We start from the raw sequence: 262,844 nt of genomic DNA, 5'->3' as shown, positions 1-262,844 counted from the left end.
CTGGAAAAGGAATTAAAAGTGGTTATGAGCTACCCAATATGGTGCTCCTTCAAGAGCCGCAAGTGTTCTTAATGACTAAGCCATCTCGCCAGCCCTTGACCATTTGATTTAGTTCTCGATGATGGAATTAAGAATCAAAGCGGCGTGCTGGTTCAGGCCTTAAAACATTTCTTCATTCCAGGCGGTGGTGACACATTCCTTTAATCCCAGCACTGGAGAGGCAGGCAGACCTCTGCGAGTTCGAGGCCAGCCTGGTCTACAAGCGCTAGTTCCAGGACAGGCTCTAAAACTACAACGAAGCCCTGTCTCGAAAAACAAAACAAACAAACAAACATATTACCGCTTATTTCCATCTGCCATCTGTAATCCAGCGCATCATATTCTAATCATCCAACGACATGGACCTGGCAGACGTTAGAATAACATGATGGAAGGAATTCAGATTCCTGACTAATTAAAAGACTTGCCTTTCAACAGACCCATTCACCTAAAATCTTAATTTGTAACAGAAATATATATATATATATAGTATATATATTTATATCTATCTATCCTTAGTATATATACCATAGTACTAGATATACCATAATACTAGGACAAAAAAGAAGAAATTTCAGTGGAAAAAATTAAGTCTAGGAAGCTGGGAAATGGTGGTGCATGCCTTTAATTCCAGAATTTGGGAGGCAGAGGTCTACTGAGTGAGTTCTAGGACTGCCAGACTGTTACACAGAGAAACCCTGTCTTGAAAAAATCAAACAAAAAAGATGTGTTCTCTACTAGATTGAGAGCAAGAGCATGTCAGGATCCCAGAAGCTTATTCCATATCCTTCCCTACTAATTCCATTACCGCACCCCCTGTTGTGTGATAGAACTTTTCCTGGGGAGATGCAACACACACGCCTACTCACCCCAGATAGGGAGCCAACAACAGACCAAAGTCTGGAGACCACCAGAGTCCAACATGGTGAACCAATGAGTGTTACTGGGGTTGTTTACAGGAGCAGAATTTACCCAAAGGCAGCTATATCACCAAAGCCCACCCCAGCATGAGTGACATCTCCCAAAAGCTGGGACTGTGAACCACTCTGCACAGCCTGCAGGCTGCTCAACAGTTGGGAGAGTGTCCTTTCCAGGTGCCTTGGTTGGTTTAAACCTCTTCCAGGCAGCTTGACTGGTCTCTGCATCTTCAAAAGGCAGCTGGTCTGGTCTCAGAGCGGCTTGGCTGAAAGTCCCCAAGTTGTTTTTGCAGCTTGGCTCCCCTTCCTGCTTCAGGCAATCTCCTCTTTTATTGCTGACTCTGGCAGCAAGGGGGCTTAGTGAATCTGATCAGTTTCAGGAACTTCCTAAAGCTATTTTGAGTTAGTTCCTCTCCTGTTAAGGAACTTTCTGTTCAGGATGGGATGTTTAAATCTTGGGAGGAAACTATTGCCCTGCTTCTGTCCCCGCTCTGGGCTTGTCCTGCAGCCCTGGTCGATCACTTATGTGGTGAGCTATTAAAGTCTTTGAAACCTATACATGCTTTCTCTCTCCTTCCTCACGGCGCACAATGGATCAGGTGTAACACTGACTGACTTACTCCATGTCCTTACTATGTGTGCATAGTAAGGCATGTGTACCTATGTAGGCGTGTGTGCATGTTTATGGTGCTGGACACTGAGTCAGGATCTTGTTCTTGCTAGGCAGGACATCTACCACTGAGCATTGTCTTGGCAGTTTTTAATTTTTAGTGTGTTTTATATTATTGGTAGCATACTACTGTGAGTTGAGTAAGTATTAAAGAAAGGGACTTTATTTTGGCTTATGGTTCTGTATGTCTCATCTTCTCACAGGTCCCCACAGTCTCTTTGACTCTTGGTCTGCCTCCCACTGCTCCTCTGTCCTGTCATTGGAGCTTGGACCATACATTTTCCCAGGATGGTCTCAAGTTCATGGGCTCAAGAGATCCTCATGCCTCAGAAACAAGCAGCTGTGGCTAACAATACCTAACTAATTGTAAAAATTTGAACATTCTGTACAGGATTTTTGTTTTTTGAGACAGGGTCTCATATAACCCAGACTGGCCTCAATCACTATATAGCCAAGGATACATTCAAATGCCTGATTCTCCTCTTGTATCCCCCAAATTCTGGAATCACAGGCATACACCAGTACACCTTAAAGGTTTTGGCCTCAATCACTATATAGCCAAGGATACATTCAAATGCCTGATTCTCCTCTTGTATCCCCCAAATTCTGGAATCACAGGCATACACCAGTACACCTTAAAGGTTTTGTTGTTTTGGTTTGATTCTTATAGCATTAAGAACTGAGCCCAAGGCTTCATACATGTTAGACAAATGTTCTAGCATTGGACTATATCCCCAGCACTCCATAGATGTCTAAGATCTAACAACTTCAAGAAAACCAGCCTACAAATCACAATCCCAGAGAACCTAGACAACAATGAGAACTCTAAAAGAGACATACATGGATCTAATCTACATGGGAAGTCGAAAAAGACAAGATCTCCTGAGTAAATTGGGAGCATGGCGACCACGGGAGAGGGTTGAAGGGGAGGGGAGAGGAAGGGAGGAGAGCAGAGAAAATTTATAGCTTAATAAATTCAATAAAAAATTTTATTCAAATCCACAAAAAAGAAAAAGAAAATCTAACAACTTTCTAATCCCTCCCAATCCCATTTATTCTAAAGTATAAATTGCTGTGAGTGCTACCACTAAAATAGGTTTTTTAACTTTGGTGGCTGCACAGACCTATATAGAACTTAGAAGATTGAAGTAAGGGAGAGTGTTGTGTAGTAATTTCATCTGGATGGAAAAACATTCCCTCCTGGATGTAAGTGAGGAATAGACTCACAAGCAGTTTAAGAACTTGGGGGCTGGAGAGATAGCTCAGCAAACTGGAGCTCCTGCTGTGCAACCCTGAGGTCCAGAGTTCATATCCTGACACTCACATAACAAGAGAGAGACTTCCTGGGTAAGCCTGTAAGCCCAGCTCTGAGTAGGGTGTAGAGATAGGAAAGTTGCTGGGACTCACTACTGGCTTCCAGCCTAACTGAGAAAATACAAGCTCCAAATACAAACTTACACACATAGACATAGGCACACACAAACATTTTTTCCTTTTTTTTATTTTTTGAGATAGGGTCTCTCTGTGTAACAGCCCTGGCTGTCCTAGAAACAGCACAATTCACATACGCTATTGTAACCCCATTCGTCAGTGAGGCTTGCCACCCTATACCACATAAGAAAGCCATTATGAAAGTCCTCCCCCCACACACAAGAATGCACCGCCCTCAGATGGCCCAGCCTCAGTTGCTCATCTTATCATCCATAACAGAGAGCATGCAACTGCTCCTCTCAAACACCTCCTTGGCCGGGCGGTGGTGGCGCACGCCTTTAATCCCAGCACTCGGGAGGCAGAGGCAGGCGGATCTCTGTGAGTTCGAGGCCAGCCTGGTCTACAAGAGCTAGTTCCAGGACAGGAACCAAAAGCTACGGAGAAACCCTGTCTCGAAAAATCAAAAAAAAAAAAAAAAAAAAAAAAAAAAACACCTCCTTGGTTCTTTCAGATCCTGCCTAGGCTCCTAGAGTGTTGTTCTGAAAGACCCTCCAAGAGTGTCTTTCCTCTGGGGAGACCCTTCCCAAGGAACAGCAAGACCACTTGTACGGATGCAAACAGCAAGAGGTTTCTTCAGATACACAGGTACCTGGGGCGACAAAGTCTCTCGGAGGACTTGTGCGCCTCCAGGTCGGGGTAATGGGTTTATACATGTTTTGGGGAGCAAAAAGCACGGTACAGAAGCGAGAAGCGTAGTTACAGGGTTTTTATTGGTTAGTTTGAATGTGGCCGAGTTCAGGTCGGGACAAGGTCCCTAGTTCCCGAGAATTCAGATATAGGCTGCCTTGGCTCTTATCTAGGGCAGACAGGGTGTCTTTCTCGGTATTCACCGTTCCTCGCCGCCTGGGACAGACGATGCCCAGCCACATTCTCGGTATTCCCCGTTCCTCCCCAGGCCCAGCCACAGGTGTCTCTATCTCGTTTTGGCAGCTTTTAAACTGCCCTTTGTTCAAACCCTGAATATTCAGTACAAGCCTTGTAAAATGGCGTTACCGGTGCTACGTTGTTTAACAAGCTGGGCGGGGGGGTCTTTCATCTGGTGCTAAGCTGCTTAGCAAGCTGGATGGGGGTCTTTCATTCCCCCGTGTCTCTTATGACTTTGAATGGAATCTTCCATTCAATTGCTTTAAGTGGACTCGGGAATCTCTAGGTCAAATTGCCTAAGCTGGTGATACTGTTGAGTTAACACCAGAGCCTGTATGACTGATAATCTTTTTTTTTTTTTTTTTTTTTTTTTTTTTTGATTTTTCGAGACAGGGTTTCTCCGTAGCTTTTGGAATCTTTCTTACATGAATTGGACTAACCGGCTAAGGATGCAGGGTCCAAAGAGTAAGATTAGGAAGATGATAATTAGGGGTCCCATAATGGAGGAGACTAAGGTGGTAAACCATGGGGACCAATTAAACCATCCTTCAAACCAACCTTGTCCTGATTCAAAGAATTGCTGTTTTTGTTTAATTCTTTCCCTGAGCTTGGCCATGTTATCTCGCACCAGCCCAGTATGATCTGCATAGAAACAACATTCCTCCTTTAAGGCTGCACATAACCCTCCTTCCTGCAGGAACAAGATGTCTAATCCCCTTCTATTCTGTAAGACTACCTCAGAAAGGGAAGTTAAGGACTTTTCGAGGGCGCTGATTGATTCTTCCAGTGCTTGGAGGTCTGTATGCATTGCTTGCTGTAGTTGCCTAAATTGGGAGGTCTCCTTCAGGGCAGTGACCCCTGTTCCTACCCCCGCAGCGACACCTCCAACAGTGAGTCCTCCAAGCAGTAAGGCTAATGTTAATGACACAGGCTCTCTGCGGGGTCGGGTCATACCCTTGAACTGGCTGTAAATGTATTCTGGTTCATGATATACAATCTTTGGCCATAATTCTATCAACACACAGTAATCAGAGGCCGAGTTAAGGGCCTGGGCGGACACACATGGTGTCAAACCTGAGTTACAGGCCCAATATGTTCCATTGGGGCCTGTCAAGTAATATGAGCCAGGGCTGATTTCCTGAGTCGAGTTGCATAGAGCCTGATGGGTACTGGGGATCGTTCCTATGCAGAGCCCTTGACCTGATACCTCCGACAAGGTCAGTTTATGTTGTGGCCCCGAGGCACATGCACTTGGGGCAGTGGTTTGGTTAGTGAGGTTTCCTGTAACGGCCATCCCCTCATAATATGGGGGTCTCGAGACCAGGCATAACCAACATTCTTGTGTCTTACTGGGATTAGTATAATTGAGAGTCAGGAATGCTCCTTGCACCAAGTTGAGCAACCTGTCCCCAGTCCCCGACTCAAAAGAGAATCGACTAGTGGAGGCCTTGGTGGTGAGACTCTGGGTGTTAACATTAGGCAGCGAGGTGGTTGTTAGGATATGGGGGAGGGGTGCCGGAGGCTTGACCGGCCTTGCTTGGGAGGATAATCGCTGTTCTGTCAGAACCAGGTTTGGCCCAACAGGACGGGTTATTATCTCAGCCTTGAGCCTAATCTTAAAGGTTATTCCCCTATCTGTAGAGGACATATACCATCTGAGGCCCCAGGTGTACCCTCTCTGCCATTCAGGGGCCGCTTTACCTGATTCCGTGAATGAAATGTTAAGGGGTAAGCAATATCCAGTGGAGCAGACAAAGCCTCCGGGACTGCGCATGCAAGATTGTCCATTTCCCCCTCCACTGGGCTTGTTCCAGCCTCGTCTTACCTGGATTTTGTCCCATGAGGACGATGGGTTCCAGTACGCACTACCCGTAGTTTTACATCCCCAGGCGGCACAATAGTAATCATCATATCCTCCACAGTGATAAGCAGAGGTGGGGCTTCTCCCATCTCTGGGGCAGACATAGAAGTCATGAGAGGCTAGTGCACATCTCTCCTTCGGGGAAGCACATCCCACAGGAAGGGGTGTGTAAGCGTACATTCTTCCGGTTACAGAAGGGATTCTTACTGATAAGTTTTGGGCCTCCTGGGTTATTATGTCCCAGTCATTTGATCCTGCAGCTAACTGGCAAAAATCGGGTGTGAGAGTAGGCCACCAAGTGTTAAGTGCATGGTTGCCCTGAATTTCCCAAACAATCTTTCCACTTGGGGACAGGACTTGCCGTTTTAAGGAGTATGTCTGGTGTGGGCTCCCCCCTAGGGTTGCCCCTACCAGTCCTAGCAGGGCCCAGATAGTAGTCAAGGGGCCCCACAGGTGAGTCTTAGTTTTAACGGGTTTTGGGTGCGCTGGATTCTCCATGGTGGGGTCGCAGTTGGCTCCTCCTCAGGGTGATGGGCTGCTTTGACGTGGGAGGCGTGGACCCAGGCGGCGATGCCGTCAACTTTCAGCACCGTGGGGGTGGTCAGCAGTACAGTGTATGGTCCCTTCCAGCGGGGTTCTAGGTTTTTGGTCTGATGTCTGCGGATCCAGACAGTGTCTCCTATCTGGAAGGGATGTGGTACCACTGGTTTGTCCAGTTGTTCCCAATAGGCTGCAGCTAATGGCCTCCAGACCTCTCTCTGGACAATCTGTAGTGCCTGCAAATGAGCTTCCAGAGAAGGGCTGTTAGCAAAATCAGCAATATTAGAGTCAAAGAAATTAATGAATGGTGGAGGTATCCCATATAGTATCTCAAATGGGGTGAGTCCATGAGGGCCCGGCATGTTCCGGGCGCGGTAGAGGGCTAGGGGATGGAGGAGCACCCAGTCTCTAGAGCCAGTTGCAAGCGTTAATTTGGTCAAAGTCTCCTTGATGGTTCTATTCATCCGTTCTACCTGCCCTGAACTTTGGGGTCGGTATGCACAATGTAATTTCCAATCAATCCCCAATAGCTTGGCCACCAACTGACTTACCTGGGAGACGAAAGCAGGTCCATTATCAGTGCCCTATACCTGGGGCATGCCATACCTGGGAAAGATTTCTTCCAAGAGCTTTTTAGTTACAACCTTTGCAGTCTCGTGCTTGGTGGGAAAGGCTTCCACCCATCCTGAAAAGGTGTCCACGAATACCAATAGGTATTTGTATCCATATTGTCCAGGTTTTATTTCGGTGAAGTCAATCTCGCAATGAGTTCCGGGGTGATGCCCCCGTACCCGGACCCCTGACCCCAACTTGGTCTTTCCTGCATTAACTTGTGCACAGGCCTTACATTTATTTGCCACAGTTTGTAAAATATCGTCTCTCCCTAGTAAGTAATAAATGCTCTCTTCTCGATCCAAGAGGGCCCTCATCTTTTTGGGACTGAGGTGAGTCAGCTTGTGTAAGTGGGTGATCAGTTTATAAGTCTGTTTCATGGGCATGACGGGCTTATTTTTGAATGTCCAATGCCCTTTTTCAGGATCGTGCTTGCCCCCCATTTTTCTTAGAAGATCTATGTCCTCTTGGCTATATGGGAGGGGGCAGCGTGGAATGGGTTGGGCTTTTCCTGGGGTCAAGGGAAAAACTTGGGAGGAGGGGGTTATCTCCCTGAGTGCCACCTCCTGGGCTGTTGCATCTGCCAGTCGATTGCCCTGTGCCTCCGGGTTGTGTCCCTTTTGATGCCCTGGGCAATGGATAATGCTCAGTTTCTGAGGCAGAAACAAGGCCTTAAGTAGGGCTAGGATCTCGGACTTGTTTTTAATTTCCTTGCCTTCCGAGGTTAGCAACCCTCGTCTCCCATAGATTTCTCCATGGATATGGGCCGTGGCAAAAGCATACCGGCTGTCTGTGTAGACATTGAGCTTCTTACCTTCTGCCATCTTAAGCGCCTGGGTTAAAGCGATAAGCTCAGCTCTCTGGGCCGAGGTCCCTGATGGAAGAGCCTCGGCCCAGATTACCTCCGTTTCGGTGGTCACCGCTGCCCCGGCTCTCCTCTCCCCGTTTTCCAGGAAACTGCTCCCGTCCGTATACCAGGTGAAGTCGGCGTCCCAGAGGGGCTGGTCCGTCAGGTCCGGTCTGGTCCTGTGCATTTCCGCAAGGATTTGAAGGCAATCATGGTGCTCTGCGTCCTCCGGCAGGGGGAGCAGGGTTGCCGGGTTCAGGGCAACTGCTGGTCGGAAGTGTACCCGGTCTGTGTCCAGGAGCATGGCTTGGTAATGAGTCATGCGGGCATTAAAGAGCCAGCGGTCTGGAGGCTGTTTGACTAGAGCTTCTACCGCATGAGGCGCTAGAATAGTCAATGGCTGCCCTAGAGTCAATTTGCCAGCGTCTTTGGTCAGGACTGCTATTGCAGCCACTATCCTAAGACAAGGGGGCCATCCCGAGGCTACCGGGTCAAGTTTCTTTGAGAGGTATGCCACGGGGCGTCTCCAAGGGCCCAGTCTCTGGGTTAGGACCCCTTTGGCATAGCCCTGTTTCTCGTCCACAAACAATTCAAAGGGCTTAGTCAAATCAGGGAGGCCCAAGGCGGGGGAGATCAGCAGGGCCTCTTTGATGTTCTCATAGGCCTTCTGTTGGGCCTCTCCCCAGGTGAAGAGGGTCCCTTGTTTAGTGAGTGGATACAGGGGTGCTGCCATTTCTGCAAAACCTGGGATCCAGAGGCGAGAGAATCCTGCCGTCCCCAGGAATTCCCGCAGCTGTCGGGGGCTCTGGGGGACGGGAATACTCATAATTGTCTGTTTGCAGGCCTCAGTCAGCCATCTCTGCCCATCTCTTATTTGGTAGCCCAAGTGGGTAACTTGCCTTTGACAGATTTGAGCCTTCTTTGCAGATGCCCGATATCCTAGGCTCCCCAGGGTTTGCAAGAGAGCTTTGGTGCTTTCCCTGCAGTCCTCCTCTGAGGTGGCTGCCAATAAGAGGTCGTCCACGTATTGGAGTAGGATCATAGTAGGGTATTGAATTCTGAAATCGGCTAAGTCCCTATGCAGGGCTTCATCAAAGAGCGTGGGGCTGTTCTTGAACCCTTGTGGGAGCCTAATCCAGGTTAACTGCCCAGATATTCACAACTCTGGGTCTTTCCATTCGAAGGCAAAGATGGGCTGGCTCTCGAGGTGTAGCCTCAAGCAGAAAAAGGCATCCTTGAGGTCTAGCTCTGTGTACCAGGTATAGGTTGGGGACAGCCCACTCAGCAAGTTGTAAGGGTTGGGGACCATGGGATGGATGTCTTCCACCCGCTTATTGACTTCCCTTAGGTCCTGCACTGGGCGGTAATCCCCCGTCCCTGGCTTCTTTACTGGGAGGAGGGGAGTGTTCCAGGGAGACTGGCAGGGAACCAATATCCCCTGGTCCAATAATCTCCTAATATGGGGGCGAATTCCTTGGTAGGCCTCGTGGGACATGGGGTACTGCTTGATCGATATAGGGGTTGCCGTGGCCTTCAGTGGGATCATTAGCGGTGCCTGCTGCATGGCCAGTCCCATACCCCCCGTCTCTGCCCATGCATATGGGAATTTCTCCAACCAATAGGTCATCATCAGATTCTGGGTTTTTTCAGGATCATACAGTCTGTATTCATCTTCTAGATTAAGAGTTAACACATGTAAAGGTTGACCTTGGGGCCCAGTAATGTGTGCCCCCATCTGCAGCACGCCGCTACTGCCAGCAGAAGAGACGACTGCAACAGGATCCTTCTCAGAACGCCCTTTATTGGAGCACTTACACTTGAGGTTTGAAAGAGGCAAGAAGACCCCGTCCCCGTGGAAGCAGAAGAATATATACAGTGCCAGACAAAGCCCTGACGTGTCATCAACCCAATGGCTCAGGCCAGATTGGAGCGATAAACGTGCTAAATAATGATTGGCCAGATCGGATGGCCAGATCGAAAGACTCCCCGCGCTGGAGGGGGGAGCTTGTGCACATGCGCACAAGTTCTCTCAAGTTTGACGTGGAACAGCAAATGGCGCCCAGGCTCCGTGCCCACGACATGACAGCGCCATGGTGCGCGCTACATCTGACAGCGCCATGGTGCACGCTACATCTCCCCCTTTTATATTTTAAAGCAGAAACCCGATCTAGTTTGAGACCTCATGATGTCCCCAACGATCAAGGGTTAGGGTGCGCTGTGCGCGTCATGCTGTGTATCCTCTCATGTGCAATGGCAGCAAGGCCTATGAGGTGCAAGGACTACCAGCACGTTTAAAAAACAATGAGAACTGGGTGTGCCTGTCCCAGTGCAATGTCTCTAACGACTTGGGGTGCGGAGGCCACATCCAGTTATAGGTCATGCTTGAGGCTAGCCAGCCAGACCTGAGGGGAGATGCCATGTTCGAGGGCGGCAAGGGCCTGGACTATAATTGCTTTGTCCCGAGCTTGCCGTGCACGAAATCGGCGCAGAAGCCAAAGGCAGAAAAACACGCCAAGGCAACATATGGCACCGAAAACGCCAACCCCCACCCACTCCTTAAAGAAAGAAAAAGCGGATTGCAGCCAATCAGTAAATTGTCCAAAGGTTATGGGCTGTATACGAGTATCGTTCAAGGTAGCAATCTGCAACAGCTGGTCCTGGATCAGGTTCTCCGCTTCCTTGGACCAGTTGCCGGCAAGGAATTCGCCTAGGATCTTTGATTCATTTCTGGAATTATCAAAAGAAAGTGGGGTTATGCATACATGCTTTTGATACGAAATGCAACCCATTTGAACCAAATCAGCCAAATCATTAATTTGACTTTGTAAAAAATCAATTCTTTGATTAGCTGCCACTATGCCTGACAGCATGTGTCTATTTATTCTGCTTTGAGTATCCAGCACTGTAGCGGCCTCTGCAACCACATTATTAATGGTATCTGCAGTTTGTACTTGATTGGTCATAGCCACTGCTGCGGTAACCGCGGCAGCCGCTGACACCGCTATCGCTGTTACCATAGCGGCGGTGAGTCCCAAATCCCTTCGTTCTCGTAAAAGAGTAACGAGTGGGAATGCATCAGGATCCGTTTTAACAGGAATTGGCACGAATGTTGGTATCCTCATAACCACTACAAGGTTCCATGAAGCATTCCAGCATTGAGCTAGAAAGCAATCGGTACTCCTGCAATCTACCTCTTGGGTAGCATTAGTAATATTAGTTAGCAGAAACACAAAAGGAGAAGGCACACACACTGGTGCTGCCGCCAAGGTAGTATTGGCCAGCTCCTCCTCCTGAAGTACACGAAGTCGCCTACCAAGGGATGTTTCGGTTACTATACCAGAAACATTAATCAGCCGGGTGGTGAGCTTTTGGATTTGGGCTAAGGCGGAAATGTCTGCTGTTGCTCCTGCCTCATTGGAAACCAACCATTGATACCAGGACCACCCATCCCCTATGGTTGAACTTTTGTTTGACTGATTATAAAAATATCTCTTCATAGACGGAGAAAGGGAGAATCCCTGTGAAATCTGTAACTCCTCCCATGTCCTGCCCTGACAGGCAGTATAGGTGGGGGGGGGGGAAGAAAAATCTGGGACACAATGTGGGGATGCTTTAAATTTAGTGCTATTATAATCTCTAAGAGAGGGATCTTTCATAGGCACCAACAATGTGGTATTCATAGCCAAGGTGGTAACGTTAACTGAAGTTGAATTACTGGATGTACCACCGCCTGATTGGGCACCCTGAACAATCTGATTTAAAGCTGATGCCAATATGCCTATATTCACCTGACTATAAAGCAAGGGATCCATCCAATTAACCAAATTCTTTTGTTTTAACAGAATGCATGGGGTTTTATGTTCCAGGGAAAAACAAAAGGTCCCATGAAGCACAACTTTAGTTGAATTAAATCGTTCTATCTTATCATCTCTTGGGACCATACAAGGGGCTTCCATATCGCATGAGGTGGAAACCAAGGTGGGAATAATAGAGGAATTAGCGTGAACAGACATAGGTATTGGCCATGCCCTGGTTACTGCCCACAGTTGCGTCATTTTCATCTGTATCATTGGCGTTCACAGGAGGAGAATCAGCACCACGAGAGTCGTCCTCATTGTCCTGTATCCGTTTCAGCTCTCTTGTCAGTCTTGCCGGGACCCAAACCGGTTGTTCCTGGCCCTGTGGAAAAATACAAACAGCTCCCCTGGATCTAGCAATCACTGGATCCGGGCCACACCATGTGTTATTTAACACATCTTTCCACTTTACTTCAACGTTTTCGGTGGGTAGAGCCCCAGCATGTCGGCTGGCCGCTGATCGTCCCTGATCATCAAGGTTTAAAAATGTGAAAAGGATGCGACCTCTTTCTAATGGTATCACATATGGACAACAGAATGGAGACCACGGGGCTCCTGCCAGAGATCATTGCAGAAGATTCAAGTTGATTTATAGCATTGACCACATAATGGGAATCTGAGTAAATATTAAGAGGACCTGTAAAGGTGAGAAACACCTCCAGAACCATTTGACACTCCACTAGTTGTGGCCTATTTGGCTCAAAATGTTTAATGACTGTCTCCCCTCCCTGGACAACATAGGCTCCCATGCCAGAACTTGACCCATCAGTATATACAGTGACTGCATTATCCAAGGGGCAAGGCTTGGTCACCTTAGGAAAAATAACTGGATGATTCATGACAAAATGTAACAGTTTATCGGATGGATAATGATTATCAAACCTGCCAGAAAATGCACAGACAAGAACAGCCCAATCATCTAGTGTTGCACTCAAGACTTGTATTTGTTTAGGGGTATATGTGTAGGGATAAGTCCCGCCCCTTAAGGGGCGTGTTCGCCTCGGGCTAATGTCTGCCTATAAATTTGGTGAGCAAGCTCCAAGCTGCTCGCTTCTGCTTTCCTGGTCTCCGCGGGAACGGTGGTTCTGTAAGTCTATTTCTACATTAAAGCTATATATATATATATTTTTACACTCTGTCTGCATTCGTTTACGCCGCTACATATATGGCTGGATCAACAACTGTGGTTGCATAGCAAAATGTGTTAAAGACATCTTTATACCCATCATGGCAATAGACGCCACAGCCGTGGGATAATACTCAATTGTTTTGCGGATGGAGGCATGAGCATGTATCCATAACAAAGGCCCATCTTGCCAAAGGACAGCTGTGGGTGCTGACTTAGTATGCAAAACACACAACATTAATTGTTTATTCGCATCATATCGTCTTAACTGTGCATTCTGAATGGCCTGTTCAACCCTCTCCAAGGCCTCTCTTGCGTCCTGTGTCAGCATTCGAGGGGACGTCACTCTTGGGTCTCCCTCCAAAATTTTAAATAGGGGTCTCAACTCAGCTGTAGTGAGCCGAAGGTACGGCCGAAGCCAGTTGATATCACCCAGCAATCTTTGAAAATCATTAAGTGTTTTAAGATTGTCAAGTCTCAGACTTATTTTCTGCGGTCTTATAGCTTGTGGGGTTATAATAGCTCCCAGAAATCGTCCCACCTCTTCCTTCTGTACCTTTTCAGGAGCAATTTCCAGCCCACATTTCCTAAGTGCATCAACGGTGGTAGAAAACGCCAAATCAAGCACATCATTAGTAGGGGCAGCTATCAAGATATCATCCATATAATGGCATAATCTCAAATTTGGAAATTTTAAGCGCACTGGCTCCAAGGCCTTTTGAACAAACAACTGGCACATGGTAGGGCTATTGGCCATTCCTTGGGGCAAAACCCTCCATTGATACCTTGCATCAGGTTGTTCATGACTAACGGATGGAATTGTAAATGCAAACTGAGGACAATCCTCCTTGTTCAAGGGTATCGAGAAAAAGCAATCCTTCATATCAATAATAATGATCGGCCAATCTCTAGGAAGGCTAGAAAGCAAAGGCAATCCCCTTTGCACTGATCCAAATAACTGCATTTGCTGATTAACTGCTCTAAGGTCATGTAGGAGCCTCCATTTCCCTGATTTTTTCTTGATCACAAAAATAGGCGTATTCCAAGGAGATTGAGACATCTCCAGGTGCCCCAGAGCAAGTTGCTCTTTTACCAATTCTTGTGCTGCCTCCAATTTTTCTCTAGAGAGGGGCCACTGAGGGACCCAGACCGGGATGTCAGTGGTCCAGGGTATAGGGATGGCATCCTCAGTGGCCCCTAGGAAAAACCCAGGCCTTGACGTCCAGGACTCATTGAAGGCATAATCGGTTCAGGGGTGCCCTGAAGCCCCTTCCCTAGTCCCTTGCCCGGAACATATCCGGACTGCAGCATTAACTGTTGACTAACATCTGAACACTGTGTAACAAGTTTTATTCTCATCTGACTCAAAACATCTCGCCCCCATAAGGAAATGGGGAGATCAAGCACGAAAGGTTGAAATAGTCCCTTTTGGAATTCTTCATATGTCCAAGTTAATTCTTTAGCACTGACCTTTGGCATATTGGCATACCCCAGGCCCTGTAATGTTTGAGATGATAGCTGAAGAGGCCACCGTTTCGGCCAATCCCCCTCTCTAATAATGCTGCGGTCTGCACCTGTGTCCAGCAATCCTTGAAACGTTTTGCCTTCTATATTAAGGGCTATAATCGGCCTTTGATCTAAACCCATAGACAGACAAACAGGATCTGTGCCAGTGGATCCAAACCCTTGATCCCCTCTATTCATAGCCTTGGCTGGAAAATGGTTATGCAGACTAGGCAAGATCAACATTTGAGCTATGCGATCCCCTGGGGAAATAGCTGTAATGCCTCTTGGGGAGGAACACATGATCTTAACTATGCCAGTATAATCAGGGTCTATAACACCCGGGGTTACTACCAGCCCTCTCAGAGCAGATGATGAATGTCCTAACAGTAAGCCCACAGTGTCTCTAGGCAACGGACCTTTAAAGTCTGACTCGATGGGCTGCACTCCCATCTGTGGTGTCAATACCAGCCTGGTGGCGGCACAGATGTCCAACCCTGCAGAGCCCGCGGTTGCCCTTCGGGTTTCTGAGGTGGCTGCTCTGCCTGATCTTGCAATGCCCCATACATTTGAGGGCCCTGGGGACGTGGGCCCCTCTTGCCGTTTTTTGAACCTGGTGGATTAGTAATGGGCCGGCCAGAATCTGATGGATTAGTAATGGGCCGGCCATTGATGTCTTTCACCGACCGGCATTCATTTCCCCAATGCCTCCCCTTTTTGCATCTCGGACAGAGGCCTGGTTGATGTCCTCCACCTCCCTGCCTCCCTTCTCCATTCGGACATGTTTTTCTTATATGACCCGGCTGACCACATTTAAAACAGACTCCTGGTCTATTGCCAGACATCCGGGCAGCAGCCAAAACAGCAGCTGCCAGTCCAGAATTAGTCAATGGCCCTCCTATTTCCCTGCAAGCTTTCATCCATGCTTGGAGTCCTTTTCCTTTCCAGGGGGTGATTGCCCTCCTACATTCTTTGGTACATTGTTCATAGACGAGTTGCTCTACTAAAGGCATACACTGGTCCATGTCGCTAAATACTCTTCCTGCTGCCTCCATCATTCGAGCGACAAAGTCTGAAAATGGCTCTGCTGGTCCTTGTATTATCTTGGTTAAATTACCCGACACTTGGCCCCTGTTAGGCAGGGTTTTCCAGGCCCGTATGGCTATTTCATTAATTTGTTGGTAAACTTGAATAGGAAACACGGTCTGATTGTTTATCCACTGTCCCTGACCTAGTAACATGTCTGCTGTCCAGGCAGCATTGCCGTTATCTGCATTAACACGGGCCTGTGCATAAGCATAGTCGGTATAAATGGACCTGAAGTCCAAGTATTAGCCTAAAGTAACACACGCCTTAACAGTACTCATCCAATCAGCAGGTGTCATTGCCGATTGTCCTAGGCGCTCTACAAGTCCGAGCGTGAAGCTCGCAGACACTCCATAAGTCTGTGTGGCCTCAGCCAAGTCCTTTAACTGTTTATAAGCAACCAGCTCATGAAACCTCTGCCCTGTGTTGGGATCCTGAAAGACGGGGAACGCAGCAGCCAATCGGCTCCATGTGCCAGGCTTAATGAAGGAAGCTGACGTGGCAGGAGGTGCCGATGGGCCACTCCTGGTACCACTAGCTCTAGGTGAATCATATGGCGGGGGCTTAGTACGCTCCGGACTACACTGTCCCCGTTCATACTGAACTGCAGCTTCCTCTAGATCTTCCTCTAGACCTTCCTCCTCCACCTCTAATTGGTCCTCATCCTCGGAGGACTCATCTATACAAAATTGAGGAAATTCCTCCAAGAGTGGATACTGCGTATCCTCTAGCTCCCTGTCTTTCTCTGGAGCTTTCTCTTCCCTCTTCCGAGAGCTCTTGTCGCCCTCCCTCTTCCGAGAGCTCTTGTCGCTCTCCCTTTTCCGAGAGCTTTTGTCGCCCTCCTTAGGCCTATGTTTTTTGTGTTCTCCTGTCTTTTCTTCCTTGGTATCTAGCTCCGACATGCTATCCTGGTAGTCTGAAAGCGCTCTTCGGCCTTCTTTTACTGCCTCGATGCATTTCCCGTCCCGCAAACAGGCTCGTACCAATTTCCATAATGGATGACTTCCCGGCCGAAGCTTACTCTCCGCCTTGCTGCCTCGAGGGCCCTACCTAGCTTGTTCCAGCAGGGGAGATTGATGTCCCCCGAACCTCCAAACCATGGTGCTACTCGATCCACATCCTCCAAAAACTTTCTTACGGTACCCTCGGAGATTTTTAGATCTCGGTCCCTAAGCAGCCTTTGGATAGGGCGCGAGAAAGGCGCCATGCCAGCGGGTCCAGACGCTACATTTCCCATGCTGTACGTTATCTGCACACCTTATGCACGAGTTGAAATGCCTACCTATCTACACCGGGCTTACTTTCAGTTTCACTTACTGCCGGTCCCAGCAAATACACTCTTGACTGGCTCTATGAAAACGTGGAAAAAAGGCAATGGGTCAGCACCAAGACGACCATACCCCGAATGACAGGGGCTCCCCAGAGCGGATTCACTCCTCCACTCAGCACGTCAGAAGTAATACTCACGGAGAACTCACCGGCGCCGCCGCTCTGAGCGTCTAAGTTCTGAATCCTCCTGCTTCCGCAGGGGTCTCTGCCTGATGCCGTGATGGAAGTCCCGGGGTTCGGCACCACTTGCAGCACGCCACAATGCAGCATGCCAGCAGAAGAGACGACTGCAACAGGATCCTTCTCAGAACACCCTTTATTGGAGCACTTACACTTGAGGTTTGATTTTTTTTTTTAATTTTTCGAGACAGGGTTTCTCCGTAGCTTTTGGTTCCTGTCCTGGAACTGGCTCTTGTAGACCAGGCTGGCCTCGAACTCACAGAGATCCGCCTGCCTCTGCCTCCCGAGTGCTGGGATTAAAGGCGTGCGCCACCACCGCCCCGCTCACTTGAGGTTTGAAAGAGGCAAGAAGACCCCGTCCCCGTGGAAGCAGAAGAATATATACGGTACCAGACAAAGCCCTGACGTGTCATCAACCCAATGGCTCAGGCCAGAATGGAGCGATAAACGTGCTAAATAATGATTGGCCAGATCGGATGGCCAGATCGAAAGACTCCCTGCGCTGGAGGGGGGAGCTTGTGCGCATGCGCACAAGTTCTCTCAAGTTTGACGTGGAACAGCAAACAGCGCCCAGGCTCCGTGCCCACGACATGACAGCGCCATGGTGTGCGCTACACCCATCCCCTCAAAATATATCTGTGCCTGCAGTTTGGTGAGCAAGTCTCTCCCTAGTAAGGGGTATGGGCAGTCAGGAACATGCAAGAAGGTGTGAGTCACCTTACCGGTTGCCAGCTGTACTTTTCGGTCCATTGTCCATCGGTATCTTCTTCCTCCAGTGGCCCCCTGGACCCAGGCTGATTTATCACTCAAGGGTCCCGGGGCATGGGTTAACATCGAATGCTGGGCCCTGGCGTCTACCAGAAAGGTGACGGATTGCCCCCCAACATCAAGGGTTATCCTGGGCTCGGGGGGGGGGGGAGGGGGGCTCCTGACCCCGACTTCCCTAGTCCTCCAAGGTCAGCAAGGAAGCCTGGGGTTTTGGCTTCCTTGGTCCCCTCGGTCTCTTAGGACAATCCTTAACCCAATGTCCTTTTTCTTTGCAGTAGGCACATTGGTCTTTGTCCACTCAGGGGCCTCTTCGGTCTCCTCCCTGCCTATCCTGTCTTTGTCCTGAAACTACGGTGGGCAGCAATTTACTAATTTCCTTGTTTCTCTTGCGATCCCTCATGTTTTCTCTTTCCTCCGCCTCCTTTCTGAGCCTCTCGTCTCTTTCCTCCTGAGTCTCTCGCTTATTGGAAATTCGCTCTGCTTCCTTCAGCAAATCCTGGAGTGAACTCTCTTTAAGATTATCAAGCTGCTCAAGTTTCTTTCTGATATCTGGGGCTGACTGCCATATGAAGGACATAGAAATGTTAGTAGCCTGACCTGGGTCCTCTGGGTCCTATGGAGTGTATATGCGGTAGGCCTCCTTTAGCCTCTCAAGGAATACTGAAGGTGACTCCTCAGATCCCTGCATTACCTGCTTAACCTGGGCCAGATTAGTGGGACGTCTAGCCGCCCCATGGAGACCCGCTATGAGCAACTAGCGATAGAGGCGTAGGTGGTTCCTACCTTTGGCCATGGTAAAGTCCCAGTTGGGACGTTCCAGGGGGAATGCTGCCTCGATCTCATTGGGCAGCTGAGTGGGGCGACCATTATCCCCAAGCACATTTTTTTGGGCTTCTAGGAAAACTCGTTGTCTCTCCTCAGTGGTTAGCAGGGCCTGCAGCAATTGCTGACAATCATCCCAGGTGGGTTGATGAGTTACTAGAATAGACTCAATCAAAGAGGTTAGCATTGAGGGATCCTTGGTAAAAGATGGGTTGTTATTGCGCCAGTTGTAAAGGTCAGACGCTGAGAAGGGCCAATATTGAAGCTGGCCGTTTGGTCCCGCACGCAGCGGAAAAGCCCGGGACGTAGAATCTGGCGGCTGCTCTCTGAGTCCTCTCAGTCGTCTGGCCATAGGGGAGGGAGCTGGTTCGACTGGGAGTTCCGGTGGCTCAGCCTCCCTCTGCTGCTGTTCCGGCCCTGGCTCCTGATAGGGAGGGGGTTCTTCCGTCATCAAATCTACCAGGAGGTCCTCCCCAGGAGGCAGGACCGGGGGTGTCCCCGAAGTTTTTTTCTTCTTTTCCGTTGAACTCTCCGCCTGCGTGGGTTTCGTGAGGGCTGAGTAAAGGGAGGATTTGGTAGGGGGCCGAGTGGGCGTGGGGAGCAGGGGTGGGGGAAGGGTCAGGGCAGAGGGAGCTGTGGGAGGGCGTTTGGGGGTAACAAAGGGTTTGACCCACGGGGGTGGGTCATAAGCCAGAGCTTCCCAAGTGACAATATATGCCACCTGATCCGGGTGTCCGTGTGGCCCTGGATCCATCACTTTGGTTTTAACCTGTGAAATGAGGTCAAGATTAAAGGTCCCGTCCCGTGGCCATCCTACATTGAAAGTGGGCCATTCAGACGAGCAGAAAGCGACCCATCTCTTTTTGTGAACGTCCACGGATTGGTTTTTGGCCGTGTCCTGGACATTTCTCCAGTGCTGTAACGTAAGACTTAAGGGGGTGGTAACAGACTGTCCCATTGTCTCAAATAGGACCACACCGAACACAGACCCTACGAATAGCAGACACACACAGAGACAACACAGTCTTGCAGCGCGACTTCAGCGCAAAACCAAAAGCAAATGCTCAGATGGAGACAATGAGAGTCCGGACCTCTTATCTCCCAAAAGAACCACGTACCCTTCGGACAGCGGGGGTGCCCCAAAAAAGCCCGACTCGGGTACCGGGGTTCAGTGAATACGGATGAGCCAAAAACTTGGCTCCAAATGCTCCTGGAACGTCTTCCAGCGCTGCGGTCGGGAGTTTCTGAACCCGTCGGTTCCTTCACGGTTCCACTCAAATACCAGATGATACAGCTGGGTCGTATGGACGCGGCGCAGTGATCACAATGACAAATAGTGACGCAGAGACAAACACAACAGAGATCAATCGCTGGCCAGCTTACCTCCCGAAAAAAAATGGGTCGGTGGTCCCTGGGCGGGGTCTCCAAATCCCGGACGGGCCCCCAAATGAAAGACCCTCCAAGAGTGTCTTTCCTCTGGGGAGACCCTTCCCAAGGAACAGTGAGACCACTTGTACGGATGCAAACAACAAGAGGTTTATTCAGATACACAGGTACCTGGGGCGACAAAGTCTCTCGGAGGACTTGTGCACCTCCAGGTCGGGGTAATGGGTTTATACATGTTTTGGGGAGCAAAAAGCGTGGTACAGAAGCGAGAAGTGTAGTTACAGGGTTTTTATTGGTTAGTTTGAATGTGGCCGAGTTCAGGTCAGGACAAGGTCCCTAGTTCCCGAGAATTCAGATATAGATAGGCTGCCTTGGCTCTTATCTAGGGCAGACAGGGTGTCTTTCTCGGTATTCACCGTTCCTCCCCGCCTGGGACAGACGACGCCCAGCCACATTCTCGGTATTCCCCGTTCCTCCCCCGGCCCAGCCACAGGTGTCTCTATCTCGTTTTGGCAGCTTTTAAACTGCCCTTTGTCCAAACCCTGAATATTCAGTACAAGCCTTGTAAAATGGCGTTACCAGTGCTAAGTTGTTTAACAAGCTGGGCGTGGGGTCTTTCATCTGGTGCTAAGCTGCTTAGCAAGCTGGATGCGGGTCTTTCAGTTCCTTTTGCCGGGGAGACGTGGAGAAATGTCTATCCATTTCAGTGAGGACATTGATGACAGAGCAAAGGAACAGTTGTTCCACTCACGTCTATCTTAGTGAACCCATGAGTTTACTGGGGTTACATAAAGGATAACGAGTGGCTGAGGAGCAACTGCATCAACAAGCAACTCCCTCAGCCTAGGTGACAACTTGCAAAAGCTGCTTTGGGGCAGCTCAGTGGTCTCCTCTCCCCCAGTAGCTGTTTAGCTCATCTAACCCCAGAGAGGGGTCCTGTAAGCTTCACAGCTCTCTTACCAATCTTTGCAATTTTTTTTTTCGAGACAGTGTTTCTCTGTGGCTTTGTAGCCTGTCCTGGAACTAGCTCTGTAGACCAGGCTGGTCTCAAACTCACAGAGATCTGCCTGCCTCTGCCTCCCAAGTGCTGGGATTAAAGGCGTGCGCCACCATCGCCTGGCAATCTTTGCAATTTTTAAAAGATGTATTTGAAGTCAAGCAGTGATGGCACATGCCTTTAATCCCAGCACTTGGTAGGCAGAGGCAGGCGGATCCCTGTGAATTCGAGACCAGCCTGGACTACAGTTCTAGGATAGGCTCCAAAGCTACATAGAGAAACCCTGTCTTGAAAAACCACACACACACACACACACACACACACACTCCAAGGAATTTGCATGGGACAAGAAGTGAGCCTGTGACAGATCTGAAGGATTTAGACTAGTATATATGTTGGTTTCGTGAAGCGCTAAAGTATTCAGGAAAGAATGAGGGGAAAGGCGTGGGTGTGGGGGGGGGCGTGGAAAGCATTTGGGAACTGTCTGAATCACTTAAAAGCAAATTGGCAGAATTGGTTTTATCTGGAGTTCTAAGAAAAGAAGTGACAAGAAGCCAAATTCAGTGTTTCTAAGCAGTAGGAAGATAACCAAGACTGTGAGGGTTGTCCAAGAGATCCCAGACATTACAGGCTATTGCTGCCCCCCTTGGCTCCCCCGAGAGGTGGAAGGTAAGTGTCTATTGTTGACTTACCTTTGCTTCAGACAAAGGGCTCAGAGGCCCCTGACCTGAAAACCTCTTCTCTGGGGGCTAGCTTCCATGGTACCAAAAGGCTGCATGACAGCTTCCAAAGGCAGGAAGGAAGCAAACACATCCTACCCACCTACGATGCCTATGAGCCACAAGAAGTAGGTGAAGCAGTGGCAAGCTTACCTTGGTGGTGTCCAGCGGCTCTCTAATTGGACTTAAGACCCACCAGGTGCCTGCACAGCTCAGAAGAGGGCATCGGATTCCCTGGAACCAGAGTGACAAGTGGTTATAAGGGGCCATGTGAATGCTGGGAATTGAGCCCTGATCCTCTGGAAAAACAGCCCATGATCTTAACTGCTGAGTAGTTATTAATTTTTAAGCATTTAAAAAGGTAAAACATGCATTTTGCACATAAGGGAAATGTTTGATGAACGTGTAAAGCTATGTATATACATCTGTATATGTGTGTCCATGGGGTCAAAGGACAAACTGAAAGACTTGGCTCCCTTCTTACATGTAGGTCCCTGGTAGGGAACTCACATCATCAGGCTTGGTAGCAAGCGCATTTACCTCTTAGGCCCTCTAGAATCATCAAAAAAAAATATTTTGTTGTGTATATTACAAATCTGTCAGTGCTTCAGAAACTGGGGAACATCTTCGTCGTAGAGATGCACTTAAGGGACCAGTGTTTCCTCCAATCACTAAGAACGCTTCAGTCAGTGAGAATGAAACTACCAAGCCCAGAATTCTCTGTGCACATAGTTCCGCCTGTGCCTCTCGCGGTGCCCGTTGGGACATGTAGTTTAAATTTCTGTGGTGCATGCCGCCTTGGGGCTGCGTTTCTTCCGCTCAGGGACACAGTTAAAGAAAGGTGTCTTACCAGGAAAGGCTAAACACCCCAGGACGCGATTGGTGAGCCGGAGACGCCAGCCTCCTCCTGTTGCTGTCGGGGCCTTGGATGATCCCTGCCTTCTGAGCCGTCGGGAGCAGCGCTGTCGGGTCCGTGGAGGGCGTGGGGGAAGGACTTGCGGGTTTGTCAGCGGCTATGCCTTCCGCACCCGGCTTGGTTCCGCCCGGGACGCGCGGTTTAGTTTAGCAGTCGCGGTCTCCTTGCGGGTTTGGGTCTCCACAGGAGACCGGGGCAGGTCGAGCCCATTGCCGTCTGGTGCTGGCCACCTAGGCTCAGGGTCAGCTCTCCTGCGGGCCAGATGCACGAGTTACCTGTCACTTATAAACCGTGTGCGGCTCACGCCTGCTCACCGCAAAGCCAACCAGTCACACTCCCCAGGCCTCGCCTACAGTTAAATGGTTTCCTCAAGGTCACCTTTTTGTAGTCGTGGATCGGCTGCCGGTGAGACCCTATCTCCACAAACAAGCAAGCAAATACCCTAAAACAAACACAAAAGCCGATTTTGTTTGTTTTTTCTTCTGCCGCGTTTGTGGTCAGAATTGAGCCCTTTAAAAATTGGGGGCCGGAAGAAACCCCTTTTTCCTGGATGTCTCATTTTGAATCAAATCTAGCTGGTTTAGACCAAGAACAAAGTATGTAGTCCAAACAAAAAAGGAAAATCCTTGTTGCTTGAAGTTTGACGTTAGGGGGGTAATTTGATATTAATGGAACGAGTAACCAAGGTAAACCAGTTGTTTTGCAGATTCTATTGGAATGGATTTAGAGCCATCAGGATGGAAATAAAACACATTAGTGAAAGGCAGTTTTTATGCCATCACAGAATACCCGACTTCTAGCTGCAGATGGACCAAAGAAAACCTGTGCTAACAAAGGAACAGAAGCCTGTATTTTGGAGACCCATCCGTTATAAATATGTTCTGTCTCAGAGGCCTCTCTCTACTCTCTCGGAGAGCGGTTCAGTTCCGCCCCTTCACTTTTGAGCCATTAATTACTCAAATGCAGAACTGTACAGATGAAGAACAAGTATTTGATCTTATCGAAAGAAGCCCGGCCATGCTTTCAGAGCCGCAAGTGGGTTGTGCGTTTAATATGCTCTGGCAGTTTCAGAAGCAGAAGACTAACTTGGAAAAAAACATTGAGTTTGTTAGAAACCATCCCCAGTTTCTTACTCTTTGCAACGCAACGGCGAATCACATCCAAGCAATGGGTGATGACACCCTCGTGGATGTGCTATACAGTATAAGACAGTAAGTTGCTTTTCAGTTTATGAAAACAATTCTAGTTCATATCTATATATATATTATATATATATATATATATTTCCTGAGAATCTTTTTTAAATGAAAAACCATTCTTCCAGAAGACGGTTTTTCTTATACTGAAGGATATTTGAAGAATATTTTTTTGGTACCAGTTAGTGATATAGTTTAGAAAGCCAGGAAAGTACAGATGACTGGCTTTCCGTATGTGTGATTGGTTGATTGTGGAATAGTGGAGAAACGTGATTGGCTAACGGCAATGAGGATATCATAGGTAAGTAGGTTAAGTCAGATTAATGTCTGCTAACAAGCCAACAGTTATTGAGGTTCTATTTTTATTGATCCATTTGCAGTCTCTTGGCTTTCATAATTAAAAATTGCTTTGCCTTGTTTTTATTGAGGTTTGGTGTTGAATCCCATCACCCTCTGGTTGAAGCACTGGTTACAGAAGCGTGGAAAAGGCTGGAAAGGCAAGTACTCTGGGCTTATCATATAAGATCAGGGTTATCTGGGGGATGGGGGTGTTATCAAAACAAAATAGAGGAAAAGAATGAAGTTTCATAGGGAAAGAATGCACTGGGCCTGGGGATGTAGCTGACTTGATAGAATGTGTGAGCATATACACAAGACTGAGGACGCCATCCCCAGCGACACAGCAAACCAGCGTGTTAGGGCACTGTAGAGGTGGAGGCTTGTCTTAGGGCTACCGTTGCTCTGAAGAGACACGGTGGCCCTGGTAACTCTTACAAAGGGAGACATTTAATTGGGGGTGACATACGGTTTCAGAGGTGTAGTCCATTATTATCATAGGAGACCCACACCCACAGTGACACACTTCCTCCAATAAGGTCACCCCTATTCCAACAGAGCCATACCTCCTAATAGTGCCACTCTCTATAGGGGCCTGTAGCACAAATAATAAAAACCCAGAGACAGATATTAGGATTCAAGATGAAGATCAGAAAAGCAAAGTGGCCAACCACTGGTTCTTACCTCTACTTCAGACTGAAGTGGGTGATCCTGCCTCCACGAACCCTCAGGCTGAGACCTGTCTCCCCCGGTTCTATATTCCTCTGTAGTGCTAGGATTAAAGGCGTGCACCACCACTGCCTGGCCTCTATGGCAAACTAGCGCGGCTGCTGGGATTAAAGGCGTGTGCAGCCACTGCATGGCCTGTATGGCTGGCTAGTGTGGCTGCTTTGCACTCTGATCTTCAGGCAAGTTTAGTTATTAAAACACTAAGTAATATACCACTATAAACGCCATTTTCTTTCATACCACCACAAGGCTGAGGATCAGAAATTCAAAATCATCCTTGGCTTCACAGCATGTTTGAGGCCTGCCTGGGCTAAATGAAACCCTGTCTCAGAAGAAAAGAAAAAAAAGTTTAAATTCAATTCATTTGAGGATTTTTAATTGTGTAAAAACATTCTTTCTTTAATAAAGAAAGGGAACTGTAACACCCGGTTCTGTGTTACCCCCTGGGTACAGTTTGCACGCCACTGTACCGTACGCGAGCGGGCAAGGGCCTGGAGATTGAAGGAACACACTAGAGACCTGGGTCATTCGAAAGGAGATCAGCCAAAAGCCGTTTATTCAACTTTAGGGAAATCCTTAAATACCTCGGTGCTTCACTAGGAGTTCCCCCAGGCAGGTGGGAAATTGCCACACCCAAGATGGAGTAAACAGTGCCCTACAGCTAATCACCAGGTGGGGCAGAGGGAGCACAGGAACAAACAGAATGTTTTCGCTGGCTGACCAGAACCTGTCCTCAAGATGAACCCCAGGAGCAGGGGCAGACCCGGGCCCTACAGGGAACTATTCCAGCTGTTCCCTGTTTCATTCAGAGCAGGCCTCAGTATGCTTTTCCATAGACGTTAGGTGCGGCAAAGCCACAGGTAGTCACTAGTTGCTTGCACTCTTGAAGCGTTCTGCTTTAGAAACAGAAGATTCTAACTGACTCCAGAAAACAAACAAGCAAACGAATAAGCTTAAATTTCGGGGCTTGGGAAATGACCTGGCAGTAGATTCCTAGTGCCCATCTGGCAGCTCACGGTCATCTGTCACTCCAGTTCTAGAGAGTCTCCTCTGACCTCCAGGCCACGGGTGCAATACGTGGTATGCAGACGTCTGCTCAAACAAAACACCCATACATGTTAAATAAAAGCAACAACAATAGCAACAAACACCCAAGATTGCAAGGGCTACGAAAGGAAATAAAGGAAGACACGAGTTTGGTGGACTGGGGGGGGGGGGGGGAGGCGGCTGTGTGACACTTGAGCATCTCTGGTTTTCCTGTTACTTCATTTCTGTGAGACGGCAGTGACCGCAGGTTACAGTCGGCTTCAAAGCTTCTGGAAGAGTTAGCTTTACACCAGTTACTGTTTTTGTTAGATGGCACCTTTCACTCTTAGCTTGCTTCGTGTTGCTGTGAATCAATTTTGACTTCACCCAAAAGAAGGATAGAAAAGAAAGTAAGCTTGAGGTCCTCTGCTGTTGACGGTGTTGTCACAAATGCACTGTCCAAGCTGGACAGCTGTGTTTTCATGTGACCATAACTGATCGTCATCGAGAGGAATGTGAACTCTGTTCAGGATTTTCTTGTGAATACACAGCACACTCTGCAAGTATGTATGGGAAGTCCTCCGTGTATGAGAGCCGAGGCAGTAACAGAACCAGTTTAGGAAGCCTTCTGCACTTTCTACCTAGGAATCTGTGGTAGCCAAAGCCACTACTAGTAAGATAAGGCAGATGGAAGTCAAGGGAAGAACACTCAAAGTAGGAGAGTGATGGAGGATACTGAAAGCAACCCCAAGGACCAGCAAGGTGCTCTGTGATTGATGAAGATGCCTGTCCCTAAGCCTGTTTGAAAAACAGGACTGGAGAGATGTCTCAGAGGTTAAGAGCACTGACTGCTCTTCCAAAGGTCCTGAGTTCAATTCCCAGCAACCACATGGTGGCTCCCAACCATCTGTAATGAGATCTGGTGTCCTCTTTTGGCCTGCAGGCAGAGCACTATACATAATTTAAAAAAAATTAATTTGAGAAACAATATCATGCTAGGCAGTTCATGCTTGGAATCCCTGCACTGGGAAGGTATGAGGCAAGAGGATTTCTATGCGTTCTGGGACAACCTGAGCTACATAGTGAATTCCAGGCTATCCAGGATTGCAGAGGAAGACCTTGTCTCAAAAACAAACACCATAGGCAGTATCATCGCTTCCCCCAAATTCTTCTTAGAATTGCCAGCTCCGCTTTGTTATCCCTAAAGGATGTTGACTTTTTAGTTGTTTTTTCCCCCGTGTTTATTTATTCATTTTGCAGGGGCCATGGGAAGGGTGGGGCATGCACGCGTCACTGCTTGTGGAGGTCAGAACAACTGGCAGCAGTTGTACGGGATCAAGGTTATTGAACCTACTCACTGAGAAATCTTGCTGTCCTGTAAAAGGATTTTCACCCTCGCCAAAAGCTAGGATTTTGTTTTGTTTTGTTTTTGTTTCTCAAGACAGGGTTTCTCTGTAGCTTTGGAGCCTGTCCTGGAACTAGCTCCTGTAGACCGGGCTGGCCTCGAACTCACAGAGATCCGCCTGCCTCTGAATCCCTAGTGCTGGGATTAAAGATGTGTGCCATCACCGCCCGGCTAAGTTAGGGGTTTTTTCGTTATTGTTGTTGTTGTTGTTTGTTTTTTATAAAAATGAATTCTTATAGTACTCATGTATCTAGTTCTCATTGTGTTTTGAGGAGTCTTCCATAATATATGATTCAGTGGTTCTTTATTATTTAATTTTTTGAGACAGGGTTTCTCTGTGTAACAAGAGAAGAGAGGCCTGGCTGTCCTGGAATTTACTTTGTAGACAAGGATGGCCTTGAACTCATAGAAATCTGCCTGCCATTGCCTCCTGAGTGCTGGGGTATTTGCTACCACCATTGAGCTCTGTGGTTTCTTCTTTTTATTGCTCTGTTATGTTGTTCAGTGGCTATGTGGGATTTAGCCATAATACTGGAAATTTTGGCTCTTATGTGTTGTGCTGCTATGAACTTCCTTAGGTTAAGAATAGATTTTTTGGGTTTTTTTTATTTTTAAAAATTACATGTAGGGCTGGAGAGATGGCTCAGTGGTTAAGAGCATTGCCTGCTCTTCCAAAGGACCCGAGTTCGATTCCCAGCAACCACATGGTGGCTCACAACCATCTGTAAAGAGGTCTGGCGCCCTCTTCTGGCCTTCAGGCATACACACAGACAGAAAATTGTATACATAATAAATAAATAAATAAATAAATATAAAAAAAAAAAAAAACAAAAAAAAAACAAAAAAAAAAAAAAAAAAAAAAAATTACATGTATATGTATGTGTCCAGTGGGGGGATGTGTGTATTCGTGTGCAGGTGCCTGCAGAGGCCAGGGGAGGGTGCTGAATGCTGGTACTATCCCTAGCTGCAAGCCACCTGATGTAAGTGCGAGGCAGCCCACTGGGTCCTCTGGAAGAGCAGTATATACTCTTAACCACTGAGCCCTCTCTCTAGCCCCAACCCTGGTGCTTTTAATAAACAAAACAAACAATAGTAACAAATTAAAATGGAGTGACTGGGAAGGTAGCTCAGTGGTAGTGTGCTAGCAAGGATAGTGTATTCAAGCCCTGTTAGATCTCCAGAACTAACAAAAAAGAGAAGAAAGGGAGAGGAAAGCATTGAACTGTGTAGGGGTGCACTTTTGTCTTGCCAGTCACTTGAAGAAATTGGATTGTTTTTCCTCTCTAGAGATTTTTACTCATTTGCTAATATGCAAATGAATCAACATTCCATGTTACCTCAAAAAGTTAGTAAGTGAAACTCAAATTGAGTGATTCTCTTTTAAATCTTTCTGCAGTGCTGGACCTTAAAGGTCTCATCATTTGGTACTGTTGTAATAATGAATAATCAGCTCACCTTGGAAAATTTTGATGTGTTTTGGTTTTTTGTTTGCTTGTTTTTTTGAGACAGAGGCTGTCCAGGACCTTGTTCTGTAGACCAGGCTGGCCCAGAACTCAGAGAGATCTGACTGCCTCTGCCTCCCATGTGTTGGAATTAAAGGTGTGCACCTAGCTTGACATTACTTGTTTTTTTGTTTAGTTTTGTTTTTAGTATTGAGGATCAAACCCAGAACCAGGGTCTGGCATGTGCTGGGCACGCAACCAACCGCTGACTTACTGCCCAGCCCTTGAAAAACCTTCATCTTATTTTATAACTACATCATGTGTTCTAATTGATACTAATGATCTAATTTGAATTTCTTTTAACAGGTTTGATACTAATGTGCTCTCAATATTTTCTACTTGCCTGGCCGATCAGCATTTGTATTTCAGTCCATTAATGGGAAAAATAGCTGATATTGTAAACAGGAACTTGGAAACCATACAGGACTTAAGGTACATTTATTTGGGGCCTATGGGTGTGCGAGGATGCTGGGCTTTGGGTGCAGATAGAGATGTGTCAGGTGTCACTATAACCACATCTCTTGTGAGGTCGACATCCTCATCTACACAACAGCGACGGCAAGAGCTGCTTGGTAGTGTGGAGATCTCTGAGGAGCTAAGGTTTTTAACTTACCGAGTTGGCCTGCCGTGTCCGCAGCCAGATGCCACATTTTCATGTGTGGCAGCAGAAAACGTGGGATTGCCAGGTCAGAGCCAGAGGACTGTTTCTCACGATGCCAGAAAAAAGTAAAATAACGAAACAATTTATGGCATGAAGCTGTATGCTTGCCAACTTCTTTCCATATCTGTTCATTTAATTTAGAACTGGTCATTTTTGCTAGGAGTATAAAAATCTGTGTATCTTCTTTTCTCCTTCAGGGCCTTGTCTGTCTTGATGGTCAGCATTTCTTCTATAATATCCCACTGTTTCCAAGAGAGACTCGTGAACAAAACAGAACTGCTTTTTGACAATGTCGACTCTTCCAAGGTCAACAATGCTAGACGGATATTACTGTTCCTCCGCAATGTCAAGTGCAGTTATCACCCACTCCTGGAGCGGTGCAACACAGTGTTTATAGGCAGTATGAGCAGTCTTGACTTGGAGGCCGTCTGTAGAATCTTCAGCCTGTATCAGTCCCTGCAGTTCCACAGTTTTGAGTTTATTGAAGTGGCGCGAAGGAGGCTAGTCGAGATGATCCCCTGGTCATCTGGCCACCCCGCAAGTTTTGTCAGATTGTTTACCACGTTGGGACCGGTGGCAGGGCCTGAAATAAGGAAACAGTAAGTTTAACTTAAAAATGTTCTATTTTCATGTTGGATTCTTCATGCTTAGCTCTCCTCGGAGCTCAGAAACTCACCAGAATCACCCCGGTTGGCTATGGAAGGGAAATAATCTGTTACAGTCTGTTCCTTCAGATGTCTGGTATCTTCCACAGTGGACTAGACAGAAGATGAGGGGCCCCGCCTCAGTATTTTCATCAGCCCTTCCTGGGTCTGCACAGAGGTGTGAGACTCCTGTTTAGGTTGCGGTAGTCTACACAGTGGGTTCTCTATCCTGTTATCTTCATCCTGCTCACGTGATGTCAAAATTCCCAGGTTGCTTCTGGTCATGCTGTTTTATCACGGGAATAAAAAACCTAACTAAGACAATGTTAATGATAATCATGTGTTACAGATATTTATTCCAATTCCAGAACAAGTAGTTCTGTTATTAAAAATGATTTTACACACACACACACAAAGATTGGCAGTAATTAAAAAAAAAATAAGAAAGCACACAGTGGGTGCAATGGTGCCTGGCTGTGATCCCAGCCTTGGAGGGAGTAGAGTGAGTTTGAGGCCACTCTGGGTTACACAGGGGGTCCCAGCTGAGCCCGAACTGCGATTCCTCCCCTCAGAACACTCAGATGCAGGAGCAGGTGCACCTACAGCTTGAGTGAGTTTAGTCTGCCTCATCTTTTTTAAGAAGTTCTGATTTCATAGACTATTGATATAGATATACATATCTGGAATGGTTGGTTGGATTTTTTGTTATTTTGTTGTGAGTTGAACATGGAAAGGGTCTTTCAAATATTAGACAAGAGCTCTTATCTATTTACTTTGTATTTGGAGACAATCTCACTCAGTTTCTTGGGTGAGTCTTGAATACTTGCAATTCTGTATCAGCCCCTCACACTGCAGAATTATGGGTCAGTACCTGGCATTTGGTTAGATATGATATATATAGGTTAGATCTTGCTCCATTTAAAATATTTAGATATTGCTAGGAGATATGTAAATATTAGTCTAATATACAAACATCATTTGGTTATCTCTTCCTAGACTATGAGGCTAGAGTTATGCAATAATAACTCTAATCCCTAATCAGCGTAACTATATGGAATATTCAGAATTATAGTAGCCTTTTTGTTTTGTTTTTCGAGACAGGGTTTCTCTGTAGCTTTGGAGCCTGTCCTGGAACTAGCTCTTGTAGACCAGGCTGGCCTCGAATTCACAAAGATCCTCCTGCCTCGGCCTCCTGAGTGCTGGGATTAAAGGCATGCGCGACCACTGCCTGGCTATAGTAGTCTTTTTAAAATATTTATTTTAAATTATTTGTATACGTGTGTGTGCATGAGTGTGCATGTTTACGTGCGAGTGCAGGTGCCGTGGGAGTCCTGTAAAGTGTTGGAGTCCTTGGAGCTGGAGTTTCAGGTGGTTCTAAGCCACCTGAAATGTATACTGGAAACCAAACTCAGGTCTTCTGCAAGAGTAGTACACATTCTTACCTACTGAGCCATTTCTTCAGCCCAGGAATTCATAGCAATCTGTAGATGCGCGGTGAAGAGCTTTCTTTAAGCAGAGTTCCCAAGAACTCCATAGTAGTGAGATATGTAGTTTTTCTGTTACCCAAAAACTGTTCATTCAAACAAATTGAAAGCCAGTTTTCCAACATTAAAAAACCTGTATTTTTGTTTCTAGGCTTAAATCAACTATGCTGTTGATGTCAGAGGAGCTGACCGGCCAGCAAGTGCTGACAGTGTTGATAGCCATGGAGGATATGGAGAGCAGAAATGCACACTTGATTAAAAAGTAGTCTTTCCTGAAGTTCATGACGCTAAGTTTAGTTGTCACTCATAAGTATCTGCTTTTTTTTCTGACAAATACTTGTGTCTAATTGCTTTGAAGTAATAAAGAATGAACATTGTTTATGTTCCCAAATGTTTGTGACTTCAGGACAGAGATGGGGTTCTTTTTTTTTTTTTAAATGTTTATTTATTTATTATGCATACAATATTCTGTCTGTGTGCAGGCTGGAAGAGGGCACCAGACCTCATTACAGATGGTTGTGAGCCACCATGTGGTTGCTGGGAATTGAACTCAGGACCTTTGGAAGAGCAGGCAATGCTCTTAACCACTGAGCCATCTCTCCAGCCCCAAGAGATGGGGTTCTTTACAGAGGTTTTCATTTCCTTTCCTGCTACTGCTAGACCAAAGCAGAGCATCGTAGTGCATGCATTGTAGTGCAGGCATCGTAGTGCATGCATCATAGTGCATGCGTAGAGCAAGGGCTGTGCTTTCCAGAACACTTGGCTGGAACTTTCCAGAACATAAGGACTTGTCTCACTGTTGCCTCTAACTTATTGGTAGTGTAAGATTTAAGAAGGAAAAAAAAGCCATTCAAATTGCATATGCTTAATTTTTCTTTATTATATGTTCCTTTAGTTAAGGTTCCACTGTCTCATTTCTCATGTTTCCCTCTTTCTCCTTTTCTTTCAATTATTTTTAGCTCATCCCCCGAGGGCCAGAATGTTATGGGAAAAAAATGAGATTAGTTTTGTTAATTGCTAGTAATTTATGATAAAAACTATTCTTGGCAACAGGATGTGGAATTTGATGTCTGCTCCATGAGCTTTATTTCTGTTTTTTCTGTTTTGTAATTTGGGAAGTAAAGCTATGCCCTTCTTTAGAAAAATATTCTGTAAAAAGATTGTATTTCTGAGTATTTGTCCTGCATGTATGTATTTGTACCATGTATCTGGTGCCGCAGACTCCAGAAGAGGTTGTTGGGTTCCCTGGAACTGGAGTTACAGATCATTGTGAACCATCATATGGGTGCTGGGTCCTCAACCCAAGTTCTCTGGAAGAGCAGCCAGTGCTCCTAACTGCTGAGTGACCTTTCCAGTCCCTAAAGCCATGCTTTTCGCCCCCTTTCAAATTCACACTTCATGACTGCCCCTTTAGTTCTGTTTCTGTCAGCCTCTGGAGACAGTTCTGTCAGAACAGAAGAGGAGGCATTTTTTACTGATCCTCCACAGAGCAGTGTGTGTGGCCTGAAGTCTGTCTAGTCATTGTTCAATAAACAAGTGAATGACCGGGCTATAATAATGTTCTTTTTAGGATTGCTTCGGTGCTATATAAACATTTGGATACCTATAAATCGATAGAGCTACTGAAGATAACACAAGCCTTGAGTTGTCTGCATTTCCAAAATAAGGAGCTTTTTATGAAACTTCGAGAATTAATTCTCAGGTAAGAGTTAAGCATTTAAAGAATAAAATATTCAATTAGTATTTCATTTAGAAATCTATCCTTGTTTGCTTTATAGTGTATAAAATAGCTAGAATTTTCTAGACAAACCTGAATGGCTTATTATTGACGTTCTGAGACCTGGGCTGTATCTACTGTGCCGTACTATCGTGTGCCCCTCGTGTGATCCCAGTACCACTAAACAACTAGGCAAACATATACACAGTTTCCCCTTTACCTTAATAGCTGAAAATGACTGTATTTTCTCTGCTTATGTAACATGCGTTCTCAGTTTTCCATTGATTTGGTTGAGCTAAAATGAAGCATTACTAATTTTACTTTAAGTTTACTAATAATGAATGACCAGTGCACTGTGGCTAGCATGGACTAGTAAGATTTTATTTCCCAAGCAATCAGTGGGGTTTGTGGGTGTGTTTGTCCTTTGTTCTTTTTTATATAGGAACTCAGACTCCAAAAACAACAAATAATAAAATCACAGCAACTCAGTTTTGTATTTAATGGAGATTGAATCATTTCTTCCACACTTCTAAACCTAAAGGTGTCTTAAAGTGGCCAGTCCTTAATTTGTTGTTTAAGAATTACTGTACTCACGGTGAGGTAGTTACTGCACAGATTTAGAAAACAGGGAGTAGAGAGTGAGGTCAGGTGTCTGTCTGTCTGCTTGTGAGCATGTGTCTGTCTGCCAGTGTTTTAAGACTATATATCTGGTATTCATAACTAAGAAGGGTATTGGTATTATTAAGGGTTGTCCTGTGCCAGGGCCTATTCAACGTCGCAGCAGCTCCTGGTGGCCATGCAGACACTGAGCTCAGATTCTTGCATAGCAGCAGCAGTGGCGGCAGCAGTACCAGGCTCTCTTCTGATGCTGACCTTTTCCCCAGTGATGGTGGTTTTCTTACTGCATGAAGTGTGGAGCATGGCTGTCACCTTCGCCTTTCCTTAGTGACCCCTAATGATCTGTCCCCTGTGAATTAATTTTAAATGAACCTGACTTTCTAAGGCCACCTCACCTTTTTAACAATTATATAACAATATTTTAATTCACATATTTTGTGTATCTTTTGGTTGTTGCTGGCATGTTGGTTATATTCTTTCTGTTTTTTCCCCCTTTTCCTTTATGTAACAGTCATTTGGAAGCTAGCGTCATGCCGAGTGAGATTTGTATTCTGGTCTCTGCTTTATCCATGCTTCCTTCCTCTCGCCTCGACCAGACAGCGCTGTCCCGCATTGAAGCCATTTTACCCCAGTGTGATTTCAAGGAGCTGAGTGATATTGTAGTGTCTCTTCTGAGGTGGATCCAGAATGATCACACATGCTTGGCCGGCCCTGCTAGACAGCAACTGAATCTCCTTCGGAAATTAGATCACTGGGGCCATCATCGATTACAGCAAAGCACCAGCTTGGATCTCCTGTGGGAGGAGCTTAAAGCTTTGAAAGGGGAATGGCTTCAGGAGTCCTTGGTTGAAGAATCAGTCGCTGCTTTGGAGCACTTTGTGGATGAAATCAATGGCACCAACGTTGCAAAGATCGCGTCTTTTCTTTCCAAAACTAACTACCTCAGCACCATAATACTTGATAGGATAGCTTCGGTGGTTGTCCAGCAGATTGAAAAGGTGAGATTTAAGTGTTAGACATGACTTTTACACTGTTCAGCTTCCAGAAAGCACATACACACATGGATATATAAATTATAAATACTTAAATACTTTCTAAACTTAGATGAGAGTAAAGTTCAAAATTTCAGCTCTGGCTTCTGGTTTATCAGTTTGTTCTTTTTCACTTTAAAGCCACTTTTGAGCAGGATGTGGAGGCACACTTGAGATCTCAGTGTTTGGGAGGCTGAGGCAAGAGGATTGCCAAGAGTTTAAGGTCCAAGTGGACACACAGACAGACCTTGTCTCAGACAAAAGGAAGCAGCCGCCTTGTTCCCCTCGCCATGGATTTGGAGAGAACCGTGGTCATCCTTTGATTTCTTCAGCCCTTAAGATCAGAAGCCAGAGAGGCTTTGGTTTGTTTCATTTTTGAGAGACAGAGTCTCGTTATGTAGCTCACAGTCTAGAAATTCCAGAAATTTTCTTACCTCTGCCTCCCAAGTGCTGGGATAAAGCATGTACCACTATGCCCAGCTAAGATCAGAAGTCGGAATTTTTTAATTGGAAGGCAATATTTAAAATATTAGGCATATTTTCATGGTAGCCAATAACTGATTTTTAATTTTCTTTTTTTTTCTCTGTAATCCTGGGTATCACTATTAAACAATTGCAGGCTGGCAAGATGGCTTAGCAAACAAACACACTTGCCTTCCAACAATGCGGGTCTGATGGACCCGAGTTTGCTGCCAAAATCCTTGTGATAAACATGGAAGGGAGAGCCAACTACACAAAGCTGTCCTCTGACTTACCCTTGTGGATGTGGCACACACACTCATGCATGTCTCTCTCTCACACACACACACACACACACGAAATCGAGGGAAGCGTGAAGACTGAGAAAATAAGGTATTTGCTGACACTCGCATTCCTAAGTTGTCACTGTATACTTGTTTCTGAAATTACATTGGCTAAGCTGCCTTATGGATCGGATGAGAAGACCCTTTCTTACAAAATCCTTGTCTGTATGTTAGGATGAGGTCTTTATTCAGAAGCTAGTGCTTTTCACAATGAACATAAAAATGTCTAACTTGTTTAGCTTTGTGCCCGACAGGTGCTTAGATGAGTGATGTCTCAACAGGGAACAACGAAGTGGCTGTAGATCGGTGGTCGCTTGCTTGGCCTTCGGTCCAGCCCTCAGTACTGCCAGGCAGCATAGCTCACTCCTGGGATCTCGGCAACTGACCTTGAGCTTGGGCTGTAGAGTGAGACCCTGTCTCAAAAATACCAAAGGATGGAAAGTGTGTGGAAGAAAGATGCTGGTGGCTATAAATTAAGGGACTTCCTTGGCTGTAGAAGGATGTTATTCTGTTCAATGCACTGATGACGTGGAAGTAATTGGGGCTTCTTCCTGTTCATTTCCAGTGAGGAGTGGATCCCACAACAGGGTTTTCACCTGGCTGCTTTGCTCTTCTGTACTAACATTTTCACAGTTACTAATAGTTACAGATTTAAATAGATCATTGCAGGATGCAAAAGTGATACATTTGTAATTTCATTATAGGCGTGTGAGAAAGACTTCGTCTAAAATGGTAGATTTAAAATTAGTTTCGCTGAAGCCAATGCTAAATTCTTGTTTGTTCATACAGATCCATCCCTTTTCCATCCCCGCTACTATTCTTCCATTCAGTATTTTGAACTATGATCCACCTCAAAGGGATGAGTTTTTAGGAGCGTGTGTCCAGTGCCTTAATTCTTACAAAGGTAGGTAAAATGATTGGCAGTATAATGGGTGAATAGGTTCTTGTTCATATGACCTAAGAGCTGTTACAATGGCCTTCAGTAACCTGGTATTCATAATAGCCGGAAACTCTGTGCTACAGATGTTTAAAGCTGGGCGTGGTGGTGTATATCAGCCCTTTGGTGAGGCAGGAAGGTTGCTTGTTTGAGACCAGCTTGGGCTGGGATGGACTTCTGTCTGCCTGTCTGTCCATCCATCTGCCTGTCTCCCTACCTGTTGTGTCTTGAAAAAATCTGTCTCAAGAGAAGTATCCATTTCTCTGAAGCCTTTTTAGTATGAAAATGTGAGACTTGTGTAAGAATTGAGCAAGAAGCACCAATATAGCCACGGCGTGGACTGGATGATGTTACTGTTTTGTCCTGCTTGCTTTATTTATCTCTTGCTCGTTCCCCCACCCCATCTGTTTTAAAGCATGCTATCCTGTATTACTGAAGCACACCCTTGCCCAGAGTTATGAACCTCTTATATCAGCACACACCGTGAGCACACTAAGAAACTCCAGTGGTCCCTGCATACTTAAAGAGTCTGTGTTTAATGTCTTCCTAATCTGTACCCCAAATAACCACTCCAATGTTTACTTTGGTGGTTACCTGTTTCTCATAGTCTAGAGTACCACCCTCATACACTTTTAACTTAGTGTCGACATCTGGGGAGAAGCTTTCAATTCTTTCCTTTTTGTTAACAAGGTTTTCAAGGACCTATTAAAATTGAAGGAACAAATATCTGTGTAGTATATCCCCAGTCTAGCTTGAACTATAGCATTCTCCTGCATATGACGAGCCTTTGAATTATCCTCTCTATATGCTTCAGGGAAAGGGAACATTCTCCTTGTAGCCCCTATGCCAGCATTACAACCAGGATAACCAACCGTGCCATCTATTACCTAGACCATCATCAAAGTTTCTCATTTGTTACCAATTTTTTTGTTTCCCATATAGGGAGATAGGGAGGTTATGTGTGCGTGTGTGCATACTGTGTGTGTGTGTGTGTGTGTGTGTGTGTGTGTGTGCTTCTGGTATGTGAGTGGCAGAAGACAATCTCAGGGGACGTTCAGGTACTTGGCTTTCCCCTTGTGAGTGTCTTTTGTTTGTCACTCCGAGGGCTTCACTCACTGGAAAAGCACTTGCCCAGCATGGATGAGACCCAGGTTCAATGCTGGTACTGTAAGAAACAAATGAACGAACAAATAAACCCAATGGAGTGATGATTTTCCTCATTTTGAATGCAGAGTAGGTTTTTATAAAAAATAGTTTTTATTTTAGATTCACTTATTGTATGGTGGGGGCATATGCCACAGTCTGGGTACCGCGTGTGTGTGTCAGTCAGAGGACAACTTGTAAGAAGAGTCAATTGTGCCTAACTATTTGCTTTGCTCATGATTTGGTCTTTTTTGTAAAAATAAAATCAGCAAAGAAATCCAAAAGGAAAGATTATTGTTTGGTTGGTTTTGGAGACAGGCTCTCACATGAGCCTAGGCAGACCTGCAACTGTAATGTAGCCACGCTGGTCTCAAATTTGTGCAGTCCTCCTGCCTCAGCCTCCCAAGGACTAGGATTATAGCAGTGTGCTACCACATCTGTGAAGATTTTGGGTTCGTCTTTTCTGTCCTTCATTAGAATTCTTGTGTCAGTGCATCATGGTAGTTTTCCCTTCCCCTGCGTAAGAAGGCTCTCAAGTGAGGCAAATCTGGCAAAGCCTTAGCTTTATCTGAACTGCTTATCTATATGTACATGTGAAACAGCTGTATGTTATAATTTTAAACTCATTTTTTAGGTAAATTGGATCCTGTTACATTAGTGTTTGTTGGTTTTTCTTTGGCCACGCTTGAATATTTTCCAGAAGATCTGCTAAAGAAAATGTTCACCATCAAGTTCTTAGCCAGATTAGATTCCCAACTTGAAAGTATGTATCTGCATTTTAGTTTTAGAATTTACTAAATGTACCTTGTATGCAAGTATCATTTGTGTCCATACTGAAGCATTTAAAGGCTAATGATATTATTTCTTGCTAATAAAAGCATTTTATGATTAGCTGGGGGGCAGTGTAATGGTAGAATGCTTGCTTAGCATTTGTTAAGCCGTGGGTTTTATCTCCAGAATTGGGAAGGTGGGGATGTGTGTATACATATATGCAGATATACTTGTAAATATATATAATATAAAATAGTATAACACACACACACACACACACACACACACACACACACACACACTATACGCAAGGTTTCAGAATATGGGAAGCTGAGGCAAGAGGATTGAAAGTTTGAAGCCGACCAAGCCACCCAGGGCCTTGTATTGAGATCCTGTCTTAAAAAAAATTATGAATATAATGAAAACTTTTATAAACACATAAAACATCAGAGTTAGATTCTTTTACCAAGTAAAACCAACTTTAATGGGGAGGTGCTTTCTTTTCCTTCTTTTATTTGGAGAGGATTGAACCCAGGGCATCTTGCATGCTAACCACACACTCTACCATTAGGCGGTACTCAAGTGCTTAAAATGTTTCTTTTGTGTCTTCCTTTTGGTCCCATATAAATACTTATGTATCAAAGTATGTTTTTAAATAGATGGAGATCTTAAATTGCTTTTTAAGCTGCTGTTTTCATTGAACTATATTCTGAATGTCATAAAATATTTTTGATGTCATATTTTTACTGGATTCTTGGCATACCATTATATAATTATAGTGAAACTTCTGTCATTTAAAACTGTTTTAAAAAGGGCAGTGCTGTGGATTAACTCCAGGGCCCTGTGCATGCATTGCAGGCATGCACTATAGTTATATCCTGGGACTCATTTCTCATTTTACAGGTTGTTTCCAATTCATTACAACTAATAAATGTCATACATGACCATAAATTGGTTTCTTAGGATAAATTCTAAAATTGGAAGGAAGTCAATGAAAATTCTTGTTGGCATTTTTTAAAATGTAGTGATATAGCTTTAAAATTAGCAATGTGCAGAAATTGGTCTTTTTGTTGTTGTTGTTTTGAGACAGCATTTCTCTAACAGCTCTAGCTGCCCTGGAACTCAATTGGTAGACCAGGCTGACCTTGAACTCAGAAATCTGTCTGTCTCTGCTTGCTGAGTGCTAGGATAAAGGCACGTGCCACCACTGCCTGGCAGAAATCAGTCTTAATCATGTTATCAAATATATCAACTTAAAGATAAGAAGCATTCACAAAGGAAGTGACTTTCTCATGTACGGATTCAAGTATCAACCAACAGTGGGGGTCATGGTGTGAAGAAATGAAGTTTCTGCTAGGTCTAGGCTATCCAAATCCATCGGTAATTTGTTTTTAATTTCAGTTTTACCTTCAAGTCTAAGTGCAAGGGTCCAGTTCCGCCTTATGGAGTTAAATAGAGCCGTCTGCCTGGAATGCCCCGAGTTTCAGACCCCGTGGTTTCACGATCGCTTTTGTCAAGGACACTTTAACAAAGGTTTGTTTTCTTTTGGAAAGAGAGTATAGTTAATTCCAGAACAGATTATTAGGTAATACATTGTTATCACCATTAAATCTAAATATGGTGAGAGTTTCCAGAAGGGCCTATGGTTTGTTAAATAGTTTTGTAAGTGGGTTTCGTTTTGCAGGAATTTCTTAACCAGGACACCGACCACCTGAGCAGGCACTTATCGTCTATGGCGTTTGGTGTTATCGCACATGGATCCCATTAGGCTCTTACCGTATCTATTTGCTTCTCGCGTGTGCCAGTGGTTGCACACCCAGGCGTGTGTGCAGGTCCGAGGACAGCTTTCTGAAGTCAGCGCTCTCCTTCCACCTTTATCTGGGCTCTGGGGCTCAAACTCAGCTCCTTAGGCTTGGGAAGTGAGTGAGCCCTCTCACAAAACTGCTGAGCCACCTGGCCAGCCCTGAGGCTCTGGGTAAGAATTTTTATGTTTCGATTTGTAGAATAAGGATGGCTTTTCATTTTCTTAATTTTTCTGAAGATGTTGGTGTTATGACTGGAGCACAACAGCAGATCTATAAGATGCTAGCAGAAATCCTCGGCGGACACAGATGTGTAAAGGCTTCAACTCTTTCGCCGTATTACCACACAGTGGGTAAGTGGCCGGACACCGCCAGCTCCTTTCGGACCACACTCACTTGGATCATCTTCTCCTGATTAGTTGGAACTTTAGAAAGGTTTCCAGCTGTTTGTAAAAATTTGTTTTTACTTTTACATGTGTAAGCATTTACCCACATTTGTGTAAGTGCACTAAGTGTAGCCTTAATACTTACATATACCAGAAGAGAGAGCCATACCTGTGAAACTGCACTTAGTGACAGTGATGAGTGCCGTGTTGGTGCTGAAACCCAGCCCGGGTCCTCTGCAGTGGCCTTCAGTGCTCTTCATCCCTGAGCCCTCTCTCAAACCCCAGGTTTATAATTTCTTTTCAAAATTTTTTTTTTGTTTTTAAAGATGTATTTATTTATTATGTATATAATGTTCTGTCTGCATGTTTACCTGTATGCCATTATAGATGGTTGTGAGCCACCATGTGGGTGCTGGGAATTAAACTCAGGACCTCTGGAAGAGCAACCAGTGTGCTCTTAACCTCTGAGCCATCTCTCCAGCCCCCTTCTTTTCAAATTTTTATTATGAAAATTTTCAAACAGACAAAAGTAGACAAAAAATATAATAATGAATTCTCAAGTTCATTCCCATAGTCCAACTTTGATAACCATCAATATTGTCATTTTCAGAAAAAAATTAAAGTTGATCTTCACCAGTGCTAAGTAAAATCCAGATTCAGGTTCACTAAACATTTCTGGATCTTCAAAACATTCTGGGTGGTGGTGGCACACATCTTTAATCTCAGTACTCAGGAGGCCAGCCTGGTCTACAAAGCAAGTTCTAGGACAGCCAGGGCTACACAGAGAAACTCTGTCTTGAAAAACAAAAAACAAAAACAAAACAAACAAAAAACCCACCAAAACCCCAACAAGATCCTATCCTCCCTGGACATGGTGGCACATGCCTATAATCCCAGCTTCTCGGGAGGTTTAGGTGGAGAGCAAGAACCTGTCTCAAAAACAAAGAAAGAAAGAAAACCAAAGCACACAGCAGGGCTTTGGAGAAAGTGTAGGCCTTTGCTGCTCCCTCCAGCTGCACCCCTGGTTTTCCTGTTTGGAAAGGTTGCTGCACTTTATAAGGTAATGAGGTCACTGCCTGCATAAAAACCATCACCTCCTAAAGGCTCTCCTCCTGATACCGTCATATTGATGATTAAGTCCCATTATGTAAATTTCAGGTGAGACCATCTGTCCTAATTTGCTTTCTATTGCTGTAAGGAAACACCATGATCAAAAGCAACATGGTGAGAAAAAGGTTGATTTCATCTTACAGCTTGTTGCCTGTCATCCAGGCAAGGCAGGGCAGAAACGTGGAGGCAGGAACTGAGGCAGAGTCTTCGGAGGGTGGTAGGAGGCTTTGAAACCCCAAAGTCTGTGCCCAGTGATGCACTCCATTCAGCAGGGCCACTCCTAAGCCTCCTCAACTAGTGCAGCTAGGGCCATGTGTTCAAATCCTGAGAATATGGGAACATTCATTCAACCACTAAATAGAATAAAGCTGGGTGCTGGTAGTCCAGTTATGGAAGAAGCTGAGGCAGGAGGATGACTTGAGCATTGGGATTCTTAACCAGCTAAGCAACATAGCAAGAGCCTATCTCAGAAATGCAAAGGGAGAATAACTAAATTTAGTATTATATAGCCTCCATGGTTGTTTCATATATATATATTTGATTTACTTGTTCAAATTTGGATACAAATATTGCATTAGGTAATTTGTCTTTTTTTCTTCTTCCATTTTTCTCCTACCTTCCCCCCTTATAATTTATTGGAGAACTTTCCATCATCTAGACTCCTCTGATCGAACCCCTTTGGCATCGTTTAATGTGCTCATGTTGCTCTCACCTTTCTGGTAAACCAGTTAGAGGTCGATGCTTACTTAATTGGACTCTAGCTTTAATTTGTCTCACAGATGGTTATTATTGCATCGCATCAAATCCCATCACTCATCAGTGGGTCTGTAACGCTCTTCAGGCTGACTCATCTGTGAGACAGTTCCCTTGTGAGCGTTTGCCCTGCTGACTTTAGTCGCCATTGCCTGTCGCTCCTTGCCTAAATCTAGCATCTGTTTTTTGGGTTTTTTGTTGTTGTTGTTTTTTTGGTTTTGTTCGAGACAGGGTTTCTCTGTAGCTTTGGAGCCTGTCCTGGAACTAGCTCTTGTAGACCAGGCTGGTCTCGAACTCACAGAGATCCGCCTGCCTCTGCCTCCCAAGTGCTGGGATTAAAGGCGTGTGCCACCACCGCCCGGCTAAATCTAGCATCTGTAAGGGAGGCCAGAATAGCAAGTTTCTGCACGCACTGTTCCTTCTACATTGATGGCTCCGATGTGTCTCTGAAAAGCATTTCTGTGTCAGCTTAGTTACTGTGCATGACGTTCATATAGGAAGGCTTGTCCTTGTTGTATAGATGTGTTGTCTTAGTACATCTTTTTTGAGACAGTCTGGCTATGTAGCTTGCTGACCCTAACTTGTCCTCCTTCTGCCTCAGTCTCCCAGTTACTGAGATTCCAGGCATGCATCACTATGCCTGGCTTAAAGCAAAACTCTCGCATATGATTTGACTTAGCTCAGTGCTAAGTGTAGCCAGCTATGTGCTGTACTTAATACTTGCTTGGTATTTATTGATTTTCAAAGAAAAGTATTAATTGGATGCTACCTTACAAAATGAGTTGGATAGTCAGAGAGTTCTTTTTGCTCTTTTAAATACATGTGTGAATATATATGTCTATGTAAATATGTTTAAAATATACTTAAACTTTTGACTGCTAAAATTTACCTAATTTATACTATTGATTCTTTTTATTTTTAAAATAAGATTTTGAATGCATTTTGGATAAACGAAAAAAACCTCTTCCTTATGGAAGCCACAGCCTAACTCCAGGGAAATCACCGGGAATATACTGGGAGTCGAATACTTCAAGAGTTGAGTCAAGGCTTCCACCAGAATCTGAGAGGTAATTTATATGTTAGTTTTAGGGTATTTTTTTGAATGGTTATATCCGGCATTATATCATAGCCTCCTGTATTAGGGGTTGGTTTTAGCACCTGCTACTTTCCTTCAGCTGTCCATGGCCAGCAGTCTGTGTAACCAAGTGGTGGCCTGGTTATCCTCAGTCAGGTGTGCATTGTTTTCTTCTTAGCACCCCATGCTTCTCCACTTGGGGGAGCACTTAGCCACCTCTTTCGCATTGCTGCTCTACTCACACATCCAGTTGGACCACAGCTATGCTGCTTGACTTTATGGGTAAATTCTTTATGGGAGTCTGTTGGACTTCCATAGGTGCCTGTTGGACAAAGAAACTCATGAGTTTTACGAGATGTTTTGTTTTATAGTTTCTTTAAATGAAAAGGTTTGACTTCAGTCACTAATTTCTTAAGTAGAAAAATAATTTGGAGCTGGGTGTGTTGTGTGCCTGTCGTCCCAGCACTTGGGTAGTAGAAGCAAGAGGTAGTTCAAGGCTAGCCTGTATTAGTCACTTTTCCGTTCCATGTGCAAGGCTCCTTAGACAAGGAAGAACTTATTTGGGGCTTATGGTTCCAGAGGGAGAAGAGTCTATCGCCATCGAGGCAGGAAAGCATGGCTGCAGGCGGGCATGGCCACTGGAGCAGCTAGCTCACATCCTGAACCACAGGCAGAGACAGAGGGAGCAAGTTGGGAATGGCGTGTGGCTCTTGAAACCTCAGAGTCCACCCCTAGTGACGTACGTTCTCCATCAAGGCCACACCTCCCCAAGCCTCTCTAAATGCAGCCATCAAAGGGGGACTAAATATTCAAGTTTGAGAGACTGGGGACAGTCATTCAAACCACCACAGTGGTGGTGATACTCTGTCTCAGAGAATGAGCAAGATAAAAAAAAACCCTTTTGATTATACTGAGGTATAGTCATTGAGCCTTTGTTAGTGTATATGAATGCATGCATTCTTTTTCCTGACAGGCTTGTGGTTTCTGGTTACTTAAATTCCCATTTTGAGTTTGGAAGTAAGCATTTTTATATTTTGTAGGATTGCTTTAGAATTTTTGGATGTAAGAGCCTTTTGTTCAAACATTCATCACTTAAAAGGAAAATCTGCTATGAAAAAACGACATCTGGAAATTTTGGGCTATCGTGTTATTCAGGTATGGAACAGTCATGTAATTCAGCCTCTAAACAGGCATGGTGGATTGGGTAGGGCCAGGCGTGTCTACAATCCCAGAGATGGGTGGTCGGCTGCAGGCTCCACCAGCCTAGCTGTGGCATCTATGGTGCCTGTTCTGTATCTAGGTGGTGTCGGCTTCGTGCCCACCTTTCTTCATTTTTTTAGCACAAAACAATCAACAGCTACAAATACTGGGTGATAGATCATGTATACACTCTTAGCTCATAACTTTAGAGACCAATAAAATAATTTCTGCATTTGATAACATTTTATAAATCTCTGAAGCTATCATTAGAAACCTTATATATGCCCTTATTAAAAGGAGTTGGCTCTGCCCATCATGGGAGAGCTCTCTTCCCCTACCCCATACTAAGGAGAGATGAGATGGTCCCACCCCTCACCACTGCCGTGGGAGAGCTGGCCCTAATGGCAATGACATGGATGTAGGGAAGCTGGCTCCACCCCTCGCCTAAGGTTGGTGGCTCCAGTGCCCCCAGCTGACCAGCTCAGCTACCACCCAGGACCTGGAGTACGTGAAGGGACTGGTCCTGCAAAATGATAGCCACAGAATCCGTGACTGGGGCGACAGCAGGATATCTGAGAGGAGTTTTGGTGAGGGTCCAGTGATGATGGCTTACCAGAGGCCAGAGGTCTTGGACCGGCCCAAGGGCTCATTGCCATGAACATTTGTGGGTAGGGCTGATTGAACAAAAGGGTCTACAGTGTGACACACCACAGCTCCCAGTGCCACTAGGACAAATGAAGAGGTGTTGGAGAGGCAGGAGAATTGGAGGAGTGAGGTAGTTTTTGTTCGTTTTGTTTTGTTTTGCTTTTTAATTAATGGGGGTGGTGGTGGTTCTTTTGTGGAGGATGCTGCAGATATGGATGGCCTGGGAGGTCAGCCGGTTTGGGTTCATGATGTGAAATTCCCAAAGAATCAATAAAGAAATAGATTATGAAAATAATTTCTGCATTTTACAACATTTTATAAATCTCTGAAGCTATCATTAGAAAGCTTATGTATCCCCTCACTAGACCAATAGGGAGATCTACCTAATGGTGGGGAAGTCTAATTAAAAACACTCGTAGTTGCTTTACACCTTGTATTCAAATGAACGGCTTACTTTGCAGGTCCCTTACGTTGACTGGAACTCTATGGCACTGTCCACACAGGATGCGAGGATGGACTACCTGAGACAACATATATTTGGAGCAGGCAAATCATGATTGAGTTTCCATTTAAAACAACCATGGCATACCACGTCTCTATTTCCTTTACTTAAGTGGTCTGACTCAATTAAACAATGCTAAGTGCAAGTAGTCTGAGTTGGGAGCACACCTGATGTGTTTGGGATTAACGAGCTCAGCTGTGGTTAGAGCAGATCAAGTGGGAAGTGGTTGGGAGTAAAAAGTCAGAAGAGACAGTCAGCAGCGTATGACTTCATGGCTCCCCCGGGTGAGACGAGAAGCCGGTGCAAAGCTTTAAGCAAGGAATGCTGATAATATACACAGTTCGTATTTTTAAAGTATCTTAAGTAGTCCTGGCTGGTCTTAACCTTGTGGCAGTCCTCCTGCCTCTGCTTCTTGAGTGCTGGGATTACAGGTATGTGCCGTCATGTCCAGCTAAGAACTCTTTTCATAAGTGAGTTAATCCCAATGCTCTGCAGGGAGAGGTAGGAAGTCTGCTGTGGGTTCGAGGCCAGCTTGTGGGACATAGTGAGTTTTAGGTCAGCCTAGGCCATAGTGTGAGACACTGTCTCACAACATCCACCCTAACCACCCCCCCAAATAAAAAAAATTCATAAAGCACAATTTTCAATGTTTCTATTTTTCCTTCATGCACGAATGTGTTTTATTTAGATCAAATCCAAGTCTACCTTTCCCTCCCCTCCCCAGCTCCTTCTGTGTCCCTCTCCCTGATCCCTGCTCTACCTCCATGTTTGTATGTGTAACCTAGTGAATTCATTTAGTGAGGTGCATGCACATGGGTGGAAGGTTGTCCTCCGTAGCCTGGCCTGGCCCTGACAAAAGAAGACTTGCTCCCCTGCAACTGCTATGTGTGAGCCCCCACTGTCCATGCTTGAATGTTGACCAGCTTGATCTCGTGCAGGTCTTGAGTAGGCAACTCTAGCTGCTGAGAGTTCATGGTTACAAGTGCCTGTTACTCCAGAAGACACTATTTGACTCTTAAAGTCTTCCTGCCCCTACATCCGGGACATTCTGAGTCTTAGGTGAGAGAGTGAGACACAAATCCATTCCTCTCACCAAGATGGGGGTCCATGGGAAGAGTTAGGTGAGAGTGGGCTGCTGTTGAGACAAATCCTACATCTGTTCAGACATGTTGAATTTACGGCCCTCTTCCAGCATCTAAGCGGAGGAGTCCGCTCAGGGAGTTTGGACATCACAGAGAGGTCTAGGCTCCAGAAAGAAGTCCTCACTGGTATTTAATACCACGTGGCTCCATGAAATCACTTTAAGATACTGTTGGAGAAGACTGGGAATGGAGGGGAGATGTGCTGACCAGAAAGAAGAGCCAGCTAAGGAGGCCCATGAGGACCATCATCCACAGGGATCCTGCAGCGCGATCTCAGCTGACAGAGCAGGAGGCTGACCCACCAGAACGAACGCGTGCTGATGGAGGCAAACCCAGTTTGCAGGGCGCTGGGTGGTAGCCTTTTGTATATCGGCTGTTCTTACAGTAGATCTCCACGGAGCCATCATCCCTCTCCCTTGGTGCAAGATCCAGCAGAGTATGGATCATTGCACCCAATGCTTTCCCATGTATTGGTATATTGGGTCATCTCCTGCCCCCCCCCCCACTCTGTGGGACCTCCAGTGTGAAATTTAGTCACTCAGTCAATAACCTTGGCTCCCACAGTCTAATCTCCGCTTCGTTCCCTGAGGTACATTAGAAGCCATCTCCCTGCAACTCTCTTCCATTTGGCAGGGCATGCAGTCAGGAAAGGAGTCTTCCATATAGATCATATTCAGGACCTTCACAGATAAAAGGATGTCTAAGCTCAGACAAACTGCCTTTGTTTTGCCTGTGTATATAAACTGGAAACTTTACAGAGCAGGAGGAGAACAGCAGGAGAAGAGTAAAGAAACTGATGCGGAAAAGTACTTAGTGGAGAGTTTCTTTTCACCCTGAGATCTAAGTCCTGTGCTTGCTGTGAGTCTTCTTCTGAACCCTGAGGAGTCGCTGAGGCTGGCACTCAGAGGTCCCTGGTATCCATCCATACACAGAAGTGTGGTCCTGGTGATGGCTAGTTCATGACTTACATGGTTGAATCTGATTATGGTAGACTGTGGAGTCTGTCTAGACACCAAGAAATACAGTGGGTGTAGAGCCTCCCAATCCTCCTCATGGAGTCTCTCTGTCTCCCAAGCTGGGCTCACACTTGTGTGTCCCAACAGTCAGCCTCTGAAGAAGCCAGGGTTTCAGATGTGTGCCACCAAACCTGGCTCAGTCATCTCTCTTGCTGTTGGAAATATGCCAAAGCAGCAGCCCTTTTATGGAATATAAAGCTATAAGTCAAACCAGTGACTGTCTACCATCCTTCACATTGTCTTCTGCCTCGGAAGTTTTAAAGATCACTCCCCGTTATAGCTGCTGTGGTAGATGTTGTAAAGGCTATGATTTATTGGGGTTTTTAACTTAAGCATTTTATATTTGGGGCTGGAGAGATGGGTCAGTTGGTAAGCATGCTCGCCTCAAAAGCTGAGAACCAGAGTTCAGATCCTAGAACCCACAGAAAAAAAGACTGGCATGTAGCATGAGTGCTCCTCCAGGAAGACAGGATTCAGGCAGGGGTGTACACAGGAGTTTACAGACCAGCTAACCTGCAGTCCACAGTGGAGAAGGGCAAGGAGACCGTGTCTCTGGAAGGTGGGAAGGGAAGACTGACACTTGAGCTTGCCCTCTGACCTCCACACATGCACGGTGGTACATGCAAGCATGCATACGTTGTATACAGATACACACAAAATACTACATTTTGATTTGGGAAGAACTAATATGCCAGTGTTACAGAAAGGAGAAAGGGACTGGAGAGATGGCTCAGCAGTTGAGAGCTCTTGCTGTTCTTCCAGAGGACCGGGAATTGGTTCCCAGCACCCACGTGGCAGCAAACAACCATCTCTAACTCCAGTCACCAGGGATCTGATGCCCTCTGGTCTCTGTGGGCACCTGACAGGCATGCAGTGGTGTACAGACATACACTCAGGTAAAATACCCATACACATAAAAATAAAAATTTAAAAGGGGCAGGGGGAGGCCATTTGGATTTGATTAGACACTTTGCCTTCAGATGAAACTCATTTATTATTTTTCTTAAACAGCATTTCCAGTCATCTTCGTTACAATGCACAAGATCCTTGTCATCGCTCACAATGTGAGGAAAGGGTTCTGTTACTCAAACATTTCTTTAGAATGTAGACATATGCATTTCATTGACAATAGAAAACAAGTGTAAATGTACCTTAATAATACAAAGGCTTAGTAAACAGCTCAGATTTAGAAAGCCCACATCTTTGAGTAAAGTTTAACAAAAGAACACTGTTCAGCTGAACACTAAAGCTCTTAGCAAACAATTCTATACTCGGCAGCATTGGAACAAGCAGTGACTCCGAGATCCGGCTACACTGTCAACCTCAGAGACTCTACATGAATCATTGTACAGGCTTAAAGAAAGACAGTAAATTATAGGCCTCTTGTCCCAACAAGCCACTTCTCAAACGGTTATTGTTGTCACCTTGTTTACAGTTTAGACAGTTTGAACAGATTTAAGCGTGTTGCTAGGCAACTAGCTCCCGAAGCATAACGTATTTCCTTCAACATCCCAGCCCATTCTTTTTTATCATCTTCATATCTGATGGAAGAAAAAAACAAAGAAACAATAAGCAGCCTTTAATGAGAGCAGTTTGTAAGTTTCTTTGTACTCAGTATAAAAATGGGGTCTCGGGGCGGGGAGGAACCCCACTGCCTCCTGCCAGACAAGGTGCCTCACCTGGTAACAGTTGAATCCCTTTCAATGTATGCACCTGTGAGTGAGAATATACCTGCACCATGGCCATTATATTGGAATCAAACCGCCCAGAAAAAGTCATGGACAGATGACCCACTGGACTATGGTCTCCAGATGGAACTTACGCGCCTGTGACCTCTGGGATATACCTTGTTTTCCATTAAATGTTTACTGGATCTGACACTGTGGTCAAAGTGTTCCCTGCCCTTTAGAAAGCATTCTTTGACTAAAATAGTTCGGTTGAGTAGCCACTGCATACTTAGGAGAATGGCCTAGCAGCTGTCTGGGTGGTAAAATGGATAGCTACTCTCACCTTTTTCTTTTTAAATAATCATTTGCTATCTGAATCATCAAACAATTGGAAGAATGAACAAATTAGATTTAATGAACTCATGAAAAACTGAATAGGCCAAACATTTCTTAAGTACTGTTTCCTTCCTTTTTTTTTTTTTTTTTTTTTTTTTTGGTTTTTTCGAGACAAGGTTTCTCTGTGGTTTTGGAGCCTGTCCTGGAACTAGCTCTGTAGACCAGGCTGGTCTCGAACTCACAGAGATCCGCCTGCCTCTGCCTCCCGAGTGCTGGGATTACAGGCGTGCGCCACCACTGCCCGGCTGTTTCCTTCCTTTTTAAAAATAATTTAAAAGTTATTATATTTTTAATGTACATTGGTGTTTTGCCTGCATGTGTGTCTGTGTGAGGGTATTAGATCCCCTGGCACTGGAGTTACAGACAGTTGTGAGTGCTGGGAATTGAACCCGGGTCCTCTGGAAGGGCAGCCAGTGCTCTTAACTGCTGAGCCATCTCTCCAGCCTCAAATGCTGTGTTTTCTTAGGAAATGAACTACTCTGAAGGAAAATAAGACATTCTGCCTTAATGAGTCACTCTTAAAGCTAGAATTGGGCAGAAAAACTCAGCTGTTCTAACTCATTTTAACAATTAAAGAAACCTGCCTAGGACTGGAGAGATGACTTAGCAGTTAAGAGTACTGGCTGTTCTTCCAGGGGACCCAGGTTTGATTCCCAGTACCCACATGGTGGTTCACAGTTGATAGTAACTCCAGCTCCAGGGGATCCAGGGCCCTCTTCTGACCTCCAGATACATCAGACATACACATATGCAAAACACCATACATAAAATAACATGTTTTAAAAAAAATTAAAATAACAACAACAAAACCAACCAAGAAGGTATTCTGGATGAGTTCTTAATCTCATAGCTAACCAATCACAAGTAGTACTTGATCAATAAGTGGCATATTCAAAAGTTCAGTTAGGCTTGAAGTGTATAGTTTACCACTGGGAAGGGGCATGATGGGAAAACCTGGCTTATTTACTGCAAACTTGCTTCCCAGTTAACTGGCTTATTACTTGGTTCAAAGCATTAGACTGAGGAAAACTTACTTCCATATGTCATTGACTTCAGTGGGTGCAAACTCTTTCGATTCCAGTTGGATCATTGCAAAACCGCCGATGGCGTACAGGGATCCGGCCAGGCTGACCAGACTGATGGAGCTTCTTTCTTGGGGAAATTCCGTCATCACTTCCCATCTAGGTGTTTCATTGAAAATGCAGTCAACACAAAATGCACAGAAACACACCATTTTGGTGTAATTTTGTTCATTTTAAAGGATATGTGTGTGTGTGTGTTCGTGCACACGTGCATGCATGTATACACACGTCCATATATAGGTCTAAAACTAAAACCGCAGAGGGTTTGTAGCTTTGTGTGCAGGTTTACACTTTTTTTTTTTTTTATTTTAGACAGGGTTTCACTATGTAGCTCTGGACTGGAATTCAAGAGATCTGATTGCCCTGCCTCCCAAGCACTGCCAATCAAAGGTGTGGCCCACAATGTCCAGTAGCGTTAAACTTTTTTTTTTTTGAGCATTTACCTCTATTCTCCAATCCTCAAGAACATCATTTTAAATTATCATTTAAATCTAGCTTTATGAAAATTCTTTGTGATTTGCAAATATCAAAATTATTTTGTAATCATATATATTTGGTTTCTCAAAAAAGTAGCAACATTGCTCTAAGTTTTTCAACACTATTGTAGGAATTTCAACATATGTACTCACCTAGTTTGTTTAAGCTCAAAAATTTAGAAAGATTACTTTTATATAAAAATAGCAGTCAAGTTAGTTGTTGGTGGTGTATGCCTTTAATCCTAGCACTCGGAAGGTAGAAGTAGGTGGATCTCTGTGAGTTTGAGGCCAGCCGGCCTACAGAGCAAGTTCCAGGACAGTTAGGGCTACACAGAGAAACCCTGTCTTAAAAATAAATAAATAAATTAATTAATTAAATTAAACTAAAAAACCCAAAAATCACTCAAGTATTTTTTCACATTAATTCAATAAAAACTTAAAAGTAAAATTAAGAAACTTATAAGGCACTCATAGTTTATGAGTGTTAGTTGTCAACAATAGAAAATATTTTAAATTTTTTGGTTTTAAGACAGGGTTTCTCTGTGTAATCCCTACTGTCCTGAACTCATTCTGTAGATCATGCAGGCCTCTATCTCAGAGATCTGCCTGCCTCTGCCTCCCAAGTGCTGGGGCTAAAGACTACCACCACCTAGCCAAAAATATCTTTTAATCTTTTTCTTATCTTTTTTGAAACAGGGTTTCTCTGTAGCGTTGGAGCCTGTCCTGAAACTCACTCTGTAGACCAGGCTGGCCTCAAAGTTACCAAGATCTGCCTGTCTCTGCCTCCTGAGTGCCGGGATTAAAGGCGTGCACCACCACTGCCCCACAATATCTTTTAATTTTTAAACTACGTGTTCCTCATTAATTAATTCTTTTAAGACATGTGTACCCATCTTTGTTCATACAACTTTTCAGAGATAAATAATGCCTTTGCAAAATGGCTGACTGTGTAAATTTAGCCCAGAGTCAGGCAAACAGTATATCAACATTAACTCATGACTCCTACATTTCAAGTGACAAACACACGGTGTGGGGAGTTAGAAATACTTTCTCTTAACCTAAGGTTCTTGGCTCCTCCACCCCCCATGCCTTAGAAGGCGTAACTGCCACCCAAATGCGACAACTAAATGGACAGGACTCGTTTGCACAGCAGAACAGCTCACTTATTGGTCTTGAGGTCGAAAGCTTCAACTGAAGCAGAGAGACCGTCCTCGGTGACACCCCCTGCGATTACAATTTTGCCTTTATGGATTGCCACTCCAAACATGGAACGAGGGGTCTTCATAGGAGCCAGATCTTTCCAGTCTCCCTTTTTGGGGTTGTAGATAAACATTCTGTTTGTACACTTCCTGTGAACAGAAAAAGACAACAAATGTTCCTTTTAGAATCTCTTTTTGGTGAAAGTACAAATCTACATTACTGTGGACGATTTTGCTAATGGATATACTTCAACACCATGCTAAAGAGTATGTTGAAGCTGGGTGGTGGTGGCGCACGCCTTTAATCCTTGCACACAGGAGGCAGAGGCAGGTGGATCTGTGAGTTCGAGGCCAGGCTGGTCTACAGAGCTAGTTCCAGGAGAGCCAGGACTACCCAGAGAAATCCTAGAAGGATACCTTGGATATTTTTTAGCAGTTGGGGCTGGAGAGATGGCTCAGCAGGTAAAGGCACCTGCCTCTTCAGCCTGATGACCTGAGTTCAGTCCCCAGATCCCACCTGGTGGAAGGAGAACCAGCTCATCAAAGTTGCCTTCTGACCTCCACAGGTGTGCTGTGGGAAGCGCACTCTCCACATTCTACAGATACAGGTAATGTTTTCTACTTATGCTTAACTGAATAAGAGAGCCTATTGGTCTCAATGTAGTACAATAGTTCTAAAGCAGCTAAATAAAGGACTGACTGTGTTCTCGGATAGCGGCTAAATAAAAGACTGACTGTGCTCATGGATGCTGCTTTTCTCCTGTCAGTATGCTTATAATTGAGGTATTGTGCCCATCTGGCAGCGTGCAACATTCCTATCTATTTGGTCTAGTGACTTTATAATGTCATTTTTGTTTTAAAAAAGAATTACATTTTCCTCTAATAATGTCAAAACTATATTTGCAATTTTTACCTGCAAAATATGATGTGAGAGCCAAGTCCCACTTCAGTATGTAGTCTCAAAACAAACACACACAAAGGCAGAAGCTCTTTCAGCACTCACTCCGACGTCAATCAGAAGGAAACCGTGGGCACTTACTTGTCGTCTGTCTTTCCGCCTAGACAGTAGATCATCCCGTTATGGGAAATCACATTATGGCCATAAACTTTAATAGGAAGATTTTTCACTTCACTCCATTTTGCAGCCCTAAAATCAGATGACAATACAATTCATGTTCCAGCTTGTGAAAATATGAGTTTGTTGTCGGCATGCTTAGGGAACAGGAACAGGCTAGGAGTATTACGTCAACTTACGCGGGATCATAGCATAAGACGGAGTCTAGCGAAGCTTCTGTTTGGAGGTCTTTGCCGGCAACCACGTAGATTTTGTCATCCACCTCTCCCAAACCAAAGAGACACCTGGCTGATGGTAGAGGAGGAAGTCCGACCCACTCAGATGTTATGCTGTCAAGCTGAAGAAAAGATGAGTTATGGAGATTGGTAACTAAAAAAAACACAATATTTCATGGAGTGTTGAAAATTTACAGAGACAGTCTAAGGTCTTGTAAAACTACAATCCCAAAGTATCATACTTTACCTTAGAATTACTAAAAAGAATGAGAAAATCTACTTGGCCTATGAAAAAATACTGCCCCTCCCCAATAAAAAAAACAAGACATCAAGAAAGGAAAGACGATACAACAGAATTGCTAGGTTAGCTAGAAATCTGAGTCTCTTGTTAAATTTTCTTCTGAAGTTGCCCTGTTCAGGTTTGAAAAAAGGAATCTCAAAACTTTGGGGAGACTGGGAAAGACGTGTCTGTGGCAGGGGTCACAGTATGCGGATGACCCCTGGATGCTATATTTAACACACTCCCACAGCCAGCACCCGCGACAGCTGGACTTGTCGCTCAGTCTGCAGACAACTGAGAATCTGGGCAGTATCTTTTCTGTCTTTTAAACATGGCTAGGTTCCCTGTTTTATTATTTTTGATACAGAAGAATACTCATTTCAATACCCCCACTTTGGGTGGAGACACCTTAAATAGCCTGTTTCTGGTTTGTGCTACGAAGTAACCTGGCTTGTCACCAGCCCTGCGATGGTCCCATTAGTGCCGCGTTCTGGTGATTCTGGCCTGGCTGGCTTTCGTTTTGGTATTTACTTTCCAAACTCCTGACATACTCCCTTTTGTGTTTTAGGGCAACACCACCAAGGAAACTCCTTCTGAGGGGTGCAGCTGCGATCTGTGTGGCACTTCCAAGTAGCAGAAGAGAAGGCCGTTAGGGCAACGCCACCAAGGAAACGCCTTCTGAGGGGTGCAGCTGCGATCTGTGTGGCACTTCCAGGTAGCAGAAGAGAAGGCCGTCATATTCATTGCAGACTTCATGTAGGCAGGAATGGGGAAGACTGTGGTAGCGATGGCAGCGACGTGGCACCTGTGGAAGCCTCTTTGTTTCTGGTCTAGTAGTGCCAGTCAAACAGCGTACTGAGAGCAAATGGCATGCCGTAACGTGGGTTTAATCCCCGTGTGCCCCGTGCTGGCTCCGCAGTCACTCACTGCAGCATCTAGATTGTGATTATATGATGTTTAACTTCTTGGGGGGGGGAAAAAAAACCTCTGGTCAAGAAGGTATCATGGGGCTCAGAGTACATCACTCAGCGGGGTGGAGAATCCATGTGCAAAAGCCTGAGTTTGATTGCTAGCCCAGCTGCGGATGGGGTGGGGCAAGTACTATGGCACAGAGTGGAAATCACAGCAAGTGTTTATGGGAGTCTGCCTGTGAGAGTTCTGTACACAGTGCTCAGACAGAAAATCTCATTTGGTCTTCCAGGATGGGCGTTTTCTCGTCTGTATTACAGGTGAGAGGAAACGGCCACAGAGAGATTAAATCACTTGCCTAACTTCACGCGGCTTTTTTTTAATACCATGTTGTCTAAATATATAGTTGTTTTGTTGTCTGTTTGAGACTGGGTGTCATTATTCAGCTTGGGTACTATTTTTTTTTTTTTAATGGATCAACAGCTATCACAGTTCCAAACCCAAGGGCCCAGTTCCCATAGGGACTCTGCAGTACCCACCGTCGTCTCTTCTCCTGGGAACACTTTCTCTAGCAGATGATCGGCAGGTTGCCAGCCCCTTCCGTGGATGAGCTCCCAAGATCTTTAACCCTTCCGCATCCCACTTTCCTCATTGTTAAAATTAGAGTTTATACCTAGACTATCTCAAAGCTTAGTGCAGTCTAGGACTATGTGAATCTGTTAATCCTATGGAGGGGGAAACAAACCTTAGTAAGTACCCAAATTCCAGTCTATTTGCAGCATATACCAAATAGCAATTCACTCTGAACTTAATACACCTCACACGGGCAGCCAAGCAGAAAAACACGAAACCTGAGATTCTCATACAAGGCTCTTGCATATGGCTTTAATTCAAGCATCTTGTTCCAGGTTTGTGGCTTTTAGAAGTGACAAGGGGGTCACCCTTCCAACTCTGTACAACTGTTTCAGTGGCTTGTGCTGAAATGGGTAACCTCACTTGAAATCAGAAGCACAATAAAGGTAAAAGGAAGTAATAGGATGGAGAAAATAAAGGTTAAAATGAGTACTCGAAAATCAGGAGAGTGTGGGCTCTGGGCATATTTTCAAAAGGTGTGTGTGTGTGTGTGTGTGTGTGTGTGTGTGTGCGCGCAAACTCTAACAATGAGCTAGGTCCTCAGCCTTATAATCAATATAGAATATGAAGTGGAACAAAGCCTGCAGGAGTGTTGGAGGATTATTCTCTGCTGTAATTGTCCCTTGAATCTATATATAGATTTATCTATATATAATTATATACCGGTCTGTCTGCCTACCGATCCATTCAAATACGTTTGCTGGTGTCTTTTGCTGGAACTTAGACAATTAAGAAACATGATTAATATACATTATTACTCCATTTTGTTGAGATTAGATGAGTTGGCAAAAGGCAGGGATTTGTGAAAACGTGGTATGGCTTGTACTTTGAGAGCACTCGGTGACTGTGGTTTGATATTCCACACTTGCTTATCTCTGGCCTTTCCACCCTAGGCCACGATTAGCTATGACCTAAACAGATTCTTACTGCGCTAACCACAAGCTATGAAGTATTGATACTGGCAATACTGGAGGTGCACATGAAGTCACTGAGTGAGTCAGAAGCTGCTAGGGACAGCCTACTGTTGTTATAAAACAAATTGTCCCCAAATAAACTAGAGAGGGTCGGTTAGATGAGGAAGATTTGCTTTCCTGGAAGTTTTATGGTTACACTAAACAGATGATTAAGTTATAATAATACCTACCTCTAATTCTGATCAAATAAAGGTAATATTGTGAACAATACCTTCTAAATGCAGTTCAGATAGAGATACGTGTGGAGGCAGGTTATTTTCCCTCATACAGCTCAAAGTGTACAGAATATGTACGAGTCCTTTTTCATTAAAATATTTTATACAGTAACAATAAGTAAGATATAAATGTTGCTTCCCCAAACATCCTGTTAAAGGGGAAAAGTACAAAAACAGACCAATTCTCACTTCTTGCAGCGTGTCAGGCACGTTGGTAAAGGCGAATAACTTTGTTTGGAAAAGATCCTAACCTATTTACTAGGCAATCGTGTTAAATATGATAAATTTAGTCTTTACTAAAATACGGAGCTTTGAAGAATTACAATTATCAGCGGTTGTACAACATTTGGAATCAAAGAATGGAAAGAAAATCCTGAGTCGTGAGTTACACGTAAGGACTTCCTTTCCTGTACCTTTTACTAAATATTAAGTCAAATTGAGTATTTCTGCCAGAACTCTGTAAGTATCAAAGTGTATGAGGGCACAGGAGGAGAGCGATTTGAGCAATATGTAAGCAGCCCCTAAATTCACCAACTGGCTAATACATGGTGAATAACAGCCTTGGTTTCCGTACCTGGAAGAAGTACGACTGTAGGGGCTGATCCTTATTTTCTTCATCCACGTACAGCCCTCCGACCACGTAGATCTGATTCTGTTGGGTAACGATACTGGAATGGTTTCTGGGGATCTGCTCTGCTAAGGCGGTAAGGTAACACTCGTTTTCCATGGGGTCGTAAGCTACCGCAGCTGTGTCATTGACCAAGAGGATGAGATCTTTAACGAACATTCCATGTCTGGGAATATCATTGAGGTAACCAGGAAGTAAGTCTTCATCCCCGACATCACCGTTCACCTCGCCGCCCCCTGCCTTCTCTGCGTTTTTGCTAGGTTCCGGGAGTTTGCCTGCAAAAGCATCTTTTAGAACTTTGATTTTCTTCTGGATTTCGGGGTTGCTTTTAATTATGTCATCTTTCTCGACGTGATCTTTGAAGTATTTTTCTGCCATGAGGCGGAAACGAATACAATCAAACACTTCACTAAGGCTTTTCGCCCTGTTTTCTTTGTCTGTCCGCACCCATTTCATCACAGCCTCAAACACCACTTCCTCCTTTTCTATGTTGAGACCATCATTTGAAATGACCGAGATCAGCTCCTGCGGAGACAGCTGCATGAAGTCTTCTTCCTTACAAATCTGCGCAAAGCGATCTGAGACAAAGTCCCGGGCAGAAATGGCGAGTCTTGGGCAGTCAAGGAGAAGACCCAATCTTAGGATGGCCAGACAGTTACCAGGAGCCAGTCGTTTCTGAAGGTAAGACACACAGACGGTGAAGACTGAGGGGATCTGGAAGCGGCTGGACAGGGCGAAGATGTCTTGCACGTTTGCGTCATTGAGATCGATACTGGCAGAGTACAGGTATTTGATGATCAAATCAAGGATAGCAGGATCCACGTTATCTAGCGTGACCTCCTTTTTTTTCTCCTCCTCAATTTCAGATAAGAAATACTCACGGAAGTAAGGACTGCAAGCAGACAATATCAGTCTGTGGCAAGGAAGACTTCTGTCGCCTGCTTTGAGGGTGCAATCGATGAATTTTTTCTCTTCCAGGAGATCTTTTAGACCATCCTGAAGAAGGGTGGACTGGTAAAGCCGGAGTTCCTCTGCAAGCTCCCGCTGGGAATCCATTCTGTGAGGAACCTGGGTAAGGAAGGGGACACTGAGGGTCTTCGCTCCTTGCTGCACACGGGTCTAGCTGTAAAAAGGCGGATCAGTCTGCTCCGCGCAGCCTGGAGCCTTTGCAATTTAATCCCACCGGCTAAATATAGACACCAGCTCTAACGACTAGAATTTAAGAGAGCTGGCTTGGAACGGAGAGTTGTTCAGCTGTCTGAGATTGAAAGTAACAACTGGAACTTCTGGTCACCAAGGAAACCGCTAAGAAACAAGACATTCAGGTGAGGTGGAAAACTTTGAAATGTAGAAAGCCTTGGAACGTTAAGTTAAAGGGCATCCACAAGAAAATGCTTACTGAACTAACAGAAAAATGGATCATAAAAGTGAGTCACGCCTCTAAAAATGGCCTAGTGGCAAGCCACTTGGCTTGAATTAGTGATGCCAAGGTCAAGACTATGAGGTGAGTTCATTTCAATTCTCTTAAGCTATGAGTCCAGTGGTTTACAATGTTAAAGCGCAAACTGGTCGTTTCTACGCAAAGCAGATAGGATTTTCTTTTTCAAGTAGGAAGCGGAAAGTTGTTTTTGTACTTAATAGTTTTATATAACCTTTTAAATGGCACCTCCATCATGACTGAAATAACAAATGCAGAGAAACTTAATTTACTAAAATATTCTAAATTATCTTTATTTTTTAGGTAGGTAAACTGTAATTACTGCTGAATTACCAAATTCATTCACACACTGTCTTGCCATACAGGGGATATAGAGTGACAAACAATAATACAAAAAAATAAGATAAAGACAGGTTTAAAAGGAATCAAGACCAGAGAAAAATAGTTAAGCCTTTGGGAAAGAAAAGACCCACACACTTAAGAATATTTTGTAACTTTTAAGTGCTAAAAAGAACCTTGCATGAAATAAAAAGTTAAAAAAAATAGAACAGCTGCAATCCTATGAGAAAAATGCTGTCTCTAGAGACACAAAGTCACCGTGAGCTACTGCACCATCCATGTCACTTAGAAAGCAGGCCTTGTTTAGGAAAACACGATACCGGAGTCACACTTTATGGTGCTGATGAGAGTGGAACACCATACAGAACCGAGATGTGATTTAAAGAGCCCAGCCAGGCCTAGTGGCACAAACCTGTAATCCCAGCATCTGTGAGGTGGAGGTAGGAAAATTATCAACTACAGCCTGGGCTGTATAAGACCCTGTCACTTCTCCCACGTGTTCCTTCATTTCTATCGAGATGATATTATAAATTTCTTCATGAAGTCCTTTACTATACAATCATGATCACGTCCTAAACTCAGTAAAGCCACAGAGAAGCTAAAGTTTCAATGGCTGGGGTTCTTACATGTGCCCCCCCTGTAAGCTCAGTGAAGACTTGGCTTTTGTGCTGCAGGCCTGTGTGTTCAGTCTATACAGTGCCTAGGCCTCACGGATGGTCCTTGAGTATCTGCTAAAGGAGCAAACACTCCAACATCAGGGAATTGGCGGTCCTGCCAGCTGCTAGGATGACAGCTGAACGGGAGCTCAATGGTTCTCTTTCCATTTATAGATGTCATTAAAGCTTTTAACGCGCTGGACAAAGCTAACAGCTGCTCCTCTTCTTTAAACAAGAAATGATTCATTTCTCTCCACGCGTAACACCTAACATTTGAAAAGATTAGTGAGTCAGGTATAAGCACCAGGGTATGACGTCTGAGGTGATTCCTTGCTTGGGGACCATTTTTAGTCCCGTTTGCTTGAACAGCAGTGAACAATGTTTATGGAAGCGTTTTATTTGTGATCTCTAAATACTGGATACTATGACTCCATTTGGTCTTTTAAGTATGTAAAATCATTTTCCATTTAGAAGAACAAACACATATGTAGCATCTTTTTCACCAATTTTTAATGAATCAGGGAAGCACTAGGTTGTAATGTATGTTTGTCTATGATTATACATATATATTATTGCATCTTATTTAAAACTATTTATGTGCTCATTTCTTTCTCAGTAGTGAGAAAGCTGCTATTGGCTAAGTACAATTATTTGTTAAAAGATCCCATAAATTTTCTTTAGACTGACACTGTATCCAAAACAACTGAATGATGTCAGTGAGATCCAAAAAACGTCATCTGAGAAATGTTCAAAGGCGTCTCATTGAATACAAACAAGGAGATGGTCAATGAATGAACAAAACAATTTATGAACGAACAATTTCCTTACAAACCAAATAACTTCTTGTTGAAACCATCATACCATTATTTACAGATTAGCATTCTTTAGAAATATACACAATAGTTAAAAAGATTAGTTTTTACAAAAATGAGCCCCTAAAAATGATGTGTTTAAGAACTGTGACTTGGGAGGCTTCAGGCAGATCTTTTTGAGTTCTGGAACAGCCAGAGCTGCATAGTAAGGCCCTGTCTCAAAAACAAACAAACCAACAGAATTGTATTTGTATTAGAGTTTTACATTTAGAGTCCTGTGGTAATAAACACGATTTCTAGTCAAGAAGTATTTGATTATTTCTTAAGAATGATCTTTTTTTTTTAAAATAATACCGTCAAAACATTAAGTGGTACTAAATAAAAAACTTTATTAAGTCCAACATGATATAGTCACTTAATATCTGTAAATTGCTATTTTACAAGCATTAGGTACAATATAAACATTTACAATCCAGGTACATTTCAATTACAATTTTGAATATATCTTTTAGAAAACTGGTAGTTTTCTAAAATCCAGGAGTTTTTCCTTAATTATTAAAAACTTTTCATAAAATATAAAATATAAAAGCTATAAATATAAAAACTATTCCATGCCTAGAGCAGGAAAGTGGTATCTTTTAATCTTGAGACACATTTAAATAGAAACCCAGTTCAACTCAAGCTCAACTCATTACTTCCCAAAGTCCCTGCAGTGTGAATCCATCCTTCAGTTTCTCTATTGCAAGCCCCAGTTCTTCTGAAAATACAGGTTCACGGTCTTGTTGCTTTGGGGAAGGTAAGAAGATGAGGTGGGAATGGAAGGCGGGCAAAGAAGAGGAAAAATAAAAAGTGTTTCACTAAGTTAGTGAATGCTAAATGCTGTAATATTGAAACTCAAAAAATAAATAAATAAAACAACAAGAAACTAAAGGTAAAATGTCCTTACCTTATTTCCATCAGCAAAATAAGCCTATAAGAGAAAATAATATTTTGCTTGCTTCATACAAAATAAATCAGGGGTCTAAAGAACAGGCAGTTAATTTTCAGAAAGATTTTTTTTTTTTTTTTGGTTTTTCGAGACAGGGTTTCTCTGTGGCTTTGGAGCCTGTCCTGGAACTAGCTCTGTAGACCAGGCTGGTCTCGAACTCACAGAGATCCGCCTGCCTCTGCCTCCCGAGTGCTGGGATTAAAGGCGTGCGCCACCACCGCCCGGCTTTCAGAAAGATTTAATGACTAAGTATATTTCACATTTGGTTACTGTGCAGTTGATAACTTCTTCACCTATAATGTTGCCTCTTATTTCTTGTGGTGGTACAGGCCCTTAATCCCAGCACCGGAGGAGACAGAGACCAGTTAGAACTTCCCAAGTGTGACCAGACTGGTCTACACAGTGAGTTCCCCAGCAAGGGCTACACTGTGAGACCTCATCTTAAAAACAAAACAACAAACATTTTACAATTTCCTATGCCAGTATTAATGTCTGTAAGAGTTGCACTCTGTTCTAGCAGATAGGCTTTCTGTTGATGTACAGCACTGTTAGCCAGAAAGGAAACGATGACTTCTCTACTTCTGCTTCAGAAGATGATGGCAGAGGGACTATAGAGATGGCTCAGCCGTTAAGGGTACTGGCTGCTCTTCCAGAGGTCCTAAGTTCAATTCCCAGCAACCACATGGTGGTTCACAACCATCTATAATGGGATCTGGTGCCCTCTTCTAACAGAACATTGTATTCTTAATAAATAAATAAAATCTTTTTTTAAAAAACAGCAATGCACATAAAAACAAACAAACAAACAAACATAACCCAAAAGCAATTCCCAGCACCCACATGGCAGTTGTAATCCATCCCCCAAGAGATCTGATACTTCATACAGACAAACGTGCAGACCAAACACCAATAAATACATCATTAAAAAAGGCTCAGAGCTGGGCATGGTGGTGTATGCCTTAATCCCAGCACTCTGGAGACAGAGGAAAGGGGGTGGATCTGAGTTCAAGGTTAGCCTGGTCTACAAAGTCAGTTTCAGGACAGGACAGCCAGGGCTACACAGAGAAACCTTGTCTCAGAAACTAAAAAACACACAAAAATAGCAACAAAATCAATCAACCAAGCAAAAAAGGATGGTGGCTGCAATACCAGCACATGAATTTGGAGGCAGGGGCAAGAGTTCTTCAAGGCCAGGGGCTGGGAAAATGGCTCAGCAGAGAAGAGCATGTAGTTTAATCCCCAAATCATATCAGCCAGCTCACAACCACCACTAACTCCAGTTCCAGTAGATCTGAGGCCTCTGCCTCCAAGAGCCCCTACACTTATGTGCACACACTCATACACAAACATGATTCAATGTAAAACAAACCACAACAAAACAAACTAACCCCGAAACAAATCAAAATACCACTTCAAAGTGTCAGTATACAGTTTGAGGGTGGATTGTGCCAACTTCACATCTTTATTTGAATCTCTTTGTTGCTGGAGGGAAGGTACGTGCTGTGGTCAGAATCATAAGCCTGTAGGCATGGAAACACTAGAGAGCATCCACCTGCCTCCACCTCCTGAGTTCTGGGATTGAAGGCTTGTATTAACACACCCAGCCCAACATTATTAGTATGTTGGCTAGTTAAATAGTACATATTTGGAAACAGGAAAGTATTTTTTTTTCAAATACGTATCATTCTAAAATAGTGTAAATTTAAAAAATCATTTTATAAAGATGAATTCTGTAAAGACTTTAAATTAATTATCATAAATCAAATCCTCTAACTGTTCTCAAACTATTTCCTAGGTTGCTTGGGAATTTGTTTTGTTTTTAGGGTTTTTTTTTTTGCTTGTTTGTTTGTTTGTTTTGTTTTTTCAAGACAGGGTTTCTCTCTGTTGTGCTGGCTGGTCTTGAACTCACAGAGATCCGCCATCTCTGCCTCCTCCCTAAGTTGGGAATTTAAAAGTCTTCTCACAAAAGAAATTCTCTCACTTAAAAAAACAAAAGTCTCATGTTTTACAACACTGTACACAGTTACACCATTATTCATTAGACATGACTCATCATGAGTCTAAACATCACAAGAAATCTACTAGTTCTTTCTGGTGCTCACCACAAAAGCATCCGTGTGATCATCAGAGTCTATTTCCACATCATCTGGAATCTGTTCAACTGTCAGAGCTTCAAGTGGCTGTGGCTAAAAATTAAGATGTCAGAGTCAATATGAAAGAAGTTCTTTTAGAAAAATGCAGTGTGAGAGCTGCAGATACTTGTAAAGGTGACAGTGAAGACCACTCAAGTCAGTCCATAGTTCGTATTCTTACATGAAAACTAAGGTGAGTTGTAAAAGTTAAGCAAAAAGGTTTTTTTTAATTTATTTATTTATTATGTATACAACATTCCTTCCATGTATGCTTGCATGCCAGAAGAGGGCACCATATCTCATTATAGATGGCTGTGAGCCACCATGTAGTTGCTGGGAATTGAACTCAGGACCTCTGGAAGTTCAGTCAGTGTTCTTAACCACTGAGCCATCTCTCCAGCCCTAAGCAAAAAGTTTTAAACCTGAATTCAACATCATCAAAATAATTAAAACTAGCCGGGCGATGGTGGCGCACGCCTTTAATCCCAGCACTCAGGAAGCAGAGGCGGGCGGATCTCTGTGAGTTTGAGACCAGCCTGGTCTACAAGAGCTAGTTCCAGGACAGGCTCCAAAACCACAGAGAAACCCTGTCTCGAAAAACCAAAAAAAAAAAAAAATAATTAAAACTAGAAATGTGTACATATATTGTACATAAATGTGTACATATTTAGAGATTTTTTTTTCTCTTTGAGACAGGGTTTCCTTAGTGTAACAGCCCTGGTTGTCCTAGAACCCACTTTATAGACCAAGTTGGCCTCAAACTCACAGAGATCCTCTTGCCTCTGCCTCCCAAGTGCTGGGATTAAAGGTTGTGCCTGAACAGGCTGCTCACCTAGGCTGGGCAAGAGGAATGAATGATGGCAATCAACCGGAAGACAGTAAAGTCACCAGTTAGAGATGGCCAGTCTGAGGCCATGCTCACTTGACCATGGTCTACATAGATGGTTAAGTTGGTACACAGTGAGTTTAGTTTTGAATTTCATAGGTAGTATGAAATCAATTCAGCAAACTCTATATCCACAATATTGAACACATTACCTTTTCTTCCATTTCATAATTCACTCCAAATATCGGGCTGGCAGAATAGACTTTGTGAAGTGAGTTGATCTCCTTAACTGATTCATGTAGTTTTTCCAGAGGGTCTATTTTAAAGCCAAGAACATATCCTCCACTCTATGAGAAAAAACAAGGAAAAAACTAAAACCAAGTCTGAGGAGCAATAGCTACAGAATGCAATGGATGCAGGCTAACTGTCCTTGCTCTGGAGCAGCACAGCCAAGCGGCTCCAAAGAAATTAAACTCTGTGTTCTGAAAATGGCAAACACAAGAGAACAGCAAGTCTCCAGGGTGTCGTGGAAGGGCTCATCTTCCGACTTCTCTCCCTAACGCCTGCCTCCCTCATATTCTGTAGTATGTCCAGATCATCTTTAAACACAAGCCCATCTTCCCAGGTGAAAAATATGCACAGTGGAGTGTGAGGGCCAAAGGAACTTAGTTTTGCTAGGTCTTGAGAAAGAACAGACTATCCATTAAAAAAATGCTCCATTTGAAGCTATTTCCTTAAAGGGTTTGCAAACCACCTTGACTGTGATTGACCACAGGTTGGTAGATAGTTTTTTTTTTTAAAGTATCATACTATAAGAGATAAGAACATATTTTGTGTTAAAAGCACATACTTTTTTGGGGGTTCAATTCTGGTTCAACAACTAATATTGGACAGTATTCTTTCCTTCCTTTTTCTAAGCCCCATTTTAAAAAAAACCCATGGAATGGTTATCAAGTGGTTGTATTACACAGAATAAAGAATATCCTGTTGGTACACTTCCTGGGATATCGTACTTAGTAATGGCAGTAAGAGGCCATGGAAAAGAGAGAATAGACATTCACTTTTAAATCTAGAATTGATTTTATAACTTTGCCCCTGTGTTGAAAAGGAAGAACAGTTGTTGGGTATACCGTGAGGAAGCAGAGGGCTGGGCAGTAACTACAACAGTCCTCTAATAGCTTACTTAAACAATGGATTTGGGGGCGTGGTTGCACATGCCCTGTTATCTCAGACTCAGGAGGCAGAGGCAGGAGAATCACAAGCTCAAGATCAGCCTCATCTACACAGAGTTCAAGACCATAAGTAAAGTATTTTAAAAGTTTCAAATGTGCTTTTGCAAAAACACCACATAATGGGTAGACAGCAGTTCATAGTCAGATACTGTTCAGTCTGTGAGAATATAAAATCTCAGAGTATATATGCTTCTCTCCATGTCCCTGTTTCTCAAAGCAAGTGTGGATCAAACAAACCCAGGATGAAAATATAGCTCCATCCCTACCAGCTTCAAGATTCTGGAGAAGATGCTTAACCCCTGCGGGCTTCAGGATCCTGGACGGTAAGAAGGGAAAACAGCCATTTCATGGAGTTATTAGATTGAGAGAATGTATGAAATATGTTGACCTAGCACAGTGATTTCCCTCATAATTTCATCAATGTAATGATTATAATGATTATATCCATCTAAAGAGCAAACTGGCAGAGAGTAAAATGGTGCCCACACCTACAATCCTAGCACTTAGGAGGCTGAGGCTGAGGTCCCTGAGGTTGTGGTCGCAAACACACAGGAAGTAATTGTCTCAATGGAGACAATTACTATAAGATTTCAAACACTTCATAGATCTCCATGTTATAGCTGATATTCTTGCAAGTAAACTGGTTACTATAGAATAACAACTAAAAACCTAGCCACACAGTTAAAAATGTATCAGTGTAATAAAAATGTAAAATATCTTACCTGCTGAGAGCTTTCTATGACAAGAGCCAAACCAAATTTTGAATCTCTAATCTTTATTGAACGCTATATGAAATGAAAAAGAAAAGACACATTTTTATTATCTAGTAGCAGTGAGTCTTTAATTACACATCTATTTTAATTATGTATTGTGCCTATAGCACTGGCTTCTGAAAAGGGTCTCATACCTCAGGCTGGCCTGGAACTCTGGGAAATCCTCTACCTTAACTTACCTTAGTGTGAGCTAGCACATCTACTTTTGCCAAAGAATTACTCTTCCTCGTCTAAAAGGCAGACACCCTCTACCCTCTTTCCACAGGGTCAGAAAACGACGAGACTCCTACTGAAGACAGATGGCCAGTCGACAAAACCATGTAAGAAGACAACCATGGAAAGCCACCCGATTTCAATATTCCTGATTGCTATAGTCAAAGGGTTGTTTTACACAAAAGGCCAGCAATTTTCAGTTATTAGGAGCCAGTGACTTTCTCGGCTCCTAAAACAAGATTAAAGTTATATGTACCATTCTGTTTCTCACACCTTGCTCTGGTTAGTTTTTTTTTTTTTTTTTCAAGACAGGGTTTTTCTGTAGCATTGGGGCCTGTCCTGGAACTAATTTTGTAGACCAGGCTGACCTCAAACTCACAGAGATCCACCTGTCTCTGCCTGCCTCCTAAGTGCTGGAATTAAAGGCATGTGCCACCACCACCTGGCTCTGGTTAGTTTTTTGTCAAACCAACAAAAGTTTGGGTCATCTGGTAAGAGACCACCTGAACTGAGAGATCAGGCTGGCCTGCTGGCAAGCCTGTATGGCATTCCCATAATTCATGATTGATATGAGAGGGCCCTGCTCATTGTGGATGGTGCTACCAGGGTAGGCAGTACTGGAGTCTACAAGAAACTAGGCTGAGCAAGCTATAGGGTTTTAGCCAGTAAGCTGCATTCCCCATGGTCTTTGTATCAGTTCCTGCCTCCAGGTTCCTGTCTTGTTTGAGTTCCTGCCCTCACTTCCTTCAGGGATGGACTGTGCTATAGAACCATAAGCTAAAACAAACCCCTTACTCCCAAAGTTGATTTTGGTCAGGGTGTTTTAACAGCAACAGAATTCCTAACTCAGAATTTGTGCCAGCCCATGGGGTACTGCTGTGATAGATCTGACCATGTGTCTTTGGGAGGACTGTGGCGGCATTTGGACTTTGGGCTAGAAAAGCCACTAAGTGCTTAAAGCATAACGGACTGTTTTCTTCTCTGGGAGCAAGTGAAGTGATATGGACACAAACCCTTTGCTCCCCAAGTTGCTTTTGGTCATGATGTTTCATCACAGCGACAGAAAACTAAGACGAACGTTAATCTTGACCTGTCTATCTAAACAGGTGACACAGGCTGGTCAGACAGGGTGCGCGCACATGCACAGACACAATCACACACACAGACACACACACGCACACAGTGCTGGGGCTGTGGAGCCGTGGCTGAGGCTGGAGCTGAAGCTGGGGTATGACTCCTAAGTGACAAGCTGTGATGTATTGTATTGCAAGCTGTTTGGGTCAGGCGGAATTCATTCCAAAAGTTGCATTTGGCAACTCTATTCTTAAACAACAACAACAAAATTCCATCTGAAGACCAGACAGCGCAAGGCTGTTCACTACTCAGTAAATATTCAGCACAACAGGGGTCAGGCTAGGTAAGCCGCAGCCACATAATGGAGCACAGAGCAGCAGCAAACAATGCATGGGGGCATAACTCTGTAACCCCAACACTTGGGTAGGCACTTGGGTGGGTGTAGCACGAGGATTGCTGTGAATTTGAGGCCCTTCCTGGATGGCATGGTGAGTTCCATCAGTCAGGACTATAGAATCTCTGCCTCAAAAAACATTCCAAACTAAACAAAACCAAGCAATAAACACAGATATCAATTTATCAAGCACACGTGTGTTGACACTCAGCCTTGACAACTGACCATTTCTGTCTGGAGACGTAGCTCAGTGGTAGACTACTTGTCTACTTTGTACAAGGCCCTGGGTTTGATCTCCAATACCACAAACAAAACAGATGATCGTGTTTCTTTAGATTTCCTTCCTATCAAACTCTGACTATCCATTTAATGTGCTGCTTCCTCTGCTCCTCAACAGCAGGGCTGTGCGCTGGCTCACGGTCTTGACTGTTGATCACGGAGCACAAAGTGATACTGTTTTAATGAGGGTTTCTGCTGTGATAAACACCATGACCAAAAGCAACCTTGGGAGGAAAGGGGTTATTTCAGTTCCTGCATCCTAATCGTACTCCATCACGAGGGGAAGTCAGGGCAGGAGCTGGAGGCAGGGCTGAAGCACAGGCCAAGGAGGACTGTTGCTTAGTGGCTAACTCCTTTTTTCCTAATCTTTATTTACGTGTATGATCATCTATCTGTGTGTATGCCATGTATGTGCCTTTGGAGGGTGTCGGATCCCCTGGAGCTGGAGTAACAGGCGACTGTGAGCTAACTGCTATTAGGACTAGGAACTGAACTGGGTCCTCAGAGAGAGCAGCAAGCACTCTTAACCACTGAGTCGTCGCTCCCGCCTCTTGGAAAGCCGCTTGCTGTGGAATAATCAATCCTTCTGTACCCTGTGAAATGTGTTGCTCTCATTGTTAATTAAAAAACTGACTGCCTGACAGCTAGGCAGGATTTGGGGGGCAAAGAGAACGCTGGGAAGAAGAAGGGCAGAGTCTGAGGAGTTTCGAGCTAGATGCAGAGGGAACAGGATGTGTAGAAAATGAGATGATGGGTTACTTTAAGTTTGTAAGAGCTGGCTGGAGACAAACCTAAGCTATCAGCTGAGTGTTTATAATTTATAAGTCTCTGAGTGGTTATCTGGAACTGGTGGGACAGAAAAGTCTGCCTACAGTTGTTTTTTTTTCTTTCAGCGTTGGGGATTGAACCCAGGGTTTTGAACACACTAGCGAGGCACTATCAGGGAGTTACACCCCCAGTCCTTCAGTCCTTTTTCCTTCCTTTTCCGTTTTTGAAACTTGGTCTCACTATGTCACCTTGGTTGGTCTGGAACTTGCTAGGTATACTAGGCCTGAACTTGGGGAAATCCTTCTACCTTTGTTGCTCTAGTATTGGAACTAAAAGTATCTACTCTGCCTGATTTATAAATACCTTAAGCCTTTTCTGTTAAAATAACAAAATCAACATTTTGAAAACTTGCTTTTATTTACTTATTTTTAACTATACTTTAAAATTATATTTATTTACTTTTTATTTATCTGGGGAGGGACACGTGTATATGCCAAAGTGTGTATGAGTAAGGAGGTCAGAGAACAACCCGTAGAGTTGGCTGTCCTTCCGCCATGTGGATCATCGGGACTGAATTCAGGTTTGCTGGCAAGCACCTTAACCTGTGCTGTCTTACTGGCCCCAAAAGCATGCTAAAAAGAAAAAAAACCTAGAACTCATATAACCCCAAACATCCAGTTATTAACTATACTAATACTCTAAATTGAAAGGCGGTAACCAAAATGCATGAACTTACAATTTGCAGATATGGTATGCTGACATTAAAACTGTCGTTCAAGTTTGCATGCCACACAATCCTCACATTGGTAATAAAAAACGTTCCTAAATTTCCCTGCAGAAGAGAGAGAGGTACATCAATGATTGATTGTATTCCCAGTCTGTTTTCTAAGACCCAGAATAATTCTGATTATCCCAGCAGTAGATTAATAAAGAAGTTAGTATTATGGACTATATATTCTATACTATATACTATATAGTGACTCTGCTATTTCCAGGCTGGCACAGTTAGATGTGAGTGCCTGGACCCTGGTATCATTAAGCAATAGGACACCAATACAGTTAAAACATGAGAGTTATTATATCTGTCTGAGAACAAAGTTCTTTTTAAATTTTTAAAAATTTATTGTGTGTGTGCGTATGTGTGGAGTTCACAGGACAACTCTCTGGAGTGAGGTTTTTCTGCCCCCTTATGGGATCCGGGAATCAAACTCAGGCTATCAAGGCTGTACGCTTGATAGCCTGAACCATTTCAATGACCAAAAAAAAAAAATTCTATTTGGTATATTTTGTCAACTGTAGATTGGGAATTTGAATAAATAACCCATGTTTTTGCTGTTTTGTTTTTGTTTTTGTTTTTTAACACACCTTAGCCAGATGATAATCCCAGCACTCAGGAGGCAGTGGTAGGCATCTATCTTTGGGAGTCTGAGGCTAGCCTGGTCTACAGAGTAAGTTCCAGGACAGCCAGGGCTACACAGAGAAACTCTGTCTTGAAAAATATCAGTTAAACAAGTAAACAAAAAGGTAACCCCCCCACAAAAAGGGCTTTAATATAGTACCTGACACACAGCATTTTTTAAAAATTACATCTTTCTATACTTACTCAAATTTGAGCTATGCCTGAGCAAAGGAGTTATGTCAACTGAGAATAAAACTACGGTATAACCCCCATCGACCTATCAGGATATATGATGACTCTTTAATACGGACTATATCAAAACTACAGCCAGATGTGGTAATTCACCCCATAATCTCAGGACTCGGGAGGCTAAGGAAGGAAGACCATGAGTACAGGGCCAATGTGGGCTACACAGTGAGACTTTGTCTCCAAAAACAAAACTTGGGGCTAGAGAGATGGCTTAGTAGTTAAGAGCACTAGTTGCTCTTTCAGTGGACTCAGGTTCAATCTCCAGTATCCACAAGGCAGCTCAAACCATCTGTAATACAGTTCCAAGGCAGCCAATGACCTCTATCTTCCAGCCTCTATAGGCACAAGGCACGCATATGGTCCACAGGTATACACAGGCAAGATACCTATACACATAAAATAAACCACCACCACCAACAGAAACAATGAAATATATTTTTTTAATTATATGTTTATATTGAGGCAGGGTCTCACTTTGTAGCTCTGGCTGGTCTGGAATTCACTATGTAGACAAGGCTGGTTTTAAATCGATGGAGAACTAACTGCCTGCCTCTGCCTCTTAAGTGTTGGAAGTAGGCTGTGGCACCAACCTATATAATTGTATTCATGTGCGTGCGCGCGTGCATGTGCTTGGATATGCACATGTGAGCGTTAGTGTCCATGGGGGCCAGAGGCACTGATCTCCCTGGAGCTAGTGGCTATGAGGTAGTGGGTCTGAAGCCCAGTACTCAGCTGAAGAAGCCGAGTTCTAGGGCAGGTTGGATTATATAATAAGGCCCTGTCTCAAAGCTAAGCACAAACACAGGATATAAGGTCTCTGTGGAGCCAGGTGGTGATGTGGCGCACACCTTTATTCTCAGCACTCAGGAGGCCGAGACAGGTGGATCTCTGTGAGTTCAAGGCCAGCCTGGTCTACAGAGCTAGTTCCAGGACAGGCTACAAAGCTACACAGAGAAACCCTGTCTCGAAAAAAACCAATAAATAAGTAAATAAACAAACAAATAAATAAGGTCTTGGTGGAACTGGGTGTATGCTTATAAACCCTGAGACCCAGAGAACAGAACTAGGCGGGTTCTCCATAAATTCTTGGCCAGTCTGCTTTACATGGTGAGTGCCAGGGGTACTTCTGTCTGTCCACACCAGGGCTCGCCTCTGCCAGTGTGTCATAGTGATGAACTGGTGCGTGGGCAAGTGTGACTCCGTGTTTCTCACCCATGGAGCGAGCAGCCTGAACAAGATCATGTCTGAGGCCCGCTGCCCTTGTTGGTTCTCTACAGAACAGAAGCCGATGTAAAGGGCACAAGACCATGAAAGTTAGAATATCACTTAAAGCTATAGTTTATCCACATCTCTAATGCTAACTTTAACAATCACACCCACCCAATCATGAGTGGGAAGTGGCTGCTGAGACAGCCCCAGAAGTCATCTCTTTACGCAGTACCTGGTCGCTGGATAAATTCCAAACGCCGTTGATCTTATCGTACACGTGCTCTTGTGGTAACAACCTCAGCTGCTTGTTTTGAATGACTGCACTTCTCAGTTTAAAGTCACGGTACATTTTAGATGTCTCATATGCTCTACAGAAAAGGTGAAAGCAAAGACCCGTGACTCCAAGCAGAAACTGCGGAGCTGTGAGGATACGTTTACTCGTCTACTAGAGACATCGCGGTTAACGCTTGAAGATTTCACTCAGTCATTATGCTGAATTCAAACCGTCTCCAGCTGGCTGTTGTAGCACATGCCTGTTAGCTCATTACCTGGGAGGCTGAGGCAGGAGAACTGTTTGTTGACAGTTTGAGGGCATCCTGGACAACCTACTGAGTTCTAGTCCAGCCTGGGCTATAGAGACCATTTCAAACAAAACAAAACCCCATAGAACAAAACAATAGTTTCCCTTTCAGTGAGGATGAGTAGTTCTAGCTTCCCATCTGGTGGCAGGATGCTGACACATTTACTGCAGTGCCCAGTCCTTCATTTCCCAGGGTTAGTCAAAGTTATCAGTACTCTATGGACACAGGCAAAGGTCCAGTTAGTATTTTCACTATGGCCTGAAAATATTATGCTTGTATCTATCCATGCATAGAAAACTCTATGTCGATGCTAAAGAGTATCTAGGGTGGAGAGGTAGAGGGAGAAAAAAAACCACAAAATCTGATTTCCCTTTAGTTAGGATTCTGTCCCGTTGTTAAGCAGTAGAGTTTGAGCATCCTGTCTATAAATCTTAATTTCCTCTAGTTCATTATCATCAAGATATAACCAGTTGAAGAATGGAACTGCTTACACTATTCATTTAGAAAGCAACAAAGTGTTTTTATTTTTCACATTTATGTGTGTGTGTGTGTGTGTGTGTGTGTGTGTGCGCGCGCGCGCGTGCACACCACAGTACATGTGTAGAGACCAGAAACAACTTGTGGCAGTTGGTTTTCTCTTGCCATGTCGGTTCTGGACACAGAACTTGGGTCATCAGGCTTGGCAGGAAGCACGTTTACCTGCTGAGCCATCTTGCGGACCCAGAACACAATATTTTTATATTATTAATAGAAAGCAGCTCCTATGCTCCCTTCATAAACCACTTCAAGCTTTTCATTTTATCGTATTCTTAAAAATTAAATGTCGGCTTTGAACTTACTATGTATTCTAGTCTTGATCACAGTACTTATTAAGACAAACAAAGAGCTATGATTTAAGTGTTTGAGTATAAAAATTGAAAACTATATGTTGTTGCTATAGTGCTTGACCTTGACTATGCTAGGCAGGAGCTCAGCCATCGAGCTGTCCCTCACATATCCCAAGACAAACACTGGTACATAGATGGTCAGAGAAGCATGACTAATAATCCGAAGAATTATAAAGAAAAATTGCTTAGGGAAAACACCTGAATGTCTATTTGTATTTCTGAAAATCTTTTAAACTCATTACATAAAATTTTTTATCTTGGTCAATAATTTAGTAAAAGCTTTCCAATAGTCTTCCATTTTACAAAGAGTAGCAATACATAGTCCAGTATGGCCCAGACCCCCAATCCTCCTGCTTTACCCTCTGGAGTGCTGGGATTACAAGTGTGCACAACTACCCCTGGGACCTTGCACACTTTATTCTTTCAAGGTGCTCGATATATGATAATGAGGTGTATTATTCTAAATACCTGGGATATAGGATAACGAAGTGTACTATTCTAAATACCTGGGATATATGATAACGAAGTGTATTATTCTAAATACCTGAGATATAAGATAATGAAGTGTATTATTCTAAATACCTGGGATATTTGCAACTAGAAGATATTGTTGTACATCTAAATTTCATCCTTTATACCATTACATCAAAATAATTTGACATATTCAAAAATCTGTGAGGGGCTTCTGTACCTGTGCACAGCGATCACAGAAGTAAAAAGTCTAGGGCTTCCAGGAACCAGATTTGTGAAAATAAACTCAAATCTGGTGGCGTTACATTTTGTCAGCATATAAAGAGCTTCAGTTTGGCCTCGTAGTTTCTGTAAGGACAAATTTATTATAAAGTTCAGAGTTAAAGTGCAAGTTTCCATTTAAGGTGGAAGCAAGCCTTAACTTTAAATATCTAATGTTTTCCACCACACATCTACTTCACTAGGACTTTTCAGACTTACGGAGTTAGTAGTTCTTGTTGTAATATTCAATATGCAGTTGTAACCAATAGCTACAATTGAAAAAAAGACAAAGAATATAAGGAGTATGAAATCATAAATGGACAAACATAATACAGTAAAAAAATTTAAACCTAAAACTTTAAAGCTTTGAAAATTAAACATGAGCAAAAGTACAACTTTTAAAGTTTTTATGAGAGAAGTTCAAATTGAGGTTAGGGATGTAGCTCAGTGGACAGAGAGCTCTTGGCAAAAATGAAGCTTACCACTGAGCTTTGTCCTCGGCACTTTGGATTTTTGTGTTTTTGTCTGTTTTAAATACAAAATCCACCATCCAACACTCCTGAAAAAGTAATTTGTTTTCCTTTAACATCTTATTTAATAAGAATACTTACAAAGATTGACTCTGGGTAATGCCAAGGAATGCCAGATGATTCTTAAGTTTGTTACTAAGAGTCTACCTAAAGGCAAAGCAAGAAAGAATAGATTAGCTGAAGGTCCTTTTCAAAGCACAGAGTGAGATGGGAATGGGAACTGTGGCTCAACAGCCTGTGTGTGGGTCGATGTCCAATACTTATTTTAGCTGCATCCTGTGATCCAGATGCTCAAACTGAGCATGGTGCTGCTGCATGCTGTGACCCAAGTGCTCAGGGACTGAAGTTGAAGGTCAATACTAGCTGCCTACCAAGTCTGAGGTCAGTCTGGTTTAGATGATTTAAAAAAAATAAATATAGGTTGGGCAAGGTAGCACCTGCTGCCATGACTTGCCTGTTACGATGAACTCTAACCTGGAACTGAGAGATAGAATAAACCCTTCCCTAAGTTCCTTTTGTCCTGTGCATTGGCACAGAAACGAGAAATGTGATACACAAGTGCTATATGAGCGGCTCTTAGCGTTCTCATTTTGTGTGCCTGTGTTTTTGTGTTTGTGGATGCACACATTTGCAGAGATCATGGGGGAGCATCAGGTGGCCTCCTCTACCATTCTCCCAGCCCCACTGATGCTCCTATGCCAGCCTGACCCAGTGCATAAGAAGCATTCTTAAGTGCTGTGCCATTGCTCCACCCCAACAGCGCTCATTCAAATGAACCATGCACTTATATAGCCAATCCAGCTAGTGGTACAGGCAAGAAAGGTTGACTGCAGACAAAGTACAAGTTCTTTGGTGCTAGACCAAGAAGTTCAGAGTTAATCCTACTAGTAATAAAACTGAGTTGGGGGGGCTGGAAAGATGGCTCAGCGGTTAAGAGCACTGGCTGTTCTTCCAGAGGACCCGGGTTCAATTCCCAGCACCCACATGACAGCTAACAACTGTCTGTAACTCCAGTTTCTGGGGATCTGATACCTTCACACCAACCCACATAAAATAAAGTTAAACAAATTATTAAAATGAATAAATAAAACATTTTAAATTACATTTATTATTTTAAAAAACTGAGTTGGAGTTTAGGCTTAAAATAAATTTTAAGAAGAGTTGGCGTAGTGGCGCATGCCTCTATTTAATCCAGCACTGAGGAGGCTGAGACCAAGACAGGTAGATCTTTATGAGTTCCAGGCCACCACCAGACATGGCTACATAGTGAGACACTGTCTCAAAGGGAGAGAGAAGGCCTGGCAGGGTGCGGCACACCTTTAATACTAGTACTTAATACTTTAGTACTTGATACTCTAGTACTTTATACTTAATACTTCAGTACTTGAGAAGCAGGTATATCCCTGAGTTTGAGGTTAGCCTGGCCTACAACAAGAGTCCCAGGACAGCCAGGGCTATAGAGAGAGACCTTTCTCAGAAGAATCAAAAACAAGAAAGGAAGAAAGGAAGGAAAGAAGGAAGGAAGGAAGGAAGGAAAAAAGGAAGGAAAAAAGGAAGGGAAAAAGAAAAGAGAGGATGTTGTGGTTGAAATAGGTATGGACCTCTTAGATTCATGTGTTTGAATGCTTAGCCTATAGAACAGTAACAAGCTTTTAGGTCCAGTTGGTTGCACACTGACCACTGGCTGTTTTGTTTTTAGCTTCAGGCAGTTTGATTTGGGAAGGATGTTAGAGTCCAGCCACAGCTGTTTCTCAGTGGCCCTAAGCGGGGGAAATTCCCACAGGACTTTCTGCTACTTGACAGACAGACTTCTCAGTGTAGCACTAACGTTCTCTTTGTACATGTCAACTTCTTCAATCTGAGGGGGCTGTGCAGTACTTCAGGATTAAGGTGAAGTGTGGCTAGAGATACTATAGCCAAGAATATTTAATGGTCATCACTCTGCATTCTTTTAGTGGGAGGTAGATCCAAGGGCAGGAACTAACTAGTCTATGGTGCTTACAAACAAGGTTCTTGGAGCTTTAACCATTATACTAACAAATCTCATGTCATTAATGACAGGCTAATGCTGAGGGAGAAGCGGTGTTTCCTATCTGTAGGATTAATACCTACCTTTTCCTCTGCTGGAGAAAATCTGTGGACTTCACTGTTTTCTTCTCACAATTACATTTACATATGATGCTTTTCCCCCAGCTAATGTGAATCAACACATATAAATTAAACTACAAATAAATAAAACTCAAATCTACTCACCTCTATCCCCATTATTTCCTTTTGTGTCTTCAATCGAATCTAAACAGTCAATAAGGACTTCTCCGGGTCTTGTTTTCATCTGTCTAAAATAAACATAAAACGGTGCCGGTTAGAACTTCACCTCTGTTACCAATCTACTCAGGGAAGAGAGATGTAGGGCAGACAATAGTGTAATAAATACAACACTGAGTGCTCATGCAGTTGAAAATAACTTCCAGACCCTGGGGTATTGGGGGCCTTTGGGGTCCAGCCCCAGGGTCCTCTTCAGGGTCCATATGAGATGCTACAGGAAATGAAAGAAACTTTCTGTATCTGAAGGTGAATGAATTCTCTCATACTGTGCTGTTCCAAACAATCTCTTTATTCTTCTGCTTCTATTCTAATTCTCATGTCCTAATTCTAATTCATCCTAGAGTCTTCTCCTCTATCCTAGGAACTAACTCTCTCACTTGGACCTTGAAGCAATGAGAAAAATTACAAGAGTTACCTCTCATTGGTCAAAAGCACATTTGTAGGGTAAACGATAAGGAGCCAAGCCATTTACCATGGCAACACAAGGCTCCAAGGTTTCCTTACTCCAAGGAGTAAGACTGTGACCAGACCAGGGGTGGGGCACAATGCCCAGTGACAAACTTTGAGACGTAGGTCTATTGTCGGCAGTCTTGGAAAGTGAAGAACTGGCATGCTTTCCTTAGGGTGATTTGTGGAGCAACCTTGTGAGACACCTGTGACTCTGACCTTGTGCACAGCTGTAAAGTTTTAAACTTATGATCTGTTTACAAAGAGCCTTTAGTCTAGTTTGAATTTGTGCTGAGATAAAAATGTGCTAATTGTGTGCAGTTAGTCTGAGCCAAAGGAACAAAGCAGGCATCTAAGTGTCTACAGTCCTCCTGGGACAATGGATCTAGTTATAAAGCATGCCCTAGTATATTTTCTTTTTTTTCTTTTTTTGGTTTTATGAGACAGGGTTTCTCTGTAGCTTTGGAGCCTGTCCTAGAACTAACTCTTGTAGACCAGGCTGGCCTCGAACTCACAGAGATCCGCCTGCGTCTCCTAGTATATTTTCTATATATCAAAATTATACAGCTAAATGAAAAGTCACCTTCCTGACCACTCACAGATATATGTGTGCCCAGTCGATGTAATGTTTTCACAAGATAAATACACAAGCAGTGGGAAAACACCGAAAGCTGTTCTTAGGGAAGAAATGAAGTGGCGCAAGAGAGGAATTACAGATACAGGCAACGGCTTTCAGAGTCAGTGGTTCTGTAAGCCTTGCTAGACAGGGTTATCTCCATCAGCGTCTGCTGGGTGGACACCTGAATGCCAACTGCCATATGCTGTATACCTCCACGGCCTCTGACACCGGGAGTCAGTGAGACCTCAACTGACCAGGGCCACTTGGGAGTCAGCTAGGTGCAGAACTGGAGTCCTGGATAACTAAAAGGAAAAGAGCAAAGAGAACATGACTGAAAACAGGAACAAGAAAGGTAAGAGAGGTGGCCGGGGCCGGGCGGTGGTGGTGCACACCTTTAATCCCAGCACTCGGGAGGCAGAGGCAGGCAGATCTCTGTGAGTTTGAGGCCAGCCTGGCCTACAGCGTGATTTCCAGGACAGCCAGGACTGTTACACAGAGAAATCCTGTCTTGAAAAACAAAAAAGAGAGAGAGAGAGACAGAGAGAGACGGGGGGGGGGGGGGGGGGGGCAGGCAACAAAGAGAACTGAGTTGTTACAGAAGTATAGTTGGGTGACTGAGGAGACAAGCTATTGAAGAATTGGGGACTCCATGACGATAGGGTGATGTCTGTGGACAACAGACAACTCCCAAGAGGCTTCTAGGTAGAGGAAGGACAGCAGGCAGTTATGGAAGGAACGATTTTAAAAGGAGTTGTATGGGAAGCACCCTCAGGGGCAAGGGATATGGCTCAGCAGGTAAAGGTGGCTGCCACCAAGACCGATGACCTGAGTTTGGTCCCTGGGACCCTAACGAAGGAGAGAACTGACTTCTGCAAGTTAACTTCTGACCAACACGCCTGCACGGAGCACACAGAAAGGACTCCTATTGAGCTGTCTCCATGGTTCCTTTTGCTCAGTTGTCTTTACACTGCAGCTCATCTTCTGCATCCAGAAGGAGGAAGGGTATGTGATTAGTACTCTCTCTTATTTTTTTTGTCTCTATCACTAAGTGATAAGCATGTGATAACTGTCTGGTAACTGAAAATGTTTATGAAAAATGGAGTTTTGTTTGGATTAAGAGACACACCCCCACCCACTCCCATGAAAGGTGTGTAACCAGTTACTGTGGGTTGTAATTTTACAAATATCCCTTCCCTTGACTTCATAAGGGAACTAATACCATGTTAGGCATCCAATTGCCACAAAAACTGAGAAATACATCAGTATTTCATTTTTCCATTCAAGGAGGTACTGTTCATAATAAAGCACCATTAGGAAGTTGCTGAGGCGCCACATATCTATTGATCCGAGAACGTCAGCTTTCGTGCTTTCCAACTTTTATTATCTCAGCGCCCCCCATCCCCTCCCCCGACATCTGGGCAGGAAGGTTTTTAACCATCTTTAAAGCATACTCCCCACGAACAGGGCTTCTGTTTAACAGGCACGAAAAGATTTAGATGAAAGCTCGGCCTGGACACGAGGTTTGTGTGGTCGGAAGTTTTGGTGACTCCCACCGCCCTCATTTCATAGTCACACCAGGCCTTCAGAGGCAAGGCTATTCCAGATTTGGTCCTAGAACCCCGCTTTCGGGAATCCCTGCCCTACATCCCCTCCACCGCCGGACGCGGAGGGTCACTGCCTTGATGGCTCCCACTCGGGATGGGCAGCGGGCCAAGGCAAGGCCGAGGGCGGCAGGGGACCGCAACGGCGAGGTCCCAGCAGGGTTCCAGGGCGTCGCGGACACTCACTGCGAGGACACGTCGAAGCGCACGTCGCGGTCCTCCCACAACACGTCCAGCACAGACATGGCGACCGAGGTTCCCCGCCGACGCTGTCCACTGCGGAGGTTCTGCGGCGTCTTGCGGGTTCCAGGGCAACCCGCTGACCTCATCACCGCCTCTACGGCGGGCGCCGAGGCCCAAGCTTCCACCAGGTAGGGCACGCTTTTCCTCCTACAGTTTTGCGTCACTGGATCAGTTTGAGGCGGGAGTCTGAGAGGGTGCTTGACTTCTGAATCATCTCTCTGGTCTCCTTGCATATTTTTAGCCATTTCAACCTTTCCGCTATTTTTCTACACCATCCAGAAATCTTCATCAAATTACGTTCCTGGTTTGGTGGGACTCTCACCCTGCCCACCCCGCAGACCCTGGAGGTCCTGACTCTCTTTGGCCACACATTCCTGCCCGAGACTCAGAACTGCTGAGGTCCTACTCTGGTCTCGATCACTGCTTTCCCAGATGTGTGCAACCCCAGCCCTTAAGTCTTATTTTACAAGTCAGCTCTGGGGTCCCTCTATTGTGAGCAAACAAAAGACGAGCTCTTTAAACAACTCGCTGTACAGAGCGAGCACGGTATAAACATTTTTATTTACCTTTTTTTTTTTTTTTTTTTTTCCCTAAAGAGACAAGGTTTCCCTTTGTGGCCCTCCATGCTGGCCTGGAAATAGGACAACTAGCTTCCCTAGTTGGGAATTACGAACATGCATCTTGCCCGGTTTAGAAATACTTTTTAAAAAAGGAATCAAAGCGCTTTCTTTCAGCACGTGACAATTCTTAGTAAACAAACAACATATTAAATAAATTACATATTCACAGAGAGTGGTCTAGGGTTTCCTGGTGTACTCGAGATTTTTCATGGCCACAGTTGCTTTTTAAATTCTGGTGGGGTCATGGATACACACTGTGTGTAATTGTGGATGGACACAGATAGAAGACTCCAGTTGCTGTTTGCTTTCTCCCAGACAACGTTTCACGGTGTATGCCTCATTGATTGTCCTGGAACTTACTATGGCGATCAGAGTGGCTGCGAACTCACATCAACCCTCCTACTTTAACTTCAGAATGATGTTATTAGACATGGGGACCATTCTACCTGTTGTTTAACGGGCTAGGGCGTTTTGACTTTAGGATTTATTATCATTCAAATCCTATTAGCATCGTTCATGTCTCTGCCTCAGCCTCCTGAATACTGGGATTATGGTGTGAACCGCTATGCTCACCTTTTCAAAGTTAAAAGAGAGAGAGAGGGGGTGGGAGGATCTTGCTTTGCAGTCCAGGCAGTCTTTGTGGTCCTCATGGTTCTGACTTCAGCATCCTGGAGTTACAGCCTTGTGCTATCGTTGGCTGCAGCAGCATGTCACTAAGCGAGACTTGAAACAGTTTTGTAAGAGGGGCTGGTTACATGGCTCAGGGTTAAGAGCATCAGCGGCTCTTCCAGAGACACAGGGTTTGGTTCCCAGCACCCATGTGGTAGCTCACAACTGCCTGGAACTCCAGTTCCAAGGGATCTGACATCCTCTTATGAACACCACAGGCACCAGGCACACCCTTGGTACACAGACATCCATGCAAGCAAAACATTCATACTCATAAAATAAAATAAACACAAAATTTAAAGTTTTGCAAGAATGTAGATCAATGTTAGTCTCATAAATTTTGGAGAGTATAGTTATTTAAAAAGTTATGTATATTGCTGGGAGTGGTGGTGCACACCTTTAATACCAACATTTGGGAGATAGGCAGATCTTTGTGAATTCACAAAGATAACCTGGTCTGCATAGTGAGTTCTAGGCCAGTACTAGTTAGTAGTAAAACTATCTCAAAAGTATTTTTTTGCTCTGTTCAATAATGTGAGTCAATATTGATTGAAATATTTTTTTCTAGTTTTATCGAAGTATAGATGGCATATAAGAAATTGAAGATAATTAGTGCATATAATTTGGTGAGTTGGAACATATGTACACCTGTGTGTTATCATCACCACAATCAAGATAATAAACAAATCCATTATCTCCAAATGTTTCTCTGTTTCTCTCTGTGGGTTTCGTCTGTTTGACGGTAGGAACACTGAGTATGAACTGTACTCAACAACAATAAGCTTTTGTCTTGTTGGCATTGAGCCCAGGGCTTTAGACCTGCTAGGCCATTGTTCTACCACTGTGTCATGCTCCTGATCCATGCCTTCAACAATGTTTGAGGTGCACAATGTCCTTTCGGTGGTGTGTTGCCTAGCAGCTCTCTGGAACACACTTAAACTGTTAGATGTCTTTGATGTGCGTCTTAACTACGCTATCTTCATTAGCATCTATGTGCAAACAACTAATAAATACACATCACGGATACCCGAATAACGCCTTAGTGACAGAGCATTTCTATAGCATCATACTGGTACGCGCGTGCACACAGTGGTACCTGTTTCACAGGATTAAGAAACGCTGACTTCTTGTTGGTTTGTTTACTTGAAACTCACAGAGATCCACCTGCCCTGGCCTCCTGGGATTAAAGGTGAGTCCCACCACACCTAGCAAATGAGGACTTCTTATTTCACTAAAAAAGGGAATGTGCTGGAGCTGGAGAGATGGTTCAGCGATTAAGAGCTCTGGCTGCTCTTCCAGAAGACACGAGTTCAGTTCCTGGCACCCACATGGTGCCTCACAACCACTTCTAGGAGATCTGACACCCTCTTCTGGTCTCCAAGAGCACCTGGCACACAAGTGGTGCATAGAGACACATCCAGTGTCTCTCTCATACACGATAAATAACAATAAAAAATTTAAAGCTAAATAAATAAATGCTGAATTAAACAGATGAATTCTCTGTCTCTGACTAAGGTCATTGGCAATTGCATTTGCTATACGTTGTTCAGAGGTGGGTGAGATCATGTTTATGAGCATGCCTTTGCCTGGGTGGACTGAGCTGATGCTAAGGGTGGGTGGTGGCTGTAGAGGTAGTGCCCAGGTTCGCTGGGGACGGTGAAGGATAAGGTAGACACTAAAGGCTGTGGACTCCTCCCCTCACACTGTCCTCTCGTGACGTCTGACGGTGGCTGTATGGGCTCTGCTCTGCTGGGAACTGGTTGTGAGAGAGGAATCAAGCCTCTGCTCTACCTAATGGCAGAAGCTCTGTGGACTTCCAGTTTATTCCAGCCAGAAACAACCGATGAGTCTAATTCTATTTCTCATACTTCAAGTCTCCTCCCTAGCTTGCTTGCTTGTCTGCTTGCCTGCTTTTTATTTATTGATGAACCAAGTTCTTGCTTTGTGAGGTTGGCACAGAACTCATTAGGTAGTCCAGATGGTCAAACTTCTCATCTGCCCCAGGCTCCCAAACTTCTGGAATTACCTGCGTGTACATCACGCTTAGCTTCTACCTTAGTCATTCATTCATTCATTCATTCATTCAGAGACAGGTCTCTCCTTGCATCCTTGGCTGGCCTGGAGCTTACTGTGTAGTCCAGGCTGGCGTAGAATTCATAGAGATCTACCTGCCTCTGCCCTCCAAGTGCTGAGATTAAAGCTGCGTGCTATCTCCTTTCCTCTGCCTTTAAAACGCAGACTTCCCTGTGTTTATCTTTATCCTTGTCCTTGTTGAGCCAGATTATCCCAGAATTCCAGCTTGACGTCTCCCTTTTCATCAATAGCCACACACTGAACCCAGCCAAGCCTCTGCTTTTCGCTCTTCTCTTTCTGGATACAAAGCTTCTCATCTAAACCTATCAAATTCCCAAGTTACTTATATTCCTAAATTCATACTTATAATGTTATGCCAACTGCCATTTAGAAAACAGGCAGGCCATTCTATGTTCACCTTCATGACAAAGTGATGGGCATTTCTGGGGCAACCACCCAGCCAAAACTTAGAACAGTCATTGATTGGGGTACCATTGTGTTATATAGGGAGTGGCCTTAGTTTAAGCCATTCTTCATGACTGCTCCTGTGTAATCTCAGTTTAAAAAAAAAAAAAGTCAAAGAGGGTCTGGAGAGATAGCCCAGAGATAGCACTGACTGCCCTTCCAGAGGACCTGGGTTCAATTCCCAGCCTCTGCATGGCAGCTCACAACTGCCTGGAACTCCAGTTTCAGGGAATCCTGCACCCTCACACAGACAAAACATGCACGTGAAACACTAATACACACAAAAATAAATAGATCTTTAAAAAAAAAAGGACGAAGAAAATACCTGTAATTATTTGTTGCCCAGTCGGGCGATGGTGGTGCACGCCTTTAATCTCAGCACTCGGGAGGCAGAGGCAGGCGAATCTCTGTGAGTTCGAGACCAGCCTGGTCTACAGAGCTAGTTCCAGGACAGGCTCCAAAACCACAGAGAAACCCTGTCTCGAAAAACCAAAAAAAAAAAAAAAATTATTTGTTGCCCATTCTTAGTCATTTTTATAGAACATTTTACAAACATTTTCAACTCACATTTCAAGGAGAGATGTACTACGATAGCGCCTAGTTATTTTGATAACCTTCCACTCATAGCTCCTGACAACAGACTTCAGAGGATATTATTTTGTCTTACACCATGATTTGTGCACTCATATTGACTCTCAGTGCTCAATGGGCTGGTAAAAGCACAACTCCTCACAGCATTAAGCATAAACCCCGTGAACAGAATGACTTTGATTGCTAGTATATTTTCATGCAAATTCAGAACACGGAAACAAGCTGATGACGACGGAGCTGTTTACAGCACATTAACCAGCATAAGTTTTATAATTAAGGCGGCTGCAGAAAAGAGAGAAAGTTGTTTTCTTTAGAATTTGTTACCTACTGATTATAACACAGCCGGCAAGGCTACAAAATCCATTTTTATAAACGCTGATAGCATCTGGGCCGAACACTAAGGAAAATTGTTTTCTAGAAGTTTTTCAAGGATACTTGTGCTGTGAAGAGGGGGAGAGAAGGCAGAGGTAAAGGTGAACCAAATGGCCTTGAGAGATGATGAAGTAGAAACTCATTTGAATGGAACAGACTGCTGAGTGACAGGTTTTTGTTTTGTTTTGAACTTGCTATGTTGACCAAAGGCATGGGGCTCTCTGGGGCATTGACTGGGAGACAGTGTTTTGTTCTTTTGGTTGGCTTTTCAAGACATGGTTTCTGTATATTCCTGGCTGTCCTAGAACTCACTCTGTAGTCCAGGCTGGTCTCGAACTCACAGAGATCTGCCAATGTCTGCCTTCCAAGTGCTGGAATTAAAGGCATGCATCACCACTGCCTGGGCTGAGCCAGTTATTTCTAAAGCTCCCCAAGTGGTTCTAATGCATAGTCAGAGTTGAGAATTTCTAGGAGAAGGACAGAGCTTGGTCATGGTGGTAGGTGCTGCAAAGTGGGTATTGGGATTGCAGATAAACTTCTGCTAGTGGGGTCAACTCAACTCCAGCCAGTACCCCCAAGGGCACAGGCAGCAGCGATCTGTTTATTCCCTGACTGACTATCAGTTCTTCTCCAAAACAATTCCAGGGAGGCAAGCAGGAAATTACACAAATGTCGAGTACTTAGACTTGTACTAAGAACACTTCAAAGTTGTTTGCCCTTTTTTTGGGAGAACAAATTTTCCTTTTCACCCCTGGAGTGATTCCTCCAAGAAACTGAGGCAGGCTTGTGGGACCGAATGGTACCAGCCCTCTTCAAGCCATGGCTGACTCAAGCCTGGTCTGAGCAGTAATGAGAACAGCAGTGTCCTCATCCACCCATCAATCAGCCTGATTGCCCGAGAGCTTGGAAACAGCAGGAGCACACCTGCTTGCTCGTTAGTTCTGCTTATTACTTCCTTAGCCTAGTTTCACTTCATTACTGTCTCTGCAGGAATGGGCCAAAGCCGTGGCAGGAAGGAAAATGGTCCCAAGTCTCCTTCAAGGCAGCGGGAGCTCATCATGCTTGGCGCACACACGCCTGTACATAGGGGCATGGGGGAAATGGTGTGCAATGGACATGGCTTGGTGTCTGGATTAGGTAGCACCACCAGTGTTTGCCCCGGGCCAGACTGTATTCCTTTCATTAAAAATTGTGTGTGTGTGTGTGTGTGCATGAGCACATGTGTGTATGCATTTGTGCACACATGGAGGTCAGCAGCAGGCAATGGACTCCTCAGACCTGGAGTTACAGACATCTGTAAGATGTCCAACTTGTTATGTGTTATGTGGGTACCAATAGCCAAACACCAGTCCCCATGATTAGACAGAAAACACTCTTTTATTTATTTATTTATTTATTTATTTTATTTTATTTTATTTTTTTTTGGTTTTTCGAGACAGGGTTTCTCTGTGGCTTTGGAGCCTGTCCTGGAACTAACTCTTGTAGACCAGGCTGGTCTTGAACTCACAGAGATCCGCCTGCCTCTGCCTCCCGAGTGCTGGGATTAAAGGCGTGCGCCACCACCGCCCGGCCCCTCTTTTTTTTTTTTAAATTTATTTTCGAGACAGGGTTTCTCCGTAGCTTTTGGTTCCTGTCCTGGAACTAGCTCTTGTAGACCAGGCTGGCCTCGAACTCACAGAGATCTGCCTGCCTCTGCTTCCCAAGTGTTGGGATTAAAGGTGTGTGCCACCACCGCCCGGCTTCAGAAAACACTCTTAACCACTGAGCCATCTCTCCAACACCCCTTCAGGAACTAGTTTTTCAGTAGCTATGGAGCCAGTCCTGGAACTCACTCTGTAGAACAGGCTGGCCTTGAACTCATGGAGATCCACCTGCCTCTGCCTCCCGAGTACTTGGATTAAAGGTAGTGCCTGCCCTCTACCTTATTTCTTAAGCCTGGATATCTCACTGCGTCAAAGTTCACTAATGAGCTACGCTGTTGAGTGAGCTCCGGGGAGCTTCCTGTCTCTGTCCTCTTAGTGTGCACACAGATGCACACCACCATGCTTGGTCCTTTAAATTTTTTCAGTGTGTGCACTGGGATGCTTGCACGGCAGGTACGTTACTTACCTATCCATTTCTTCCTGAATTGCACATTTTCTTCACCCTATCTGTTGATATGACAGCCACTATTCCATACTCTAGATGTTTCCTTATCAGAACCTTACCAACCCCTATGTAAGGTGGACATCATCAGCATCCTTCCTTATATAGTTAGTCTACAGTACAGTGATGTTGAAGAATGCGTCTAAAGTCACATAGAGAAGGGCTGAGCTATAGCTCCGTTGGTTTAGTGCTCGTCTGACACTCATGATTGTGAGCCATTGTGTGTGTGGGTGCTGGGAATCGAACCTAGTTCCTCTGAAAAAGCAATAAGTGCTCTTAACCTCTAATAAAGTAGTTCTCAACCTCCCTAATTCTGTTTAATATAGTTCCTTGTGTTGTGGTGACCCTCAACCATAAAAATCATTTTTGTTGCTGCTTCCCAACTCTAATGTTGCTACTGTTATGAATTATAATGTAAATATCTGGTATTCAGGATAATTGACATGTGACTTTCAAAGGGATCATGACCCACAGGTTGAGAACCACTGATACAAGTCATCTCGCTACTCTCTCCCCCCCCTCTGCCCCCACAAATATTAATTTAAAAGAAAACCAAAACAAAAAAACAAAAACAAACAAAAAAAAAAACATTGTGAAAGGGGAAAGGAAGAAGGGAAGCGCCCTGTCTTTTTTCCTAGGACAATATTGCCACCGTGTGACCACTTCCTAGAACAGCAGCTACGAAGCCAAGTGGGTGTTGATTATCTCTCTTGAATGCAAAAAATCACTGTTAACTACGTCAATCAGACTGAATTGAATTCAGAGAGTTTATGGAGACCTGCCATGCATGGGGCCTATGCCATTTCTTTCACAGATGTTTTTTATTGTATTGTTCTGTATTTTCCTCAGATGAATAGGGACTAAACCAATTCGGCTGTGTTTGTTTTGTAAAACAACCTTGGCCGTTGTACACAACTGTGTCAGCGTATTCTGGGGAAACTGGCACTTCCATAAGCATCCATCCAGGCAGGTGGATCTCTGTGAGTTTGAAGCCAGCCTAGTTTACCAAGTGAGTTCCAGGACAGACTCCAAAGCTACAAATAAATCCTCTCTCTCTCTCTCTCTCTCTCTCTCTCTCTCTCCCTCCCTCCCTCCCTCTCTCTCTCTCTCTCTCTCTATATATATATATATATATATATATATATATTTCACATTTGTCCATTTTACCTGTTCTATTGGGGACACTGATGGAATGAGAAGTATCTAAGAAGGTGACCATAATGTACTTGGGCATTGCTCTTCAGGTACCATCTGCTCACGTAGCTTTACTATAACCATGATTTATATTAACTGTCTCAGTGAGCACATTGAGTATGATCTGTCCTTGTGACTTTGACAGTATGTTACAGTCCATATGGCCCGTCTGCCAACCAGGTTATCTTGAAAGAGTTTGGCATGTGGTTTTCTAATCCTGAACACCAATGACTTGTAATATATTAGTAGAGACAGCCTGGCAGAGAACTGGTGAGCCTTATTCTCAGTGGGCCCAGCTTCTCTCCCAAATATTAATATGCATCAACTTTTAGAGATGGCTCAGTGGTTAAGAGTACTGACTGCTCTTCCAGAGTACCTGGGTTCGCCGGGCGGTGGTGGCGCACGCCTTTAATCCCAGCACTCGGGAGGCAGAGGCAGGCGGATTTCTGTGAGTTCGAGACCAGCCTGGTCTACAAGAGATAGTTCCAGGACAGGCTCCAAAACCACAGAGAAACCCTGTCTTGAAAAACCAAAAAAAAAAAAAAAAAACCCCAGAGAACCTGGGTTCAATTCCCAGCATCCACAGGGCAGCTCACAGCTGTCTGTAACTACAGTTCTAGGGGATCCAAAGCCCTTTTCTGGCCTCCAAGGGTACTACATGCCAAAACATACGTACTTGCAAAACATCCATAAACACAGAATAAAAATGAATTAGTCTTAAAGAAAAAAAGCAAACCAAGCCCACAAAATTTATGAACTGTTCAAAGCAGTTTATAGTTTTGAGATAGGATTTCTTGTTTTTTTTCTTTCTTTCTTTCATTTATTTATGTTTTTATCGCTGTGACAAAACACCACGACCAAAGCAACTTATAAATGAAAGACTTTAATTTGGCTTACAATTTCAGAGAGTGAGAGTCCATGGTGGCAGGAACAGCTGAGCGCTCACGTCTTGATCTGCAAGCAGGCAGAGAGGACCCTAGGAATGGCACAAGTTTTTTGAAACCTCCAATCCTGCCATCAGTGACACACCTCCTTCCACGAGGCCACACACTCTAATCTGTCCCAAACATTTCTACCAGCTGAGGACCAGGTAGTCAAACATTTGAGTCTTTGGGGGCCATGCTTATTCAAACTGTGATCCTGGCTGGCCTGGAACTCTCAATGTAGACCAGGCAGGCCTCAAACTTTTGAAAATCCTTCTGTCTCTGCTTCCCAAGTGCTGGAATCACAAGTATGAGCCACCACGTCTGTCCCGGTGGTCTACGTGGTTTCAGGGCTTAATGTCCACTAGTTGGCAGAATCTAGAATCCAGTTTTTCCACTTCCAGAAACTCAAGCTATTTGTTTACCTTTTAATCTTTCCTCACTACCAACTTAAACTCCATCCAACCGGTTTCACCTGTTTGCAGATCCTCTGTCTTCTATTGTCCAGGTCCTCATGGTGTTTTAGATTTGAGCCCTCCTTTTCCTTGAACTGCCTTCTCCTTTACCCCTCTGCAAAGAACCTCTAGCTCAGTGGTTCTCAACCTGCCTAATGCCGCTACCATTTAATACAGCCCCCCCCCTGCTGTGGTGACCCCAACCATAAAATTGTTTTTGCTGTTATTTCATAATTTTAATTTTTATATTGAAATTTTGCTACTGTTTTGAATCATAATGTAAATATCTGATATGCAGAATATCTGATATTCATCCCCCAAAGGATCTCGACCCACAGGTTGAGGACCACTGCTCTAGAGGGAGGCAGTGTTAGCTGCAGTTATTGCACTTGATCTTAAGATAGAATAGAGAGAGGCAGAGAAAGAGTAGAGAAAGACAAGAAAAAATAAACAAAATAAAAGAAGAAATAGGGAAGAGGGGGAATCCTTCTCTCTCTCTCTCTCTCTCTCTCTCTCTCTCTCTCTCTCTCTCTCTCTCTGTGTGTGTGTGTGTGTGTGTGTGTGTGTGTGTGTGATCAGGCTGGCCTTGAACTTCTGATCTTCCTCCACAGGACTGGGTTGTGCGTATGCGCTGCCATGTCCAGCAAGTTCTTGGTTTGATCATGTTTCTTTCTATTTTTTAGATTTATTTTATCAACCAGGCAGTGTTGGTGCATGCCTTTAATCCCAGCACTTGGAAGGCAGAGGCAGGTGGATCTCTGTGAGTTCAAGGCCAGCCTGGTCTACAAGAACCTGACCCAGGACAGGTAGGACTGTTACACAGAGAAACCCTGTCTCGAAAAACAGATAAACAAACAAAAAAGATTTTTAGTTGTCTCATTTTTATGTGTGTGGGTGTTTTGCCTGTGTGCAAGGGTGTGGAGTACATGCATGCAGAACTTGCTGACAGAGGCCAGAAGGACTCAGATCCTCTGGAATTGGAATTCCAGACAGTTGTTAGCCACTATGTGGGTGGTAGGAACTGTATCCAGGTTCTCTAAGAGCAACCTGCGCTCTTAGCCCCTAAGCCATTGTTTTGTTCTATTTTGGAGATAGGATCTTGCTATGCAACCCTGGCTGGTCTGGAGCTCACCATATCCACCATGCAGACTGAAGCCTGACTCCAGTACGTCTGCATCAGCCTCCCAAGCGCTTTGATTGCAGCTGTTTCTGGGTTTCAAATCAATGAGGGTGGACGCGTTTGCAGGCTCTGGTAGAGCTGATTTATTTTAGAACAGAAAAAAAAAATCGAAGGGGAATTAGATTTTTTTAACTATCCTCTCATGGACTCTTTTCAGCCTTGAAATTGTGCAAAGGCTGGGTGTGCAGAACAGGTAATTACAGTTACAGGGCAAAGCGGCCCCCCCCCCCCATAATAACGGTGTGATGATAATCTCCTTCTACACAATGAGAACTGATTGATATCTTCTCCCTCTGGATTCCAGTGATAGCAACTTCAAAAGCTTCCAGTAAATCTTGTGGTCCAGCTATCCTCCCACGACAGATTTAACTATCACCTTACTCCAAAATAGTTTGAAACAACACGAATAATAGCCATCAGAACAATATCCGCCGTAACCAAAGCCAGTCTTGCAAAACCCTGATTCCACGGCAAAGCTGCGCAAGCGTGGAACGTCCGAGTGATTGCCCGGGCCAACCTCCCTTCTCTCGTTTCACAATGCAGGACTTTCCCACTAAAATCAATCACTCTTTTGTCTCGGCTCGTGTTTTCCTAGGTACAGGAGTTAGAATGGTCCTGGACAGTTAATTAGCCATAAATCCATCTCTGAAACACAGGGCACGATAGCTGCTTTTGTGAAGCCCCATGTCCGTTTGGCTTCGGTGCTTTTCTTATGAGCTAAGTCCTAAGGCACTGGCGTATTTACAGCTCACCTCTCACCCTGTATGCTGATCCCTAGCTGTCCATGGAGGGCTTTCAATGGATCAAAACCACAATCCCCTGGCAGAAGAAAGGTCGTGTTTACCCCGACAATGGAAACCCAAGGTCATGTGTTGCCTCAGAATAGGCTGCTGGAGATCACATCAAAGCAGAAGCCAGAACGGACGGCTCTGAGCCTGTACTTTCCCACTGTCGCACACGGGCACATGAATTTTTTTTTTTTTTTTTTTTTTGTTAAATTATTTATTTATTATGTATACAATATTCTGTCTGTGTGAATGCCTGCAGGCCAGAAGAGGGCACCAGACCTCATTACAGATGGTTGTGAGCCACCATGTGGTTGCTGGGAATTGAACTCAGGACCTTTGAAAGAGCAGGCAATGCTCTTAACCACTGAGCCATCTCTCCAGCCCCCTGAATTTTTTTTTTTTAAATTGTCACCTCAGACTCATTATGAGTTCTGGGAGGGGATGTAATATAGAAATTCCTTAATAAAAAGGGACATCTTGAAGGACCAGGCATAGCGATGTATGCCTTTAACCCCAGCACTCAGGAGGCAGAGGCAGGTGAGTTTGAGGCCAGCCTCATTTCCATAGTGAGTTGCAGGAGAACCAGAACTATGTAGGAGACCCTGTCTTAAAAAAAAAAAAAAAAAAAAAGCCGGGCAGTGGTGGTACATGCCTTTAATCCCAGGACTCGGGAGGCAGAGGCAGGCGATCTCTGTGAGTTTGAGGCCAGCCTGGTCTACAAGAGCTAGTTCCAGGACAGGCTCTAAAGCTACAGAGAAACCCTGCCTTGAAGAAAAAGACACCTGAGGCGCTGTGTGAGTTCATGTAAGTGCATGGCTGTATGTGTGTGTTTATGCTCAATTGGTAGTGTGCTTACCTAGCACGCATGAAACCGTGGGTTCCGTTCCCAGCACCACATAGACCACATACACTGGGTGCCGTGGCTGACGTATGTCTGTAACCTCAGTACTCCAGAGATGAAGGCAGGAGGATCAATGCAAAGTCATTTGTGGCTGCATCATGGATTTCAAGCCAATTTGGTGGTTTGTTAGAGCAATACCGGTGAGAGGAATGTTCAGGGGAGCCTCAGGGCACTTCAGGATAGTCACACTGAAGTTTGCTTCTGTTCTGCTTGTAGACTTGGAAATTTTATTTCTACTCCACATAGTTACTCTTCCAAGTTAACGTTCCCTCCTTGGGAACCTGATATATCTCCTCCTGCAATTTCTTCTATTTTTAGTTACCCTTGACATGCAGCAAATCAATCCAAAACACAGTAATTTCAAAAAAACATTTTATTGTGTTTATGGATGTGTGAATTTCAGCATCCATAGTAAGACAGACTTGTCTCTGCACCCCACTCCCACTCCCACCCCCCACTGCCAACATCTGAGGCCTCTGGTGGGAGCCACAATAGCTGGAAGGCAGCTGAGTCCCCAGGTGTCTTCACTCTGTGCTCACTGGTGATGCTTGTTGCCAGCCAAGACCTTAGCTGGGACTGAGAATCTAACCACAGCCACGCCGCGTCTGTGACTGGGGTTTCCTCACAGCACAGGGACACACGTGGCAGCTGCATCCCCTTCCTGACTTAGATTCAGAAGCCAGCAGCATTGCTTCTGCTACTTTCTATTGCTGATTGACTAAGAAGCCAGCTGAGATCAAAAGAAAAGGCCATGATTCCTTTCTCACTCCTCTCTCTCTCCTTTTTCTTTTGTCTTTTCTCTTCCTCAGATAGGGTCTTCCCATGTAGTCTGGGCTGGCTTCAAACTCACAATCCTACTTGTACAGACTCCCATATTTGCAGGGGGGGGGGAGGTTTACAAGCATGTACCACCACACTCCAGGGTCACAAGTAACTCTGGCTAACAAGGAATTTACTAAGCGACCCAGGCAGGCCTTGAACCCAGTCAGTCCTCTGCCTCTAGAGCACTGGAATTATAGGCAGGGCCATGTGGAGGCTTATCTTTTTGTCACAGAGAAAGGACGTGGACACCCTGGAGTCAGTGACCTGCCCACAGAGCCAAGGAGAAAAGCCAAAGAAGACATTACTAGCTTTTATTTAGTAAACACAACCAAGTAGTCTGTGTGTTTTTAGCAGATGGTGCAAGGATAGAGCAGAAATTTCAACCATGCTTCGAATTAACAAGAACTTGTGTGGCGCTGGCAGGGAGAAGAAAGATCCTAGACTTCTCCAGGGTTGTTGAGGTGGAGTGTGGAAATTCAGGAGTTCAAGGGCATTCCGAACTAGGTGAGAACTGTCTCAAAAGCCCACAAAAACCCAAAAATAGTGCCTGCCATAAATATGCCATATTCATGTCATAAAGTCATAAATACACATAAATCTCCAAATCTGAGGGTCAGAAGCAAGTAGGTCTGAGTTTGAGGTCAGCTTGGTCTATATGGGAAGTTTGAGGCCAGCCAGGGTTATCTAGTGAGACCCTGTCTCAAAAAACAATCAATGAAGCAGAGGCTGGTGAGATGACTCAGCAGTTAAGGGCACTGGCTGCACTTCCAAAGGTCCTGAGTTCAATTCCCCGCAAGTACATGGTGGCTCACAGCCATCTGTAACGGGATCTGATACCTTCTTGGCATGCAGGTGTACATTCAGACAGAGCCCTTATACATAAAACATAAATAATTTTGGGAGGGGGACCGGAATGTTTAAAAGCACCCACTAGTCTTCCACAGGACCTTGGTTCAGTTCCTAGCACCCAATGGGGGCAGTTCACAGATGCATGTAACTTCATTTCCAAGAAATCTGACACTCTTCTGACCTCCACAAGGACCAGACATGCATGCACATGGTACACAGTCATACTTGCAAGCAAAACACTCATATCCATAAAATAAAATAACTTTTTCTTTTTTAAAAAATTTTTATTTAGCCGGGCGGTGGTGGCGCACGCCTTTAATCCCAGCCCTTGGGAGGCAGAGGCAGGCGGATCTCTGTGAGTTTAAGACCAGCCTGGTCTACAAGAGCTAGTTCCAGGACAGGCTCCAAAACCACAGAGAAACCCTGTCTCGATAAACCAAAAAAATTTTTTTTATTTATTATGTATACAGTGTTCTGTTTGCATGTATGCCTGCAGGCCAGAAGAGGGCACCAGATCTCATTACAGATGGTTGTGAGCCACCATGTGGTTGCTGGGAATTGAACTCAGGACCTCAGGAAGAGCAATCAGTGCTCTTAACCTCTGAGCCATCTCACCAACCCAAAATAAAATGGTGGTGCACGACTTTAATCCCAGCACTCGGGAAGCAGAGGCAGGCAGATCTCTGTGAGTTTGAGATCAGCCTGGTCTACAAGAGCTAGTTCCAGGACAGGCTCCAAAGCTACAGAGAAACCCTGTCTTGAAAAACAAAACAAAAGAAAAAGAAAAAAAATGAATTTGTTAATCAATGGTGGCACAAAACTTGTGAGCGAGGTTATGTCTGATTTGACATAAAAAGGAACCCATACCCAGCACTGCTTGGATAACCAAGAAACAGAGACTAGATAGCCCAGAGACCTGGGGTAAAACCAAACATGACTGATCTGAAGCAAATCAATAAAATGATTCCTAATGATATTCCACTATACTCAAAACACTATCTAGTCATAGTCAGAGAGGCTTCTTCCAGAGGCGGATGGGGAAAGGTGCAGAGACACGCAGCCAGACATTACATGGAGAGAGGTCTCTGCCAGATTTCTCCTCTCAGGGTTCAGGGAATCCTGGGGAAGAGGAGGTGGAAAGAGTGTAAGAGTCAGAGGGGATGGAGGACACCAGGAGAACAAGGCCCTCAGGAGCAACTTTGCAGGGTGCATATGAGCTCACAGAGACAGAAGCAGCAGGCACAGGTGCTACGTGGGTCTGCACTAGGTCTTCCATGTATATTTTATAGCTGTTAGCTTAGAATTTTTATGGCACTCTTGACTATGAGAGCAGATGTTCCAGCCCTTAGGACTCTTTTCCTCCTTTTGGGTTGCCATGTCTAACTTCAGCGTGATAGTTTTTCCTGCATTTATTATATTTTATTTTGTTATGTTTTGTTGTTATCTCTCAGAAGCCTGTTCTTTTCTAACGAGAGACAGAAAGGGAGTGGGTCCAATGGGAGGGGAGGTGGGGAGGACCTGAGAGGAGTATAGGAGAAACTATAATCAGGATATATTGTATGAGAAAACAATCTATTTTCAATAAAAAATAAAAATAAAATAAAGCAAAATTCATCAGTTAAATTAAAGGCTATAGTACATATAGTCTAAATACACTTTGAAAGATCCCCCAGTAGTGGCTAAACACAGACTTAAAACCAGTTGTTTTAAGTCTGTTTTAAATAGAAAAGTTAGGATTTTGTATTGTGTGTGAGTGCGGGTTTATTGGTCATGGAACACACATGGAGATCAGAGGGTACGTTTATGTGGTTGGGTCTCTCCGTCCACCTTTACATGGTATCTGAGGGTGGAACTCAGGTTTCCAGGTGTGGGCAGCAAGCACCATTACCCATTGAGCCAACTTGTCCCTGGTCCTGAATCTCAAGATTTATCAGGTGCTTCCAGATTACAAAAATGTGGAGAGACAGAGCCCAGCCACCAAACATTAGGAAAAGAAATAAGGGAAAAAGGGATCTGGAGAAAGGTTGAAGGGCAAGAAAGAGAAGAACCGGACAGAAAGAATAGGTGCCTTAGAACCAATATTCTATGAGTAAGAAAATTAGAATCTGTGCTTCCAGCCAGGTGAGGTGGCACAGGTCCACACAGTCTCACTCAGGGGGCTGAGGTGAGGTGTGTGTGTGTCACGAGCCTAGGAGTTGATCCCAGCCTGGGCGACATACCAGACATACCAAGATTCAGATTCTCCAAACATAAACACGGAAACAAATAAACAAGATCGATGTGTACTGTTTAAAAAAGAGAAGGGCAAGGGTCACAGAGTCTTCCCAGAAAGGGGAGAGGGGAATGAGTGGGGGAGGCTGGAAAGGAAAGTATAAGAAAATATGAAGATTAGCTCTGGGTATGGGGCATGTGGTGAGTGAGTTCCAGGAAGGGGAGTGAGATTAAATGAAAGCAAAATTGATCATCCAGGAAATAATTCAAGCTGGGCCTGCTGGCCCAAGCCTGCGAACCTAGCTCCTTAGGAGGCTGAGGCAGGAGGCAGGAGGATCAAGAAGGTTGCGATCCTGTTGATGGGAACTCATTGGTGAGGGAAGCAACCTTGTGCTCTCTAGTCTGAGGTTCTGAGTGATCCTAGCCAGATGTTTCCCTACACACTTAGTCCGGGTCTCCACCACTGGAGATTTCCTTAGCAGTTTGTCTGTTGCCCAGAGCAGCCAGGGGCCTTGGCTGTTGTTCCTTGTGTAGAGTATACTTGGCATCACAGTGTCCGTTGCTTCCCAGCCATGCTGAGCTGCACTCCCAGCCTGCACATTCTCATGATGCTGAGAATGGAGTCCCTAACTGTTCGCACTTGCTTTATAGGACACGGTCACATTCAGCTGTCGGTCTAGTTGCTGAAGCCACTTTGCTAAGGCCTGTGTCTATCTCCTGGCACTGGTCCGTGTTTTGCTAGATTACTTACTCACTTACTTAATTAGTTATTCTTTGGTTTTTCAAGACATGGTTCCTCTGTGTAACAAGCCCTGGCTGTCCTGGAACTCACTCTGTAGACCAGGCTGGCCTCGAACTCACAGCGATCTGCCTGCCTCTGCCTCCCGAGTGCTGGGATTAAAGGTGTGCGCCACCACTAACTGGCCTAATTTAGTTTTTTAAAGGTTGTGTTGCCCCACAACCCCAGGTGCTGGGGATTGACTCTAGGGTCTCACGCATGCTAGGTAATAGCTCTATTGCTGAACTATATTCTCAGCCCCTAAGAAGGACAAAAAAAGGACAAATCTCCTTTCTCTTTCTTAATGGTGAATCCCAGTCACCTGTCCTAATGAAATACAGCATTCTCCAAGGCAGTAACCAATCTGACAGTTCATTAAGTTCCTGTGCTAAGGGCGTTTACGATGCTATGTAAGGGAACTGAGGCCAGCTCAAATATGAAGTGTGTTGGACCCTGGAGCAACAGCAAGCCTGACGCAGGAAAGGCTGGGATCAAATGGAGAGAATGTGTGTAGGCAGGGAGGCCAAGTCACAGGAAGCCCAGACCTAAAGCCTGGAACAGCAGGAGCTTGTCTCCAAGGCAACCGTGGGTCAGCAGGTTTAGTAGGAAAACATGGAAACAGGAGATGGTGACAGATGCCAAGTCTACTGCCTATCCCAACCCTAAGGGAGGTTAGGCAGGAACAAGGTGAAGAATCAGGAGGAAAACTCTTTGGAAAGAGTCTGTGTTTCGGAATCACTGACTTTCCATTTCCAATCCTGGAAAGCTGAATGACAGTCACTCTGGTAGGGAGTAGGGAAACTTCCTAATACGATGCCTAACACAGCAATAGACCCATTGCACGGGTTCTGTTCTTAGGGATGACGAGTCTCTACATGTAAAGGACCAGAGCCCCAAACAGTTGGGCCAAATTGGACACTTGTCCCTTCCCTTCATCCCTCCTATGTTCCCTTCCCCTGCCCTCCCTCCGTGTGTATGTGCGTGCTTCTGTATGTGTGTGCTTCTGTATGTGTGTGCTTCTGTATGTGTGTGCTTCTGTATGTGTGTGCTTCTGTATGTGTGTGCTTCTGTATGTGTATGCTTCTGTATGTGCGTGTTTCTGTATGTGTGTGCTTCTGTATGTGTGTGCTTCTGTATGTGTGTGCTTCTGTATGTGTGTGCTTCTGTATGTGTGTGCGTGCTTCTGTATGTGTGTGCTTCTGTATGTGTATGCTTCTGTATGTGCGTGTTTCTGTATGTGTGTGCTTCTGTATGTGTGTGCTTCTGTATGTGTATGCTTCTGTATGTGCGTGTTTCTGTATGTGTGTGCTTCTGTATGTGTGTGCTTCTGTATGTGTGTGCGTGTTTCTGTATGTGTGTGCTTCTGTATGTGTGTGCTTCTGTATGTGTGTGCTTCTGTATGTGTGTGTTTCTGTATGTGTGTGCTTCTGTGTGTGTGTGCTTCTATATGTGCGTGTTTCTGTATGTGCGTGCTTCTGTGTGATGTGTGTGTTGTTCCTCAGTTGCTTCTCTACCTTATTTTTGCGATAGTCTCTTACTGAATCAAGCTCACTGATTCAGCTAGACTGCCTGGCCAGTGAGCCGCAGGGGTCCTTCTTTCACCCTTCCAGAGCACTGGGTGCACTGGGCATCTGAATTCCATTCATGCAAGACATTCATGCTTGCATGTCACACATTTTACCACTTTGCCAAGTAAGCCACCTCCTCAGCCCCACTTCCTTTGGAGAAAGAAGTAGCTCAGGCTGGCCTTGAACACTCAGAGGTTCTGTCTAAGCTTCCGTCGTGCTGGGGTGTTGGTGCACACCGCCACAGCCAGTTATCTATTTTAAAGAATACTCCTAAGTCTATTTTTGCTTTTGTTTTCTTTTTCTGTGCTTAGGTTTATTTTTAGTTTGGTGTTGTGACTTCCCCGAGGACTAACACAACTCGATCAGGGAGGGGTGAATAGGAGGTGTTGTGACTGGCTACCTGGAATTCCAGGGCTGTTTGAAGCAGCCATTCCACCGTGGTGCAGGCCAGGAGCCCTGGGGGCTGCTGATAAGGAATAGTTCTGAGACCAGGCCTAGTGCCAGTCCCTGTTGGGGTCAGAGAAGATGGAAAATGTCAAGTTGTTGACATTACCTGGTGGCTAAGAAAAGAGGTCCTTTGTCTCTTCTTCTCAGGAGTCAGGTCTTTTTGTGCTGGGAGGAAAGTGACTTCTCACGTGTGTGTGTGTGTGTGTGTGTGTGTGTGTGTGTGTGTATGGGCAAAACAGCTAGACACACAAAAATGAATAAATATTCCCCTCCCCTGAGACAGGGTCTCATTAAGTAGCTCAGGCTATCCTAGAACTCACTATGTGTAGACCAGGCTGGCCTCAAACTCACAGAGATCGAGTTGCCTCTGCTTCCTGAGTACTGGGACTAAAGGCATGTGCCACTGTACTTGGCTAAAAATAAATACATCTTTTTTAAAAAATGAGAAGAAAAGCAAGAACAGATTTAAGTATATTCTAAAGAATGGATAATTATCTGGGTGTGGCGGCGAATGCCTGTAATTCCAGAAGTCAGGATGGAGATAGAGCCAAGTAGAAGGAGAATCTGAAACTAGCCTTGGTTACAGGGTGAGTTCTAGACCAGCCTGGGCTACTGAGTGAGATCGTGTCTCAAAAACTCAAAGGGGGAAAAAAATCAAAAGACATATTATACAGAAAGAAATTTCAATGAAAAAGACTGAACTCGGCCACTGGGTGTCAATCTTGATCCACAGTCCCGGTGCTTAGGGGCCACTTTCTGGCTCTCCCCTTAATTGTCACTCTAGAGGCTTGGGGAGGGGTTTATTAATCGTGGATAGACCTTTCTCTTTCCAAGCCTTTGCCATTTTTCTTTTGCCGCTGTGGAAATTTGACTCATCAGAAATCGGAGGAGGAAGCTAAGCCTGGTGCTAGGCTCCTGTCTGATGTGGGAGTGATTTCTTATTAATAAAGAAACTGCCTAGACCCATTTGATAGGCCAACCCTTAGGTAGGCGGAGTAAACAGAACGGAATGCTGGGAGAAAGAAGCTGAGTCAGGGAGTCACCATGGTTCTCCCACTCCAGACAGACGCAGGTTAAGATCTTTCCTGGTAAGCCAGCTCGTGGGCTACACAGATTAATAGAAATGGGTTAGATCAATATGTAAGAGCTAGCCAATAAGAAACTGAAACTAATGGGTCAGGCAGTGTTTAAAAGAATACAGTTTCTGTATAATTATTTCGGGTAAAGCTAGCCATGCGGGCAGCCGCGTGCCAGGGACGCAGCCCTGCCGCTTGTAACACAACAGAATGGCGCCCGACGTGATGGACTAAATCCACTTAAAAACCTGAGAAGGCTTAAAAATAAGGGAGAGAGACTTTAACACAGATTTTTGCTGTTTGTTGGTGGCGTGCTGTAGAGAGATTTCCTGATTCGGCAACAGCAGCAGAAAAAAAAAGCTGCGTCATTTTAAAGTGCGGCTTCTTGGGACTGTGCCGCCAGTGCAAACTCTGGCTTTAAAGCATTTCAATGGATTTTATGGGACTGGATGTTTGTGTTCCCGCTTGGGATCGGAAGGAGAGTGCTCTCAGCGCTCCCCGCCTGCACCTGGGCAGATGGCAGAATCAGGCTTAGGCAGGCGGAAGAGCATGGTGAAAGAGATGTGTTTTCAGACTGCGCAGTGCTCTGCGTGTCAGATTTGGTTGTAACTTGGATAAAAAGAGTTTCTGTGCTGCATGCTCAGTCTCAAAATTAAACTACTGAGTGCGGCTCCAATGAGGACTTGCTGTGTGCCTGGAACTGTGCACAGCTCAGGGGCACCAAATGGATCTGAGGCAGGAGCGGCTGCTCCTTGCTGAACTGTGCTGGTTGGCAGGAACTATCGTAATTACCATAATAACAGCACAGTTAAGGTTTAGACTGGGCAGGACACAGGTGGTACCGTATTACCTGTACATGGTGCAACTTAAGTTTTTAAGAAGTGCTTAACATTTTAAGAAATGCTCCTGGATAGTAAAAATATTACAGATTCACAATAAAACAGATTCAGACATAACAGACCTCAGTGGATCACAGTGTTGGATGAATGTACATAGGCTTGAGAGAGAGAAGAATAAGAATATAGAGAATAAAGTAAATGTCTTAAAAAAAGGGTAAAGTCTTTAAAAAGACAGAGTACAGATAGTTAAGAGATTAAAAGAAATAAAGAAAAATAAGCCACGTAAAAATGGAAAATTCACAGAGAGTCTGGATTATGTACATTGTGTTTTCTTTAAAATTTTTGACTGTAAAGGAGCTAAGTACAGACAGACATTTCATTACATGGGCTGCCAAGCTAAACCAGAATGGATATAAAGGTATTACGATTTCAAAATTTGGGTCTAAGGATATGATACTTTGGAAAGGGTCTTCTTTTGTTTTCACAGAGGACCAGACCCTGTGGATTTCTTCTATCCCAATTTGGTATGATAGACCGCGACCTCCCGAAAAGTTGCTGTGAACATCTTCACAAAATTACTTCACTCAACTGCCAACTGAGATGAACCTGACACACAGGTTACACCCTAAACGATCTGATTAACAGCGCCCCCATTCAGCAGGAAGCAGTTTGGAGAGAAAAAACTGCGCCCATGTTCCCAAAATATTGTTTATAAATGTTCTTTTACATTTAAAGGGGGAAATGATATAGGTATGAATAATTTGCATTGGTATGGATTTTAAGGTCAATTTTGTTATATGTATATGTATTTTTGATCTTGAATAAGGTGTGATTGTGTAGTTCATTTTTAAAATGTAATGTATAATTAAGAAATATAGGTTAATGGTTAATCATCAATAATAGTCAAGCTTGTAGTCATGTTAGTTAGATTTTCTAGATATATAGAGATACATTTCAGTTAGATAGACATTCTTCATATCTTTCAAAGACTGCAGAATATGGCATTTAATGTTTTAATAACTTAGGACTTTTCATGACAATGAGACATATCTGCTCCTGGTGGCACCAATCTACTTCGAGAGGAAGATGGGCATCGAAGAGGATCCTTATGGAGTTGGATAGCCATTTGGGCAAGAAACTGCTCTTGCCTGGACTGTTGCATAAAATGGACACAGAGAACCCGCAGAGAGAGGACTGCTGAACTTGCCTAAAGGTGAGATGGTCTTTCGGGGTTCATGACTCATGAAAGAGTCTGCGAGACATTCTGCAGGACACAGCAGATAGTGACTGAACTGTCTTTGGAATTTCCTGCTTCATGGAAATGTCTGCTGGATACTTTGGGCCTGAAGGCTGAAGATGGATGCCCCAAAGGTACAAAAGAACTTTGGGTGACTGTCCAGGCAGCAAGATGTCTCTGTCATTTCTAGAGTTTTCTTATTTCTTGTTTACTTAGGTAGTATTATATCCTTCTGGAGTCTTTGATGGAGTTGAAGAATGAATAGTTATAGTTTTCCTTAGTTATGATAAAAGATAAAATAGATATAAATATTGTAACTGTAATTCTTGCTTGATAACTGTTTTGCTATATGTAATTTTACTATGTTAAAGTTAAAGCCTTTCTTTTTTGTTTAAACAGAAAAAGGGGAAATGATGTGGGAGTGATTTCTTATTAATAAAGAAACTGCCTAGACCCATTTGATAGGCCAACCCTTAGGTAGGCGGAGTAAACAGAACGGAATGCTGGGAGAAAGAAGCTGAGTCAGGGAGTCACCATGGTTCTCCCACTCCAGACAGACGCAGGTTAAGATCTTTCCTGGTAAGCCAGCTCGTGGGCTACACAGATTAATAGAAATGGGTTAGATCAATATGTAAGAGCTAGCCAATAAGAAACTGAAACTAATGGGTCAGGCAGTGTTTAAAAGAATACAGTTTCTGTATAATTATTTCGGGTAAAGCTAGCCATGCGGGCAGCCGCGTGCCAGGGACGCAGCCCTGCCGCTTGTAACACAACACCTGTCGTCTCTGCACCGGGGAGCTGGAGACTGTGAACTCAAAGTCATCCCCAGATGCATAATGAGTTTGAAACCAGTGTGGGCTACAAAAGATTGTAATAGAAAAAAACCTACAAGATATCAACAACAATACAAAACCAAATAGGATTGGGAATGTGACTCAGTTGACAGAGAGCGAGCAGAGCCCTGGGCTCCCTCTCCAGCACTAAAGAGTCGGGTAGTGCACACCTGTCATCCTAGCTCTTAGAAGTAGAGACAGCAGGATCAGAAATTCACGGTCATTTCCCCCTACGTAGTGAGTTCAAGGCTAGCCTGCAACCGCCTGAAACCCCGTCTCAAAAATCAAATCAAATCACTTCTCCCTAGGCAGAATCCAGACATGGTGGCTCAGGCCTATAATCCCAGGCTTCAGAAGCTGAGGCAGGAGGGTTGTTGTAAGTTTGAGAGCAGCGTACATGGTGTGTTTTGCTGGGATTGCAGAGCTGTATCGTTTTATCTGTATCTGGTCCCCCTCTGTACACACATGCACATGCACACACACACACATGCATGCATGCACACGCGTGCGCATACACACATACACACACACCCTGTACATATTTTAAACTTAAAAAATGTCAAGTAAGTCTTGTGCACACTAGGTATTTGCCATTGCGCCATCAGCCCTGGCTTGGGCACTCCTTTCTGTCTGTAGTACAGATCTGCCTCCATATGAATGGAGACCATTTCTTTCAGAAGAGATCAAACAGCGCTTGAATGTGGGATGTTCTCATCTTCCAGGATTTTAGAAGCGGCACCAGAGGCAGGAATGTGGCCAGATATGCCCATCCAGATCAGAGGAAAGGGAAGTCAGCGGAGCTCGGTGCCCCCCCTCTGGCACTCTGTGAATCTTAGATGCTCTTCTCCTCTTTCCACGTTTATCTAAAATGCGCTGATAAGTCTCACGCCACGCCACGGCTGCACCGTGCCTCCCGAGACACACTGTCGAATTGTTACAAGCTCAGAAGGAAATAGCCCACAAAATTAGATAAGGCTGGATGTTCCGGGCAAATCTGAAAAACACCTCTCCTCTCACAGAGAGACCTTAAATGAAAGACTATATATTCCCCTTGGTTACCGTGGTCCCCGTCTCCCCCTTCCATAATGCTGACTGATATGGAAACTGTTCCAGATGGAATGTCAATAATCTTTCCAGAGCTGATGTAATCACCACGTGCTGAGATGCCACTTCAACAGGTGGCCGAGGAGTCCCAATTTGTGGAGTTACTGGGCTGTTTTCTTAGGCTTCTTTCTTCTTTTCTCTAGCTGCCTTCAGAGTTCTTGGATTATAGGCCTATGTGTTTTGAGACAAGGTCTGTTGTGTAGTATTGCCTGGCATGTCAATATATAGCCCAGATTGGCCTTGAACTCCCAGCAATCCTCCTGCCTCAGCTTCTGGAGTGCTGGAATTATAGCTGTGCAGAACTGTGTCTGGCTTGATGTAGCCTTCCTTCCCTTTCTCCCTCTCATAAGAGATTTTTTCCCCCGTTCTTTTGGCTGTCCTGGAACTGGCTCCATAGACCAGACACACAGAGATCTGCCTGCCTCTGCCTCCCGAGTGCTGGGATTAAAGGTATGCTCCAACACCCAGCAAATATTTATTGTATTTTACTTGTGCGTATGAATAGCTGCACGTGTGTCATGCATCACATACATACAGTGCCCTCAGAAGTCAGAAGAGGGTTTTGAATGCCCTGGAGCTGGAAGTACAGACTGTTGCAAGTCACTCTGTGGGTGCTGGGAATCAAACCCAAGTCCTCTGTAAGAGCAGCAAGTGCTCTTAACCAGTGAGCCATCTCTGCGGCCTCCATTGCGGCCGCCTTTCAACAGTCTCTCCTTACCCAAGCACTGTAGGGGGTTATACCTAGGTTCAGAATTCATTTGGTTTTGACCAGTTTCAGAATACTGAGCTAGAAATGCGTGAATGTGCATGCCTGTAATCCCAGCACTTGGGAGAAGAGGCAGGAGGATCCCTGCAAGTTTGAGGCTAGCCTGGCTGAATAGTGGATTCCTAGTTGACCTGTGCTTGTACACACACAGACACACACACACAGACACACACACACCATGGTATAAACATCTCTTTGGAGCAGCTGGAACACTGATTTTGGAACAGTAGGAGATGTGGCCAGCTTTGCTAGTGAGGACAGTATTGTACCTTATACTGGATGGCAAGTTTTGAGGTTGTCCTTGGTTTGCAGATGAAATCCTCGTTGGCCTCGGAAACTTCAGTAGTAACATCACAGTCAGGAGTAACCGTGGGTTAATCTGACACTGACCCATGCTCTGTAGAACTTCCGGAATCTTCTTTCATTGCATTTTGAGCTGGCTGTGGTTGAACTTCACCAGGTCTTGAGAATACTAGCATGGCATCTGGCAGGGTCCAGTAGAGGAGAGGAGGGATGGAAGTGGGTGGCCTTATCTCTGGGACCGCCCCTGCTGGTGATGCAGAATAATGGATCCTCTGGGATAATAGTGGGGTTGCTCTGGGGTGCCATGGACTCCGGTTTTGACTAGGAACTTCTATGATGGCCACGATCAGGCTGGCTAGTCAGAAGGCCACAGAGGAGGCTGGATGCTGTCTTTTCTTCTGTGAAACGAAGATGAGGTGATGTTTCTGCAGGGCTTGGCATGACATTGGCCTGCAGTAAGTGCTCAGCAAATGGATCCACATGTATTATGAGAGAGGGGTGGCGTCACGGTTCCCTGATGGGATGGAGTCTATTGCTCCTTGTCTAGAAGAGGATCTAGATGATCTGCTGTCCTGACTCTCATATGTGACATCCTGTACCTGGAGGTTGACTCCATCAAACCAAAAAGTCCTGGCAAGTGCAAGCATTTACAGAACGTTTGGGCTTCGTGGCCTTTTGCATATTAATGAGAACAGACGTACTTAGTAACAGATTTTGATTTGGGCACGATAAGGTCCCACTGAGCTTGTGAAGAACTGGGACAAGCTTTCTTTACTTTGGTCTTTCTGCCCAGGCAGGTTGCTGTGTAAGGCAGGGATCAGCGAATGCCAATATTTCCTTGGACCTCTTTCGTTTGAGTTTTGAAGCAAGGGTTCTTTGTGTAGCCCAGGCTGTCCTGGAACTCTCTTTGTAGACTAGGCTGGCTGCAAACACAGAGATCTGCCTGCTTCTGGCTCTTTAGTGCACAGCCATGCCTGGTTTTGTTATTCTAATAACCCATACCTCTTTAGTCTCCCACCCTACTGTTAATTCATTATTGTTTCTTTGTAAGCTTTAGCATGATGTGTGGAAGGATGTTTCTTTGTTAGCCTTAGCATGATGTCTGGAAGGAAGGTCCCTTGCTGTCTTTCTTCCTTGAGTGGCCAAGATCAGGGGGAAAAGGAGAGGCTACCAGTTGGTACAGAGGATCATTTCTATAACCTTCATACACACAGACCTGAAGAGGCAAGCGCAGCGTCACTATTGCAGTTAAGAAGTTGGCAGCATGGGATGAGGAGCAGGAGCGTCTTGAAGAAATACAGGCTCCCCAAAACTGGGTGCCCGAAGAGGGAACTTGGCCTGTTTCAACCCGGGAGGATTCACAAATGTTGTCTGTGAGAGCCAGAACCATCAGGGGTGGATGGGGGAGAGTGGTCCAGGGGAGATGTTTGGCAATTGGGGTGAAAGCATTGCCCTCTGCCTGCTGGGGTATCACAGGAAAGGGGCAGCCTGCAGCACCCAAGAGCAGATCTAAGGCTGCTAGATGCTCCGGGGAAGGGCTTAGAGGCAGCTCACAGGCCTGCCCCCCACGGAGATGATGGTGCTGCCTGCTGCACAGTTTTTCTGCCAGGATGCAGCGGTCCTTGACCTCCTCTTAGCAGGTTGTTCATGATTCGTGCCCGATGCCTGTCGTTTCTGATGGCATTCTTGGAGCTGGCATAGGTCATTTTGCCTTGAAGGGATGCACTCTCAGGGGTCCAGAAGATGAACATCAGGTCCTCCTTGTTCTCCTTGATTTCACAGGTTGCATCCTAGAGAACACAGAGACCGTCCCTGTCTGGCAGCATCTTGACAAAGGCGGTGACTGATCATCCAGTTTGCCCTGTATCACCTCCTGGGGTCTCCTAGCTCTCCTCCAGGATGGCCTCTCCTTGTCCTCAGGCAGAACACTGCCTTTTTGTGTCCTTCATTTCCTCTAGGAATTTAAGGACTTGTGTACCTTCAAGTCCCTAAACACCTTGGTGATACCATCAGAGAAAGTCCACCCCTGAGGCCACGTTTCCACAAAGAAAGGGGGTTGAGGAGAGCCTTGGAAGACCCGAACTGCTGCAGGTTTTGGGACCTGACTGTCATTAATTCTTTGCTTAAATCAGAGAGAATAAGTTGGACACTGTAGGGGGCAGAAGCAGGACAAAGCTCTTTTTTTTATTGTTTTTGTTTTTATTGAGCTCTGCATTTTTATCTGCTCCCCTCCCTGCCTCTCCCTGCCCCTTCAACCCTCCCCCAAGGTCCCCATGCTCCCAGTTTACTCAGGAGATCCTGCAGGACAGAGCTCTAAATGATGCTTTGATTAAGAGTCTGCCTTAAGGGCTGGAGCTGGAGCTCCTTAGGTAGAGGGTTTGAAGTCCTGAATTCCATTCTCTTCACCACCTAGACGGGGTGTGGTGCTGTGCACTGGTAATCATAGCACTTAGGAGGTAGGAATGATGAGAGGTTCAAGACACTGGTTCCATAGTCAGTTTGGGCTCTTTAAGACTGTCAGACAATGTCTTAGAAGGCAGAATGAAGGCCAAGTGTTGTGTCTTCCTAGCAGAGGTAGGTGGATCTCTGTGAGTTTGAGACCAGTCTGGTGTTCCCAACAAATTCTAGGCCATTTAGGGCTATTTAGTGAGACTCCATTTGCAATAAATAAATAAATAGATAAATAAATAAATAAATTAGTGCGTTATGCTTTGTCATTGTTTTAGAGAGTACTCCTATTGACAAAGAAATCAGATATGTAATCACCTTTACTTGTTATGATTGACTACAAAAAAGTTTGTGCCATGTGTGATAGTGGCACATGCCTTTAATCCCAGCACTCAGGAGGCAGAAGTAGGCAGATCTCTGTGAGTTCGAGGCCAGTCAGGACTACAGAGCGAGTTGGAGGACAGGCTCCAAAGCTACACAGAGATACCCTGTCTCAAAAAAATCAAAAAAGCAAAACAAAATAAAACAAAAAAAGCCGGGCGCACGCCTTTAATCCCAGCACTCGGGAGGCAGAGGTAGGCGGATCTCTGTGAGTTCCAGCCTGGTCTACAAGAGCTAGTTCCAGGACAGGCTCCAAAGCCACAGAGAAACCCTGCCTCGAAAAACCAAAATATAAATAAATAAATAAAATAAAAAAATAAAACAACAAAAAAAAAGAAGTTTGCTAAAGTGTTTGCTGAGCTGGACAGATGGCTCAGCAGTTAAGAGCCCTGACTGCTTTTGCAGAGGCCCTGAATTTGGTTCCTGGTGCCCAGCACGGCTGTTTGTAACCATATATAACTCCAGCTCCGGGGGATCTGATACCCTCTTTGGCTTCGAAGAGCACTAGACACACATATAGCGCACACACGTACATACAAGAAAGCAAACACTCACACATAAAATAGGAACAAATCTTCGCTTTAATTATTTGCTTAAAATTATGTCTATTGTCTGTCTAGGTGTGGTGGTTCACATTTGCAGTCCCAGCACTGGGGAAACTTAGGCAAAAGGTTAGTTGAACTAGAGTGAGACCCTGTTTCAAAAAAATAAAATGAAAGGTGTGTGCACACCTTTAATCCCAGCACTCTGAAGGCTGAGGCAGGAAGATCTCTGAGTTCCAGGCCAGTCTGGTCTACAAAACAAGTTCCAGGGTTACACAGAGAAACCTTCTTGAACCCCAGAGTCCGCTCAAAGAGCACATATGTTGGAGGGCTGAGGATGGAACTCAGTGGTGGAATTCTTGTCTAGCATGCAGAAGTGTCTGGGTTCAGTTACCTGGACTGCTGAGAAAGGCTGTATGTAAAGCCCGTTTTACCCCTACGGAAGAAAGGACGGATGGAAGGAGCAGCGATGGGACAGAGGCTCACAATTTGGAACGACCGCACGAATCCTGCACCTCCCGTCTTGGAACCTGCTTGGAAGTCCAGGTTCTCTAAATTAGTGAATTTACTTAAGATACAAAACAGATAAAAACGTAACCTTCTGGACTCCTCTCAGGACGTGTGGAAAAACAGTCTCACGGGGTTCTGTTTCTTGCCACCCATCCCACAGTGGATGCTTGTACTCTGTCTGGTCACCGCGTAACCTTTTCTGTGCCCTTATCTGATCTGTCTTCGACCCCAGGCGGCGATGGGGGCTTGAGAGGACTGCATAGGTGGGTGGAGGAGGGGCCGAGGTGCCAGAGACGCGCTGAACTCAGCAGAAAGGTTGCAGCAGCTCAGCCTGTTTCTGCACCTCTGCTCCTCGCAGTGTGAAAGGCGTGCCGGCGCGAGGCAGGTCCAAGCATATTTTTCTGGAAGTGGATGTTAGCACTGGAGGGAGTTGGAATTAATGGGTTTTTATCAAGAAATAGGAGGAGTTGGCGGCTGTGTGCTATTGATGTAAAACTGACCACAGCTTACCACCTATTTCTCCTTCTTTGATCTTCTGCCATTCTCTCCACCTTTTAAAGTTTTGATTAAACCCATGAATGACATGGAAAATGCGCCATCCTAAAAGACAAGTAGATTTTATAATCTAAATTAACTGTAGAAAATCTGACTTATTTTACATTTTAACTAGCTGTGGGACTAGCGATAAGGCTCAGTGGGAAAAGGTGCTTGCTGCTAAACCTGGTGGCTAGAGAGGGACCCTGGGAAGCCATGTGAGGGAAGAAGAGATCCGACTCCCTCAAGTTGTCCTGACCTCCAAACCGGTACCCACGCACGCATGCACATACAATGCGATTTAAAAATTAGAATAACAAAACATAACTTTCTAGAAATATCCTTTGAGTTGACTCAGAGATTGACATTCTTGTTACTGGCCCTTGCCTTCCTCCACCCCTCCCTCTTTTCTTTTTCTTCTTCCTTTTCCTGTTTTTTTTTTTTTAATTACTTACTGATATGCACATGTGTATGCCTGCATGAGTTTATGTGTAGCACCTGCATTCAGGAACTAAAAGAAAAATAATCTAAAACAACAACAAGTTATTATATAAAGTGCTCTCTCTCTCCTCTACACACACACACACACACACACACACACAGAATTACTAAAAACAAAAGAAAAAGAGCTCAGAGTCATCCAGTTTACACACATATATTTAATTAAAAGTAAAATAAGTACATTAAACAGCAACAATATCCCTGTGTATGTGGGGGGGACAGTGCACAGAGGAGGGGTGTATTGGGCTCATAGGTTTCAGTGCGTGAGGCAGGGCAGCTCCATGCTGTTGCCTACGGTAGCCCAAGGAGTTCTCCCCCAGATAAAGTTAGATCTTTGGCTTCATCTCGGAAAAGAATTTCAGGCTGGGTCAGTATGAAACAGGGTTGGGGGCCTGGGGAAGTACCTCAGCACTAAAGTATCCACTGCACAAGAGCTAGTTCCAGGACAGGCTCCAAAGCTACAGAGAAACCTTGTCTTGAAAAAAAAAGAAAAAAGAAAAACCAGAGAGCGAGAGAGATGTTGGTTGCACTAAGTTTGGAATTTCTGGCCATCAAGATTTGGTGTGTATAAGGCTCCAAAAACCACAGAGAAACCCTGTCTCAAAAAACCAAAAAAAAAAAAAAATTTGGTGTGTATGATCAGTTTCTGCCCTTTGCTCCCTTGTGCAAGGCGTGGAAAGACTCTGAGGTCTCCTGTCTGTGCGTCTCAAGACTGGCGACTTAGGAGAGCTGGAACCAGACAGTTGCTTAGAGAACACACATTTGGACTTAACTCTGTTTAAAGATAGGTTTTATAGCATGTTTGCCATATGTTCAGCCCCTTTCAGTCAGTGACCTGCTCACTGCAGATCAGACTTCAACGTAGGCTGTACTCAGAATAATGACTCCTAAAGCTGCCCCAGTCGGAGCGTGGGTCCCCCTTCAGTTGAGAAGAAGTTACTGCCTTCAACATCCATTCAAGGAGACACTGACATCTCAAATGTTTCCTTTTTCTTCTTTTACTAGCTTGATCTTTCAGCGCACGCATTTGAGTCTTTGCTGATGCGACGAGGCACCTCCAAATGTTCAAGGAGCAACACTTCACAAAGCGATAGAGAGCTGGGAGGAGAACTAGACAATTCTAAGGGGAATGCCATAGTTTCTAATGGGAATTAGATGCTGCCAATCAAACCAAGGCCCTAGGCTGTTTAGGACTGACTGAGGCCTAGAGGTAAAAGACAAACCATCTCCACTGACTGACCTTGGGGGGGCTCTTTTACCATTCCTGACTTTAGCTGCCCAGCCACTGAGTCGATTCCTAGCCTGTAGCCACATTCCAGCCCTATCTCCACCGCAGACTTCTGAGGGCCTTGGCTAAGGGAGAAGCTTAGAAAACAGGAATTTGTTTCTTTTTGCTGTAATTCAACCTGAGGCCTTTTCATTTAAATTGTCATTTTGGGGAGTAAACAGAAAGCTATCGTCAATCCTGATAGTACTTCCTTGGTTTGCCATAGAGAAGAGAAATTTGCCTTAAAGCAACGAGTTGATTTTATTTATTTATTTATTCATTTATATGTATATATATATTTATCGAGAGAGGGTTTTCTCTGTCGCTTTGGTGCCTGTTCTAGAACTCGCTGTAGAGTCCAGGCTGGCTTTGAACTCACAGAGACCTGCCTGCCTCTGCCTCCTAAATGCTTTAAAAGAAAACAAAAGCAAACATAAAGCAATGCTAAATGTTGGCACTTCCAGAACACTCCGATATGATGCTAAAAGTATGGATTGGGCTGGGCACACAGCATTCAGGAGGCAGAGGCAGGGGGATGGATCTCTATGAGTTCAAGACAAGTCTAGTCTGGAAAGTTGAGTTCCAGGACAGCCAGGGCTGTTACACAGAGAAACCCTGCCTTGAAAACCTAAAATAAACGAATAAAATTTAAAAAAAAATGAAAAAAAAATAAAGATGTGCACTTCCACTGCCCAATCCCTGAGTTGATTTTTTAGGATTATTTATTTTAGTAAAATTTTTGGACCGGGCACACCTTTAATCCTAACATCTAGGAAACAGAGGCAGGTGGATTTTTTTGTGAGTTAAAGGCCAGCCAGGACTACACAGTGAGACCTTTTCTAAAAAAAGGAAAAGAAAATAAAAGAAAAGAAAAAAAAAGAAGAGAAAAAACCCGTTTATGAGGTTAGAGGACAACAGAGGGAGCCGCTTCCCTTTCTTCCTTGTGGATTGGAGGAATCAAACCCAGGTCCTTGGCCTGGGTGACAGGCGCTGTTAGCAGCTGAGCCACCCCAATGGCAGCAATGAGTTGGTTTCAGTCTAGCTTTGCTTTTGATAAAGTGTTTGTTTCTGAGACAGGGTTTCTCTGTGTGTCCCTGGCTGTTCTGGAACTCACTCTGTAGACCAGGCTGGCCTCAAACTAACAGAGAACCACCTGCCTCTTCCTCCTGAGTGCTGGCTGTGTGCTACCATTGCAGGGCTTTGTCTGGGTTTGAGGGCCATGTTGGTTTCAAACTCTTTTTTTTTAAAAATATTTATTTATTTATTATGTATACAATATTCTTTCTATGTGTATGCCTGCAGGCCAGAAGAGGGCACCAGACCTCATTACAGATGGTTGTGAGCCACCATGTGGTTGCTGGGAATTGAACTCAGGACCTTTGGAAGAGCAGGCAATGCTCTTAACTGCTGAGCCATCTCTCCAGCCCTGGTTTCAAACTCTTGATCTTTCTGCCTTATCCTGTTAAAAAATGCTGGGATTTTCTATTTATTTTTAAGGTGCCGATCTATGTGTTGTTCGAGGAGAGAGATGTGTAAGTTTCTCGTGTCTGTAACATCTTAGCACATTAAGGGCTGTCTTTCGTGGTATTTGAAATGATACTGATTAATAAATGACTGACTCCCTTTCTATCGGGGACTTTGTGGCCATTGTCCTTTCCTCCGGTGTTATCTAGAAGTTCATTTACCCAGACCTAAGTCAAGTGATGTCTGTCAGAAACCAAAAGATAAGAATGTTGCAAGAGCACCCCCTTTCTTCTAATGTATATATATGTTATAGTTTAGCTGCTCAATGTTGTCTCATGTAATGGTTCTTAAAGACAAACTTATCAGCAACATTTGAAAATGTGGTCATTCCTGTCCAAGATAAAGATTTCTCTTTTTATACACAGCTAGGGGACCATAGCCAGGGTGTTAAACAGTTGGTTAAGTGCGTGTCTAGCACACAGGAAGCCCTGGTTAGATCTCAGAACAACATAAACCTATTGTGGGTGTGCACACCTATAATCCCAAAGTTTAGGAAGTAAGCGCAGGAGACTCAGGGGTTAAATGTCATCTCAGTTACACAATTTTTTTTTTTTTTTTTTTTTGGTTTTTCGAGACAGGGTTTCTCTGTGGTTTTGGAGCCTGTCCTGGAACTAGCTCTTGTAGACCAGGCTGGTCTCGAACTCACAGAGATCTGCTTGCCTCTGCCTCCCGAGTGCTGGGATTAAAGGCGTGCGCCACACAATTTTTTAAAAAATATTTTTGTGCATTGGTGTTTTGCCTGCATGTATGTGTGTGTGTGAGGGTGTCGGATCCACCAAAACTAGAGTTACAGACAGTTGTGAGCTGCCATGTGGAGGTTGGGAATTGAACCCAGATCCTCTGGAAGAGCAGCCAGCGTTCTTCTGAGCTATTTCTCCAGCTCTCAGTTACATAGTTTTAGACTAGCCTGGGCTACATGAAGATTGTCTCAAAAATGGACAAACATCCCCCAGTGGAGCAAAGTCCAAAGCCATTAGAGGAATTGGTAACTTGGGAGTTACTGTTTCTTGGACAAAGACGGGCTGCCGCTGAGTAGTAGCTAAATTTTACAGAAGAGCAATGTTCTTTCTTAAGTATGCCCCGTGTTAACTAATTCATGCTGCCAGTTGAGGCTTTAACATTGGAGAGTCCGGTCTGAGGATGAGATTTGATTGAGTGAGGTAGAACTGTGAAGGCAGCCAAGATGTTTGGTGCGGTTGTCAGAGGTAGGAATGACCCTTGAACTTCATGGGGAGGAACCTAGACTTTGGATCACCCAAGTCTGGCTGCAATCCTTGTTTTGCCGTTTGCCCCGTGGAGTGTAGGGGGCATTGCGTAACTGGCCTTGAGCTCCTTCCTCTTGGGCAATGAGGCTACTCTGGGTTCCCTTAGAGGGGTGACAAGATGAGTGGCAGAGGGATGAAGTTTCTCTGGTTAAGAAATCCCCTCGCCACTCCATTGCACCCCAGTTGCTTTTAGTAAATTGTTTGTGGGGCAGTTACTGAAATTCTAGGATGTTAGCTATTATTATCAACTGCTATAATCAACTTAGTAGCTCAAGATTGTACACCCAGTCAGGTGGTGGTAGCACAGGCCTTTAACACCAGCACTCAGGAGGCAGAGGCAGGTGGATCTCCATGAGTTTGAGGCCAGCTTGGTCTTCAGAGCGAGTTCCAGGATAGGTTTCAAAGCTACACAGAGAAACTCTGTCTTGAAAAAACAAAAAACAAAAAAAAGCTTGTTCTCTTGGCCCCTAGCTGCGTGCCCCTCAGACTAGTGCGTTACCAGTAAGCTATGCTCCTAGCTCTTCTGAACTTCAAATCAATTCTTCTTCAATAGAGTTCTTCCGAGAGAGATGTAGTGATGGTTTTCTGGCCGAATGAAGCTCTTCTGATGCTTGGCTAGATTTCTCTCTTCACTGTATCTACGCTTAAAACAATAAAAAAAAAAATACTTTCAAAACAAAAACAAGCCCAACTAAACCACTCGGGAAGATTAAGAATACCTTTTTATTAATGTGTGGGCAAGCACAGAGTGAAGTCAATTTTTCGGTCATGGGAAAATCAGCTTGACCTAGGAGAGCACATTTTACAAGTGAAACTGTTATTAAAGCCACCAGGAAGCTTATACTAACTGTCTACGGATACAACCAGCTTCAAACCCTCCCGTTAGTCATCTGGTTCGTATGGTTCTATGGAGTTATTATTATGTCTTCTCCAGTCTCAGCTTCTCCACCTGGCTGCCCAGTAGAACCTGTATCCTTTGCCCCACGTTCAGAGATTGTGACTGAACCGGTCTGATGCAGAGCCCGGGTGTCGGTTTGAGTTTCTGTTTTCTGGTCTTTAATTTGGTGCTGAGAGCTGAACCCAGGCCCTTTACACATATGCTAGGCCAGTGCTCTCCCACTGAGATGTATCCCTCGACATTTCTCTAAAAATATTTGTTTTTATTTCATGTATGTAATGGATTTGCTTGCATGTGTCTGTGGGCACTACATGCATGCAGTGCCCATGGAGGCCCCTGTCACACACGGGTCTTCATTGTTCAGCTTCAGGTAGATGACAGAGATGTCCCTCACCATGGTCATCTCTGATGTCTGTAATTCTAAATGCATCCCTTCATTGGAAGAATAGAAGCCTTCGCGTAAATGCGTAAATTGTTTTTTTTTTTTTTTTGGCTGTGCTGAGCTTTCCAGAGAGAGAGAGAGAGAGAGAGAGAGAGAGAGAGAGAGAGAGTTGTTAGACAAGATTGCTTTGGTTTTAATAAAGGTCTTGAGGCACTGGTTGGAGATTGTCATCTTTACAAGGCTCCCTCGTGAGTGCTGCCCAGCTTGACAGTGGAGCCATGATTGTCCACCAAATCTTACAGCCCTTCAGACTTGCAATGTGTACAAAGGCAGCCCTGGGAGCTAAACATTTCCTTCTCTAACTTCCTCCATGGTTTATCATCAAGTAAAACAGTTACCGTAATCATCTCAGGGTCCAAGGGTTGAGGCTTTACTCCTTTTCAAGAGATGGTTTTCTGGAAAGATTTCTAAGAAAACACCTTGGCAAAGGGGTAAAAAATTGGCTATTCAGTGACCATCAGACTGGGAGGCTCACAACCTTTGGACCACAGACACAGGTCACCTACTTTGGCTGTCATGTAGGACTTCTGGGGACCAGCACATTCTTATTAACAGAAAATACTAAAATTTAGTCGTAAAGTAGGCTAGAGGTGGGTAGAGAGGCATGTCTTAGTAAAACTATAGATGTTTCTTTTTTAGGGGAGGGATTTGTTGGAGTATGGACAAAAAGAGGAAGTTCGGAGACTGGACCTGTTCTTTTTTGTTTGTTTGTTTGCTTGTTTTGGTTTTTTGAGACAGGGTTTCTCTGTAGCTTTGGAGCCTGTCTTGGAACTAGCTCTTGTAGACCAGGCTGGCCTCAAACTCAGAGATCGGCCTGCCTCTACCTCCCGAGTGCTGGGTGGGATTAAAGGCATGCACCACCTCTGCCTGGCAACCATAGACATTTATATGCATTTTATTTAAACCACCAATAGTGTGAGTATCGATCAGTCCAACTCAGATATATCCTCTTGAAAAATTGTGTTTTGTTTTCAGTACAGAGCCTCACTCTGTAGCTCAGGCTGGCTTCCAGCTTGGTAGTTCTTCTTGGCCGTCCAAGAGTTCAGATTGTAGGTGTATGCCACCATGGCCTGCTGAAGTTTTGGCCTGAAGTTTTAGTTCTTGGGGTTCTGAGTAGTAAGCCAAGCTCTTGCATATAACATGTGCTCTATCTCTGAGTCATGCCCGAGTCTACTTCTCTCTCTTTTTCTTTTGGGGTAGGGAGAAGGGAAGAGAGTATTGGGATTTGGACCCAGACCCTTGTCAGCCAGGGTCCTACTACTGAATCATGTCCTCAGCCATTGTTGTACTTTTCATTCTGAGATAGAGTCTCACCGAGTTGTCCTGGCTGGCTTTAACTCACCCTGTAACTGTGACAGGACTTGTATTTGTGACTTTCCCAACTAGCTGAGATTGTAGTCTTGTGTCACCACGTCTGGTTAGAATGAATAACTTTTTTTTTTGGCTTTGGTTTTGGTTTTTCGAGACCGGGTTTCTCTGTAGCTTTGGAGCCTGTCCTGGAATTAGCTCTTGTAGATCAGGCTGACCGTGAACTCATACAGAGATCGGCCTGCCTCTGCCTTCCGAGTGCTGGGATTAAAGGTGTGCGCTACCACCGCCTGGCTGAATGTATAACTTTTAATGTACTTTGGTTTACTAATTCATAGAACTCAAATTGCAGGAGATAGTGTCGAATGAGAATGTGTTACTATTAAAATGCAGTGTCTATGATTATTTGTGATTAGTAGCTTAGACCAAAGAGAGGCAAAAAGTAGGACATTCCAAATCAGGAGCAGGAGAGAGAGCACGAGCAAGGAACTCAGGACCGCGAGGGGTACACCCACACACTGAGACAATGGGGATGTTCTATCGGGAACTCACCAAGGCCAGCTGGCCTGGGTCTGAAAAAGCCTGGGATAAAACCGGACTTGCTGAACATAGCGGACAGGTTTTTGATCCTACTGCACGTACTGGCTTTGTGGGAGCCTAGGCAGTTTGGATGCTCACCTTACTAGACCTGGATGGAGGTGGGTGGTCCTTGGACTTCCCACAAGGCAGGGAGCCCTGATCACTCTTTGGGCTGATGAGGGAGGGGGACTTGATTGGGGGAGGGGGAGGGAAATGGGAGGCGGTGGCGGGGAAGAGACAGAAATCTTTAATAAATAAATAAATTAAAAAAATAAAATAAAAATAAAAAAATGTTCTTGGGCAAAAAAAAAAAAGTAGGACATTCACATCTTTGTTCTTAGAGATTCCTTTTTTGGTGGTGGAAGTGGTGGGCACTGAGCCCAGGGTCTTGGGTATACTTACCTCTAACCCTAGCTCCCCAATGATTCTTTTTTTTTCCTTTTCAGCCAAGGTCTTGCTAAATAGCTCTGATTAGCCCAGCCAGCATGAGCTATGTACCTAGGTTAGCTCAATAATTTCTTTTAACTATGGTGTAGGGGTATCTTGTGTCTAACAGCCTCTCTAGCTTACACCTCCTTTCTCTGTGCAGACTTTCCCCTTGGCCCAGCATCTCTGTAAAATCATGGCTCATTAAAACTTTCCCTGCTCCATTGAGGGACCATCTGATCGTCCCCTCCTTCATTGCCCAGGTTAACATCCAGAACCACAACACCCGAATGACCTCGAACTTTTAATCCTCCTGCTTCAGCCTCTAGGGTGGTGGAATTATAGGAATGTAACACCACACCCAGCTGTCTCTGAAGTAGTTTTATCAATGAAATATTTTTGAGGTATTTTATGACAGTAGTTTTCAAAAACATCTTCAAGATGATAAGAACTTGGGTTTGGATAATACATGACTAGGAGATTCTGAGTAGATAAAAATACCTGTTCCAACTGGGTGTGATTGGGCCTTGTGCACGTCCACAGTCCCAGCACTGGGGACACAGAGGCTGAAGTTTTAGGAATTCAAGGTCACCTCAGCTACTCAGAGAGTTGGAGGACAGCCTAAGCTACCTGAGACTGTCTCAGAAAACAACCAAACCATCCCCACCTCCTCAAAACACTTTGTTACATAGGCTATTAAGAGCTAAATATACTACATAAATGATTATCATACCCCTCTCTTGACAGTCATATGAATTACTTACATTCAGCTGACAATGTTCGTCTCCACACGGTGGAGGGAGAGAACACACACCCACAGGTTGTCCTCTGGCCTCCACACGCATGCCATGACCCATGCTCTCCCCACCCGCACATACACATAAACAAAGAAATGTAATAAAATCTTTAAAAAGAGAAGAACAGATGAGCAGCGGTGGTGGTGACAATCAATCAAAACTGAGACATCGGAGAAGGCTGCCACCAGGACACCTGCTACTTTGAATGCTAATTAACAATGCAAGTGAAGTTGAGTTTGCAACATCTTTGTTTTAGCACCCTTTCTTCTCTTTGGTGTTGGGGGCAGTGGTCTGGTTACTAATTGAAAGAATGATATGAGCAAGAAGGGGCCAACAGAAAGCAAGCTTTCGTGCAGGGATGGAAGACAGAGCGCAGAGGAAAACCAGCCAGCTCTCAGGCAGAGAGGGAAAGACATTTAGGTGGGAAGTTAGTTTATCTTTATCTCCCTTCTCAAAGGGACTTTTTGGAAGAAAAGAATTTGCCCAGCTTGTTTCTCCAGCCTGTGTCTGAAAGCCCTCTCCACTTTCCCACCTGAAATACTATATGGACATTGAGTACGGTAATGTAAGCTAAAAGGAGCATTTATTTATGTATTCATTTATTTTCTGGTAATAGCAACCAAGCTCAGTAGCTCACGCTTGCATGGCTAGCACTCTGCTGAGCCTTATAGTCTATCCTAAATATAGTTGTGTAAGATATAAATTCGTTGTAACAAAGCATTTCTAAAACTACTTAGTGCCGGGCTGTGGTGGCACATGCCTTTAATCCCAGCACTCGGGAGGCAGAGGCAGGCGGATCTCTGTGAGTTCGACACCAGCCTGGTCTACAGAGCTAGTTCCAGGACAGGCTCCAAAGTCACAGAGAAACCCTGTCTCGAAAAAACAAACAAACAAACAAACAAAAAACAAAAAACCCCCAAAAAACTACTTAGTTAAATGAGAAAGTTTTCCGTCACTTTGTATTTGCCATGGTCAGGTGAGGCCCAGTGCAGCCCCCTGTTTCTCTGCTTCCCAGCTTCCCAAGCACTTTCTTTGAGATACGATACTATTACCAGGTGGTGGTGGTGTACTCCTTTAATCCCAGCACTTGGGAGATAGAGGCAGGTAGAATTCTGTGAGTTTGAGGCCAGCCTGGTCTACAGAGCAAGTTCCAGGACAGGCGCTAAAGCTACACAGAGAAACCCTGTCTCGAAAAAACAAACAAACAAAAAAGGAGAGAGATAGGGTGTCACTATGTAATTCTGGATCTTTGAATGTAGACCAAAGTGACCTCAAACTCATGGCAATCCTCCTGTCTCAGCCAACTTGATGTTGGGATTACGAGTGTGCACCACCATGCCTGGCTCATCTCTAGGGCTAATAGTGCAGGATATTTTCTTTTTACAGTAATTGAAAAAGAACTTTCCTGTTTAGATGGACTTACCTTTGAAGATGAGTTATTTTTAGGGTGAAATACTAATTTGTAGTGCTAGTTTCATGTTGACAGGATATATAATTTCTAAAGCATATAAGCAAAATTTTATATCTTTTATGACTGCCATACAAATGTCTTGCAATAGATTCAGACAAAGCAGAGCATTTAAAGATGTATATGTTACTAAAGATTTTCAATAATAATAGGGTACATTATAATCAGTAGGTGGAGATTTTATGTTTTCAATGGAAAAATTAAGATTTCGGAAAAACTTGTGTCTGTCACTTGGATTCTGACAACCACATAATACTTAAATGTTTATTTTGGTGGTTGTCTGGGGCCGGAGAAATGGCTCAGTGGCTAAGAACACTGATTGCTCTTTTAGAGAACCTGGATTTGATTACTAGCACCCACATGTCAGCTCACAACTGTTTGTAATTCCAAGATCTAACGCTCACAGACATACATGCAGGCAAAACACTAATGCACACAAAATAAAAATCACTTAAAAAACTATCCTATTATGAAATATATTAACATTTAAAAGAACTGGGTAGCCGGGCGATGGTGGCGCACGCCTTTAATCCCAGCACTCGGGAAGCAGAGGCAGGCAGATCTCTGTGAGTTCGAGACCAGCCTGGTCTACAGAGCTAGTTCCAGGACAGGCTCCAAAGCCACAGAGAAACCCTGTCTCGAAAAACCAAAAAAAAACCAAAAAAAAAAAAAAAAAAAAAAAAAAAGAACTGGGTAACACTGGCATAAGAGAGCTTGCCTGCTTGTTTGGTTTCTCATAGGATCTTCCATTCCCTTTACTGAAAGCATTGAGCCCACGGGACCCTCTATACTAGAGCATCTCCATGGCTGAACACAGGGTGAGTTCAGCAAGCACGAATCTAGACAGCAGCTTACACCAAGCTACTGTCCTGGGAAGAGCTCTCAACTAATCCAGGATGGGAACATTTGGGTAAGTGCTTGTGGATGGGTAAATCTTAAGGCATTCTCCATCTCCTTTAGAATGAGGGGGGCTACCTTCCCCTGCCTATCTCATTGATCTTACCTCTCAAGCTTGGGAATTATTCCTGTTATTAATTACATACCCCTGTCTTTTGATCACAGATCTGTTTTCAGAGAAAGTCTGAGCTTATACTCTGTAGCTGTGCTTACTGGGCTTAAATTCCAGGTATGCAATGATCTAAATGCGTAATCTTGGAGAAAATCACTTAAACTCTCTGAGCTTAGTTTCCTTATCTGTAAAATAGGAGTAATCATGATACCTATAAGGTCGATATACCGCTGTGCCTAGTGGTAGGCACTCTATAAGTGGGAGCTACTGCTGTGTTTGCAGGCTTTCTTTCTGCCTTTCTTTCTTTCTTTCTTTCTTCCTTCCTTCCTTCCTTCCTTCTTTCTTTTCTTCCGTCCCTCCCTCCTTCCTTCCCTCCCTCCCTCCCTCCCTTCCTTCTAAGGAAAAGCATCTTATCTTATGTGCTCCAGGACGGCCTCAGATCTGCTGTGTGCTTGAGGATGACTCTAAAGTCCTTATCCTTGTGCATTATATTTATTTATTTATTTATTTATTCAAAACAGGATTTCTCTGTGTCGCTCTGGCTGTCTTGGAACTGGCCATGTAGAACAAACTGGCTACCAACTCAAGGACCCACCCACCTCTGCCTCTCCAGAGCACTGGAATTAAATGTGTGTGTCACCATTTTCTGGCTGTGCCACCGTTTTAAAGTGCTGGGATCACGGGTTCATCCTCCCACATCTACTACCAATGGGGGGAAGAAAAGAGTACATATTAGTCTTTTTATCTCAGGGTCAGGTGTATTTAGCAAGTATTTTCTTAGACTTATCACTCAGTGTTATTAATAGCCTTATAATTTTTGTTGGTTCTGTATTATTTTAAGATGAAGCTTTGCTGTGTTGTCCAGGCTGGCCTCAAACCCCTAGACTCAAGTGAGCTTCGTATGTCGTTTTCAAAGCAGCTGGAACTATGTTTGTGCATGGTAACATCTGACTGCTGTTGCTTCTTCCTCCTTCTCCTCCTCCTCCTCTTCCTTTTTCTTTGTCTTCAAATTTAGAAAGGGTCTTATACAATCTGGAGTGTCTTTGAAATTGTTATGTAGCCAGGATGACCTTGAATTTTTGATTCTCCTGCCTCTACCTCCCAAATGCTGTGGCACCACACTTCCCAACTGAGTTTTTATATGAGCAAGTCCATCAGTTTGTTCCATTCTGGATGAGAAGCTCGTACTCTCACCGGGCAGGCTCTCTTAGCTTAAGATCATAAAGCGTTTCCTTGGGCAATCTGTTACCAACAAGATTTATTGATTGAACACTGGTTAGCTGGGATTTTGCATGATGTCTGATAAAAGTTTTAGCTCAGGGATAGTGTGATGGCTCATCTGGTAGCAGAAGCCTGGAGGCTTGAATTAGCTCTGTGGAACCCATGTAAAGATGAATGGAGAGAGCCAGCTCCACAATACACACGCCATGGCCTGTGTTCCCTGGATGGACCTCAAGCCTCCTGACATGGTTCACACACATGGTGATGATACATTGCATTTAAAAAGAAAACGTTTTAGCTAATACCTGGCACCATAATGCATGTTCAGCAAATGTTCAGCTTCAAAATGAAGAACAAGAAGGTGTGAAGTTGGGCCTGGTGGTGCAGGTCTGTAATTCTAGCCCCTCAACAAGCCCAGAAAAAGGCAGCCCTGGTCCCAAAGCTTGTCAGGACTACTGAATGAGTTCAGAGTAAACCTGGACAACTGACGTTCACCCTGTCTTGAAATAAAAATAAAAAAAAATCAGGCCAGTAGGGTGGCTAAGCATTTGCTGCCAACTGTTGGGACTAGAGTTTGACCTGTGGAACTCACAAGGTGGAGGGAGAGAACCAACTCATGAAAGCTGTTCTCTGACCTCCACAAGTGCATGTGAACCATGGCATTTACACACACACACACACACACACACACACACACACAGAGACACACACACACACAGACACAGAGAGAGACAGGCAGACAGAGACACAGAGAGAGACAGGCAGACAGAGACAAAGAGAGAGACAGAGAATATTGAGGATATAGCTAGGTGGGGGGCTGGTAGAATGCTTGTCTAGCATATTTGGAATTTTGGGTCAGTTCTTACTTAGCCTTGCAAAAAGACAGCTCAAGACCTTGATTGATGTTATGCTAAGTGATTGATATAGAAGATGTACTTTTTTTTTTTTGGTTTTTCGAGACAGGGTTTCTCTGTGGTTTTGGAGCCTGTCCTGGAACTAGCTCTTGTAGACCAGGCTGGTTTCGAACTCACAGAGATCCACCTGCCTCTGCCTTCCGAGTGCTGGGATTAAAGGCGTGCGCCACCACTGCCCGGCTAGAAGATGTACTTAAGACATCTTTTTATCTCCAGCCCTCAGACCATCTCGTAGTGATGGCAAGTAAGGAAGGGCTCAAAACTAAAACTAAAGAACGACATAAAACAAACACCACCGACCCCAAATCCCACGAGGATGGAGTATGGTAAAGAGACCAAAGAGTCAACTCAGCAAGTTCTCAATGACCAAACAGGGTGTGTGTGTGTGTGTGTGTGTGTGTGTGTGTGTTTGGGTGCATCTATGTGCATGTGTCTGGGGAGGCTAGAAGCTTACCTGAGGTGTCATTTTTCTGGTGCTGACCACGTTGTCTTTGTTGTAATAAGGAGCGGCGGGGCTGTGTCCCCAGCACCCCAGCCGCCTGCTATCTTATGCCCCGAAATAATTACATGGACACTGTATTCTTTTAAACACTGCTTGGCCCATTAGCTCTAGCCCTTACTGGCTAATTCTGATATCCCGATCAACCCATCTCTAATGAACTGTGTAGCACCGGTCTTACTGGGAAAGATTCAGTATGTCTGACCTGGTGGCTTGCTTCATCACATGCGTCTCAGAGAGCAGAGCTATCGCGTCTGCCCGGGAGAGGGGAGCATGGCGTCTCTGAGTTCACTTCCTCTTCCTCCCAGCATTCTGTTCTGTTTACTCCACCCACCTATGTTTTAACCAATAAAATGGGCCAAGGCAGTTTCTTTATTTTTTAACCAATGACCTTCCTCCATTATGTCTTTTTGAGGCAAGGCTTTCCACTGGTCTCTCTGATTGGTCAGTATTATGGCCCAGGGATCATCGTCCCTGGTACTGGGATTGTAAATGTGTACTACCATGACTGGCTTTTTAAATATGGGCTCTGGGAACTCAACTCGGATCCTACCAAATGAGCCCTAAACCTGAAATGTTTGGAGTAATAAGAAATGTATTAAAAAAGAAAATTTGAAGAAAATAGAAAAAAAATAAAATAAAAATGTCATAATAGATTATAGATCATAATACAAACTCAACAGCAAGGAACCTATTTTAAAATAAATAAATGATTGAATAAATAAACAAATAGGAACGAACTAATGGATCTATCATTTAAGGATATGGTGCATCTTGGTCTGCATTCGAACTTCCTTCTAAAGAGTGTAGAATGTATTGGGCATGGGGGCACATCCCTGTCATTCTAGCACTTGGCAAGTAAAGAAATGAAAGGTTGGAAGTTCAAGCTCATCTTTGGCTAAGTAGCAGGTTTGAGGCCAGCCTAGGCCAAGTAAAACTGTCTCAAAAAAACAAAGCCTGGCGTGGTGGCACATGCCTTTAACCCCAGCGCAGAGAAGCAGAGGCAGATGAATCTCTAAGTGAGAGGCCAGCCTGGTCTATAGAGTTCCAGGACAGCCAGGGCTACACAGGGAAACCCTATTTCAGAAAAAGAAAGGAAAGAAGAAACAAACCAAACCAAAGCCAAACTAACAAAAAAATGTGGAAAATGTAAAGGGAGGGGAAGGATTAAGTTCTGCAGAGAAGCCAGACAAACTTTGCTTTGGCCAAGTGACCAAGGTCAGCAGCAGCTTGGCTGATCATAGGTCATGCTGATGCAGTATATTCTTGATTCAATGGCAAAAGAAAAGCATTTTACCTGGGGGCCTTGCCCTCCACAGGACCCCCGGGTAGTCATGAGAAAAACAACCTAATCCCACTTCAGGGACATCATACAAAACACTTGACCTGTCCACCTCAAAACTGCCCTGGTCATCAAAAACAGTGTCTGAGAAACTGTTAAAACAAACAGGACTTAAGCAAACGTGACTAGACGTGAGGTGGCCTCTTCTTGGTGGGGTTTTGGAAAAGAAAAAAGAAACAAGCAAAGTTGCTCAGAGGGTGGACTGTAGTTAATAATACTTAATATTAACCTGGTGGTCGTGGTGCATGCCTTTAAGCCCAGCACTCCGGAGGCAGAGACAGGCGGGTCTCTGTGAGTTCAACGCCAACCTGGCCTACAGAGCAAAGTTGCAGGACAGGCTCCAAAAGCTACAGAGAAACCCTGTCTCAAAAAACCAAAAAAGCCTTAGTATTAATTTTGATGAATGAACCATAGTCATATAAGATGTCAATACTGGGCTAAACTGGGTGTAAGATACCAGGATGTTGTCTGCATTTTGTTTGTAATAAATCGATTTTGTATTTTAAAAATTTAGTTAACCCACATAATGGAAGCTGGGTGGTGGTGGCATACGCCTTCAATCCCAGCACTTGGGTGGTAGAGACAGGTGGATCTCTGTGAGTTCGAGGCCAGCCTGGTCTACAAAATGAAGTCCAGGACAGTCTTCAAAGCTACAGAGAAACCCTGTCTCGAAAAACAAACAAAAAACCAAACACCCCCCCCCACAAAACAACAAAAAAAATAAAAAAAAATTAAAAAACCCACATAATGGTGCACACTTGTGATTCCAGCCCCTTCAATGTGGAGAAAGAAGACTAGAAGCTCAGTTGTTTTTGGTTATAGAGTTCAACGCCACCCTGGGCTGTCCAAGACCCTATCTTAAGGAAATAAAGACCTGAGGAACATACTGTCTATATCCAAAGGATGTCTTTTGTGAAGGAGAGTCCTGGTGGTGTTTGCTGTGATAGGGCATAGAGAAGAGACTGTCCTAGAACAGACGGAGTTCCCATGACAATGGAGGAAACATTTCCCCTGGGGTTTGAGGGGGACAAACAGCTACTAGCCACCTGGGGAGGAGAAGAGAGAGAAGTGCTTTCTTGTTTAGCTTTTGTCTAAATAATACTAATGTGTGAGGTCAGATTTGTTGTCTCCATTCTGAAATGCTTTTTGGCTTGGCCCATCCACTGTGGTTGTTGTTGATTTCCTTGTGCTGAGATGACCCAGGTCCGTGTCACCACACCGGTCTAGAGAATTCTGGAAGGAGATGGCAGCAAATCTGATTCCCACGGAGCAAGTGGTTTCTTCCTAGGTAGAACGGGGCAAGTGTAACAACCTCTCAAGTCTTCTCTGGGGCATTGCAGATCTTGAGAAGCACTTCATTCAAGGGGAGGGGTGTGTGCAATCAGTGCTCTTCAGGCAGGCCAAACTCTCAAATTAAGTGGACTGAAGGGAAAGGACTTTTTCATTTCTCGGTAGGCGATGTCCTGTAGCTCTGTTGACCATTTCCTAAGCTTCCTGCCTGTTTTGGGTAAGGCTGATAGATTCTTGAACAGTTTGCCAACTCATGGTGCTATTGAAATCTGTTTCTCCGTTGGAAACCCATCCATTTGGGTGCCTGGTTCTTTCTTCTACTCATCAACAAACACCAGAGTAGCCATCTTGCATTACTCCACGATTCTGCCTGTCTTGCTGGTCTGGAACTCATGAGTTCATGGAAACATTAGACTCTTCAGCCCTGGGGACTAGAAGTCACGCCACCAAGCCTGGCTTATCTGTTTCTTTTGTGTGGACTTTGATTTTTTTTTTTCAGGGTTATGTTTGTTTTGTTTTACTTCTGGATCTCACTGTCTAGCCCAGGCTGGTCCATTAGCCATGATAGTACTGCCTTAGCCACAGTAAGAGCTGGGGTTCCATGCACTTGACGCCCTGACTAGCTTGCCTTTGGCCTACAGAATTACAGTCCTTTGCCCAGTGATTTTTCTAGTTATTAGAAAGACGAACACTAGGCTGACTCAGCAATATGGTGCTTGTCTAGTCAGGGTGAGGCCCTAGGTTCAAAGTCAGTACTGTTAAAAAGGAAAATAACATGCAAGGATAGTAGCAAAAAGGGTCTTAAAATGCAGTCTATGATTTTGATATTTTTCTTTTGCTACATTTTTGCTTTTTTGTGTGTTTGCATGCTCTATCAAATGTGTGAGTGTGTGTTTGAGTGTTTTTTTAAAATTGTGTGTGTGTGTGTGTGTGTGTGTGTGTGTAATTCTCTAAATTCCCAAGTGGACCAGAGAAGAATGTCAAGTATCCTGATTGTTTCCCTACGAGAGGGTCTCTCATTGAACCCAAAACTGTTATTTTAGCCGGTGGTGGTGGCGCTCGCCTTTAATCCCAGGCCTTGGGAGGCAGAGGCAGGCAGATCTTTGTGAATTCAAGGCCAGTCTGGTCTACAAGAGCTAGTTCTAGGACAGGTTCCAAAGCTGCAGAGAAACCCTTGTTTCGAAAAAACAACCCCCCCAAACGCCCCAAAAACCCTGTTATTTTATTCCCATGTCTTTCCCCTCCACCTCCTTTCCTGGGGCCATGCTTGACTGTTTTATGTGGGTGCCAGGGGTTCATCTCAAGTCCTTATGATGTATACCAAGTTCTCTTGCCTACTTATCCCCCTACCCCTTGTCCCCTTGTGATTTTGTTTTTGTCTTGTTTGTTTTAGAGACAGGATTTTGAGGCGATGGTGGTGCACACATTTAGTTCCTGCACTCAGGAGGCAGAGGCAGGTGGATCTCTGTGAGTTTGGGTCACCCTGGTCTACAGAGTGAGTTCCAGGACAGGCTGCAATGCTACACAGAGAAACCCTGTCTTGAAATACAAAACAAAACAAACAAAAAATAAATTAAGAAAGTGCTTGAATGTAGGTCTGTGCATCACACACAGGCCAGGGATCCATTGGGTCAGAAAAGGGGTTCCTATCATCTGGAGCTGCAGTTACATGTGAGCCGCCACGTGGGTGCTGGAGATCAAACCTTGGTCCTCTGGGAGAGCTGCTAGCCTTTTGACTGCTAAGCCACCTCTCCGGCCCCTGTGGTTTTATTCTTGATATCTGAAATGCAGCTCTATGGTTTTGCTATCAAAAACTTTGTTTGTTTTTAAGTCTCACTGTGCCGCCCAAGCTCACTCCAAACTCATAGCAATTCTTCCCCCTTAACCCCTAAGGTGCTGGGATTTCAGGACTCCAAATCAGTTCTAACCTATTGTCAAGTTCTTTTTTTTTTTTTTTTTTTTTTTTTTTGGTTTTTCGAGACAGGGTTTCTCTGTGGCTTTGGAGCCTGTCCTGGAACTCGCTCTGTAGACCAGGCTGGTCTCGAACTCACAGAGATCCGCCTGCCTCTGCCTCCCGAGTGCTGGGATTCAAGGCGTGCGCCACCATCGTCCGGCAAGTTCTTTTTTTTTTAATTCTTTTTTTATTGATATTTATTGAGCTCTACATTTTTCTCTGCTCCCCTCCCTGCCTCTCCCCTCCTCCCTTCAATCCTCCCCCAAGGTCTCCATGCTCCCAATTTACTCAGGAGATCTATGTAAGTCTCTCTTAGTGTCCAGTGTGGTGGCGCACGCCTGTAGTCCCGGCTACGCAGGAAGCTGAGATAGTAGCATCTCTCACGAGTCCAGGAGTTCTGGGTTGAAGTGCGCTATGCCAATCGGGTGTCCCGCACTAAGTTCGCATCAATATGGCGACTTCCCCGGAGCGGGGGACCACCAGGTTGCCTAAGGAGGGATGAACTGGTCCAGGTCGGAAACGGAGCAGGTCGATACTTCCGTGTTGTCAAGTTCTTAAAGGGTTAATCTTCTATTTCAGAGTTTCTTGGTCTTGCATGATTATTATTGACTGTGATGCCCTGTCCTGTCGATTGTAAATGTTTATCAGAACCCTTGGCATCTAGACGGCAGTGAAAACCAAAACTGTCTCTACCAATTGTGCCCCAGGACAGTGGAGAAAAACAACCAAGCTTTAGTGCACACTGAAAAGTTAACCATGGGCCTGAAGAGGTTGCGCTCTGAAACACTCCGATGATGTCTGGCACTTCTGGTACTCAAGATCTCAAGATCATTTCAGCATGAGGGGTAGCCTGCAAGCTCAGTATTTAGGCTCTGACTTGGGTAAAACACCAGAAGCCAAACGAAGAGTATTTCCTGCTTAATTTCATTCATTCAGTCTCCAAATACTTACTAAAGGACTGCTATGTACCAAGTCTTTTTTTTTTAATTTATTTATTGTACCAAGTCTTATACTAGGTTCTGAGGCCTGATGGTGAAGAAGAGAGACTTAAGTTTTTGTTTTGTTTTGTTTTTTGTTTTGAAGATCTTGGTTGATTTCTGTTGCATGCCCCAAATCTTTGAACACGGAAGGCTATATTTGCATGTGACTGTGGCTATGAGGGAATTGTCCCTATGTAGGGTTTTTTTTTTCCTAGATAGTCTTTATTACAGAGCTTGATATAACCACAGTTTCTGAGATACAAGAAAGACTGGACGACTGGGATCCTGTTGGCCTTCTGTTCCTCAAAACTCTTTAACTAGCTTGGTGTTTTCCACTGACTTTTACCTGCTGGTTGCTCCCCAGAGAGGAATTTGAAAGCTAGGATGTTGAACATTCTGACCCTGCTGCTGTATTTTTTTCCATCACTCTGCATTGTGAAATCTTCCTTAACAGGTGCTTGTGCCTCTGGCTGGGTCAGAGCATGTTTTCCTGCCTCGGCCCCAGAGACTCCCAGGAGTTCCTGTGACCTTATTAAAATAGTAAATTGTACCTTTGGGGGCATTCTAATTTTACTTAACTTTTTCCCCCTGTCACTGAGACTTGTTAGAACACTGATTCTCTCTCTCTCTTTCTCTCTCTCCCCCGTCTCTCCCTCCCTTCCTCCCATCCTTTCTTTCGAGATTTATTTATTTATTATGTATACAGTGTTCTGCCTGCATGTATGCCTACAGTCCAGTAGAAGACACCAGATCTCATCCTAGACGGTTGTGAGCTGCCATATGGTTGCTGGGAATTGAATGCAGGACTTCCGGAGGAGCAGCCAGGGCTCTTCACCTCTGAGAGCCATCTCTCCAGCGAAGTGCTGATTTTCTTAATCTTTGCCAAGACATTTTTTATTGAATTGTTATTGCTGTTTTGTCCTTGTGTGTTTGAGACAGGGTTTCTTTTCTCTGTGTAGCCCTGGCTGTCCTAGAACTCACTATGTAGATAAGGCTGGCCTCCAACTCAGAGATCCACCTGCCTCTGCCTCCTGGGTGTTGGGATTAAATGTGTGAACTACCATGCACAGATTTCCACATGACTTTATTCAGAAATCAAGAGGACCCTGCTGTTATGTTATACCTAAGGTCTTTGTGGTTTTGCTACAGAAAATATGGCTCCTGCACAGATTGTCCATAAGGTCTTGCTGAGGGTTCGTCAACTCTGGCTACCTACTGGGAACGGGCCACTAACTAACTTATAGCTTAGACCTCGTCCTCAATGTGACAAGTCTGAAGTTATTAGGAAAACAAAACAAACAAACAAAATCCCCAACTTCTAAAGACAAAAGTGTCATAAATTTCTGGGCCTCAGTGGTAAAATATATCTCTGATTCTCCTCCTTTTCTTCTTCTTCTTCTTCTTCTTCTTCTTCTTCTTCTTCTTCTTCTTCTTCTTCTTCCTCTTCACTTGACATGCAATGCTGACCTAGCACTTAGTATGTAGACTAGGCTGAGCTCAAACTTCCAGTTAGACTTTTTCATCTATTTTCCAAGAGCTGGGATCACAGACCTATTGAACTGTATTTGATCTCCTCTGATACCTTTTGGTACTATATATATTTCTGGTGTTAGGGATCGAACACCCAGGGCTTTGGGTGTGCTGAGTGTTCTGCTTACCAACAAGTGAGCCACACTTTCGTCGCTATTGTTGTTTTTGATGAGGTTTGTCTGGCTTTGTTTTGCAGGAACTTCCCAGCTTCTCACTCTGTTGTAAGGGGATGCCAGGTTAGGAACTAGAATCAGGAGACCTGCCAGGAAGTTAGTCAACTCTGAAAACCTTTGGCTCTGTGCAAGGTCTCTTACTTTTGCCTACGTGCTTAGGGAATCAGGTAGTAGTTTCAAAAACATATATATTTACATTTTAAAAATTAAAATATAATAATTTCTCCCTTCCCTTTTCTTCTTCCAACCCCTTCCATATATCCCTTCCTGGTTCCCTTTCAAATTCATGGCTTTTTTTCTTTGCATATTCTCATTACATATATCTATAAGCACATAAATACAACCTGCTGATCGGGAGGCAGAAGCAGGCGGATCTCTGTGAGTTTGAGTCCAGCCTGGTCTACAAAGGGAGTTCCAGGACAGGCTCCAAAGCCACAGAGAAACCCTGTCTCGAAAAACCAAAAGAAAAAAAAAATTCAACCTGCTGAGTTTCCTTAGTGTTGCTCTTACAGATGTGATTTCAGGGCTGACAATTTGGAATTGGATAAGCAGTTGGGGAGACTCAACTTCAGGGAGGACTAACTCTCCCTCTTTCAGGAGTCTTTAGTTGCCTGCAGGCTAGGGGTGGGGGGGCATGGCATCTTCCATGATGGCATCTCTATTGATATTGCCATCCTTCAGCTCCTGCTCAGGCATGCATACTGTTGAGGTGTCGTGGGTGTCCCTTCCCTGTCATTTCTAGAAGACAAGATTTCACAGCAGACTTCCTCCTGGTCCTCTGACTCTTCCACTCTTCCCACCTCCTCTCTCAGAGTCTGTATGGCCTGACCGTTATGTGCTACACAGGACAACATGGCTACATGAGGCTTTGTCTCAAAAACAAAATGAAGTAATTAAAAAAAACATAGGGACTAGACAGATGGATCCATAGGTAAAGGTGACTGCCACAAAGCTTGGCAACCCGAATTTGGTCCACAGAATCCACATGGTGGAAGGAGAGAACCCCACTCCGGAAATTGTGCTCTGATTTATACATATGCCTGGGACACGTGCAAGCATCCCTCTCCCAACAAACAGATAAATTCACGTAATGACATTTGTTGTTGTTAAAACAAGTAGTTCTTTCCTGGATGGAAAACAGGTGGGAAGAGCAGCATCGAGAGCAAGGAACCAATGATAAGGTTCTTGCTATAATGCAGATGAAAGAGGTTGGTGACTATGACGACGATATTAAGGAAGTGAATCTAACTGGATTTTTGCAGAATTCACAATCCGTTGCATTTGGATGTAAGAAGCAGGAGGATCAAGAATATCTTAGGCGCTAGTGGATGGCGATGCTACTTACTCCAGACCTGGAGCTTAGGACTCAGGCTGAATCCTGTGACGTTTATATTGGAGCTGTCCAGAGGGCAGCTGGGCAGTGGTACTCAGGAGGAAATCCAGGGTTGGATTATTATTAATGGAAATTTGATTTTACTCAAGGGGACTGTATAACCTCATGATCAGGGCAGGGAGCATGAAATTGGCTCATGGTAGAAGCAAATACTTGGATATATTTCTAATAATTTGACATTGAGATGAGGGAGTAGGATAATATAGATAACAAAAATGTCTGTCAAGGAAGCTACTTGGCATAAATGTACTCAGTAAAGTTCACTTTTGAGCGCTTTCCCATGTCCCTTTCCAGCGAGTGTCTGTAGAGCCCATGAACACATATGGAGAGAGAAATGTGAAACAAATCACACTTTTGCATCAGATAGAAGTGATGCGATGCTGGCTTACATCCCAAACGAATTACTTTGGGCCTTTCCAAAAAAACTGGTCCATAGGCTTATTCTCCAAATGTAGACACAAGTATCCTTAGGTATAAACAAATACCCGAGAAAAACATGTGCGGTGCAGACCTCCTTCTAGGGCAGTAGATCTGGAATTGCATTGAGACAGTGTTTTTTCTTCTCTACTGGAAAAGTGTGAGGGAGGATAGATCACGCTGTCTTACTCACCCCTCCCATCCCCACCGTTTTATGTCCCCCTCCCCTTTCTGCGTTATTCTGGGATTAACGCTGCGTGGTCCCCTACACAAACGCGGCTGGGCTGGTGTGGTCAGTCTGAGCCCTGCTGTGCAATCACGTCTGGAATTCCGGTAAATTGGCAACACTAATGCACAAAGGCAGCAACAATGAGGAAAACCCTTCAGCGCAGAAAGGAATGTTTGGATCCCTGGACCGCCACAGTGAAAGGACACACACACACACACACACACACACACACACACACACCCCATGCGCCTCAGGGCCGGGCTGACGTTCTCTGCAACCGGTTGAGGTGCAAGGACTCTGGATGATCATGCAATCTCTGGAAGGCTTCGAGCCTGCATTAGCCCAGCGCAGTCTTGTACCATCGTTCTGGAACAGGCATAAATCATCCGTTGAGACTGGAGCGCAGCACCGTGCCCCCTCACCAGTCCCCACCCTTTGTCCCCTTTACACGTCTACACTCCTCTAGTGTCTTTAATTCTTCCTCCTCTTGAGCGCCGCACAGCAGGAGACTTTGACCAATGCATCAAACTTTTATTTCCCAGTCCTGGACATCACTATTATCACAAAGCTGTTTTAAGTATTAATTTTTTTTATGTGTGTGTGTGTGTGTCTGGATTTACCTTCCCAAAGTAACAATTTGTCTCCCATCCCCAAACTCTGCCAATTTAAGCCACGCTGCTGTGGTCAGCAGAGGCCCAGACTATGCGTGCAAGGGCAGAAGAAGCCGGCAGTGACTGACAGGCTGTCGCTCCAGGGAGGGGGGTGGGGGGACCCTACTCCGGCACCACGTGGATAGCCGCCTCCTTACGTCACAGTCCTTTGCCTGAAGGAAATGACTCCTTGGATCCGGGCTCTACCGACCCGCTGTAGCTGCCGGGGCAAAAGATTTCGGGATGGTCTGAGCCCGGGAAACAGTCCGTACTCCCGCGGGACTCCCAGCGATCTCAATCGCACCAACTGGCTAGTCTCAGCGCCGCTGAGTCTCGCACAGCTGGGGACCATGGCCTGAGGGGCTCGCTTAAGGTCCACCCTCAGTTAACAGGTTCAGTGTGGCCCCCAGGGAACCGCGGGATCCCCAAACCCCTGATGTTTCATTACTGGCCTCACGGAGAAGACAGCCCCTCCTCCCAAGTTTTGTTCAAGGTGAACGGAACTGTAAGAGAAGCTATCTGGCTGTGACACCTGTAGATGTAGCGCTCTAGAGGCTAGATAGATATCGCCTCCACAGCAACGATAGAATCCCCCCACCCCCAACACAAGCAAACCCTTGAAAGCAGCCTGCATCATGTCAGGGAAAGCAGGGGCCCGAAGGAGCTTAGCGAGTTCAGGCCAGGGTTTGAAATTCATGGGACTCTCCAGCCCTTCTGTGCCTTTCCCTGGGTCGCTCTCTTCTTTTTTTTTTCTCCTCTCCTCTCCTCTCCTCTCCTCTCCTCTCCTCTCCTCTCCTCTCCTCTCCCTGTATCCCCCTCCTTTCTCGTCCTCTTCCTTCTCGTCTTCCTTCTCCAGAAAGGTTCTCTTTACCTTGCCCTGGCTGTCCTGTAGTTCGCTCTGCAGACGATACCCCCGCCTAGGTGCATCTAACTAGGGCTGGGAAGAAAAGCATGCCCCACCACACTCCCAGCTTTTTTTCTATTCCCTTCCCTTTTCATTGCTTTTCTTTCCTTTTTCATCTTTTCTTTTCTTTTTTTTTGTCGCTTCTCTTGACACCCGCGCCCCCCCCCATTTCCTTTCTATCTCCGTTCTCAAACTCTAGTAAAGTTTGTGTCGTTGGCAAATTTCTTCATTGGCCGTCTAGCCTGCCTGCATCTCTAGACAAATCTCTCTGAATGGCGAGGGCAGCGCTTACTCGTGTGTGAGTAGCGGTGATTGTCAGTGATTGAGTATGACTGTGGAATGTGCATGCGTGCGCGACTGAGGGGTATGAGCTCCCTAACTTGTGAGGCAGTGTGTGTGTGCCCGGTGCGTGAGCTCCTGGATGAGAACGTGCTCAAGCGTGCGCGCTTGTGGAGTGTGCATGTGCTATCGCGCAAGTGTTCGAGTGCCCACTCCTCCCAGAGTCGCAAAGTGCAGGGGGCGGGCCGGGCGGCAGGGGGCCTGGCCCATTGGATTCCCGCATGCTAGTTCCGGGGCGGTCTGGCCTAAAGCGCTTTATGCACAGTCTGGAGGGTGGGGACTGGCGCGGGTAGAAAACTGGTGCCTCAGGGATCCGGGCCGGCTTTCTGCCTCTAGCAGCCAGCGGAGTTGCTGAGCGAGACCCGCGATCCGCAGTGGAGTTGCTTCCTGTGCCTCCTGCGACGCGCGCCCACCTCCCGGGGAAGGAACGGCGAGGTCAGGGCGCTCTCCAGGATGGAGCGCCCGGCCGCGGCGACAGCGTGGATGCTGCTGCTGGCGATAGTTGCCTACCTGGCGCCAGTCAGTGGCCAAGGTAAGCGGCCACCTGCAGGAGCCAGGCGCGCTGCGCAGTCCACCCTAGGCTTTTCAGAGTGGAGCGGGGCGAGGGTGAGCGGTGGCGAGGTCGGCCGGGCTGAGCGCTCCGGTGACCCTAGGAGTGATAAACGCAGCGCGGTTCCTCTGCTGGCTGGGGAACGCGGTCTCAGACTTCTGTGACAGCTCACCCCTCGGCGATTGCGCCTTTGTTCCCACGGGAATTAGTCCTGGCCCTCACCGCTTTTCAGGCTGGAACCTGGAGAATGAGGGTCTCCCGCGTGGGTCTGCAGCTTTCTTCTAGCCGGGGCGGGGCCGGTCCGACACGCAGCTCCCAGCGCAATTTTCCACCTGCAGCTTCCGACCGGCGCGGGAGATCCGATCCCGTTGCGCGCCCGGGGCGGTTGGCCAGAGCCTCCCTTCCAGCAGTGACGAAACTCCGTCCCGCGGTGACCCCCTTGAGACCGCAGCTCTTGATACCGATCACTTACGAAGCCAGATAAGGCCGGGAGGTGGGATTGGCAGAGAAAGCCACTGATACACTAAGTACTTTCTTGAGGGCTTTCCCTTTCCTACCCAGAGCGGGTGCTTTTGTGTTGATGAATGGAGCTGGTTTGCTGCGCCGGAGTTTTGGGGCTGGAATGCGGAGAGTTTCTAAGGTGCCTACAAACTTTTTCAAGTTGTCTGGGAGTTAGAGCCCCCCGCGAAACAGAGCAAAGAGAAAGAGAGGAGTTCAGAATAGAAAAGTATAAGAGAAGAAAATGAAAGACAAGCTAAAAGAAATAAGAGGACTGAAGAGCGAATGAAGAGAGAGAGAGAGAGAGAGAGAGAGAGAGAGAGAGAGGAGAGAGAGAAACCCTGGAGCTCTTTCCCTGGCTTTCGTTGCTAGGTAGCAGCCTGGAGCTGCGTGTGACCGACCACCAGACAGACAGAGTGGACGCTGCTGCCACCCCAGGGACTAATCTGTCTGTGGGGATGGGCCAGTCCCCCCTTTCCCCTCCCTCTTTTTCCCCCGACCGACAACTTAATTGCCCCACAATAAAAATGAAACCCCTATTGTTGCAGGATTAGTCAAAGCAATAAATTGATTTCCCTAGATCACATATTGGGGGTTGATGGGTGAGGACTGTGGAAGCCCCCATTTATAGAGGCGAGAGGGGAGGGTTTGTGGATGGGCCGTGGCATGTATTCAAATGGTTAATCTGCTTCCCCCCCCACCTCAATTCTTAGCATAAGCTCCTTAGAGGGAATCAAGTAATTATACAGCACTCCGAGCAGCACCCATCTCAGACTTCCTGGGAAGTTTGGAAGAGCCAGGCTTGCAAAAATCTTTCGAAAGGGAGGGGTGGGTGGCAGGAGAAGAGGACTAACAATTCTTGCTTTGAACATCTTTCTGAAGTATTGGAAACCTAGAAAAGGGATTTACTGTTATTGTGTGTGTGGGAGGTAGGGAGAGTGCACAGTGTTTAGGGTTATATATCATGCACTGAATATAGCCCCAGTGTTTAGTGTACTTTTTTGTCTCTGTGTGGAAAGTTTCTATCCAAAGTGTAATATCCAAAAAGCTGGGAAGGATTCTGCAGGTCTTTAAGCAGATGTGGTAGTGTAATGTTCACTTAACATGGCTAAGTTCTTCAGGCTTCCCCCACTCCCCACACAGGAAGCCCTGACGGACCTCGAACTTTGTAGATCTTATTGGTCTGGAACTCAGCTCAGCCTGCCTCTGTCTCCTGAGTGCTGGGATTAGGTGTGCAATGCCGGGAGTCCCTCAGGCTTTGAAGAACCCAAGTCTCATCATTCTTTGTCTTGATAATTGATTATTTTTATTAATATTTTTTTCATGAGCAAGTGTGTCTCTGTGTTTAGTCCAGACTGACCTGTAGTCACTGCTGGTTGTGATCCTCCTGTCTCAGCTTCTTGAGTCAGGTTTAAAGAGTACACTGCCATACCTGGCAGAACGCTCAGATTAGAGAACTACTCAGGTGACATAGTGAGAATGTCCCGGTATGTATGACCATAGGGAGGTAAATTATGTAAAATACTTAGCCCAATGAAGAGAAAAATAGACGATGAAAATAAACTAGTGGCTTGTCTTTTATTTGTCAACATGTTTTCAAAGACACAGAAAAGGATTTTTTTTTTAAAAAAACTTGTATTCATGTATGTGGGAGTGTCCGTGCCTGTGGAAGAGAATGTGAATCCCGGGATCCAGCTCTAGTGGCCAGGCTTGGTGGCAAGCACCTTTACCTGCTGCTCAGACAATCTTGAACATTCTCCACTCTTTGAGGATTCCCTAGACCTTAGGATGTATTTTGAAATGATTTCTTTTCTTCTCTTTTTATTTTTTAAGAATCTATTATCCATCTTAAATTGACATTCTTTAATCTGATACAGTTCGGTTATTGGCTTAAACTTTTGTGGCGATGATCCATTTAGTGGGACCTGTAATAATCAAGGCTGCATATTTTTGGTCCCTCACCTGCCTCTGAAACCTTATTTACTGTTGTAATTATGTCAGGGTGGTTTCTACTTCTGCTTGCATTGCTTTCAGGTTTTAATAGGCTTCTGTCTCCACTCTTCAATCATCTTGGAATGGAAGCATCTGTAGCTGGAAGGAATCTTAGGGATCTAAGTCTGATGGGTGGTTAACCCAGCAGGGAGGAGCTGAGGAAAGCGTGGAAAGAATGGGGTTAAGTTCCTGGCCTAAGGGCAATGTAATCTGTGATAGAGCCCAGATGGAGTCAGTTTCTCTTTGTTTATCTCCTTTTTTAGATGTCCCCCACCCTCTTTGGTTGAGACTTTTAGATTCCTTTCTGGTGAACCACGCTTATCAGATGAAGCAGAGAAAGACAAGTAGATGACCTTGGCAGTCTTTACTGAGATTGAAAGAGGTTGTAGCGGAATGTCGTGGGGCCAAAGAGGAATCCATTAAAAGGTTAAGGTAAACTCAGGACCTCAGCTTCCAGCTTGGTCTAGAACTTATGCCACATCAGTGCCCCAACATCTTCAGATCCTTTTTGTAAATTTTTGGGGCATCAATGCACATTCCTGAAGATCTTGGCGTTTTGTTGTGTGGACTGCTGCAGAACTGAAGTCTGGGGAATTATTAGGTCCTGGTTAATAATCACTGGTTCTAGACAAGCACTTTGAGAACACTGGCCTAGCTGGGTGGTAGTGGCACATGCCTTTAGTTGAATCTCTTTGAGTTCAAGACCAGCCTGGTGTACAAAGCAAGTTCCAGGACAGGCTCCAAAGCTACACAGAAAAATCCTGTCTCTTAAAACAACAACAATAATAACAAAACCATCGGCCTGGCCGTTGCACATACCTTTAATCCCAGCAGAGCTAAGCAGTAAAGCCAAAAAACAAGAAACAAACAACAACAACAAGCATTGAAGTTTAAAAATTTTTGAATGCAATTTTATTATATTTAAAAATATTGACATCTAGAACCTACTTTACAGTATTTTAAAAAAACATTCGTTGTCATTGACTTTAGCTATTAAGTCTTATCAGCTAAAACAGGGTAACAAGCAATTATAGGGTACTTAGGAAATGCTCATTTCTTCATTCTGGCTCTAGGATCAAAAGCTGGGGCTTCTGCACAAGAGGCATTGCCCTGCCTCTGGCTACATGTGCCCCCAGGCCACAAATAAGTGAAGCCAAAACAAGGGAGCCAGGTGTGGTAGGGTGCTTTTTTTTTTTTTTTTTTAACTTTTCAAGACAGGGTTTCTCTAGGTTACAGTCCTGGCTTTCCTGGAACTCACTCTGTAGACTAGGCTGGCCTTGAACTCAGATATCCTGCACTCTGCTTTCCAAGTGCTGAGTTAAAGGCATGCGCCACCACTTTCTGCCTTCCTGGTTATTTTTTGAGACAGGGTCTTACAATGTATGTAGTCTTGGCTGGTCTGGCATGCACAGCTACCTCTCTGTGCTGTGTTTAAAGGCAGGAGTTGGAGCATGTGTTTTAATTCCAGAAGTAGGGAGGTAGAGGCAGTGGGATCAGAAGTTCATGTCTAGCTTCAGCTAAATGGGGAATTCCAAGTCAGCCTGGGCTACATGAGACCTGTCTTCCAACTGTACATTCTTACTACACACACACACACACACACACACACACACACACACACGGATTCTGAGTGTGAGTGTAGAACATCTACAAACACACCAGTTGTCCAGCTCTGCTCTAGAATGGAGAAAACGAGATGGAGGAAGCACTCATTGGTACAACTGGAATGGCTTTCATATTAACTTTAAAGCTGAAGAGATTAAAAGGAATTGATGCTACTGAGATGCCTTACAAACCCATAGCGTGTAGGTGAGCTGGTAGCCACTGTACTGCTCTGAGATGGTCATTCTCTGGTTCCCGGCTAGCCCTCCCAGGACCTCGCTGGTTTAAGGAAGATTGGAAATACTTCTATGTCAGCTTTGGATTTCTATTTGAAAATGATTGGTAGTGGTTTGTTTTGAAATGCCAAGTTTGCTTTAGTGTTCTGTAGAGGTCCATGAGGATGTGGGCGGTGCTTGGGATTTTGGATTAAGACTCTTGGTTTGAATCCTACTTATTTTTTTTTTCTTATTACCGAAGAAAATCAGTGTTCCTGCTTGAGGAGCCATGATTCACTCTTGTCTATAAATTGGGCTTCCATTCACATCCACTTCAGAGTGGTTGTACAGAGTAAATTAGGGAAATAGCTAATAGACAGCGTCTACTAGCATTAATTTGATTACATTTCAATGGCTTTTCTTAACTGTTTTTTTAAATGTTTATTTATTTATTATGCATACAATATTCTGTCTGTATGTATGTTTGCAGGCCAGAAGAAGGCACCAGATCTCATTACAGATGGTTGTGAGCCACCATGTGGTTGCCGGGAATTGAACTCAGGACCTTTGGAAGAGCAGGCAATGCTCTTAACCACTGAGCCATCTCTCCAGCCCGGCTTTTCTTAATTGTAAGCTTATCAGACAATTGATCCCCTTACCCAGGGGAAGAGGTGCTCCCTATTGGTTGTGAGTTTGCAGCCAAAGTGTGGGCCTCAGGAAGAAATTAGGGTAGGGTTGTGAAGAGAACAGTGAACACAGGCTGAACTGTAAATCAGATACAAAACCTTATTTGATGAAATTGGTTAATGATACTATTTTCATTTTGAATGTGCAGACAGATTTGAGAGGCGTATGGAAATTTTGCTAGAGCTGGCAGTCCCAAGCTAACATGAGTTGAAAGGAGGAGGAAAGTATTGGGAACGTTAAGGTAAAAGACAGGACATTCTATGTTCCTGGAATCATGTTGCAACTTTACAACTGTGGCCATAGTTTAAATCTACAGGTTCCCGTGTGCCAGGCAGGTCCTCTACCATAGAGCCATAACTCCAACCAACCCAGCATTTCAGGTTTAGAAGAGCTTCTAGAGTTTATTTTCCGACTAAAGTTTTTCTTTTCTCCTGTTGGTTTCAGGAGACAAAATTTCTCTGTAGTCTGGCAGTCCTAGAACTTGCTCTGTAGATCAGGCTGGCCTTGAACTCACATCGCAGATCTACCTGCCTCTCCGTCTCCTGAATGTTGGGATTAAGGGCATGCACCACCACCACTCGGCCCCATTTGGGGAATGTGAAGAGAAAAAATGTTTGGGAAAATGAGTGGCAAGGTCAGAGCATGGAATTCTTCAGTCCATCGTACAGCTTCATTTTGCTGTGATTTCTTTTCTAGTTTATCATTTGTTTGGTTCCTGGACTTAGTCCTTGTTCCAAGCTCTTGATCAGTACTATGGGATGAGCTAGAAGGAAACAGAAGCATCTGGAGATGGGTTAAGATCTGTGGAGACAGAATACATCCTGGTACCTATAAAGGAGTTCCTAGCAAAGTCAGAGGCTTGTTCTGTAAAGGGTAGAAAATATTTTTCTTGACAGATAAATTTACTTTGATTGTTACTTTGTCAGTCTTTAATCAAAATCTGTGATAGATGCTAAGAAAGTGGAGACATTCTCTTTCCTAAAGGGCAGTGGTCACCTGTGATTTAAAAGGACAGCAAAAAAGAACATGTCTCTCCCAGAAAATGACAGTAAGTCTGGCTGTCCTGGAGCTTACTCTGCAGACCAAGCTGGCCTTGAACTCACAGATCTGCTGGCCTTTTGAGTGCTGGAATTAAAGGTGTGCACCACCACTGCCCAGCTGACAGTATGTGGTTTTTTTAACTCTGAAATTTCAATGTGTTTCATCAATAGCCCTCAGACCAGGCTGAACCCCAAGGTTATAAGAAACAGTAAGAAATGAATGAAAGAAGAAAATGCAATTACCAGTCTCTGCATTGAAAAGTTAAGCCACTGTTACCATGGATACAATGACTTGTTTATTGTCTGCGGATCTTGGGATCCCAGTTTGTAAGCAATAACCAAAGAGCTCTTTCAAGCAGATGTACTGACAGCCAGTAATTCCTCCTAACTTTGAAAATAAACCTTTATTTATCTCTTAATGCTGAGGCCCACGATGTGGCAATGCAAATACTTCTGAGGGTCCAAAAGAGGCTGAAACCTGAAAAAGATGTGACTACCATTCTGTCAGGCTAGAATTTCTTGAATCCTCATAAGAACAATTGTCTATTAAGTAGCAAACATTTGCATGTAATTTGGGAGCAATTCTGTGACTTTTTTTTTTTTTTTAACAAGGACAGTTTCTGATTAAAAGCTGCAAAAAATTTCATGTCCTTAAATACAGTTGACTGTATGGAGAGATGGCTCAGTGGTTAAGAACACTGGCTGCTCTTCCAGTGGACCCGGGTTCAATTCCCAGCATCCACATGGCAGCTGAAAATTGTCTGTAATTCCAATTCCATGGGATCTGACACCATCTGTCACCTTCACACCAATGCACATAAAGTAAATTTAAATAAATTATTAAAAAAATTGAGGCAGGGTCTTTCTATTTAGACCAGGCTAGTTTGCCTCTGCCTTCTGAGGTTCAGGGCATGTACCACCATGATTGACAGCTTAATTTTTTTTTTTTGAGACAAAGTTTTTCTGAGGCTTTGGATCCTGTGCTGGAACTAGCTTAATTTTTTAAATGTCTCCTGTTAACCCAGGCTAGTCTTGAACTCCTGATCCTCCCGCACTTACCCACCAAGTGCTGGTGTGGTAGGTGTGTACTACCGTACACAACTACGTTTTTGGTCTTTCTGAGACGTTTTGGTTTTGTCTTGTAGCCCAGGTTGGCCTGGAATCATTATGTAGCTAACTCAGGTGAGTCCTGAACTCTTGGCACTCTTACCTCAGTGTCGTGGGTACAAAAATTACAGGGCCTGATGATGCACTGAACTTAAGACTGGATATATTTGATCTGGGATATGTCAATATTGGCTATATTTTATTTAACCTTACTAAAGTGGGGGGGGGGGAAGAAAAGTAGCTGGCATGGACTCCCACATTCTTTTAATTCTGATGTGGGGAAGGGTGTGGAGAATACTTTTTGTTTAAAGAAACAAATAGAAAACCCAAACCACACTGGATAAAACAATAGAGTATTTTCTGGCTCCTGGATGTGAAAAATCCTGAGCTGGAGTAGAGTTTAGGTGAGGTTCAGCAAGTCTTTCATTCTTTTAGTTTGTGTTTTTCTACCCTGTCTTCTTCTCTAGTGTCAGGTTTGTCTTCAGTCAGCTTTCCTACGGTTGTAATGTCAGAACAAATGGCTTACATGTATTCTTGGTCTTGTCTGGGGAAATGAAACCTGGAAGGCTTCTTCCCTACCTACCCTCTCTGTCCCTACCCTGCTCTGTTTTTATTTCCTTCGTTCTTCCCTTTTCTTCCTCTTAGCTCTTGCTGTGTATCCCAGGCTGGTCTTGGGACACTACTTACTTGATCCTTGGTGAGGTGCCGGCTTCACAACTGTGAACCGCCAATGTTTGGCTTTAGTTAGGCCTTTATTTGCCCTGGGATGGCCTTGCATGGCTGGTATTTCTGCCTCTTCCTTCCAAGTCTGGAGTAGTAGACATGAGCCACCATGCCAGGCTTCAGATATCTTCCTAAAAGTCTAACTACTTTGCTTACTTCAATAACTTAGGATCCTATAATTTCTTTCTTTTTTTTTTTTAAAGATTTATTTATTTATTATGTACACAGTGTTCAGCCTCCATGAATGCCTGCAGGCCAGTAGAGGGCACCAGATCTCATTACAGGTGGTTGTGAGCCACCATGTGGTCGCTGGGAATTGAACTCAGGACCTCTGGAAGAGCAGTCAGTGCTCTTAACTGCTGAGCCATCTCTCCAGCCCGATGCTATAATTTCTAAGGACCCTGGGTAGATGTCAGCCAGCTCTCAAAGCCATATCAAATAAATCTACTGAGAAGCTTTATAAAGCATGTAATAAACTCATAGGCCAGAGACTACAGCCACTGCACCAGGAACACGGAATCTGTATTTTGAAGTTTCCAGGTAGATCTGGGCTCAGACAGTTTAAGAACAACTGTTAATGGGAGTCTCTCTCATTTTTTAGTTTTGCAAACTGAGATGAGCTTGCATCCCCAGTGCAGCCTGTTGGCTTCCAGGACAACTTTCTGTTCTGTGGTTGCCATGGCTGCTCATTTCCTCTGTAGCCTTAGAATTTTGATCTCGCCACCTCTTCCCTGTCCTTCAGATCTCTCATTCACATCCTCAGCAGGTTCAGAATTGCTGTTCAAGTCACTTCCTCCTTACACTCTCAGGAGCTTGGCCTCCTTTAACCTTGCTCTGCAAAGCCCCGATCATGGTGAAAACAAGTTCTTCACACCTGCCTCTCTGTCTAAATTTGGCAGGAGAGCCAGGCGGTGGTGGCGCACGCCTTTAATCCCAGCACTTGGGAGGCAGAGGCAGGCGGATCTCTGTGAGTTGGAGGCCAGCCTGGTCTACAAGAGCTAGTTCCAGGACAGGCACCAAAGCTACAGAGAAACCCTGTCTTGAAAAACCAAAAAAAAAAAAAAAAAAAAAACCAAAAAAAAAATTAGCAGAATAGAATGCACAGTGCTAAACTAAAGGCATAAAATGAACCTCAAGATTGGATTGTGTGTGTGTGTGTGTATGTATGTGTGTGTGTATGTTTGTGTGTGCACGTGCATGCAGGCCACCTGTAGCCTGGGTTGACAACCAGCTCAAACTGCCCACTGAGTCTTTTCTGATTGGTTCATGTTCTCCATTACATCACTCAGCATCAGAGGTGAAGTCACAGAACTTCTTAATTGCTTGTTTACTTTTTGTCTTCTCTAAGAGGTAAATTCTCGAGGCAGGGATTTTCATTTCTCCTATTCATTGTTTTATCCATAGGGCTCCGCAATAGGCAAGTAGAGTCCAATGGATGTGTGCACTGATGTCCCGTGAACATTAAGAGCTGGAATCCTCAACAGCTGAGTGTTATTATATCAGTAATCCCAGTTACACTGACCTCTGAGGCAGGAGGATTGCAAATTTGAAGTCAGCCTGGGCAATTTAGAATGAACTCTTCTCAATCATTTTAACCAGACATGACTCATGCCTGTAATCCCAGCATTTGGGAGCCCGAGGCAGGAAGATGCCTGTGTTCCAGGCCATTCTCTATATAATATAGTGAGATTCTGTTTAAAAGTTTGAAAAAGTAGGGTTGGGGGTGTAACTTAGTTCTTAGGGTGCTTTCCTGACATGCACCAATCTTTGTTCCACCCCCAGCACCACAAGCTATATGTGGTGGTACACTTGTAATCCAAGAACCTGCTAGATGCAGAAAAGTCAGACATTCAGGTCACCCTTGCATATCTATCTGCCTATCTATCTATCTATCTATCTATCTATCCATCTATCTATCTATCATCTATCAGTCATCTATCTATTCTATTATCTATCTGTCTGTCTGTCTATCTCTGTGCTTACATGAGCAAACACCACATAAAACTAGGACTTAAAAAAAAAGTACTCAGTGGACAAAAACTTTGGATTCAACCCCCAGTACTGAAAAGGGGCAGAGCCTCCTACCCTGAATTTTCCAGCCCTTAATATCTTAGGGTCTCTAGAGGCTCCTTTTTAGACTCTGAGGGAGGAAAAAAGAAAATTGTTGTCCTAATCAAAACAAGTGGCTTAGCAACACTTTCTCTCCATCTGAACCCCCACACCCCCCACTCCACCCCACCCCCAGTGCATTTGAGAGTAGCTGCTTCTTCATTCCTCCTTAAGCTTCCCTCCAGATCCATGGTTATCCTGTGAGAATTGCCCTGTACACACACAATAGGTCATTCTGGCATTTTTGCTACACATTTGATACAGTAGCTTTCACAAAAAGATAAGCCAAAGTCTTTCCATGTCCCGTTAGTGGACTGTCATTCCGTATTTCAACGGAGCACAAAGAAAGCTGCCTGGGACCGTGGTACAGTGAAAACAACAACTAGACAAAAGGCCCTCGCTGAAGAGGGGAGTGGATTCCCAACTCTGGGGGGCAGCTGGCCGAGGTGGGAAGAGCCTCGGGTGCCCAGGCAGAGCCTTGTTCCTGATGGATGCAGGAAAAATAGGCCTGAAGAATGGGGCCCAGGCTGCCGATAAAGGCCAAGGCTACTTGTCCCGTGGCCACAGACTTTCTTCTTGGCAGCATTGAAAATGGTTCAGTTGGTAAATGTTTGTCTTGCAAGCATAAGTTTAGTCTCCCACACCCATGGAAAAAGGTGGGCTTGTTATTTCAGCACGGGAGAAGCAGGGAGACCTGCAAACCTAGATTAGTGGGGTTTGTCCCAGGCCTTTTTTTTAATGGGTGAATGGCTCCCCAGGTTGACCTCTGGCCTCCTCTACATAAAAATAGACTGGAAAACTGGAGAAATGGCTCAGCCATTAAAGTCAAGGCTCACCCCCATGCCCCCAAAATTAGGTTGGAATGACTGAGTAACATAGGTAAAAAGCTGGGAAAATGAGCTTAGTAATCATGACTGAATTTTTTTTTTTTTCTGAGACAGGGTTTTTCTTCAAATGACTAAAATTTTAAGTATTTGTTCCTAACTAAATATTTTTCAGATTTAAGTTCACCTACTTTATTAGTAGCCAATTTTCTTCATTTGTTTTTATGAGCTAGGGCTTCTCTGTGTAGCCCTGGCTGCCCTGGAATTCCCTGTATAGGCCAGGCTGCCCTCGAACTCACCGAGATCCACCTGCCTCTGACTTCAGAGTGCTGGGAGTGAAGGCGTGTGTCACCACTGCCCAGCCTGAAATTTTATGAGTAAAGGACCAAGGCAAGACAGGTGGGCTTGTCTGGTAGTTAAGTGGCAGAACTAAAATTAAAGCCCAGAATGCTGACACCGTGGATAAGTCAGAGAAAGTAGAAGAAAGTGGAAGACAATTCCCCCGTGCCTCGTCAAACAAACCCTCCCTTGTATTGTGATTAGGTGACCTCATTTCAGAGCGGCTCGACCTTTGGTCCTGTTTGTTCTCCCTTTGGCAGTTCCCTCATGCATATTCCATGTGTTGGTGGTGATCTTGCCATACTCTGGGGTGATGAAACCAGGAGCTATAAGACTTAGATTCCCTTGACATCCTTGATGTTGAAAAAAAAAAATACTTCTTCTCTTACCCGCCTCCTCCCATGCTAGCTGTCTTTCTGTCCGCTGAGCTTCTTCTGGCTATTTTCCCCATCACTATGTGCTTCTCAATTCTAAGTGCTTTAGCATAGGGAATTCTCCTCCAACTTCACGTTAGGGATGGAATGATGACAAAATATTGATGGGGAATCTCCAAATTCTGTTATTTGAAGTTCTAGAAAAGATGATGAGAAAATGAGGGTTGAATCTCTAAACCCAGGAGGAGGCTACTCTGGTGAGCTAGGGGAGATACGTCCTATGGTATGTGTCCCAAAGCATTTCTTGCTATGTCTGAAAATGTCAGTTCTTCAGAGTGGGATGCTGTTTCCCTGTGGACTAAAGTCCCAAGTTGGCATGATTTTATGTTTTTATAGGGTAGAAGGTTCTAGATAGTAAGAGTCTCACAAGGAAGCCAACTTGTGTGTGTGTGTGTGTGTGTGTGTGTGTGTGTGTGTTGTGGTATGTATGATTACTTGTTCTTAAGATGCCTTTAAAGGGATTTTCTCTTTGAAAAGTTAAGCACAGTCCGTACTAAACTCACCTGAAATAGGATTCTAGAAAAGGTTGTAGCTAGATGTGGTTGACCTCTGCTGTGAGTTTGAGGACTGTCCGGGCTACATTGTGAGTTTCAGGTCTGCTTGGGTTTCAAAAAGATCTTTTTTTGGCTGAAGAGATGGCTCAGTGGTTAAGAGGTCATGAGTTCAGTTCCCAGCAACCACATGATGGTTCGCAACCATCTGTAATGAGATCTGGTGCCCTTTTCTGGTGTGTGGGTATACATAATAAATAAATAAATCTTAAAAAAAAAGATCTGTCAAACCAACAGAATAATGCAATTGTTAAGACCCATGAGCAGTGGTCAGTTTGAGAAGAGGTTCTTGAGTTGGGAATGGAGGCCATAATAATCACTACTAATAAACTATTCATCTGGTCAGGCAGGACTGCTCACAGAGTAAGCTTGACCCCTTGGGTTTGATCCCTAGGGACCTACACACATAGTAGTGGGACAGACTAAGTTGTCCATGACTTCTATGTGCCTACTATGTCACACTGGCACCCCTACCCCTACCCACCTGCCCACTCAGTAAATAAGTACAATAAAATAAAAGAAACCTTTTCCTTTTAAGTTAGCATATAATAAAAACTGCAACTCTTCCCTAGTTGGTTGCTGTATTTTGATTTTGGTATGGTCTTACTACACAAGCTGGCCTTGAATTCCTCCTGTTTCAGCCTCCTGAGTGTTGTGTGCTCCTAAACCTGGCTCCAAGTTAGTTGCTAAAGTTAATTTTTATGTACCAGAATTCTTTTTTCTTAAGTATACTTCTGACATAAAAATTTACTTCTCCCCTAATATTTGGTGCAGCGAAGTGTAGAAGGAATTTGCTAAACAATCAATGGAAGCTGAGGTTCTGGGAAAAACAAAATGTGTGGCTTAAAAATTGAAGGCTCGATGCTTCTCACTGTAAATGATTAAACCCAGCAGAGCAGACAAGAGAATGCGCACACCATGAGGGACACCATGAGGGACCCGAGCTGTTAAGAGTGCAGAGCCTACGCCGTTTCCCTGCAAGGGAAACCGAAGAAAAGGGATGCCCACAGTTGCAATAAAATCCTCGTAATTTACAATGATTTTTCAGACATTCTGATGTGGGTGAAGGAACGAGAAAGAGAAGTAAAGAGAGATGGCCATTTCTTCAAACCCCAGAACTCTTGAGGGAATCTAAGTGTGACTTACTGTCCTGACCTCCTCCAGAAGTTCCCTGCATGGGTAGATCAAAGACAGTTGACTCCCTTTATTCAGAAGAAAAATGATAAAGACACTAATTGAGAACTGAAGAGAGGGGGAAACTGCATGGGCTGTTTCTGATCACCCCAGTAACATTGCTTGCTTCCTTAGCTCACCACTTTCGGTGGCAGGGGTGAGAGGTTGCTGTTGTTCATTTGAGACATGGCTGGAGCTCACTATGTCAACCAGGCTGGCCTTAGACTCACAGAGATCCCCCTGCCTCTGTGGTAGACTTAAAGCTGGGCACCACCACACACCTAACCTTAGTTTTTATATATGTAAAAATTAATACATTCTTTACAGGTTTTTATAGCAACAGGATTTGAATGTTTGTATTTGTGAGCTGTTCAATCTTATTTTAAATTACCATAGACTAAGTTGTTTGTACATTACTGTACACACATGTTGTAACATGTTGGGAATATGCTAGATAGAGCCCTTCATGCTAAGCGTGCGCTCTACCATTGAGCTACACCCCAACTCCTATTTCTATAAATATTAATTTATGTATATATTAATGTAACAACCATAGTAGGGATGAGAGTTCAACCCCTGCCCCTGTTCCTTTGAGCTCTCCCTTTATAACCAGCCCCAGCAAATAAAGTCTTTTTTTTTTTTTCTGGAAATTCACTTTCCTAGACGAAAGTCTCGATTGCCTTTCATTTGTTCATTTTTATTCAAGAAGTGTTCTCTGCTGGTTTTTGAAGTAATTCAAAATGACATGGTCGGTGAAGTCGCACGGCTGGATTTCCTTTATTATAATGGAAGGGTGGGGGGAGGGAAGCCAGGGAAAGATGGAAGCCCTTTCAATATAGCCATATAAGAAAAAGATCTTGCTTGTTGTTTGGTTGGAATCTGAAAAGAAAACACACAGGAATCTCCCTTGAAGAGGAGAGAGGGGTAATTTTTATTCAAGGAGTCCTTGACACCTGGGAAATGATTAGTTGATGTTTGCAAAGAAGATTAAGTTAGTGTGGTTAATTAACTGTGGTAATCAGGTGACTTAAATCAATTAACTCCCTGTTAACAATTTCCATAAATTTTGTAAATAAGTTACCGAATTGGTACGTTGCACATTAAAGAGGAAAGGCTCTTCTGAGTTTGAAATGATGGCAGATTAGAGATGGTCCCTTTCTTGTCTCATCCACTCTCTGCTAGCCTTGCTTTGATAACGTGAATGCTTCATCCGGTTTTACTTTGAGAAGGACACACCCAGGTAACTTAACGGTGTGGTTTTAAGAAGTCAGGCTTGAGGGACCTTGCTCTGTCATCTTCGCATGTTGCAGAAGACTGACTTAGCAGGAACTTAAGGCACCTCCTCCCTGGTGACACTAGGGAGACGCCAGGCAGCAAATAATGTCCTAAAAGAAGAACTTCTGTTGCCCGGTCATTTAAAGTTCTGTTTTCCCGTTGTCAACTGCTAGCGGGTTGCTAGGCAAGTTGCCCTACCATTGAAAGGACACCCTCTGCCTATTGGGCTATATTGGCCACATTTATTTGTAAAATTCGATTATGTTTAGAAACTATCATAGGAACAACACAACTAAGTTCTTGTTTCAGCCTCAATAGTGATGTAACTATGGGGATATACCACCGAGCCAGACGAACATTCTGGTCTTCAATTAGTTGTGAGCCAGAATATGAGAAAAGTATATCCTGTGTTTTTGAGAACATCATTGGCATTTTCTGAAAGATTTGATTTGATCATGTGGGTGATTCGCTCCTTAGGAAAGCTGATAAGAATCGTTTAGGGCCATGCCAGGAAGAAATATTTGAGTTGTAAATATTTGTACATTTGCAGCAATTCTAGGATAAAACCACTTCCATTTTCTATTTTTTTTTCCTTGGTTTTTCGAAACAGGGTTTCTCTATAGCTTTGGTGCCTGTCCTGGAACTAGCTCTTGTAGACCAGGCTGGTCTCGAACTCACAAAGATCTGCCTGCCTCTGCCTCCCAAGTGCTGGGATTAAAGGCATGCGCCACCACCGCCCGGCCACTTCCATTTTCTAAAGAGGATCTACTGGTGGTAGATTGCCTCGGATCTGGGGACACACAGCTCAGTCATTGAGACAAGAGACAGGAGGATCTCTGATCTCTGTCCTCTGTAAGCCTGTCCTTCATACAGACTGGCGTCTGTACACATGATGTATGTTCATACATGGCCTGCCTTGTGGGAGTAGGTGGAAGCCAGTGATCTAAGTTTAAAGCTCTTGCTACCAAGCCAAACTTTTGGCATTTCTATGATTTTAGAAGCTCCCTGGCCATGCTACTCCCAGCACCCGCAGCCTGTTCAAAGGTTCCTCGTCTCAGAGGCTACTATGGCCTGAGTGAACCTGGGGCCAAACTATTTCTCATGTTGGGACATAGGCTGCAACTTGGAGGTTTAGTTGTTTTCCAGAGGCATTCTTGTGAGTCACTTTAGCTCTGAACCCCAGTTTTCTCCACTGTACAATGTTGATTTTAATTTCTGCCCCTCGGGAATATTTACAGGTCATTGCGAACATGCTAAGTACTAGGGCTTGGTGAGTGTTGGGTGAACATTTGGCCCCACAGGGAACCTGATGCCAAATTATTCACATTTGACCAGTTCCTGGTTGGGTCAGTGCTGCCGAGGAGCCTCCTTGCTGAGGGCTTTTGAGGTGCAGAAGCCAACTGTCAAGTTCCCTGTCCAGAGAAACCGCTGAGGGGAAAAAGTGCAGCTTCTTAAAGGAGACTGCCAGACAAAGCCACATTAGCAGAAGGCCTTGTCACCTGCCTGTCCACCCCCTGCCAAGAACATTTTGGTCCTTCATATTCTGATTTTTAAAGGTGAAAACTCAATGCCAAATTATGAAAAGGTTCAAATTTCTTATGTGTCCGGGACGTGCACCTGTCCATTGGGTTTTTCTGTAGTTTTTGTGCCTCTCTAACCCTGAGGATGGGACTGGTTGGAACAGGTTGTTATGCCCTCTGGTCAAGGATTTGCTGAAAGAAGAGTACAGGAGGATTAGATTCACTTTGAGGAGCCTCCAGGTAGGACACATCAACCACACCAGCCGTCATCAGCATTTGTTCCCATGTGTAGGGTTTGCTCATTCATTGACCCAAGCCTGTAATCCCAGGATTTGGGAGGCTGAGGCAGGAGGATTGTGACTTTGTGACCAGCATGGGTTATATCCTGAGAAGTTGTGAGTGGAGGGTTCGTCTGGTTGATCATTCCCATTAGAATGACCACTGGCGTGCTTATTACACAAGTGTTTGTGTTGTTAGGGACCAGTTGTACACAGATGCTGAGATGTGGAGACGATGCTGTGCAGTCCTAGAGGTCTGGGAGCACAGCAAGGGGATGACGGAATCCAGTCTGTGTGAGGTGGCAAGGAAGACCCCACATGCAGACTATTTGAACAGGGTCTTAGAGGAGGGTGTCGCAGGGGATGAGCTGGCAAAGCCACATTGGGAAAGGTTTCTTCTGACCAGCTGAGTGGTTGGATGGGCTTGAAGAAATGTCAACTGGGAAGTATAGTGGTCAGATTTTGTTTGTTGCTTGTGTGTGTGTGTGTGTGTGTGTGTGTGTGCGGCTATTTGCACACACATTTGCATGTGCATGTGGAGACTAATGTGATGTCAGTGTCTTCCTCAATTGATGTCCACCTTATCTCTTAAAGCAGGGTCTCCTGTTGAACCTGGGGTTTACTGGTTGGTGAGTTTGCAAGATTCTCTGTTTCCTATCTCTCCTGCTCTGGAATTTTAGGCTCCTGCCTCTGCAGGGGATTGAGTGGCAAGTATTTTACCAACTTGGCCATGTCTTTATTTTATCAATATCTACATTCTTTTGTTTTGAAATATCAGACTCCGCCCCCCCCCCCCCCCCCCCAGCTCAGGAGCAGCTAGGGTGGTGATACCATTAACAACCTGGATTTTTGTTGGGGTGATTTGGATTTTCAAGACAGGGTCTCACTATGTAATCCTGGGTGTCCTAGAATTTACTATGTAGACTAGGCTGGCCTTGAATTCCACCTGCTTCTGCCTCCTAGTAGCTGGGATTAAAGGAGTGTGCCCCCACTGCCTGGGTCTGGACAAGAGCTTTTATTATCACTAACTATCCTCTGAGGAGAACCAGATGCTGGGAGTAACACGGGTGGAGCTGGGGTCTGAGTCTGGGGTATATGACGTCAGGGACTTCACCCTGGGCAGTTCTTGGTTGCCCAGGAGTCCTCTCTCTACTCCTTCCTCACCCTACTATAATTGTGCAGGACTTTATCAGCCATCTGGCAATTCACACCAAGCATCCTAACCTTCTGTGTAAGAGTCAATGGCTTTTAGATGGGAGAGGCTGAGTGGAAGAAGGAAAATGTAAACTCACATTGTGAAGAAATAATGATTCCATATGTAGTAATAGGTGAACCAATAGGGAGGGGAAATTACCTACAATCACTTATACATCCCGAATTAACCCTGTGCTGGAAGTTTGGAAGCCTGTGCTTGTGGGGCTGCTGCGTGGGGTTGCGCGCATGTATACTCGAGTTCCATTTGTCTAGAATTGATGAATCGTGTGTTTCCACTGGAAGGGGCTGCTTGACTCAGAACCAGTGCAGCAAAGTTTTCAAATCAGTGTTTCAACAAACGCCATTTGTTTGTTTGCTGCTTCCATGGTCTGTGCGATATTCCCAATGGCCTTTTCTTTTGTAATAATCCAAGATTTATTACACCCCTGAGAGGTCCTTTGTGCTTTCATAGAAAAACGCTAAACTTGATGAAATTTCGGCTTCATCAAAAGCTTTGTTACAATACATGACATTATGCACTTTTTTTTTTGAGTTTCTCTGTGTAGCTTTTAGAGCCTGTCCTGGAACTTGCTCTGTAGACCAGATGGCCTCGAACTCACAGAGATCTGCTTGCCTCTGCCTCCTGAGTGCAGGGATTAAAGGCCTGTGCCACCACCGCCCAGCATGCACCACCCTTCGAGGATAGCCTGTTTCTCTCCAGTCTGCTTCATCGAGCTGCATCGAGGGAAGGTATTTGGCCATTGGAAAGAAGGGCACGGTTACAGAGTGAGTTCCTTCGTGAGCTTCCTATTGTTTAAGCAAGTGCACATGCCCACGGAAAACATTCCTTTAAACTATTGTGTGCACAAGTTCATTTGACAGGGAGATTTTGGAGGCCAAGAAATCTGGCAAGCCAAGAGAGAGAAGGGGTTTTCAGATACTGAGTGGGGTAGGATCCCTTGAATGGATTCGCCTCTAATTCTTGGACTATTGGGAGAACCTTTGAGGTTTAGATGTTTTTCCCTATTCTAACTTACCCAGGAGACTTCGGAAGCACTGAGCATCAGCTTTGCCGTCTAGAACTGGCTTGCCCTAACTTCTTAGATCTAGATGGATCTGGGCTAGCTGACTTGGTTCACTGGACAAGAATGAATTGTAAAGACTGCATTTGCAGACAGTTGTCCTTCCGTCTCAGTCGCACAGAGAATTGATTTTCCTGTTTATTAATAGATGATTGCTTGGACTAAGTTTAACATGTTTACTGTATGAAGAGATTGCAGATATGAATTATTGCCATGCCTTAAGGTTTCATTATTAGCGATGGGATCATGGCAGTGGGTTCACCTTTTGGGGAATGGTTGGATGGCCATGCTTATTCATGTTCAACCAGAAGTAATAGAATGCCTTAGGATGATTTAAGTTTTTTCAGTGTATTGAAAAGGCAGTAGTGAACATTCGTTCAGTTAGAATATTTTGCTGTGTTTCTCTGCCACATAAGGTTGAGGACTCTGATAACGTAACTCATGTATATAATTAGTGACTTTTAAAAACTTTAATTTAGTGTGTGTATGTGTGTGTGGGCTCAGTGGGTAAAGGTGCTGCTGCTAATCCTGATAACCTGAATTTGATACTGAATATCCACACGGTGAAATGAGAGCTGACTCCTACAGCACAGTATGGCATAGATGTGCCTCTCCCCTCTTGTAAATAAACAGACATACTAAAATTTACAAGTTTTATTTGTAATAGTGGCAGTCCATTCATTAATTACTAATGATACTTAAAACACGTTAGGTCAAATATGACGAAGTGTAATGCGATGTTTTTTCTTCTTGCTGTTTCTGGCAGCCAGTACAGGTAAGCTTAACTTCGTTAATAGTGCTGGGACAGCGGGGGTAGCATTTTTATTGTGTGTGAGTATCAGCTGGTGAAACACAATGCTGTGACTCTGTGTCAACAAGCCTTTGTGTGTGTCATCATGATCACATGACATGACGTGATGACATTTATACTGCCTGGGAGTGATTCGTAGGCCTGCATTGCTTTTTTGAATGAACCCAGGCATAACAAGCCAGGGTTAAAAATGACACTGGGCTGCAACAGAAAAAAAATAGTTTTTTTTTTAACCTGATATGTATTTTCTGAAAATACATTCTGAATGAGAAGCAACTTAGTTCCTACCATGTAATTTGTGACTTACAAAGGCACATAACAATGACATGTTGGCGAAACATGGATTGGGTCATAAATGTTGAATTGCTATTTGTACCTGCTTGAAGGAGGTACACGGTACCAGATGTAATTTAAACAAAGGCTAAATGCCTGGGAGGTCCGGTGTCGTTGAATTCTGTGTCTAGGAATGATATTCCTCCTTTTTGAACACTTTCTTCTCCCTTCTTCTCCTATTTCCTCTTCCTTTTCATTTTTTTATAGTATTGTAACATTGTAATCATTAACAGTTGATGGAGGCAGGAGGAAGAAAATCAACAGTTTCTTTAGTGTGAGTATTTGTGTCTGTGTAGGCCCACGTGCTATGGTAGAGTGTTTCTCCTTTCGGCTGGCTCTCAGCTTCCATCCAGTTCTCCTGTGTCCTGTTCCAATCAGACAAGTGTCATTGCACTGGCTTTTTGTGTGGGTTCTGGAGACGGACCTCCGTCAGGCTTGCACGGCCAGCCCTTTATCCACTGAGCCAGCTCCCCAGTTCCAACAGGGAATAAGCCTTTTCTGCTCTTACTGTTGGCAATTGAGGGTAATATCAAACCATTTCTTTTTTGATTGTGAAGGCCTGCTGATTTTACCTGCCTGTTAGGATGACCAAAATTCCACCATTCCACCAGCAGCTTTTTTTTTTTTTTTTTTTTTGCTTTGTCGAGACAGGGTTTCTCTGTGGCTTTTGGAGCCTGTCCTGGAACTAGCTCTGTAGACCAGGCTGGTCTCGAACTCATAGAGATCCACCTGCCTCTGCTTCCCGAGTGCTGGGATTAAAGGCGTGCGCCACCATCGCCCGGCAGTCACCAGCAGCTTTAATACACATACCCACGCCATTTTCATCGATTCAATACTTGGCACTCTGTGTTGTGTTGGGCTTCTTTGTTGTACCATTTAAAACCCTTCAGCAGGAAAGTGCCTTTGTTTCTCATGAAAAACTTTTGTTTTTAATGTTTGAGAACATTCAACTATTTTCTAATATTGATATATTTAGGAAGCCAATAGATATCCGTTGACCGATCTGGGTTAGAAAAGAGATTGAGTCTATGTGAAGGGGTGATTTATAGTATTTTTTTCAAGCTATTTTAAATCACTAAGTGTTGAAGGGCATGTTGCCCTTTTCTGAAGCAGTTTGATTCATTGGGTCCTTATTTATGGGGGCCAGCAGAGCATCTTAAATTTTCCTCTTTTAGAGTGTTCTTTTCAACATCCTATGAGGGTCCTTCTCCTACGGGGAGAGGAAGGTTGGGGCTTGCTGTTTGAAGTATGGGAAATCCCTCTATAGACCCTGTGACTTAGCAGCTAGGGGAAGCATTGCAGAAAATTCAAACTAACAGAAAAAACATGAGACCCAGTTCCACTTCTTTGGTTCAGGCTGGGAGTAATGTTTTAGACCCATAATGGATTTCCAGCTCAGATAAATTTTTGCGAGTGTATCTGGTTGAGAGTGAGGAGAGGATAGTGAGGGAATTATCTGATTCTGATGACTTCACCCTGAGGAACGTGTGCTTATGGCCCTGGCTTTCACAGCAATGATCCTTTGCGTTACTGAAGAAGTCCTTTAGGATTTTTGATATCAGGTCTTGGCTTTCCTGGCCTGACCTCTCCCTCCCCTAGAACGGGGAAGCCCGTGGATGCTCTGGAACATTCCAGGGTGAAACAGGCCTCCCTGCAACTTAAGATTCTTTATCGCACTCCCAGGGGAGTTCTTTCACGTTACTGGTACCAGCAGCTGCAGTGTGATTATTTCCCAATCTCAGATCTCATTGATGGGTGAGAAGGAGTGCAATTGGCTGTTTAAGAAATTTTATTATCTTCTCAAAGTGAAGAATTTACTCTAGGGGCTTTCTTAGGTGATCCTTCATGTTAACACATTTTGAACTTTGAGTGTTCAAACTGCTTAGAGATTCTGGGAGTTGGTGGCGAGAGGGGGTGGCCTTTGTATTTGAGCTGGGCACGGCCATCCAGTGTAAGAAATAGATTACAAGCATGTGCCATCATATCCAGTTTTTTGGCTGTCATTTTGTTGTCTACTTATTGAGACCTAAATTATCGACTACTACGTTCTAATCTTGGAGTCAGCATGCTTAGGCGTGAACGTAAGGGCTGAGTAACTCATCTATGAAATGGGGCTGTTAATACTCTCTCACAGGGTTGTGCCGGTCAGCAATCTCTCACTGGAAATCAGAAGAAATACTGCAGGCATGTTCTGGTGAATTTGTGTTGTGGGCAATGAGGTGACAAAATGAACACAGGTCGAGAGTCTGAACTGGACAGACATTTTTCCTGTTGTGGCTCATTCATCCAGAGGATCCAATTGATATGTCTATGTATCCAATAACTAGTAGTATTGGATAACACGTTCCCAATGGTTTGAGCTCTGTGGATAAGAGTCCTGCTCTTTGATTTCTTCCATAAACACTAAAATAATGTTTGCACATAGGAATCGGGGATTCTATTTTTGTGGCTTTAGTAATTTTGACATCACATTATTTGGTCTTTTTAAATTTTGCTAAGATTTATTTACCTTTATATGTATGAGTTTCCACCGCATGTATGTGTGTATAATGTGCATGCCTGGTGCCTATGGAGCTCAGAAGAGGGCACTAGATTCCCTGGAAAGGTCCTTTTGAAGGTCGGTCAGTGCTCTTAACTGCCAGGCCATCTCTCCACACCCCCAAACCCCACTTAATTTTTTTTTCATTTTAAAGTGTGTGTGCATGCATGCATGTGCATGCACGTGTGTGTGTGTGTGTGTGTGTGTGTATGTGTGTGTGTAATGTGTGTGTGTAGGTGTCCAAGTGCATGGTGTAGGTGTAAAAGTCAGAAGACAATTTCCTGGAATCTGTTCTCTCCTGCCATGAGGTCTGGGGATCGGATTTAGGTCAGATTCTTTTATCTGCCTGAACTATCAATCATCTCATCACACCCCTCACCCCGCCCTGCCCCTATTCTTAACCCTTTCGCACATTTTCTTAGAAAAGAGGCAAATGGCAGTCGGAGGAACATCGTCTGAAGTCCAACACAGTCGTTTCTGTCCCAAACACCCCTGCTCCCACCCAGATCTCTTCACACATGCTTTTCCTCCCAAACACTGAGTCCCCCTGGGGAAGTAAGTTCAAAGTATGGCAACTAAAGAAATCACGGTGACTGTTCTTCCTTCGCTGGATCTCAAAACAAATGCAGAGCAATTCCTTAATTCACCCGTGTTCTCTGTCCTCCGTCTCAGATCCCTTGACATCACTCTTATCTTTCTAATGAGTCATGGTGCAGGATAATTTCCACCTCTGACCTACATAGAAGGTCAGTCTCCTTTGGAGATGGAGGGTTATCTGCTTAACTTTGTGCTGTTTCAATGGCAGCTGGGGTAACAAATCATATGGGCGATCCTACCCAGCTTGATGGTGACTGGACAGTCAATGCACTCACTGGAAGTGAGGCAAGACCACTCCCTTGCTTCCTATGAAGCGTTTTTGTGGCTTGGTTTTCATAACAGAACACTAAATGGAACCTGACGTTTTTTTTTTTTTTGTACCCTTAATCTAGTTCATAAACTATTAGACTCCTATTTGCAGATGTCAAATGTTTAGGAATAAAGTCCACAAAACCAATTAATGCATGATCTCGTGCAAGAGAATTTTAATGCAACCTAGATTATTAGGATTAGGAACGGGACAGGTGACCAGCTTGTGTATTGCTTCTTGACACCTGTGATGAGCAGCCTGCAACCACCTGGCCAATGTCTCTGGCCTACCCGTGCACACGCATACACACACACCACAAAATTAGAAAAAAGAATGAAAAGGTTATCATAATGATGCATAGTTTTCTCTTTAAAGACTTCTTCATAGGGGCGGGAGCGATGGTTTAGTGGTTAAGAACACACACTGCGCTTGCACGGGACTGTGGTTCCCATCAGCAACATAAGGTGGCTCACAATTACCTGTCACTCCAACTCTGGAGACCTACATATTTGCATATTCCTACACGCAATGCTGTAGATGTAAGAAAATACATACACGTAAATAATCTTTGGAAAAAAACCTCAACTTCTTTGTAGTCTTTATTTCAAGTTGATTCATTCATTTTCTGCTTTTCTCTTTTTTTTTTGATTTTTGCTAAGTGACCCAGGCTAGCCGGACAGTCACTCTGTAGCCAAGGTCAGCCTTGAAAGCAGATTTCAGGAGTTCTGCTTTCTCGCCCAAGAACCCTCCCTTGCCTCAGCCTCCTGAGTGCCGGGATTACAGGCATGGGACGCCATATCTGGCTTCGTTTTTCTAACTTCAAGATCATGGGTTCCCATTCCTTGTTTGCTCTGTTACTGATTTCCTGATGTGTGCATTCGTTATCCACAGCGCTCAGAGCCCCGCCGGAGACTGTATGATAGACGAATACTTTCTCAATCTAGTGGCTGTCCTTTGCCCTGGAAAACAATTAACTTCTTACCTCCTCTGCACTATCTGCTGGTCCAGTTCTTATCGTAACATTTTCTTAGCCCAACACTTAGGTCCTGAAGCTTTGGAGTCAACTACTTCTGAAGAAAACATGTCTTTTCTTACACCAATGCCTTTGGGCTCTAAGGTGGTGAAATCCAGCTCCATGTTGTATTAAAGCTTCCAGACTGTATCACCCTTTCTTTTGAATTTCCCTTTGTTTCTGAGTGTTGTGAAATTCCCCAAATCTTAGTACACTTCCTTCCCAACAACGCATGAGTTCTGTGGTTCCTGAAATCAATAACAATAGATAGCAAGTTAAAAAGAAATGAAAAGTCCACATTCATTTTTGAGTTTGGGATATTTGGCGTGCACACAAGGGAACACAGAACGGCGGTCAGCGGGGCTTGTTTACTAGTGTGGGATCGCACGGTTCAAGTCGTTTCTTTCTATTTGCTGCTGAATGAATGCTAAGCTCATTGATGCAGCATTCTGCAACGAGGTGTGTATCGCATGGTCGCTAGAAGGATTGACAGGCACCTTTGCAGGGCTTGTGAGTTAGGCTGCTTCATTAATACTGAATCAGCTGAAATTGGGGACACCTGCAACTATGCTCAAGCCCTACGCTAGACCTTTCCATGAAACACACATTCTCTTCGGGGTAGAATGAAGGACACACTTCTGACAAAAATCAGGATTTTGGCTGGCTGTGGAGAGACCACACAGCAATGACAAAGTGTCTGTTTGTTTTTCTCTGGAGAGATATTTTCAAACAATGGTCATAGCACTTATAACTATAACATAGAGTTATAGCAGGCAAGAAGTCCCACTGAAAAGATGAATTTGACAAATGAATTATCATGAAAATACTACTGATTGAGTAAATTGGGTTTTACATTTAGATAATGTAGTAATTGGAAGACTAACAGGAAATCATGGCCTATAGTTTAAATGCAACATTTCCCATCAGTTTTGATTCTTAATTTTAATTTTAAATAATTGGCTTTGAAATGTTTCAAAATTTTTTTTGTCTATTTGTAATTAATTGGCATTTTAGCAAGATTAAGATAAACAAACTTCAATTGACTTGACATTAAAAATTATGTAAGAAATATTATCAATTATGTATATCTTCAATATCCTAACCTAAGAATTGTCTTTCTGCAACAATATAAAAGCCTGACCAGGTTGTCTTTACAGTGGCTATGATGTTTTCTATCAGGAGTGATTTGCTATTAGGAGACGCAAACACATTAAGCCCATAAATATATTATGTTGGATTACTCACAATAGACCTAATTGATAAAAGTGATTTAATATATGCTGTGTTAAACAGTTGAACCTCCAAAGCCCCTAATCTCCCAGGGAAATATTGCTTTGTAGAACAAAATCCAATGAGAAGTTCTGGGATTCCAGAGTGAATTTGTACATTCCTCAGGGGCATTTTTGCAAGGGAGGTTGTTGTGTTTTAAAGGTAGTTGATAAGAGACCTGCCCCACCAACCCCAGGCCCGCACCGCCAACCACCACCATGCATTAGTCTATAGAAGGTATTTGGGTGGTACGTACTCCTGTACCACTCGGTACCACCATCTAGCCAAGGGAAGTTTCTGACCATTTGCGGCATACATTATAAATCAGGGTGTCACTACCAGACAATCAGATTTGAACATTCCATGAACAAAGTAGCCTATATTCCCTAGAAATAGATCACTTAGCTCTGTTTATGTCTCGCTGTTGATATGCCTGCCTTTCCACGAGTCAGGAGAACATCCTGTTTATTTATTCTAGGGGTAGGTAATTGATCTGTATATTTAGCTAAGGTGGGGTTAATTGTAGCCAGGAACCTGAATTTTCTCATTTAGCATGATTGCTTTTAAATACAGAAAGAAAATACACAAGTATTTTTCCAACTTTGAAAAAAAAATACTCCGATTCCTTGGGTTTGTGAAATTAATTTGAATATTCTCCAAGTTGGGCTTGTGTTGGTTGCCCTCCTTGAAGAAAATTTTCTATTTGGCACAAAATTCTTGGGAAGCTCGTTGGCCAGATATTTGGGATAGCTTGTAGTATTTCCAACTCTTAGCTTAGTCCCCAAGAGCCATGCAGAATATCTTTGCTAAGCACAATGAGTTTGTCACCCCTTTCCATCCTCACTGCCACTTAGGGTGTGCTAATCTTTGGAGCAAGTTTTATGCACTTCGGTTGCAGAAATTTGCTTGACAACATTCACATTAGTTTTTGGAAAAAGGCAGTTGATCTGAATTTAACTCCCTATATATAGTTTAGTAATGAAAATCCATTTAATAGGAAGGGGATTAAAACACTGTGCTAACTTTTCTGGTTAACATTTGCCTCTGTTTCTTTGATAAAGTCTTCCTAACCATTTTCACAGATTCCTAATATACCAGGACATAGACAAGAGAAAGTATGACCTTCTTATTGGATAGGAGGGTTGTGGTTTAGACAGTTTATATCGTGATGAAAATATTTAGAATCTCTATGTTATTTGATCAGTTCCTTAGGAAAAGGAGATGTAGATGTGGAAGTTCCAAATTTCTCTCCCAAGAGAGTTGGGATTAAAGCGTGTGCCGCCTGCCTGGCAGAGTAAACATTTTAAACAGCAAGGTGCACGCTGTCAAACCGCTTCCTGGACAGGTCATGTCAAGGTGTATGCTAACCAACTGTGCCCGAAAATATCCTTCTTGCAGACATCCAAACAAATGTCTTTCATGTTATCAGTGTGAAATTGCTTTCCTAACTTGACACATAATTTGCATTCTTTTGCTACTAAATAGTTGAATATTTTTCATTTCATCTCTAACTTGTATTTCTTTCACGAAACAACTTATTTTTTCTTTTATTGAAATTTTTTTTCTCTCACATTCTGATTACAGGTTCCCTTTCCTCTATTCCTCCCAGTTCCTCCCCACCTCCCCTCCCATCAAGAAATATCATAATGTTTTTTTGTTATTGTTTGAGGCATGGTCTCTCAACGTCTTACGTCTTAAAACAATGTCTGTTTCTTGGCTCTTGCAGGATGTGGCAGTGGGAATTTCCGCTGTGACAATGGATACTGTATCCCTGAAGCCTGGAGGTGTGACGGGACCAAAGACTGTTTGGATGACACAGATGAAATTGGCTGTCGTAAGTGAGGAGGAGCCAGACCTGGCTCTGTTTTGAGCGACATTAATGAGGTTGTGCTTTGGTGGATGACCCAGGGCTGGGCTAAGGCTTCTGAGCAGCCGTTAGTGTCCGCTTTTGAGGGAGAGTCCGAGTTTACATCAGATCCTTGCTGCGAGCCTGTGACTTCGACCTTTATTGAGAATGAATTTATACTTGGTTTTTTGAAGCTTGAAAATTATAGTTTGTTGGTTATTCACCTGGGTGATTCTGTAAATCAAACGATGCTATGTGAATTACTGTGGTTCATAATCCAGGGAGAGCTACATATGTGTGTGTGTGTGTGTGTGTGTGTGTGTATGTATGTGCAGAGCAACTTGTGAGTTAATACCAAGAACCTACAGTCATTGCAAGTTTGGTTTTACGTTATTAAAAAAATCTAAGTGAAGCACCATAATATTTTAAATCTGAAATTTATTTTAGTTATTGAAACCATTTTCCACATCCCTTCATATAGCTTTATGTATATATCACTCAACATTATTCTGAGTAGATTTCGGATGAGCTGAGCCATTTAGAACAGGGGCCACAAGTGTCTTAGGCTGGTTTCAAGTCACTGTCCTTGAGACTTTTGCTCCCCCTGACCTGTCATAGGTGATGAGTCACCGGGCTTCGAAGTCCCTCTTTCTGACAGATCAACAGACAGGAGTTATCATCCCCAGGCAGGAAGGCAGGTGACGGCATAAGGGTTGTTTTGAATTGGCCACTCCATGGCACAGCTGAGCAGCCAGACTCCAGCGGTGCATTTGAGAATGGGAAGAAGAGCAAGAGTCTGGGGCCTCTCACGCCTTCGTGCACAAATGGGTCACCTGGGAGCTTGTAATGCTGCAAGTTTTTATTCCGTGTTGGGGGTAGACCCTGATATTTTTGCATTCTTGCTAGTCCCTAGTTGATGCTTTTATTTTCTGAGTCATCCCTTGAAGGAGCAGAGCTGGGGTTGTGAAAGCTGATACTGTGGAACAGCCTCACATGATCTGGAATAATACGCTTTGACTCCTGGGCTCTCCCTGTTTTTAAGTAACAGGGGCTGAATGGATGAACAGTTATTCTAGGATGCAAGCATACATGGATAGTCTTCAGGTCTGCAGACATTTGGGGGCCCTGTGATAATGACAGCTCGCATTACATGGCTCTTAGACACACACACACACACACACACACACACACACACACACAGTATTTACTTCACTTTTAGGATGCACACATTAAGGCTCAGAACTCACCAAAATCCCTAAAACAAGGATCTCATCACATGACACTTTCACTATTGGATGTTAGAAATGTAGCAAAAACATGTTAACTTTTTATATAAATTGGATTTTGATAACTTTGCCTTAGATTTGTGTGTATGTATGTTTGATAGTTTGTGTGTGCCTATGTCTGCTTTGCTCTCTGTTTATATATTATTTGGGGTCACCTGTCCTGTTTGGATGCCATTGATGAGATGGCTAATTGCCAGCCAGCTGTGGAGCAAGAGCCCATAGGTTCTCACCAAGCGCTTCTGCTGCAACAGGGGGCAGATGTCCGCCAGCATAAGCCCTTTTTCCTTTGTTCCAGCTCCCCGGTCCTGTGGATCAGGCTTTTTCCGGTGTCCTGCCGAGGGGACCTGCATCCCCTTCTCCTGGGTGTGTGACCAGGACCAGGACTGTTCAGATGGCGCCGATGAGCAACAGAATTGCCGTAAGTGTTGAGAGGGGCATTTTCTTCTGGTTCTTTGACACCTGAAGTCTAACCTGTTTGAGGTGACACACAGTGAGCAGATTCTTCATTAACACTGGGTGGGGCTAGGTCATACCAACTGTGGTTGGTTATACTACAGAATTAGACCCTCAAGGACTGGAATTGGTTAGCTTGGTACCCTGTACTTACCAGTCTTTTCCCATATCCTAATTCACCCTCCGTCATATAACTTTTAAATATGTATGTGTGTGTTTGTTGTTTTGTTTCTTTCCTTTTTTGTTTTCGAGATGAGTTTCTCTCTGTAACTTTGGTGCCTGTCCTGGAACTCACTCTGTAGATCAGGTTGGCCTCGATCTGCAGGTGCTGGGATTAAAGGTGCCACAGCTCGACTTTTAAATGTGTATTTATAGAGTCTGGATAGAAGGCTCAGAGGTTAAGAGCACTGTCTGCTCTTCCAGAGGTCCTGAGCTCAATTCCCAGCAACCACATGGTGGCTCACAACCATCTTTAACGAGATCTGGTGCCCTCTTCTGGCATACAGGCAAGAACACTGTACACAGAAATAAAATAAATAATTCTTCTTCCTTCCCAGCTGGGACCACGTGCTCAAGTCAGCAGATGCCATGCTCCAACGGTCAGTGTATTCCCAGGGAGTACAGGTGTGACCACGTCAGCGACTGTCCCGACGGATCCGATGAGAGAAACTGCCGTGAGTCAGCTTCGGTCTTCGCACTGTCTTCAGTTTCGCCTTTGGCATTTTAATCAACTTGTTAGATTTGTTGATGGACAGAAAGGCCTACAATACGCCTCTTGTTGTTGAAATCTCTTGGCAGATTCTTTTGTGGATTAGGGGTGATGGACTGATAGCAGTCTATTTTTAAGACGTTCTGTTTGTCCTGCTTTACTTAGCACATCAAGTTTTTGAAGAAAGAAACTTTAAACATTAGCAGAATGCCCAAAGATCATTGAATAATGAGTACAAAAATCCATTTTGCATCAAAATCTATAGTCTTATTACATTGCTTTTCTCCTTTTTTTTTTTTGACTATTTTGTTAGGTTTTGAAGTTGTATTTCTGCATAATGATAACTAGATTGGTTTGTAACTGATTGCCACAAAGTAAGGCAGATAAATCACAGTATTCTCTGCATAATGGATAAGTAATAGCAATCAAAATAGAAACTGTTATACTGTATACTATGAAATAAGCAAAGAGGAGTTTGTTTCCTTTGAGGTTTATATAAAACTCTCCAGTGATGGGTGAGATGGGGGGCAGAGGCAAGCAGGCTTTTAGGGGTTCCAGGCCAGCCACAAAGTCGATATAACAAGTTCTAGGCTGGCCAGGGTTACACAGTGAGACCCTGGATAAGAACGTGGGCCGGGGCTGGTTGCGTGTTTGCCTGGCAGGGATCATGACCTGGGTTGGATCCCCACCCCTGCATAAACCAGGTGTGGTGGTACACCCCTGTAATGCTATCCTGGAGGCAAGAGGACCAGGAATGCCATTCTGCTTACTTTCATTTTGGATATTGTGGTGATAACTGGCCGACCACTGGCAATTTTAGAGTTGAGAGGATGTGTGTGCGCACGCATGCATGTGCACCCGCAAGTTCACACCTGCCTGCCTGGAACGCCACAACAAGAATCAAGGACTTACTATTTTGTAACAGGCACTAGGTCCCTCACCACGCAATGGTGATGGATGGTATATTACAGCATTTTGTGAATTCAGAACATCATAAATGCCAGTTATTAGGACAGCGGGGCAGGCATCATAGTCTCTTGCAAAGAAAGACTGCGGTACTAGGGTTCACTCAGCTTGTCTGGCTACTACAGAAGGAGAAAGGTCCATCCTCCAGGAGCCCCTGGAGCTACGCCACCAGCCCACAGGCTGTGTATATGTGTTTATCCCTTGTCCACAAATGTGTAAAAATGAAGCTTTACTCCAAACGTACTGGGGCTGAAGGAATGCTACTTTGAGAGAGTAAAGCCAGTCTTTGGAACGTTTCCACCGAGGACCCTCTGGCCAAGGGCAATGTTGCTAGTACAACTGCTTTGGATCTTTTGGGAGAAACTGGGTGGGATAGCACCATGGTAAGAAAGGGAAGGGACCCAGCTTGGTCTACAGTGAGTTTCAGGACAGACCAGGCTGTTACATAGATAAATGCTGTCTCGAAAAACAAAAAAAAGGGGGCTGGAGAGATGACTCAGAGGTTAAGAGCATTGCCTGCTCTTCCAAAGGTCCTGAGTTCAATTCCCAGCAACCACATGGTGGCTCACAACCGTCTGTAAAGGGGTCTGGTGCCCTCTTCTGGCCTGCAGGCATACAGACAGAATATTGTATACATAATAAATAAATATAAAAAAAAAGAAAGGGAAAAAAGCTCTTCAAAAAAAAAAAAAAGCCCAAAAGACCAAAAAACGCCAGTATGTGTTGTGTGTGTATGGGAACCATAGCATTGTTTGGCTCTCTTGGGGAGAAGGAATCGGTTTTCACCAACTTCCATCACTGTATTGACTGTACAGCTTGGCTGTTCTGAAGTCAGAGAGATCCACCTGCCTCTGCCTCTTGTACTGGGATTAAAGGTGTGTGCTAGTTGATAGCTTGTATTCTAAATAGTTATTCCTTGTGGTTTTTCCTGTGGATGATTTCTTTAAAAGTCCAGGCAAATGCTCACAAACATAAATAATTAGAAAGTGTGTGTGTGTGTGTGTGTGTGTGTGTGTGTGTGGCAGGTAGGGGAGTAGGGGAGAAAGGAGGGGTAAGGAGGAAAAAGTCATGTCAGTTGTCCTAGAATATTTGAGTCTGGATTTTGTTTGTTGCATTCTCTGTTTTTCATCCATCCCCCCTTCCCCGGCCCTCCTGGATCTCCTGGAAATTAGTTGGTTCTAAAAAGACTTTTACTTCTGGGAATTCTGTGTTGTTCTGTGTATTGCAGGATATGTCTGTAGCATGTTCTCATTGTGATAACCCAAAATGTCTTCAAATATTGCCAAATGTCTTCTGGAGCCTTGCTGCTTTGGTTGAAAATGGCTGATAGACAGAACAAACAGATGCATGGATCTTCTAGGAGGGGATGCTCCATCAAAAGCAACAATCCTCTGTATAGTGTGCAGTGCCGAGCTGTCTTTTTATGTGTGTGATGTCAGTGGCTAGTGCTAATCGCTGATGCTTAGCTGTTTTAAACATCAGCTTGGACATGTAGAAGCTATAGCTGCTTTAGTGTTCCTTATGTGATCAAGTGGTAAATAAGACTTAACCAGCAGCCAGGCATATTTTTCCTTGCAATTATTCTGCCTCGGAGTCATTGCTGTGGACAAACCCAAATCAAGCTTATGATTATGATGACTTTTCTTTCCCTTTTCTTAGAAATAAGGTTATGTCAGAAATGGATCTTGATCTGTCAGATACTTATAAATACTTATAAATAATTTGCAGAAAATAATGGATGTAGAAACTCCAGATAATTTGTTTTCCCAATATTTGAAGACCAGGAAGCTTAGTTCTGTTATTTGTAGCTTTGCCAGTGAGACCAGACCTCACTGTTGTGATCCCTACACTTTCAAGTTTCTGAAGCCAAGGCATTGCCCTCTACGGCAGAACACCTTGTGTCCATTCCAGGAATTCCTTTCCGGGACAAAGAATGATGCGCTGGAGTCCTCTTAGGGAGGTGGAGGGGGGGGGGGAAGGTAGGGAATGGATGGAGAAAGGCAAAAGGATTAAGGTCCCAATAAATGATTGTCCATGACCTCAATATGAAATAGGCATTGGCGTTTGATCCCAGCACTAGGGAGGCTGAGGGAGGCAGGTGGACTTTGAATTTGAGGCCAGGCCTCCTGCCCGCCCAACATAAATTTCCTGTGACAGAAGAGATGCTTAATGCTTCTGGCCTTTTGCCTGCTATATTTTTATATGCATTAGGTACTGTTGGTTATCCTACACCCTGAGGAATATTTCTGCCTATATTAAAAGCTTTGAAACAGGTATAGGCTCACACCCCCACCCTCCAGTCATTTTATTACTTAATCTGGTCATCTGTAAAATGGCACCCGATATTAAACAACTTGCCCATTTTTTTTTTCTTAAAGGAACAGAAAGATTCAAAACTGCAGTCCATTTTACTCTTAATGGGATTAGCATCAAGGAAAACCACTCATGCGGAGTCTTAGATAAACATCAGAACAATGCACCAATTATGGGTCATTCATTTAATATACCGAAGTGACTTTTGGTTGCTCAAAAATAGTAGCCATTTTCAGGGAAGTAAAAAAGATTATTTCGTTTTATTGAGCACCAGATAGGAGTGATTTTGGGGCAAGCAAAACTATCGCTAATTATCGTGAGTTTGCAGCCCTCTCTTTTGTTACTTAGGAATGCTAAAGAAAGGGTAAAATCCCTGTTACAATGGAGGCTTTCTTGCTGGGAAGCGGAGGTATTTGGTCTGCCTGCAACCGCGATTGCTTTGTCCCCAGTGGCTCTTTTCTATTGACTTCAGAATTTAAACATTTTCTTTCTATGTCTAACTGCGGAAACGCCAACTGGGGCCACAGTTGGAAGGGAGTAATGAAGACAGTTAAAGTCACTCGGGGTTGTGACGGCTCTCGTAAAGAACACACAGTTCTCCAGGCTGCCCAATGAGCCTTGTTCAAGTGACCTGGGCACACATCACAGTACGGTTGGCCCTGGTTAGCATTCTCACACCGAGACAGGATTCTGGGCCCTGAAATGTGAGGAAAAAGAGGGATACAAATCTTTTTCATTTGGGGTCCATCAAACAAGAACTTTAAAAATATTAGCTGTGTTTATAACAAGTCTAAGATCACAGTTAGCTGTTAACCAGTTCCTCTATCCCCGTCACAGTGAAGCCACACAGAGCTGTCCTAGAGGAATCCATTTGCTTTCTCTCTCTCTGTCTCTTGAGGTACACCATCACTATGTGTAGATCCACTGGCCTGCAACCCATCCAGCTTCCAGGAGCATTCTTGTCCAGGTCCTCAGTCACCAATATTTTGTTGAGATAGAACAGTTCTTTTTTTTTTTTTACTTGTTTTGTTTTTTATTTAATGTCCATCTTCCCGACCAGCAAACTTCACTTTTATTTTCCTTAGTGTTTCTCTGTTTTTCCTTCCCCTCTTTCTTTCTATATATTGTTCTCTTTTTTTCTGCTTTAACCTTGGTAGAGAAAACTAATCACATTCCTAAAAATTAAGCACATTATGAGGAAGGCTGTGTGTTAGGCTTCTACATTTGTTTTTTTTTAATGTTTTATTTTTTTTGTATTATTTATTTATTTATTAAAGACATAGAACAGTTTTTGAGTTATTATTTTACCCTGTTCTACTTTTTTGTGTATACGTTGCTCTATTTTGCAATATTCTGGATATCCTTTATGCGGATGGGTTATTCCACCCCCTCACACAGAATGAGAATTCCACAAGAAAAGGGATTTTACTGCATAGCTCCATCTAAAGTGCCTTGATATTTGGGATATGAAATAATAATAATTATTCATTTGTGTTTTGGTGGCATCAGTTTTCTTAGAACACACCATATAGATTTCTTCCAGAGTGCTGGGGTTACAGAGGTGTGCCACCACGGGCAGCTGCATTAGGACATTATATATTAATCATACAAGATTTAATTATACAATTTAAAGGCTGTAAGAATTTTGATTTAGCTTACCATTCTTGCCCTCTCTCTCAGAAAGGCCTTGCCATGTGGTCTAAGCTGTCCTCTAACTTGAGCTCAGGGTCCTTCACATGCCCCGGCATTTGTTTTCTGTCCAGTCTCAGGCAAGAAGGCAGATTTCAATATTCAATGTCGAATAGTATAGCATAGAATAGATGGGATGGAATGACGTAGGATACAATCTCGAGATGAAGGTAGCGCTCTGCCGAGCGTGTGGTCTGCACACTGACTTGGGCTCCTAGCAGTTGGAGCCCACTCTTTTCACGACCTGGGAACAATGCTGAGGATGAGATAGGGGTGGGACCAAGGTGGTTGACTCTGACAATATGTAGTTCCACAACTCCTTCTATATGGGAATAGTACGGTATATGTTAAATGAGTGTAACACGTGGGTATTTGTCCTTTCGCAGTCTTTGCACCATTCACACTTGTCTTAGCGCTTACGTTGCAAGCTTGTATGTGTGTAGTGGGAGGAGGGCAGGAGTCACTCAGGTCCTTGAGTCCAATCCCAGCCCCTGCACAGATGCTGGAAGGGAGGACGAATCCTGCTTTACATATCAAATTGGCATCTTCGTGGAATAAATACGCCACAAAGTGAAAGAACGTGGAGTTGCTCTCAACTCCCCAGGCTTCCTAAAGTAGATGGCAAACTGAGAAAAAGAAACCCATGGTCTTAAGTTACTTCACTCTTTCTGTCTCCTTTCTCCCAATCTCCCCGCTTCCTCCCTCTTTCTTTCCATCTGTCCATCCTTTCCTTTCTTTCCATTGCCTGTCTTACTCTGTAGACCAGGCTAGTCTGGAATTCACTTTATTTGTTCACTTTTTCAGCCTGCTGAATTTGCAGCCTGATGAATACCGGGGTTTGTAGGTTTTTTTTATTTATTTATTTATTTTTTTGGTTTTTCGAGACAGGGTTTCTCTGTGGTTTTGGAGCCTGTCCTGGAACTAGCTCTTGTAGACCAGACTGGTCTCGAACTCACAGAGATCCGCCTGCCTCTGCCTCCTGAGTGCTGGGATTAAAGGTGTGCGCCACCACCGCCCGGCTGAAGGTTTTTTTATTGCTCTTCCGTTCACGATCATTCCCCCTATTAATTAATTTTCCCCCTATTAATTAATCGGAAGCCCTGACTGCTGTGGTAGTTTAAACACGGGAGTTGTGGCTCCTGATTGCTTGTTTCTGAATTCTGACTCTCCAGCAGACATTCCTCAACCTCTTGGGTGCTTCAGGCTCCTCATCTACAAAATGGAAAATAATTAGTGTTCACCTCTTATGGATGAAAAAAAATTCATGAGTACTGAATATCTTTCTTTCCTCCCTCCCTCCCTCCCTCCCTCCCTCCCTCCCTTCCTCCCTCCCTTCCTTCTTCCCTCCCTTCTTTCCTTCCCTTTCTACAGGGTCTCTGTCTTTGTCTGGCCTGGAATTCCCTATCTGGATCTCCCTCAACTGCCTTTGCCTCTAATATCCCGAAACTGAAGGCCTATACCTTCTTATCTGTGTTCTTATAGTATTCATAAGTTCTTATAGTACCTTTGAGCTGTGTCTTCTGGAACAAATGACTCCAGTCTTAGAGGTCCAGATCCTCCACCAAAGTCTTCCTCCTTGATTCTGGTTTCATTTGAGCCTTGCTGTCTGCATCTCACTAAGTAGACCAAGCTGGCTCCCTAGATCTGCCTACCTGGTGCCATTGTGCCTGGACCTCCTTGATTATGTAACTATAGCTTGAAAGCTTCTTGCACAAAACCAAATCATTTAAGGGGAGAACAATGCTGTATGCAGATTTTGTGGCAGATGTCAATCTGTGAGGGAAGAAGAGAAAGGAGTGGGATGTGGGGTGAGGAAGTGAAGCAGCCCCTGTCAGTCTTTCAAGGCTCAGAAAGAAACCGGGGCTCTTGGGTCCTGTTTCCTTGCATCTACTTGATGACACCATGGTCACAGGATGGCTTTGACCTGGTTAAAAAAAAGTGTTAGGTTAGGTGCAGGCTTGCCAAATGTATAAACTCAGAAAGAAGAGTGTTAGGGATTGTCCAGTAAGAAACTCGTCTAATTATGACTTCCTGTTCCATGACTTAACTTGGAACGCCTTGTCAAGTTTAGCAAGGGAATTTTTTTTTTCCTAAGGGTGACTATCCAAACGGGGATATATACACCTCAAGTTATGTACCCAGAAAAGACCAGAAGGTGTACATGGTTTGCAGTTGGGAGTTGTCCCCCATTGTTTGAGAGAGATTCACTATCATGTTGGATGGAGACAAATAGCTGGTTGCTATTCATTCAGAGCGCTGACCTCCGGTCGTTCTGATACCACCCTGATGACATCAGTCTGGCCCCAGGAGCTGCAGGGATAGAGCCTTGTCAGTGGACACTGATTTAAATCTCCTTCAAGTTTTATGGTTGGAGAAAACAAGAGCCCTGCCCAGCACATTGAATCCACATTGATTCCAGATCCTTCCTAGCCATAACAATCACCTCAAATGTGGTAGCCACAGTCCAAACCCAAATAAATTTTCCCCCTGACAGGAGGCTTATCTGGCCAGAGGGCTGGCAGAGAGCTGGTTTTCGGCTTGATGCTGCTCTCGGAAGGCTAGATAACGTGTTGACTCCTGGAACTATCTGGCACACAGCGGTGGGGGGTGGAGGGGGAGGGATTTGAGTGAGGCCCTCACCTGACCACTTGCATCTCTGGGAGGCAGAATTAATAAACAGAATTGTGTGACCCATTAAAAGCCCTTTCGCAAACCGAAGCATCTTTATAATCAAAGTTAAGCAGCAGTTTAGGTGTGAATTCAGTTTGGGGCTGTCGTAAAGTTCAGAAGAAATGTAAAATTATAGCTAGCTACAAAACTGCCTGTTTTGTTTTTGATGTTGGATCTTATGAGTTTGGTTTTCAGAAGTAGAAGGCTGCAGAGAGCAAACACGCTGTCCGCTGACAGCCTGACCCCACTGCTTCTCATTATCTTGGACAAAGGACTAGCGTGTTCTTCAACTTTTTTTTTTTTTTACAACTTTTTTCTTTTAAAGAACACTGCTTTTCAGAGCGATATGCTTGCTAAGTTATTGTGTACTGGACATGGACCACATGCTTAGTTGTGGGTACTTTAGTCATTGATCCATTGTTTCTGGTAATAGACTATATTATTGGTGGACATCACATCTTTAGAGTTTGTCTTTCAAACTCTGGAGCCCCAGGTATGTCCCTCACATAGCTGCTGGTATGCATGGCTACCACCAAGAACCTGTTGTGTAGGGAAATCTTTTGTTCCTCCAAAGGCTTTAGATCACATACCCTTTCTTAGTCTTTCACAGAGTACCAGAAACATTCCCCGATGGCCATCCATCCCCCATGGCCATCCATCCCCATGGCTGTCCATCCCCCATGGCTGTCCATCATTGTGGCTGTTTATTTCCCATGTAAAGTAAGAAGGGTAAGATCATTCACTTCAGTGAGCTAGCATGTAGGGCACTTTTATGTTGAAGCTACTATGTTGAAGTGCCATGAAGATTCTTCTTTTGAAGTCATGTGACTGAACATTGCATGGTACTTTGGAAGCTTAGACATAGAATAATATTTACTGGCCTAGTTTTGGATATTTAGAAACGAAGAGGGTTTAGGCTAATTCATTTACTATAAAAAAAACTGGGAAAAGATTATTTGCACCAGAAAAAGATGAAAAATAGATTTAAACCAGTCATTCTCAATTTTCCCATTTCTGTGACTCTTTAATACTGTTCCTCATGTTGTGGGGACCCCCAACCATAATGTTATTTCACTGCTACATCACACTTGTTAATTTTTATTGTTATTGAGTTGAATTCAGTTTAGCAAGGATTCTGTACATAGCTCTTGCTTGAAAAGACTCTGGGACCATCCATATGTTATTCTGGCTGTACAGCCTCAAGCTGGGCCTTAGCTTCAAGGTAGGGATGTGTATCTTACTCTGAGACTTGCCTTTTCCTTGTTTAAAAATAAATCTGAAAACAACTTGCAAATCCCAAGGAATATAATCCTCAGTGAGAGTCAGACCCAGGAGGAGAACACACTTGTGTGAAGGACATAAATACTATGTAATCCCAACACTAGGGCAGCTGAGGTAGGGGGATCATGAGTTGAGGCCAGCCTGATCTACATAGTGAATTCCAGGCTAGCCTGGGCTACATAGCAAGACACTGCTGCAAAATGAAACAAACAGTAACAAAGCAAAGCAGGTGCTGAGAAACCTATGTGGGATAGGTAACTCAATAGCAGTATTGGCCAGTTCTCTTTCTTTTCTCCCCTTTGAGCTCTTCCTGTTACCCATTTTTCTTGTCTTCCTTTTTCACCCCTCTTTGCTTTTTCACTTTGTGGCTCAGGCTATCCTGGAACTTACTTTGTAGCCCAGGCTTTCTTTTCTCTAGTTAAAAATAATCCTCTTGCCTCAGTTTCCTGAGCTACCAACCCTGAGCAATAGTGAACTGAGTGGTGTATTCCTATGACTAAATAAGTAAGGTAGAACCCATGAGTTCCAGTGTGTCCTCATGTAAAGGACACACTAGGATGCTGGGTAACACAAAGGGCAGACAGATGGCGTCCCATTCCTGCATTGCACATTGATTTTTTTTTGCTGTGGCTCAGAAATCTAGGTTAATATTGATATGATTGTGTAGATGTGATTTATGTATGTATCTGTGTATGTCTGTGTATTGTAGCAACCCAACAATCACATTTGTGTATTCAGTCAGCTTCAAGGTTGAAGACATCTGTACTAAGACAGACTTGTTAATACTCTCTAAATAATACAGCATGCAAGTATTTGGAGCTTATATGAGGAATGATAAGCTATTTAAAGATAAATGTGGTATACAGGAAGATGGGTACGGGTTGTGGACAAATGTGCACTATTTTATATGAGGGACTCAGGACTCTGGGTTTTGATACACAGTGTGGTCCTGGAGCCAGTTTCCATGGATACCGAGGTATAATAGTAATGCGTGCTTGGGAAGCAATCATGCCACCACTCCCAGCAACTTTTTTTTTTTTTTTGAGACATGGTTTCTCTGTAGCTTTGGTACCTGTCTTGGAACTAGCTCTTGTAGACCAGGATGGACTAAAACTTACAAAGATCCACCTGCCTCCCAAGTGGTGGGATTAAAGGTGCACACCACCACCGCCCAGTGAGCAATCACAGCTTTTTCAAGATGTCTACTAGACATTGTTTCCTTAGGACAATCGACCCTGTGAGGTAGTTATTCATTCATGTTGACAGAAACTGAGTAAGTTGATTAAATAGCCACTGGCTATTTATTTATTTTCTCTGCCCTTGGCCAAGGTCTTCTCATTTCTAGGCTTGCTCTCCCCCCCCCCCCGCCCCTTCCATGAGAGAAATGACCCTTCACTTCCCAGAACAAGTACAGCAGTACACGAGTTTCCTAGGATGTAATTCATATTATATAGGAGGAGGCTCCATTTTAAATAATTTTATATTTGCCAATTCTCAGTCTCGAGCTACACTTCTTTAGACATCTCTTGGCTCCCACATTGTCCTGTGGTGAAGCTTTGGTGATTCCCTCATTTGCATATCGGTGACTCCCTCATTTGCGTATCGTTTGATGTGTGTGTCTATATTTGATTGATGCGCCTTTCCCAGACTTGACTGTTTGAGGAGGTCAGGGACCGCTTAGATTCAGTCCCTGCACAGTGGAACCACTCAGGATGCCTTCACTGAAGCTTTGTTTTTCCTGTAACAGGTTATCCAACATGTGATCAGCTTACATGTGCCAACGGAGCCTGCTATAACACGAGCCAGAGGTGTGATCAGAAGGTTGACTGTAGAGACTCCTCTGATGAAGCTAACTGCAGTAAGTCATGTGCCTTAGTGGTGTGGTGGTGTGGGAAGTCGAAGCCGGCCTACACTGACTGGAGGGACAGACACACACCGTTCTTCCCAAGCCTGGGTCCACTGGATCCATATCATCTATCAGTGGGAGTATTTACACAATTAATTTTGGTAGAAGCCACAAATTGGGCCCATTCGATTCCCCAAGGACTGGTTGTATCGTTGCCCACCGCCTAATAAGTTACTTCTAAAATAGAGGTAGAATCTTCCAAAAGAAATCAGGTGGTGATGGTTAATGTGAAATGATCTTTCTTCCTCTTTTTAACCTCGTGTCTCAGCCGCACAGTGTTCACACAAGGAGTTTGAATGTGGCAGTGGGGAGTGCATCCTCCGCGCCTACGTCTGTGACCACGACAATGACTGTGAAGATAACAGCGATGAGCACAATTGCAGTACGGTGACTTCTTTATGTTGGGTCATGTGATAAGGGGTGCTTCCTCCTCCTCCGTTCGCTAGCATTTTTCCCTCAAAGGAGTCTCTGATGGCAGAAGAGGCCAAAAGATAATGGAAGGGCCATTGCTCCAACTTTATTAGTATTGCTTGACCTGGGTTCCTTTATCCTCCACAGATCACAGCAGAGGCAAAGAGTTGCTGATAGCTTGCATTCTTTCCTGCATTCTTTGAGACAGAGTTGCAAGGCACAGTATGTCACACAACTCTGATCTTGAGAGTCGATCTTGAGAGGGAAGGGAAGGAAGTGTCCAGCTAACAAAGCCTCTAACGCCAATCCTAAAATCTCTACTGCCTTGTAGTTAGAAGTCCAGGAAAGTTTCTAAGGTTGTAGATGATTATCACTGTCTCTGCATCTTTCCTCCTGACCTGACCAATATTTCCATATCTTCAGTGTATTTCTTTCTTGGAATATTATAAAGTTAGAAGACATCATGGTAACTGTTTTACCAGCTCCCACAAATCACCAGCTTCCTGCGGTCGTTTCCCTACTGCTTTGATCGGCTGGTGACCCATCTCCTTGTTTTTCTGGGAGTTAGGCACGGGGCACTGTGGAGTGGGTGACTCCGGGTGTTTTGGTGTAGGTGACAGTTACAATGCTTATGGTAAAGTCCGTGATTACTGAGTATTAGCATCTAGCCTCTTGATCATGGCATATCTCTGCTCTTTGGCCCAGAGTTCATACCCTCAAGTCAAAGTTTTTGCCTCTTTTTCTCCTTCCTTCATTCCTGTGTTCCTTCCTTCCTCCCTTCCTTCCTTTGTCTCCCTGCCTTCCTTCCTTTCTTCCTTCTTTTCCTTGTTAAGCTCCAAAGGCCCAAACTGATGAGTGTCTAGGAGCTGAATGCAGGCAGTGATTTTCCCCAGTGACTGCGCCTTTCCAGTGCTCTGCTGTTGCTCTCTTCCAGCCTATAACACCTGCGGAGGCCATCAGTTCACTTGCTCCAGTGGCCAGTGCATCAATCAGAACTGGGTCTGTGATGGAGATGATGACTGCCAAGATTCTAGTGATGAAGACGAATGTGGTAAGGGCCAGCCAGGATTCCCACCACCTGGGTGACCCCACTAGATCCCAGATACAACATCAATTAATTAATCCCCTCCTTCCCATCTTTAAGGAAGAGTGGGCAGGACAGTTTCTCGCCCTTCTTTATGCCTTTCTTATTTCTATTTATGCATACAAGGGCTTCAAATTCCATTCTGAGAATTGAATTGAGGACCTCTGGGAGAGCAACCAGTGAGTGCTCTTAACCACTGAGCCATCGCTCCACTTTTCTTTTCCCTTCAAGACCACTTGTTTTCCTGATGCAAAAGTAATAAGACAGGGAAGGAGGGAGAACGTAATTTTTCTTAGGCTTTAGAGCCTTTATAAACACCTTAGGCCTGTAGTAACCTGTGAGCTTTGAATCACTGGAGGATGGGCCACGTCGGGAACATCGGAAGGGAATTTAGGGAACACCCTGCACGCTGTCATTTGAGAAGGAAATTGCTCTTGGTATTCACTGTGCTGCTGCCACCAGCAGTTCCTCCCCCAGGTCTCAGTTATTGAATGTCCGTTCCATACAGCAGGTTCCTTTCAACGTTCCAGTTTCAGAAAGTAGAGTCAATCTTAATCTGAAGCATCTGTTGATTTTATGTTCTAGTGGTCCGGAAGGCGGCCTTCCCATTTTTGAGTTGGCATCTCCCTTGGATTATCCATGTTTGCTGCCTCTTTCAGAAAAAGTTATGTGGAACTTAAATGATTCCACAGGATCTCGGGAAGAGGCTGGTTGTAGACCCTCCATAGGGTTGCTTGGACTTTTGTTTCTCGCCCGGCCCATCTGGCGAGAAGAGCGGCACAATCTCGAGGGTGGTCTAGCACTCTTTTCTTCCCTTCCAGAAAGTAATCAGCGTCATCATTCGTGCTACCCGAGAGAATGGCCTTGCCCAGGGTCTGGACGGTGCATCTCCATCGATAAAGTTTGCGATGGAGTTCCCGACTGCCCCAATGGAGAAGATGAAAACAACACCACGAGCGGAAGGCAATGTGGTGAGTGTGGGGACCCTACGAAGGCTGCTTTCTCTTTCAGATTCTCAGAAGCAGACGGTGTCAGCTGGTATTTGCAGAACGAATTACCTCAAATTAGTTGCCTCAGGGACAAACATTTATTCCCATAGTGGTTCTTGCCTCTACAAGCCCACACTTGGGTTGATGATGCTGGACAGAGTAGACCCCAGCATTCAAACATTTTAAAGTCTCTGCAAGTGTCGTGTTCGCTGATGTATCGACCTTAGCATGCTGTTTGGCTGAAGCTAGAATGGAATGAAAGTGCATGCCAACATGGAAAATCATGGAAAAACAATTATGACTCTAACATGGGAGATTCCTATTTTGTGTGACCCATAGGACTCATAAGTGTAATGCAAATGCCCTACCCACCGATCTGTGCTCTCTATCCTGTTTCATACATGTGATATTTTGCCTTATATTAAGATATACTAAGAAAAAGAGAAGCTTCTGGTTCCTAGGTTGTGTATATTCAGTGTATACTCAGCTGTTTTCCATTGGTTCTTAGGACAGTTTTCCAGTGGGAAAACTGAACTGGCTAAGCAGTGCACAATCACACCCTTTTCATCTCCTTCCTCCAATTAGCCCATCATGTCTGAGAGCATCTCACATCTTAAAGGCAAATACAGTTTGGATGCTAAATCAATTGGTGGTTTCACATATGATAGCACATGTAAAATTCCAATCCCAAGGATTTCCCCCTCCACCTATGCTTGTCATATCTAAATGTTCCTCCATTTAATTTGTAAGCCTTATTATAAAAGCTCAAGACTAAACATTTTTATATATATTGTATATATTATAATTTGTATAATTATTGTTCAAAGTTTAGAAAATAGACAATAGCAGAAAGAAAAAAAAACTTTTTGAAACCCTGCTATTTGAAGCCAATCAAGTTAGAACTACCAAAGCTTATGACCTGATTTTTTTTTTTTATGAATGTCACTAGTAGCTACTAGTTACCAATACAAATGAAGCTTTTGCTGTATAATATTGTGGTAAGGTGTCTGGTTTCCTTGCTCTACGTATGGCATAAAAAGTTATTAGGCAAACTTCGTTTTGTCCAGTCTACCCACTCAGCCCGGTTCTTTCCTTCTCTGATTAGGCACGAGTCTCTGCTCGTTCTTAAACTGTGAGTACCAGTGCCACCAGACGCCATTCGGAGGAGAATGTTTTTGTCCCCTGAGTCACATCATCAACACCAATGACAGCCGTACCTGCACCGGTAAGTGGCTGCCAGGAGCTCCAAGAGTTCCCTCAGAATGTACCAGCGGGTCCTGGGCAGTTTCAGCCCCGAGGTGACAGCGGGAGGGTGGCATGACTAGGGTGACATGTTCCAGTTCACCACCTGCTTTTTTTTTAAGTTAGCATGAGTACTATGGGGGTTGTTGTTTTCAGACAAAGTGTACCCTTGATTCTCCTTCCACTCTCTTTCCACTGAACACTTATTGTATTCTGCCGCACCCTCTAAACCCCTTCCCCCATTCATGGTTTCCTTTTCATAACCATTCAAATCCATTCCTGTACAGGTATATGAACAGAAGCCAGGGCATACAGCTGCGCTGATTTTTTAAACACCGTAAACAAGCACAGGAAATCCTTTTAAAGGTCCAGTGGTTCATCAGTGGGGGGAATAGACTTTGCTTTAGAAAAACATTTCTTCGGAAAAATTTTTATTCCAATTTATTAAAAAAAAATGTTAAATTTGGACAAACCAAGTGAAGTTCCATTCAGTTTTTACTATTAGCATTGGGCTAGAACATAACTTTGCAATTATTGAATATAGTTGATCTTAGTAACTATCCATAGTCAGATGATCATTTGAATAAATTAGCAAATTCAACTTGGAAAAATTTTTTAATTTTAAGTCAGTATGAAAGCAAAATCATCTTGCTGGTCACTAACTTGGAATTCTTAGTGAGTGTCAAATGCTACAGCATATATTCAGTAGAATAAGCCTAGGAAGTTATCCCTGTGATATCTGAATGTCATGGTTCTGTGACATCAATTATTTATTTATCCTCTTGCCTCTGCCTACTGAGTTCTGAGGTTGTTGGATAGGCCAACTTCAGCTTTTTAAATATTAGGACTATATCCCAAGGTATGCCTATGGCCTATCTGTCCCCCTCAAGTAATTATATTTATCCTTAAGTATTAAAGGGGGTCTCCTGGTATCATGTCTCACCTGTTATCCTAGCTCTTGGGAAATTGATGCAGGAAGATCAGAGTTAAATGTTCCTTGAGTCTGAGGCCAGCCTCATACTCAAGGTTCTACATGGAGAACCTGTGGTTCGTGCCTGTCACCCTGAGACTGAGAAAATTCTGTGGTATTATAAACATCCGTCCAGGTTTTTAATAATTTCAAGACATTTTATGGAGTCTGAAACTGAGATGTTTTCTTACGTTTATTCTCATGGCACTGGGATGTGCTCAAGGATTAAACTGCATGCAGGCCCACCCTCATCCAGCAGGTAGACTTCTCCATCAGCTCCCCCTGGCATTTTTCTGAGTAGCATTCCACTTCCTGGGGCGGGGCTCATTAGTGGGCCGAGACCGCCCCTTTCCTTTGGCAAGTGTCAGGCTGCTCTGCTCCCTTGGCTGCCAGCACGCTGCCAGTCCCATTCCCAGGCTTTTCCTTCTCTAGGCATTTCCCTCTCTCTCAGTAGAAGAGGAATTCCAAGAGAAATACCAGAAGCCACATTCTCAGGGTGACGTCATCTCTCCATTGCTCCTTTCACAATTCCCAAAGCCAGTGGATGAGGTGGGGGTGGGGGGGAGGTAAGAGTGGGGGAGAATGGGGGTGGGTAGTGGGCCGTGAGAGGGTGGGCTGGGGGTTGGGTATCAGCTGTGGAAACTTGATAAGCCAAGAGTGACTTGCTTTTACAGTGTGCCCTGTCCTATGCCGCCCACAACCTATCCTTGGGCTTTTCCCCCTCCCCCTTTCCACGTAGCATATATCTTTCCAATATGTAACTCTGAACTGAGGCTTTTATTCAGTTTTAAGCATAGCCAGCTAATGACGTGATGCAGAAAGAGTCCTCATTGTGCCGGCAGTTGGGTTTAGGGTTTACCAAACACATTCAGTCTGAGACACAATAGAAGCAGCATGGTTGAACAGTGAGGGGACTCGTTTTAAATTCCAGCGGACATCCTTCAGTCCCCCTCAGTCCCCTTTTGGGACATTCTTACGGACAACCTCATTTAGAGATAAGCTCAAAAGTCTACACTTGAGGGCCTTTGTGACTGGAAGGCCCCCTGCCACCTGCAGAGGCCTTTTCTGTGACCTCTTCCCTGTCAAGGATTCAAGAATGCCTGATTTACCCCTGAGTTCTAAGACTGGCTAAACTCTTTCATATTCGTTTCAAAGATGACTGTTTTTCTCTTTGTGAACTCTAGTCTAAATACAGGACATTATGAAACCAGATATACAGTTGTTTAAGCCGAGTTGAGATTTCAGGGGAATTGTTTTAGTTTGTTCTCTCAAGCAAACCTGCGTGGTTTTTGCTCTCTGCATGGCTGCCTCAATACAGAGACTTCAGGTGTTGGGTGCCTTCTGTCTCTCCACGGAATGCCTCAGTGGTAATCAAGAATAAAAAGGAGTAATCTTGACATGAAATCTGGTGTCCTTCCACCATTCACTGGCCTCTGGTAGTCTCGACCTGGCAGCGGAGTTTCTGTGGCTTGCAGGAGCAGTTTAGGGGGCTCATTGTTTCTGACTGACGGGAGGTGCTGTTTGTTGACAGAATGACATTGTGCCGCAGGGTCAGGGCATGGAGGTCATTCAGCCTGCAGGGTTTCACACAGCCAGACAGAAGTGTCTTAGGCGTAGAAAGCCAAAAAGGTTTTTGAATTGTGTGAAAGCAGGACTTGTTTGTAGGAGTGGGGGGCAAAGACTACGAAGGGAAGAGAAACAGATAAATGTGCAGGGGTCTGGGCATAGACTGCTTCAGGCCTTGTCTACAATGTTCTTAGTTTCAGGAAAGTTCCCCATTCCGCTCTCATTTTCTTATCTCATTCAGCTGCTGATAGACGTTTAATTAGCCTTCATTCTCCACAGTAGGGATCTAAAAACAGTACAATCTTTTTGGTTGTCATGGTCTTACCATGTATGTAGTCCTTTCTTGACAGCAGTTATTGGAAATGGTCACACATATCCCAATATGAAATGCATGCAAAGCAAGGGTGATGGACGGAAAGGGCATTTGCGCCCCAGATGCCCAGCTCTAGTCTCCTTCTGTTTGACATCCACACCCCTGCTGCTCTCTGACTCCAGGCCCTTAGTTTGATAATCAAAATTAGACGGTGTGCCTGTGAAATGGCTCAGTGGGTCAAGGTGATTGTCTCTAAGACAGACTACCTGAGTTCAATCCCTATGTCTTTCACGCACTTACTGTGGAATGCACATGCGCACACTCACACACACACTCACACACACACACACAAACACACACTCACACAAGCACACAAACACGCGCACACACACACACACATACTTACACAAGCACACAAACACACACACACACATACACATGAAATTGGTAGCTGGGTATAGTGATACCCTTTAATGCCAGCAGAGTGACTTTGTCGCAACAAAGCAAAACCAAAACAAAATAAATAATGAATTATCAGTATGCCCCCCTAGTGCCAGGGGGCATGAGGAGGTGGTTCACTGTTAGGGGAGGGGTCACGGATAGGAAGGGTATTTAAATGTACCGGCCTACCAACAATAGGACAATTTGGGCATCTTCAAATCTTACAATTTGAAGGAACTTTCTTACAATATTATATATGTCTTTCCTATTAAAATTCTTTGTCAATAGAACTGAGATTGCTTTGTGTGTGACTTCGCATCCCTTTTATGTAAGGAACATTCAACAAATACCTTTGCATGAATGATTAAGGAATAAATGGAAGATAATTTTAGTGTTGCTTATGACATTTGAATGAACAAAAATCCCCAAGAACACAGACCATCTTCTTGCGGGGTCTCTCACACATTTGTATTCCTGTATCTTCACTTTATTTTGTAATTATATGTAGCCAGTGACGACTTTGTAGCAGACAAGACTGAGAAACCGGGGGACAAATATTTATTATTGGAAAAGTATAGGTTTTCAAGGGGAAGCATTTCGGCAAAATGCATGAATCCTGTAAGCCAATATTAATTAGTATTAATAATGAGATATAGTGACGTGAGTGTGTGGGTACAGTCTTCTATAACGTTTTTGGATTCTTCTCTTGTGAAAATGCATGTCTTAGGTTTCTCCTTCCTATTTTTTTTGTATACTTCTCCGGACAAGGATATAACATTCATTATATGCCGATGAACATGATTATGAATGCTTTTCTTCCCACGTGACAGATTTTGATGACTGCCAGATATGGGGAACTTGTGACCAGAAGTGTGAAAATCGGCAAGGCCGTCACCAGTGTCTCTGTGAAGAAGGGTACGTCTTGGAGCGTGGACAGCACTGCAAAGCCAATAACTCCTGTGAGTACTCGATTCATCGGTCATCTCCTGGTACTCCCTTTCCTTAGCTGATGGCAGAAGACAGAACAGAATCTCTGTCCTCTCAGAGTGGAGGTGGCCTTGCAGCCTGGAAGAAAAGATAAGCCTTAATTGTATATTAGCACTAAGGTTCAATTTGTGCAATAATAGTGGGTGTTTCTAATAGTCTTCTTTTTCTCCCCCTTTTCAGTACTAAGTATTGAATCTAATTCCATTCCATGCCGTCTTTTTTTTGGGGGGGGGGGTTAGTTTTGCTTTTTTTTTTTTTTTTTTTTTTTGACAAGCTCTATCCCTGTAGCCTTGGCTACCCTGGAACTCACTCTATAGACCACCGTGGCCATGAGCTATCTGTCTGCTTCTACCCCAAGTGCACCACTCCAGCCCAGCTAAGTTCCAGCCATTTCAATGGCTTCTTTATTGACCCAGGCCATTGTATCGCCCAATTCATTTGATTGTAGAATAACAGTTATGGCTGCATTTGACTGACACAGACAGGTATTTAATCTTTAACTTACCTATCACAAATGTGTTAAAATATCTGTAGAAATAATAGAAAATTTCAACACGGACATGCTAATTTTTTTGTGAATGTTGAATCTTATCTATTTTGCCTAAGCCAACCTGGGATGATGTCTCCTCCAGACAGCAAAATAAAAATACATTCATGTTAAAAAAGCATATTCATGTTTAATACATATATAAATATATCCTTCCATCCTTAATTCTTTCTTCCGAGTATATTTCCTTTCCCACAAATAGTTCCTTTGCTTCATTTCAATTTTAGAAAATTTTTTAAAAATGCAAAAATGTACAATTATAGATATTTAATCCCATTTTAACATGTACTAATAAATTATGCATGCAGTTCTGCTTTTGATAATGTCACTTATGCTTGTCTTAACTCTTTATTTTATTTTCATTGCTTATTTATTATTTTTACTTATAAGCCAGAGCCTCACAGTGTAGCTCATGCTGGCCTAGGCCTCACTGTGTAGGGCACGCTGGCTTCTAGCTCTGGACAGTCCTGCCTGAGCAGCAATGGCAGGCAAGAACCACCACTCCATGCATCTGTTCCTTTTTATTGTGGATAGTATGCCAGCTTTGAATGCACATTTTTCTGCGTGTATGGGTGCATGTCTGGTACCCGAGGAACCCAGAAGAGGGAGTCAGAAAACCAGGAAGTGGAGTTACAGAAGGTTCTCAGCAGCAATGCAGGTGCTAGAAATCAAACCCAGGTCCTCTGGAAGAGCACTCTTGCTTCTACCCACTGAGCCTTGCACATAACTTTGAAACCCAGCCAACCATATTACTCCAATATGACTTAAGTGGTTTCTTAATGTTATTTTGGATGCCTCGGGAGTGTGTAGTATAGATTTGGATTCACCAGAGTCATACATTCCCTGAGGATAAGGTGTCCTAATGTTTATCAGGGGACTTGCTGTATTATTAACCGTGTTGGACCAGTGATGAGGATACTGTTCTAACTCACTTTGTTAAGCATCTTTGTGGCCCAGTTCACCTCCTGCTGACATCAGTTGTCCTTCATTGGTTCCCCTTGCAGTCAGCGCAGCCTCCATTATCTTCTCCAATGGTCGGGATTTGCTAATTGGAGATCTTCATGGAAGAAACTTCCGGATTCTGGTAGAGTCTAAAAACCGTGGACAGGCTACGGGCGTGGATTTTCACTATCAAAAGCAAAGAGTCTTTTGGACAGACCCCAGGCAGGATAAGGTAAATAGAAAAGTCAAGGGCATAGCTTGTGGGCCGCACGCGCACGGAACCTAAAGCACAAAGTGTTGATAGCTTTTCATTTGGGGGGAGTGGAGGGGAAGCTCTTTTGTTTTCTGACAAAAAAGGCCCTTGAGATATTTTATGTTAATCAGCACCCTTTCCACGCTATACTATTACATGTAACCCATGAGACAAAGACAGCTATTATTTGGATCAGCCTTGAGCAACTTTTAATTTTATTCATAAAGGAGTCCAAAAGCGTAATTAAAAGAAATCATAGACCTTCCAATACTAGATGGATATTTAGTAGTCATTTTTGAAACTCGATCATAGTGCTCTTGCTTACTTGCATGATAAAAATCAGATTTTTTTTAACCTTCAGATTGTATATAACTGTACAATTGAGGGTTGGGCAAAAAATACTGGAACTCTTTATGTGATGGTCAATTCTTCATTACATTGTTTTACTTAAAATATAGGATTGATGTTTTGAATCTGTATTATATTCAATATAATATTTTAGAAACTCCTAAAGAGTCATGGAATTTTGTTTATTCTTGTTATATTTCTTTTAATAGGAAACCAATTATGCCTAAGTTTCTAATTAAGGGATAACACAATGTTGAATTTTGATTATTATCAATTTTGATTTGAATAAAACTGAAAGCAGGCCACCATCTCCACAAAACAACAGCAACAAAAACGAATCGTTACAACAAGGATGAAAAAAAAATGCAGGCTTAAATCAAAACAAAATGAATTCTACAGAATTCAACCATGTATTTACCTTATATGTACTCTGAATAAAATCCGTTTTATCCCGATAACCCACAATGTAAAATATAATAGTTAGCTGTTTGTAAGATTGAGGTAACCGAGTCATACAATATATGATATACTTTCTAAATATATTGATTGTGGCTTTTTCTTTCAGGTTTTTTCCACTGACATAAATGGCTTAGATACCCAAGAAATTCTCAATGTTTCTGTTGACACTCCAGAGAATCTAGCTGTGGACTGGATTAACAATAAACTTTATCTGGTAGAGACAAAAGTCAACCGCATTGATGTGGTCAACTTAGATGGAAGTCAGCGTATCACTCTCATAACTGAAAACTTGGGGCGTCCTAGAGGAATTGCCTTAGATCCAACTGTGGGGTAAGCGATGGCCTAAACACCTAACCCCCATTTGATTGGTTGGAGGTCAATTCTGAGTTCTTTTAGGTTCGGTTCTCTAGAAGGCATAGAGGCTTCAGAAGAGTTACAAGTCCATATGAGGATATGTAATATAAAGATAAGTCCATAGAAGGCTATGTAATTAAAGTCCATGTGAGGATATATAATCCAAGCACACCTTCTGGTGTCCTTTAGACACTCGATGTGGTGTGAACTGTCTTCTTGTTTAATCATATTTGCCTAGCTGTGGGTTCTGGCTCAGTTTAATTCTTATAATACAATACCATATTAAGGGGATGCCTCAAGTGTGGACCCACGGACAGGGTTTTAAAGTTGGAAGGCTGTTGTCAGTATTCTGGTTTGCCCTCGATCTCTGGGTGTAGCTCTCACGTTGATCAGCAGTGTGAACCCACACCACACACCAATCCTGCCTCCTTCCCTTTAGGTTTTTCTTTAGGCTCTAGACCCCCATAGGTGAGGCGAACTTACTAAACAGACTTTTTTCATCTTCTGCCCCTCTCTCGTAGCTATTTATTTTTCTCAGATTGGGCAAGCCTTTCTGGGCAACCCAAGTTGGAAAGAGCCTTCATGGACGGCAGCAACCGGAAGGATCTGGTCAAAACAAAAGTGGGGTGGCCTGCTGGGATCACTCTGGATCTAGTGTCCAGGAGGATTTACTGGGTGGACTCTCGGTATGACTACATTGAAACGGTAACCTACGATGGCATTCAAAGGTGAGCCTTGAAAAAGAAATAGCTTTATAAACTTTGGGGGAAACAGTACAAATCTGAAGAAACTGAATTAAAAGAAGAGCTTCATTTTTTTTTGTATGTTGACTTGTGCCTGCAGTGACCTGCTCTTTAAAAAAATTCCATTTATTATTATTATCATTATTGTACTGTTTTTCAGGGCCAGATAACATTTTTCTTTCAGATAATGTGTTTTTCCCTTTAGAACCATTCTCTACCTCACTTCTTTCTTTAAAAAAAATTTTTAATTATTTATTTAACTTTATGCGCATTGGTGTGAAGGTGTCCGATCTCGTGGAACTGCATTTTCAGACAGTTGTGAGTTGCCATGTGGGTGCTGGGAATTGAACTTGGGTCCCCTGGAGGAGCAGTCAGTGTTCTTACCTGCTGAGCCGTCTCTCCAGCCCCTCTACCTCACTTCTTTCCTGTACTTAATCAAATGTCAGTTGTGTTCCTGCCACAGTTATGACCTGTGGACAGTTTCACCCAGCAGCTGAGAGTGGTAGCCCTGGGGGCTTGCCAGGCGTCCCCCTCTGCCTTCCACCGTCTTGTCTTCGAGTTGCTGAGGAATGGTGCCCAGTGCAGCAGGGAATTACTGCTGAGGGAACAGCTGGAGGATAATTCCCATCCCCGCTCCTTTTCCCTCGTCATCCTCTCCCTCCTCCTTTCCTTTGCTTTGGTGGTACTGGGCCCTAACATGGTAGAAAGCATTCCTACCTCTGAACTACAACCCCAGCCTGTATGGAGGATTTCAAAAACACCCTAAAACATTTTTTTTTCAACATGTTCTAAATCATAACAATTGATTTAGGTTTTTAGGCACCCAGCTGAACAAATTACTCCGTCACGAAAATAAAAGCAGGCAACAATGGTATGATACACACGTATCTTTTTTGTAACAGGAAGACAGTAGCTCGTGGTGGCTCCGTTGTCCCTCATCCCTTTGGAATAAGCTTGTTTGAGGGACACGTGTTCTTTACTGATTGGACAAAGCTGGCCGTGATGAAAGCAAACAAGTTCACAGAGACCAGCCCTCAAGTGTACTACCAGTCTTCCCTGAGGCCTTACGGGGTGGCCGTTTACCACGCCCTCAGGCAGCCCAATGGTAAGTCTCTGTCCCATGTGGCCATGGAAACTAACGAGGAGACCCTTCATGAGATCTGGGTGCTGCTAACTAAACCTTCACGAAATCAGTAACATCAATTTTAGACTTACAATCACAGATGAAGGATAGTCCTTGAACTGATGTTTTGGATTCTGTAGTGTAGTCCAGAGCCTGCACAGGTGTTTGATAGCAACAAATGAACTATGCCAACCAGCTCTCTGTGCTCATGTGACTTCATGTCAGCTTTATTTTTGCGTTAGGGCTATCATGGACCAGATATGTTTACTTGTCTGGTCAATAATTCTTATGTTTCAAAGCCCAGTGTGGTTGCAAATGCCTTCAATCCCAGGAGAGGTAGGTATCATAGAGCCATAGTAACAAAAGGAAGGGTACATGCACGAGGGATTCTTTGGATTCAGATACTGTTATTTTAGAGCAGGGTTTGTGTTGTCTGGGGTTTTAAATTGAGCTTTGGTGCCTACCTGTGCTGTATGTGAAACCAATGTGATGCTGCAGAAAGACGATACATTACAAAAAGAAAAAGTTGTTTTAAAATTTTGACTGTCATGTTAATTAAGGGAGGAATCTGTTTAGAATGAAGAAAAACTATAAAGTAATTCAATATTAAAAAAGACAGAAAACCACACGAGAACAAAATATCAAATACCAGGATAGCATTTAATACACTAAATTTAAATAAAATGTATACTTGGTCTGAAAACATTCTGGGAATCTCTAGGTTCAAAGCTTCCATAATCTGTTCAGCCTTCCATATTATTTTTGTTATTTGCTCTGAATGACGTCTGACTATTTCCTCAAATCAACACAACTGAGAGGGAAAGTTTTATAAGGTTCAGAAAGAAGACTCACCACTGTTTACAATTCAAGGTTTACGGGATCTGAAATCCTGTTCTGGTGCTTGGGCACTGCACACACATGATGCACAGACATGGTGCACAAACATAAATGCAGGCAAACACTCATACACATAAAGTAAAAAAAGCAGACAAAGTAGCGTACTGTTGGCATCTCTGCATAGGCTACAGTGAGCTATCAGAAGGCAAAACCTAGTTTGTGTGACACGCAGGATTTGGAACCTGATCTGTGCTTTAGCCAAGCACTCAATTTTAACTTTTCAGGCCCCAGCTAGAATAAATATTTCTTTCAGGGTTAGGATTGATACACTGACTTACTTGTAAAATATGCACTCGCTAAGTAATAGATGTTCTGAAATTGGAGCCATAGCAGTTATATACTAGAGGCTACCACACAGACATAATTATCTCACAGTTTAGCCACTGGGAGTGGAGGGTTAGGGAGACCAGCCTGGAGACATGACTCTGAAATTATAGCCGCCATGGGGCCCCCAAATGGTTGTTTGTGTCTTGTGTCACTTCAAGTGTTGTAATATGTGTGCTTCCCCCAGCCAGCAATCCGTGTGGAAGTAACAATGGGGGCTGTGAACAGGTCTGTGTTCTGAGTCACAGGACAGATAACGGCGGCCTGGGCTTCCGCTGCAAGTGTGAATTCGGCTTTGAACTGCATGCTGATGAGCGCCACTGTGTTGGTAAGAAATCTGCCTGGACTGTAGGCATCCCATGGGTTCTGTGTGCATGCTTCCACCCAGACAGCCCCACTGTGCTCTGGGCCAACTCACCAAGAACTGCAATGGCTCTGTAGAGAACCATTCAAATTGAAGATTGAGATTTCCCTTTGGTTGGTCGTTCATGGCTTTCTCGATCTTTTCCTCTGAAACTTCTGTCCCTCTTTATTATCATGAGTCATCAGCTATGACCTTTAGATTCTATAGAGTTATTTTTAGGCAGTTTCCCCATGTAGTTCAGGCTGGACTGGGACTCATGGTCTTTCTGCCCCAGTACCCCAAGTGCTAGCATTACTGGTGTATACCCCCATTTTGGCTTCTCCCACATTTTCCCCCTAGTGCTGGCTTTGGAACCCCAGGGTCCTGTGCTCTGCCTATCACATAGCCATTTTGGAATAATTTCTGGATCACCTGGCCTTGTGGCTTCATTCAAAAACAGTTTTTTTTTTAAAATTTTTTTATTCCTTTCTTTCTCCTGGTTCTCTTGGAGGCTGCTGCTTTTCTCTTGGGCTGCCTGCACTCTCCTAAGGAGAAATAAAAAAAATATAAATATATATATTTATAAGTATATATTTATAAAAATATAAATATAAAAATAAATGAGATTATGATGAGGGTACTGGGGTGATGGCTCAGTAGGTGAGAGAGGATCTGAGTTTGGTTCCTGCAGTAGCCACGTGAGAACTACGGTTGCCTTGAGTACTGTAATCCCAGTACTGGGAGAGTGAAAGAGGGTCAGGGACAGGGTGGGTCTTTAGGGTGTGCCTGCAGCCAGCCTGCCCAAAATGGTGACCTCCAGGTTCAGCGAGAGACACAGTCTTTGGGAAGAGGGGTTAGAGCACCCTCCTCTGGCCTTTGATCTCTCAGGAGTGTGCCTACCCCACTTCTAACACAGAAAGGGTAACAGGAGTGAGAACATACACATTTGTGCATAAGTGTGCAGTAATGAAACGTGAAGACTACAATACTTGATCATTATATTTGCTCATCTCTTAAAGATGGACACTATAATCTCACACTGGCTCAGAATTGAGGGGCATTTAGGGGTAGACTCACAGATCACAATCCTGCGCGAATGGGGAACAGAACCGAATCCAACAGCTGGCAGAGGGACTGTAAGCTCAATGGCTGCATTTATAGTATGAGAGACCACGCCCAGTGGGCTGGTATCTTAAAGGCTATTGGCTGAAGGAGTTACCACAGCAATCTGTTTTCTTCTGGACTATGGTTCCCTGTTATATGATGAGTAGAAAAGCGCTGCCTCCGAAAAAAAAAAAAAACCAAAAAAAAAAAAAAAAAAGAAAAGCGCTGTCTCTGGCGCAGGACCCCGCTGCATTGTGACTGACACCGCTGTTTCCTTTCTCTTCCTACAGCTGTTAGGAACTTCTTGCTCTTCTCATCGCAATCTGCTGTGCGAGGGATCCCGTTTACCCTCTCCACCCAGGAAGACGTCATGGTTCCCATCACTGGGAGTCCTTCCTTCTTTGTTGGAATTGATTTTGATGCCCAGTATAACACCATCTTTTTCTCTGATTTAGCAAAGGACATCATTTATAAACAAAAAATTGATGGCACAGGTGAGGAGGGTGTGTGTGTGTGTTGACATATTTGATTTGTTTTCCCCTAACGCAACCATTCATTCTGTTTGCTGTGTAGTCCATGCTGGCTTGGAACTTGCAGGAATCCCCCTGCTTCAGCCTCCTGAGTTCAGGGTTGATGGGTATAAACAACCCTGACATCTCTATTTTCAAAACAAATTATAAATGAGATTATTATATTTATTTGCAAGTTTACTATGAAACCCCAGCTGGCCTTGATCCATGCTATCTAACCTAGGCTGACCCAGAACTCACAGCCATCCTCCTGCCTCAACTTCACAAGTGCTGGAATTATGGGCTCATGCTACCACCCAAACTTAGACTGAGACACCCGGTGATCTTTTGACTTCTCCATCCTTCAGTCACAAACACACGAGCCCCTAGCTAAACTGCAACAGAAAGCAGAATTCACTCCTTCTCTCTGCTTCCATTGGGAATCTCTAGTTTGCCATGCACCATCAAGCAGTGATAATGGATGCTATAAAATAATCCCACTCTAGCTCAGAAATGGGTATAATAAAGGGCAATTTATTTGGGGGTAGACTCACAGATCACAGTCCTCTGCATGAATGGGGAACAGGAACTAAGTCCAGAAGCTGGGAGAGAGAGTATGTGCGTGCTTTATGTTGGCATTTATAGTATAAAAGGCCCTGCCCAAGTGGGTTGGTATCTTAAAGGCTACTGGCTGAAGGAATTCCCATAGCACCTCCGCCTTTAATTTAAATAAGAATTCTAAGCCTAATACAAAACTATATAGATAAACCATAAAAATTAGAATTACAACACACATGATTGTAATCACCACTCGATATAGTGCTCATGAGGATGAACGAATCCATGCCAAGTACCTGGCTCCCAGTAAGTACTCAAGTAACATGCTTTTGCATTGTTAACACAGAAGACCTAGTATTCTGATCTATGGGTAAAGAACCAGGGCCTTACCTTTTTATTATCTGAAAAACAGAGAAATGTGATGCTTATTCTCAATGAGTTGGAAAGAAGACAGCCACAAGGTTTTCATAAGGAAAGAAATACAGGGAAAGAGGGATCTTTTTCTCACATAACCAGGCCTTCTGGTTCCTCGGCTCTCATGTCCACCCGTGGCTGTGCAAGCCTGCCGAGAGTCTCGGGAGGGTTGGGCGGCAGTGTCTGTGGGCTACCCCCTGACTGTACCTGGCAGTATCAGCCCAGAGCCGTCTCTGAGTGGTAATAGGTGAGTTCAGGTATCTCTTTCTCACAAGTTCTGGAAGGTTGAACGAGGGAGTAAATCCAGACCCAGGTCTGTTTATCACCACCCTATCTCCTCTTTGAGATCCAGACTGTGGGCAAGGGGTAGATTCGAGGTTTATCTCATTGTTGCTCAGCAATTTGCAGATTTTTTTTTCCTTTAAAGAATTCCACACGTGTTTTAAAAATATGCCCTTTCATCTGACATCGCAATGTGCAGCGGTTGGGAAGTTTGTCTTAATTAACACGACTCTATTCCTACTCCTAGGAAAAGAAGTGCTCACAGCAAACAGGTTGGGAAATGTTGAGTGTCTGACCTTTGACTGGATTTCAAGGAATCTCTACTGGACAGACGGAGGGCTAAAGAGTGTCAGCGTCATGAGGCTGGCTGATAAGTCCCGGCGACAGATAATCAGCGACTTAAACACCCCGAGGTCCATTGTGGTGCATCCTACTGCTGGGTACGTGAGAACACGGAATGGCTATATATGCCTTCACAGTGTATTGCCCTGGGGATCAGACCGCATACCTCACCTTCAATTTCATCCCTTTGGCACACGTTTTAGTGATCACCTTATCTCCTTCAAAAATGTGAAGTTTCTGTAGGCAGGAAAATATGTGGCAAGATTATCACGAAAGGATCCAATTCTTGCCCTGCTTTAATGTATTGATATGAAGCTTTGCAGGGCAGGGGCTAATCATCTTGTGGTTTTTAGTATAAGGACTTTCATATCCCTGTTATGTGGGCTACGGTTAGCCCCGAGGCAGACAGGAGGCAACAGAACAGTGTTTTCTTACCTACATGTTCAGTACTTTATCCAGAGCAAGCCTGAGCAGTTGCATTTGAATAGAGTGATAAGAAAACTAGCTTGTGAGTCAGCTGGGGTCCCTCACTGGGGGTGAGGGTACCAATAGTACCTCATTTGATCAAAGAGCGAGGCTACGGAGGAGGCATGCACAATCGACTTCTGAGATGTTGAATCTGTGGCTCCGTGAGGTATAGTGGTCCCAGAAGGGCTCACACTATCAAGCCAGATCAATAATCATTGTCAAACTCTAGACCTGCCTAGACACACCTTTCCGTGTTTTGCCTAACAAAGTATGTGTTTTGGCTTTATGCTTTTAGTTTTTCTTTATAAACCCCACCCACCCATAGATGGATATATCTACTGTATCTATCTAATGTATATATAGCCTACACTGGAAATGGTTGCTTTTGAGTCCTAGGGGTTATATTAAAGAGATGGGTATAGTGGCATTCACCTTTAATTTAATCCCAGAATTTAGGATGTAGAGGCAGGTAGCTCGCTGAGTTTGAGGCCAGTCTGAACTACAAAGAGAGTTCCAAGACAGCAGATCTACACAGATAAACCTTGCCTAGAAAAAAAATTAAAGAAAAAGATGTTATTTTGAGTTTGTTCATTAGTGTTCATATTGTATGTATCTGTGCAGGTGAGAAGCTTGTTAATGGTCTAGAGTGTCCTAAAGAGTGATTTGAACTCCAGATCTCATGAGCCTTATACCATTACCTATACCATTTCTCTAACTTTGAATTAATATTTTTTTGGTAACTATAAATTCTCTATAGAAGAATTAATATTGAATGATTAGGTTGTTTCTGTTTAATTCCAGAGTAAAAGAAAAGAAAATCTATTTTCTTATTCATGGTGTTTACTCTGTATCCCATTTTAATATCATTTACCATTGTGACTGTGACTACATATTCACAACAAATCTGACAGCAAGTATGGAGAGTGAAATTGATTGTAACTCTAAGTCATCCGTTTGCTCCAATGGTGGCCTCCTGCATTTGTTCCCACTTTCTAGGTTTATATTCATTAGTACTTGGCAACGTCCTGCTAAAATCATGAGAGCGTGGAGTGATGGGTCTCGCCTAATGTCTATAGTCAACACTACTCTGGGGTTGCCCAATGGTTTGGCCATCGATTGGAGGTGAGTACGAACAGATTCTATCTGAATTTTCATCACTGACGAGCACGGAGGGCAACACGCATAACAGTTCCAGTATGTTGGACACAGGGTGGCACACTAGGACATGAGCACCAAATGCCTGAGACTAATCGGTGATAAGGGATGGATGCTAAATGATGCAGACTCCAAACGCAATTGGTTAGCTGCTGGTGGGATAAATATTCTGAAATTTCTACAAACAGCAGGACAGGTTTAAGATGGATGAAGCTCCAAACTGTATTAGAGCTAATGAAATGTAGCTAGCTTGTGTTTAACTTCTTGTAGAGACATCTTAAGGCTAGGAGTCAATCAACAAGGGAATTAATGAACACAGTTAATCAACTAGTACCTATTTGCTGACATATGCTTTGGGGGTTCTCAAGGAATAAGACAGATTTCAAGTTTACTGTATTTGTGGGAAGCAGACAACTTAATTTTTTAGGAGACATATTTGAAAGTGAACCGCCTCAGTGTTCCTCAGTATTCAGGACACTCTGCTCGTGTCTCGGTATTAGATAACATTTTCCTTTTTTTAGTGCTTCAAGACTGTATTGGGTAGATGCCTTTTTTGATAAAATCGAGCACAGCACCTTCGATGGTTTAGACAGAAAAAGACTGGACTCTGTAGCTCAGATGACATATCCATTCGGACTCACGGTTTTTAAAGGTATGTTTTGAAGCAATAAAAGGTACGCTATGCTTTTACTTGGAATTTAAAATGAGGCTACTAAATGTAGAAAAAAAATTGGTTTGTTGGAAAGCCCTGTGTGTGAGCCACTTGTGTCCTTGTGGAGACATTCTTGCTCAAATACTTAGCATCTGACTAGGGCTAGTCATACTGAATGTTCTGTCCTGCTGTCTATCTGGGCAGTGTGTGACATTTTTAAAATATTTTAAAAATGCTCTGAAATTTTTGACATGACTCTGACTTTCAAGTATCGTCAGACACATGGTATTTGCTAGAACACAGGAACATTTTACCATGTTAGTTATGGTCTTTCTATATAGCCTAGACCTACTCCAAAAAACCTTTGATCTTAGTCTCAGAAATACATGAATGTCATTATGCCAAGTGTGGACAAATACCAAATAGGAATCTGGTACAGAAAGTTCTTTTATTTTGCAACACGATGCAAATCATTAATCCTTTAGTGAAAGACTAGCTAGCTGTACAGAACTTATCTTTTTTAAATACAATGAGATACTTTGCTGACTGGCGGGACTAAAGTTTACAATAAAGGGAGATAAGATTTAGTGGCTTCAATGACCCACTAGTGTGGATCTCAGATAAAGAGGGCTGACATTGTAAGCATGTTATGGTCTTGCATTACATGGATTGCATCGCTACAATCCTAAACTATTAGGATCGTGTAGGCATTTGCACAGTTATTGATATTTTACTCAAACACACACCTGTTTGGGGGATGAGATTTGTACTTTATCCTCATGCAGACCCAGGCTACAGGAGATGGTGTGCTCTTCTTTCTTTCCACAGTTAAATATCTCTACTCACTCTTAAGATTCTTTATGTTCATTTTTATCCATGGAGGTTTAATCCTAATTACTACTAATGCCATTATGTATCTACCTCAGTGTGAGCAATGACATCAAGAAGAAATGGCTACAGATGGGTTCTTGGACTGTTGTGTTCTTATACGCACGTCGCTGTTTCCTCAAACTGTGCCTGCACTAATCATTCTGTTTTTCTTCTTCAGATAATTTGTATTTAACAGACTGGAGACTGGGCGCTATTATCCGAGTCAGGAAATCAGATGGTGGCGATATGGCAATTATTCGAAGTGGCATCAGCAGCTTGATGCAAGTGAAAGCATACGATGCGGACCTGCAGACTGGTGAGGGCACTGCCAAGTTTCTCCGCTAGGGGCACAGTTATCTGACTCGACGCTCCTTTAACTCTTTTGTCAACATAGTGCTGTATTCCCATAGCTTGGTTTCTTGGAAATACACATCCCAATATTTGATGAAATGCTGTCTTCGGCAGGCCGATTTCCAACGTTGTACGGTGGGGTCTGGAATGGCTTTGCTTGGACAAATCTAGTTGTTCTGCATTTTCAGGGTCTAACTACTGCAGCCAGCCCACCCATCCCAACGGGGACTGCAGCCACTTCTGCTACCCAGCACCCAACTTCCAGAGGGTGTGTGGCTGCCCCTATGGGATGAAGCTTCAGAGCGATCAAAGGACATGTGAAGGCGACCCCATCGGTGAGCCACCCACAGAGCAGTGTGGCTTCTTCTCTTTTGCCTGCGACAATGGCAAGTGTGTGCCCGATTTCTTCCGCTGTGACGGCGTGGATGACTGTCACGATGGCAGCGATGAACATCAGTGTGCTGCCTTTAGTAAGTATCGGCGTGCTGGAATAGAGCACAGGCGTGGTCGTAAAAGCAGTAATAAAACATGGGCTGTGTGCATGGGAAAATACCACTGTGCCATTTTAGAATATGCATGATTTATAGGTAAAGTTACAGGTGGATTTGATTATTGTCAATTGACGTTAGTTCTTTGGACCAATGTAGTCAGTTGTTCAAAACGTCAAACCAGAGCTGAGGATAGGACCCAAATGTAGTGAAATTTTTTTAGCACAAACAAGGCCCCAGGTTTGCTCGCTGGCACCGGAGAGAATAGTATCACAGTATCATAGGTACCTGCAACTGTAGCCTTAGAAAACATTATGTCCTGTGTATTTTATCCCCCTTTTTGGAGTGATAATGAGCTATAATGAGTCTCTTGATTGTATTCTAGCCCATGATATTTCAGTCCTAAATACCATTGCAGAAGGACCCAACAGCAAGGCCCCAAATAATGGAGACTTAATATTAATTACGAATTAATTATAAATAACCAAATCGTAACTAATGATTAATGATCAATTATTAAATATTAGGCTTGTTATTAGCTAGCTCTTATGATAGCTTACGTTAACCCATTTACCTCATCTGTGTATCCTGCTTTCCTGATTCTTTCTCATCTCTTCATCCCGGTGTCCCTGCTTCTCTCTGTCCTTCTTCCCAGCATCATCTCTGCCTAGCTATTGGCCATTCAGCATTTTTTATAAAAGCAATCAGAGTGACACTTCTTTAAAAATATTATTCCACAAACACCCAAGTATCCCATTAAAAAAAATGAAGACAACTGAGATCTTTTAGTGGCAAAGAAGGGTTCTTTGAAAAGCTGTACATTTTCCTGAGGTTGTTGCAGGAAGAAGGCAAATACAAGATTATACCACCTCAAAGTCTAATTTAAGATAACTATCTACATCGTAATATGCTATGCCTGGTACTCAATAAACCAGAACCTCTTGCCCATTTCTTCTTTGTGTAATGCTGTATTGAAAGATGACTTGGTCGCTGCAAGAACAATTGGTCTTGACCCCTTCGTGGCTGTTTGCAGATAATTCTTGTTCGCCCTTGGCTTTCACCTGCGCACGTGGTGGACAGTGCATTCCTAGCCAGTGGCGCTGTGACCAACACAACGACTGTTTAGATGGCAGTGATGAGCAGAACTGCCCCACAAGGCCAACGTCTACCTGTCCATCCACCTCCTTCACCTGTGACAATCACCTGTGCATCCCCAGAGACTGGGTCTGTGACACGGACAATGACTGCTCTGATGGATCCGACGAAAGGAACTGTGGTGAGTTTTGAGCTGCATGCTCTGGGTCGCTGAGCCTCGAGTGGTTTGAATAACCAATAGGCTTTGAATTCTTTCTTCGAAGACCCCTTCTGTATCTGATACAGGCTAGATGCGTCTTCTTTAGGGACTGAATCTTATCAAAGCACAACACATGTGTCTGACATCCAGATACACAGACAAGCCTGAACCAGATGTGGTGGTCTACATCTGTAGACTATGGGGGAAGCAAGAGACACTGTCCCATGAATAAAGGGTAGAGAGAGAAGGATTTCACTCAACAGAAGATGACATCAACCTTTGGCTATCACATGCAAGAGTGTTCTGTCTAACATGCATATATAATCATATATGCATGTATATATATGCATATATATACACACACATACACACATCACATTTAATACAGAATATAGACATAGTCCCCCTTTTTATTTCACCTGTTATTATTACTGTAATTAGTAATAATAGTTCAAGATGGAGCAGAGTTCTCAAACTAAATTCTTGTATTGGTTGCAGGATTAGGTGATTCACTTTCCTCTTGGAGGAGCCTGGCCCTTTGAAATCTTGCCCCCTAGGAACCTGTGATTTTCATGCATTTTATGCAGTGGATTGGGCAGCCTGCACACCTGTCACCAGCATTGTTGCATGCTAGCATGCAGGTTGCTCAGAATTGGTAGATTCACAGAGATATGGCTAGGCACCTGGGGCTTCTGTGATCATTGTTTTCTGTTTTCCAAGATTGGTTCTGCCCTGGAGTCGTCTTATTCCAAATCCTCATTTTGAGTTTTACTGTGCTGGCTTCGACATTATGGCTGAGCTGAGCACAGAGAACTGAGAAGTTAACAGAACTTGGCTTTGTTTTCGTATGTCCTTAGGAGCTTCAACGACATGCCAACCTACACAGTTCCGCTGCCCGGACCACCGATGCATCAGCCCGACGTACGTCTGTGATGGGGATAAGGACTGTGTTGACGGCTCTGATGAGGCGGGCTGTGGTGAGTAGATGGCTTCAGTCTTTCCTTACGGTGTTCTCAGTTTACCTTGGAGTTACCTTCAACCCCCTTTTCCCCTTTCCTTTCTAGTGTTAAACTGCACGAGCTCGCAATTCAGATGCGCTGACGGGAGCGCGTGCATTGGCAGCCGATTTCATTGTGATGGTGTTGTTGATTGCAAGGACAACTCTGACGAGGCAGGCTGTCGTAAGTACCACATGCACGGTGTATATATACAAGGAGATCCTTTATTTTAGTATTGGACATTGCTGTTTAGTTCTTTTTAATTCAGACAAGCCGGGGGAAGACATAAAGCACAAAGTGTTCACGCGTCAATGGGTAATAGTACCCAATAATGATTTGTAGGTAGGCAGCCAATGTTATACAAATGTATACTGAAAATAATTAATTTCTTAGTTTTTTTTTTAGATTTTTTTACAATCGTAGGACATTCACCAATGTGGTTTTTAAAATTATGTTTATTTGTTTTTGTGTACGTGGGTGCACATGCCCCCATACACATGTGGAAGACAGTTCTCATTTTCCACTATGTAAATCCTTAGACCTTACCTGTTTTGCCAGCCCCATCTGAATGCAGTTTCATTCAAATCTCAATTGGAAAGGCAAATTATGGAATAGAAATGGTATGGAATTGTGGAATTGACTCAAGGTCATTAAAGCCAGGCAGATAGCCTTAGAAATGCGTTAGTCACCCTTCTATGGAGGGTTCGAGGCAAAGTCTTCAAATCCCAGGATAGAAGCAAGTCTGATGGACTCTGTTGATTGGAGCATTGGGACTAAAGGCATGTGCTACCACACCTGGCAGGGTTTCTCTGTGTAACAGCTCTGGTTGTCCTGAAACTCACTCTGTAGACCAGGCTGGCCTTGAGAAATTCACCTGCCTCTGCCTACTGAGTGCTGGGATTAAAGGTGTGCACCACCACCACCTGGTGGACCCTGTTCTTTCTATATTCACAGACATGAAATAGATTTTATTTGTAATACGTTTTACTTAAGGTAACACAGAGAAACCCTGTCTCACTCAAAACCAAACCAAGCAAACCAAAAAACAACCCCCAAACCACAGAGATCTTGAAACATCTGCTCGGTGGCATTTAGACAATCCCAAAGAATCAGAAGCAAGTCCACATATAAATATTTCTATGTACCATAATGTGCAAGAGCATTTGATATCATTTTAGCCTTTAGTATTGGTTCTGTCTTAATCATTATTATAAACTCCCCATTTGTCCAGAATAATTTCCTCTGTAGTTATATGACATTGCATTTACAAACCCAAGTGCATCATCATCCATATATGCCTTTGTTTCTCCTAGCAACCAGGCCTCCCGGTATGTGCCACCCAGATGAGTTTCAGTGCCAAGGCGATGGCACCTGCATCCCCAACACCTGGGAGTGTGATAAACATCCCGATTGTGTCGACGGCTCTGACGAGCACAATGGCTGTGTCCCGAAGACCTGCCCCCCAACTCACTTCCTCTGTGACAACGGAAACTGCATCTTCCGACCATGGATCTGTGACGGGGACAATGACTGCAGGGATATGAGCGATGAGAAAAACTGCCCTCCCGAGTCTTTTCGCTGTCCCTTTTGGCAGTGGCAGTGCCCAGGCCACAATACCTGTGTCAATCTGAATGTCCTCTGTAATGGCGTCTCGGACTGCCCGAATGGGACCGATGAGTCCCCACTTTGCAGTAAGTTTTCCTGATCACATTTGACTGCCAGAAATGAATTCTGAACAGTCTGCTGTAACCTAGCACTGTCACAGTCCCCGTGTAGCAGTTTGGGAAGGGATTTTAGTTCCTCTGTACCATCATATCCCTGATAATTTAGTTCCAATAAATCATGACTGCATCATACTTCTCATTAAGTCCTTTGCTCTTGTGTCTGTGGTTCTCCCCCCTTTTTATGTCATTGTTTAGAAATAAACGAGACTAAATGAGGAAATCACATCAAATTAACTTTCTTAGTAATGTGCTTATGAACTTTTCTAACTTGGGAATTGTCTAATTTTAATCATATAACAACCAAAATCTGTGTGTGGCGGGGATTGTGTTTCTGTGATTAAACTGCTCTGCTTGGCATGTGATCCTAATTACTGTCCCTTCTCTTTCCTCTTTGATTAACGCTCACTCTCAGATGAACCACAGCAGGTATGACCGTGAAATACTTCAGACATGTGTCATGTAATTGCTGGAGTTGTACTAATTACTGTGCCTCCTCCCCCCCCCCCCCCCCCGCTAGTGCCCGTCCTGTGTCACGACTCTACCTGTCCGTTGTGCTGCTCATGGCCATAGAGGTTATCTTCATACCCAGGCACATGCCCTGGCTGTGGGCAGGCTCAGCCATTTTCATGTTGGCCCTGAGAGTAAAAAATGATGGTGTGTCAGTCAGTTTATGTCTTCTCCACGTCTAGCTTTTTCTGTGACCCCTTTAAGACCTATTGTTCCATTTCTAGTTAGGTTGGTGAATCCTAGAGAGTATTTAGATTTCTTTGTCTGCTTCATCAAGGACGGTTGGGTTTCTTGACGTCAGCTGTATTTTCTCACAGCACTAAATACCGGAGGGTGGTCGTAGAGTTTAGTTCCAATGGATAATATATTCTCAGATACTACACAGATTATCCAAGAGAATGTGGATCTTAATAACTCTCATTAAGTCTGGCATGGGATTGCTTCAGAGTGAGTCAAAAAACCCCCTCTCTCCCATGATTCTTTATTCTAGATCAAGACAGTTGCATACACTCCAATGGTGGCTGTACTCATCAGTGCATGCAAGGGCCCTTTGGAGCCACATGCATATGTCCCTCAGGATACCAACTTGCCAACGATTCTAAGACCTGTGAAGACGTGAATGAATGTGATACTCTAGGCTTTTGCAGCCAGCAATGTGTCAACATGCGAGGTTCCTTCCGGTGCTCATGTGATGCAGAATACACACTGGAAAGTGATGGGCGGACTTGCAAAGTCACAGGTAATCATCAAGCTTACAGGTGAACCACAGGTGAGAGCCTCTCACAGGTGAACCACCTCCAGGAAATTTGAGAGTATAAGCATTTGTCAAGGTTGACCAGCAGTCAGCCTGACTAGTCTCCTTGCCAATTTATTTAATGCCTTGTGACCTATATAATTATAGGTATGAGAATATTGATCCAGCTGCTTTTAAAGTGGTTCAACAGAGGAGGATTTAAAAGTTTCTTTATTACCAGTCACAGTGGCATGTCTGTCATCCTAGCCCTTGGGAGGTAGTATCAGGTCAGCTGGGACTTCATAGTGAGTTCAAGTCTCTGCTTCAAAAATACCAACGTGAAAAAGGAGGGAACCTTTCTTTCCAAGTAGGCTGGATGAGAGTGGTCCAAGGGACAGACTGATTCGTAACATCATGAAGTTACCATTCACGATCCTTCGAAAGCAGACTAGGAAAACAGTTTTCCTTTAAGGATGTAACCTGGTGGTCAGAACTCAGTCATTTGGTTACCACAGCTATGGTGGCGTAAGATACCTATCTCTGCTTGAGTAGCCTAGGCCAACCTAACGTGGTATGATGTATTACTAAAAAGACAAGGGAGCTGGGCGGTGGTGGCTCACGCCTTTAATTCCAGCACTCGGGAGGCAGAGGCAGGCAGATCTCTGTGAGTTCGAGGCCAGCCTGGTCTAGAAGAGCTAGTTCCAGGACAGGAACCAAAAACTACGGAGAAACCCTGTCTCAAAAAAAAAAAAAAAGACAAGGGGTGGGGAAAAGGAATATTAGTAGACATGTAGAACTCTCTGCTACAACTAAATGTTTGGGGAAAATCAAAATGCTGAAGACTTGATCATTGCCAAGAATCAATCCCTCCGTGTGCTAAGGTAGATAGCAAAGCCCAAGGAGAACCGTAAGGACAGCTCACTCCAGCCTGATAAATAGTCAGATGCCCTCTGCAATAATTCAAGAAAGCAAGCTATTTGGGAATACTGCTATTATACCAATGAACAATTAAGATTCCCCTGACCCAGTTTAGCTTCCGATGAGCTCAGGAGTGTCTGGGATGGCATTTATGGCTGCGGACAGCTTAGAGCTCAAGAATGAAGTGATGAGTTCTTGTGCCTTACTCACCCGTTGGATGCTGAAGAGACCCTTGAATTGTATTTAGTTGTATTTTCCCTTTAGCCCATTAACAGTTTGTGTTTTCTTTTCCCCAACAGCCCCTGAAAGCCTGTTGTTAGTTGTAGCAAGCCGTGACAAAATCATTGTGGACAACATCACAGCCCACACACACAACATCTACTCACTGGTCCAGAATGTCTCCTTCGTGGTCGCTATTGATTTTGATTCAGTCACCGGCCGTGTCTTCTGGTCTGACTTACAGCAGGGCAAAACCTGGAGTGCCTTTCAAAATGGAACAGACCAGAGAGTAGTAAGTGCCCTTCCCTATTGACTGCTCCTCACCAAGAGAAGGTCCTACCCTCCCTTATCCTTGGGCAACGCATCCTCTGCAAGAGGTCTGGATGTTCCTAACTTCAGGGCTGCGGGGCTGCTCTCCAGGCCTCTCCACAATTTTGATTTCTCTACCACGTGATGCAGATTCTTCGCGAATCTTTCCTAAGAGCGGAGGAGAGCCCAAGAGCGTAAACTTTTCAACCCATCTCCCTCAGTTTGTTTGATTGGAGTTTATCTGACTCGTATGTGTGGTTGCCATAAGAGGCCAGGAGCAGATGACTAATCCCTAGTTGTGAGCAGTCTTGTGGGTGCTGGGAACAGAACTAAAGTCCTCTACAAGACTAAGTGATTGAACCATCTATCTCTGAGTTTGTTTTTTGACCCCTGACAGTCACAATTTCTTTTGTGAACACTGCATGTCTTTACACATTGGTAGAGTTCTTAGCAAATGCGGAAGCTTTTAAAATCAAAATGAGACCACTCACTAATACATCTGCCTTGCATTATTTAAGGTATGAATGTCTTATACTTACCTGAAAATACTGTTGGCTTCCTGGGTAGCTACATTGTTATATTCCTTATTCTAGTTTTCCATATAATTTCTCTTCTTCTTCTCCTTCTCTCCTCTTCCTCCTTATTCTTTGATACAGAGTTTCTCTATAGCTTTGGAGTCAGTCCTGGAATTTGTTCTGTAGACAGGCTGGCCTCAAACTCACAGAGGTCTATCTGCCTGTCTCTGTGTCCTGAGTACTGGGACTGAAGAAGTGCACCACTACCGCCCGGCTTGATGGTCACATAATTTCTGTTTTCTTCTTCTTTTATCTGTAGGTCCACGACAGCGGCACCTCTGTGACAGAAACAGTTGCAGTTGATTGGATAGGTCGCAATCTTTACTGGACAGACTACGCTCTGGAAACTATTGAAGTCTCGAAAATTGATGGAAGCCATAGGACTGTACTGATTAACACAAATGTCTCAAACCCCAGGGGACTAGCATTAGATCCCAGAATGGGGTAAGAAAGACACTTGATTTAGCCCTGCGAGTCTTTACTGAATTTATGTTAGGTTTCTCAGGCATGCAGTAACGGCCTGCAGATGGGTCTCTTGGCTGAGATTTGGAAACAACAAAATGGCTGTTTCTGCTTCATGTTCATGTTATTTTCTTGAGAATCCTGTCAAGCTGGTTAAGGAAGAGACATTGTCTTGATTGGTGTAAAAGAAAGACAGAAATCTTTCCTAGGTTTTACGAAGATTTCCTAGAGTTTATGAAGTTAGAATGTTTCCCACAGGATGCTGAGTTAGAGTTTATGTTTAATATGATGCTGACTTCCCAGATAGTTATTCCACATTAGTGAAGTTAATGAATCTCTGAAGATAAGGTAAACAAAAAGGACAAAAAAAGAACATTTCCATGTCATAAGGTACTGCGTATGTTATGCACATTATTAAAAAAATAGCTAGATGATCTGTGGTCGTCTTGTGACCACAGAGGAAGGCATGACTCATGTGGTGTACAATGTTAAGTGAAAGTTATCTTTCCTGTGGATACACGTTTACTCTTTTCACAGTAACCATCTAATGTTCTGGTCTGACTGGGGCCGTCACCCCCGGATTGAGCGAGCCAGCATGGACGGCACCATGCGCACGGTCATCGTCCAGGAAAAGATCTTCTGGCCCTGTGGCTTAACCATTGACTACCCCAACCGACTCGTCTACTTCATGGACGCCTATCTTGATTACATTGAATATTGCGATTATGATGGGCGCAACCGGAAGCAGGTCATTTCAGGTGATTTGGTAAGTTTTCGATATAGTTCAAACCACAGTAGAAATCAGTAAAAGAGAACAGACACGCACAATGAGAATAAACAAAAGAAAACCAGATTAGGGAGTACTTAGTGAGGTTAAATCAAGCAAATCCTAGCAAGAAACTTAGTATGTTTATTTTAGCCATTAGTCAATGGGTGCTAGTCATTTGCTTATGTATCTTTAAAAATCATGGTAAAATGAAATTACTAGACTTATATTTTCCCAATGAAGACAGAGCCTGTTGTGTGCTTAATTTTTTTTTATTCAATGAATTCTGTTTAAGTTTGACAAGTTGGTCAATGCTACGAGGAGCGAGCCTTCGTGCATATTGGGTAATATAGGCCTACAATATAATAGAAATAACCCCGGAACAATTTCCATTTCGAAATGAATGCTCAGTATCATTCCTAGTGCCTACTGTAGGAATTAGAATCTTCAGTATTTAAGCGCCAGACATTCCTTCCCATTTCCGGGTGAGGTCTCACTGTCTGCTTCTCTTCCAGGTTCTCCACCATCCTCACGCTCTGACTCTGTTCGAGGACTCTGTGTACTGGACTGACCGTGGTACTCGGCGGGTGATGAAAGCCAACAAGTGGCATGGGGGCAACCAGTCTGTTGAAATGTACAACGTTCAGCAGCCTCTTGGGATCGTTGCCATTCATCCTGCAAGGCAACCGTCTTGTAAGTGATACCTGCCTGCCTGGAAATGGCATTTTCTTTTTGCTGCCCACAGTACTCCATGCTTTGTCTGGGCTTCTGCATCATTTTTGCTTTTATTTACTGCTGGAAGAACAGTCCGTTGTAGGCGACAATACCATATTCTGTATACATAATGTAGCAATTAGCTACTACCTCTGTGACCTTCTTTAGTTGTGAATTGTTGGGACTCATTATGTTACCATCTCCTTGTAGGTGTTCTGCTGTGGCCATCCCATGTCACCTTCATGCATAGGGTGTTGTGAGGGACAACACTTAATCTTCCCATAATCTTTCCTCAAATCTCTCCAGTGGTGTCTGGCCCTGTTTCTTCTGTGTTTTACATTTACCCTCCTAGACTATATCATGGTCTAGTGGCACAGCAGGCGAGTTCTCAGCTTTGAACCTTGGTACTTTTCTGTTCTGTCTTGAATACCTGTCTTCTTTCTGTCTCTCTCAGAATTGCTTCTTTGAGTCATCTATGGTTTCTTGGAGAAGCTTTTCTTAAGCACCTCTCACAGTGCTCTGACATCCTCACATTCTGAAATTACCACCCACAACATGAGTTACCAGCTCTGTTTCCTTTCTAGAATGTCCACTCCATGTTTAGATAAACAGTGTTTGGGAACTTACAGATGCTTAGTGTTTTGGTGAGGAAAAGAATAGATTATCTAGCATGTCATATGTAGAAGAAATAGGATACACACTGAGAGTCCAAATAATGGACACATGCAAAGCTGCCTTCATCTTTCATACAGCAAGGTAGCTTTTAGGTCTGGCACGTAGCCGTTGTATTTATATTATAGGATCTAGGGTGTATCCTGGTTATAGACTGAACTAGGACCTTGTGAAAGCCAATCTTGTGACTCTGCAGGTGGTTTCCATTCACGCATGCACACACGTGCATTCTCTGCTTTCTTCCACAGCCCACAACCCATGTGCCCTTGCTCCCTGCAGTCACCTTTGCCTGCTTTCTGCACAGGACCCTAGATACTATTCTTGTGCTTGTCCTTCAGGATGGAACCTCTCTGACGATTCTGTCAACTGCGTGAGAGGTAAGTGTGCTCTGATCAAGCCTGTCGTAGTTGCGGCTTGACTGTGGGAAACCCTGCACCCAGTTCCGTTATGTTCACTGGGGTGATAGCGTTAAGCATCTCTATTGCTATACAGGTTCTGTGGACCTGTGCATATGGGTCAACCTTTAACCTTTTCTGCATTTAAAGTAGAATTTATTTTTGATGTTTGTGCTCCACTTGCACGTTTTCAGGTCCTTTGTTTTACTTATTCTTATACCAAATAATCACTGGTGAGTGATCCGTCCTGGGTCTCCAGCTTCAGAATCGTTAATGTTATTATCTGATACCCCAGAAATAAGTGCTATCTCTGTTAAGAAATATTACAAGTGGCCATTTGAGCAATTTAATCTTAGTTATATTAGTAGGTTGATTGAAGGGTGTGTGGAGTGTTGTGTCAAGTGGTCAAGAGTGTGAAAGGAAAGAGAAATGATTTCTTCAAGGGTGTATATGCATAGAACTCTTGAAAATCATCCTCTATCGCTCAGACATTTAAAAAGTTACTCTGAATCTGTTCACCCCTCACCAAAGAGTATTTTGAAACTGATAGAAATTGCTAGAGAAGTTGAAACAAAATGGTTAGATGTTTCCAAATCTTAGGGAAACCCGGCTTTGAAATGGAAAATAAATACAGGATGGGTTTTTAGGGCATTTATAGTGTTTTCAGGTTCCAGTGTTTGCAGCTGAGGTCCTGAGGATGGTGCCCCATGCAGACCTGTGACACTGTGCATTGATACACTCATGATGAAAGGTTTTGATGATTGGCAATACTTTTTTTTCGCTACTTTTCTCAGAGATTTATTACATTACTAATCCTTGGTGACATTGTTTAATTTAATGTGTCCTTGAATCTTTCAGAGAAGATTAATCTGGACATAGATATTTTAGATACAGGGCATTCCTTTACCAAACAAGACTGTCAGCTGATTATTGTAGGGACATCTAATGGTGACAGCAAATAGTATCACTTGTCATTTCACAAATAATTTCACTTGTGGTTTTCCCATGGACAGGCTTTGGAAGTGGTCACTAGAGTCTCCTGTTGGTTTCTGAAGATGGGCTGGGGTGGGATGGTGGGGTGGTGTTTGCCTGTGTGGGGTCCTGGGTTTAATCTCAGCCATGCAAAACCAAAAACCAAACCAAGTAAGCATCAGTAAACCAATAGAGGTTAATGGTGGATAGGGTTGCCTGGTTGTTTCTTCTTCAGAATTTTATATTCTTTTTACCTCATTTTACATTATTACATGTGGGTTGTGTGCCTGTGCACATGGGGTATGTACATGTGTGTGTGTGAATGTTTGAGAACCACTGTCAGCTGTTTCCTTCCCCTGTGGGTTTCAGAGTTTGAATTCAGCTTGTGTGACAAATGCTTTGCCAACTGAGGCTTCTCACTTGACTCAATTTTACTTTTTTATAATGTAAAATTATAGGGTGAGAACTTACTTAAGAAAAATACTTCCCAAAGCAAGTAGACAAACTCTAGTTGTACATCCAAATAGGTTTCTGACTCAGGGTCAGAATGCAAAATGCAACCTGAGGTCTTTACATCATCACTAGATTATATATTTCCTCGTGCGGATTCTACCCATTTCAGTTATGCAGTTATTATTGACCACCCCCCCACAGATAGATAAACACACACAGACACATATAGATACTTGACCAAATATACATAGACACACATAGACACATACACACAGACACATGGAAAAAGGCACAAAGACACACACACACATGCACACACATACACGCATACGCACACACACGCACACATGCACACACACAGAGAACCCATGGTCTCCTGAAAGCAAGGCAAGTAATCTCTAATTTAGCTACAGCCCTCTGCTACAGATATTTATTTGGGTCATTTGCAGATTTTCAATAAAGGTCTAAATATACAATTACATACAATAGTAATTGTGCCTCAAAACGATACCTGAGAGGCACGAGACAGTTACTCTTTACCAAGTGTGTTCCACTTCCCCACCTTCCCTGCATCATTTATTGTTAAGGCTTTCTATTGGTAGAGAGAACTTTCAGACTCAAATCCTGATAGTTTGTCTGAGTAAGGAGATAACGAGGACTATGTAGCGGACCATCCTCAGGCAGTGTCTCCTGCGGGGCTGGGGGGCTTCTGTGGGAGGACGATGGTTCGACATTACACTTCTATGTTAGTGCTGCAACGCCTGACACACTGCTTGCTGCTTCCACAGGTGATCAACCTTTCTTGATGTCTGTAAGGAATGATATAATATTCGGAATCTCCCTTGACCCCGCGGTGAAGGGCAACGATGCTATGGTCCCCATAGCAGGGATACATAATGGTTTCAATGTTGAATTTGATGACTCCGAGCAGTTCATCTACTGGGCTGAGAACCCGGTAAGTTGTATGCACTCAATGTATATGGCCATTATTTTAAGACAAAGTTCCCTCAGGGATTTCCAGGAAGACATTTGATGCGGCTCTTGGGGGCCTTGGGTTCCAATGGGGCAAATGTTTCTTCAGTGTCTTTGTTTTTCCTTCATGGAAGCTTCATTTCATCTGCCAGAATGGGGAAAGAGCCAATGAGGAGAAAGGGGGGTGAAGAGAGCTCTGTGATGTGTCTGTCTTGCTGACTTCTCAGCCGCTTTGAAATGTGCTTTCAATTTTTGTTTTTAAGACTGCTTGGTGAGCTTTCTTCTCCTCTGAAAGTTCAGGTGCTCAACTTTGTTTGCTTTTCCCAACAAGTGAGGCGCATCAAGGAAGCACTGGCGGCACTGGCAATAGCTGTACCGGGAAGGGGACTTCTGTGTAGGGGCCATGCCCCTGCCTCAGGTCAGCTCACCTCCCTTGTCTTTCTTGCCAGGGTGAAATTCACAGAGTGAAGACTGATGGCAGCCGGAGGGAAGTGTTTGCTCCTCTGTCTCTGGCCGGGTTCTCCTATAGCCTGGCCTTAGACTGGGTATCAAGAAACCTTTATTACACCACTTCTGCAAGTCTGTCCATTGGGGTAAGGCTCTTCAATCTCTTTCCTACAAATTAATCTTATCTTAAGAGATGAGCAAGGCATTTTTTCCCTTGCACACAAGCTCCAGTGTGGCAAAAGCAACCATGTAGGGTGAGGGGTGGTTATTTTACTGAGCCTTGGAGGATGACCAATGCCTGTTTCTAGAAAAAGTATGGAAAAGGCTGAGAGATAAAAACCCTGAACTCATGAACTGTTTGACCTTGGACAAATGTCTTCATGGTACCGAGTTCTCTTATGAAACAGGGTACAGATTATCTCTGTATTCAACATGGGAGATGAATCATCCAAGAGTTTATATAACTCTTAGGCAGTATAACTGATCTATACTGTTCCAGAAGGGAACATTCCATGTTGAAAATAGGAGGTGGTGTTGAGGAGCATGTTTTCCACTAGGGGTCGCTGTGTGCCTATTTCTTGAAAACAGGTGCCGCTTATAAATGAAGCCTGCAGGTGGCTGATGAGAGAACTTGAGGTAGAATAGAAGGGATTTAATGTGACCCAAGAAGACACTTAGACCCAGAAAACATAGGAGATTGTAATAGAAAGGGGCAACTTGAAATCAGAAAAATTACTGTAGCTCAAGCAGTAATTACAAATGTCAGACAAGGCATAGATTGAGGGGAAAAACGTAGCGTGCATGTATGTGTGCGTGCGTGCGTGAGAGAGGAAGGGAGAGAGGTGAGGGGGGAATGCTAATACAGATAAGTGATCTATTTGCATCCAGTAGCAATTTTATGGAAAACCTTCTGTATATCAACAGGCAGTGATCCTTGTCTGCTTATCCAACGTTGGGAAGTGTTTGCCTCCGTATATGTCAGTGCAGAACATTGAAGCAGGGCCCATGGGGACCTTAAGAATATGCTGGGTCCCCTGGAACTGGAGTTATAGGCACTCCAGTGAGCCAAATGTGGATGTTGGGAGCGTAGTCCAAGCCTCTCTGAGCCACCTCTCCGGCCCTGCTTGTACTTTGTGCTGAGATTATTCTTCCCAGCCCCCGAGAGGAAAGAGGTAGTGGGGACACAGGGAAACACAATGGCGTCTTGAGCCATTACTGGTCATGCTTTAGCTTTTAGCTTTGCACCCCATCCATCTTTGTTTCCACAAAAGAAATTCAGTTCTAATACACGAATTTGGACTGTAGGTGGTGACACTCCGGGGAGACACGAGGTATGGAAAAACACTGATTACCAACGATGGCACCTCTCTTGGCGTTGGCCTCCCAGTTGGCATAGCAGTTGACCCAGCACGTGGGTGAGTGGTACCAAGTGGCCCGCATGTTCCCGTGTCTGCACCATCCTCATCAATGCCCCGGTCTGATGAGGTGTCCTGTTGACATTTAAACCGTATGATGTGTGACATTTTAACAGTGTAAACCCCAGTGAGGAAGAGCAGTAACTCGGAATTATGTTGAATATGTTGAAGGAAGATGTTTCTTCCTTTAAGTTCAAGTGAATATTCAGTGCTCCACTTGCAGGAATTTTAGGAACTAAATATGATACAAGCCTGGGCAATATATTCTGACTTGAAGACTTTGAAGGCTGAGCAGATGGAAAATTCCACCACCCTGGCATCAGATAACAGACCCCTAGAGATGTTGATGGGACACCGGTTAAATGCCCCTCTACATTGGATCACCCCTTTCTATTTCCGGTTTCACGAAACCCTCATGCTTTTTATGGTTGTAGGAAACTGTATTGGTCAGACCAGGGGACGAACAGTGGGGTTCCTGCCAAGATCGCAAGTGCTAACATGGATGGAACAGCTTTAAAAATTCTCTTCACTGGGGACCTGAGTCACCTGGAGGTTGTCACCCTGGACATCCAGGAGCAGAAGCTCTATTGGGCGGTCTCCAGCAGAGGCGTGGTATGAGCGGCCTTTCACTCCTTGTTCACACCACTGTGATTCCAAAACGTGCCACGTTACTTGGCAACCTAGATCAGGGTTTTCCTGCACATTCTCTCTACAGTGCTCGCCTTGCTTCAGTATGTGCCGCATTCCCGCCAGAATGATGGTTATTATTTGTCCCCCTTTCATTCAGGATAGGTAATCACCACTTGTATGGAGACATAGATTTAACGTGTTAAGTGATGTCAGTCTTCTCATTGAAAAGACTCTAGGTTCTCCCATTGCAGAGTAAACACACACACACACACACACACACACACACACACACACACACACCAGAGACTAAGCAAGTATCTCAGCTCAGCAGCTAAAGACATCATTAGTACACATGTGAAATTTCCTCTGATAGTTTTAAAACTTCAAGATGGAGCCCCTTATACTCTGCAATAAAATGTACTATAAGGTTCCATTGACACTTGACTGTCGCTGCTAGATGTTGTAGCTGAGTTTGGCAAAGGAAGTACTCAGTAATGATTGTTGACAAATCAGATTGTACGTTGAATATATTCTGGACAGTAGTAATTTCAGTAACATCAGACACTGATGTTAGCTACAATGCCATGAAGTAGTCCTTGCTCTCTTTCCCCTTTCTGTTCCCCAGATACTAGCTTCATTTCTGGGATGACATTATTGTTATTATTTGTATCACCAACTGCAGTTCTTGGTATTGATCCTCGGACCACATACTCTGTCTCTCATCAATATACAGCCTCTGCTGTCCCAATGCTTATTCACAGTGAGATGGCTCAGTGTTGTTAAAGGTACTTGTTGCCAAGCTCAAGGACCCAAGTTCAATCCCTGAGAACCACAAGGTCGAGAGAGAGCCTTGATGTTGTGCATACGGGGGCACCCAAACACAATAAAAACACATAAAACTTATCAACATATATGTAAGCACCATGCATGCTTGGGTGCATAGATGTTATGAGGATGTTCTCATCACGTGCTGTGGTCTCTGCATACAGTTAGTACTGGCTAGACAGAACTCAATGGCTGTCTGCACTCCTCCCTGTTCTGCACTCATTCTCCTGAATCCATGAGCTTTATACTCCACCTCTCTCCTTCTTTAATCATCAGAAGTTAATTTGTCTTATGTTCAGACTTTTATTCCTACCATGAGTGAGTTGGCTTTATGGAACTACAGTTTTGATGCTTGCCCAGTGGAGAGCTTGCTCAACCTCTCTGCTCTGAGAGAGAAGGGTCATGATTCCTTGCTTCTAGGATTTCTGTCATTTCTGGCATATAACATCTGGGTTCTCTTGTCTGTAAGGTAGTGGATAACCCAGATCTCTCACTCATTGCTTGGCTGATGGTGTAGGCTTTTGAACCCAAGTTAAGCCAGTTACGCCCTCACACTCCCTAGAAGCCATCTACTTGATTCTTTCTCTGTGGACAAAAACTGTTTATCCACACCATAGCACCATGCTTGGCTCCCATCCAGTAAGGCTGGCTTGAAGTTCCGGGGAACATGTCTCTGGAGATGTCACAGCCAATGTCTGTCAGCTGCTGCATAATTGTGCATGCTCAGACATTTCTACGTATTCTTAAGCATGCTGTGAGTCACTCAAAGATGAGGATGTTTGCCTGTTCTGCATACTTGTCTTGGACCAATTCCATATAGGTAGAAAGGAAACAGTGCTATAGAGATGCAAGAGAATGGGAACTTGAACATGATCATTCAGTATGAATCAGTGAAGTAACAAGACTTCTGATCCTTCAGATTGAAAGAGGAAACGTGGACGGTACGGAGCGGATGATCCTGGTGCACCACCTGGCCCACCCATGGGGTCTTGCAGTCCACGGCCCCTTCCTTTACTACTCTGACGAGCAGTATGAGGTTATTGAAAGAGTCGACAAGTCCTCTGGGAGCAACAAAGTAGTCCTGAGAGATAACGTTCCGAACTTGAGAGGTCTTCAGGTTTATCACCGACGCAGTGAGTACTTGTCATGGACACACATTCACGGACGTGTGACGCATATGCACACATCCTTACACTCACACCCTGTCCACATGTAGTTCCTGGTGTATACACATGTAAGCAAAACATTTGACATTTAAGTGTCAGTGACTTATCTGACATTTCAAAGGCCAGAATTAGCTTCAGAGTTTATTTACTCCCTTTTACTTTATAGCATTCATCACGTATTACATGTTTTTTTTCTTCCTGTATGTTTTCTGTTGTAATAGGACTCCGTGAAGGGCAGTCATTTTTTTTTTTTTTGTCAATGTCAATGTTGAACAAATTTTGGGACAGAATTTTTTGCCTTAACTAAAGTACCCCCCCAACAAATTAACTTTATTTTACCAAGATAGTAACTTACCACGAAAGTAGTATCTTGACTCATAGAAATCTGCCTGCCTTTGAATACTAAGCTTTTATATTAGATTTATAATATTGAGTTTCTCACTTTAACCACAAGAGTATCAACTATTCTGCATCATATATGCTATTTTTATTGTGTGTGATTAAATGTCTTTTAAATATTCTTATCTCATAGATTGAAATGCAAGGAGGCGAAAAACAAATTCTTGTCTTTCAGTACTGATATTAATCTGCTAATCTAATTATTATGTGTTTATTTTTATAATTGGACTGTCAAGTCCACAAGGTTACAGACTGATTTTTACATTCTTTTAGGTGCTGCTGACTCTTCCAATGGCTGTAGCAACAACCCAAATGCTTGCCAGCAAATCTGCCTGCCCACACCAGGTGGAATGTTCTCCTGCGCCTGCGCCAGTGGGTTTAAGCTTGGTCCTGATCATCGCTCCTGTTCCCCATACAACTCTTTCATTGTTGTTTCCAAGTTGTCTGCAATTAGAGGCTTTAGCCTGGAGCTATCGGATCACGCAGAGGCCATGGTGCCAGTGGCTGGCCAAGGTAAGGTTTGCTTCCAGCTGGTGCCAGCTCCAATGTGGTTTATAAACTTTATAAGCTCAACAGAATCTTCTGGAGGCAAGAGACTGTCAAGCCCAGAGCTGAGCCAAGTACTGTCCTCTGTATTGTGGTGGAGAATCTCATAGGGCCAGAGTTTGTTGGTTCATGAGACTCACAGGCTTAGAGGGCTATAAAGTATAGATAGCATGGATTTTCAGGAGGTATCACCGAATGGATGTTCTGTATTCCTTCCTTCTCTGTTAATGAGGTGTACACAAATTTATTAGTATATATTTGGTGAAGTGATGTATTAGTCCCCAATAATTATATCATATTTTTCTTTTATTATTTATTTATTTGGGAGAAAGTCTCACTATATATTCCTGTTTACCTGTATATAGACCAGAGATCCACCTGTTTATGCCTCCTGATTGCTGGGATTAAAGGCACGTGCTACCCTGCCTGACTTAATAATCATATTTGTGAATATGTAAACAATAACGTGCCTCTTAGCTATAAGCCAAAGTATGTAGCAGAGTTTTCCAGCACCGTAAGAAACACACGAGAACATTCTTGCCAGGATATCTATTTCAGAACACCAAGGGGTGGTGATGAAACTTGCTTGCTCACTGCTAAAATGAAGGGTCATGGACTTGCTCCCCGGCATTGCAAAACCAAGTCAGACCAACAACAAGAAGGAAACACACTCAGAAGAAAGTTCTGCACCCATTAACAATTCTGCAGTCTTGACAAGACAATAGCAGCAGGAGACACACATCCACAAGACAATAGCAGCAGGAGATGGCACATCCGAGTGAACAGTGGTCTCTCAAGGCCCCTTCCTAGATGAAGACTTGCTGAGAAGAGAGAGAGTCTTTCTCGGAGATGCACCCCCCAAGTTGGTTTCAGCCAACAAATACTAAGTTGTCAGTGTAGCTTGTAATAATAATGTAATAAGAATAATAAAGAAAAAGAATACATGAAAGTAGATGAGGTTTAGAAGTAGAGAAGAGGGAGCAGTAGTGGGCAGCAGGATATGCTAAAAGGCTTTAATGAAACACATTAGTTTGTATAGCACACAAATGCTAATAAGTGGGGGAGATGTGAAAAGTGCCGGTTCAGTTTGCTGATTTGTCTTAAATGTTGTAGGGCGAAACGTTCTCCACGTGGATGTGGATGTCGCCTCTGGCTTTATTTACTGGTGTGATTATAGCAGCTCTGTGAGATCCTCTAATGGAATCCGTAGAATCAAACCTGATGGGTCTAATTTTACCAACATCGTTACCTACGGCATAGGCTCAAATGGAATCCGGGGTATTGCCGTGGACTGGGTAGCAGGTACGTGATCTACAGCTTCCGTTTTCATCTCTGTGTCAGAACTGGATTTTTCTAGATCAGGTATAAGGTCATTTAAGACTAAATGAAGGATGAGGTATTTTAGTTGACAGATTAATTGGGGATGAATCTATTTTATGCAATTGAGCAGGAACATATCGAGATTAGAATTATCTAAAATTAAGAAGAGGAAAGGCATTTGCTTACTTTAAAGTCAAGAAGCTTTAGTTGCAGATTCATTTTTTTTGTATTCTGTTATTCTCTTTATTTTTTGTATTCTCCTATCTGCAAGCTTTCCCATACCCCCCCTCCTTTAAATGCATGGCCTCTTTTGTCATAACTGCCTGCACATCCTTGCTTGCATATACATCTGGATCCCATTCATATCCCCATCTAAAGTTTCTGTCCTCTGTGCTTGTAACCTCCCCACCAAAAGAAAGAAAAAGAAAACAAAAAAAGGAAACAAACAAAATTATCTTATCTTCATTTGTAATGAGTTGGTTGGGTACAAGGCCTCTGATACTGGGCCCTCATTGGGACCCCTCCCAAATATCCTGCTGTTGTCCTGAGTCTTGAAGATCCTGCATCTGCAGGTCCTGCCCCTTCACATGACCTAGCAGTTCATAGATGAGGTGGATGCTGGGGTGGGCCAACTCATAGCCTTAGTTTTGGTGGACCTGGGTGGTACCTGGGTTGGTCAGCCTGCCAGGTTTCCCTCATTGTCACCACCATGATGAGCTCTCTAACACTGTCCAGGCTAGCTCACCCAATTTAGCAGGTAGTAACAGCGTGGTAGCAGCAGGTGGTGGCAGTTCTCCTACTCACTGACGCACCCACCACCAGTGCCAGCTCTACCGTCTAACCCCAGTGAGGTGTGGGACCCTTCTCTTGAGTGTGACATTTGTTGAGGGGCTGGACTAACACCCCTGCTTTCTTGCCTCTGAGGCCAGCTCTCCAACTTCCTGCAGATGGCAAGGGGTGGGTGCGGGGAGGGCTAAATTCCTGTTCTCATATCCCCAAGGCTGGATTCCCCCTTAACAGGGTCAGCTGTACCGTGCTGCCCCGGTGAGGAGCAGGGCTCGCTTTCCAGAGGGCTGCAGCTCTTGAGGGGAGTTGCAGACTCTTAATTGCTTCCTTGATAATGTATAAAATAATCATTACATGTATTTCTCTTAGTTATTGATGTGCCCAACTCAGTATTACATTAATTTACTTGTGTTTGAATTACTACTTACTCTTAACAGTGCTCTGAGAAATACTATATTACTATATTACAAACAGAGACCATTATATATTATTGATCTTGATGAGTAGATATGGCTCAAATATAAAGTTGAATTGTAATAGCAAATATAGGAGCTTAATTAGATAAGTCCAAATTCCTGTCCCTGTTTCTGGTGGTGGGACTGAGCAGTGTCAGCACAGTGTGCCCAACGGGACAGATGTAGCCCAGTTTTGGCTTCTGTACACTTTCACTGTGCCAAAATAAGCTCATTCATTTGGTGTGGTCAATGGCTGTTGTCATTGGACAATGGCAGAGTTGAATATACTCGTGAGAGAAGCCATCTATTTGCTGGGAGTGTTGGCCTATGCCTGACTTCTTGTACTTGGTAGAGAGGGCAGGAATATCAAGAGCTGAGTTCATCCTCACTTACATAGTGCGCTCCTTTCCGTTAGAAGGAAGCGGAAGATTTTTGAGAGAATGAAAATATTCCCTAAATTTCCAAAAGTACTCTCTTTAATCCAAGGAGAAATGTTCATTTTTATAAGTTTACAAGTGATCAAACCTCCACCTTACATTATTCTATTCAGAAATGGTTCACCCTAATTTTTCTTCCTTCTTGCTTTTTCATTTGTCAACTTCTTTTTTTTTTAATTTTTTTTTCCCCGTAGGAAATCTTTACTTCACCAACGCCTTTGTATATGAAACCCTGATAGAAGTGCTGCGGATCAATACCACCTACCGCCGTGTTCTCCTCAAGGTCTCAGTGGATATGCCGAGGCATATTGTTGTTGACCCCAAGAGTAGATATCTCTTCTGGGCTGACTATGGGCAGAAACCGAAGATTGAGCGTGCTTTTCTTGACTGTACCAATCGAACTGTCCTTGTTTCTGAAGGCATCGTCACACCTCGGGGCTTGGCAATGGACCACAGCACTGGCTATATTTATTGGGTTGACGATTCCTTAGATATAGTTGCCAGGATCCATCTTGATGGAGGAGAATCTCAGGTGATTCGTTATGGCAGTCGTTACCCAACGCCATATGGAATCACCGTTTTTGGAGACTATATCATATGGGTTGATAGAAATTTGAAAAAAGTCTTCCAAGCTAGCAAGGAACCAGGGAATACAGATCCACCTGTGGTGATAAGAGACAACATCAACCTGCTACGGGACGTGACCGTCTTTGATGAGCATGCCCAGCCCCTCTCAGCAGCAGATCTTGACAACAACCCTTGCTTGCAAAGTAATGGTGGCTGTGCCCACTTCTGCTTTGCCCTACCTGAGTTGTCCACCCCCAAGTGTGGGTGTGCCTTTGGTGCTCTAGGAGACGATGGCAAGAGCTGTGCCACCTCAAGAGAAGATTTTCTCATCTATACCCTGAACAATTCCTTGAGGAGCTTACACTTTGACCCTGAAGACCATAGCCCACCTTTCCAAGAGATAAATGTGAGAAGAACCGCCATTGCTCTGGACTATGACCACAGAAATAATAGAATCTTCTTCACACAAAAGCTAAGCTCTGTCCGTGGCCAGATTTCCTATGTCAGCCTGTATTCAGGGACCAGCTCTCCAGTGGTCCTACTTTCAGGTAAGTGCACACCAGGTGGAGTTCACCTTGGCAGTACATATAAGGTCAGTATACTGAGTATTTTTAATGCACTTTAAGAGTCTAGCATCTTTATGTGATTATATATGTGTATCTCTCCTTGTCTGTGTCCAGATATAGGTATTTGTGATGGGATTGCCTTTGACTGGATAAACAGAAGAATTTATTACAGTGACTATACAAACCAGACGATCAATTCTGTGGCTGAAGATGGATCTAAGCGTGCAGTGATAGCCCGTGTTTCCAAACCGAGAGCGATCGTATTAGATCCTTGCCGAGGGTATGACGTGGTCTTCTTCGTTTATCTGTTTGATTGAGGGGGAGTGGGTACCAGAAATTACTGCATAAATAATAATATCTATGAACTTGCAGAGAAACAGAGATCTCAGTGATTTTTTTTTTTTTTAACTTGGCCTGACTCAGAACATCCATGTGTGGAAAGGAATGGCGTACTCTTGAGTTCCTTACAAATTGATGGATATTTACAATGAAAGAATGTGGGAAGGTCTTTAAAGGCTTTCTTGTTGTGAATTAATCTTATCTCCTGTTTGACTAGGTACATGTATTGGACTGACTGGGGTACTAATGCCAAGATCGAGAGAGCCACACTGGGAGGAAACTTCCGCGTCCCCATTGTGAACACCAGCCTGGTTTGGCCCAACGGACTCACTTTGGACCTTGAGACTGACCTTCTTTACTGGGCAGATGCTAGCCTGTAGGTGTCTCTTTATCATGTGGAGGGACTTGCTTAATGTGACAAAAATCGGAAAAAGTGGAGAGATGCTGCCTGTTCTAGCTTTGTGACTATTTCCTGAGAGATCTTACCTGCATCTTTAAGTGTACCTATCATTATAATGGCATTACTCAATTTCTGACTATAGGCATCAGATTTGAATAACATCTGTTGGTTTGGGCCCTCTTTTCAAATCAATCCCTTTTCTCTGGCACACTAGTAGTGTAATTATGCGATGTCTCCAAGTAACCACATCGGCGTCCTCCCCATGGAAGAGTCTAAGGGATGAAATGATTCTGCTCGTTACAGTTACTTCTTCCCTTGAATATTTTGGTCTTGTGATGAAATATTCTCATTTTTTCCCCTTCATTCTCTCATTTGAATCACAGCAGGGATGTTTTGTGTCATTCTAAGTAAATTTCCGAAATAGTATCGTTTCACGCCAGGTCCCATGCATTATGGGAATCTGTTCATGGGCTGCTCCTGCTTCTAATGTTAGCCTGGCTTGTCCTTAACAATGTATGAGCGCCGGGGTGTGATAAGCAAACAGGACTTCTTATCACCAAGGGAGAAACACAAGTCAGGCACCATATATGTCTGCCCCATTTGCACAGTCATTGGAAGCCGCATAAGCAATTGCCAGGCGCCTAACCATTGTGATTCTTTCTCCATCTCAGCAATTGCTTTTCTCTCTCTTTGTTCCAGGCAGAAGATAGAGCGCAGTACTCTGAGGGGCACCAACCGCGAAGTCATTGTCAGCACCACTTTTCTCGCGTTTGGCTTGACTGTCTACGGCCAGCACGTTTACTGGACAGACATCTCCACCAAGAAGATCTACCGTGCCAACAAATACGATGGGTCAGCTCTGATTGCGATGACCACTCCTTTGCCCGTGCAGCCCAGGGGGATCTCCAGAGTTCTCAGAACACAGCAGCAGCAGTGCAGCAACCCTTGTGACCAGTTTAATGGAGGGTGCAGCCATATCTGTGCACCAGGTAAAGGGCTGAACATGGCGTAGCAACAACAATGACGGTGACCCATGGATACTAGTTCTAAGCAGAAAACAAATGGAAATTCTTAGTTGCGGGCTGTTTGTCAAATGGACCAAGGGTTTTGTTCTGTTCTACATGAACTGGTTCTGTAAAGGCGGTTTAAGTGGAAACCAGGAGGGAAAGAGTAAGAAGGTTTTGGCTTCCTGATTTCAATAGGAATTCTATAATGTAAATTTTCCCTTTAGGAGATATTGTTTATAGTTTGATATTTTTGTCCTAAATATGAGGACAGTTTCATAGGAAATGTACCTCCTGATATTGTGTTTTCGCAAAAATGAGAACCATTGTGTGTGTGACAGTAGTTATTTTTAAAGAACAACGCAGAATATAGCTGAAAGGTAGATGGTGTTTCATTTCTAAGATGTTGTAAATGCCGTTCTGGAAAAGACGAAGACCGGTTCCTAGGCTTACGCTTCACCTCTCCCTGCCCCAGGACCAAATGGAGCCGAGTGTCAGTGCCCACACGAAGGCAGCTGGTATCTGGCCAACGATGATAAGCACTGCATTGCGGACACAGGCACCCGGTGTAGCCAGTCCCAGTTCACCTGCCTCAATGGGCGCTGCATCCCACCGGATTGGAAATGTGATAATGACAATGACTGCGGCGACGGCAGTGACGAGCTGGAGACCGTCTGTGGTAAGCTGGACTCCGTGCTGTTGTGAGGAGCTAAGGTGTCATCGCGCAACTGTTTGGCGCGAAATTCCACGGTGTACTGGATGGGCTTTCTGTTAGAGCCCAGACCTTGACTCTGATGATACAGGACGTGTTCCGATGATTACATCAATTGATGTCTCCTTCCAATGTCTCTCCTCCCCCTAGCCTTTCACACGTGCCGATCAACAGCCTTCACTTGCGGCAACGGGCGCTGCGTCCCGTACAGCTATCGCTGTGATTACTACGACGACTGTGGTGACAACAGCGACGAGGTGGGGTGCCTGTTCAGGAGCTGCAACAGCACCACGGAGTTCACCTGCGGCAATGGGCGCTGCATCCCTCTCAGCCGCGTCTGCAACGGCGTTGACAACTGCTTTGACAATGGCACCACAGACGAGAAAAACTGCCGTAAGTACATCTTACTTCCGTAAGACGCATCTCTGCCACTCCAGAGCCAGCTTGGAGTTACTACCGCTCACACGAGCTGTGCCTTCCTGGGGTTTGAACCATTGCCTGGGTCTGGTAATATAAACATTGTCTGTGATATATATTTGTGATATATCTGCTTTTTTTTTTAAAGCTCCCCGTACTTGCCCGCCTACCCACATAAAGTGCGCAACTACAAATATTTGTGTTTCCCGGGCTTTCCTGTGTGACGGGGACAATGACTGCAGAGATATGAGCGATGAAAACCCCATGTACTGCGGTGAGTAGGATCAAAACCAGAGGCATGGCTGTACTTCACAGAATGTGCTAGCTTTAACCGTAGAAACTGAGTTTGGAAGTTGCTTTAAGACATGAGTGGCGGAATCTGAAGTCTCATGCTTCGTCTATATTCTGGAAACCTGGTACGGTGTCCAAGGACTATAAAACAAGCATCTGCCAGGGCAGCGATCAGGTACAACAGTAGTGGCCGCACAAATAACCAGAATTCAGTTACCGCCTTCCCAGTAAGTGCTCACGGGAAATCTGTCAGTTATAATGGACCAGGCAGGCGGAGCTTTGTAGAGCAGAAAAACCGAACTTCATATTCATTCTAATATTCATTCTAAAAACCGAACTTCATATTCATTCTAATATTGTACCCATGCATTAGAAGCTAGGTGACAATGGCTGTGTAAGGCTCCAATGAATAGGTGAGAATTCTGCTAATTATGATGAAAAGGTTGTGGTGAGTGACAGATTTGGTATTATTACTTTTATCATTTTAATATAATTCACCTATTATTTTATTAATAAATTTAATATAATATAACATATTCAAGCTGTACATGGTGGTACACAACCCCTAAACACAGGACATGAGAGATAGAAGTAGGAGGATCTCTGAGTTCAAGGCCAGGACAGGTAGGGCTACAAAAAGAAACCAAAACCTAAATAATAAATAAATAAACAATAAACTCCTTCATCCCCATAGAAGCTTAGAAAAGAAGGCCATTTCCCAAACCCCAACCTTTTCTGGCCGCAATTAATCAGTTTAAAGATACAGATGAGCAACAGAAGGGCGCCCACTTGTGTTCTAATCTGTGCCTGTCCTCCAGCCGCACAAACATGCAGCAGCAGCGAGTTCCGGTGCGTATCCAGTCATCGCTGTATTCCAAACTTTTGGCACTGTGATGGCGAAGCCGACTGTCCCGACAGCTCTGATGAACCGGACACTTGTGGTAAGAGTCCGCAACCACGCGAAGCAAAGGGTGCAGTTAGAGCAACCGGGGCTCTTCACTTCAAATGCTGGCGCCACACGGCTGGGTGCTCACCCTCCCGGCTCCTATTCCCAGAAGGGTTACCAAAACCATGCTGTGGGTGTTCATCAGAGAGCGGCTAGCGCAGGGTCTGCGGGGAGCCAATGAGACCATGGAAGGTGCTCGCTGATGAGTGGGGCTGTGAGGTATCCCGTGAACTGATTGTCGTCTGGCTTGCAGAGTTCAACTTCAGCTGACACATGGTTTAAATTTCTGTCTGAGCCTTGTAAAACTATAGGATTTTTCACATACACCGGGGAGGGCACTTAGCAGGCACACTATGCCAGTTTGTGGAGTGAGGTGCCCGGCCCTCATCTGGGCCTCATCTGTTATCCTTACCTCAGCACTGAAAAATATATAGATATAGAATTTTGGGTATCTGTAGGGAGAAGAAATAATTATAATATAATAATTATAATAAAGAAGAAATAATATATATTATTATAATATAATATAATAATAATTATAATAATGGCAGCTGTGACACTTTGTGTATTCCCGACGTATGTGAGTCAGCTCCTCCATGATATAAACCAGATTTGAATGTCCTTCACATAGAGACGCCAAGCAGGCAAGCCAGTCTTATCATTGAGTGTTTCTCCTTTCAGTTCAGACTGTGAACACCTGCTCGGCTAACCAGTTCCAGTGTGACAATGGCAGGTGTATCTCGAGTAGCTGGATCTGTGACGATGACAACGACTGTGGGGACATGAGCGATGAGGACCAACGGCATCAGTGCGGTAAGTGAAGGCAGGTTCTTCACGGCTCAGCAAAGTCAGGCTTGATTTTTGTGGCTGGAGTGTCCAACTGACAAGGAAATTGCATGCTATTTTCTGCTGTGTGACATCATCGCTCACATGTGCAAGATGACTTGGTGCTCCCTTTCACCCACACGGGGCTAGGAAAATTCTGTCTTTTGTTGGCCACCAAGTACCATTGTTTCTTCCAAATAATAGATTTGGATCATATTCTTTCCCCTCCAGATCTTCCCAGTTTCTACTAGAGATACTATCGCGATAGATAATGGAATGTAAGTAGGTATATCAACACTCGGTATGGGCCCCATGCCCAGCAGTAGTAGTTGGCTAATACAAATGAACTTTTTTTTGTTTCATTTTCTTTTGTTGGAATTTTTTTTTTGGTCTTTTTTTTTGGTGTTTTGACTCTTGCTTTCTAAAAATTGTTTCATCTCTTTTGTTCTGTTTGAGAGAAAGAGAACATTGTGACTAGGGATGTGGGCAGGGATCTAAGAACAGTTGGGGGAGGGGAAATATGACTAAATATACTGGATGAAAATATACTCCTGCCTCTGTCTGCCATGTGCTAAGATTATAAGTGTGTGCCACCACCGCCCAGCAAAAAGAAGTTGTTATACCCATAACATTGATGCCGGATTTTTATTCGTTGCCTGAGGGGATTTAACATCTTAGAACAGCATGGGCAGAGTTTCCTGAGGCTTGGCCTTTGAGAACCAACTTGTGGCCACAGCTTTACACCCCCCCCTGTCACCGCCTCACTGGAACCATTTTCTCTTGCTTTTATGTCTTGTTTGTCGTGGGATTGGATAAGGCCTGAGTGGTTCTGAGTATCTTATTTCTTGCTCAGCAACTCGTACATACAGACAAGTCTGACCCCTCTTTCTGGTTTTTGTCTGACTTTGAGACGTCCAATAAACCATTTTTTTCATCCAGCAAATTGGCACCAAACCACTAATGGAATATGAAACATTTAATGAATTATATTAATTATATTTTATTTGTTCAAATTTTCAAAATAGGAGTGGATTTCTGATCTCATGGAGAACTAAGAGTTTTTTTTATGTAGATGTTTTGCTTCTGAAAAATGCAGCTCTCTTATGATCTCTGTCCCCTTTATTCTCATTGCTCTTCATCCTTCAGAGTGTTAGAAAGGGTGATGAGAAGCTGAGAGAGTCTCGTCTGCTTTGGTTTCAGCGCTCAGGAACTGCTCCGCTTTCCAGTTTGCCTGCAGAAATGACCGGCCTCCAAGAAGGAGGTGCATCCCGCAGTCCTGGGTCTGTGATGGCGATGCAGATTGTGGCGACGCCCTCGATGAGCTGCAGAACTGCACCAGGAGAAGCTGCTCTGCAGGAGAGTTCACCTGTGCAAATGGGCGGTGTATCATGCAATCGTTCAGGTGAACTGGGATTCAAGCATTTCCCTCTATACCCCAAATGCCCATTGCAGGGCCTAGTGCCCATGGCGCTCTTGTAAAATTGACTAGGTTCGGTTCTGGTGCCTTAATATCTCATGACACTCTGCCACTAACCTTTGCCCTCATTCTATTGTTTGAATTATCCTATTAGCATTGTCACCATGACATTGTTCAGCAAGCATGGCGTTTTATGTGGAATTTAGAGAACATAGACCAGCGTGGCTCATGGCACCTGAGGAGCCTGTGTCACCCTTAGCAACCTGGGGATGTTAGGTATCCGAATCAGGACTACTTCATACACTCTTTCTTTACAGATATTTCTTGTTAAACTACTGGCTTTAATCTCCTTCCCGTTACCATATCTAACTCACATATCATATCAGGTGCCAGTAGAACTATATGAAGGGATCTGCCAATGCAAGCATTACTCCAGTGGGAAGATAGGTGTTCTGAAAAGGCACATCCAAGGACAATTTTATAGGGCACACATTTTATGTACTTCTATACAACGTATCTCTCTGAGAAAGCCCCCAGCGTCCTTTAGCTATCCCATGAGCTACAAATGTCTGAATCGTGTTAATATGCCCTACAAAATGGTGAGTGAAAAACGTTGTCACCATATTTCTTAAGGCACCAGGGGAACTTGTCGAATGCCAAACCATGGATTGTTCTAGAACTGGAGATTGGGGTGGACGAATATTTTGTAGGCTAACGTACGGTGATTGTTAAAATGCTCTCCGTGGTCCTGCGTCTCCTAACACAGGTGCGATCGGCGCAATGACTGTGGCGACTACAGCGACGAGAGGGGCTGCACATACCCACCCTGCCGCGACAATCAGTTCACCTGTCAGAACGGGCGATGCATCTCCAGGTACTTTGTCTGCGACGAGGACAATGACTGTGGAGACGGGTCAGATGAACAGGAGCACCTCTGCCACACCCCGGAACCCACGTGCCCCCCTCACCAGTTCCGCTGTGACAACGGGAACTGCATCGACATGGGGAAAGTCTGTAACCATTTGGACGATTGCTCGGACAACAGTGATGAGAAAGGATGCGGTGAGTCCGGGGTGGGGGATGGAGCGGTGGGCAACCGTGATGAGAAAGGATGCGGTGAGTCCGGAGTGGGGGTGGAGCTGTGGGCAACAGTGATGAGAAAGGATGCGGTGAGTCCAGGGTGGGGGATGGAGCTGTGTACAACAGTGATGAGAAAGGATGCGGTGAGTCCGGGGTGGGGGATGGAGCTGTGTACAACAGTGATGAGAAAGGATGCGGTGAGTCCGGGGTGGGGGATGGAGCTGTGTACATTCTCCTCCCTTTTGGGTTGCTTAGGACTTCCAGTATGTTTTCTACGTAGGAAATTTACAAACAACTTGCTGTGTGTAGTAATAGGGGCGGCAGGGCTGCGTTCTCAGCACCCCCGGCCGCCTGCCCGGCTAGCTTATGCCCAAAATAATTACACAGACACTGTATTGGCCCTTTAGCCCTAGCCCTTACTGGCTAATCCTGTTATCTCTATCAACCCATCTCTAATAATCTGTGAGAACCGATCTTACCGGGAAGATTCTAGCCTAGTCCATCCTGGGTCGGAGCTTCATAGCGTGCATCTGCCCAGGAGCCAGGAGCATGGCGTCTCTCTCAGGCATCTGCTCCCGAGAGGAGAGCGGTCGAGTCTGAGCTCACTTCCTCTTCCTCCCAGCATTCTGTTCTGTTTACTCCTCCCACCTATCCTCTAACCAATAAAATGGGCCAGGGCAGTTCCTTTATTAGCCAATGGCCTTCCTCCATCAGCTGTGGCTTCCATACTTGGTATACAGCATAGACCAATATTCAAGGTGTTCTTTAAGAGGCTTGCTCAATAAGACATCCAGAAAGCTCTTCATTTTAATTCTTAGGAGACTGGAACATTCTAGTCTTCCCTTCATACTCACAACCAAATTTAGCCAGCTAAAAATTTATCATGAATTCTGCCTGTGTGAACTTCATACCACCAATGGTTCATCCTCTCTGTGGAGTTGGTTGGTCTTGCATGGTGGTGTTCCCGTAACAAATTTAAAAGCTTGAGACTCTAATTGTCTTTCACCTTCCTTTTCCTTGTCGAGTTCTCATTATATTTTTATTGGTTAAAACTTAAGAAATGTTTTATTTGGATCACATGTATTTCGAGGCATGGCCTCCCTTTGCAGCTTTGGCTGGCCTGGAACTCACTGTGTAGACCAGGCTGTCCCAGTGCTGTGGGATTTGAGAGAGGCACCAGCATGCCTGTCTATTATGTCGCTCAGGCAATCCTCTTCCTTCAGTCTTCAATGTGCTGGGATTGCAGGCTTGCACTGCCACACACTGTGTGCGGTAGGATCCAAACAACACAATTTTAAATGTTTGGCTTGAAAAGGAAATGAGCTCTTATAAGCCCACTAAACATCCAGATTCATAGTCAGCAGGATTCCTTCTAATTGCATATACATTATTCCTTCTCCAAACAATTAAACTAGCATATGGCTACAAAAATGAACTTCTTAGGGGTATGATGATTATAGGGTGGGCTAGGCCACGTGTGATAGATACCCATCTGTCTTATCCTATCCTATAAGGCAAATGTACACATCGTACTTGAAGCTTGTGATTCATCAGAGTGTGGCTATCACAGTGAGCGCACTGGGCTGCCTCTTGTCGTCTTTCATTTTGATTTGCTAGGAATTAGCGCTATCTAGCAGGAGTACTGTCTAGCAGGGGTGAAGCTGTGGGCCTATGGATCTCTAGTAACTTTGTCTTTTGCCTGCAGGCATTAATGAGTGCCAGGATTCGTCAATCAGTCGCTGTGACCACAACTGTACAGACACCATAACCAGTTTCTTCTGTTCCTGTCTCCCTGGGTATAAGCTCATGCCCGACAAACGCACTTGTGTGGATATCGATGAATGCAAGGAGTCGCCCCAACTCTGTAGCCAGAAGTGTGAGAATGTAGTTGGTTCCTACATCTGCAAGTGCGCCCCGGGCTACATCCGCGAGCCAGATGGGAGGACCTGTCGGCAGAATAGCAACATCGAGCCCTACCTCATCTTTAGCAACCGGTACTATCTGAGAAACCTAACCACAGACGGTGCGTTTTACTCCCTGATTTTGCAAGGCCTGGGCAACGTGGTGGCCCTGGATTTTGATAGAGTAGAGAAGAGGCTGTACTGGATTGATGCCGAGAAGAAAATCATTGAGCGGATGTTTTTGAATAAGACGAACCGGGAGACGATCATAAGCCACAGATTACTACGTGCTGAAAGTCTGGCTGTAGATTGGGTCAGCAGGTAAGAACCTCTAGAACACTGCACACACCTGGCTGTCTGTCTACGGTAGGGACAGAATACTACTGTGGGTTCTGAGGATTCAGGTCCTCCTTACCCAACGAGCCATCTCTTCAACTATGGAATTTGTAAAACTGTTAATTGGGGTATGTAGAAACATTTAATAACCTTTCCTGTTTCTCTGTGCCCTTTTTTTTGTTGGTGAAAAGTGTCCTGTAACCACTGTATGTGTGAACCTCAGGGAGTTCGGATAGGAACTGTTGTGTATAAATAAAGTGACTCTCACGGTAAGGTCTGTCTTCCCACTGCAGAAAACTCTATTGGTTGGATGCCGCCCTGGATTGCCTGTTTGTCTCCGACCTTGAAGGCCGACACCGCAGAATGCTAGCCCAGCATTGTGTGGATGCCAACAATACCTTCTGCTTTGAAAATCCCAGGGGAATTGTCCTTCATCCTCAAAATGGGTACCGCCTCTCTGTCATCTTGCACCTCTTCTTTAACCACCTGTTCAATTAGCTTCTTATGGGCTGGGATCTTGCTGGGATCGTATTCTGTTTTTCCAGCTTGAGTGGGTTATTGCATTGAGTAGTGTGGCTCACGCAAATGATGATCAGCTGAACTCTTGTCTTTGCAAGGATGTAACTGTTCGTATTTTGAGTTGCATGCATAAGAAAATTGTAGGCTCCCTACAGCAAAGCCATTGAAATCCACAGTCGTCCATCTTTGAGGACCACCTGTTCACCATTGTGGATACTTTTGGCCAGATCTCTTTCCTCTTTGAGAGATTCTGTGGGATGGTTGGGAACTTCATTTCTCCAACTTGAGAACAGCTTTTGGCTTCAGCTTTTCCCTCTGTGTTTTCTCCCGCAGGCATGTCTACTGGGCCGACTGGGGTTCCCGAGCATACATCGCGAGAACTGGCATGGATGGGAACAATAAATCCGTGATTATCTCTACCAAGATTACATGGCCCAATGCCATCACGATTGACTACACCAATGATCTCTTGTACTGGGCAGATGCTCACCTGGGCTACATCGAGTATGTACCTTGAGGAAAAGCTAAGTAACCAAGCAGGGCTGTGCTTTCTGGGGATTCAACAACTGTGTATCCACACTCAGAGCCACTGGGGGCTGTTTTTTAAGACATAATCTTATCTATACCAGGTTGTCCTCAAGTTTCCTATGCAGCTAGGATGATTTTGAACTTCTACTGTTCACAGTCTGAGCTTACACTACCTACAGGCGAATCCAGGAGAGGGCAGGGTGACAAGAGGTAGTGAGTTGACCCAGCAATTCACATAGCAGAGGATTGGGTTCACTTCTTCCTAGGGCCCATGTGGAATGGCTCACAATCCCCCTGTAACTCCATTTCCAGGGGATCTGATGCCTCTGAAGGCATCTGCATATACTCAGAACTCAACACACACACACACACACACACACACACACACACACACACTGATCTAGGTAACAAGAGAATGATGCTCCTCTTAGCACACAAGATTATTAACCCATAATACCCACATCACAGCTAGTAGCTGTGGCTATTCCAATTTTTGACTCTGACTTTTAGTTGTTGCTTTCCTCAGATTCAGAGTGGTAGAAGAATTTTCTTACTTGAATCCAGTTCTCTCACTGGTCCTGGATGACATTTAGACGAGAGGTGTTACTTACATCCTTGCTTTTCCTGCCGCCAGGTTCTCTGATTTGGATGGCCACCACCGACAGACAGTGTATGATGGAACTCTGCCTCACCCCTTCGCTCTCACCGTTTTTGAAGACACGATTTTCTGGACGGATTGGAATACAAGGACAATCGAAAAGGGGAACAAGTACGATGGGTCAAATAGGGTGGTGCTGGCGAACACCACGCACAGACCCTTTGACATCCACGTGTACCATCCGTACAGGCAGCCGATCGGTGAGTCGTTGGCAATGGACTTGGGTGTAGCTGCTTTATGGAACATGGTTTGCAGGAAGCTCATTGATACGTCATTGAAACACATCTTGAATTAGGAGAAGCTCATTTCTGTACAGTGTTGCAGTAGAACCCGGGCCTTGTGCATTCTCGATAAGCCTCTACCGTTGAGCTACAGCTCAAGCTTTTGGCTTTTAGACTATGTAGCTCAGACTGGCCTTGAAGTGACGTGACAGTCGTGATCATGCCCCCTAATCACAGGCATTCCCGTAGTTAGTATTTTGGTGGGAGGACTGTTGTATTTGAAGGTGAGCTAAACAATTAACCGGTTTCATCCCTAAATGCACTGAAAGATGAGGACATTTTATATCTCCATCAGTATGCAATTGTAACACCTATCAACTATCCCTTAATAACAAAATCAAATTTAAAAGAAGATTATAGTCATTATGAAATATGACAGCATGTTTTGTGTCACACAAATATTATTCCCATCTTCTAAATGTGCAGAGCACACATCTTCTAGATCTGGAGTATAATTTTAGTGGCTTTTCTGGGCCTGCTGTGTCATGGCATCTTGGAAGGGAGGATGAAAATTATCAATGGTACTCAGTATTTCTTTCTGAATGTTAATATTTTTCATAGGGGCTTACTGGAAGTTAAGTTAATCCTTGTCTTGAAGCAATAACTGAGAAAGACAAGGCACAGGCTATCTGCATGCCTCTGGTGTCCAAGCTTCTTTTGTCTAAATCGTTAGGACGAGGGAGGAATTGATAATATCTGCCGAGAATTACAACTCACATTTGAAATCTGGTGTATGAACGCAGAACCACCAACTTATATGACCGGGTACGCTTGCTTTCTTCCCTTTCAAGTGAGCAACCCCTGTGGTACCAACAATGGTGGCTGTTCTCATCTGTGCCTCATCAAAGCCGGAGGGAGAGGCTTCACCTGCGAGTGTCCAGACGACTTCCAGACTGTTCAGCTGCGAGGCCGAACGCTCTGCATGCCCATGTGCTCCAGCACGCAGTTCCTCTGCGGAAACAATGAGAAGTGAGGCGCCCGTTCCCCCCGGCACATAGCTGGTCCCCGCTTGGGCAAACATTGACCTGTGAGGCCATTGGCAGGGAGTTTTCTGACTTTCTTTGAGACAAATTTTTGCTTGTAGCTCCTTGGCCTAGCCCAGGCAGGCCTGAAACTCACAGCAATCCTCCTGTTTCAGCTTTCTGAGTACTGTTTCTGATTTCTAATAAACTGTCCTGAGGTTTGAGGCCAGAGTGCTACCATTGCCAGGGGGTCCATTTTTTTGTTCATTTGTGTCACGCAGGGTTCATGCTTTTAGATGCATCTGTTTCCTACTAATGCCGTTTTTTTCTTTAACTGGACAAACCCTGATGTGCCTGTGTCATAGTTAGCTATTCATAACTGGTTCCATTTCCTTGGCATTGTAAATGAATAGAGTAATAAATACATGTTTGACAGGATACAGAGATCTTTGGGTATAGGAGAGCAGTCTAGCTGAATTCTATTTTAATTTCAGAAACTACCCTCCTTAGTACCCTAGATTACAGTCCCATGAGTAGTAAATAGGGCTCTTCTCTCCCCAATACTTATTTGTTGTCAGGTTTCTTGGTAATAGCCAAGAGAGCCACTGGGGTTTGGTGGTAGTTTTAATTTGCGTTTGCATATGCAAATCCCAGGGATGTTGCTTATTAGCTGTTTGTGTTATTCTCTTTAGAGAACCGTCCGTTCATTTCTTTAGGCCATTTGTTGATGGTCATTTTGCTTTTTGGGTTTATTGCAGTTCATTGTAAATTCTGGATATTAGCCCAAAATCTGTTTTAGAGCAGATAAAGACACCCCCCCCCCAATTCCTTGGACTATCTGGAGAGATAAACAGAGATAAAGCTCGGTTTGTGTTCCATGATGTGATCAATTAGAGGCCCCCCAGCTTTCCAAAAAATACTCATATGCCTTCTTTCATTTAGGTAGACAATTTTTAACCACTAGCTTCTAAAAGCATCGCTCAAAACTCCATCCCTTCCCCTCCCCCACTACTTGGGACTAGGGTCCAATTCATTTCTCCCTGTGGACATTGCTTACGTCATCGGTCCTCTGTGAGTTTCTACAAGCTTTCTATCTTTGTGCAGGTGTATCCCCATATGGTGGAAATGTGATGGGCAGAAAGATTGCGCGGATGGTTCTGATGAACCAGACACGTGCCCGCACCGCTTCTGTCGTCTGGGACAGTTCCAATGCCAGGATGGCAACTGTACAAGCCCCCAGGCCTTGTGCAATGCTCAACAGGATTGTGCCGATGGCTCTGATGAAGACCGTGCTCTCTGTGGTACGTTTTTGCCCTCTTTGCCCAATCCTTTAGTTGATTCTGTAGCATCAACCCAAAATCTGGCTCAAAAAATTTTTGGAGAAAAGTTAGGGTCCATCCTGTATTTAATAGAGGTTTTGAACTTCTAGGGTAATAGTCGTAGATGGGGTAGTAGTGCTAGGATAGGATCCTCCTTGAGCTGACATTGAGAAAGACAAATCCCTGTCCATTTAAAATGAGAGAGGACTGTATTTTAATTGAAACGGTACCTCAATACATCAAGAGTAGCAATATGCCAGGCACACACCTTTAATCCCAGCACCTGGGAGGCAGAGGCAGGAGGATCTTTGTGAGTTCGAGGCTAGCCTGGTTTATAGAGAAGAGTGAGTTCCAGGTCAGCCAGGGCTACACAGAGAAACCCTGTCTCAAACAACAACAACAACAACAACAAAGAAAGAAGAGAATAGCAATAATCCCAGTTTCAGAGTCTAATAAGAGCCTAGAGTGTAAACCCCAGAGAAAGGAAGTTAAGGTAGAATTCTTTAGACCCCACCGGTGTGAACTGACAGCTTCTCGCCTGGTAACTGAATGCCTTGCTTGCAGAGCATCACCGGTGTGAAGCCAACGAATGGCAGTGTGCCAACAAGCGCTGCATCCCAGAGGCCTGGCAGTGTGACTCGGTGAACGATTGCCAGGACAACTCGGATGAAGAGAGTTCGCACTGTGGCAGCAGGACCTGCAAGCCCGGCCAGTTCAGGTGCAACAACGGCCGCTGCATCCCTCAGAGCTGGAAGTGTGATGTGGACAACGACTGTGGAGACTATTCCGACGAGCCTATCCACGAATGCAGTAAGTTCCCGGGGGGCGGACTGTGCAAGACCAGAGCAAGGAGGCCAGCAGGTGGGGACTCACCCCCCACTTCAGCCCAGGGGAAGGGGATACCCTTTCTTGTCTTCTGTTGCAAACTCCATCGCTGTGAGATAAAAGCGAAGTAGAGCGGCTTTTATTTGTAACCAGACCCTGGCCGTACCTCCCCAGCATGGCACTAAGTGTCACGCAGAACACAATAGTAGCAAGGTATGTGAGAAACACTGATCAGAAACCAAGGCTTAATCATTTTATAAGTGAATAAAGTGAGGCTCACTTGAGTGAATGGCCGTGACCACAGAACCAGCATTTCAGCTCAGGGAATTTACTCAAACCAAGTACATGCTCTGTATTAGTTGTGGTTTTATTGATGTGACACTATGCCCACAGCAGTTCTTATAAAGGAGGACATTTAATTGGGGCTGGCTTATAGTTCAGAGGTTTAGTTCACTCTCATCACGGATAAAAGCACAGCAGCACGCAGACAGACATGGTGCTGGAGAAGTAGCTTAGAGCTCTATATCTGTATCCTCAGACAGCAGGAAGAGGGATAGATACTGGGCCTGGCTTGACTTTTGAAACTTCAGAGCCCATCCCAATGACAAGACCACACCCACTTCAACAAGGACACACCTACTGATTGTGCTTCTGGTTATGGACCTGTGGGGCCATTTCCTTCAAACCACCACATCCCTTCCACTCCAAACCATATCACAACACTAGTGAACGGGACTGAGATAGCAAGAAAAATTAGGGCTCTGTCATTACACAGCATCATCAGAGATGCCCAGAGTTTGTTTGGTGGTTACATGGTAGTTGCAGACGCCGGCATCATGTGAGGAGACAGCAGGACTGGCACCCACTCACATTCTCTTTTCTTGCTTTCTTCCTTTTCAGTGACAGCTGCCTATAACTGTGACAACCACACGGAATTCAGCTGCAAGACTAACTACCGCTGCATCCCAAAGTGGGCCGTGTGCAATGGCGCCGATGACTGCAGGGACAACAGTGACGAGCAAGGCTGTGGTAGGAGGGGCTCCAGGTGTGGGGGAGGGGCAAGAGAATGCCAGTGTCAAGTGCTGCTGTCTCCTAAGGGTGTCTTTTCACCTCTGAAAAGGGACTTAATTCGTGTCATCTTAAATGACATCTGGTCCAAAAACATGTAATAATTTAAAGAAAATATCATTAAAATGTCTCCCCAGTATAGAATCCTTATTCAGACACGGCAGGTCTAGATAGCTTGTCTGATCTCATATAGATGGTAGAAGGCACAATATGCCTCAAGAGATTTCCAGATCTGGATGCATTATTTTATGACCATCATACCAGCCTTTGTGGCTTTTATAATCATCTATTGGGTAGTGGTAGTCACTCTGGCAACACAGAAAGAATTTATGGAAATTGTGGACAAAAGACCAAATAAATTAATGGAAATTGGGTATATACTATCTCTTGAAATCAAAGTGCCTTAGTTTATATTGTTTGAAAGAGAAAAAAAGATAATGGGTCTAAACTTACTAGAGGCAATGGTGCACTGACTCCGTTTTTAAGCCACTGACAATGTTTTAGCTTTTTGTTGCCCATTACAAACCTGACACCTTAAGGGCCAGTCACAGCGGCCATGCCTTTCTTCTCCACCAAAGGTAGAGAATAGGTTAGCTGACAGTGGCCATCTCTGTGTCCCTACGTCTGGGAGCTTCAAGCATATGGAAACATAATTCTCAGACTGTATCGTAATGAAGCTGGGACCTTGGCTTATGCAGTCTTAATTGCGTGTGCTCTGCAGAGTCTGTGCCATGCGGTCCTGGGGATTTCCGATGTAGAAACCACCAGTGCATCCCTCTCCGCTGGCAGTGTGATGCCTATGACGACTGTGGTGATAACTCCGATGAGGAGAGCTGTGGTGAGTGCTGGGGACTTCGCAATCCTAGGAGCCAGCAGGGCTGCGATGCCTGTTTGTAATTCATCCTCGGACAGCGGGACATCCCTTCTTGTGGCTTCTGAAATGCTAATAGGTTAAGCTTTGGGAGAAGGTATTTGTGAAGGGGATTATTTGATCAAGTCTACTTTTCATCTCTTGCATTTATTTCCTCAAATTGGTTTTTTTTCCCTCACACAAATGAGATGTTTTCTGACAAATGACAAAGAAAAAAGAAAGTAAGGAAAAGCACTGGCCCTTAGTACCTGAACCGAAAGCTTTTTCCCCAATGTGGTCTTAATAGCAGGGGAAGGAGTATTTCTGCTTATTTGCATGGTTAGCACTCCTGGAATAGTTAACTCTTAGTAGAGGGTCTAATAACGTGTAGGGATGGGACATGAGCCTGGGGGAAGGAAGCCGTATGTCTAGATGGCGCTACACTAAGCGTTCAGTTTGTGTCTGGAAAATGAGCTCCACCTGAGCACGTATCACTGGCTCATGACCGGAGGCAATTGGGAGAATTAGCGTATGGATCACACCAGCAAGTATCAACCTGCTAATACTTGTTAATATGAAAGGGTAGTCCCAGTCATGTGGGAGTCTGAAGCAAGAAACCCCAATATGCTTGGGTCAAAGTATGAGATCAAGAACAACCTGGGAAACCTAGGGAGACTGTGAAAATACGGGCATGAGTCAGAGATGATACCCTAGGTTCTCTTTCCACTATTCTATGAACAGAAAGGTAATTAAGAAAGTTCATATTAAATGCTGTAATTGCAGTTAAAGCACACTTAGAGGAAAGGATTTGTTTTTAAAGACAGGGCCTCACTATACAGCTCTGGGCGTCCTGGGACTCAGTAGGTAGACCAGGCTGGCCCCTGTCTCCCAAGTGCTGGGATTAAAAGCTGTGTTACCATTCCTAGTGAGTCAGAAGAAAAGGCTTTAGAATGGGAATGGAACACAGGACAGAACTGGGTACCCGTGGGCCTAGGCATCTCCCCAACCTCTCTCCTCAGTGTGATTCCCAGCGCACACTCATGGCCGGGTGGCTTTTCTTTCCAGTTCCTCGGGAGTGCACAGAGAGTGAGTTTCGATGTGCAGATCAGCAATGCATCCCCTCTCGATGGGTCTGTGACCAAGAAAATGACTGTGGAGACAACTCGGATGAACGGGATTGTGGTAACTATCAGGGGCTCACAGAGTCTTACCCTGTGACGGTGCAGGGACTCTAGTCTGCATTTTCTGATCTTATTGATGGGAAAAGTAGTTTCTCTGTGTAGCCCTGGCTGTCCTGGAACTCACTCTCTACACCAGGCTGACCTCAAACTCACAGATATCCTCCTGCTTCTGCCTCCCAAGTGCTGGGATTAAAGGCACGTGCCATCCCCGTCTGGCCAGAAAGAGTATCTTGTTTTAATTTAGCTGTGACCCAGAAGCCGACCTTCATTTCCATTGGGCTTCTAAATAAACACAGGTCACGTGACCATGGTATAAGCAGCCAGAGAATTGAGACAGAAAATCTGAGTAAATGCTGACTTTGGGGATTGTTATTATTTTTTTGCGGTGAGATCTGCTAACAGGTGATAGGTGTGCCCACCTCCATACGCTGAATAGAGAAGTTGATCTGTTTTATTGGTCATTGACTGAGCTGTGAGCCAGCCAGAGGGTGTGGGCAGGAGGCGATGATGGCCTCCTCACACTCTCCTGCCACGAGACCATCTTTTTTCTTCAGAGATGAAGACGTGCCACCCCGAACATTTTCAGTGTGCGAGTGGACACTGTGTGCCCAACGCATTGACGTGTGATGGGAGAGCAGATTGTCTGGACGCTTCCGATGAATCCAGTTGTCGTAAGTGCCTGCTCGCTTGAGCTTCTGCGTGTCCGAGCACACGGGAATGGCAATTTAGACACAATTCACCTCTTATCCTAGAAGCATAAGTGTGTTCTATTCAGCCTTTAGGATCCCAGGTGTTTGCAGGGGCCATTCAAATGCAAATTATCAACAATATTTTAAGTAGAATGTACTAACAATTTGCATTATTGGTTATTGTACAAATCACTAACTGGACAAAAGCATTTCAGATGCAGAAGGCAATAGCTATGAATGAGCACGTATAAAGAACTTGGGTTGAGAATCTACAGCATTACAGTGTTATGGTGTATGCACGATAATGTTTAAAGATCATTTTAAAAACAAAATCCCTCACATCTTAGTATTTTGAATCACTGAATAAATATTTAACTGCATGTGTCACCTTCTAATGCTCAAAGAGACATTAAAAAATGATGGGGAAAAGACAGTTCCAATGTAGGTGGCTGGTGCCTATGGGATTATTTGTGTCACTGAAAACTGGGCTCAGAGACGGGGGCTGCCCTGGAACTAGGATGGCCTGAACTTGAGCAGATCCACCCACCTCTGCCTCCCGAGTGCTGGGATTGAAGGCGCGTGCTACAGTGCTCAGCCAAGACACATCCCTTTTCAATCTTACGATAAGCAGAACCACAGGGTAATGAATAACAGGGAACCACGTTGGCAAAAGTGGAGGGAGACCTAATAGGTAGGGCATGTTCGTCTCATGGGTGCCTCCCCTCCTCCCCAACAGCTACTCGCTTTCCCAACGGCACCTACTGCCCAGCTGCCATGTTTGAGTGTAAAAACCACGTGTGTATCCAGTCGTTTTGGGTCTGTGACGGAGAAAACGACTGTGTTGACGGCTCTGATGAGGAACTTCACCTGTGCTGTAAGAGGGAGAGGGGTGGGTGGAACGGGCACCGCCCTGTTGGGCAACCTTCTCGGTGCTCCTCAAGGGCAGTGTGTGAACTGGCAGCGGTATCATTTTGCACAACCAGTATTGGTGATTTCACTTTGTCTTCTGGCTTTAGTTCTCCAACCGCAGATTCTAAAATCCACGATGTTGAGCCTTAAGACTGTAGCAAGCATGGAAGCCAGAAGCGCACACATATGCAGGAGCACCGGTTGTGGTCTCCTCTGCTCCCTCCTTGACATGCACCTTCCCCTTATTTTGTAGATCAACCCATGACCTGATCCTTGAAACCACTTCTATCTACATAATTCAAGACCATCACATATATAATACACACACACACACACACACACACACACACACACACACACACACACACACACACATTTTCTGAGGCAGAATCTGTAAGGATGGGGCCTTTTTCAGATTAAATGTGCATAGGTACATGTATGTCTGTGCAACACATTACCTAAGCCCAGAAGAGGGTGTCCGAGCCCCTGGGAATGGAGTTACAGATGGAGTGAAATTGCTATTGTCTGGGGCCATTAGGGCAAAGCTAGTGCAATAATTCTCACCCTGTCTTCCCCTGCTGGGAATGGTGGCATTGCTCAGGAAAGTGAGAAATGCAAATTCATGGGCTTGGCTAGGTCCAGAGATTTGATTCCCAGGATTGATGTTTCCTTCTTTCCTAGAGAACATCCAATGACTGTATTTTCACAGTGGCCTTCCAGCACTGCCTGATGTTGTCTTAACTAATCAGATCTGTGTCTTATTTTTGTTTTTAACTTCATGGCTTGACATTTTAGAGAAGCTCTTAGGGAGATACTTCTCTTTGTAAGGCAAAATAGCCATAGCCAAGAAAATTTTGGAGAGGTGAGGATACATGTGCATGAGAGTGTGCATGTGTGTGCATACACACACTCACACACGCTCACACTCACAAACAGACAGACACACCCACAGGGACACACACAGAGAGTGGCAGAGACTCAAGCAAATGTTAGCATACTTTTCTAACGTTCTACCAGCCATCCACAGCAAATAATACAAGTAGCAGCTCCATGACCCACACGTGCCCCCCTCATTTGTGCCCTGGCCATAGAGATCTTTATAAAGGTTTCAAGCCTACCATGTTCTTTCCTGATTCTTCTCTTTCCCTTTTGGGTTCTTTTCTGACCCGCCTCCCTGTGCTGTATTTCATATACATGTTCCCTAGGAGCGGGCTCCACCTCTAGGTAAAGTCTCTTCCTGCTTGAATGAAGTGCCATGGGAATAAAGGCTGAGCCTTTCTTGCTCTTCTCTCTATCTAGGATATACCTAGCACCCGCAACAGTGTTGTGTATCTGAGATTAATCAGATAAGCAAGCGGATGGATGGATGAATGATGAATGAATGAAGTGGGCCTATGGGATAGCCTGGAGTAGAGAAGGTTGTTATTCTACTTTTATTTTTTTTTTTTTTGTTTTTTTCAGTCAATGTTCCATGTGAGTCGCCGCATCGTTTCCGGTGTGACAACAGTCGCTGTATTTATGGTCACCAGCTTTGCAATGGTGTGGATGACTGCGGAGACGGGACCGATGAGAAAGAAGAACACTGTAAGCAAAACGGGAAAGGGGGAAGGCAGAAACCAGGGTCCTTAGATGTTTTAAGATGCTCTTCTGGGGTTTCCTTTTGCCCTGCCGAGGAGGCTTGCTTTGTGTCTGTGATAGTGTATCTCAGAGAACACGAACACATACGTGGCTCCTGTCACCCCCTTCCCATCTCACCTGAGTGAGATGTTGACATGCCCCTTAAAAGTTAGTCTTTGTTTAAACATTTAATAAGCTACTTCCAATGAGAGAAGACTAAATGCTGGTTTAGTCACCGTCCAAAATGAGACTTGGTTACTCTACCCCTGATAGTTAGTTGCTAATTGCTAATCTGGTATGTGAGTGTATATTCCTTCCCATGCCCAGCTGAAAAGACCATGGTAAGTAAGGCACCAAACAGTTTCTCACCGACCTTCTTTGTTTGTAGGACAGGCTGGGCTCACTCTTTTCAAACCTCTCCCCCATAAGCACGTGGTATGTCTTCCCTCTTCCCAGCTGCTTTGCCATTGTCTAACCTGGGCGTCCTGACGCTTAAACTGATGCCCAGTGCTTTCAGTTTCTGATCTGGGAGAGTCCACTTCTCTCATCAGTCTGTGTTACTCAGATTAGTTGGTGCTGCTGCAAATGTCCAAGTCTTAACACAACAAAGATTTCTTTCTCCTTTGTATAAAGGGCAGCACAGCTTGCATAGCATCCTCCAGCTTGGAGCTCATCACCTGACTACCTGACTGCCAAGGTTATAGCCCCAGCATATGGGACAGCACGAGGGATCATGGGGCTTTTAACTGCTTCAGTCCAATTGTGACATATGCCACTTCCAATTCACAGGCCATTGGCTAGAACGAGCCATTTGGTCTCAGTCTAGCTGCAAGGGAGCCTGGCGAAAGAAGGGAAGCATGCATTTACTTGTGAGTAGAGGAACTGAAGCATTTTGTTTCAATGAAGTTTGTTCTTTGATTGCAGGCAGAAAACCAACCCAGAGACCTTGCACACAAACTGAATATAAGTGCAGCAATGGAAACTGCATTTCGCAGCACTATGTGTGTGACAACGTCGATGACTGTGGTGACCTTTCTGACGAAAATGGTTGCAGTAAGTAAACATTTAGCTTTGTATTTCATTATAGTAAATTAACGAGATACACTCAGGAATGGCTCAACCCCCGGTCTCAGACACAGGTGTAGTCGAGGATCACTTACAACTCCTGATTCTCCCGCCTCTGCCTCCAAGCTACTAGGATTATGGTAGACTTTGGGCTGGAAGAGATAACATAATCAAGGGAAGGACTGGGTTTATTTGACACTGTTGAGGACATATTAGTAGTATATATTTTTGATTTCCCTTCATAGCTTATATATATTCCATATATAATACGGAATAATATATATTATCTTATATACATACCCTCTCTATATGCCTTCTCTACATATGCCCTCTGTATATATGCTTTCTCTATATATGATCTCTCTCTCTCTCTCTCTCTCTCTATATATATATATATATATATACATATATATATGATATATATGCAAGGAGAGTGACCTCTGGTTCCCTCTGTCACAGTCTGATCTTTAATCCTTGGTGTCTTTAAGTAATCAGTCAGTTAATTAGCTCTTGTTAGTATGTGTACCCATGCATGCTATAGTCTGCCCCATTTGGGGGTTATTGGTTCTCTCCTCCTTTCTATAGATTTCAGGGATGAAATTCAGGCCTCCAGTAAGAGTCTGAAATTGGCCATGTTAGCTCCAAGTGCTTTCAGCTTCTTGGTTTCAGATTCATGATATGGTCTCCCCTCCACACACCACCCCCACCCTGAGGCCTGCAGAAGACTTTTTGACAATTACTAAATGACCATGCGTTGGTTTGCCACGTATCCCATACTCCCTCAGCGGGACATGGAGGGTTTGGCAAGATGAAATTACTTGATTAAACTCTTAATAGAATTTATGAAGCTGGGTGGCAGATTTGGGTTTCAACACGAAGAGCTCTTCAGGAGGCTAGCCAATTTCCGAGTTTGACTTGTGGCTTTCTCTTGTTGCCCGTGCCTGCCTGTGTTTATCTATTGTGTACTTTCTTTTCAAGTGGAATTACTTAGAGGAAATAAGAGATATGGCATTAACTTCTTTTCACACAATAAGTGTAGTGATATAGAATTCATATATGCTATTCATTTGATACAAGTGTAGAATTCTTCTTTCTTTTTTAAAAGTTTTATTTCCAGACTGAGTCTCACTATGTAGCCCTAGCTGTCCTAGAGCTTACTATGTAGACCAGGCCTGCCTTAACTCATAGAGATCTGCCTGCCTCCACCTCTGGAGTACTGGGATTAAAGGCATGTGTCTGGCTAGGTATAGAATTATTTATAAATAATGTCAATTTTATTGTCTCTATCCCTCCCCATCTATTCCCTCCTTCACATTCTATAGAATGCTTCACTTGTGATTTTTAAACATTTAAGATAATGCATCACGATGTTTGCCAATAGAAACATGCCTCACTTGAGTGTTGAATGTGCTTTGGGCTACATTTCCCGGCATGGAAAGACATGAACAGTTTCCTAGCACCATCCAATTATAAAGGAAATAAGCTGATGTCAGGTCAAAGATATTTCTGTGGTCATAAAGGTAGAGTGACTTGCTCTCTTATTCCCTTTTCACAGATTGGAAACTGGTGAGACCGACCGTCTTGTAAACAGACAGCCATAGGCTTCTTTTCGTAGAGGCTGGTTGCTAGGCAACCGCCAGCGCTGAGCTGGATGCCTAGCCCTAATGCCACTGTTCCATGGATTAGGGTGATGGCTAGATGTTCCTTTTGATGTTTCTGGTCTTCAAATGAAAGACATTACATGAAAATCTTTCATTCCATAACCTGCGATGGCCCTGCTCTCGTTAAGGTCGCTTGCTTTGAAAGAGTATGATTCAGTGAAGGAAGAACTTTCTTCATTCTTGACCTTTTAGAGCTGGGCTTTAGAGTTGAGAGAGGGGCACAAAGCCCAGTGACACAATCGTGAGACTATCTCAATGCAGAGAGACTATGGCACTAGAAAGAGAGAAAATTATGATGATCTTACCAATGTTTGGCAAGTAGACAGTTCAGACACACTCAAAACACCGAAACTACTCAGAAAAGCTAGAAAACTGGGAAGGTTTATTTGTTTAGGAATATGTAGTTATCTGCAGCGAAGGGCATTCATTCTTCTACTCAGTGTTTTTAATCCATCCAAAGTATACAAATGAAAACCTTCACTAGGCCATAAGAGATCCTCAGACATGGTTAGAAAGAGAGAAATAAATCTATTTTGAGCTGAACCAGGAGATTCCACTGTTTCTTTAGCTCAGAGGTTAAGAACATTCATTGCCTGCTCTTCCAAAGGTCCTGAGTTCAATTCCCAGCAACCACATGGTGGCTCACAACCATTTGTAATGGAGTCTGGTGCCCTCTTCTGGACTGCAGGCATACACACAGACAGAATACTGTATACATAATAAAAAAAAAGGATCTGTTAAAAAAAACTCAGCTATAATGGCAGTCAAGCAGGAGTATTGTTAAAGTAGTTTAAGATCCACATATATTATAAAATTATTTTATTATCATTATTATTTATATAAAAGAAATTTTATAATAATAATAAAATAATAAAATTTCTCTTATAAGTTTCTCTTATATGCTCTTTAAGGCTCTACATATGAACAAATTTCCAACACACTTAACTGCCTTAAAAAAACAGAAAAGGAAACCTGGATATGATTATTAAAAGCTTAGATTCAGTCTTTATCATAAGCGTTTTGTGTATGAAAATTGTGTAACACGACTGTGTATTATACCACATCCTGATAAACATTCTTCCAATTAACCAGTAAATAATTGGAATAATTATACTCACCATTTTTCTAGCTTGCATCTGTGTGCATGCATGAGTGTGTGTGTGTGTGTGTGTGTGTGTGTAATCTGCCTAACACCTATCTACCTGCTTATATAAGATGAATGAGCAAGAACATCTGATGGAGTTGGTTGGATGTTCTGAGGCCGAGCCTGGTACTGCTACAGCTATGATGGGAAATGGCCTTAAGGACCATTACACATTTGTGTAGATGGCATCCAGACCACTTACAGAACCTAGGTTCACTCTGCTTCAGGACCTCTGGAAATGGGTCATCTGGAGGTTGTGTATAGTTGGCTATATGTCTGCGTGTTTGTAGCTGATCTGACTTATGATTCTGTTTTCAGATCTAGGAACAAACAGAACATGTGCTGAAAACATCTGTGAACAGAACTGTACCCAGTTAAGCAACGGAGGATTTATCTGCTCCTGTAGACCTGGGTTCAAATCTAGTACTCTGGACAGAAATTCCTGCCAAGGTAGAATATTTTCCTTCTGTTGTTGTTTAGAGAAATTTACATTTTATGGTCTCTGTTTATTGCCTTATTACTAAACCACTGTATAAGTTCCTTAATGTGGTTTCCTCACTCAGTGCCAAATAATGAAGGTCTTGATGGTGACGGCTGTCCGTTATACCAGTCCACGAAGTAAAAGCACCAGAAATCACAGCATTTCATCCCAAGTCACAACCCACGTGGTTGTCACATACCTACTTAGGTATCAATGGGTTCTGTGACATGGGCTCAGTAGGTAGCTCATCAAGGTTGTCAGCGAAGCGTATGATTTCAGGGATCTTTCGTCATGCATATTACTGTGTCTCATTCAAACCAGAGATTGAATCTAGGGCATCATGTGTACTGGGTACAGCTCAGTTGTTATACCAAATGAATGAGTCTTCCTGTAGCTGTTTAGTTATCAGAACAGAAGCAGTGCCAAATACCAGCCATATAGGTGTTTTTGGCAAGGAAACATTTGCCTTACCATTGCATGAAGTTATGTAGCTGTTTAGTTATCAGAACAGAAGCAATGCCAAATACCAGCCATATAGGTGTTTTTGGCAAGGAAACATTTGCCTTACCATTGTATGAAGTTATGTAGCTGTTTAGTTATCAGAACAGAAGCAGTGCCAAATACCAGCCATATAGGTGTTTTTGGCAAGGAAACATTTGCCTTACCATTGTATGAAGTTGTGCTGCGTTGGTTAAAATAATCCTGTCCATTGTCGAGCAGCATAGGGTCTTTAGGGTCAATAGTAGTTTACTGTGGATTTTTTTTTTATTGTGAACTATGTCATCAACCTATTTTGGTTTCATTGCTTGTTTTCACATGTCCTCTTTCTTAGTCCATTTGGCTTGTGAACTCCAGTTCTGACTGGGTCGGAATCCATGTTGCACACTTTCTTTTTCTTTGCCTGCAGACATCAATGAATGTGAGGAATTTGGCATCTGCCCCCAGAGCTGCCGAAATAGCAAAGGAAGTTATGAATGTTTCTGTGTGGATGGCTTCCAGTCTATGAGTAGCCATTATGGAGAGCGGTGTGCCGCTGACGGTATGACGGGTTCACTTCCGAGGGACAGAAATCCTGAAGAGTAGGATGTAGCAGGAAATGAGCTTCCACTTTCTCTCTCTTCTTCTGTTAGCTTTAGACTCTAAACTATTGCCCTCTAACGAAAGTGTACAATTAATTAAAAGACAGATTTTAGTTATTATTCTGAATTTAGCCTCTTCTATACCTGGATAGAAATTTCTAAAATAGGAGACACAAATAACAGGAGGGTTGTAGCAAAATATAACAAATTGATGATACGGTAGTACCCAGTCCAGTGTGACTGAAGATTTGAAGCCACAAAACCTGAGGTGAACCAATTCGGGACACTGACATATTTCTTTGGTATTGTTCATGAACTGCTGGTCACAAAAAGCAAGGCAGGCACATTCAGAATATTGTTGGTTTCAGGTTAATGCCTATATATATCTAAGAACCTAGTTAAAGAAAGAACACCATAAATACTAAATGGAGCCGGGCGGTGGTGGCGCATGCCTTTAATCCCAGCACTTGGGAGGCAGAGGCAGGTGGATCTCTGTGAGTTCGAGACCAGCCTGGTCTACAAGAGCTAGTTCCAGGACAGGCTCCAAAACCACAGAGAAACCCTGTCTCGAAAAACCAAAAAAAAAAAAAAAAAAAAAAATAAATAAATAAATAAATAAATACTAAATGGAAATGTCAAAAAGAGAAAGACTATAAGTCCAGAAGAAGTATTATGTTCCAAATTGCAGAGATCTGGCTTAAATCAACCTTTCCCAGTTAAGGAGTATATAGTCTTGTTTAGGATTTGAAATTGGTGCTAGAATTTAAGAAACCTACTGAGAAAATAGCAAGTTAAAGTGGCCAAAACCTCTACACCAGTACACCGTGTAAGGCGAGTGCTCGAAGTGTACATTTGATTAGTATTCTGTCCTCCAGGGTGAGAGCAAATAGAACCTAGAGTGAAGGCATTTGAACAGCTGGCCGGTCCCACAATTAAGTAGCAAGTTTAAAAATTTTTAAATCTTTTAACTAAGGGGATAGCTGAACTAAATTAGAATATTCATATGAAACATAATGTCAAGTCTGAGGAAATATATAATAAGCGAACTTTTAAAAGTCACTTAAATCACATTTGATTGACATTTTGCAAGTAAATTAAAATCTTAAAATTCCGGAGAAGTATTTTGGGATGAGTCACCGTTGAAAGAGCTACTTTAGGCTTTAGGAAAAAACCCTGCAAACTCAAGAACAAGCTGGCTTGTTTCTCATTAGCTGGCAGTTAAATTGGGCTATGGGGATGATTACCTGTTAAGACAATCACAAAACCTGTCAGTCAAGAGTGAGGGTTGTGAATACCGTATTTATTCTGTGAGATATTCAGTCTACGGTCCTTTCAGTGGGTGAGGGAAAGACTTGCAGTAAAAATGAGAACTCTTTGTAGTGGTCTCGATCTTGTCTAAACTGCCTCTGGTGGCAAAATAAATAAAGGAATAAATAAATAAATAAATAGTAAAGAAAGGAAAGAGCGGTGCCCGAGGATTTTGACTGGCAGAGTAGTCAGCTTTGGTCAGATTTCTCTAAAACTAACTTTTCCCTCTACTTCCTCTTTTTCTCCCTTTTCTCCCTGCCCCCCAAAGAAATACCTACAGTGTGTTGATACCTCCTTGACTTCAAGTGGAATCGGTTAGACAGAGCAGCCCTTTTTTGCTTACAGGTAACCCTCCTCTGCTGCTCCTGCCCGAGAACGTTCGAATCCGGAAGTACAATGTCTCATCTGAGAAGTTCTCCGAGTATTTGGAAGAGGGGGAACATATCCAAACCGTTGACTATGACTGGGACCCCGAGGGCACGGGTGTCAGTGAGTATAAGATCTGCACACATTGTGTCGAATTTTCTGGTTTTTTTAGATGATGCCTTTTGCAGCTAATTGTCTGCATGATTTTCTCTGATTGTGTGCCCTTTGAAGATTGAACCGTATTTTTTTGTGTTTTTCACATTTGTTTATCCAATGTAATATGTTTATTTCAAGAATGATAGGGAAGAGGTATAAGCCAATATGCTCTGAGACTCAGTCTTAATCTGTGTATAATTAGATTAACCTCAGTGCTTAGAGGTGGGAGGCAGGAGAATTGCATGTCAAAGAACCTACCATGAACCACTACATAGCAGGATCTCGTCTTGGAGAGAGGAAAAAGCCATATGTATAAGCAGGTTAAATAACTTCTCAGCCTTTTGGTTAAGACTGAGTATAAAACACTTTTTGTATGCTGTCATACAGGGCTTTCACCTTTGTGAAAGGAGTGTGATTTCTATATAATCTGTTTTGAAAACTAGCCCCTTAGCTAAACTTATCTTCCAATAGAGATTATTAAGAAAGTATTGCCAAGAGATAAGCCGAGCCTTTCTTGTTAGTAACACAGGTATAATGTGTTTATTGCGGTTTGATGTAAGGGAATTAAGATGGAAATGAGGCAGAGAGATCAGTAAATGACTCCACTCCAAGATCCTCTCTCACTGTACTTTCTTCTCTAGGTGTTCTCTATTACACTGTGCTGGGCCAGGGCTCTGAATTTGGCGCCATCAAACGAGCCTACATTCCTGACTTTGAATCTGGTAGCAATAATCCCATTCGTGAAGTTGACCTGGGCCTGAAATACTTAATGCAGCCAGATGGATTAGCCGTGGACTGGGTTGGAAGGTAAATATGTCCCCCATCTCTCTGGTCTGTTTCTTTTTCACGGGGGAGTGCTGGTTTAAGTTCACCAAGGTGCATGAACTCAGTCACAAGCACAGCTGTTACTGTGCCTGGGCCTGCTCTGGCCACAGCAATCACCCCTGCGTGCAATACAATTACCTCTGAGTGCAATACAAACATTGTCCTTTTCTATATTCAGTGTGTGCCACAGAAGGGTTTGGGAAAAGCACCCAGGTCAAAATTCTGTGTTTCAAGACTAACTTTGAGTTTGGCAGCGTTGACTAATTCAGTGGTAGAATTTTCAAAGACAATTAGTTAAAGATATCTCCCACTGGTAATTATTTGGAAAAAGGAACAAGACACAGTTTTTAGTATCTAAGCTAGCTGGTACCAAATAGTACCAAAGCTATAGAGCCTCAGAGAATGAGGGAATTAAGTTACAGGCCTTCTCTCTGCTTAGTAGGAAAAACTTGCAGCCTTAGACATGGAAAGAGGGCAGGCTACCTGTACTGAGTTTGTTAATTTGAAATGTTCTTTCCATTCCTCTTTGGGGCTGGTGCTCAATTCTTCTTGATTAAAATTGGGCTCTTTGCCAAAGGGACACAGACTCTTGGGCAGTAAGAATTAAATCACATGCCTTAATCTGCCCATGGAGGCTTGTGATCTGCTGTATCCACTACAGGCACAGAGTAACTTCCAGGCATCTGAGTATTTCTGCACTGGCCAGAACTTATAAACCCAGTTTTCTCGTGTACACATTTCTCTTCAATGATTGGCCCAGGCTTTTCTGTTGTTTAACTCTGCCCCTCTCCATTCAGGCATATCTACTGGACAGATGCCAAGAGCCAGCGGATTGAGGTGGCCATGCTTGATGGAAGGTACCGGAAGTGGCTGATTACTACTGATCTGGATCAGCCAGCTGCCATCGTTGTGAATCCTAGGCTAGGGTAAGCGTTTGAAGGGATGCTTTAGCCCACACACAGTTTCCAATGGTGAAATTCCATTTTGGGATATATGTGAGAGGCTGTCTGCTTTCATTTCATCTGACTCCCTTTCATTGGAATGCATTAAAAGGTATCTTGCTGATTGAAATTCAGATAACAATTTGGTTATATTACACTGGCCATAAAAACTTTATGTATGAAAAATACATAAAAGACATGTTCATGCATATGCATTGCATTATTTATAGAAATACTTTAAATGGCAGTTGACCACAACACAAGTGCTAGTTTGGTCTTCTTGATTTTTGACATTTAAGTAGACATTTGTGTAGTGACACCTAAATTCTTCCTTATTTTGAGTAGATACTTTTGCTGTTTGGGCAGGACCAGTGTGTCCTATGTTTGTATATGAAACATATGAGTTGTTATTACTTTTATTCCTTTTTCACTTGTGAAATCATAGCCCCTAGTAGTGATGTGCTTCCCGGAGAAGTACTAACTCCTAATGTGGACTTGACCTCAGCACCGAACTTTGCTTCTTCTGTATAACATGTGTTAGAAGGCAAGAGTCATCTTTGTAAAGACAGTATAACTCACTCTCAGGGAAATTGTTGGCTGCACCATTGACATTCCCTGTGCCACAGTACTAGGGAAGCACCACTAGACAAAATGCTGCAACCTGGGAATTTTCTGTTACAGGCTCATGTTCTGGACCGACCAGGGAAAGCAGCCTAAAATCGAGTCTGCCTGGATGAATGGGGAACATCGCACTGTTCTGGTTTCTCAGGACCTTGGCTGGCCAAATGGCCTGTCCATAGATTATCTGAACGATGACCGGATCTATTGGAGCGACTCCAAAGAAGACGTGATTGAAACAATAAAATATGATGGGACCGACAGGAGAGTCATCATAAACGAAGGTTGGGAATGAGTCACAGTTTACATATTCATAATTGTCTAATAATTTTCAGTGTGTCTTAGGATACGGTTGATGTGATTCCTCAGATTTGTTCCCATCAATTCCCAACTGCTATATTAAATGCAAATGAATTCATAACAACAATCCTTTTTGTAATTTTAAGCAGCAGTATCAGGTAAGATTTCTGTTAGGTTCCTCTGAGATTGTGTCTTCCACATGCTAAATATGTGTCCTTCCTAATCTACATCAAACTGCGTCTAGACACATTCATTTTCCGTGTGCTAGTGTTCTTGTGTCCAACTAGAAACATGAAGAAGGAAAGGAGTATTTTGTTTTATTGTCGAAAATCCAAAACAGAGCTGTAACAGTCCAGCACATAGCACATTTCCCCTAATTGGCCAGAATTGTCTTATCTGGTAAGCAGGAAGGGCCTCAGTTCATCCCACTTTTTAAAAATGGAATAAAATCAGCAGCTTTAAAGTGAGACCATTTATAATAATCCAGTTTATCTAGAGCTCCACGTATCCCTTCCAGGAAGTCCGTCCAGCTAGCTAGCTATTACCTCAAGCCAAACAACAGCAGTCACAGGAGTGCTGGGGATTGTTTCATTCACTAATATATAATAATTGTTTTTTCACTATTGATGAGCAGCAATGAGGCCATTCAGCCTGGACATCTTTGAAGACCAGCTGTACTGGGTAGCTAAGGAGAAGGGAGAAGTGTGGAGACAGAATAAATTTGGGAAAGGAAACAAAGCGAAGGTGCTGGTGGTGAACCCATGGCTCACGCAAGTTCGAGTCTTCCATCAACTGAGATACAATCAGTCAGGTAATACACAGTCTTGGGATGCGATGAACTGGACACCCAGTCTTGGAAGGATGGCTATAGCATTAGCGCATGATGGTGGTCCTGATGGGAGAGTGGGTATGCATGGGCATGTCACACATTTCAAATGCAGAAAGAGAACATTATAGGCTGAATGAAATTACATTAATCATGAACAGGGAAAATCCGTTAGAAATGTTTCAGTCAGTCCTTGTTGGGAGATAGACTTTTGACGTCCTAGGATCTAGCAGACATCAGTCCTGGCTTTAAGAAATCACCATGTGGGTCTGTTTCACGAATGTCAGAAGTTGTGTCTGTTTCTTAAAATAGCAAAACCAGGTACTCAGTCTTGTGAACCCTAGCTTAAAATGTTGATAACTCCTCTTATTTTTGTACCACTTCTTAGTGAACATGTCTCAGCATCATGTGGAGAAAATGAGGAAAGAAATCAGCCTTTACCAAGTTATCCAGTGCCAGGTTCTTTTTTTAGAGAAACTGATAGCTGCTGCTTTACTTGTTCTACGTTTAATGAGATGCCTTTAAACTCAAGTCTATCCAATCCCAAGCTCAGGTTTTTTTCTCATCTGGTTTAATGTTGTATCCTGGTTCTGGCTGAACTTTGTAGGCTTGGATTAGTCATTCCAATCTAAACTGTATTTCTGAATCTTGGGCAGAGTTCTCTGGTGTTCTGAGGCCCTGTGTTAGCCTCAGGAAATTACAGCTCAGAGCTGAGACTCCCAGGAGCTGGGAGTCTCATTCAATTGGTGAATGTGTGTTTTAGTTTCCTTGAGTGGCTTATGGCGATAGGCTTTTCTCAGCTTGTCACCTGAACACTCAATATAATAGTCTGTGTCTTAAGTGACCTGGTGACCTGGCTTTTTCAGTCAGCTGAAGCTCTGGGTGCCAGTTGGAGAAATGTTGACTTGACAAAAGCTTGGGATTTCTACTTCATCCCAAATGTGCTAGACCACACTTTGGACCAAGACCCTTCAAATTTCAGCATGTTTCAGACTGTTTAACTGTCTGTTTACGTGGCTCATTGTACCCCATGTGTGGGTGTTCTCAGTCTTACGGGTTTTGGTGGTTCAGGGAAATGTATTTTATAGTTATTCTCGACTGTGATTGTATTTTGGATGGTGGAGAATGAAGATCACAGAGTGTTAGTCTGAGAACAGATCTAGGAAACATGAATCTAATTTAACCCTTTGATCCTTCACATTTCCGATAATTCTAGAATTACGTAGAGTTTTGAAATGGTACTAGTTGGGCTCCATCCCAACGTTTTGAGTGGCTCCCAGCTCATTCTGTCAAATCAGCTGGTTTCCCTTTGTTTTTTAAATGAGGAAACTGAAGCCCACAATAAAATTCTTTCAGCAAGTTTTGTAGAAAGCAGGGCGGCCTTTGGGTAGATTTGAGTAACGACAAATCTTGCTATAAGACTTGGAACCCATTGGTCTTTTGAGCCATTTAAAATTGCTTAGCCCCAATAAATGTTAAGTTTAGGTCTGAACCAAGAAGATTTCCCCCTTCCAACAGCAGAGATGAGTGGCCATGATAAAGACTGAATAGCAAAGAAATCAGATGGGAGGATTGTGCCACTTCAATGGGGTGGCACAGATCGTAATGCCAGTGAGTAGGGATCCAGGTAATATGCAATGGAGAAATAATTGGGATGCTGTTTGGGCTTTGCCAGGGCCAGCCAGAGCCACACCAGTTACTAGGCATACAATGTTGGGGTACTCAGTCTCCTGTCAGGACCTAACTATGTTCTCATCTATTTTCCAGTGTCCAACCCTTGCAAGCAGGTCTGTAGCCACCTCTGCCTGCTGAGACCAGGAGGCTACACCTGCGCCTGCCCCCAAGGCTCCGGCTTCTTAAGTGGCAGCGCTGTGGCTTGTGATGCAGGTGAGGATACTCACTGCCTGGAAAGCTGCGGGGCCTTCAGCAGCCCCGAGGATCCTATATTTACTACCTTGGCAGACTCAAATAGGAGTAGCTGGGAAGGGGGATAAGGGAAACAGAAGAGTGGGTGAGACTCTGTGGGGGGGGGGGTCGGGGGGGCGCAGCCATGTGGCCATTTATATTAGAAAGACAATTTTGAAGAGCGGCTTTTTGGTAAGTCTCTCTCTTCCTTCTCCTTTTGTCCCAGAATTTGCTCATGGTAGAGAAGCATTTCCTGAGGGTGCAGGAGCTAGCATGGAACAGAGTGGGGAGGGTATGAGGAGCGGAGGAGGTCGGAGGTCGGGGAGAACCTGGGGGGATCCTCCTGCCTTTCTCACGTGCCCATTTGAGAATTTTAACTATCAAAGGCCTTTGTTTTGGAAGCTGGCTGTGTTACTGAGAAACCAAGTCCAGGTTAAGGCAGGGGTGGTTTGGTTCTCAGTGCCATTGATGGCTTTCTTGGCAAGACCCATTTTTCAGTGGCTCATCTAAATAGTTAGTAAGTCATGATGATGTCTTCCATCCCTAACCTAGATCCTCTGTGTCCTAAGCAGTCTATTTTGTGGCTAACATCCCAGGGTGGGGGTTGGTGGGGTTGAGGGTGGCGCTTCCTGGATGAAGCTGGTGGGGAAATGAAGAGGCAAAAAAGTTTATACCACTAGGGGGAGCAAGCACTCAAGCAAGGACCGCCCTCATTTGGAGAAGTGCTCAGGGAGGAAAGGTCCTTTGATTCTGATCTCCTCTCCTGCCCCGTGTGCTCACTCCAGTGGTTCTGGGGGGGGGGGGGGGGGGGGGGACTTGGGATAACATTCTGCTATTTTGAGGCTGGAGAGAGGGCTAGTGGTACTGGCTGCTCGTTCAGAGGATCCAAGTTCAATTCCCAGCACCCACATGATGACTCACAACGGCCTGTGACAACAGTCCCAGGGGATCTGGTCACATCTTCTGGCCTCTGAGGGCACCACAACCATGTGGCACACAGACAACCATGTGATAGAAACACAAACACTCTGTAAGATTCTCATTTAAAAGAACCTTATTTAAAGTAAGCCTATTAACGGTAATATACAGGGCCTGCTTGTGGTATATTGCTAATGAACTTACCAGTTAGTTCAGTGGTATTTACCGAATGCCTATAAAATACTAGGTATGAATGAAAGTATCAGAGATGTACATGCTAGTGGGAGAAAAAAACCCCCACAAACCTATGATGGTGTAGAAGGACAGGTGGTTAGAGTATAATGGAAAAGTGGACAGGGACAGTAGGAGCACAGGGGTGGCGGGATTGGCTTGGCTGGCCTCTCTGATAAGGGGACTTTGAGAAGAGACCCTCAGAGCCCAGAGGGTAGGCAGACTCCTCAAGTGGGAGTATTCTGGGGGAACTTGAGCAGTAATCCAGTGCCGGGGTCCTTATAAACAGAGCCCACGAAAGCTGTCCTTTGGGTGCTTGTGCATCTATGTCTGTGTGTCTGCCTCTTCCTTGATTCTCTGCCGATGCTCTGGAGTCCTGGGCTGCAGTTTCCAGCGATGTCTAATAAACTCTCGTGTTAATGGTTCCCAGAAGAGAATCTGGGGAATTTCAGGGGACACGCACATGCTCTATGTCTGTGTGTCTGCCTCTTCCTTGATTCTCTGCCGATGCTCTGGAGTCCTGGGCTGCAGTTTTCAGCGATGTCTAATAAACTCTTGTGTTAATGGTTCCCAGAAGAGAATCTGGGGTATTTCAGGGGACACACACATGCTCTGGGTTTAACATCTCTCTCTCTGCTTAGAGCTAGGAAAGTACTCTGAAGGTCCTCTCACTCCCCAGGGGCTCATCACTGTTTAGGAAGTTTCCTTTGCTGTAGGGAGCTGGCGATAGCCTGATTTGGGGAGACTCAGTTGGCCTGACTCCACCCCCTCCCCCCAAACTCCCGCCTCCGTCCTGGACAGGTTCTGCATGGTGCAGTGCTCTGCTGCGTGTGGCTGACTAACCCATGCATGGCTTTTCCTTTCTGCAGCCAGCGAACTTCCCATCACCATGCCTCCCCCATGCAGGTGCATGCACGGAGGAAGTTGCTATTTTGATGAGAATGACCTCCCCAAATGCAAGTAAGTCTGACTCTTGAGGTCCCAGCTGTAGGCTGTAGGCCTTGGCTCCTCTAGCAAACCCAAGCTGGGAAACCAGGTGCAAGATGCTTGCCCAGTTCACTGTTTTCCATGTCTAACCAGCTTGTCCTCCTTTGAGGGAGTCTGCAGCGCTTCCCAAACCATGTCTAGCTTGAGCCCACTCAGCTCAGGATCTGGCTCCAATGCCCATGTGCATCTCTCAGGGATGCTGCATTGCTGGCACCTCTTGGGACTGCCAGTCATGTGGAAGGATGAGGAGTTAAAGGGTAGCAGTGCGTCTCCCATGCCACCTCCCACCAGCACCCGGTATGGTGGCTTAGGAGCGCGCGAGAGCAACTGATAGGATAGGAGAGATGGATGCCTGTTGGAAACCTTCATCACAGCTGTTGGAGGACAGACCGCTGCCGCCTGTCCAGCCTTTGTCTCTATGGAGCAGAGTAGATGCCCACAGGCTTATTTCACGAGGCTCATCACCATTACAGGTGCTACCCCGCCAGATACACCAGTGCTCTTAGGTCGGCAGGAGAAGCAGATGTGGTACGGGCTGGCTGCCTTGCCTGTCCCTCATGCATTTCACTGGATCAGAGCCCTCTCTGCCTCTGTGCATGCAGCCAGACCTAAGAAAGGTAACCGAATCTCCTTTTGTTGGCTTGCAGGTGTTCTAGCGGCTACAATGGGGAACACTGTGAAGTTGGGCTCTCAAGTGGCATCCCTCCTGGGACAAGTAAGTGTCAGGAATATGAGTGACCTGCAATAGTCCCAGCTTCCAATAGTTCCAGCTTCCTTTTGACCCAGTCTAGCTTCTCTAGCCCTTCCTTGTCATGGTGGTGACCTTGGCTCTCTGTTTCTGCCCCCCTGTGCAGCAATGGCTTTGCTGTTGACATTCCTGATGATCATCATCATTGGAGCTCTGGTACTCGTTGGATTTTTACACTATAGAAAAACTGGTTCCCTTTTACCTACTTTGCCCAAGCTGCCAAGGTCAGTGTCTGTGTTGGGTTGGCTTTCTGCAAGGGACCCCGTCTAGTTCCTACTCGGATTTTAGATTTGAGAACGTGCCTTCATGTGTTCATGTAGACGTGGCGGGGGGGGGGGGGGGGCTTGCTACTGTGTTTGACATGTGCCTCGAGGAGAGAGAACTGCACATTTAAGATTCAGTACTATGGAAGGGAGGTAATCATTACAAAGATTAAAAATTAATCGTAACAAACGCAACACATTGTTTTCATTGTTTTGGTTCATTCCAGCTTAAGCAGCCTCGCCAAACCCTCTGAAAATGGAAATGGGGTGACCTTCAGATCAGGGACTGATGTTAACATGGATATCGGCGTGTCCCCTTTTGGCCCGGAGACAATTATTGATAGATCCATGGCAATGGTGAGTGGGGGCTCTCACGGGATTAGTTGAGGTTTCCCTTTACACTAACTGATGGAAGAAACCCTTCTTGCAAGGAAAAAACTAATCCTGGGGATATTAAAACGGAGAACACAGTGTGTCCTCTGTATCCCATAGAGTTGGTGGAAACTGACCCCATCATCTTTTAAGTATTCATTTGTAGGCAAGGGTTGACCTTTTCTAGTCTTTCTGGTCCTGTGTGTAGATTAGCAACGTGCCTACAGGTCGCACTCTCGGTGATGAACCTAGCACAGCCTTGGCCCAGTAGAGGGGCCTTCTTCTAGTGCTCTACCTCCACCTCCAATCTTCTATTCCCACCCTGGCCAGAGAGAACAATACCAACACCCTTTTCTCCACTGTCCCCACCACAGCGAGTTGCGTACATTAAAGGGCCATAGAGAATCCAGCCATGGGAAGAGCATTTGTGCTTCCTGGGGCAGATGGCTTAGTTCATTTTTATCAGTTGGAATAATGGTTTGCTACCTAGAAGCCGTGGGTCTCGCTGCTGTGTTCTCCCCCCCCCCCACTCTCTCTAAGACGGCATATGTTGGGTGACCTTGTGAAAGTGTGGTGTGCAGTCAAGTGTGAGGGAGACACTTTTCTGTCTGAAGCAGATCGGTGGGTGTGACGTCTCTCCCTCTTCTCCCCACCAGAATGAGCACTTCATCATGGAGGTGGGGAAGCAGCCTGTGGTATTTGAAAACCCGACATATGCAGCCAAGGATAACACGTCCAAAGTGGTCTCAGCAGCTCAGGTGAGGCGTCACATGATCTGCTCTCAGCTATCTTGCCGCTGAATCTTTCCATGCTGCAGAATGTTGTGCGGGGCCTCTATCTTTTATGGTCAGCAGTGGGAACGAAGGGCCTAAGAATGAGAGACCGTGATAGTGAGGACTGTACTTGCCTGCCAGGGTGACTTCGTGGCTATTGTTCTCACTTGGGGCAAGTGGTGGTGGTATTTACAGCTGCCAGGGTCACTCATCTGTGGTATCCAAATGTGTGTGTGTGTGTGTGTGTGTGTGTGTAGAACAAGGCGGCAAACAGAATTCAAGATTAATTTATTCATTTGTTCTTTCAAAACTGCATAGGGGCCATCAATAGGCTCACAGGTGACTGTATCAGAAAATGTGGAAAACCAGAATTATGGAAGTCCCATAGATCCTTCGGAGATCGTTCCAGAGCCGAAGCCAGCCTCCCCGGGTGCCGATGAAAGTCAGGTAACGATGGGAAGAGAAATTTGCAAAGGACTTTGAAACTTGATATCAACCCGTGCGAGACCATGTACAAAGAATGAAAAACAGAATCCAGGTCTAGTTTATCTTCAGAAAAAGGACATCAAATCTGAGACATTCACACAGCACTTGCGCTTCGAGTCTTACTATTACCAATGTCTACCACCAGGTGGCACTACTTATCCCCTTTTCCTCTGAGTCTAGATAGATGGCACCTAATTGTACAGCCAATTATCCCACAAACATTATTGCCTTTAGTGTGCCAGGGAAACTATTTAGTGCTGGAGACTAAAAGGGCCAGGGGATGGAGGGAGACCACCTCCTGATGAATTTTCTTTAGCATATATGTTATACCTTTTCGTAGAATATTTGGGGTATAATTCAACAAGTGCTTTTGAATAACTACTAACTTTAGCGAACACACATGTGGTTATCCCAGGTCTACGTGCTTGGTTCTGAACACCCGTTTCACCTCTGCAAACTACTGTTGTCCTTACCAATGCCTCTCACTGGGGCAAACTCGAAGTGACAGTGCTTCCGGATACAAAACACTGTGTAGGACTCCTCGCTCAGGAGCATCTTCTCTAATTCAGCGTGACTCAGAAAAGTCACAGCCCCCCAAACACACACCGCAGAAAGGAAGTTTTACTTTACTATTTCCCAGGGACATTGAAAAGGGCATTGACAATTTGTTTTCTACAGTCCCAAGAATAATGTCAAATGTTCAGTCCCAGTCTCGTTCCCCAAGGCAGTGCTAGACTTACTTTTTATTCTTAATGTTTTCTTCCTAGTCCAAGTCCTGGTAATATTCTTTAGTCAGAAGTAGCTCCTTAGAGGGGTAAGGCAGCAAGAAGCTGCTCCATCTCCCTGTTGCCCTAGGCCCCAGAAACAGGATGGACATGGAGGGATTGTTGAGAATGAGAGCCAAGCATCACCAATTCCAGCACAGCTGTCCATATTTGCAGCCCATTGGTTCTTGCACTTCGCCTCAGTGCAAGCTGAGAGGAGATCCTCCAAGTTCTGTTATCTACATCCCTGCCCCCCCCCCCCCCCCCCCGCAGGTCCAGGGATCCCATATCTGTGACCCCTGGGACACTAAATAGTCACTTGGCTGTAGACAGCAGAAGCCCTTAGTTAGCCCACTGAGGATATTAATGTCTAAAGGAGTCTTGCAAGTTTAGCTTTCTTCGTAAATATGCAGAAAATACTCGGACCTGTTGTTTCCCATAAGTTGCATTGACCTGCATGGGATCTCCCAAAGATGTTGGGGAATGAGAACCACCATATTCCTCTCCTTAGCCTTATTCAGTTCCAAGGAGTTATTGCAGCCTGAGACAATGACTGTTGGCATCACTTAACTTCACCTTTCCAAATAAAGGGCTCTGACCTCTGTGTATGTCTCCATCTTCCCTTGTTGGTGACATACAGAATAGTTGTGTGGGTTGGGTGAACGGTCTTGCCTCTCTTCCATAGTCATGGGCTACAGGCACCGTATTTCACAGCCATCTTGAAAACATAGGGGTTACCTGAGCTGCCTGTGGTGGGGGCCTGCCAAAGAGGTGGCCGGTACTACAACCACCTTTTCAGTAGGGTGGGGGCAACCTACTGAAGTGTGTGTGTGTGTGTGTGTGTGTTTGTGAGGACGAGGTGTCTTTGGGTCATTCAATATGCAGACCTCTCTTAATATGACTTTATGTGTCACACAGGGGAACAGAAAACCCTGCATCAAGGGATTTTTGAGATAAAATTAGAACCTCATAAAATTCTTAAACCAGTTCCTGACACTCAGTAAGTGTCAGTTTGTCAGTTGTGACGGCCACGATGATGGCGTTTGTGATGAAGCGAGAGTGGGTGTTCTGGCCAAGACAATTTTGGAAATCAGAGAGCTTTTCTTGAGCTTCTCAGCTGCTCTAGAAACCTGTGTGTCTATGCTCTGTACCCGACTAGTGGCACGGCAAATCTTCTAGATGACATGGGTCCAGATTCACACACCACACATTCACACTAAGAAAAGATTTTGAAATTGTTACATTAAAATAGCCGAGAGAGTCTTAGTTGCTACTGTCCAGGAACCAGAAGGGGAATCGAACAATATGCTACTTAAGCAACATCCCTAAGTTACTTTGTTTTTCAATAAGAATTTAAAAACCTAGGAAAAGACACCCATACAGAAGACAAAACAGAAAACTTCATCTCCTTCCATCTCCTCTTTTTCATTCAGGGTGCAAAATGGAACATCTTCAAACGAAAACCCAAACAGACCACGAATTTTGAAAATCCGATCTACGCAGAGGTAACTTTTAATCCCTGTTCTGTTCTAAGCCCAGACACTCACCGCTTTGGCGCGCGTTGAGATTATTCGGGACAAACTGGCAAAGGTTCTGGCCACGCTGGGGACGTAAGTGACTAACTCATGTCTTGTTGTGGTTGTAGAAGGACAGTGAGCAGCAGGAAGGTGTGACTGTGGCCCCCCCTCCATCACCTTCTCTCCCCGCTAAAGCTTCAAAAAGGCAATCAACCCCAGGCTACAGTGCAACAGAAGACACCTTCAAGGATACTGCAAACCTTGTTAAAGAGGATTCGGATGTATAGCCATGCCTGCTCTCTAGGGAATCTGTAGACACTCACTTTTGCACATATATTTTTTACAGACAAATGAAGAGTTAACATTCAGTACTTTATTAAAAGATATATTTTTCTCTGTTTGCCTAGAGTTGAAAGTGTGTTGTGTGTCTTTTTTTTTTACTCATGCCATTTCATATTTTTGCAAATATCACGAGGTACTGTGTATACCTTGCACTGATGTTGTCCCGAGGCTGATGTTGTCATGGGTGATGTTGTACTTCTATAAATTTTGGAAGGATTAGTACGTCTTTGCATTTGCCGGTGAAAAGTACCTGTTGAGTGGGTTGGTGAGCTGAAGAGTAAAGGATCTAGTGAGGAAAGGAGTTGGTTGAGGGCCTCGATTATGTCAAAGAAGAGATACAACTCACATTTCCTTTAGAACAATCTAGGAAAAGTGTCCAAGCTTCATTTGTGCATCCATTTTTACACACCAGCTCTTAGACTAATAATCGGTGTTCAGTGTTCCATGTCAGCTTGCTCAGTAAGTGTACTGAGAGAGGCTAATGTTGGTTACATAGACTGTAGATGCTTCAGACAACATGGAAGGTACAAAAAGTGATTCAGTTGGACCCTTCTGTGTGACTCTGGCTTCTAACCCCAGCTGTGTTTTGAATGTGCTCTCCCTAGTTGCCAAGCCGACATTCGTGTCTGTCACCCTATGTCCAATACTGAGTTTGTATTTCGCTGAATGAGCTTCTCTGCTTGATGGACCTTAAATCAACGTACGCCCTTGCCTGGCGTCTCAGGTGTCATCTGCCTTAGTCACTGGAGTTTGGTAGCTGATTAAAACCAAACCCATGTCCCCAGTAAGTGGGGTGCCAAACAGATACCGGTGAAGCTGGGTGTTTGCCTCTGTGTACAAAATATTATTATAGAGTATTTATTTCCTTGGTTGACAATGACGAGAAAGGGAAAACATTCTTCTTGAGTCTTTTTCAGGGCTTTGCCTAAATCTGTACATTTGTGTCAGGATGGACTGTCCATCCCAGCTCTTCTTATTCTTTATGACAGGGACCATGGCATGAATATACATTTTTTTTCCATAGCAAGTAGCATCCCTGGTTCTCTGTGCTAATATTGCACATGTGTTAAACAATGAATGAATGGAAGGGTGGGAGGATGAATGAATGAATGAAACATACTACTGATTATTTTATTCT

General features: G+C 44.1%; 5 protein-coding genes and 1 long non-coding RNA gene across 9 annotated transcripts; 3 read left to right on the top strand and 3 right to left on the bottom strand.

Moving 5' to 3' along the window:
* Positions 1-6,958: 6,958 nt before the first annotated feature.
* On the bottom strand, positions 6,959-19,470 carry LOC121433161. Its single transcript, XM_041631418.1, is given in 12 exon segments — positions 6,959-7,011; positions 7,014-9,611; positions 10,462-10,568; positions 10,707-10,968; positions 11,879-12,164; positions 13,381-13,469; positions 14,824-15,613; positions 15,716-16,389; positions 16,464-16,637; positions 16,892-17,029; positions 17,510-17,846; positions 17,848-19,470. Coding segments are annotated over 12 exon segments (7,131 nt in total).
* Positions 19,471-22,429: 2,959 nt separating this feature from the next.
* On the top strand, positions 22,430-46,636 carry Fastkd1 (FAST kinase domains 1). Of its 3 annotated transcripts, none has more exons than XM_041631679.1 (15): positions 22,435-22,583; positions 23,315-23,741; positions 24,155-24,223; positions 29,031-29,156; positions 29,583-29,984; positions 31,665-31,775; positions 33,084-33,215; positions 34,360-34,846; positions 36,472-36,586; positions 38,397-38,525; positions 39,935-40,066; positions 40,575-40,688; positions 43,513-43,651; positions 44,700-44,814; positions 45,966-46,636. In XM_041631679.1, the coding sequence occupies exons 2-15, from the start codon at positions 23,407-23,409 to the stop codon at positions 46,059-46,061; spliced, it is 2,502 nt and encodes an 833-aa protein (XP_041487613.1). In that variant the 5' UTR covers positions 22,435-22,583; positions 23,315-23,406; the 3' UTR covers positions 46,062-46,636. The 3 variants fall into 3 exon arrangements, with proteins under 3 accessions (XP_041487614.1, XP_041487613.1, XP_041487612.1); XM_041631678.1 differs by having other exon boundaries at positions 22,438-22,583; positions 23,237-23,741; XM_041631680.1 differs by having other exon boundaries at positions 22,430-23,741; positions 38,463-38,525.
* A 2,531-nt stretch (positions 46,637-49,167) lies between these two features.
* Klhl41 (kelch like family member 41) lies at positions 49,168-59,242 on the bottom strand. The gene is made up of 6 exons (XM_041631671.1): positions 57,860-59,242; positions 54,239-54,396; positions 54,024-54,131; positions 52,949-53,134; positions 51,262-51,408; positions 49,168-49,705 (listed from the first exon to the last, which is right to left on the bottom strand). Exons 1-6 carry the CDS (start codon positions 58,967-58,969, stop codon positions 49,594-49,596), a joined length of 1,821 nt encoding a protein of 606 aa, XP_041487605.1. The 5' UTR covers positions 58,970-59,242; the 3' UTR covers positions 49,168-49,593.
* LOC121433296 lies at positions 59,142-67,630 on the top strand. Its single transcript, XR_005972300.1, has 3 exons — positions 59,142-59,238; positions 66,554-66,659; positions 67,375-67,630. It is a non-coding gene; the product is annotated as an uncharacterized LOC121433296 (long non-coding RNA).
* Positions 61,133-80,731, bottom strand: Bbs5 (Bardet-Biedl syndrome 5). Of its 2 annotated transcripts, none has more exons than XM_041631672.1 (12): positions 80,603-80,731; positions 77,678-77,760; positions 75,506-75,571; positions 75,114-75,163; positions 74,854-74,981; positions 72,927-73,062; positions 70,574-70,669; positions 67,059-67,121; positions 65,317-65,451; positions 64,249-64,332; positions 62,105-62,128; positions 61,133-61,943 (listed from the first exon to the last, which is right to left on the bottom strand). In XM_041631672.1, the coding sequence occupies exons 1-12, from the start codon at positions 80,659-80,661 to the stop codon at positions 61,842-61,844; spliced, it is 1,026 nt and encodes a 341-aa protein (XP_041487606.1). In that variant the 5' UTR covers positions 80,662-80,731; the 3' UTR covers positions 61,133-61,841. The 2 variants fall into 2 exon arrangements, with proteins under 2 accessions (XP_041487606.1, XP_041487607.1); XM_041631673.1 differs by having other exon boundaries at positions 77,678-77,756; positions 80,603-80,646.
* Positions 80,732-136,055: 55,324 nt separating this feature from the next.
* On the top strand, positions 136,056-261,726 carry Lrp2 (LDL receptor related protein 2). The gene is made up of 79 exons (XM_041631617.1): positions 136,056-136,134; positions 163,393-163,500; positions 165,094-165,216; positions 165,809-165,925; positions 176,627-176,737; positions 177,054-177,167; positions 178,131-178,247; positions 179,102-179,251; positions 180,375-180,494; positions 184,632-184,760; positions 186,340-186,509; positions 187,444-187,667; positions 188,213-188,419; positions 189,337-189,539; positions 190,966-191,106; positions 192,516-192,719; positions 194,236-194,428; positions 195,795-195,920; positions 196,475-196,605; positions 197,654-197,791; positions 198,015-198,296; positions 199,348-199,590; positions 200,466-200,585; positions 200,673-200,789; positions 201,920-202,297; positions 203,328-203,576; positions 204,788-204,999; positions 205,851-206,035; positions 206,591-206,819; positions 207,335-207,512; positions 208,454-208,582; positions 210,814-210,980; positions 211,447-211,590; positions 212,750-212,859; positions 213,294-213,471; positions 215,234-215,447; positions 216,153-216,392; positions 217,539-217,727; positions 219,618-220,538; positions 220,671-220,836; positions 221,113-221,271; positions 221,995-222,284; positions 222,775-222,978; positions 223,162-223,404; positions 223,577-223,702; positions 224,538-224,660; positions 225,347-225,478; positions 226,691-226,892; positions 227,674-227,969; positions 229,693-230,209; positions 230,518-230,670; positions 231,077-231,247; positions 231,906-232,129; positions 233,002-233,179; positions 234,277-234,473; positions 235,056-235,301; positions 236,217-236,345; positions 237,106-237,222; positions 238,300-238,416; positions 238,970-239,086; positions 239,841-239,978; positions 241,475-241,597; positions 242,555-242,683; positions 245,819-245,950; positions 246,889-247,020; positions 248,714-248,857; positions 249,532-249,697; positions 250,513-250,641; positions 251,338-251,558; positions 252,209-252,385; positions 254,168-254,287; positions 256,324-256,414; positions 257,089-257,156; positions 257,296-257,413; positions 257,680-257,809; positions 258,481-258,582; positions 258,916-259,044; positions 261,281-261,352; positions 261,493-261,726. The coding sequence occupies exons 1-79, from the start codon at positions 136,056-136,058 to the stop codon at positions 261,649-261,651; spliced, it is 13,977 nt and encodes a 4,658-aa protein (XP_041487551.1). The 3' UTR covers positions 261,652-261,726.
* The last annotated feature ends 1,118 nt before the right edge of the window (positions 261,727-262,844 follow it).

Source organism: Microtus oregoni, unplaced genomic scaffold (assembly GCF_018167655.1).
Source record: "Microtus oregoni isolate MIOR12 unplaced genomic scaffold, Mior012 000037F_ref0000500, whole genome shotgun sequence".
Classification (NCBI taxonomy): domain Eukaryota; kingdom Metazoa; phylum Chordata; class Mammalia; order Rodentia; family Cricetidae; genus Microtus; species Microtus oregoni.
The sequence above is the reverse complement of the archived record's forward strand: the minus strand, read 5'-3'. Positions and strand labels throughout refer to the sequence as shown.

Bases quoted from the DNA above. Each gene is read 5' to 3' on its own strand.
- Lrp2 (XM_041631617.1), top strand. From the start codon at position 136,056: ATGGAGCGCCCGGCCGCGGCGACAGCGTGGATGCTGCTGCTGGCGATA. The intron at 163,501-165,093 runs GTAAGTGAGGAG...CCTTTGTTCCAG, and splicing joins CACAGATGAAATTGGCTGTC to CTCCCCGGTCCTGTGGATCA. The intron at 206,820-207,334 runs GTAAGTTTTCGA...CTTCTCTTCCAG, and splicing joins AGGTCATTTCAGGTGATTTG to GTTCTCCACCATCCTCACGC.
- Bbs5 (XM_041631672.1), bottom strand. From the start codon at position 80,661: ATGTCTGTGCTGGACGTGTTGTGGGAGGACCGCGACGTGCGCTTCGAC. The intron at 77,761-80,602 runs GTGAGTGTCCGC...TGTTTATTTTAG, and splicing joins CGCTTCGACGTGTCCTCGCA to ACAGATGAAAACAAGACCCG. The intron at 73,063-74,853 runs GTACAGAAGCCC...CCTTTTCTGTAG, and splicing joins TCTGTGATCGCTGTGCACAG to AGCATATGAGACATCTAAAA.
- Klhl41 (XM_041631671.1), bottom strand. From the start codon at position 58,969: ATGGATTCCCAGCGGGAGCTTGCAGAGGAACTCCGGCTTTACCAGTCC. The intron at 54,397-57,859 runs GTACGGAAACCA...TCTTTTCTTCAG, and splicing joins TACAGTCGTACTTCTTCCAG to CTTGACAGCATAACATCTGA. The intron at 54,132-54,238 runs GTAAGTTGACGT...ATCTGATTTTAG, and splicing joins GTCTTATGCTATGATCCCGC to GGCTGCAAAATGGAGTGAAG.
- Fastkd1 (XM_041631679.1), top strand. From the start codon at position 23,407: ATGTTCTGTCTCAGAGGCCTCTCTCTACTCTCTCGGAGAGCGGTTCAG. The intron at 31,776-33,083 runs GTAGTCTTTCCT...TGTTCTTTTTAG, and splicing joins AATGCACACTTGATTAAAAA to GATTGCTTCGGTGCTATATA. The intron at 40,689-43,512 runs GTAAGTGGCCGG...TTTTAAAATAAG, and splicing joins GCCGTATTACCACACAGTGG to ATTTTGAATGCATTTTGGAT.